Source organism: Cornus florida, unplaced genomic scaffold (genome assembly GCF_030987335.1).
Source record: "Cornus florida cultivar Cherokee Brave unplaced genomic scaffold, ASM3098733v1 CherokeeBrave_3.0.0_Hap2_Chr07, whole genome shotgun sequence".
Classification (NCBI taxonomy): Eukaryota; Viridiplantae; Streptophyta; class Magnoliopsida; order Cornales; family Cornaceae; genus Cornus; species Cornus florida.
In genome coordinates, this window is record NW_026775577.1 from 15,253,786 (window position 1) to 15,505,334 (window position 251,549).

At 35.7% G+C, this 251,549-nt stretch overlaps 9 protein-coding genes, 1 long non-coding RNA gene, 23 other non-coding genes and 11 pseudogenes across 34 annotated transcripts; 26 read left to right on the forward strand and 18 right to left on the reverse strand.

Annotated features, from left to right (window-relative positions):
* The first annotated feature begins 2,722 nt into the window (after positions 1-2,722).
* On the forward strand, positions 2,723-2,877 carry LOC132267737 (U4 spliceosomal RNA). The gene has a single exon (XR_009469080.1). It is a non-coding gene; the product is annotated as a U4 spliceosomal RNA (small nuclear RNA).
* A 19,598-nt stretch (positions 2,878-22,475) lies between these two features.
* On the forward strand, positions 22,476-23,911 carry LOC132316303 (GPI mannosyltransferase 1-like; annotated as a pseudogene).
* A 6,869-nt stretch (positions 23,912-30,780) lies between these two features.
* Positions 30,781-31,964, reverse strand: LOC132266531 (uncharacterized). The gene is made up of 2 exons (XM_059767423.1): positions 31,699-31,964; positions 30,781-31,596 (listed from the first exon to the last, which is right to left on the reverse strand). Exons 1-2 carry the CDS (start codon positions 31,822-31,824, stop codon positions 30,781-30,783), a joined length of 942 nt encoding a protein of 313 aa, XP_059623406.1. The 5' UTR covers positions 31,825-31,964.
* A 2,162-nt stretch (positions 31,965-34,126) lies between these two features.
* Positions 34,127-34,282, reverse strand: LOC132267736 (U4 spliceosomal RNA). The gene has a single exon (XR_009469079.1). It is a non-coding gene; the product is annotated as a U4 spliceosomal RNA (small nuclear RNA).
* A 1,360-nt stretch (positions 34,283-35,642) lies between these two features.
* LOC132267725 (U4 spliceosomal RNA) lies at positions 35,643-35,798 on the reverse strand. Its single transcript, XR_009469069.1, has one exon. It is a non-coding gene; the product is annotated as a U4 spliceosomal RNA (small nuclear RNA).
* A 3,529-nt stretch (positions 35,799-39,327) lies between these two features.
* On the forward strand, positions 39,328-42,367 carry LOC132316304 (GPI mannosyltransferase 1-like; annotated as a pseudogene).
* On the reverse strand, positions 41,321-41,476 carry LOC132267728 (U4 spliceosomal RNA). The gene has a single exon (XR_009469072.1). It is a non-coding gene; the product is annotated as a U4 spliceosomal RNA (small nuclear RNA).
* A 518-nt stretch (positions 42,368-42,885) lies between the features above and the next one.
* LOC132267726 (U4 spliceosomal RNA) lies at positions 42,886-43,041 on the reverse strand. The gene has a single exon (XR_009469070.1). It is a non-coding gene; the product is annotated as a U4 spliceosomal RNA (small nuclear RNA).
* Positions 43,042-47,465: 4,424 nt separating this feature from the next.
* On the reverse strand, positions 47,466-47,623 carry LOC132267724 (U4 spliceosomal RNA). Its single transcript, XR_009469068.1, has one exon. It is a non-coding gene; the product is annotated as a U4 spliceosomal RNA (small nuclear RNA).
* A 9,859-nt stretch (positions 47,624-57,482) lies between these two features.
* On the reverse strand, positions 57,483-60,911 carry LOC132316306 (uncharacterized). The gene is made up of 3 exons (XM_059814807.1): positions 60,653-60,911; positions 58,962-60,535; positions 57,483-58,817 (listed from the first exon to the last, which is right to left on the reverse strand). Exons 1-3 carry the CDS (start codon positions 60,909-60,911, stop codon positions 57,483-57,485), a joined length of 3,168 nt encoding a protein of 1,055 aa, XP_059670790.1.
* Positions 60,912-76,996: 16,085 nt separating this feature from the next.
* On the reverse strand, positions 76,997-83,927 carry LOC132316307 (GPI mannosyltransferase 1-like; annotated as a pseudogene).
* Positions 78,459-78,613, forward strand: LOC132267738 (U4 spliceosomal RNA). Its single transcript, XR_009469081.1, has one exon. It is a non-coding gene; the product is annotated as a U4 spliceosomal RNA (small nuclear RNA).
* On the forward strand, positions 79,292-79,449 carry LOC132267718 (U4 spliceosomal RNA). The gene has a single exon (XR_009469062.1). It is a non-coding gene; the product is annotated as a U4 spliceosomal RNA (small nuclear RNA).
* Positions 83,928-90,694: 6,767 nt separating the features above from the next.
* On the reverse strand, positions 90,695-102,949 carry LOC132316308 (GPI mannosyltransferase 1-like; annotated as a pseudogene).
* On the forward strand, positions 97,497-97,651 carry LOC132267741 (U4 spliceosomal RNA). Its single transcript, XR_009469084.1, has one exon. It is a non-coding gene; the product is annotated as a U4 spliceosomal RNA (small nuclear RNA).
* Positions 98,333-98,490, forward strand: LOC132267719 (U4 spliceosomal RNA). Its single transcript, XR_009469063.1, has one exon. It is a non-coding gene; the product is annotated as a U4 spliceosomal RNA (small nuclear RNA).
* A 15,468-nt stretch (positions 102,950-118,417) lies between the features above and the next one.
* LOC132316309 (GPI mannosyltransferase 1-like) lies at positions 118,418-130,640 on the reverse strand (annotated as a pseudogene).
* On the forward strand, positions 125,211-125,365 carry LOC132267739 (U4 spliceosomal RNA). Its single transcript, XR_009469082.1, has one exon. It is a non-coding gene; the product is annotated as a U4 spliceosomal RNA (small nuclear RNA).
* LOC132267720 (U4 spliceosomal RNA) lies at positions 126,045-126,202 on the forward strand. Its single transcript, XR_009469064.1, has one exon. It is a non-coding gene; the product is annotated as a U4 spliceosomal RNA (small nuclear RNA).
* Positions 130,641-143,020: 12,380 nt separating the features above from the next.
* LOC132267723 (U4 spliceosomal RNA) lies at positions 143,021-143,176 on the forward strand. The gene has a single exon (XR_009469067.1). It is a non-coding gene; the product is annotated as a U4 spliceosomal RNA (small nuclear RNA).
* Positions 143,177-143,683: 507 nt separating this feature from the next.
* Positions 143,684-144,746, forward strand: LOC132267501 (protein IQ-DOMAIN 20-like). The gene is made up of 2 exons (XM_059768660.1): positions 143,684-144,053; positions 144,262-144,746. The coding sequence occupies exons 1-2, from the start codon at positions 143,778-143,780 to the stop codon at positions 144,430-144,432; spliced, it is 447 nt and encodes a 148-aa protein (XP_059624643.1). The 5' UTR covers positions 143,684-143,777; the 3' UTR covers positions 144,433-144,746.
* Positions 144,747-146,674: 1,928 nt separating this feature from the next.
* Positions 146,675-146,830, forward strand: LOC132267733 (U4 spliceosomal RNA). Its single transcript, XR_009469077.1, has one exon. It is a non-coding gene; the product is annotated as a U4 spliceosomal RNA (small nuclear RNA).
* Positions 146,831-151,827: 4,997 nt separating this feature from the next.
* Positions 151,828-151,966, forward strand: LOC132267743 (U4 spliceosomal RNA; annotated as a pseudogene).
* Positions 151,967-155,644: 3,678 nt separating this feature from the next.
* Positions 155,645-155,802, forward strand: LOC132267731 (U4 spliceosomal RNA). The gene has a single exon (XR_009469075.1). It is a non-coding gene; the product is annotated as a U4 spliceosomal RNA (small nuclear RNA).
* Positions 155,715-158,610, reverse strand: LOC132316310 (GPI mannosyltransferase 1-like; annotated as a pseudogene).
* Positions 158,611-161,621: 3,011 nt separating this feature from the next.
* LOC132267717 (U4 spliceosomal RNA) lies at positions 161,622-161,779 on the forward strand. Its single transcript, XR_009469061.1, has one exon. It is a non-coding gene; the product is annotated as a U4 spliceosomal RNA (small nuclear RNA).
* A 203-nt stretch (positions 161,780-161,982) lies between these two features.
* On the reverse strand, positions 161,983-163,017 carry LOC132316311 (GPI mannosyltransferase 1-like; annotated as a pseudogene).
* Positions 163,018-167,216: 4,199 nt separating this feature from the next.
* LOC132267722 (U4 spliceosomal RNA) lies at positions 167,217-167,372 on the forward strand. Its single transcript, XR_009469066.1, has one exon. It is a non-coding gene; the product is annotated as a U4 spliceosomal RNA (small nuclear RNA).
* Positions 167,373-167,884: 512 nt separating this feature from the next.
* LOC132267503 (protein IQ-DOMAIN 20-like) lies at positions 167,885-168,947 on the forward strand. The gene is made up of 2 exons (XM_059768661.1): positions 167,885-168,254; positions 168,463-168,947. Exons 1-2 carry the CDS (start codon positions 167,979-167,981, stop codon positions 168,631-168,633), a joined length of 447 nt encoding a protein of 148 aa, XP_059624644.1. The 5' UTR covers positions 167,885-167,978; the 3' UTR covers positions 168,634-168,947.
* A 1,900-nt stretch (positions 168,948-170,847) lies between these two features.
* Positions 170,848-171,003, forward strand: LOC132267727 (U4 spliceosomal RNA). The gene has a single exon (XR_009469071.1). It is a non-coding gene; the product is annotated as a U4 spliceosomal RNA (small nuclear RNA).
* Positions 171,004-175,768: 4,765 nt separating this feature from the next.
* On the forward strand, positions 175,769-175,926 carry LOC132267732 (U4 spliceosomal RNA). Its single transcript, XR_009469076.1, has one exon. It is a non-coding gene; the product is annotated as a U4 spliceosomal RNA (small nuclear RNA).
* On the reverse strand, positions 175,839-177,295 carry LOC132316312 (GPI mannosyltransferase 1-like; annotated as a pseudogene).
* A 3,259-nt stretch (positions 177,296-180,554) lies between these two features.
* Positions 180,555-182,931, forward strand: LOC132316313 (protein IQ-DOMAIN 17-like). The gene is made up of 3 exons (XM_059814810.1): positions 180,555-180,620; positions 181,954-182,226; positions 182,428-182,931. The coding sequence occupies exons 1-3, from the start codon at positions 180,555-180,557 to the stop codon at positions 182,590-182,592; spliced, it is 504 nt and encodes a 167-aa protein (XP_059670793.1). The 3' UTR covers positions 182,593-182,931.
* Positions 180,996-181,151, forward strand: LOC132267729 (U4 spliceosomal RNA). Its single transcript, XR_009469073.1, has one exon. It is a non-coding gene; the product is annotated as a U4 spliceosomal RNA (small nuclear RNA).
* Positions 182,932-184,098: 1,167 nt separating the features above from the next.
* On the forward strand, positions 184,099-184,254 carry LOC132267735 (U4 spliceosomal RNA). Its single transcript, XR_009469078.1, has one exon. It is a non-coding gene; the product is annotated as a U4 spliceosomal RNA (small nuclear RNA).
* An 833-nt stretch (positions 184,255-185,087) lies between these two features.
* Positions 185,088-185,243, forward strand: LOC132267730 (U4 spliceosomal RNA). The gene has a single exon (XR_009469074.1). It is a non-coding gene; the product is annotated as a U4 spliceosomal RNA (small nuclear RNA).
* A 3,779-nt stretch (positions 185,244-189,022) lies between these two features.
* LOC132316314 (GPI mannosyltransferase 1-like) lies at positions 189,023-193,634 on the reverse strand (annotated as a pseudogene).
* Positions 192,069-192,226, forward strand: LOC132267721 (U4 spliceosomal RNA). The gene has a single exon (XR_009469065.1). It is a non-coding gene; the product is annotated as a U4 spliceosomal RNA (small nuclear RNA).
* Positions 193,635-197,766: 4,132 nt separating the features above from the next.
* Positions 197,767-198,841, forward strand: LOC132267504 (protein IQ-DOMAIN 20-like). The gene is made up of 2 exons (XM_059768662.1): positions 197,767-198,137; positions 198,357-198,841. The coding sequence occupies exons 1-2, from the start codon at positions 197,868-197,870 to the stop codon at positions 198,519-198,521; spliced, it is 435 nt and encodes a 144-aa protein (XP_059624645.1). The 5' UTR covers positions 197,767-197,867; the 3' UTR covers positions 198,522-198,841.
* A 19,880-nt stretch (positions 198,842-218,721) lies between these two features.
* Positions 218,722-224,469, reverse strand: LOC132266532 (bifunctional nuclease 2). Of its 2 annotated transcripts, none has more exons than XR_009468639.1 (10): positions 223,998-224,469; positions 223,394-223,606; positions 223,224-223,276; positions 223,080-223,136; positions 220,685-220,750; positions 220,521-220,592; positions 219,586-219,695; positions 219,410-219,493; positions 219,188-219,253; positions 218,722-219,063 (listed from the first exon to the last, which is right to left on the reverse strand). XR_009468639.1 is itself a non-coding variant. In XM_059767424.1 (10 exons), exons 1-9 carry the CDS (start codon positions 224,272-224,274, stop codon positions 219,201-219,203), a joined length of 993 nt encoding a protein of 330 aa, XP_059623407.1. In that variant the 5' UTR covers positions 224,275-224,466; the 3' UTR covers positions 218,722-219,063; positions 219,188-219,200. The 2 variants fall into 2 exon arrangements, 1 of the variants encoding a protein (XP_059623407.1); XM_059767424.1 differs by having other exon boundaries at positions 219,410-219,501; positions 223,998-224,466.
* A 2,940-nt stretch (positions 224,470-227,409) lies between these two features.
* On the reverse strand, positions 227,410-228,153 carry LOC132267506 (uncharacterized). The gene is made up of 2 exons (XR_009469014.1): positions 227,877-228,153; positions 227,410-227,759 (listed from the first exon to the last, which is right to left on the reverse strand). It is a non-coding gene; the product is annotated as an uncharacterized LOC132267506 (long non-coding RNA).
* Positions 228,154-228,571: 418 nt separating this feature from the next.
* LOC132266533 (ankyrin repeat domain-containing protein, chloroplastic) lies at positions 228,572-235,144 on the reverse strand. Its single transcript, XM_059767425.1, has 7 exons — positions 234,297-235,144; positions 232,710-232,786; positions 231,197-231,295; positions 230,935-231,033; positions 230,247-230,345; positions 230,067-230,165; positions 228,572-229,085 (listed from the first exon to the last, which is right to left on the reverse strand). Exons 1-7 carry the CDS (start codon positions 235,069-235,071, stop codon positions 228,990-228,992), a joined length of 1,344 nt encoding a protein of 447 aa, XP_059623408.1. The 5' UTR covers positions 235,072-235,144; the 3' UTR covers positions 228,572-228,989.
* A 1,721-nt stretch (positions 235,145-236,865) lies between these two features.
* Positions 236,866-246,639, reverse strand: LOC132266534 (DNA-directed RNA polymerase II subunit RPB1-like; annotated as a pseudogene).
* Positions 246,640-248,825: 2,186 nt separating this feature from the next.
* Positions 248,826-249,540, forward strand: LOC132266536 (uncharacterized protein At4g08330, chloroplastic). Its single transcript, XM_059767427.1, has one exon. The coding sequence runs from the start codon at positions 248,947-248,949 to the stop codon at positions 249,325-249,327; it is 381 nt and encodes a 126-aa protein (XP_059623410.1). The 5' UTR covers positions 248,826-248,946; the 3' UTR covers positions 249,328-249,540.
* Positions 249,541-251,549: the final 2,009 nt, after the last annotated feature.

Below are 251,549 nucleotides of genomic sequence, written 5' to 3' on the forward strand. Positions count from 1 at the left end.
GTCATTCATTTATCACCAATACAATAAAAAATACTAAAATTCATCCTATTAGAAAGTTAGAGTTTCAAAAAGACACATTTATTTTGGGTTGGAGTGTGTAGACAGTGAGGGATACAATGGTGACATTTATTTTGGAACGGAGATTGTAGATGGTATGGATATAATAATAAAAATAATTTAAACGTTTATTTTGGAATCAAGATTATAGATAGTGATGGATATGATGATAAAAATAATTTAATCTGAAATTATAGATACTGATAGATATAATGATAAAAATAATTAAATCGAAATTATAAATAGTGATAGATACAATGATAAAAATAATTTAAATCATTTACATTCCTTCTCTTCCAACTAAAACAGTAATTTTGGTAACATATATATATTTTTTAGTGAGAGATTGATTTCTTTTGCAAAAGTCAATAACTGGGTCCAGTGAGAATTGTGGACCTGCCTATCTTTGACAATGGACATTGGATACAAAATGGAAGCCACATGGCCCTGGTGGGTCCCTTTATTAGGCAGGTGATGTAATGATTCTAACCCAATAAAAATGATAGGAAAAAGTTTCCACCTAGACCAAAATCTTTGAAACAAATCAATAGTGTCTAGTTAATATTTTTCATAATTTAGGGCTTTAAGTCGAGATGAAATTGCAGATTATGGATGATTGATTCAATTTTTATTTCGCTTGGATTCTAATTCGATTAATTATACTTGGTAGCAGCTACGTGACATTTTCCCACCTCCAAAAAGTGTAAGAAGTTCATGAGAAAATTATTACTATAAAAACACCACATAAACAATTTAAGAAGAGTTTCATTACATGACCCAGTTTGTGAGACTCTAACCGAGGCGCGGTGGCTCACTTTTTCTAAATAATGGAAAAGGGGACTGAAACATGACATTGAAAGACTAATGAGACAAAGATGCAAGAACGTAGAGGAGGTAGGATGGATGATTGGTCAGATCTAATATAGATCGTACAAGGACGATGCCGGCTCTCCTACAATGCCTACACAATCTTTTGCCCCGGTTGTTGAGAATTCTTGGAAGGGCGCCCTTCTTTTCGAGTTTCAATTTATTTTTTTATTAAACAAGCTTTTGTTGGCACGAGTTAGAAATATTAATATTAATGATTTTAGAAGAGATAAAAAAAGATCATGGTTTAACAGAGAATTCATAGAGATTGATTACATCATTTTGCAATTACTAAAAATAATTCACGAAAGAGTCCCATATGTATTCAAATTTTTGCTTTTGTATAAGTATTGATTGAGTAAGACTATGTAACTTCGGACCATATAACAAATTTTTTATTAATAATTTTTATAGTGTTGGACCTTTCTTCATTTTTGAGGACTGTAGACTAGCAATAAAGATTCTAGAGATAAATTTCGAGTGGCATGAATTTCACAATTAGGTACTCTGTTGAGACGTCTAGATAAAATTGGAGGTCATGGATGATTCAATTTTGTATTTGGTTGGGAATTTTTAGGAAGAAAAAAGAAACAAGGTAGCAATTCTAGAAAGTTTAATATTTATATTTGTTTGTGAGAGAGTGATTTTGTAAGTCATATAAGGTGGGAGAGGGAGGGGAGTGGAAGATCAGGAGTGAAAATTGTAAAATCTCGCTCTCCCATTTAGAAAATGAACTGAATCCCATGAGAACTGAATCCCATGAGAGAACAATGAACTGGCAGTGTTACGTGATCAAATCAATAGCCTACCTAATACTACTAATTTTTATAATGTAGATTTTAGACCTTTAATGTAGATTTTAGACCTTTCTACCCTTAGAAAGTCTAGATCAAATTGGAGATTATTTAGATGATTCAATTTTATTACGCTTGGGATTCTAATTTAATTGACAGAGAATAAAAGTAGCCATGTAACCAACTTAGTTCCACATCTTGAAAATATAACAAACTCATTGAAAAATTATAACTTATGAAAAATTGTCAATGGCTAGTTGAAAACTATTTTTATCGCTGGGTTATATTAAGCAAGATTTACCAATTATTGTATGTAAGTAATAACACACAATTTTTTTCACTCTCCCCTCACACAATTTACAATTAATTACCAATTATCATTCTCCCCTCACACAATTTATTTATTTTGAAAAATAAAGCAAACCCTACCCACATAATTAAAGTTGGAAAGACACATGGGCCTGGGCTAGACAATGACATTTGAAAATATAACCCACATTGTGGTGGGCCTAGTGGGTCCTTTTATTAGGTCACATGATGTAATGATTTTAACCCAACCAGTATTGTTCTGCAAAGTAGTACTGTAAGAAACAGAAGCCTTTTGGGTCAGCTCGGCCCATTTGGTTGTATCACAAAAGTAGTACTCTCGCAGGAAAGTTTCTTCATAGGACAAAATCTTTGAAACAAATAATAGTCGAATTAATAATTTATATAGTTAAAAATCTTCAGCATATGTTTGAAATTTATAATTTCGGGCATCATAGTTTGGTATAGCTAAATTAAATAAGAGATTCTAATTTGATTAACGGAGATAATTAAGAACCTCTTCTAAACTTACCTCTAAACTTACTAAAAAAGTTGTGCAAAGTTGGTTTGGAACTAGGAATAAATTGAGAAAATTAGTAATAACTATTAAAATAGGACAATCCCACATTGAAAAAGTGTAAGAAGTTGATGAGAAATTTGTAATTATAAAAACAGTAGGCAGATGATTTAGAAAAGGTATCATTGCGCTTGGGGCAATGACGCAGCTCATGAGGTTTTAACCGAGGCGCGTCAAGTGCTAGTTGAAAACTATTTCCCTTTTTATTGCTCTCTTTGGCCTGGTTCCGCCCAGCCATCGAGAATTTTTGAAAGGGCTCCCTTCTTGGGTAAAGTCCTACAATTTCGAGTTCTAAATTTTAGTTTCACACCCACGAACTTCTGATCTAACTTCTCGTGGCAAAATTTTGGTGATCTGCTAGACATCTATATAATAGATTGAATATAAGCAAGACATCTACATAATAAGAATAATATATCACCTACACACACATCTGAAGAGTCCCACGTCGGAAAAGTGTAACGTTATACCTATAAAAATAGTATGTGACAAGTCCAACATTAGAAAAGAGCATCATTGTGCTTCGGATAATGAAGCAGCTCGTGGCTCCCTTCGCTCCCTTGGCCTGGTTTCAGCTCTGGCCATGGAGAATTTTTGGAAGGGCTCCCTTCTTGGGTAATGCCCTCAAATTCCGAGGTCCAAAGTTCAGTTCAACCAAAAACACACCCAATATATATTTTGTCCCCACTTCAAATGCTCAACTTCTGATCAAACAATTCCCGGAGCCGGACACCAATGAATTCATTCAAATTCCTCCTACTAGAAGTCAAGTGAACTTGAGAAAAAGCCATAAAACAAAGCTGAAGAAAGACTTGCTTGCCTTTGAATTCAAGCAGATAACCCTACATCAACCAATGAGTTTGTGCTCCCATCCATTATAAAACGTAGGACAACCCTTCCCATTTAAGCTTCATATTGCACCACGGCAGGCAGAAGAACCACACAAAGTACCGCGCTGTAAAATAAGAAGGCAAACACTAAGATTCATCCTAGCAGGCTCCAGATTTCATTATTCAAAAGAGATTTCAATTTTAGTGACGGTACAAGGCACTAGGTTAAATTCACAAACCTTATTAAATGCTACAAATGCTACTGTGTGCACAAAGAAGCAGAATGGCAAATCCTGAGTGAAGCGGAAAACAAGAACTAGCTGCACGATAATTTGAGGCAGAAAAGAGATGAGTTTCTCTAAGATTGAAAACTCACCCTCGTAGTGTGGATGGATGTGATAAAAATATATCAAAAAGTTGTCTTTTGGATTTGTACGCGTAAGATGGAATAGCAGCGCCTCATGCAAGAACTCCCAACCATATAAAAAGAAGAAAAACCAGTACAAAAGAAGAAGACAACCCCAGAGTAGAGATCAGTCCGAACATAATTCTCTCTCGAAACATGTTAATCAAAGCAACCCATAAATGGGATGGATCAGTAACTCCCCTGCCACTTAGTCTCTGGGCTGACTTTCCTTTACTAGAATTCCAGTCCATAAGGGCAGGCTTCTCAAATGATAGGAAGTGCATAGATTACAGGTTAAATTCTCAAATGGACAACAAGCCCATACCAAAATGGCTTGTAAAATGCTACCTATAAACCAGGAAAAAAAATGACAAAAAAGTTAGGGATTATAATTATGTATATATATAATGACACGAAAAGAAATCTGTTTTTGGTGCTTTAACCAAAGAGAGTGTCTAAAACTTATACCTAAACTTTACTTTCCATATCCCAGTATTACAAAGGAGAAGTCAGTATAGGATTCTCTTTTATTATTTTCAGATTCAAATGTAGTAGTAATTTTTTTCTTGTTACTTCGACAAGATTCTCCATTACAAACACCATTGAACAAAACAAAGCTTCCACGCCAACTTCCATTTCCATGCCATAAGGGAGAGAAGCCTAGTATTCTTAAATAATTTCACATTGTTTGATACTCAACTTATCTAATTGACACACACACGAAAGACATTAATAGTGCAAAAGTTCATCTACAACACAGCAGCACAAACACATATTACAGAAAGAAAGAGGGTTGGTCGGTCTTATAAAGTATCGCAAAAAATCCAAAAAAGAGAAAATGAACTATTGTTTTTGCATTGGTCGGAACTGAAAACAGGGAAAACAATATGACCCATTCCAGTAGGCCACAATAGGATGCATTGACAAGCAAATTCCACCATAAACATCAACATATAAAGGAGAGAAAAAAGAAGATTTCAAATGATACCATTGTTTATCAAAAGAATAAAAAATGTACAAATTTCATTACTCTGCAAAGTAAAGCTAAAAGCAGTTTCTCATGCTGCATGCACTAGAAGCAAACACAAAGATATTAACGCATGTAGAGATTTTGGCAAATTACAGTGTCATAAATCGTGTAAAACGGAAAAAGAGAATCGTACAGATGACTCTAGTTGTGTAATTCACGAAGAGGGCCAAACATCCTATTCAGTATCCCCCTCTTTACAGGGAATATCCATTGGGCAAGATTATGAGGTACCTCATTGCATTTACGAGCAGCCCAAACTAAGCCAAAATCAACACAGCTCTGCAAATTTTTTTTTTTTTTTTTTTGTTAACATCATCCAGTGTAGTTCAAAACAGCTTCTCCCACTGGATTCAGAGGCATGATATATTTGAGAGTCACCCTCTATATCCACATGATTGTACTTTGTAGACCCACCGCCTAAGCAGTTTCATGCTTTGTCTCAAAATATGAGCTTCTGCTCCTAAAGCATTCTGAACCCATCTGTTGAAGAAAGTTGCAACCCTTATAGGTCTTCCCATCTAATCTCTAGGAATCAGACCTCCACCACATTCCTTAGAAGCTTGATTAAAAGACACATCAATGGTCAACTTGAGGCGATCAACATGAGGAACACACCATGAAGAAGGATAAGTCTGTCTATGGATGAAGGTGTTTTGTTTTTCCCCGGTAAATGATGAAAGTGTTAATCTGTCCTGGAATCCGAAATGGACTTAAGTTTTCTGTTTTATGGGATAAAGCCTGTAATGCAAAGTATCCATTCAGCATTTCTGATTCCAGGACTGTGTAGAAACAACAGTTTAGTTGAGACATTTAATCAAACAGTCAATGGATAGGCTTCAAAATTAGTGTGTTGCGTAAGGAGACAAGTTCCACCACCATAATTTACGAATCTGCAATTAATTGAAGGTTCTAATTGCATAATTAAGAGCATAAATAAGTAAATCACAGTATCAAAGACGATAAACTATTTTGCAGCTTTACATCGATTTAATAATAGAAATGCAGGTGAAAAAAAAAACCAGTGCCTGTGTTTACCTTTGTGCGAAATCTCACGACTACTCTGTCTTTGATTCATAGTCTCGTTCATGTTCATCTTCTCTATTATACCATTTACAGTCGCAAACATTGAGAATAAGATCTGTGGATCATCCTTGTCTCTCACTGCAAAAATTCAAAAACCCATTTCAGAGATGGTATTATTGGGAATCAAAGAAAAAAGATTGAAACACTCAATTTCTTGATCAATGAACAACTGACTCTCATGTTTTTTTTCTTTTTCTTTTTTGGTGTGCTAATTGAATGAGATATCTAAACAATCATTCGATACTAAGGTGTATGTTTGAAGGGCTTTATTCAATTAAATGTGTTGCGTCATCACTTAAAATTAAGGCAAAATTTAAAGTGATAGGACATCACTGAAGATTGAAAAATTTAATAAAAAAATTAATTGGCACAGTAACATCACCCTTTTCTCTCGAAGAAGAGCACCTAACTTATTAGGGTGATTGATGAAAAGAAGAAATTGTTGAAGTTAAAAACTTCATGATTTGAGAATTACAATTTACTTGATTTAATGACCTAGTCAAAAATCAAGTTGAATAATTTATTTATTTATTTTTTTCGTGTTCAACAAGCATTATCATTTTAGACTTTATTTGTTTGGACATAAATATTTTTTTACTTTTTATTTTTTGGTATTTGGCAAAGGTGTAGGTCGAGATTGAAGTCGAGTTTATTTGACGAGTGGCGGAGCGTGTAAAATAGCTTGTCGAAAATTGAGTATCGGCCCCACAACATACGGATCTTAAGGACTTGCCTCTAGGATCCATGCCAACGCTGTTATTCTTCTGAGCGTGTCAAAAATTGATGAGTAAATTATTTTTATTAGATTTAATTTTTTTTTTCATTATTAATAAGGAAGTGCCCTATGTAGGCGTCAATGTTCGCTTTTCCAACCAAATAGTAAAACAAGGTCGTACTTATTAATTAAATTAGGGTTTCTCACTGCACGAGCTCCTGTCACAACCTGTTACACAATATAAGGAAAATAGTCTTTTGGGTCAACTCGGCCCATTTGAATGTATTACAATTTACAGCTCCGGACAGAAAAGTTTACTCCTGGACCAAAATTTTTGAAGCAATTAATTAAATTAATTATTCCATGTTAATGTAATTGTGTTCTTAAACAAAGAGAGAATTATATTATTACTTGTTTTGATAATTATGAATTGTATATATGTAACGTAAGTTTCATATTGAAAAAGTGTAAGAAGTTGATGAGAAAAATATAACTATAAGAACACTATATAGTACACATAGAAACTTTAATTCAAGCAAAAACAAGGGTACCTTCTTGGGTAAAACCCTACAATTTCGAGTTTCAAACTTTAATTCAAGCAAAAAATACACAATATGTAGTTGAGTGTGTTTTTGCTTGAAGCTAAACAGCTTGTCCAAACGTTTTACAAAATTGGGGTTTTTTTTCTTTTCCTTCTCCTGTTTGTGTGTGTTTTTTGTTTTCTTTTGTGGATAACAAACTGATCATTTTCTTGAGAGAAAAAGGGATGTAAACAAATTTATCAATGTTTCTGAGTAGTTCATTTGTAAAAAAAACTACACTGGACTTCAATGTCATGGTCTTGGTATGTGCACCCTAGGTATAGGAGTACTTGAAAGGATCCACTCCTTCTTGTGTGTTTTATTGTGAGCATTAGATTGTAATGGAAATTCCTCCTCCCTTCCTGTTGAATTGGAGTAGGAGAAAAAATTTCTTGCCCATACCGTCCGTCCGGTTGGATGTAATGGCCGTCATCAGTGGCTGTGTTTACCATTTACAGTAGCAAACACCACGAGCTGATGTGTCTGAGTTCTCCCTCCGCCAAAAAAAAGGAGCATAAAAGAAAAACACTGAAACCCATGTTTTGGCAATTTTTCATGAATGGCTGATTTTTTTATTTTTTATTTTTCCTGAATAATGGCTGATTGTAAAATAATCAGAGTATTATTGTTTTTCCCTGGAAAAATATCATGTTCAGAACTTGAAAATTCTGTTTAATATATTTTTTTTATCGATTTAATTTTAGTTGGTTTTTTTTTTTTTTTTTTTTTTTTAATCATGTTATATCACTCCCAACCAAACAAAGCTCTTTGTTTTCTAAGATAAATGAAGCGGGACCATGACATTGAAGTCCATTCACCATTGTAGTAGTATTTTTACAAATGGACTACTCAGAAACATTGAAAACAATTAAAAATCAAGAGTTAAATTTCAATATAAAGAATTTAGGACAAGCTTCTTTCCCGTTAAATTTAAAAACTTTAACAAATGGCATGTTTGTTTAATCACAACACTTGTCTTATATAATACTGAAAGAAACATTTTTGCAAGGGGAATGAATGAGCCAATTAACCAACCTAAGCATCATTCTTAATTCCCATCCTTCTCCCTCCACTCACTTGTGCTCGGCAGTCCTTCTCGCTCCACTCTCACTTGTGCCCAGTACCATCCCACGCAATGATTCGGTGTAGTCCATTGTGTCGAGAAGACTCGATAACTTCTGTCTAGTAGGTGCACAGAGCCATGAGTGGTCGTAGTCCGTTGAGTCAAGAAGACTCGATAACAACTGTCTAAAAGTAGCAACCGCCGTTAAATTCTTCTTTAAATTCTTCTTTAAATTCGCCCGTTCTATCTTGAGACCTTGTTTCACTCGGCGGAGTCTCCTATGGAAACTTTCTTGCTTCTCAGGTTTAGGAATTGCAATTCTGAGGAGGCCCGATAGGACATGAGCCGGATGTGACTTGCAAACGCGGCATTGAGTCCGCACAGGTGGGTCAAGCCCATAAAAAAGGCATTACCATATGGGCCGAACGCGCATAGGCCCATCAAAGAGGACCGGGACTCATGGAGGAACGGGCCTAGATCCAGCAGTCCATCAACATTTGTAAACCTCTATAAATAGGAGGAGTAAGGTAAAGAAAAGGGGATCTTTTTTGGGTTGAGATATAGGAATTCTAGAGAGAGAGTGGGAAGGGAATTTCTTGTATCTTCAATTGGCGCCGTCTGTGGGAATCGCATGGAAGTTTGGTTGATCAATGAGGAATATCGAGTGGATTCAGACCAATTCGGTTGATCGAGACTCGATCTTTGGGAGTTGGATCCAGATCTGAGCGATTGTGACCTACTCTGGAGGAATTTCAGTTCTTGAAGCTTTGGCAGAAGTGGCTTCAGATCTACGCAACAACGAGTTGTTCGATTGTGGCAGGATCTGACGGATTTAGAGTTCAGACAATTCAGATCTCGTCAACGGTGAGCGTAATTCGGAGAATTCGAAACCAGATCTGAAGAATTCCCACTCACGAAGCTCGGATCTACTCGCGAACTTGAGATTAATGCCTTTACTCCGTTCAGGAATAATGATAGGTGAAAGCTCCAATCCGATGGAGGCTGTCCAGCAAACAAAGCTTGAGGAGTTGATGAACTTGATTGAAGCTCTCAAAAAAGAGAATGCAGAATTGAAAGCTGGAATGCAACATCAGCAAATACCTGCGGTTTCGCATCCACTTCCGGTCGGTGAAGGAGGTGTTCAATCTAATATCGCGCGTCAAGGCGAGCAGGACGAGAACAATCAGTCAGCTCACCACCGTGATGAAAGGATGATGGACAATTTGCAGCCAAATGTTCGTCGAGCTGAGGATCACGAAGGATCGACTCACGTTGATCCGCGACATGAGCAGATTAGACGGAATGAAGCCATAACCTTCGATCCGCATCGGGAAAGGTTCGACCGAGAGGAAGTGATAGAGGTTGATCGCCGTCGAGTAGCGTCGCCTTGGCAAAGAGAGTTCATAGAGGAACGGTCGTTCGATCCGTCTTACCGGCCCTCCATGGCTACTATCACTCATCGCGGTTCGGAGGGCAGAACCGTAACTCACAGAGCTACCGCTGGACTCCAGAGAGAGAATGAAGCTCTCCGATCCACAGCTCGGACGGTTGATTCACCATTCACCGACGAGATCTTGAATGCCCCGCATCCAAGGAAGTTTGCCATGCCAGTCTTTATTCTGTTTGACGGAACAACCGATCCGATTGATCATGTGTACCATATCCAGTTGAAAATGGCCCTGAATACGGAAAATGACTCTTTAATGTGCAAATGTTTCCCTACAAGCCTAGCCGGACCGGCGCTCAGCTGGTTCAAAAACTTGCCTAGGAGCTCCATTGGTAGCTTCAGAAACCTGTGCGATCGGTTCATAAGCCAGTACTATGGGAACAAGCGTCCGCCGAAGGACATCTCGAGCCTATTCACGATGAGGCAGCACAAAGATGAACGTCTCCAGGCTTTTCTCACCAGGTTTAATCTCACTAAGAGTATGGTGATCGAATGCCACCCTTTTACAGCAGTTCAAGCCTTCAAGTTAGCCATGACACGCGGAACTCCGTTTCACACCAGTCTGGTAGTGAACACGCCGACGACTATGGATGAACTCAATGAAAGAGCCGATGGCTTTGTGCGCCTAGAAGAAGAGGAGGCAGCTAATGCACGGACAGCGTCGCTCGTGTCGACCGAGGAAAAGTCCAAGGCAAAGATCAGGCAGAAGCAGGCTCAGCCGCAACGTCAGACCTCCTGGAAGGCAGAAAAAAGGTCCAGGGAGGAAGAGCTGGTTACTCCGCTGAAGGTCACTCTGGCGAGGCTATATCAGGAGAACAAAGATAAGTTTCATCCACCACTGCCAATTAGGCAACCCCTCGAACAGAGGGATCAGACTAAACATTGTGCTTTCCATTCCGATTTCGGTCATCAGACTAACGAATGCAGGAACTTGAGGAGGCAAGTGGAGATGTTGATAGCTAGAGGGGAGTTCGCGAGTTATGTTCAAGGCTCGGCGATAGAGCAGAATCGACCGGTGGAATAAATAAAAAGGAGTCATAAACAAAGCTCCCACAATTCACAACCAGTTCGTATAATCAATGCTATCCATGGTCGACCCGAGCCTAGCGAAGAGTCAAATGAGCTACTCCGAGCGCGCCTACGGCAGGCGCAGATGAAGAAAAGGGTCAGCAGTGTGAATACTCTACACCAGCAGATCCCGTCGATGCAGATAAAGTTCGACTGGACAGACCTGCAGCGTGTTCAACTCCCCCATGAAGACCCGTTGGTAGTCAGTTTGACAGTGGCGGACTGCTTGGTGCGCAGAGTTCTGATTGATCCCGGGAGCAGTGCGAATGTCATGCCGAGGGACACATTTGATCGGCTCGAGATTAAACCAGAGAGGCTCAAGCCCACAGGAAATCCCCTGTTAGGGTTCGATGGCAAGAGAGTGGAGCCCGTCGAAATGGTGGAAGTAGAAGTTCAAGCTGCAGAACGGGCTCTTATGGAAACTTTTGTAGTTGTAGAAATTCACCCCTCGTATAATCTCCTAATGGGAAGAGGATGGATTCACAGAATCCAAGGTGTACCCTCAACTCTGCATCAGGTCATGAGGTGCCTCGGACCCGATAGAAATAAAGTGATAGACATTCGGGGGGATCAGGTTGCAGCCAAAGAGTGTTACTCCGTCACACTAAAGTATGCTGGGAAAGGGAAGGCGTCCGTCCGACCGGCAAGCCCCAGATAGCAATTACAGGAACCTCCGCCCGAGCAAAACAGGGTGGAGGAGTCAGTTGACTTGACCGAAGAGCCCCTTCTGGATGTGCAGATCGATCAGTCCAGGCCAGAACGAACTACCAGAGTAGGAATAAGACTGACCAGAGAAGAACAGCAAGAGCTAGTGGACTTCTTGTCCCACAATGCCGACGTATTTGCATGGAGTCACCTAGACATGCCTGGAATTAATCCCTCCGTATCCTGTCATTCCCTGAATGTCAATCCCAATTTCAAACCAGTGAAACAGAAGCAACGAAGATTTGCTCCAGAACGCAATCAAATCATAGCGGAAGAAGTTGATAGGCTGCTTGATGCGGGATTTATCAGAGAAGTACACTACCCTGATTGGTTGTCCAACGTCGTTGTCGTGCAGAAGAAGAATGGGAAATGGCGAGTATGCATTGATTTTACCAATTTGAACAAAGCCTGCCCGAAGGACAGCTTCCCGCTGCCTAAGATTGATCAAATGGTGGACGCCACCACCGGGTATGAGCGTTTAACCTTTCTGGACGCTTATTCAGGTTATAATCAGATCCCTATGGACCCCGCAGATGAAGAAAAAACTTCTTTTGTAACCGAGCGAGGAACATACTGCTACAAAGTTATGCCTTTCGGACTAAAGAATGCGGGAGCAACCTATCAAAGACTTATTAGCAAAATTTTCAAAAATCAAATAGGAAAGATTGTGGAAGCCTATATTGATGATATGGTGGTAAAAAGTAGGAAGAAGGATGATCATCTGAAACATCTGCAAGATGTATTTGATGTACTAAAGCGATATGGGATGAGGCTCAACCCAACCAAGTGTTCGTTCGGTGTGAGTTCTGGTCAGTTTTTGGGACACGTGGTCAACCGTAGAGGCATCGAAGTTAGCCCCGCTCAAGCAGAGGCTTTAATTAAGAATGCCGAGCCAAAGATGATCAGAGAAGTGCAAGCCCTCACAGGACGAATAGCCGCATTAAGTCGATTCATTTCAAAACTGTCAGATCGCTGCAAGCCGTTCTTTGACACGATTCGGAGCCATGGAAGACAGGTCTGGGGGGATGAGCAACGACAAGCATTAACCCATTTGAAGGAATATATGCAGAATCCACCAGTCCTGTCAGCCCCGGATCCAGAAGAAAAGTTATTTCTATACCTTGGAGTATCTGGTATCGCGACAAGTGCCGTTCTGATTCGTTGCAAAGAAGGGGTGCAATACCCGGTATTTTATGTAAGCAAAACAATAACAGAGGCAGAACAAAGATACTCAAAGGCCGAACGGGTGATACTTGCACTTGTAAATGCAAAAAGAAAGTTGAGGCATTATTTCGAATCCCACCCCATAGTTGTTCTAACAACTTTTCCAATCAGAACGCTTATGCATAAGCCAGAGCTCTCGGGCAGAATGACAAAGTGGGCCATAGAGTTAAGTTCATTTGACATAACGTACGAGCCGAGAACAGCTGTCAAAGGGCAAGCGGTAGCCGATTTCCTGCTAGAATGTGATTCTGAGGATACGGAAGAAGACCTTAGATGTGGCTCTTGGAAACTTTTTGTGGATGGCTCCTCTAACCAGATGGGGGCGGGAATTGGGGTCAAACTGCAAACCCCAGAGGGTACTTCTTTGAGTCAAGCACTCAGACTTGAGTTCCGAGCCACCAATAATGAAGCGGAATACGAGGCGTTGCTGAATGGGTTAAAGTTGGCCAGAGAGCTACAGGTCAAAAGTTTGACTGTTTATAGTGACTCGCAGTTGGTTGTTCGGCAGGTAAATGGTGAGTACGCGACCAAGGATGACACGATGGGGGCATATCGTTCTGCCGTTCTGCATAAAGCCAAGGACTTTGCAAAGATTGAATTCATACAGTTACCGAGGGAACAGAATGCAGATGCGGACCGGTTAGCATGTAGTGCTTCGAGTTCCGGTGAAACATTGGCGAGGGTGATTCCAGTAGGAATATTGACCCAACCATCTATTTTCGAAGAACCCTTGGACTCTGACCCTTGGCAAGTCAACGTCATACGAACCAAGTTGGATTGACCCCATCATTACTTATATTCGAGATGGCGTTTTGCCTATGCAAAGGGATGAAGCTAGGAAACTCAAAAAGAATGCTGCAAAGTACGCCATCGTGCATAACCAGCTGTACAGAAGATCCTACTCTGGCCCATACTTGAAGTGTGTCACCCCCGCGGAGTCACAGCAGGTATTGCGAGCTATTCATGAGGGTGTGTGTGGCAATCATTCTGGGGGAAGATCGTTAGCGCATAAAGCAATGACACAAGGGTATTTCTGGCCAAACATGTCAAGAGATGCGGAAGAGTTCTCTCGAAGGTGCGATAAATGCCAACGATATGGACCATTGATCCACCAACCACCTGAAGAATTGCACGTAATGGCCTCACCATGGCCTTTCGCGCAATGGGGGATGGATGTGGTCGGTCCTCTGCCAACTGCAAGAGCTCAGAACAAATATGTGTTATTGGCCACGGATTACTTCACTAAGTGGGTGGAAGCAGAACCATATCCTAGCGTGACTCAGACTCATGTGAGACGATTTATTTGGAACAATATTATCTGCCGTTTCGGCGTTCCAAGATCAATAGTCATGGATAATGGCACGAACCTCGACAGCAGGTAAGTAAGAGAGCTGCTGGAGGAGTATGGAATCAACCAGAAGTTGGATGCAGTAAGCCATCCTCAGGCCAACGGACAAGCAGAAATCACAAACAGAACCATTTTCGCCTGCATTAAGAAGAAGCTGGAAGACCATAAAGGGAAGTGGTTGGATGAGCTCCCGAACGTCCTATGGGCTTACAGAACCACCCCCAGGCGGCCGACTGGGGAGAGCCCGTTTGCAATGGCATATGGTACCGAGGCAGTTATACCGGTTGAGCATTTGGTCCCCACTATCAGAAGCTTAGCATGGAGTCGAGATCAGAACGACAAAATGTTAAGATTGAACCTCGATATGATAGATGAAAGGAGGGACGCTGCAGCCATAAGGTTAGCATCGTATCAGCAAGTATTGGCGAATAGTCACAACAAAAGAGTAAAACACAAGGATTTTGCCCCTGGCGATCTGGTTCTGAAAAGAAAGGTGGGGATGGTCAAAAAAATGATGCCACCCTGGGAAGGCCCATACAGAGTTGCAGAAGTCATAGGCAAGGGAGCATATACGTTGGAAACCATGGCGGGAAGGTTGGTCAGCAAGCCCTGGAACGCCACGTCTCTGAAGAGGTACTACCAATAAAAGCTAAGTTTCGGCTTTAATTGGATGTTGTTTGTTGTCAATCAAGTACGTATGAATGTGCAAATTACTGAAGTTTACAAAAATAACTTTCCTTTCCAATGGCTTGCTAAAAATTTAAAGCCAAGTGGCAAGTGGCATTCTAGCCGAGTGCCAGGCACTTAAGCAAGATAAGTGGCAGCTGGCACCATAAGCCGAACGCCAGACACTTGCTAAAAATTTAAAGCCAAGTGGCAAGTGGCATTCTAGCCGAGCGCCAGGCACTTAAGCAAGATAAGTGGCAGCTGGCACCATAAGCCGAACACCAGACACTTGCTAAAAATTTAAAGCCAAGTGGCAAGTGGCATTCTAGCCGAGCGCCAGGCACTTAAGCAAGATAAGTGGCAGCTGGCACCATAAGCCGAACGCCAGACACTTGCTAAAAATTTAAAGCCAAGTGGCAAGTGGCATTCTAGCCGAGCGCCAGGCACTTAAGCAAGATAAGTGGCAGCTGGCACCATAAGCCGAACGCCAGACACATGCTAAAAATTTAAAGCCAAGTGGCAAGTGGCATTCTAGCCGAGCGCCAGGCACTTAAGCAAGATAAGTGGCAGCTGGCACCATAAGCCGAACGCCAGACACTTGCTAAAAATTTAAAGCCAAGTGGCAAGTGGCATTCTAGCCGAGCGCCAGGCACTTAAGCAAGATAAGTGGCAGCTGGCACCATAAGCCGAACGCCAGACACTTGCTAAAAATTTAAAGCCAAGTGGCAAATGGCATTCTAGCCTAGCGCCAGGCACTTAAGCAAGATAAGTGGCAGCTGGCACCATAAGCCGAACGCCAGACACTTGCTAAAAATTTAAAGCCAAGTGGCAAGTGGCATTCTAGCCGAGCGCCAGGCACTTAAGCAAGATGAGTGGCAGCCGGCACCATAAGCCGAACGCCAGACACTTGCCATAAACAAACACACGGCAAAGTTAATATAAAAGAAGAGAGAGAAAAGGTATATATGTATTGAAAATAGGTTGAACAGAGCACAACACAAAGGAGAAAAGGCAAAAGAGTTTTGTCATTTCATTCATAATAAGCATTGAGTTTACAAAAAATGAGATATCCAAGTCACATCGTTACAAAAAGGTATGGAATCGAAGAGTCAGGAGGAGCCCTAGCTAGCTGCCTCAGTACCGACAGCATCCTGGTTGTGCCGACCCGCCTCCTCGGTCCCATCAGCCGTCTCACCCTCACGAGGTGGGGAATCAAGATGAATGACAGAATCGTTCGGCTGGGGCTCAACGTCAGCAGTGGCTATGGGAGGTACCACAGTTGACGATTGAGGAGCGGTCAGAGGCAGAGCGGTAGGAGGAGCTGTAATGATCCTTGAGGAAGCAATGTCCTGGCACTCATCAAATATGCGCTCCGCTTCGGTGGGTTCTGGATCGACATAGACCCCCAGAGGGTCGGTCCCTAAATCCTTGTCGACCTCATCTGGAGTGGAGCTGGTCTGTCCCTCATCCGGAACTCAGTCGGAGAAACCTTCTCGGAATCCTTGAGCATATCTAAGAGCACCGACCCTTGAGAACCGAGCATGAAGAGCCAGCATCCCACCGTTCACTCTGCTGATCGCATCAATCAGAGCGGTACGCTCGTCCAGAGCTCTCTTCTCAAAAGCCATCCGAGCAGACTGTTCATCAGCCAGAAGGCGCTGGAGCTCTGCCTTTTCGTCTCTGATTGAATCACGCTCAGTCTGCCAGACGCTCTTTTCAAGCTGGAGGGCATCCTTCTCATCCTGAAGAGAGTCGTTCTCCTTCTTCAGGACATCTCTCTCTTGTTCAGTTTTTTCAAGCCGAGCCAGTACCTCGGTATTCTTGATGGCGAGAAGGTCGTTTTCTTTATTAGCCACCTCCAGGCTATCAGAAAACTTACGAGCCCTGGCGTTCCCCATCTCTACCTGCTTCTGCATAGCCATCATTCCGAACAATGTCTGCATAGATGTACATTAATAACGGTTAAGCCAATAGTCAGGTCGGGCGAAGGCAAGACCAAATAATATGAGAGAATTCATGAGTTGGAAAATAAAAGTCACCTCCATAGCAGATTGGGGAAAGCGGCTGAACACATCCTTCTGGGATAGGCCTTTCACCGCCTCAAGGTCTTTCGGAGTCCACATGCTCCTATAGTACGCCATGGCGGTCTGGCCATCCTTCAGCATGGTCTCGTTCGGTTTCACGAACGTCCCATCCGTTCGGGTGTACCGAGGGGCCCATGGTGGTAAGGTGGGGAGAGAAGGGGGGCCTGAAGTAGAAGCAGAGGCACCAGCTGCAATAGGCCCGGAGGGGGCAGGAGCTCTGATCGGGCGATGCAAGAGAGCACCCGGCCCGGAGACCCGGGTCCTTCTTATGAGAGGTTCCTCCTCAGGATCGATTCCACTGTCAGGATGAGGCCTTTTGCCTCGTTCTTTGTCCCGAGCGCCCCCCGCGGCAGCAGGGGCTGTGGTAATTTGGGGAGACGCGCTCGGGTTGGCAGCAGGGGTGCTGACAACAGAGTTAATAGCCACCGTGCTCGGGGTAGTGTCAGAGATGGTGGCTGAGGAAGAGGCTGATGCTGGAGAGGAGGTTGCCCCAGCAGCAGGAGTGGCTGGGGGAGTATTTTTCTTCCTGCCAAAAGAAGGAATCTGAAGCTTGCTCATGTTGTAGCCGAGGGATGAGAGCGCTAGGAGGTTGTCTGAAGTGAGGAGGTCTGAGCAGGAAGGAATATCGTTCAGAACGTATTTCTTCAAGTAATTACTCATATCCCTACAAACACTGTAGCTCAAGTCATCACAAGGTATTCCTAAGGAACGGCATAAGAAAGTACAAAAGCGGGGAACGCATGTTTCGCAGGGGCAATCATGTTTGTGAGATTTGAATTTCTTATATGAGGAAACAGAACAGACACCAAAGGCGCTCGGGATTGGGTAACCCTCTGCAGCCGGCGAAGACCAAGCCCCACTAATGCCCACGATATTATCCCTCCAACCCTTTTCAGATTTTATTGTGTCCGTACATATGGACATCTTCTCGAACGGGTAGAGGTGGTAGAAGGGCTCGTTAGTTCGGATCTTACTGACCTTATAACACAGAAGAAGATCTATGATGTCAAGGTCCAGATTTCTGTCACGCATCAACAGAAGCATAACGGATATGATTCTAAAGAAATTGGGGTTTACCTGCAGGGGGGATATCCCCAGTCTATTGAAGACATAACTAAAGAAAGGGTGCAGAGGGAACCTAACGACATTCAATTGAAGGTTCGTGAATAAGACTTCGCCGGGCAGGAGGGCGGCACCGGTCATAATATTAACATCCTTAGGGCAAACCCTAACTTCGATGTTGTCAGGAAGTCTAAGTCTCATACGAAGAACATCTAGATCTACAACCATGGTGGAAGTGTTTGAAGGATCTAGAAGGGGTAAAAAGAAGCCTGCCGAAAGTAAAAAGGAACGAAACTAACCTCTGAGGTAGAAAGCAACAAAGAGCACTGCAAGACCGCTGGAAGAACGACTCTTGAAGGATTTCACCAGAAAAAGCTTAGCGCTGTTCTAAAAAGAGAGAGATTTGACTGATGATGGAGACGGTAAAAGGGCATGGAGTGCCATTCTAGAGCCTTATAAAGGCGAGGGGGACCCGAGGGCCGAAGCGTCAGGAAGGTGAGAACTTCATCGAGCCCCGGAACATTGATTCTGGATCTGACCGTCCGTTCCCCCATGTGGGTTTCTCGAGCCGTCAACGTCATGATGAGACGCCTTCAATAATTACCCCCTTATTAAACAAGGGGTAATTATGGGGGCAGTTGAGGAGGCCCGATAGGACATGGGCCGGATGTGACTTGCAAACGCGGCATTGAGTCCGCACAGGTGGGTCAGGCCCATAAAAAAGGCACTACCATATGGGCCGAACGCGCATAGGCCCATCAAAGAGGACCGGGACTCATGGAGGAACGGGCCTAGATCCAGCAGTCCATCAACATTTGTAAACCTCTATAAATAGGAGGAGTAAGGTAAAGAAAAGGGGATCTTTTTTTGGTTGAGATATAGGAATTCTAGAGAGAGAGTGGGAAGGGAATTTCTTGTATCTTCAAATTCCCTCCGGGTATTCTTGCTTGAGACTATCTCCACCAATAATATTACAACCCCTCTCAAAGTCGATTACAAATCCCTCCGGCAACTCTTGCTTCTCAGGCTTAAGAATTGCAATTCCCTCCGGGTATTCTTGCTTGAGACTATCTCCACCAATAATATTACAACCCCTTTCAAAGTCCATTGCAAATCCCTCCAGCAAATCTTGCTTCTCAGGCTTAGGAATTGCAATTCCCTCCGGGTATTCTTGCTTCTCAGGCTTAGGAATTGCTGGCCACATCTTTATCTTTTTTACCAACCGCTGCTTCAAGAAAGAGCTCTCCTTTGGTACTTCGACTCCTTCACATAAACCCCCCAATTTGTAAAACCCAAACTTTCCTTGAGACTCGAGGGCCCCCTTTTTATAACTCTTTTTTAGGGCCTGTTTGGACAGCCGTTTTAGTTCAAATTTGGAAACAACCTGGACAAAAATCCAACTCAATTTCGGAAAACTCTCTAAAGTAAATTATACCGACTTTCTCTAAAAACTCCTGATTATTTTATTTGTTAAAAATAATAAAACATTTGAATATGTCAAACTACAATATTGACCCTATATTTTTTTTTAATACTTTTTCATTTTATATACTGGGCCTTTAGTGCACTGACCCCCTCTAATTTCAAAGTGTTGCACAAACAAACAAAATGCATATATTTACCTTAGAAAGTTGAAATTGAGTTTTTTTTTTTCCTATTCGAAATTGAGTTGGAATAATTTACCTTAGAAAATTATCTGAAATTCAGTTGGATATTTGTTCAAGCAAAAACACGCAAACATGATATGGACAAACAGGCCATACATATTTTGTCCCCTGCTATATACATGAAAAACACTCACTTTAGGCAAAAACACACTTTACTTCATATTTGGGATTTCTTTTTTTTTTTTTTTTTTTTTTTTTTTTTGGGTTTTATTAAAAGTTTGTAACTCGGAATTGTAGGGATTTAACCTCATCAATCTCCTTTTTAATCTATCACCATAATAAGTTAGGTGATATTTACTTAGGTCATCATCGGTGAGAATTAAGTATTATTTTTTATTAAACTAAAAATTTTAAGGACCAAATCTTTATTAGTTAAATTTTTATGTGGTAATTAAAATATAAATAATCTTCATGACCAGAGAGAAATAAGTAATCTAAAAATCTACTCCAACAATCTTAATTTATTTTTTAAAAATAAAATACTAGAGATTTTTGCAAGAAAATTTTTAGAATTATTCATTTACCTTTGGAGCCAAATATATAAAAAATTTAGCCCCAAGAGAGATCGATTTAATGAGATATCATATTTTGCGTCAAAATATTTTTATTCTTTTATAGATTCACCATTTAAAAAATAAATAAAAATGAATACTCAGTCTCTATTGGGGCTATATTTTTATATGTAATGCTTCATATAAAAATGAATAATTCTAAAAATTTTCTTGCAAATAACTCAAATATTTTATAAAAAATAAAATAAAATTATATTGTTGTAGTATATTTTTAGATTGTCTATTTTTCTTTGGTTATGAAGTTTTGTTAAACAAATCTTATATTTCTGAAATTCTAATTTTATAAGCTTTCCGTGCATATATTATTTGTAATATTTGGATGTACAATTTGTGAGATATGAATTTTTGAAGTTTGAAAAAATTAAGATTTAAATAAAAGGACAATTTGGTCCAAATATCAACTCTTTTACCCCCTTAGATAGTTGAGGGTGGGTTATTTGGTAAAAAAATTAGACAATGCGATTTATTGGAAAGTGTTACAAGTCGAGAGAATTTTTTGATAAAATTATTAGATAAGAGAGTTTATTGGAAAAAGGCTATAAGTAGAGGAAGGTTTTCTGTACTTTGTCCAAAAATATTAAACACAATATTCAAATTCTCTATGTGATATTTTTCTAAGAAAAAATTATATTGTGATTATAATTTACAATCAACCAGTCATGAAAATTTTCATTAAAGAAGGAGAAAAAATTATATATATATATATATATATATATATATATATATATATATATATATATATATACACTACTATGTATATTTTGTTTTAGGAAATTATATATATGTATATACTACTCTGTATATTCTGTTTTAGGAAATTATTTTCTGAAATGATTTGATGAATTTTTATATTAACACTCCAAAAAAGAAAAGAGAAAAAAATAAAATAAAATAAAATAAAATAAACATGAGTCAGTTGTTCATTGATCAAGAAATTGAGTGTTTCAAGCCTTTTTCTTTGATTCCCAATAATATCATCTCTGAATTGAATTTTTGCAGTGAGAGATAAGGATGATCCACAGATCTTATTCTCAATGTTTGCGACTGTAAATGGTATAATAGAGAAGATTAACATGAACATATGAATCAAAGACAGAGTAGTCGTGAGATTTCGCACAAAGGTAAATAGAGGCACTGGTTTTTTTGTCCCCTGCATTTCTATTATTGAATCGATATAAAGTTGCAAAATAAAGTTTATCGTCTTTGATACTGTGATTTACTTATTTATGCTCTTAATTCTGCAATTAGAACCTTCAATTAATGCAGAGTCGTAAATTATGGTGGTGGACCAAATCTACATCCATTGAGAAGTTGTCTCCTTACACAACACACTAATTTTGAAGCCTGTCCATTGACTGTTTGATTAAATGTCTCAACTAAACTGTTGTTTCTACAGAGTCCTGGAATCAGAAATGCTGAATGGATACTTTGCATTACAGGCTTTATCCCATAAAGCAGAAAACTTAAGTCCATTTCGGATTCCAGGACAGAGTAACACCTTCATCATTTACCGGGGAAAAAAAAAACACTTTCAATCGACAGACTTCTCCTTGTTCATGGTGTGTTCCTCATGTTGATCGTCTCAAGTTGACCATTTGGTTGTCAATTAATTCCTTGTACCATAGATAAGTTGAGTATCAAATAATGTGACATAGAAAGCAAAGATACAGAGCAAGGGAGCTGACTTGGGACAAATTAGTTTAATTGTCAATTAATTCCTTGTACCATGAAATATGGATATCTCTCTTTCTCTCTCTCTCTCCCTTCTCCTATTTTTTATTTTTATTTTTTCATGTTGTCTTAAAGCCATTTTGAATCGACAATAATACCTAAATATGCATGTAGTTACCCAAAAATAATGTTCTAGGTAAGCTTGGGGAGAGTCCTGAGCCATGGTCAGATAATTCGTTACTAGTGCACAAATTATGTGAGTTGATCCTTCATCAAACTTTGGCGTGATGTGCTTTTAATAGTTTATATATATCAAGGGAATGCATCCGTATCATTGTTTTCCAATGACACGATATCGTGTGTTTGACTTGTTATCTGTCCCTTTTGGTTTGGAATCAAATATTGAGCTATCATAATGGATGGGTGAAGGGCTCAAAGCAAATTCTGTTGAATGATTGAGAAGTGATTTTAGCATTGTTATCTATATGAAGTTAATATGGAACAACTTCTCATTCCTCTGAACCAGCATGATATTAAAGATGCAAAGAGAATTCACCGTATGGGTTTTTTTATTTTCTTGCAACAATGGCATCAATGAAATTTCGTTCCCTACTTCTTTTCTCTGCGATTCTTCGACACTTTTTAATTCTTTATGGTGCTTTCTAGTACTGCTTCTTTGACGGCCTCTGGAAAGACCCCATATGAACTTTCTACATATCGGTACTCGCCATTGATTGCATTTCTTCTGATGCCAAATTTAATAATCCATCGCTCCTGGGGGAATTTTCTGTTTTCTGCTTCAGGTATGGTATTTCATGGTATGGATTGATTGTGTTTATTTGAAGAAATGCAAAAAATGTTTTCTTTGCATGATTTGTTAACTTTGTTTGATAGGTTCGTTTAAAGTAGTAAAATTGTGAAGTACTGCTGTACACATGCTCTCAGTGCACTTGGAATATGGAAGTATTTAAGGTTCAGTTAAGAATACTAGGCTTCTCTCCATTATGACATGGATGGAGTGTAAGCTCTATTTTGTTCAATGGTGTTTGTTATCATTTAGTGACTCTCATTTGTGATACTGAGACATGGAAAGTAAGGTTTAGCAAGGTACAAGTTTTAAACATTGTCTGGTTAAAGCACCAAATACATATTTCATTCTGTGTCAATATAAATACATAATTATAATTCGTGACTTTCTTTGTGTCGTATTTTCTGGTTTACAGGTAATAATTTAGAAGCTGCATTAGTATGGGCATGTTGTCCATTTGAGAATCTACCCTATGATCTATGCACTTCCTATCATCTTAGTTCTTGATCCTTGCCAGTTCCAATCTATTCAGAATTATGTTCGGACTGATCTCTGGGGTTTTTTTTCTTTCTATATGGTTGGGAGTTCTTGCATGAGGCCCTGCTATTCCATCTTATGCGTACAGATCCAAGGCACAACTTTTCCATATATTTTTATCACATCTATCTAAACTACGACCTTGAGTTTTCAATCTTAGAGAAACTCATCTCTTTTCTGCCTCAAATTATTGTTTAGCTAGTTCTCATTTTCCGCTTCACTCAGGATTTGCCATTCTGTTTCTTTGTGGTGACAGTAGCATTTAATAAGGTTTGTGAATTTAACTTGGTGCCTTGTAATTGAAATCTCTTTTGAATAATGAAATCTGGAGCAAGCTCGAATGAATCTTAGTGGTTGCCTTCTAATTTTACAGCGCAGTACTTTGTGTGGTTCTTCTCTGCCTGTTGCCTTTAGTACTGCCATGGTGCCATCATATCAAGCTTAAATGGGAAGGCTTGTCCTATGTTTTATTATGTATGGGAGCATAGACTCATTGATTGATGTAGGGTTATCTGCTAGAATTCAAAGGCAAGCAAGTCTTTCGTCAGCTTTGTTTTATGGCTTTTTCTCGAGTTCACTTGACTTATAGTAGGAGGAATCTGACTGAATTTATTGGTGTTTGGCTCCGGGAATTGTTTGATCAGAAGTTGAGCATTCGAAGTGGGGACAAAATATATATTGGGTGTGTTTTGCTTGAGTTAACCAAAGTTTGTTTCTTGGAATTTTCGGGCATTACCCAATGAGGAGGCCCCGGACGACATGGGCCGGATCCGACTCGCAAACACAACATTCAGTTCGTACAGCTGGGTCGGCCCATATAAAGACACTGCCATATGGGCCGAACGGGAGTAAGCCCATCAAAGGTGACCAGGGCTTATGGAGGAATAGGCCCAGATCCAGCAATCAGTAAATATCTTGTAAATATCTTGTAAATATCTTGTAAATATCTATAAATAGGACATGGAATGGAAAGGAGAGGGATCTTTTTGGGTTGAGGTGTAAGAATTCTAGAGAGAGAAAGAGGAGAAGGAATTTCTTGCATCTTCAATTGGCGCCGTCTGTGGGAATCACATGGAAGTTTGGTTGATCAATGAGGAATATGGAATGGATTCAAACCAATTCGGTTGATCGAGACTCGATCTTTGGGATTTGAATCCAGATCTGAGCGATTGTGACCTACTCTGGAGGAATTACAATTCTTGAAGCTTTGGTAGGAGTGACTTCAGATCTACGCAACAACGAGTTGTTCGATTGTGGCAGGATCTGACGGATTTAGAGTTCAGACAATTCAGATCTCGTAAACAGTGAGCATAATTCGGAGAATTAGAAGCCAGATCTAAAAATTCCTACTCACGAAGCTCGGATCTACTCGCGAACTTGAGATTAATGCCTTTACTCCGTTCGGGAATAATGATAGGTGAAAGCTCCAATCTGATGGAGGCTGTCCAGCAAACAAAGCTTGAGGAGTTGATGAACTTGATTGAAGCTCTCAAAAAAGAGAATGCAGAATTGAAAGCTGGACTGCAACATCGGCAAATACCTGCGGTTTCGCATCCACTTCCAGTTGGAGAAGGAGGTGTTCAATCTAATATCGCGCATCAAGGCGAACAGGACGAGAACAATCAGTCAGCTCACCACCGTGATGAAAGGATGATGGACAATTTGCCGCCAAATGTTCGTCGAGTTGAAGATCACGAAGGATCGACTCACGTTGATCCGCAGAGGGAAAGGTTCGACCGAGAGGAAGTGATGGAGGCTGATCGCCGTCGAATAGCGTCGCCTTGGCAAAGAGAGTTCATAGAGGAACGGTCGTTCGATCCGTCTTACCGGCCCTCCATGGTTACTATCACTCATCACGGTTCGGAGGGCAGAACCGTAACTCACAGAGCTACCGCTGGACTCCAGAGAGAGAATGAAGCTCTCCGATCCGCAGCTCGGACGGTGGATTCACCATTCACCGACGAGATCTTGAATGCCCCGCATCCAAGGAAGTTTGCTATGCCAGTCTTTATTCTGTTCGACGGAACGACCGATCCGATCGATCATGTGTATCATATCCAGTTGAAAATGGCCCTGAATACGGAAAACGACTCTTTAATGTGCAAATGTTTCCCTACAAGCCTGGCCGGACCGGCGCTCAGCTGGTTCAAAAACTTACCTAGGAGCTCCATTGGTAGTTTCAGAGACCTGTGCGATCGGTTCATAAGCCAGTACTATGGGAACAAACGCCCGCCGAAGGACATCTCGAGCCTATTCACGATGAGGCAGCACAAGGATGAACGTCTCCAGGCCTTTCTTACCAGGTTTAATCTCACTAAGAGTATGGTGATCGAATGCCACCCTTCTACGGCAGTTCAAGCCTTCAAGTTAGCCATGACACGCGGAACTCCGTTTCACACCAGTCTGGTAGTGAACACGCCGACTACTATGGATGAACTCAATGAGAGAGCCGATGGCTTTGTGCGCCTAGAAGAAGAGGAGGCAGCTAATGCTCGGACAACGTCGCTTGTGTCGACCGAGGAAAAGTCCAAGGCAAAGATCAGGCAGAAGCAGGCTCAGCCGCAACGTCAGACCTCTCGGAAGGCAGAAAAAAGGTCCAGGGAGGAAGAGTTGATTACTCCGCTGAAGGTCACTCTGGCGAGGCTGTATCAGGAGAACAAAGACAAGTTTCATCCACCACTGCCAATTAGGCAACCCCTCGAACAGAGGGATCAAACTAAACATTGTGCTTTTCATTCTGATTTCGGTCATCAGACTAACGAATGCAGGAACCTGAGGAGGCAAGTGGAGATGTTGATAGCTAGAGGGGAGTTCGTGAGTTATGTTCAAGGTTCGGCGATGGAGCAGAATCGACCGGTGGAACAAATAAAAAGGAGTCATAAACAAAGCTCCCACAATTCACAACCAGTTCGTATAATCAATGCTATCCATGGTCGACCCGAGCCTAGTGAAGAGTCAGATGAGCTGCTCCGGGTGCGCCTGCGGCAGGCGCAGATGAAGAAAAGGGTCGGCAATGTGACTACTCAACACCAGCAGAGCCCGTCGATGCAGATAAAGTTCGACTGGACAGACCTGCAGCGTGTTCAACTGCCTCATGACGACCCGTTGGTAGTCAGTTTGACAGTGGCAGATTGCTTGGTGCGCAGAGTTCTGATCGATCCTGGGAGCAGTGCGAATGTCATGCCGAGGGACACATTTGACAGGCTCGACATTAAACCAGAGAGGCTCAAGCCCACCGGAAATCCCTTGTTAGGGTTCGATGGGAAGAGGGTGGAACCCGTCGGGATGGTGGAAGTGGAAGTTCAAGCTGCAGAACGAGCTCTTATGGAAACTTTTGTGGTTGTGGAAATTCACCCCTCGTATAATCTCCTGATGGGAAGAGGATGGATTCACAGAGTCCGTGGTGTACCCTCAACTCTGCATCAGGTCATGAGGTGCCTCGGGCCCGATGGAGATAACGTGATAGACATTCGGGGGGATCAGGTCGCAGCCAAAGAGTGTTATTCCATCACACTAAAGCATGCTGGGAAAGGAAAGGCGCCCGTCCGTTCGGCAAGCCCCAGATAGCAATTACAAGAACCTCCGCTCGAGCAGAATAGGGTGGAGGAGTCAGTCGACTTGACCGAGGAGCCCCTTCTGGATGTGCAGGTCGATCAGTCCAGGCCAGAACGAACTACCAGAATAGGTATAAGACTGACCAGAGAAGAGCAGCAAGAGCTAGTGGATTTCTTGTCCCACAATGCTGACGTATTTGCATGGAGTCACCTAGACATGCCTGGAATTAGTCCCTCCGTATCCTGTCACTCCCTGAATGTCAATCCCAATTTCAAACCAGTGAAACAGAAGCAGCGAAGATTTGCTCCAGAACGTAATCAGATCATAGCGGAAGAAGTCGATAGGCTGCTTGATGCGGGATTTATCAGAGAGGTGCACTACCCTGAGTGGTTGTCCAACGTCGTTGTTGTGCAGAAGAAGAATGGGAAATGGCGAGTATGCATTGATTTCACCAATTTGAACAAAGCCTGTCCGAAGGACAGCTTCCCATTGCCTAAGATTGATCAAATGGTGGATGCCACCACTGGGTATGAGCGTTTAACCTTTCTGGATGCATATTCAGGTTATAATCAGATTCCTATGGACCCCGCAGATGAAGAAAAAACTTCTTTTGTCACCGAGCGAGGAACATACTGCTACAAAGTTATGCCTTTCGGGCTAAAGAATGCGGGAGCAACTTATCAAAGACTTGTTAGCAAAGTTTTTAAGAATCAAATGGGAAAGATTGTGGAAGCCTATATTGATGATATGGTGGTAAAGAGTAGGAAAAAGGATGATCATCTGAAGCATCTGCAAGATGTATTTGATGTACTAAAGCGATATGGGATGAGGCTCAATCCGACCAAGTGCTCGTTCGGTGTGAGTTCCGGACAGTTTCTGGGACACGTGGTCAACTGCAGGGGCATCGAAGTTAGCCCCGCTCAAGCAGAGGCTTTGATTAAGAATGCCGAGCCAAAGACGATCAGAGAGGTGCAAGCCCTCACAGGACGAGTAGCTGCATTAAGTCGATTTATTTCAAAATTGTCAGATCACTGCAAACCATTCTTTGACACGATTCGGAACCATGGAAGGCAGGTCTGGGGGGATGAGCAACGACAAGCATTGACTCATTTGAAGGAATATATGCAGAATCCACCAGTCCTGTCAGCCCCAGAACCGGAAGAAAAGTTATTTCTATATCTTGGAGTATCTGGTGTCGCGACGAGTGCCGTTCTGATTCGTTGCAAGGAAGGGGTGCAATACCCGGTATTTTATGTAAGCAAAACACTGACGGAGGCAGAAAAAAGATACTCAAAGGCCGAACGGGTGGTACTTGCCCTTGTAAATGCAAAAAGAAAGTTGAGGCATTATTTCGAATCCCACCCCATAGCTGTTCTAACAACTTTCCCAATCAGAACGCTTATGCACAAGCCAGAGCTCTCAGGCAGAATGACAAAATGGGCCATAGAGTTGAGTTCATTTGACATAACGTATGAGCCGAGAACAGCTGTTAAGGGGCAAGCGGTAGCCGATTTCCTACTAGAATGTGACACCGAAGATACGGAAGAGGACCTTAGATGCGGCTCTTGGAAACTTTTTGTGGATGGCTCCTCTAACCAGATGGGGGCTGGGATTGGGATCAAACTGCAAACCCCAGAGGGTACATCCTTGAGCCAAGCACTCAGACTTGAGTTCCGAGCCACCAATAATGAAGTGGAATACGAGGCGTTGCTAAATGGATTAAAGTTGGCCAGAGAGCTACAGATCAAAAGTTTGACAGTGTATAGTGACTCGCAGCTGATTGTTCGACAGGTAAATGGTGAGTACGCGACCAAGGATGACACGATGGGGGCATATCGTTCTGCCGTTCTGCATAGAGCCAAGGACTTTGCAAAGATCGAATTCATACAGCTCCCGAGGGAACAGAATGCAGATGCAGACCGTTTAGCATGCAGTGCTTCGAGTTGCGGTGAAACATTGGCGAGGGTGTTTCCAGTAGGAATAGTGACCCAGCCATCTATTTTCGAAGAACCGTTGGACTCTGACCCTTGGCAAGTCAACGTCATACCGTATGAACCGAGTTGGATTGACCCCATCATTACCTATATTCGAGATGGCATTTTGCCTATGCAAAGGGATGAAGCTAGGAGACTCAAAAAGAATGCTGCCAAGTACGCCATCGTGCGGAACCAGCTGTACAGAAGGTCCTACTCGGGCCCATACTTGAAATGTGTCACCCCCGCGGAGTCGCAGCAAGTATTGCGAGCTATTCATGAGGGTGTGTGTGGCAATCATTCTGGGGGGCGATCGTTAGCGCATAAAGCAATGACACAAGGGTATTTCTGGCCAAACATGTCAAGAGATGCGGAGGAGTTCTCTCGAAGGTGCGATAAATGCCAACGATATGGACCATTGATCCACCAACCACCTGAGGAATTGCACGTAATGGCCTCGCCATGGCCTTTCGCGCAATGGGGGATGGATGTGGTCGGTCCTCTGCCAACTGCAAGAGCTCAGAACAAGTATGTGTTACTGGCCACGGATTATTTCACTAAATGGGTGGAGGCAGAACCGTATCCTAGCGTGACTCAGACTCATGTGAGACGATTTATTTGGAACAATATTATCTGCCGTTTCGGTGTTCCCAGATCAATAGTCATGGACAATGGCACAAACCTCGACAGCAGGCAAGTAAGAAAGCTGCTGGAGGAGTATGGAATCAACCAGAAGTTGGCTGCAGTAAGTCATCCTCAGGCCAACGGACAAGCAGAAATCACAAACAGAACCATTTTCGCCTGCATTAAGAAGAAGCTGGAAGATCATAAGGGGAAGTGGTTGGATGAACTCCCGAACGTTCTATGGGCTTACAGAACCACCCCAAGGCGGCCGACTGGGGAGAGCCCGTTCGCAATGGCGTATGGCACCAAGGCAGTTATACCGGTTGAGCATTTAGTCCCCACTATCAGAAGCTTAGCATGGAGTCGAGATCAGAACGACAAGATGTTAAGATTGAACCTCGATATGATAGACGAAAGGAGGGACGCAGCGGCTATAAGGCTAGCGTCGTATCAGCAAGTGCTGGCGAATAGTCACAACAAGAGAGTAAAACACAGGGATTTTGCCCCTGGCGATCTGGTTCTGAAAAGAAAGGTGGGGATGGTCAAAAAAATGATGCCACCCTGGGAAGGCCCATACAGAATTGCAGAAGTCATTGGCAAGGGGGCATATACGTTGGAAACCATGGCGGGAAGGTTGGTCAGCAAGCCCTGGAACGCCACGTCTCTGAAGAGGTACTACCAATAAAAGCTAAGTTCCGGTTTCAATTGGATGTTGTTTGTTGTCAATCAAATACATATGAATGAGCAAGATTACTGAAATTTACAAAAAAAGAATTTTCTTTTCCAACGGTCTACTATAAAAATTTAAAGCCAAGTGGCAAGTGGCATTCTAGCCGAGCGCCAGGCACTTAAGCAAGATAAGTGGCAGCTGGCACTATAAGCCGAACGCCAGACACTTGCTTAAAACTTAAAGCCAAGTGGCAAGTGGCATTCTAGCCGAGCGCCAGGCACTTAAGCAAGATAAGTGGCAGCTGGCACTATAAGCCGAACGCCAGACACTTGCTAAAAACTTAAAGCCAAGTGGCAAGTGGCATTCTAGCCGAGCGCCAGGCACTTAAGCAAGATAAGTGGCAGCTGGCACTATAAGCCGAACGCCAGACACTTGCTAAAAACTTAAAGCCAAGTGGCAAGTGGCATCCTAGCCGAGCGCCAGGCACTTAAGCAAGATAAGTGGCAGCTGGCACTATAAGCCGAACGCCAGACACTTGCTAGAAACTTAAAGGCAAGTGGCAAGTGGCATCCTAGCCGAGCGCCAGGCACTTGCCATAAACAAACACACGGCAAAGCTAATATAAAAGAAAAAGAGAGAAGAGATATGTATGTATTGAAGATAAGTTGAATAGAGCACAACACATAGGGAAAAAGAGTTCTGTCGTTTCATTAATATTGAGCATTGAGTTTACAAAAGAAAGATGTCCATCATTACAAAAAGATATGGAATGGAATAATTCAAAGGAGCCCTAGCTAGACGCCTCAGTACCAACAGCATCCTGGTCGTGCCGACTCGCCTCCTCGGCCCCATCAGCCGTCTCACCTTCATGAGGTGGGGAATCAAGGTGAATGACTGAATCGTTCGGCTGGGGTTCAGCGTCAGCAGTGGCTATGGAAGGAACCACGGTTGACGATTGAGGAGCGGTCAGTGGCAGAGCGGTAGGAGGAGCTGTGATGATCCTGGAGGAAGCAATGTCCTGGCACTCATCAAATATACGCTCCGCTTCGGTGGGTTCTGGGTCGACATAGACCCCCAGAGGTTCGATCCCCAGATCCTTGTCTACCTCATCCGGAGTGGAGCTGGTCTGTCCCTCATCCGGAACCCGGTCGGCGAAACCTTCCCGGAATCCTTGAGCATACCTAAGAGCACCGACCCTTGAGAACCGAGCGTGAAGGGCCAGCATCCCACCACCCACTCTGCTGATCGCGTCGATCAGAGCGGTACGCTCGTCCAGAGCTCTTTTTTCAAAAGCCATCCGAGCAGACTGTTCATCAGCTAGAAGGCGCTGGAGTTCTGCCTTCTCTTCTCTAATTGATTCCCGCTCGGTCTGCCAGACGCTCTTCTCAAGCTGGAGGGCGTCCTTCTCATCCTGAAGGGAATCATTCTCCTTCTTCAGGACATCTCTCTCTTGCTCGGTTTTGTCAAGCCGAGCCAGTACCTCGGTATTCTTCATGGCGAGGAGGTCGTTTTCTTTATTAGCCACCTCCAGGCTGTCAGAAAACTTACGGGCCCTGGCGTTCCCCATCTCCACCTGCTTCTGCATGGCCATCATTCCGAACAATGTCTGCATAGGTGCACATTAAAAACGGTTAAGCCAATAGTCAGGACGGGCGAAGGCAAGACCAAATAATATGAGAGAATGCATGAGTTAGAAAATAAAAGTCACCTCCATAGCAGATTGGGGAAAGCGGCTGAACACATCCTTCTGGGAAAGGCCCTTTGCCGCCTCAAGGTCCTTCGGAGTCCACATGCTCCTGTAGTAGGCCATAGCGGTCTGGCCATCCTTCAGCATGGTCTCGTTCGGTTTCACGAACGTCCCATCCGTTCGGGTGTACCGAGGGGCCCATGGCGGTAAGGTGGGGATAGAAGAGGGGCCTGAAGCAGAAGCAGAGCCACCAGCTGCAGCAGGCCCAGAGGGAGCAGGAGCTCTGACCGCTCGGTGCAAGAGAGCACCCAGCCCGGAGACCCGGGTCCTTCTAATAAGAGGCTCCTCCTCAGGATCGACTTCACTATCAGGATGAGGCCTTTTGCCTCGTTCTTTGTCCCGACCGCCCCCCGCAGCAGCAGGAGCTATGGTAGCTGGGGGGGACGCGTTCTGGTTGGCAGCAGGGGCGCTGGCAACAGGGTTAATAGCCACTGCGCTCGGGACAGTGTCAGATATGGTGGCTGAAGAAGAAGCTGACGCTGGAGAGGAGGTCGCCCCAGCAGCAGGAGTGGCTGGGGGAGTATTTTTCTTCCTGCCAAAAGAAGGAATCTGAAGTCTGCTCATGTTGTAGCCGAGTGATGAGAGCGCTAAGAGGTTGTCTGAAGTGAGGAGATCTGAGCAGGAAGGAATATCGTTCAGAACGTATTTCTTCAAGTAGTTACTCCTATCCCTGCAAACACTATAGCTCAAGTCATCACAAGGTATTCCCAAGGAACGGCATAAGAAAGTGCAAAAACGAGGAACGCATGTTTCGCAGGGGCAGTCATGTTTATGAGATTTGAATTTCTTATAGAAGGAGACAGAACAGACACCAAAGGCGCTCGGGATTGGGTAATCCTCTGCAGCCGGCGAAGACCAAGCCCCACTAATGCCCACTATGCTATCCCTCTAACCCTTCTCAGATTTTATTGTGTCCGTACATATGGACATCTTCTCGAACGGGTAGAGGTGGTAGAAGGGTTCGTTAGTACGGATCTTACTGACCTTATAGCACAGAAGGAGGTCTATGAGGTCGAGGTCCAGATTTCTGTCACGCATCAACAAGAGCATAACAAATATGATTCTAAAGAAGTTGGGGTTGACCTGCAGAGGGGATATCCCCAATCTATTGAAGACATAACTAAAGAAAGGGTGCAGAGGGAACCTAACAACATTCAATTGAAGGTTCGTGAATAAGACTTCGCCGGGCAGGAGGCCGGCGCCGGTCATAATGTTAACATCCTGGGGGCAAACCCTAACTTCGATGTTGTCAGGAAGTCTAAGTCTCATACGAAGAACATCCAGATCTACAACCATGGTGGAAGTGCTAGAAGAATCTAAAAGGGGGTAAATGGAAGCCTGCCGAAAGTAAAAAGAACGAAACTAACCTCGGAGGACTGCAAGATCGCTGGAAGAATGACTCTTGAAGGATTTCACCAGAAAAAGCTTAGCACTGTTCTAGAAAGAGAGAGACTTGGCTGATGATGGAGACGGTAAAGGGAAGTGAAGTGGAATTCTAGAGCATTATAAAGGCGAGGGGGCCCGAGGGCCGAAGCGTCGGGAAGGCGAGAAATTCCTCGAGCCCTGGAACATTGATTCTGGACCTGGCCGTCCGCTCCCCCACGTGGTTATCTCGAGCCGTCAACATCATGATGAGACGCCATCAATAATTACCCCTTATTAAATAAGGGGCAATTATGGGGGCAGTTGAGGAGGCCCCGGACGACATGGGCCGGATCCGACTCGCAAACACAACATTCAGTTCGTACAGCTGGGTCGGCCCATATAAAGACACTGCCATATGGGCCGAACGGGAGTAAGCCCATCAAAGGTGACCAGGGCTTATGGAGGAATAGGCCCAGATCCAGCAATCAGTAAATATCTTGTAAATATCTTGTAAATATCTTGTAAATATCTATAAATAGGACATGGAATGGAATGGAAAGGAGAGGGATCTTTTTGGGTTGAGGTGTAAGAATTCTAGAGAGAGAAAGAGGAGAAGGAATTTCTTGCATCTTCACCCAAGAAGCGAACCCTTTCAAAAATTCTCGATGGCCGGGCCGAAAGCAGGCCAAGGGAGCGAAAGAAAAAGGAAGGGTTTTGCCCTTGTGCTATTTTTATAGGTATAACTTTACACTTTTCCAATGTGGGACTTAGTAGTTTAAGTGCTATCTATCTTAGTATAATTCTCTCTTGTTTAAGTAGGTGATAGCTTATTCAATCAAATCCAGGGTTCATCCTCAATTCTACACAGAAGACCAATTCTACATATAGTTGATACCATGAATGTTTGTTCTTGTGGTTTCGGGAACATTTTGCCACAAGAAGTTAGATTAGTAGTTTGTTTGCCACAAGAAGTTAGATAGAAGTTTGTGGGTTTGAAACTAAAATTTGGAACTCAGAATTGTAGGGCTCTACCCAAGAAGGGAGCCCTTCCAAAAATTCTCGATGGTCGGGCGGAACCCAAGCCAAAGAGAGCAATAAAAAGGGAAATAGTTTTCAACCAGCAATTGACGCGCCTCAGTTAAAACCTCATAAGCCGCGTCATTGCCCCAAGCGCAATGATACCTTTTTTGAGTTGTCTACATATTGTTTTTATAATTATAAACTTTTCATCAACTTCTTACACTTTTTCGATGTGGGACTTTTATAATTTTCTCAATTAATTCCTAATTCCAAACCAACTCTGCACAACCCTTTTGGTAAGTTTACAATATGTTCTTAATTCTCTCCTTTAATCAAATTAGATTCTTTTATTTAATTTAGCTATACCAAACTGTGCCCAAAATTATAAATTTCAAACATATGCTGAAGATTTTCAACTCTAAAAATTATTAACTAGACTATTATTTGTTTCAAAGGTTTTGTCCTAGGAAGCAACTTTCCTGTGAGGAGTGCTACTTTTGTAATACATCCAAGTGGGCCAAGCTGACCCAAAAGGCTACTGCTATTCCATCTTACGCCTACAGATCCAAGATACAACTTTTCCATATATTTTTATCATATCTATCTACACAACTGTCCACTTCGCTCAGGATTTGCCATTCTGTTTCTTTGTGCAGACAGCAGTATATGTAGCATTTAATAAGGTTTGTGAATTTAACCTAGTGCCTTGTACTGTCTTTTAAATAATAAAATCTGGAGCGAGCTCGGATGAATCTTAGTGTTTTATTGGCCTATTATTTTGGCAGGTCGTCGCAGTGCAGTACTTTGTGTGGTTCTTCTGCCTGTTGCCTTTGGTACTGCCATGGTGCCATATCAAGCTTAAATGGGAAGGCTTGTCCTATGGTTTATTATGGATGGGAGCACAAACTCATTGGTTGTTGTAGGGTTATCTGCTTGAATTCGAAGGCAAGCAAGTCTTTCTTCAGCTTTGTTTTATGGCTTTTTCTCAAGTTCACTTGACTTATAGCAGGAGGAATCTGACTGAATTTATTGGTGTCCGGCTCTGGAATTGTTTGATCAGAAGTTGAGCATTCGAAGTGGGGACAAAATATATATTGGGTGTGTGTTTTTGCTTGAACTAAAGTTTGTTCCTTGGAATATTAGGGCATTACACAAGAAGGGAACCCTTCCAAAAATTCTCGATGGCCGGGGCTGAAACCAGGCCAAGGGATTGAAAGAAAAAGGAAGGGTTTTGCCCAATTAGGGAGCCACGACCTGCTTCATTGTCTCAAGCTTGTCACATATCGTGCTATTTTTATAGGTATAATTCTCACTTCGTTTTAAGTATATATACTTCTTATTATAGATGTCTGGCTTATATTCATTCAAATCCAGGGTTCATTCAACCTCAATTCTACACACAAGACCAACCATGAGTGTTGGTTCTTGTGGGTTCGGGATCCTCACGCATTTAGCCACTAGAAGTTATTAGATCAAAAGTTTGTGGGTGTGAAACTAAAATTTGAAACTCGGAATTTTAGGGCTCTACCCAAAAAGGGAGCCCTTCCAAAAATTCTCGATGGCCGGGCAGAACCCAGGCCAAAGAGAGCAATAAAAAGGGAAATAGTTTTCAACCAGCAATTGACGCGCCTCGGTTAGAACCTCATGAGCTGCGTCATTGCCCCAAGCGCAATGATACTTTTTATGAGTTGCCTACGTATTGCTTTTATAATCATATTTTTACATCAACTTCTTACACTTTTTCGATGTGGGACTATGTCTTTTATAATTTTCTCAATTAATTCCTTATTCCAAACCAACTCTACACAACCCTTTTGGTAAGTTTACAATAGGTTCTTAATTCTCTCCATTAATCAAATTAGAATCTTTTATTTAATTTAGCTATACCAAACTGTGCCCGAAATTATAAATTTCAAACATATGCTGAAGATTTTCAACTCTAAAAATTATGAATTAGACAATTCTTGTTTCAAAGGCTTTGTCCTAGGAAGCAACTTTCCTGTGTGGAGTGCTACTTTTGTAATACATCCAAGTGGGCCGAGCTGACCCCAAAAAACGTGTGTTTGATTAGGAATGTATTTTACCATCATCTCTCAATTTTGTCTAATTTCAATTTTAGGATCCTAATTCGGTGCTCTAAAAATAGACTTATGAGCAAATAAATTTATATCGTCATTTGTTTGATTAAGAGATTGTGTTTCAATCCAATAACTAAGAATTTAATTTAATGTTACTTTTTATATTTAAGGACTAAGACTATAAAACCCTTAAGATTTACTTTATGAGCAAATAACACCCATCTTTTTTTTTTTGGGAAGTGGTAATTAAAAAATAAATATCTTTGTGATATATTTTTAAAAATTTCAGTTTTCATATGTCCTATTACTTTAAATTTTACTTAAGTGAGGTCGTAACACATTTAATTGAATAAGCTCTTCAAACAAACACCTTAGTATCGAATGAGTACACGGTGTGCTAATTGAATGAGATATCTAAAGAAAACCTATAATTAAATTGATAAAAAAAATATTGAGCAAAGTACAGAAAAACCTCATCGACTTGTAGTATTTTTCAGTAAACCCTTATTGTCTATTTTTTTAAACACATAATCCCCTCGACTTGTAGCTTTTTTTCAATAAATCTCTCTTATCTAATTTTTTTACCAAAGAACCCCCTCAACTATCTGAAGTGGAGAAAAGAATTAATGTTTGGACAAAAATGCCCTTTTATTTAAATCTTAATTCTCACAGACTTCAAAAATTCATATATCACAAACTGTACATTTAAAAATTGTAAATAATATATGCACGGAAAGCTTATGAAATAAAGATTGCAGAAATATAAGAATTGTACATCAAACCTTCATGACCAGAGAGAAATAGGCAATTTAAAAATCAACTCCAATAATCTTATTTTATTTTTAAAAAATAAAATATTCGATATATTTGCAAGAAAATTTTCAAAATTATTCATTTACATATGGAGCCGAATATATAAAAAATTTAGCTCCAACAGAGATCGATTTCATGAAATATCATATTTTGTGTTAAAGTATTTTTATTCTTTTATAGACTCACCATTTAAAAAATAAATAAAAATGAATATTCGGTTTATTTTTTAACTTTTATTATATGTTGTGCTCCATATGAAAATGAATAATTCTAAAAATTTTCTTGCTAATAACTTTAATATTTTATAAAAAATAAATAAAATAATATTGCTGTAATAGATTTTTATATTGTCTATTTCTCTTTGGTTATGAAGTTTTGTTACAAAAAAAAGTTATATTTCTGGAATTCTTGTTTTATAAGCTTTTCGTGCATATATTATTTGTAATATTTGGGCGTACGGTTTGTGAGATATGAATTTTTGAAGTTCAAAAAAATTACAATTTAAATAAAATGACATTTTGGTCCAAATACCGACACTTTTACCCCCTTAGATAGTTGATGGGGGTTCTTTGGTAAAAAATTAGATAATAGGATTTATTGGAAAGTGCTACAAGTCGAGGGGGTTATTTGATAAAAAAAATTAGACGAGAGAGTTTACTAGAAAAGACTACAAGTCGAGAGAGGTTTTCTGAAATGATTTAGAAAATAAAAATTCAATATAGGCACGGGTTATTTAATGTATATATAAATCATTAAATAAAAAATCACTATGTAGTATATATATAGTGAATTTTTATATTTTCTAAATAATTTCCTAAAACAAAATATACATACTAGTATATACATATATATAATTTCCTAAATCATTTCAGAAAACTTAAAATTGAATTTTTATTTTCTAAAACATTTCAGAAAATAATTTGTGATGGTTGCTATTCAGTGCTCACATGCCCAACGCAAACTCTATTCCAACTCTTCTTCATTGGTCACAGTCTTAATTTTGCTTTTATTGGTGTCAATTGCGATGGCTATTACTATTTAGTGCTCACATGCCCCAACACTAACCCTGTTTCAACTCTTCATTGGTCACAATTTGGACCAAATGGGAATCCCCATTCCTCTTTTCAAACCCAATTATTGCTTCAATTTGGGACCCAACAATTGATGTGTGTCTTTCAACTTTTTTGAATTTTTGGATAGTTGAATTCTTTGCATGCCACCAATCATTCCTTCAAATATCAATGGATATTTTTGCCTATACATTATGTCACGCTTCAATTTTTGATATTTTTTTATATTATAATCTTATCTAATTCTAGAACAACATAATGTAATGGGGCCAAGCCTAGAACTCTTGCAATGGAAAATGTGATGCATGAATATCTTAAATTTTTTATCTTGACATTGTAGTGTCGAGTAATGCACCACCACGCACATGCGATACTTATGTTGCACGTGCTCTAGGCAATTATCGAATTTTTTTTAGAATGATGAAAATTTTACCCTCCACAATTTACAAATGAGATATTCCACTCTGTATTGAATTTTATACTTTACATATACATGAATCAAAGACAATAGTCGTAAGATTTCGCACAAAGGTAAATATAGGCACTGTTTTTTTCCCCCCCCTGCTTTTCTATTATTGAATCGATATTTATGCTCTTAATTCTTCAATTAGAACCTTCAATTAATGCAGAGTCGTAAATTACGGTGGTGGACCAAATCTACATCCATTGAGAACTTGTCTCCTTACACAACACACTAATTTTGAAGCCGGTCCATTAACTATTTGATTGAATGTCTCAACTAAACTGTTGTTTCTACACTGTCCTGGCCGGAATCAGAAATGCTGAATGGATACTTTGCATTACAGGCTTTATCTCATAAAGCAGAAAACTCAAGTCCAATTCGGATTCCAGGACAGAGTAACACCTTCATCATTTACCGGGGGAAAAAAAAAAACACCTTCATCCATATCAATCGACCGACTTCTCCTTGTTCATGGTGTGTTCCTCATGTTGATCGTCTCAAGTTGACCATTTGGTTGTCAATGCATCCTATTGTGGCCTACAGGTATAGGTCATATCCTTCATCAAACTTTGGTGTGATGTACTTTTCGTAGTTTATATATCAAGGGAATGCATCCATATCATTGTTTTCCAATTATATGATATCGTGTGTCCGACTTGTTATCTGTCCTTTCTGGTTTGGAATCAAATATTGAGCTATCATAATGGATGGCAAGGGCTCAAAGCAAATTCTGTTGAATGATTGAGAAGTGATTTTAGCATTTTTATCTATATGAAGTTATATGGAACAACTTCTCATTCCTCTGAACCAGCATGATATTCAAGATGCAATAGAATTTACCGTATGGGTTTTCTATTTTCTTGCAGTTTCATTGAAATTTCGATCCCTACTTCTTTTCTCTGCGATTCTTCGACACTTTTTAATTCTTTATGGTGTTTTCTTGTACTGCTTCTTTGATGGCCTCTGGAAAGACCCCATACAAACTTTCTACATATCGGTACTCGCCATTGATTGCATTTCTTCTTATGCCAAATTGAATAATCCATCGCTCCTGGGGGAATTTTCTGTTTTCTGCTTCTGGTATGGTATTTCATGGTATGGATTGATTTTGTTTATTTGAAGAAATGAAAAAAATGTTTTCTTGCATGATTTGTTAACTTTGTTTGATAGGCTTGTTTAAAGTAGTAAAATTGTGAAGTACTGTACACATGCTCTCAGTGCACTTGGAATATGGAAGTATTTAAGGTTCAGTTAAGAATACTAGGCTTCTCTCCATTATGACTTGGATGGAGTGTAAGCTTTATTTTGTTCAATGGTGTTTGTTATCATTTAGTGACTCTCATTTGTGATACTGAGACATGGAAAGTAAGGTTTAGCAAGGTACAAGTTTTAAACATTGTCTAGTTAAAGCACCAAATACAGGTAATAATTTAGAAGCTGCATTGGTATGGGCTTGTTGTCCATTTGAGAATCTACCCTATGATCTATGCACTTCCTATCATCTTAGTTCTTGATCCTTGCCAGTTCCAATCTATTCAGAATTATGTTCGGACTGATCTCTGGGGTTTTTTTTCTTTCTATATGGTTGGGAGTTCTTGCATGAGGCCCTGCTATTCCATCTTATGCGTACAGATCCAAGGCACAACTTTTCCATATATTTTTATCACATCTATCTAAACTACGACCTTGAGTTTTCAATCTTAGAGAAACTCATCTCTTTTCTGCCTCAAATTATTGTTTAGCTAGTTCTCATTTTCCGCTTCACTCAGGATTTGCCATTCTGTTTCTTTGTGGTGACAGTAGCATTTAATAAGGTTTGTGAATTTAACCTGGTGCCTTGTAATTGAAATCTCTTTTGGATAATGAAATCTGGAGCAAGCTCGAATGAATCTTAGTGGTTGCCTTCTAATTTTACAGCGCAGTACTTTGTGTGGTTCTTCTCTGCCTGTTGCCTTTAGTACTGCCATGGTGCCATCATATCAAGCTTAAATGGGAAGGCTTGTCCTATGTTTTATTATGTGTGGGAGCATAGACTCATTGATTGATGTAGGGTTATCCGCTAGAATTCAAAGGCAAGCAAGTCTTTCTTCAGCTTTGTTTTATGGCTTTTTCACGAGTTCACTTGACTTATAGTAGGAGGAATCTGACTGAATTTATTGGTGTCTGGCTCTGGGAATTGTTTGATCAGAAGTTGAGCATTCGAAGTGGGGACAAAATATATATTGGGTGTGTGTTTTTGGTTGAGTTAACTAAAGTTTGTTTCTTGGAATTTTCGGGCATTACCCATGAAGGAACCCTTTCAAAAATTCCCGATGGCTGGGCCGAAAGCAGGCCAAGGGAGCGAAAGAAAAAGGAAGGGTTTTTCCCTTGTGCTATTTTTATATGTATAACTTTACACTTTTCCGATGTGGGACTTAGTAGCATAAGTGCTATCTATCTTAGTATAATTCTCTCTTGTTTAAGTAGGTGATGCGAAAGAAAAAGGAAGGGTTTTTCCCTTGTGCTATTTTTATAGGTATAACTTTACACTTTTCCGATGTGGGACTTAGTAGCATAAGTGCTATCTATCTTGGTATAATTCTCTCTTGTGATGGCTTATTCAATCAAATCCAGGGTTCATCCTCAATTCTACACAAGACCAATTCTACATATAGTTGATACCATGAATGTTTGTTCTTGTGGTTTCGGGTTCCTCTCCATGGGACATTTTGCCACAAGAAGTTAGATCAGAAGTATGTGGGTTTGAAACTAAAATTTGGAACTCGGAATTGTAGGGCTCTACCCAAGAAGGGAGCCCTTCCAAAAATTCTCGATGGCCGGGCGGAACCCGGGCCAAAGAGAGCAATAAAAAGGGAAATAGTTTTCAACCAGCAATTGACGCGCCTCGGTTAGAACCTCATGAGCTGCGTCATTGCCCCAAGCGCAATGATACTTTTTATGAGTTGCCTACGTATTGCTTTTATAATTATAATTTTTTCATCAACTTCTTACACTTTTTCGATGTGGGACTTTTATAATTTTCTCAATTAATTCCTAATTCCAAACCAACTCTGCACAACCCTTTTGGTAAGTTTACAATAGGTTCTTAATTCTCTCCTTTAATCAAATTAGATTCTTTTATTTAATTTAGCTATATCAAACTGTGCCCGAAATTATAAATTTCAAACATATGCTGAAGATTTTCAACTCTAAAAATTATTAATTAGACTATTATTTGTTTCAAAAGTTTTGTCCTAGGAAGCAACTTTCCTGTGAGGAGTGCTACTTTTGTAATACATCCAAGTGGGCCGAGCTGACCCAAAAGGCTACTGCTATTCCATCTTACGCCTACAGATCCAAGATACAACTTTTCCTTATATTTTTATCATATCTATCTACACAACAACTGTCCACTTCGCTCAGGATTTGCCATTCTATTTCTTTATGCAGACTGCAGCATATGTAGCATTTAATAAGGTTTGTGAATTTAACCTAGTGCCTTGTACTGTCTTTTAAATAATGAAATCTGGAGCGAGCTCGGATGAATCTTAGTGTTTTATTGGCCTATTATTTTGGCAGGTCGTCGCAGTGCAGTACTTTGTGTGGTTCTTCTGCCATGGTGCCATATCAAGCTTAAATGGGAAGGCTTGTCCTTTGGTTTATTATGGATGGGAGCACAAACTCATTGGTTGTTGTAGGGTTATCTTCTTGAATTTGAAGGCAAGCAAGTCTTTCTTCAGCTTTGTTTTATGGCTTTTTCTCAAGTTCACTTGACTTATAGCAGGAGGAATCTGACTGAATTTATTGGTGTCCGGCTCCGAAATTGTTTGATCAGAAGTTGAGCATTCGAAGTGGGGACAAAATATATATTGGGTGTGTTTTTGCTTGAACTAAAGTTTGTTCCTTGGAATATTACCCTTCCAAAAATTCTCAATGGCCGGGGCTGAAACCAGGCCAAGGGATTGAAAGAAGAAGGAAGGGTTTTGCCCAATTAGGGAGCCACGACCTGCTTCATTGTCGCAAGCTTGTCACATATCGTGCTACTTTTATAGGTATAACATTACAATTTTCCGATGTGGAACTTATGTAGCATAAGTGCTACCTATCTGAGTTCTAATCATCAAACAAGTAGTATAATTCTCACTTCGTTTTAAGTATATATACTTCTTATTATAGATGTCTGGCTTATATTCAATCAAATCCAGGGTTCATTCAACCTCAATTCTACACACAAGACCAACCATGAGTGTTTGTTCTTGTGGTTTCGGGATCCTCTCCAGTGGGATGCATTTAGCCACTGGAAGTTATTAGATCAAAAGTTTGTGGGTGTGAAACTAAAATTTGAAACTCGGAATTGTAGGGCTTTACCCAAAAAGGGAGCCCTTCCAAAAATTCTCGATGGCCGGGCGGAACCCAGGCCAAAGAGAGCAATAAAAAGGGAAATAGTTTTCAACCAGCAATTGACGCGCCTCGGTTAGAACCTCATGAGCTGCGTCATTGCCCCAAGCGCAATGATACTTTTTATGAGTTGCCTACGTATTGTTTTTATAATTATAATTTTTTCATCAACTTCTTACACTTTTTCGATGTGAGACTATGTCTTTTATAATTTTCTTAATTAATTCCAATTTCCAAACCAACTCTACACAACCCTTTTGGTAAGTTTACAATAGGTTCTTAATTCTCTCCTTAATCAAATTGGAATCTTTTATTTAATTTAGCTATACCAAACTGTGCCCAAAATTATAAATTTCAAACATATGCTGAAGATTTTCAACTCTAAAAATTGTTAATTAGACTATTCTTTGTTTCAAAGGCTTTGTCCTAGGAAGCAACTTTCCTGTGAGGAGTGCTACTTTTGTAATACATCCAAGTGGGCCGAGCTGACACAAAAAAACGTGTGTTTGATTAGGAATGTATTTTACCATCATCTCTCAATTTTCTCTAATTTCAATTTTAGGATCCTAATTCGGTGCTCTAAAAATAGACTTCTGAGCAAATAAATTTATATCGTCATTTTGTTTGATTAAGAGATTGTGTTTCAATCAATTACTAAGAATTCAATTTAATGTTACTTTTTATATTCAAGGACTAAGACTATAACACCCTTAAGATTTACTTTATGAGCAAATAACACCCATCTTTTTTTTTGGAAGTGGTAATGAAAAAATAAATGTCTTTGTGATATATTTTTAAAAATTTCAGTTTTCATATGTCCTTACTTTAAATTTTACTTAAGTGAGGTCGTAACACATTTAATTGAATAAGCTCTTCAAACAAACACCTTAGTATTGAATGAGTACACGGTGTGCTAATTGAATGAGATATCTAAAAGAAAACCTATAATTAAATTGATAAAAAAAATATTGGGCAAAGTACAGAAAACCCCATCGACTTGTAGCATTTTCCGTAAACCCCTATTGTCTATTTTTTTTAAACACATAATCCCCTCGACTTATAGCTTTTTTTCAATAAATCTCCCTTATCTAATTTTTTACCAAAGAACCCCCTCAACTATCTGAAGGGGGTAAAAGAATTAATGTTCTGACCAAAATGTCATTTTATTTAAATTTTAATTCTCACAGACTTCAAAAATTCATATATCACAAACTGTACATTTAAAAATTGTAAATAATATATGCACGGAAAGTTTATGAAATAAGGATTGCAGAAATATAAGAATTGTACATCAAACCTTCATGACCAGAGAGAAATAGGCAATTTAAAAATCAACTCCAACAATCTTATTTTATTTTTAAAAAATAAAATATTCGATATATTTGCAAGAAAATTTTCAGAATTATTCATTTAAATATGGAGCCGAATATATAAAAAATTTAGTCCCAACAAAGATCGATTTCATGAAATATCATATTTTGTGTCAAAGTATTTTTATTCTTTTAAAGACTCACCATTTAAAAAATAAATAAAAATGAATATTCGGTTTTTTTTATTTTTCATTTTTTATTTTTTTTTTATATATATGTTGTGCTCTATATGAAAATGAATAATTCTAAAAAATTTCTTAGTAATAACTTGAATATTTTATAAAAAATAAATAAAATAATATTGCTGTAATAATTTTTTATATTGTCTATTTCTCTTTGGTTATGAAGTTTTGTTACAAAAAATTTATATTTTTGGAATTCTTGTTTTATAAGCTTTTCGTACATATATTATTTGTAATATTTGGGCGTACGGTTTGTGAGATATGAATTTTTGAAGTTTGAAAAAATTACAATTTAAATAAAATGACATTTTGGTCCAAATACCGACACTTTTGCCTCCTTAGATAGTTGATGGGGGTTTTTGGTAAAAAATTAGATAATGGGATTTATTGGAAAGTGCTACAAGTCGAGGGGGTTCTTTGATAAAAAAAATTAGACGAGAGAGTTTACTAGAAAAGACTACAAGTCGAGAGAGGTTTTCTGAAATGATTTAGAAAATAAAAATTCAATATAGGCACTGATTATTTAATGTATATACAAATCATTAAATTAAAATTCAATATGTAGTATATATATACATACTGAATTTTTATATTTTCTAAATAATTACCTAAAACAAAATATACATACTAGTATATACATATATATAATTTCCTAAATCATTTCAGAAAATATAAAATTGAATTTTTATTTTCTAAAACATTTCAGAAAATAATTTGTGATGGTTGCTATTTAGTGCTCACATGCCCAACGCAAACTCTATTTCAACTCCTCTTCATTTGTCAGTCTTAATTTTGCTTTTATTGGTGTCAGTTGCCATGGCTATTACTATTTAGTGCTCACATGCCCCAACACTAACTCTGTTTCAACTCTTCATTGGTCACAATTTGGACCAAATGAAAATCCCCATTCCTCTTTTCAAACCCTATTATTGCTTCAATTTGGGACCCAACAATTGATGTGTGTCTTCCAACTTTTTTGAATTTTTGGATAGTTTGAATTCTTTGCATGCCACCAATCATTCCTTCAAATATCAATGGGTATTTTGTCTATCAATTATGTCACGCTTCAATTTTCGATTTTTTTTATATTATAATCTTATCTAATTCTAGAACAACATAATGTAATGGGGCCAAGCCTAGAACTCTTGCAATGGAAAATGTGATGCATGAATATCTTAAATTTTTTATCTTGACATTGTAGTGTCGAGTAATCCACCACCATGCACATGTAATACTTATGTTGCACGTGCACTAGGCAATTATTGAAAAAATTTCTTAGAATGGTGAAAATTTTACCCTCCACAATTTACAAATGAGATATTCCACTCTCTATTGAATTTTATATTTTACATATATATGAATCAAAGACAGAGTAGTCGTGAGATTTCGCACAAAGGTAAATATAGGCACTGCCTTTTTTTTTTTCCCTGCTTTTCTATTCTTGAATCGATATTTATGCTCTTAATTCTGCAATTAGAACCTTCAATTAATGCAGAGTCGTAAATTAAGGTGGTGGACCAAATCTACATCCATTGAGAACTTGTCTCCTTACACAACACACTTGAAGCCTGTCCATTGACTGTTTGATTGAATGTCTCAACTAAACTGTTGTTTCTACACTGTCCTGGCCGGAATCAGAAATGCTGAATGGATACTTTGCATTACAGGCTTTATCCCATAAAGCAGAAAACTTAAGTCCATTTCGGATTCCAGGACAGAGTAACACCTTCATCATTTACCGGGGGAAAAAAAAACACCTTCATCCATATCAATCGACAGACTTCTCCTTGTTCATGGTGTGTTCCTCATGTTGATCGTCTCAAGTTGACCATTTGGTTGTCAATGCATCCTATTGTGGCCTACAGGAATTGGTCATATCCTTCATCAAACTTTGGTGTGATGTGCTTTTCATAGTTTATATATCAAGGGAATGCATCCATATCATTGTTTTCCAATGATATGATATCGTTTGTCTGACTTGTTATTGTCCCTTCTGATTTGGAATCAAATATTGAGCTATCATAATGGATGGGTGAAGGGCTCAAAGCAAATTCTGTTGAATGATTGAGAAGTGATTTTAGCATTTTTATCTATATGAAGTTAATATGGAACAACTTCTCATTCCTCTGAACCAGCATGATATTCAAGATGCAAATAGAATTCACCGTATGGGTTTTTTATTTTCTTGCAGCAATGGCATCAATGAAATTTTGTTCCCTACTTCTTTTCTCAGCAATTCTTCAACTCTTTTTAATTCTTTATGGTGAATGGCATGACACTGATATGGTGGTCAGATATACAGATGTTGATTACCTTGTGTTTTCTGAAACCGCTTCTTTGATGGCCTCTGGAAAGTCCCCATACGAACTTTCTACATATCGGTACTCGCCATTGATTGCATTTATTCTTATGCCAAATTCAATAATCGATCGCTCATTGGGGAATTTTCTGTTTTCTGCTTCAGGTATGGGCTTGTTGTTCATTTGAGAATCTACCCTATCATCTTAGTTCTTGATCCTTGCCAATTCCAATCTATTAGAATTCCTCCATTATGGACTGGAATTCTAGTAAAGGAATGTAAGCCCAGAGACTTGGTGGCATGGGAGCTACTGATCCATGCCATTTATGGGTTGCTTTGATAAACATGTTTTTGAGAGAGAGAGAATTATGTTCGGACTGATCTCTGGGGTTTTGTTCTTTCTATATGGTTGGCAGTTCTTGCATGAGGCCCTTCTATTCCATCTTACGCGTACAGATCCAAGCCACAACTTTTCCATATATTTTTATCACATATATCTACACTACAACCGTGAGTTTTCAATCTTAGAGAAACTCATATCTTTTCTGCTAGAGAAACTCATCTCTTTTCTGCTACTTCGCTCAGGATATCGTGCTATTTTTATAGGTATGTAGCACAAGTGTTCAACCTCAATTCTACACAAGACCAATTCTACATAGCATTTTGAGTGATTTCAAACTCGGAATTGTAGGGCTCTCTACACAAGAAGAGAGCCCTTCCAAAAATTCTCGATGGCCGGGCAAAACCCAAGCCAAAGAGAGCAATAAAAAGGGAAATAGTTTTCAACCAGCAATTGACGCGCCTCGGTTAAAACCTCATGAGCTGCGTCATTGCCCCAAGCGCAATGATATCTTTCAAAAGTTGTCTACATATTGTTTTTATAATTATAATTTTTCCTCAACTTCTTACAATTTTTCGATGTGGGACTATGTCACATAGGTTGTAGTTATTATAATTTTCTCAATTAATTCCTAGTTCCAAACCAACTTTGCACAACCCTTTTGGTAAGTTTACAACAGGTTCTTAATTCTCTCCATTAATCAAATTAAAACCTTCTATTTAATGTAGCTATACCAAGCTGTGTCCGAAATTATAAATTTCAAACATATGCTGAAGATTTTAAACTCTAAAAATTATTAATTAGACTATTATTTGTTTCAAGGTTTTGTCCTAGGAAGCAACTTTCCTGTGAGGAGTGCTACTTTTGTAATACATCCAAGTGGGCCGAGCTGACCCAAAAGGCGGCTACTTATTTTTACTACACTACTTTGCGTAACAATGTAATTTTTTTTTTTTTTCGTTTTTTTTTTTTTTTTTTTTTTTTTTTTTTTTTTTTTTATTTGTTAGGGATTAGTTGGTGCCAAGACTCGAACCCATGCGCTTTAAGAGGCAACGGGAGGCATCTTACTAGCTAGGCTAGAAAATTTTGGCTTTGCGTAACAATGTTGGTTGGGATAGACTTAATATGAATTTATATTATTTTATTGGTCAGTTTTGAACCCACTATTACACGTTAATTATTTTACTCATTGACTTTCTTAGTTCTAGAAACCCAGTTTGGGAATTTAAAAAGTAGTTTATTTATATTCTAATTATATTCCTTGTGACCTGTTCTACCATGTTGCTTTATTTATTTATTTATTATTATTATTTTTTTTCTAAACGTCTCTCTCTATGAATAACTTGTATGTCAAACAAATTCATATATGTATGTTAAATAAATTTTTTCTCAAATAAATATTTCATGAGAAAATATATTCTTCTTTTTCACAATTTTGGTTCTTCTTAAGTTGTTGTGTAATTATAAAAATTAATTAATAACTTAATGTGTATGTGGGTAAAAGTAAAATAATAAGTTAATGTTGAATTTTGAAAGGTGAGGGTTGGAGTTTTTCTGAGTTTTTTTTTTTTTTTAAATAATAATAATAAAATAAAAATAAAAATAAACTGTTGGAGGGAGTAGATTGCTATATCCTAAATTAGAGGGACAACAAAGCAAAAATCCACCAACATGCTCTTTTCTTCACTTAAAAAAAATTACCAAAAAAAAAAAAAAAGGTCATAAGGTAACTCAAAAGGCTCTTTTCAAAGTGTGTTTCATAAAGTAATATAATTAGAATATAAATAAACCACTTTTTAGATTCTCAAACTAGGTTTATAGAACCGAGAAAGTCAATGAGTAAAATAATTGACGTTGTAATAGTGGGCTTAAAATTGACTAATAAAATCACGCTAGCAACAGTCGCCACCTCAAATTTATATTGTCAGTTGTTTGATTAAGAGATTGTGTTTCAATCCAATAGCTAAGAATTCAAGTTAATGTTACTTTTTATATTTAAGGACTAGGTGTTGTTTGATTATTTAATTCAACGCATAATTTTGAATGTATTAAGTACTTATTCAATTAAGTGCATTTGATAAAGCATTTTGAATATCGCTGAAAACGGTAAGAGCCACTTAAAATGAGATAAAATTTTAAGCGATAGAGACATCACTTATCACTGAATGTTGAACATTGAAAATTAAAAAATATTTCAAAAAAAATTTATTTTTTAATTTTCATTCAAAAACTTTAGGGCTTAAAATTCAGCTCTTAAAATTTTCAGTACTTAATTTTCAGTTTTATCAAACAGCACATAAGTATCTAAAACACTCATAAGGCTTACTTTTTTAGCAAATAACACTCATTTATTTTACTTTGGATATGTAACTACTTCAAGAATTAAAAAATACTGTAAATAATGACTTTTTGGCTGTTATCGTTAATAATGCACCGTTAAAAAAACATGTGTCTAGCACATGATTGATTAAATTTAATAAAGTCCAAAACTATCATATATTGATTCCCAAAACGTCATTCCTTGTTGCATATAAATCTAAAAAATAAAGGATATAATAGTAATTTTACATTAACTAAATTTTTATTTATTTTTAATTGTAGGAATGATATTTTAGTATTTTTATCACCCACTCCGCTAATTGAAGCAAGGCTCTTATTGGCCCCTACAATAAATGTGTGGTTTGAGAATCTACAAGCCTTTAAGGAGTTATATGAGCTATATATATATATACATGAGTTTTAAATGCTCGCGAGCCTATATTTAATACAAAAAATAAATATGCTGCACTTTTAAAGTGAATTGACATTATTCATCTAACTCATAAATAAAAGAAATCTATATTATTATGGAATTTTTTTTTCCCCCTACATATTGTGAATGTCTCCTCCATTTAGTGAATAAATTTACTAACTAATCAAATTTTAGAAAGAAAATAATAATCACATTATGTAGGAGGTCTGTATTTGGTGGCATTTATTCAACTTAGTTTTTGACTCATTTAAATCAAATCAATTTTAATTCCCAAATCATTCAGTTTTTAACTTCAACAATTTTTATTTTTATTTTTCTCTCTCTTAAATTATTTGATGTATTGTTATATGCTTAATGATAGGGTGTCTGACACATTCGACCAAATTTATGTAAGTACTGGTCATCCCTATTCACATAACTCGGATTATTTATCGTTATTCTTGTTATGTTAACACTCAAAAAAAAGAAAAAAAGAAAAACACGAGAGTTTAGCTGTTCGTTGATCACGAAATTGCGTATTTCAAGCTTTTTCTTTGATTCCCAATACCATATCTGAAATGGGTTTTTGGAGTGAGACAAAGATGATCAACATATCTTATTCTCAACATTTGTTACTCTAAATGGCATATAGCGGAGATCAACATGAAGACGAGACTATGAATCAAAGACTCTTGGCAGGAGTACGATGTCGAAATAAAAGTAAGCCTTAACAAAAACGCAATGATGCTATTTTTAAGTTCCCATGGACCAATTCTACATTTGGTTGATACCCTGAATGTTTGTTCTTGTGGTTTCAGCATCCTCTCTGGTGGGATGCAAATCATCAAAATTTTGCCACAAGAAGTTAGATCAGAAGCTCGTGGTTATGAAATTAAAATTTGGAACTCAGAATTGTTTGGGCTTTACCTAAGGGAGCCTTTCCAAAAATTCTCCGTGCCCGGGCAGAACCCAGGCCAAAGAGGGCAATAAAAAGGGATATAGTTTTCAACCAGCAATTGACGCGCCTCGATTTCGTTTCGAAACCTTCAGGCAAGTTCTTTTCTAACTCTCCTCTTAGGACCCATAAATTTATCACCTTGAGTATCAATGTTTAGATTAAATTTATTGTTTACAATCATAGTTAGATCGGAATAACTAAAAGGATAAATTATTATATTTTTATTTTTGGATTAGTAGATTTTAAATTGTATATATATGTGTTACTTATATTTTAAAAATCAAGTTATAGGTTGATCTTGGACCTATTAGGATTAATAAGGGTTTCTAGAGTTTCTGGAATTTTTCGGTAATTTTAAGAATCTTCTAGATATTTTTCTGAATTTATTTTATATTTTTTTGAATTTTGTTATAATTATAAATGTGCATAAATAAAATATTTATACTGTTCTATGAATTAGAGGCTGCGGCGCATCAATAGGGTTTCTGATCCAGTGTGGTCGTTTGCACGGTAGGTTAGTGCAACCCCTAATCTAAGCCATGGGTTTAACTTAATATATAATGGATTGATTCGGTGCTATGCGGCACATGATAAGATGATGCACATGGGGATCTGGTGGTTTAGATTAATTAATACAAGGGTGAGGGATTAGGTACATCACGGCACATGGAAAGATGGTGCGCCTGTACACGTGTACCGTGGATGTAGAATGGTCAACAATAGATTGATCCAGTGTGGCTGCGTCTTGTAGCTACGGTGCGCCCAACTAATGAGGAGAGGCTAGCACACGCAGAGGGCAAATTAGGCGCGTGTACAGCGCGTGTAGGCGAGTGAGGACAGCTGCCACTGTGTATAAGTGCATGGAAGCGCGTGTGGTAAAACTAGGCGCGTAGGGGCGCGTGGGGCACTGTTTAGGGTCTCATTAAGGTCCTGTGAGGTCCGGTGAATTTCCAGAATTGGTTTTAAGCCTGTTAGGGTTGAAAATAACTCCTATAAGAGGTGTTCTTGGTGTCCGAAAAACCATAGAGTGTTACTACAATGATTGATAGCATTTATTTTGCGTAAATATAATAACTTATTATATTGTTATGGAATGTGGGGTATATATGTATATATATATATATATATAATTATGTATATATGTGTGTAAGTGAATTTTATTAAATTGTGATTAGTATGGAAGGAAGGATATATATGTATATATATATATATACATATATATATATATATATATAGGATTTAAATAATCAAGGATTATTAGGGGAAGTTTATACACATATATATTATATAATATATGTGTATATATATGTCTGTTAATTAAGATTATTAGTATTTTTTTTTTTATCTGGTATATATGGATAGACTGGTTGTTAAATTAGGGATGTACTTATAGTCTACATGAGATATCTATGCATAAATTAGTTATCATTGAGCCTACAATTTATACATGGATGAGTTGTCATAGGCGTAAATATATTGCCTAAGTATTTGTATGAATAAAAAATATACATCGGAAGCATGGATGAGTTGCTAGTTTATTAGTATAAATAAATATACTTAAGGAGGCAAGGTTGAGTTGCCAATATATAAATAAATATATTTTAAATGGCATGGTTGATTTGCCAATGTATAAATAAATATACATACATGGAGGCATGGATGAATTGCCAATATATAAACAAATATATTTATAATGGCATGATTGATTTGCCAAAGTGTAATTATATTGTTGTGTGTGTTAGATGATTAAAATGTATCATCTATGGTTATTGTTTGTGTAAGTTGGATTAGGATTAGATATTCTTAAAGTAGAATAGTCTAGTACCTACAGGTTGGTGTATTATTTTATACATATTAATAAAATAATACTGGTAGTGACATGGATGATTTGTCAAAGTCTAGATATTGACTGTGTGAGTTAAATACTTAAGATCATTATTGGTTTTGGAATTTAATATAATGTTCTTTTAATTATATTTTATGGTTTAAATTATTGAATTGCGGTCTAAGATGGAGTTAAGGCTAAAAGAGTTTCTTTAAAAGAAATTGTAGATTGGACTAGGTATGATTATTAGTTAATCATTGATAATGGTTTTGGAATTAATGAACTTGGTAATAGTTGTGATAATTATATTGTATATAATTATGTATATTAAAGATAAAGACTTTATTAGGTTTGGTTTTGATTAGAGATGATCCATTTATTGGTTTTCAGAGGTCTGGTAGAGAGAACTTGCTCGTAGGGTTTAACCCGCGATTTATTTTTCAGGTTATTAGAAGTTCAAGTCTCAAGATTGAGGATCCGCAGCTGAAGGACTTATCCATTCTTTCTTCTTATTTCAATGTAGGATATTTTCTAATTATTAGATACTGGATTTTATTTATAGATCATTGGATTATTGGTTTATGTTATCAGGGGTCCTTGATTTACGGGATTCCCGAGTTGTAACTTTTGGAGAATTATTAATGGAATTTTTATTTAATAGATTTTTCTTCAGCAAATTATTTATTCCTTATTATTCATTTTTGTACTCTGTGTTTGTTTGAAATACTTTAATTATTTTAATATCCCCTGATTTTGTGCGTGGACTTGATCAATCCGTGTTCCGAAATTAGTGGGGTATTATAATAGGACATAACTTATGAAAGACTGAAAATTTTTAAAAATATATATATCACAAAGATATTTATATTTTAATTACCGCATAAAAATTTAACTAATCAAGATTTGGTTCTTAAAATTTTTAGTTTAATAAAAAATAATACTTAATTCTCACCGATGATGACCTAAGTAAATATCACCTAACTTATTATGGTGATAGATTAAAAAAGGAGATTGATGAGGTTAAATCCCTACAATTCCGAGTTACAAACTTTTAATAAAACCCAAAAAAAAAAAAAAAAAAAAAAAAAAAAAGAAATCCCCAATATGAAGTAAAGTGTGTTTTTGCCTGAAGTGAGTGTTTTTCAAGTATATAGCAGGGGACAAAATATGTATGGCCTGTTTGTCCATATCATGTTTGCGTGTTTTTGCTTGAACAAATATCCAACTGAATTTCAGATAATTTTCTAAGGTAAATTATTCCAACTCAATTTCGAATAGGAAAAAAAAAAACTCAATTTCAACTTTCTAAGGTAAATATATGCATTTTGTTTGTTTGTGCAACACTTTGAAATTAGAAGGGGTCAGTGCACTAAAGGCCCAGTATATAAAATGAAAAAGTATTAAAAAAAAATATAGGGTCAATATTGTAGTTTGACATATTCAAATGTTTTATTATTTTTAACAAATAAAATAATCAGGAGTTTTTAGAGAAAGTCGGTATAATTTACTTTAGAGAGTTTTCCGAAATTGAGTTGGATTTTTGTCCAGATTGTTTCCAAATTTGAACTAAAACGGCTGTCCAAACACGCCCTAAAAAAGAGTTATAAAAAGGGGGCCCTCGAGTCTCAAGGAAAGTTAGGGTTTTACAAATTGGGGGGGTTTACGTAAAGGAGTCGAAATACCAAAGGAAAGCTCTTTCTTGAAACAGCGGTTGGTAAGCTTTAAAGGCCTGTCATCCCTCATATCTCTGAATAACAAAAGTTAGGGTTACAAAATTGGTGTCTGGAGTAAGGAGTCGAAGTAACGAAACTGCGGCAGATTTCACGGTAAGCTATCTCCTCTTCTTCTCAGTCCAGTTTCTCTGTTTGTTTTTTTTTTTTTTTATATATATATATTGTGTTTTTGGAAATCAAAATCGAATTTGAGTGTGTTCACGCGGTTTTTGTTCCCTACGCCGGTCGATGGATTCTGCGCAGGCATGCCAGAGTATTTATACAAAATACCTAAAATATGTAATTGAACACCAGCGTATCCCTTTTTCTGATGGCTGACTCTCAGGCGATTGTGTGGGAGAGAGACTAGTAAGAACTCCCAGCAAGGTTCTTTTATGCCTTGTTTGTAGCAAGGACTTTTTAGAGTGTCTAAAGAAATGCAACGGCTGATGAATGTTTGAATGGATGGAATGGCCGAGTGAAGACAGATGGCGAGAACTTAATCAATCGCCATCAGCCAAACACAATGGCAAGAATTTAATCGATCGCCACCAGCCAAACACAATGGCAAGAATTTAATCGATCGCCACTGAAACGTGATAGCAAGAATTTAATCAATTGCCATCAGCCAAGTAATGACAAGAATTTAATCAATTGTCACTACGATTCAATGGCAAGAATTTAATCAATTGCCATTGAATTGAAAGCCTAACTAAAATTGCGTAATTAAAATTGGCATAATTGAAATTGAAAGAAAGTAAATGGCTGAATCGAAATAGTTGACGAGGATCTAATCAATTGCCATTAAATTGAAAGAAAGAAATTGATAGGAAAATGACGTAGAGTCAATTGAAAACATTTTTAGTTGAAATGCATGTTTTGTGGTGGTGCTGGACCCTTTAGAAATGGAATACAATACTTCTATTTATAGAAGTTCTAAAACCAACTAATTTCTAATTATTTCTTGCTAAAATCTCTCTTGCTTCAATCATTTTCTTTTGAAATTCAAACTGAGCTACGGCCCAACATTCCTCTCCTTCAATATCGATGCTCTAGTTTCAATGGGAAAGTCTTTAGTGAAATCTCCCTTTTCCTTGATTTGCTTTACTTTGTGTTCGCGCGGTTTTTGTTCCCTACGCCGGTCGATGGACTCTTCACGGGCGTGCCAGAGTATTTGTACAAAATACCCAAATATGTAATTGAACACCAGCCTATCCCTTTTTCCGATGGCTGACTCTCAGGCGATTGTGTGGGAGAGAGACTAGTAAGAACTCCCAGCAAGGTTCTTTTATGCCTTGTTTGTAGCAATGACTTTTTAGAGTGTCTAAAGAAATGCAACGGCTGATGAATGTTTGAATGGATGGAATGGCCGAGTGAAGACAGGCGGCAAGAACTTAATCGATCGCCGGCCGAACGTGATGGCGAGAACTTAATCAATCGCCATCAGCCAAACACAATGGCAAGAATTTAATCGATCGCCACTGAAACATGATAGCAAGAATTTAATCAATTGCTATCAGCCAAGTAATGACAAGAATTTAATCAATTGTCACTACGATTCAATGGCAAGAATTTAATCAATTGCCATTGAATTGAAAGCCTAACTAAAATTGCGTAATTAAAATTGGCATAATTGAAATTGAAAGAAAGTAAATGGCTGAATCGAAATAGTTGACGAGGATCTAATCAATTGCCATTAAATTGAAATAAAGAAATTGATAGGAAAATGACGTAGAGTCAATTGAAAACATTTTAGATGAAATGCATGTTTTGTGGTGGTGCTGGACGAGTTGGAAATGGAATACAATACTTCTATTTATAGAAGTTCTATCTCAACTTATTTTCCTAATTAATTGCTTGAAAATCTCTTTGCTCCTTGGTTTTCTTCACTTTATTACTCAAACTAAACCACGTTCCAGTAGTCTTTTACATCTCTTCTCTTCTTGTTTCAATAGGAAAGTCCTTGCTGAAATCTCTCCTTGATCCAGTCAAATGCAAGTTGTCGAATTGTTGCTGAAAAGTTGCTAAAGAAGTTGCTGGAAAGTTGCTAATTTTTAGCAACTTCTTTCCTTATACTTGGTCACCGTTTCTTCCCTTAAATTGCCCAAAAGCCATTTATCGCTTTTATATTCATGACGCGGCTGCCTTTTGTATTTTTCCTTGTTCCATCCAACTATAATTCCTATAAAATAGGAATTCAGTTGTCTGATTTCCTTAAAACTTTAGTCTTTCCTTTCCTGATGATAACCGAACTTGAATAAAGTCAAATGTTTGTTGCTATATTTTAGCAACTACCTTGTTAATGAAGTGGCTGAATAACTTTCTCCAATACTTGCTCCTGATATTTCTTAACTGGCTGATTCCCTTGACGCCATGTTAAAAATACTTATCAGCTTTTCATTGGTCCACGTCATCGCTGAGATGGCTGCCAAGTTTTGGTGCCAACAAATGCCCCCCAAATTTCAAATGTCTTATCGGCCACTCAGGCCGATTAGATTTTTGGAATTTTTATAACATGAAAGAAACTTGCAGCCAACGAGCTTCTAGACTTTATTTCTTCCGAACCACCTCTAAGTTGGTCTTTATTTTGCGTCAACCAGGACTGGCCGATCCTGGTTCTTCTATTATTCCCACAAAGATGGCTGATACCCCTCAAAATATTGGCCATTTATAAACCTATGATAGACCTCACCATTGAAGTTTCCCAACTGTACTGGCAAGGCATGATCGTGATCGATCAGGATTAGGTTGTTATGTAATGTCATTTGGGCCGATCTAACTGGCTTCTCTATTGAAAAAACAAAATTCTGCCAGTATGGAGCTTTTCTGATGGCTGATCCTCCTGAATTTTTATACTCCCATGGAGCTTCTGAAAGTACGTCATCCCAAGTTTTTGAATAGTCATCTTCTTTAATGACTTCAACTATATCTGCCGGAAATACCAAGAAAAGTATTTCTTTTATGGCCGATTTTTTTTTATTATTACATAAAGGTACACATGGTCAGCCATAAGTACTGGCTAACACTAATTTTCCCTTTCAAAGATTGCTGGTACATACCTCTTGAGGTACTTGCCATTAATGGGGTAGTCATGTAATCGGCCACTGAAATACTTCAGCCTATATGCTCCTCCATTTAAGACTTAATGGACTAAGTATGGCCCTTCCCATTTTTGGGACCACTTCCCATATTTCCTATCGACTTTACCCACTAGCAAAACAACTCTCCAAACCAAATCTTCTTCAGCAAAAGACTTAGGTTTTACCCTCTTGTTGTAAATCCTCATCACCTTCTTCTTGTGAGCTATGATATGATCCAAGGCATCCCTTCTAACTTCATCCAAATCTTCCAATTCTACCAACGTTGCTTGAGTATAATCAGCTGGAGTTAGATTATTTTGAAAAGCAACTCTGGCTGATTTAACCTTCATCTCCATAGGCAGAACAGCATCATAACCATAAGTTAACATGTATGGTGTAACTCCTGTGCCTGTTCTTTTTGAGTTCCTATAGGCCCATAAAGCTTCAGACAAAGTCTCATGCCACCTTCTTGGCTTATCTTTGATCATTTTTTCAATGATCTCTATTAAAATTTTGTTTGAAGATTCGGCTTGGCCATTTGCTTGAGCATAGTATGGCGTAGAGGCTGACATATGAATATTCATGTTGTGGCCGAATTGTAGTACATCAGTTGCCCTAAATACTGTTGCATTGTCTGAAACAAATGTTTCTGGAATCCCAAATCTGTGGATGATGTTTTGTTCCATGAAATTAATCACTGTTTGCTGATCAACCGCTTTGCAAGCCTTGGCCTCAACCCATTTAGTAAAATAATCTGTGGCAACAATCACCCAGTGATGGCCTTCGCTTGATGGTGGATTAATTTTACCAATAAGGTCAAGGCCCCAACCTCTGAATGGCCAAAGTTTGATTATTGGCTGTAATTCTTTTGCTGGTACATTTTGAATCGGCCCGTGTCTTTGACAAGCTTGACAACCTTTTGAGTAATCTATGCAATCTTTTCTCATTCTCGGCCAATAATATCCATACCTGCGAATCAGCCATCTCATTTTAATCCCAGCTTGGTGAGCCCCACAGCTGCCCTCATGTACCTCGGCCATAACCTGAAGTGATTCCTCCTTACTTATGTATTGTAGTAAGAGCCCATCTTCTAACCCTTTTCTGTATAGATCCCCATCTAGAAGCACAAAGTTGATCGCTTTTCTTTTAATACTTCTATCAGCCTTGATGTTTAGATTTCGAAGAAACATTATAAATGGTATCCTCCAGTCATCGTCGGCCAAATCTTCTACATCAATTGTCCAAGTATCAAACAACATAGTATTTCTCAATTCGGCCGATGGCAAAGATCTTCGTGTTATCTTTATTAACTGATCTTCTATTCCGGCTGGTACTCTTATTCCAGAGGCTGCTTGGGCCATGCTGTTGGCCTCTTTATTCTGCCCTCTCGGCCAGAACTTAAGTTGAACATTATCAAATTGATTAATTAATGAAGTGGCCAGAGAATGAAACGGCCTTAATTGCCAACTTAGGCACTTAAAATCTTCAGAAATTTGGCTAAGGACTAAGTTTGAATCTCCTAAAATCTTTACATCTCTAACAGCCATTTCAATTAAAATCTCCAGGCCGATTATAAGCGCTTCATATTCGGCCTGATTATTTGAACATTTAAAATCTAAAAAGAAAGAGAATGAAGCCTTTCTGCCAGCTGGCGAAATAATAACAATACCTGCTCCTGCTCCATCAGCCGTGCTTGATCCATCAAACATCAAGATCCAAGGAGTTAAGAATATAGCTGATGACTCCAATTCATCATAAACCCATGGATCAATATCAGTTGAAGGATGATCGGCCAAAAAATCAACCAGAACCCTTCCTTTTACTGATTTTTGTGAGACGTAGATAAAATTGAATTCCATCAAAGCCAAAGCCCACTTACCTATTCGGCCAGTGATCAATGGCCTTGATAGCATATACTTGATCACGTTAGTCTGACAAAGAATGTAAACATCAACAGGCCGCATGTATACTCTCAACTTCATGGCCGAATAGTACAAAGATAAACAAAGCTTCTCAATTGAGGAATATCTGCATTCTACATCAGTTAGTACTCTACTCAGGTAGTAGACAGCCTGCTCCTTTCCATGTTCATTGTCTTGTGCGAGCATACTACCAATTGATTCTTCTGCGGCCGATAAATAAAGCTTTAATGGCCACTTCTTTCTTGGAGGCATTACAACCGGGGGGTTTGCCAAATACTCTTTTATTTTGTCAAATGCCTTCTGATGGGATTCATCCCAATGAAATTTCTCATGTGACTTTAATTTTACTAAAGTCGAAAAGACATGCACTCGGCCAGCATGGTTAGAAATAAATCTTCTAAGAAAACCTACCTGGCCGAGGAACCTTTGCACTTGTTTTTTGTTGGCTGGGGCCCTAGCATTTATAATAGCTTTGACCTTGTTCTGATCAACTTCAATACCTCGTTTGTGTACCAAGAACCCCAAGAAATTCCCGGCTGAAACTCCAAATGCACACTTCAATGGGTTCATTTTCAATTTGTGAACCCTCATCCTTTCAAAGGCCCTTTTCAAGTGTTCCAAATGCTGTCTCTTGGCCGATGATTTCACAACTACATCATCTATATAAATTTCCATGAATCGGCCAATCATATCATGAAAGATAGAATTCATTGCCCTTTGATAAGTAGCCCCAGCATTTTTTAGGCCAAATGGCATCACAATCCACTCAAAAGTACCAATTGACCCAGGACATCTAAAAGCCGTTTTATGAACATCTTCCTCGGCTAAATAGATTTGATTATAACCTGAATGGCCGTCCATAAAAGACAATATTTCATGCTTAGCGGCCGAATCAATAAGTTGATCGGCCACAGGCATTGGATATTCATCTTTTGGAGTGGCATTATTTAAATTGCAAAAATCTACACAAACTCTAAGTTTGTCATTCTTCTTCATTACCGGAACAACATTAGACAGCCATTCAACATACCTAACTGTTCGAATAAATCCTGCCTTAAGAAGTCTCTCAATTTCTTCTTTAATTTTGAGCATTACTTCCGAAGACATCCTTCTTGGTGGTTGTTTATATGGCTGAAAATCTTTCTTGATCGGTAATCTATGTTCTACCAATTTTCTAGACAGGCCAGGCATCTCTTCATAACTCCAAGCAAAGCAATCCTTATATTCATTTAATAATTTAATCAAATCGGCCTGGAATTTAGGCTCAAGCAAAGCACTAACAAATAATGGCCGATTATCTTTTTTAGTACCAACATTTATTTCCAATAAAGGATCTTGCACCTCTGCTTTATTATCTTCCATCCTGGAAGGGGCTGACTCCAAATCTTCAAGTTGGATTGCATCCAGCTTTTCGAAACCTTCTTCAATTATATCGGCCGTGCTGGCCGATACCTCTTCATATAGCTGTTCTTCTCTGGCCAGTCTCTTCTCAGCCAGATATGCTTTCAGTCTTATGCAAGCGGCCCTGAAAGCTTGCCGCTTCTTTTCTTCATTGGTTTTGTGATCCATCAGTAACATCTTCAATGTCCTTGATGGTCGACCTGAAAATATCAATTTTCGGCCGAGCTGCTTCTGACAATAATTCTTTAATATCAGCATTAATTAAATTCTTCTTCATTGTTGCCGCTGCTGGTCATCCCATCCTGTTAATGCCAACAAATTTGATAGGTACAACAGTTTCATCATATAGTGCAGCCTCAGCCGAATACACCCTAGCTCTAAAGGGTTTGTTATCGGCCTCAACAATTTTTACCTCATTTCCATCCCAAAAAATCAACATTTGATGCAAGGTTGATGGGATGCACATGTTAGGATGAATCCAATCTCGGCCTAAAAGGAGATTATAGGCCGCGGTTGAATCAATGATAAAGAAAGCCGTAAAGTTGTCTTACCGCCAATAGTAATTTCCAAAGGTAGAATACCTTTGGTGTTACTAGATCCTCCATTAAAACCACTGATGGCCACGTCGGTTGGAACTACATCGTCCATGGTTTTACCCAATTTCTTCAAAGTAGTTGCTGGAATGACATTCACCACCGAACCATTGTCAACCAAAACCCTATTGATTGGCTGACCCTCAACCCATACTTTAACATACAACGGCCTCAACTGCTGTGTCATGGACAAAGGTGGTTTTTCGAAAATGATTTTATCGGCCTTAGATGGCTGATCCTGAGAGATCAATCCTATCCCGGCCGATGAACTTGTCGAATCGTTCTTAATTTCTGAAGATTCAGCCTTTTCTTCCTGCTTGGCTGACTCAACATCCCTGTTCATCGTTGGTTCTATCCTTGCTTCAAACACAGAAGGCAAAACAAATACCATATTACAATTTACCTTATCCGGGAGAGAACCAAAACGAATTCTGTACTTGGCCGCATGCTTTGGATCCTGGTCGGGCTGATCATCTTTTTCTTCATAAAAGCATGCCTTATTCTCAAATGATGTAGCGACCTCCATGTCTTCAGCCACCACTGGTTCATTTTTCCTTTCTAATTGATCATGGTCGATCTTGTCTTCTTTCCTTTTGAGTTCTGCATTTTTCCTTTGCATCCTCCTTTTTTGCGTACGTGTAGGAGGCTGCTTAGGAAACTTTGGGTGACTTACTCGAGTCCATCTGCCATGGTCAACCAAAGGAGGTCTAACCGTTCTTACACGGCTAGATTCTTCTCCTTTTTGAACCCATATTTCTGACTGAATTGTTGGTTTCCTTTTGAAACTAGGATAAAAATGTTGTTTTGGCAGGACTCTATCGTCCACCGATGACCGAATGATTCTCACTGCCCTCGGCCCATTTTCTCTAAATATTGATCGATTGATTTCTTCGTGATTCTGTCTAGGCTGATGGCCTAACCTTTCATGGACACTGCGCTTTCTGGTTGATTGGAAATAGCCCCTCTTGTCTGAGTCATTCCTTCGGCCTTTGCAATTTGGACAACAACCATGGTTGATGAGGGCAATTTGAGCTTCTCTTAACTGAATTTCCAAGTCCTTAACTTTCTGCTCATCATTACTGGCCGATGAACTACCAAGAACTTTTGGTAATCTTTCCTGTCTACCATTATCAACTGCTTTTTCAGTTGCCAGGCTGATTACATTGGTACTGACAATATTAGGAAATGGATCGCCATCGACCCCCATTACATCTGGCTTCTTTTCAGGGAATTTCAATACACCTTCATCGATAGATTTCTGCAATACATTTCTAAATACATAACAATTGTTAGTAGTATGATTCCATGAATTATGAAATTTGCAGAACTCTCTTCCTTTTAAATCATTGGTCGATGGTATATTGTGTCCTTTTGGCAAAACGATTTGTTTGTCGGCCAACAAATGATCAAAAATTTGTTCTGTTTTGGCCAGATCAAACGTATAAACCTTACCAATATCAGTCGTACCTTTCTTGGCCGATGAAGTCGATGGCTGAGTACCACTGGTGGATAAATTTGGTTTTGTTAAAGCGTCACATACATAAGGCTTCTTTAGAATGACTTCAGCTAAATTAGCTTCAAAATCTTCCTCTTCAACCACATCAGTTGAATAAACTTCATAGTTGGGGTCCCTATAGTACGTACCTTTAGAGGAATTTTTTCGTTCTTTCTCCTCTTTGAGAACCAACTCATACCTGGTAGCTTTCTCGGCCAGGTCATACATGTCACGAAATGGAACTCCTTCAAACCTCTTCCGAAGTTCAAAATCAAGGCCGTTCAAAGCCAAACGAATGTACTCCTGTTCTGGAAGAGGTACACGACATCTTAATCTTGCTCTCCTGAATCTTGCAATGAATGTCTCGACGGATTCACTAGGCAATTGACTTAGCCTGGATAAATCGGCCAGAGTAGGTTCTGTCTCCGTACGATAGAACTGATTGTGGAATAATTCCTCCATCTGTGGCCAATTAAAAACAGAGTTAGGAGGTAGACGAATATACCATGAAAAAGCTGCCCCTGTCAAAGAGTTAGGAAAAAGTCTCAATTTCAACCACGGGCTAACACTGGCCTCTCCACATTGAACCGTGAATCGGCCAATGTGTTCCACGGTCGATTGATTCCCCTCTCCACTAAAGGTTACAAAGTCAGGGACTTTATATCCTCTAGGGAACTCAACTTGGTCTACCACTTCTAGATAAGGAGTTCTATAAATTGGTCGGCCGGCACCTCTAAGTTCCAGGCCATATTCTTCTGTGAGTAAATCAGCTAATTGTCTTCTATCTAACATGACTTGAGGTGGCTGATTTAATATTGGTGGTACCTGATTAAAAACCGGCGGCTGATTAGCCGCTGGTTGATAGCAATTCGGCCAATCATGTGGCTGATTAGCCATATTCTGCCCCCCGAGCCCTACCTGTGGCGGCACATGAGTATACAGTGGGTTCGGTGGCCTCCACCTGATCTGATTGCCCCCCGAGTTCAAAGGCATCCGAGGAGGGTTTGGTGGAATTACCTGTGGCTGCGAACCTGCTACTGGTGGCTGATTAGAACCTGCCAACGTAGGCTGAGGATAGCTTTCTGCCCAAGTGAGTAGCGTATGAACCGGCTGACTTGATGTTGTACCTGGTTGGAGTGTCACTACTGGCGGCCATGGCTGTGATGTTTCAACGGCCCTCTCTGGCCGAGCAGCTTGTGATAGATTTGGCTGAGAAGCCGATTCCTGATTGTTGGAGCTGCTAGCTTGAGTCGGCTTGTTCAAAATAAAGGCTGAGAGTTGGGACATATTTTCATGCAAGTCGTTGTAGCGTGCTCCCATCCTTCCCATTGCATCTACCAAGGAGCTAACCTGTGCCTGAAGTACGGCTAACTCATCAGTAGAACCTGCTGCAGAGTTCTCAGCCTGTATTAGCTGATCGCCTTCCTCCAAATCTTCATCAATAGCCACGGCCTTAGAATTTTTTGTGGGCCGCGGCATATTTGCCTCTTTTATAACACTCTAGTAGTGGTCCCACCGGGCGTGCGAAAACGTGTTCGCGCGGTTTTTGTTCCCTACGCCGGTCGATGGACTCTTCGCGGGCGTGCCAGAGTATTTGTACAAAATACCCAAATATGTAATTGAACACCAGCCTTTCCCTTTTTCTGATGGCTGACTCTCAGGCGATTGTGTGGGAGAGAAACTAGTAAGAACTCCCAACAAGGTTCTTTTATGCCTTGTTTGTAGCAATGACTTTTTAGAGTGTCTAAAGAAATGCAACGGCTGATGAATGTTTGAATGGATGGAATGGCCGAGTGAAGACAGGCGGCAAGAACTTAATCGATCGCCGGCCGAACGTGATGGCGAGAACTTAATCAATCGTCATCAGCCAAACACAATGGCAAGAATTTAATCGATCGCCACTGAAACGTGATAGCAAGAATTTAATCAATTGCTATCAGCCAAGTAATGACAAGAATTTAATCAATTGTCACTACGATTCAATGGCAAGAATTTAATCAATTGCCATTGAATTGAAAGCCTAACTAAAATTGCGTAATTAAAATTGGCATAATTGAAATTGAAAGAAAGTAAATGGCTGAATCGAAATAGTTGACGAGGATCTAATCAATTGCCATTAAATTGAAATAAAGAAATTGATAGGAAAATGACGTAGAGTCAATTGAAAACATTTTAGATGAAATGCATGTTTTGTGGTGGTGCTGGACGAATTGGAAATGGAATACAATACTTCTATTTATAGAAGTTCTATCTCAACTTATTTTCCTAATTAATTGCTAGAAAATCTCTTTGCTCCTTGGTTTTCTTCACTTTATTACTCAAACTAAACCACGTTCCAGTAGTCTTTTGCGTCTCTTCTCTTCTTGTTTCAATAGGAAAGTCCTTGCTGAAATCTTTCCTTGATCCAGTCAAATGCAAGTTGTCGAATTGTTGCTGAAAAGTTGCTAAAGAAGTTGCTGGAAAGTTGCTAATTTTTAGCAACTTCTTTCCTTATACTTGGTCACCGTTTCTTCCCTTAAATTGCCCAAAAGCCATTTATCGCTTTTATATTCATGACGCGGCTGCCTTTTGTATTTTTCCTTGTTCCATCCAACTAGAATTCCTATAAAATAGGAATTCAGTTGTCTGATTTCCTTAAAACTTTAGTCTTTCCTTTCCTGATGATAACCCAACTTGAATAAAGTCAAATATTTGTTGCTATATTTTAGCAACTGCCTTGTTAATGAAGTGGCTGAATAACTTTCTCCAATACTTGCTCCTGATATTTCTTAACTGGCTGATTCCCTTGACGCCATGTTAAAAATACTTATCAGCTTTTCATTAGTCCACATCATCGCTGAGATGGCTGCCAAGTTTTGGTGCCAACACTTTGTTGCTGAAAATAGGTCGTACTCCAGTAGTTTTTCACGTCTCTTCTCCTCTTGTTTCGTCTTGCTTCAAATAGAATACCTTTGTTGAAGAAAATATTGATTGCTAAGAAGTCGGTAGAAAGCTGCTGGAAGATTGCTAGTAAGTTGCTGATTTTTAACAACTTCTTTCTTCAAGCTTGACTAAAATATTTCCCTTAAATGGCTGGAAGACCATTTATAGCCTTGACCCATACACTCACGTGGCTGCCCCTTCCTTTTGAATTTCATTTCCATAAGGATTCAATTTCCTTTCTCATAACTAAATCCCTATTTTATAGGAACTTAATTATGTCACCTTAGCCAACTTCTCCCAATGTTCTATTTCTAATGAAATTTTCTTTTGAAATTAACACAAGTCTCGGTTGTTTAGTAACAACCCTTTTGGTGAGGTGGCTGAATATATAGATATCTTCCTAAATCTTCTCCTACTATTTCTCCATTGGCCGACCATTCTTGGACATGCTTAACACTTATCGGCTTCCCATTGGTCCACGTCGCTGCTGAAGTGGCTGCCAAGTTTTGGTGCCAACAGAGTGTAAATAAGTTTCTGGTCCATAAGGATTGTTGGTTTTATTTTATTTTTCTTAAATTTAAGAATTGAATTGACTTGTTAATGATGGGATGAAAGGATTTGATATGTGTATGTGTTTCTTTAATTATTGAAGAAAAAAGATAAAGATGTGGCCAGCAATTCCTAAGCCTGAGAAGCAAGAATACCTGGAGGGAATTGCAATTCCTAAGCCTGAGAAGCAAGATTTGCCGGAGGGATTTGCAATGGACTTTGAAAGGGGTTGTAATATTATTGGTGGAGATAGTCTCAAGCAAGAATACCCGGAGGGAATTGCAATTCTTAAGCCTGAGAAGCAAGAGTTGCCGGAGGGATTTGTAATTGACTTTGAGAGGGGTTGTAATATTATTGGTGGAGATAGTCTCAAGCAAGAATACCCGGAGGGAATTGCAATTCCTAAACCTGAGAAGCAAGAAAGTTTCCATAGGAGACTCCACCGAGTGAAACAAGGTCTCAAGATAGAAAAATACCCGGACGGAATTGCAATTCCTAAGCCTGAGAAGCAAGAAAGTTTCCATAGGAGACTCCACCGAGTGAAACAAGGTCTAAAGAGAGAAAGGGCGAATTTAAAGAAGAATTTAACGGCGGTTGCTACTTTTAGACAGTTGTTATCGAGTCTTCTTGACTCAACGGACTACGACCACTCATGGCTCTATGCACCTACTAGACAGAAGTTATCGAGTCTTCTCGACACAATGGACTACACCGAATCATTGCGTGGGATGGTACTGGGCACAAGTGAGAGTGGAGCGAGAAGGACTGCCGAGCACAAGTGAGTGGAGGGAGAAGGATGGGAATTAAGAATGATGCTTAGGTTGGTTAATTGGCTCATTCATTCCCCTTGCAAAAATGTTTCTTTCAGTATTATATAAGAGAAGTGTTGTGATTAAACAAACATGCCATTTGTTAAAGTTTTTAAATTTAATGAGAAAGAAGCTTGTCCTAAATTCTTTATATTGAAATTTAACTCTTGATTTTTAATTGTTTTCAATGTTACTGAGTAGTCCATTTGTAAAAATACTACTACAATGGTGAATGGACTTCAATGTCATGGTCCCGCTTTTATCAAAGAAAACAAAGAGCTTTGTTTTGGTTGGGAGTGATATAACATGATTAAAAATATATATATATATTAAATTAATAAAAAAAAATATTAAACACAATTTTCAAGTTCTGAACATGATATTTTCCCAGGGAAAAACAATAATACATCCATGAAAAATTGCCAAAACATGGGTTTCAGTGTTTTTCTTTTTTCTCCTTTTATTTCGGCGGAGGGAGAACTCGACACACCAGCTCAGGGTGTTTGCTATTGTAAATAGTAAAAACATAGGCACTGATTTTTTTTTTTATTTCCTGCCTTTCTATTAGGGAAAATTTTAAAAAATTTACTTAATTATGCATATTTTCAAATATGCCAACTTTTTCAAACTTTAGGTTTGACTACTAATTTTATTAAACTAATTATAATAGTATACAAAAACACTACTTAGACTCTACAATGATCCAAAATGCCATTATCTTGTCCAAAATACTCAACGTCCACCAAATTCCTAAACTCCATTTTTTCCGGCTATGAGGGACAAAACGGAGCAACTCAGATCAAACAAAAACTGTAGTCGGAAATAGTACCCATATATACATACACGTGTGTGTGTGTGTGTGTGTGTATATTGATGATCAATACATAACATATTTATGAATCATGAATAATTGTAAAATAACAAGAAATAAATTAATCAGTAGAAATAAAATTCCCAAAATTTAGTATGATTCACGTACTTTTCTTTCTTGCATAAATTATGGTGGTGGACACTTTAGTGCATCCTTTCCTTCATTCTTTACAAATTTTCATCCCTCAAAAAATGAAGATGGACGGGAGCGACGAGATGAGAGAAGAAAATTTAACTATTATAAAAGTTTAAATTAAATACTATTTTAAATTTCACGAATTTTAAATTATAGTACCACCTCTATACAATATAGTACTGTCATTCTATTAATTACAATATTATAAATATTCTCAAGCTCAATAATATTAAATTAATTAATTAAACGCAATAATTTTATAGATTTTCAAAAACTCCAAAAACCTGTTCAGCTTTTCCCATACATAACTAAAATTTCATGATGTGGGTGAATCTAAAGGAGTAGAAACAATGTAGGAAGAACCATTCTATGGAAACAAATTTTTGTGTGGACTATTGTTTTTTGTGCACCGCCACTCCAATGTGAAAAACTTCTTGCGCACCCCTACTCGAATGAAAAAAAAGTTCTAACGAAAAATTTTCTTGCCTCCGTTACATCCAACCGGTCATTACCATGACAGACGGTACGGACCGTTGCATGCTCAAGAAATTTTTTCTCCTACTCCAATTCAACAAGAAGGGAGGAGGAATTTCCATCACAATCTAATGCTCACAATAAAACATACAACAAGGAGTAGATCCTTTCAAATACTCCTATACGTAGTTTTTTTCCAAATCGATTACTCAGAAACATTGAAAACAATTAACAGTCAAGGGAGTTAAATTTCAATATACATAATTAATTGTCTCTATCAGTCAAATTAGAATCCCAAGCGTAATAAGATTGAATCATCTAATAATCTCCAATTCCATCCAGACTTCTTAGCAAAAAAGTCTGAAAATAATTAATTAAAGACACTATTGATTTGCTTCAAATATTTTTTGTATTTTTTTGGTGTTCGATTGTCGTAAAATATTAATAAAGAAAAAAATTAAATCTAAAAAAAATAATTTACTTATCTATTTTTGACACGTCCAGGGGCATAGCAGCGTTGACAGGAATTCGGAAGGTAAAATCTTTAAGGTCTCGCTTTCGAACCACACTCCTGACTTAAATGGTCCATGTGTTGTGGAGCCAATAAATGTACTCTTAGGGAAAAAAAAATATATCAATTTTCGACAAGCTATTTACACGCCAGATAGGCTCGACCTCAATCTCGACCTAAATCTTTGTCAAACAACAAAAAATAAAAATAAAAAATATATATTTTACCAGAAAAAATAAAATATTTTTTGGAAATAATATTTATGTCGTAACAAATAAAGCCTAAAATGATAATGCTTTTCTAATCCTTACTATGTCAATGATTGGAATATAAATATATAGTATGTGTGTTTCTCATCGACTAAAGAGGCCAAAAAAAAATACCTCTTTTCCTTTTCACTCCTGTTGTTAATAACTAGGCATTTGGTCTCCTTCCTAGTACTACTCTTTACAGAAAAATGTTAGCATTCATTTTTCCTATAACTTTGGTCATAAAGACAGCCCTTTGACAATAATAATATTAGTAAGAAGCAAGAAGAAAGCTGTTAGAAATATCAGGACGACGACAAAGACGACCTTTTTTAATGCGATGTATGAAGTAAAACAAGCTCGAATTTTAGTCTCAGCCGGTACAAATCAAACCTAGATCACTAACACGCACCATAAAGCAGAAACCCCTTCCAATTTGAAAGCTAATCAAATCACATTTTCTTCGTGATTACATAGTCGAGACTACATAGTCGAGACTACCAAGAACTGTATTAGACGAAATACATTTGCAACAAATTGGAACAGAAAGTCTTAGTATAAACCACTATTTCCGCATATTCTGTACATCCTAACTCATCACTACCGAATTACTAATACAACGTATGGAATGACATTCATGACAGCTTTGAATCAATCTCATATAACTTCCAATTTCAACAATCTTTCTAGTATATTCCTTCTAGTTTTAAAATTTGAAGTTAAAAGCAAAAAGCTAAATGAAGTCTTAGCAAGAACCAACTGGTACAATCAACTTCAACAGGTTTGAAGTTCACATTCCCCTAAATCCAATCCAATTGTTGATTTCGATACTTTAAATGCATTCCTCACATTAAATCGTAATACTAATCACTACTACTATTACTTCAGACCATATTAACCATAAAATCAAAGACCGATATCAGATCAGAATCAACTACCATGGAATTTAATTATAAAGCAAAATTGTAAAACCTAAAGTTCCACCATCAAATTATGACCTCGCTTAATCACTGTCTCCTGTATAGGCTTCTAATGACTGCTTTCACCATCCATGTTGGCTCTTGACATCCTCATTGCTCATGGTATCCACACTTGGAAACAGGTTTTGGGGTCTGTAAGCCTCTCGCCTAGGCTTCAAAGGACCTCTAGTGCGTTGGGCTTTTAATAACACTGCAATCACTAAAGAGAACACCTGTAACAGTCTGACACAATGCATAAGCTCTCCTGTTCATCTTCACATCAGCAATCTTAAAACGCAGAGAAATATTTCTCAAATCCAAATTGTTAGAACGAGATATCAAATATTCTTTATATGAATTCAATAATGACACGGCTCAGCATCTTCCTCCATTACGGTGCTCATAGGGTCTGGATCATACCATACTTCTGTAGCTTGAGTAACACTCCTAAGAGTGGTGTATTCCAAAGCACACTGAACATTCTTGGCCTTTTCCTTTGTTTGATTTAACCTCAGGCTTCAGATACACAGAGAGATAGGGTGTCTTAACTTTCTTAGCTACATTAATAATCTCCCTCAACCGTGGAACACCTAGTGTGACATTCTTGGCACTAACACCAGCATAGTGGAACGTATTTAGAGTCATCTGCGTGGCGGGCTCACCAATAGATTGTGCAGCTTAATATTTTAGCTTGTCTTTTTTAATTTGTTAATATTTTAGCTTAAAATGAATTTTAAAAATAAGTGATAGTAATTTTCAAAAGTTGTTTCGGAGTGATATTTGATCAAACCTGAGAGGGGTGTCAGTGAAATTAACCCAAAAAGAAAACAAAAGAATGCAAATAAATAAGGTTATGCACATGTTTGTAATTTATTATTTTTTATTTAGGGTACTAAGTTTAATAAAACAAATAAGGTCCCCCCCACGTGATTATATATACATATATAAAAGGAGCTTTAAACGGGCTTTGTTTTGAACATTATCGAGCTTAAATGAGTTCACGTTCACGAATCTATACGAGTATACTTTAATGTTATTCGGGTTCGGCTCGTTTACTAAACGAGCTTAGAAATTAGGCTCGAGTTCGACTCGTTTTCTTAACGAGCCGAGCCCGAGTTATTTATAAAGAGCTCAATTCATTTGCAGTCCTAACGGTAAATAACTACTTCTAGGTTATTCTTATGTCTCCTTAACTTTAACAGATGAAGGCCTAAGATGTGTTCATTATTAATGGATGAGATTCAATGTTATTTGAATTATGGGCTAATTATATATATATCTGTGGGCCTTATCAATGAAAAGGTGTTAGTTGGGCCAAACATTTTTGGGCTCTAAACTTTTTAAATACAGAATTGTATAATATGAGCTAAACATTTTAATTGTAGAATAGTACTATAAATGGGTCTTTACTTAATGAGCTTGTTCACGAGTCTAACGAGCCGAATTCTCAAGCTCGGCTCGTTTATTAAACAAGTTTGAAAATTGAACTCGAACTCGGCTCATTTACTAAATGAACGAGCTCGAACTGTTCATGAACAGTTAGATTCATTTGCAACCCTCTTTATATATAGGTATGGTGCAATGAAGGACTATTTTACACTTTTCATTAAATTATTTTTATTATTTTTTTAGTTATTTAAATATCAATATACTATTTACTACAATTTTATAATTAGTATCAATTTATCATAAAACTAGAAAAAATTTGATTTGTAATTACCATTTTCTTAAATGATTAACTTATTATCAAAACTTTATCATTTAGAATAAAAACTTATTATGCTCCTTTAAAACTTTTTTTACCATAAAAAGTATATTTTTTATACAATATACTCAAAAATATAATAAATTAATTAAATAAAAAATACATTCTTTGCCATGAAATATATGCATGCAAAATTAAGAAATTGCATAAATTGTTTTGAAATTTTCTATTTAAAATTTTTATTTGAACAATTAATTTTAAAAATAAAGATAAAATTATGCAAATTTAATAGAGAATATGCCATCAATTAGTATAAATTTTTTTCTTGATTTATTTTAATAAGAAGGGTAAAGTACACCAACAACAAGGTTTGGCACAAGGACAGGTAGATAAAAGTTGTCCTATTTTTGGACAATTATACCCCTCAAATTTGATAAAATAGACAAAGACACCTGATAATGGTGAATTGACTTTTTTACCATTTGATATAAAATTAACAAATACAATTGACTTAAAAACCCTTGAATTAAATAAGTTTAAATGGGTTGTTGGGTAAAACCTATCTAATAAACCCAAATTTTCTCTATCCTTACATAAGTCACACAATCCTTCTCAGCGGGTATCGCTTTCACATTCCGAGCGCGCTCCCTCTCTGCTGCTCTCACGCTCCGCGTGTGTTCTGGCTCAAATTCTCACTATTATGACTTAATTTTGCTGTTCTCACGCTCCCACTCTCGCTTTATGTGACTTAGATCCTACCCTCTTCTTCTCTTTCCCATCTCTCATACCCTAACCCAAACTACTAAATACTAATACACACACATATATATTTATGTATATTGTCTGTGTAGACGCACACGCAGATATATACCTGTCTTTTGACTGCTCTGCTTTAGAATCCAGAGCTTTGGAAGGGGGTCTTCAGTTCAGCATAGCCATTTACATTTGTGCGGTTCACCTGTGGCCCTATTTAGAAAATTTATAACAATTCTACCATTGAATTTGAGATGGACTGACTTGGATTTAATCATTTAGACATTTCATTTTGAGGTTCGAGGACAAATTTGAGAGCCCATTTTCATTATATGAAATCCTTTCCATGAAGGTATTTTTCCCTGTCCAATACCAATGGTTAATCCTATTATATATTTTGAAACTTTGTTTACCGGTCAATGGTTCAAACTAACCGCAATGATGAAGAAAGTAGTAGTGATGAAGATGTGGCTGAGATCTGTTGTGTGGTTGTGCGTGTATATATATATATGTGTGTGTGTACATATATAGAGAGCGAAAGATGAAAAAGGTAATTTAGTCATTTAAATATTTTAATATTTTATAATTAAAATTAACAAAATAGTGAAGGCTAGAATAGACTTTTCACATGTTTTAAGGCTCTGTTTGGATAATAAATTTCACAAGGGTGTGTGATTGTCTAAAAATAGACAACCTTTTTTATTCTTAGCCTTACCCCAATCCTCAAGAGTTATGTACTTTACCCTAATAAAAATAATAATAGATTAAGTGTAATTTAATAAAAAAAATGTTATCTTTGTCATTTAATGAAAAATAACTTAAGAATTGAATAGTGTAGGAGATAATATACACAAAATATACTTCAATGGGTTATTTGTAAATTAAGACATAATTCAAGATTTTTTTTTTTTTTTTGTAATTTACCCCATGTGTATCACTTACCGGGATTCCATAACTACCCAAGTGAAATATTATTTTTGTTTTTTTCTTAAATAATAGACTAAATTATATAAACTGTTTATTATATTTTTCTCGGCACATCTTTTCACCAAATTTTATAGAATGCAATGTTGTTACTATTCTAACATCGGTGAGTTTTGACTTTTCACGCCCAAAATCAATTTCTATGATCAGTTTGGAAGTAAATCTCCCCTCTGGCTTACTGTTTAGAGAGGGTCACGTGACATCATTTTGTTGCACAGGCACGTGCCTTGCGACTCAGATTTGAGCTCCTCAAACATGAAGAGGCCTCTATTCAATTCGAGGCCTCTTATTATGAAAATGAATTTGAGTTGCTCTTCTAATCCTTGTTACATCAAATGCTTAAAGAGGAGAAAAATATATATATATATATATATATATATCTTAACAAGGACCAACTGATACAATCAACTTCAATAAGTTTGTAGTTCACATCCATCACATTAAATAATAATAACCACCACCACCACCACTACTACTACTTTGTCAGACCTTCGATAAGTTCAGCATATTAACCAAAAAGTGACAGCCAAGGGAATGTAACTTGGAGATGCAGGACGGTAGCTTGGTGAAGTGGGACTGTAACCGGGAGAGGTGGCCGGGGCTACAAGCCGGCGATGTTGGGCTGTAAGCTGGAGAGGTTGGGCTGTACGCTAGATAGGTAGGGCTATAAGTAGAGGCGAGTGTGTCTTTGATTCACAGTCTCCTCTTCAATTTCTCGAGCAACTGAACTCACGTTGTTGCAAATAATTTTCCTGGAGTCACGCCTTCACAATTTATACTTTGCAATTTACCCCTTGGGAACTAGGACCATTACCTTTAATTTTCAGTCATTGGATCAAAAATTGTCACAGATTACAAATTGAAAGTACGAAATTGGCACTTTAAAATTGAAAGTGAGAGTAATGGACCCTGGGCCATCTATTGACAATGACATTTAATGCATGATGCAATTTGGGTCAGCTCGGCCCATTTGAATGTATTACGCTACAAAAGCAGCACTCCGGACATGAAAAGTTTCCTCCTAGGACCAAAATATTTGAACCTGATCAATAATTGTCTAGGACTTTTCTGCTGAGAAGTCTAGATGAAATGGGAGATTATGGATGATTCAAATTTATTATGCCTCGATTCTAAGTTGGTTGACCGACTTGTTAATGTAATTGTACTTGGTAACAGCTATGTAACATAAGTCCCACATCGAAAAAGTGTTGGAAGATAAAAACACCATATAGAACTCCAATTCACAAGGACAGGCTTCTGATAGATTGGAAGTGGCGCGGATCAAGAACTAAGATACAACATAAATGGACAAGAAGCTCATACCAAAATACAGCTTGTAAATTATTACCTGTAAACCACAAAATACAACATAAAGAAAGGAATTAAAATAATATATTTATAATGACACGAAAAGAAATCTGTATTTGTGCTTTAACCAAAGAGAGAGTCTAAAACTTGTATCTAAAGCTTCACGTCTCAGTATCACAAAGGAGAAGTCGCTCAATGAGAATTCTTTTGCAATATTCTTGTTACTTCGACAATATTCTTGTTAGTACTAGCCTCTTTGAGATGTTTAAGGATGTTTAAGCATTTGAACAAAATAATCCATTCAAGGATAATTTTTCCTCCATATTAAGGATGTTTAAGCATTTGAACAAATTAATCCATTTAAGGATAATTTTTCCTCCTTGGACTCTTTGAGATCGAGGGTTCTCTCTTAATATAACTCCAATCTATGTCATTTCTTTTGGATCTAACTTTGGCGGCTAATTTGTTAAAGATCGAGAGTGGTAAATCAATGCTAGGGAGTCAATTCTGATTAATAATAAACTGGCATCTCAAGAAACCACTCCAGCAATATTTCAAAAGTTGGTACAAAGAAGTAGAAGTTTGTAGGGGTTCTTTTTTATCAATGTAATAAACAAATGAGTAATGGTGATATCAAAGGTACAACTATGAGGGAAAAGAGAGAGATGCTTGGTGTAGGAGGAGGAGAAGAAGACCAATCCTCAAGATTGAGATGGTGGTAGGGCAAGTATACAATTTCTTATGACAACTCCCTATTTCTAGTTGTTTATTCTTTCATAGGATAGTGTTATTTATAGGCCAGATTCCATTGATCATTAACCAGTGGTCTCATTTGTGCATGGTTTCTTGCATGCACGGCTCCCAGTTAGGATCACATAGGTAGTCCTGAGGGTCTATAGGAGCCTGAAGGGTCCAATCCCCTCATCGAGCCTTGCACTATGTTGCTTCTCCCCCAATTAGGGCATTAAATGTTGTTTGACCACCGGTTGGTCGAACCTGACACAACATTAAATGTGATTTTAAGGTTTGTTGTCATAATGTGTATAATTCCATCACCTTGTTAATTGGGTTCATCCACCAATTCAAAATCCTCCTAAGTTTCCCAAATTTAGATCCCTTACAGCTGCGAAGGCCTTACCTTCGTTTCATGCTATGCATAGACCTGTGGCATTTTGATGGCGAGCTCTCTGGGGCTCTAATCTTTCAATGTGTTACGGGCGGGGTGTGGTACCTGAGCTTGGGGTGCTCGAGGGTTGATCCCTCGAGGCTTAGTAAGCCTGATGCGATATGAGGACTTGAGGTGCTTGAGGGTTGATCCCTTGAAGCTTGGTAGGCGTGGTGTGATACTAGGACTTGAGGTGCTCGAGGGCTGATCCCTCGAAGCTTGGTGGGCCTGGTGTGATACCAGAGCTTGGGGTGCTTGAGGCTTGGTCCCTCGAGGCTTGGTAGGCCTGGTGTGATACTAAGGCTTGAGGTGCTCGAGGGTTGGCCTCAAGGCTTGGGGGCCTGGTGTGATACCAGGACTTGGGGTGCTCGAGGGTTGGCTCTCGAGGCTTAGTGAGCCTGGTGTGATACCAGGGCTTGAGGTGCTCGAGGCTTGGCGCTCGAGACTTGGGGGGTTTGGTGTGATACCAGGGCTTGGGGTGCTTGAGGATTGGTCCTCGAGGCTTGGTGGGCCTAGTGTGCTACCAAGGCTTGGGGTGCTCAAGGCTTGGTGGGCCTGGTGTGATACCAGGAGTTGGGGTGCTCAAAGGATGGTCCCTCAAGGCTTGGTAAGCCTGGTGTGCTACCAGGTCTTGGGATGCTCAATGAATGGTCCCTCAAGGCTTGGTGGGCCTGGTGTGCTATCAGGTCTTGGGGTGCTTAAGGGTTGGTCCTTCAAAACTTTTGACTTTTCAACCTTAATTAGGATTGTATTGACTTGTCAACGTCCTACATCAACACTTGATAAGTGACACCCACAAAGTTATACCATTCACAAGACAGATAATGATCCACAAAACCATGGCACAGACAATGGCTCGCAGTTCTCTCGTGTACCAAAGGTGAAGGTAAATGGATTGAGGATATACCATCACAAAAAAGGTGCATATATTCTCAGACACCCTCTTAGCTTCAGAATGGTGTGGATAAACAACCCCATGAGTAAATCTGCAGCGAGAACATAATATAAATTTCCCACTATTTTTCTGGATTAACAGAAAAAAGAGAGAACAAAATTAAATATCACTAACTTAAAGGAAAAAAGCATCAATATTAAATATCACTAACTTTAAAACAAAAAAACAAAAAAACAAAAAAAAAAAAAACATCAATTTTTTTTATGTTTGAAGATAAAGTCAATTTTTAGAATTATTCATGGGCATCACATCTATTTCTGTTACTCATGCACATCCCTGATTTGGGGAAAGAATCCCCCCTGTCAAATACATTAAGGTTTAAGACCACGAAGTAATATTGGGGACTGTTTGGCTTGAATTATTAGTTAACAGATCATTTGATTCAGATTTGGTTTGAGAGTCTACTTGTCAAGCGAAGCTAAGGAGACTCTTGAGACAAAAGAAAATTTATACACCAGGTGGAGGAGATATTCTCAATATATTTGGAAAAAAGAAAGAGAAAAAAAGAATTACATTAATATCAATTCATTTTAATAGTGTAGTATACATATTTTTTTTATCAATCTAAAAAGTACCGATAACTTGAATTCTTAATTATTGAATTAAAACGTACTATCACATCCTCTTAATCAAATAAATGACAATATAAATTTACATTAACATTAATTTAGGCTCTTAAAATTGAAATTGAAGAAAATTAAGAGATGTTAGTAAAATACATTTTTAAGCAAACACTTTTTTTTTTTTTTTTTCTTAACATAAATGATAAATATATTCCTAACATTTGATTTTTTTTTTTATTTATAAATTGAAAACACTTTATACAATTTCTCTTTGAAAGTGCTTTTAAACGTAGGGTGAGTTTGATTTTAATGTGTTCTAAATTCTAACCCAACCAACACTGTTTTTATGCAAAGTAGTAAAAATAAGTAGCCTTTTGGGTCAGCTCGGCCCATTTGGATGAATTACAAAAGTAGCCCTCCGAACAGTAAAAGTTTCCTCCTAGGACCAATATATTTGAAACAGATCAATAGCATCTAATTAATTTCTGCTGATGAAATTGGATGATTCAATTTTATTATATCATGTTTGGGATTCTAATTTGATTGACCGAGGCAATTACCACATGTTACTGTAATTGTACTTGTTTGGTGATTTATAACTGCATAAAAGTCTAGTGGTACCAGTTATGTAATATAGGTCCCACGTCCAAAAAGTGTAAGAAGTGATGAGAAAATTATTTCTATAAAAATACTACATGCACAACATAAAAAAAAACATCATTGCGCTGAGGGCAATGACACAGCTTGTGAGGTCTTAACCGAGGCGTGTCAATTGCTGGTTGAAAACTATTTCCCTCTTTATTGATCTCTTTGGCTTGGTTCCGCTCGGCTACTGAGAATTTTTGAAAGGGCTCCCTTTTTGGGTAAAGCTCTACAATTCTGAGTTCTAAACTTTAATTCAAGGAAAAACACACACCAACTAAATTTTCACCTAAAAATCACAAAATTCCTGAAAAAAAATTGTTTTTTTTATTTAAAATTTTATATAAGAGGGTAAAAAGATATAAAAATTCTTCTCCTTTACAAAAAAAAAAAAATGTTAAAAAAGTAAAAAAAAAAAAAAAACGTCACCCTACCTATCATTTTTTCATTACACCAACCATAAGGATCATAAAGTACAATTGACTTAAATAAAAGGAACACGAATAATGGACCTGGGCCATCTATTGACACGTTCGATACAAATGGAAGTAACGTGGTTGTGGGCATGGTAGATCCTTTTATTAGGTGCATGATGCATTGGTACTAGCCCGACCAACATTGTTATGCAAAGTAGCCTTTTGGGTCAGGTCGGCCCATTTGCATATTTCAGGACTTTTCTGCTGAGAAGTCTAGATGAAATTGGATATTATAGATGATTCAATCTTATTCCTGTTGGGACTCTAATTTGATTGACCGACACAAATTTATACATGTTAATGTAGTTGTGTTTTTATTATAATTGTTAGATGATCTTGAACTATAACACAAGTCCCATATCGAAAAAGTATAAGAACTTAAAAAAAAATTATAACTATAAAAACACCACATTGGAAGATTTATAAAAAACATCTTTGCGCTTGGGGCAATGACGCAGCCCGTGAGGTTTTAACCGAGGCGCGTCAATTGCTGGTTGAAAACTATTTCCTTTTTTTATCGCTCTCTTTGGCTTGGGTTCTGCCCGGGCTATCGAGAATTTTTGGAAGGGCTCCCTTCTTGGGTAAAGCCCTACAATTCCGAGTTCCAAACTTTTATTCAAGCAAAAACCAAAAATCACACACCCATTATATATTTTGTCAAATTCAATTCACAAGAACATACATTAAGATTTCATCATGGTATCTTCTGGGCGATAATACCCTTTTCTACACACTCCGTAGCTACCTATGGAGAAAGATATATATATAATTCATGTTTCAAAGTTTTCTTCGAACTTGCATGTGGTTCGAATAACGAGAAGTGTGATACGGACAATACCGATGAAAACAAATGTATTACTGTAGTAGTTAAGAAAATTAAACTTGCTTGCCTTTGAATTCAACCAGTGAATTTGATCTCCCATCCATAGTAAAATGTAGGACAAGCCTTCCCATTTAAGCTTCATATTGCACCATGGTAGTATTAAAGGCAACAGGCAGAAGAACCATTCAAAGTACTGCACCGTGAATATCAAAAGAAGATATCAGAAATTCCCATCCAAAGTATGAGCCCATAATTTCAGAAACAAAATTACTTCTGGAAGCAGATAAGAGTGATTTTTCACGTAACAAGACTCGATAGTCCGATTTTCATTTTTAATTAGAACTAAAATAAGAAGGCAAAAAGAGATTTCAATTTCAGTGACAGTACAAGGCAGAGTGTTGAATTCACATACCTTGTTAAATGCTAGAAATGCTACCGTCTGCACAAAGAAACAGAATGGCAAATCCTGAGTGAAGCAGAGAATAAGAACTAGCTGAACAATAAGTTAAGGCAGAAAACATGAGTTTCTCTGATATTGGAAACTCATGGTTGTAGCGTAGATAGATGTGATAAAAATATATGGAAAATTTGTCTTGGATCTGAACGGGTAAGGTGGAATAGCAGAGCCTCATGCAAGAATTCCAAATTATATAGATAGAAGAAAAACCCAGTACAAAAGACAGCCACAGCCGACATAATTCTCTCTCTTGAAAACATGTTTTTCAAAGCAACAATAAATGGCATGGACAGTAACTCCCATGCCACTTAAGACTCTGGGCTGACTTAACTTTACAAGAATTCCAATCCATAAGGACAGGCTTCTGAATAGATTGAGAGTGGCAAGGATCAAGAACTAAGCTGATAGGAAGAGCATAGATTATAGGATAGATTCTAAAATGGACAAGACGCCCATACCAAAACGCAGCTTGTAAAATAGTATGTGTAAACCAATAAACATGATACAAAGAAAGTTAGGAATTATAATTATGCATTTATAATGACATGAAAGGAAATCTGTATTTGGTGCTTTAACCAAAGAGAGTGTCTAAAACTTATATCTAATGATTATATCATTTTTAACAAGATTATCCATAACAAACACCATTGAACAATATAAAGCTTCCACACCAACTTCCCCCTTCCATGCCACGATGGAGAGAAGCCTAGTATTCTTAACTGAACCTTAAATACTTTCATATTCCAAGAGCTTCGAGACGTATGAAGCACGGACACGGCGATACGGCAAATCTCAAAAAACATAGGACATGGACACGGCAAGGATACAACAATAAAATAATAATATAATTTATTATTATATATGTAAAATTAATTTTTTGTCATAAATATAATACATTTAAATTCAACCCACCACATTTTATGTTTCTTTCCAAACAAATTAAGGATTTCATTGAAATACAAAGCAGTAACTTAATATCCAAAAGCCAACCAACTTTATTCTTGTAGCCAAACAAATGTAAAAGAGACCAAAGTCACTGAGCCCTTTTCTTATAGCCAAACAAAGCGTACAAGAGAAAAGATTATAATCTTTTCTCTCTCTGCCGTTGCTCTCTCATTGCTATCATCTCTCTTATTTCAACTTTAGACGCCTATTTAAATCAATACACAGTCATACACACGCCTGTTTAAATCGATACACGCAGAGATATACACAGCCATATATATCACAAACATATATGTATGTATATCGTGTCTACATCCTCTGTCCAAAAATACCTCCTAAGTCAGAATACCGTAGCCGTGTCCACTGACGTATCCTCCGGCGTTTTGCAGTTTCCAACGGCGTGTCCGATCGGAAGAAAAGAGATAAAAGGGTTGAACACGTTTACAGCATGTCGGACACGTGTCCGACACTGATATGGCACCATGGTTTGCCATGTCAGTGCTTCATAGTCTGAGACCATGTGTACTTTACAAGGCTACATTTCTTCATTTCAAACAATGGGAGTTTTACATACAAATATTTATAGAGCAAAAGAACAGCCTCCTTAAGGATTCTTAAGCATTTGAAAAAGATGGAATATTTAAGGATCGTTTTTCCTCCTTGGATTCTTTGAGAGGATCCTCTCCAAATATATCTTCCCGTCTGCGTCATTTCTTTTGGATCTAATTTTGGTGGCTAGTTTGCTAAAAGATAGCGAGCTGCAAATCAATGCTAAGGAATTTTCCTATTGTTTGATAAAGAAAACTTTATGAGAGAGATTATTTGGATTTGACAAGAAAAAACTTCTCCCTTAGCTGTGTGAGGCCTCTTGGTTTACTTTCCAAACATGATTCACATGTTGGCATAGGCCAACTCATGTATAACAAGTATTTATATCACATTTAACAAACAGGTATCTCAAGAAACCACTGCAACAATACTTCAAAAGTTGGTATAAAAAAGTAGAAGTTATACCCTTCACGAGACAGATAATGATCCAGAAAACCATGGCACAAACAATGGGCTCACAGTTTCCTCAGGTTCCAATGGTGAAGGTAAATGGATTGAGGAGCCATACCATCACGGAAAAGGTGCATAGTTTCTCAGGCACCCCTCTTAGCTTCAGAGTGGTGTTGGTAAACCACCCCACAAGTAAAATCTGCAGCGAGAACATAACACAAACTTCCCACTAATTTTCTGAATTAACAGAAAAAAAAAAAAAAAAAAAAAAAACATCAATGTTTTCCATTCATGTTAGAAGGTAAAGTCAGATTTTAGAATTATTTATGGGCATCAAGCCTCTCTGTTACTCATGCCCATCACTAATTTAGGGAAAGAAATCCCCCTCCCCCTAAGAGGGGTGGGGAGAAGAAGCAATTTTGTATGCAGAAATCGAAAGGGTACAAAACTTAGCAGCTCATGCATATTTATATCCCCCACGTATTTTGGCATGATTTGAAGTTCGAACAATAAAAGAACAGATCATTACACAGTTATTCCCTGACAGCAACCATTACTAGACAATAGTATCTCAAAATTAGGAGTTGGACAGGCTGATACATCATGCTTATCAAACAATGGGAAATTCAGGATTCCTTCATAATTTTAAGTTTAGCAAATATAATTTCTGTGTTGTGATAACTACATCTTTAACAAATCATGTAAAGAATCTATTTTTCTGTCTTCAAAAATACTCTACCTGAAGCCGAGAAGAGAAATTTTCCCACGAACGATGGATTATTGAATATGCAATAAGAAGTGCAATCAAAGGTGAGTACCGATATGTAGAACATTTGTATGGGGACTTTCCAGAGGCCATCAAAGAAGCAGCATCAGAAAAGACAAGGTAATCAACATCTGTATATGAGTGTCCTGCCATTTCACCATAAAGAAAAGAGTGAAAGAACTGCAGAGAAAAGAAGTGGGAACAAAAATTCAATGATGGCATTGCTGCAAGAAAATAAAGACCCATACAATTAGTTCAATTTGAATCTTGAATATCATGCTGGTTCAGAGGAAATAAGAAATCTTATTCAATTTCCATTCAGGTTTGAAGAGAGTCAGATTTTTGAAATAAATATATATATAAAATCCAAGGGAAATCTCCAGAAAAGGTGCACGTGACACAAGAACATTAAACAGATCCTACTGTACATATCAATGAGGAACATTTGAGCAAAGCCCAACACTTCAAAAAACCAACCTATCAAACAAAGTTAAAAATCATGCAAACAATACGTTTTTCATGTTTCTTCGAAAAACACAATCTATCCATACCATGAAATACTATACCTGAACCTGAAAAGAGAAATTTCCCCCATGATTGATGGGTTATTGAATTTGGCATAAGAAGAAATGCAATCAAAGGTGAGTACCGATATGTATAACATTTGTACGGGAACTTTCCAGAGGCCATCAAAGAAGCAGCATCAGAAAACACAAGGTAATCAACATCTGTATATCTGACCTCCATGTGAGTGTCTTGCCATTCACCATAAAGAATTAAAAAGAGTCGAAGAACTGCTGAGAAAAGTAGGGAATGAAAATTCATTGATGCCATTGCTGCAAAAAAAAAAAAAAAAAAAAAAAAAAAAACAAAAAAAAAAAAAAAAACAAAAGAAAAAAAAAAAGAAAGAAAGAAGAACCCATATGGTTGGTTCTATTTCCATCTTGAATATCATGCTGGTTCAGAGGGAATGAGAAAAGTTCCATATTAACTTCATATAGATCAAAATGCTAAAATGACTACTCAATCATTCAACAAAATTAGCCTTCACCCATCCATTATGATAGCTCAATCTTTGATTCCAGACCATAAGGGACAGATATCATATCATAGGAAAACGACGATATGGATATATACCCTTCAAACATAGACCATGAAAAGCACATCACAATAAAATTTGATAATGTATCAACTGAAATAAATTGTGCACTAGCAAGGACTTACATAACCGAGGCTCAGGAGCCAGAGGTTAGGGTTGGACTCCCATAACCTTACTTAAAGTCTAGGAAGCGCGGACACACCTAAAAGGGCAAAGAATCCGTGTCAGACACAGACACGCCCTGACACGTGTCGGACACGCCAAAAAACGTGTCTGAACTTTCTTTTTTTTTTTTGAGAAGTAAGGCACTTGGGGATTTTAAGAAAGTTTTAGAAACAAAGCTACGTTGAAGTGTAAATATGAGGAGGGTCATTGCATAATTAGTTAAAAGTAGTTGTTTTCCAAAACAATTTAATATTAAACAATTAGATATTTATGCTTATATTTTAGTTCAAATGTTCAAACTCTTGCACGACCATTCTCATTCTCCCACCAACCAAGCTTAGCTTCCGGTGGATGCTCTCTCTCTCTCTCTCTCTCTCTCTCTCTAATTCTTTATCCTCCTTTTTTCTTTCTTCTTCTTCACAAACCCTAGATACTTCTTCTTCTTCTTCTTTTTTCCTTTCACAACAAAATTCTTTTTTTCTCCCTTATACCTTTTCCCTTTTGTTTCCATGAACTTTTTCTCTTCTATGAGTTTTTTGTAACTAAGCCCTATTTCTTTTTCTAACAAAACCCTAATCCTTTTTGTTTCTTTGTTTACTTCTCTTTCTTACTCTTTCTATCATTCTCTCTTATTCCCGGCAAGGCACAATTTTTTTTTCATTATTAGGTTGATAAAAAATAATATTACTCTTAATTTCTTAAAGTAAAAAATCATATATATATATATTTTTGGCCATATCCGTGTCCTAATTTTTTAGGATTTGTCGTGTCGTTGTGTGTGTCGTGTCGTATCCGTGTCCCTGCCTCTTAGCCTGAGGTACATTAGTTGTGCATGAATATGTGCATCTTTGGCTATTAGAGTCGACTCAAAATGGCATTAATACAACTTGAAAAGAAAAATATAACAAAGAAGATGAAATTTACTAGAGCTGTATAAACAACTAACGTGAAAAAAATAGTAATAATAAAAAAAGAAAAAAAATTAAAAAAGAAGACTATAAATCAAAGTATATGATACAGTGATAGCTTGTTTTCCTTCCTCACAGCACCAAGAAAATACAGCCGATGCCCATTAAACTTTTTAAATAATTATTGGACTAAATCATAAGTTACAAACTTTCATCCATATTTCAAGGTATAACCTTATAAGGAATTAATTGGCAATTATACTAATTTGACTCTAATCACCATCCCCTTTCTGAATCTTTGCTTTCTATGTCGCAATATCAGATACTAAAATTCTCTAATGGGCACAGGGACTAGAGACTTTAATAGTAGAAAAGTTATGACACAGCAGCACAATCATAGATTGCAGATAGGAGGAGGGGTGGTCGGTCTTATTAAGTATCGCAAAAAAATCAAGAAAAGAGAAAAAGATCTATTGTTATTGCCTTGGTCAGAACTGAAAACAAGGAAAACAAAAAGACCCATTCCAGTAGGCCACAATAGGATGCATTGACAACCAAAGTTCCACCATGCACATTAACATCTAAGGGAGGAAAAAAATGAACCAATGGGCCATAAGCCCAATGGTATAACCTCTCTTCCCTCAAAGGGGAGGCGAGGATTTTGACTCCGTAGTGCGTAATTTGTAAAATGTGTGTAAGTACTTACCTAACCAAAAAAAGAAAAGAAAAAATGATTTCAAATGATATCATGTTTATCAAAAGAATCAAACTGTACCAATTTGATTACTCTGCAAAGTAAAGCTAAAAGAAGTTTCTCAGACATTAGAATCAAACACAAGATATTAATGCATGTAGAGATTAGCTGAGGCATTTAATCAAACAGTTTATGTACAGTCTTATTATTGGGAATCAAAGAAAAAGCTTGGAACACTCAATGGTGGATGTAAATGGATTGAGAGCCATACCATCACAGAAAAGGTGCATAGATTCTAGGCACCCCTCGTGGCTTCAGAATGGTGTGGATAAACAACCCCAAAAGAAAATCTGAAGCGAGAACAAATTTTCCATTCACGTTTGAAGATAATAAAATAAAAGGGAAATCTCCAGACAAAGGTGTACATGGCATGAGAACAGTAAACAGATCCTACTGTGCATATCAATCAGGAACACTTCAACAACCAACCTATCAAACAAAGTTAAAAATCATGCAAAGAATACATTTTTTTTTGCGTTTCTTTAAAAGACACAATCTATCCATACCATGAAATACTATATCTGAAGCAGAAAAGAGAAATTTTCCCCATGAGCGATGGGTTATTGAATTTGGCATAAGAAGAAATGCAATCAAAGGTGAGTACCGATAAGTAGAACGTTCCGACATGTTTTCAGGTTGACCTTTCTGCAAGATGGAATAGGTGACTTCTTTGTGAACAATGGACTGTGCGTGTGAAGTACTTGGGGACTTTCCAGAGGCCATCAAAGAAGCACCGTCAGAAAACACAAGGCAATCAACATCTGTATATGAGTGTCTTGCCATTCACCATAAATAATTAAAAATAGTCGAAAAGAAGTAGGGAATGAAAATTCAATGATGGCATTGCTGCAAGAAAATAAAGACCCGTACAGTTAGTTCAATTTGAATCTTGAATATCATGCTGGTTCAGAGGAAATGACAATAAGTTCCAGATTAACTTCATACATATCAAAATGCTAAAATGACTACCCAAGCATTTAACAGATTTATCCTTGACCCATCCATTATAACAGTTCAATCTTCGATTCCGGACCACTAGGGAGTGATATCAAGTCAGATACATGATATCATATCATAGGAAAACAATGATATGGATATATTCCCTTCAAACATAAACCATGAAAAGCACATCACATTATATTTTGATATAGTATCAACTGACATAAGTTGTGCACTAGCAAGGACTTACATGACAGTGGACCAGGAGCCATACATTACAGTACTTGACTCCCCTAACCTTACGTGAGATTCTGAGAACATTAGTTGTGTGTGAATACGTACATCTTTGTGTAGTAGTTTTGACCCAAAATCGCTTTAAGACAACTTGAAGAATAAAATGAAACAAAGAGAGAAATTTACTAGCACTTTATAAACAACTAACGTCAATAAATGAAAAAATAACTATAAATCCAAAGTATATGATAGCTTGTTTTCCTTCCTCAAAACCAGCACCAAGAAAATACAGCCAATGCCCATTAAACTTTTTAAATAATTATTGGATTAAATCTTAAGTTACAAACTTCAATCCATATTTCATGGAATAAGGAATTAATTGGCAGTTAAACTAATTTGACCCAAGTCAGCTCCCAGTCTCAGAATCTGTGCTTTCTATGCCACATTATTTCATACTCAACTTCTCTAATGGACACAGGGACCAATGACATTAATAGTGAAAAAGTTAAGACGCAGCAGCACAAACATAGATTGCAGGTAGGAGGGGTGGTCGGTCTTATTTAGTATCACAAAAAAAATTAAAAGGAGAAATGAAAATATTGTTTTTGCTTTGGTCAGAACTGAAAACACGGAAAACAATATGACCAATCCCAGTGGGCCACAATAGGAATGGATTGACAACCCAAGTTCCATCATACCAAAAGCATTTCTCATATACTAGAAGCAAACAAAAAGATATTAATGTATGTAGAGATTTTGGCCATCCCTTGGAAAAATTATGGCATCACGATTCACGGATTGTGTAGAAGGAAATAGGAGCATCGCGTAAATGCTTATAGTTCTGTAATTCATGAACTAGTTATCAAATACCAAAAAAAAAAAAAAAAAAGTTAAAATTTAATGCTTAACGTTTCATATCAAGTTTGCGACAACCGTAATTGAATTACACCCTTTTGTTAAGGCTTACATTTATTTCAACACAAAAATGCTCCTCCCATTTCTGGGGTTATGATCCTTCAATTGTTGTCTTTGGGCATTCGTCAAAGTTATCGTATCATCATACTCATCTTCAACATAATCCCATTAGATCATATGAGAGAAAAATAGTCTTCATCTTCACATACAAAAAATCATAATTTTCCCCATAAAAAATGGGAAGTGCAGATTGTTGGGCTCCTTGATTTTGTTTGTTTGTAGTCGCCATCACCGTCGATCTTCTTCGGGGTTTGCTTTCCCGTCAATAAGCTTCACGCCGAGTTTGTTCTTGATTGGAATCAAGCTCTGACACCACTTATGTTGGCCGTAGTTTCAACCAACAATATGTTTTCTATGTGAAGAGAAGAAGAAGGAATGAAGAAACAAATATTTTTCTGTATTGTATTGAATTGAGTTCTACTACAAACCTCTTAGACGATACATGTACACACTTGAAACATGCATACACTTTTTTTGTTTTTTTGGTAAGTTGAAACATGCATACACTTAATACATGTATAAATCCAAAAGACATAATGAACATACATGGCATTAAATTTAATTTTAACAACTAACATACATTTTTTACCCAATGACTGAAAAAATACTTTATTACTTCTAAATATCAATGAATACAAAAGTTAGGGACCACTGAGAACATCATAAAATTAAATATAAGCATATTTCCATTGTTTGAGAACATAATCGAAAAAATAAAGGAGTACCAGAAACATTTACAATTATCAAAATTTTAGGTTTGCTTGATTTGTCAATCAAAAAGGGAATTCTCAATAACTCATCAAATAGAAAACTATTTTCAACAATTCTATGAAAACAAGCCTTTTCTTAACAAAGTTTTTAGAAAACAGCTATCTGAAACAGATTTACTACTACATATAAAAGATCATCTTTAAAACACCAAAAAGAAATTATCAAAACAGCATTAGCAAGGGCTATAAAAAAAGGTGGAAAAGTAAAAAGTCAGAGAATTAGTTACCCCACGACATAATCCATATCAGGAGATAGTAAGCTGTCAGCTAGATAAGCTTCGGTGGAGAGAGCATAACCTTTCAGGTTGATTCTCTGTTCCTCCTGGTCAACTCGTTTAGAAACTCGCATTTTCACCACATTAAAAATTGAACTTATTTCAATACCATTTCCATTGCCATCTCCGGCGGTACCCAATTCATGCCAAATCAAGTAGAACAAATCACCACGAAAATGAAGAAATAGCGGTTGACCATTGCTGATATCATAAAACGCAGGACTCAAACCTTCAATATATCCTCGGGCATACATTTTGTGATCCAAATCATATGCAAGTAAGCCTCCACCTCCCCAAACACTAACCCAAATCCAGTACAAAGTATTTTCAAACAATATAGCTCGGCTTCTACAGAGATCATCTTCTAAAATCTCAACCTCTGAATATAGTGTTTCCCAAGAATCTAATCTCACATCACAGGCAACAAGGAAACTAGAATAGATCGAGCCCAATGTAATCCTTTTAGAATCATCGTCACAAACTGCAAACCACCCGCGTTTCGGAAGACACAGCGGCGAAGGTTGAGCCATGAATTTCATTGTATTATTGCTTGGGTTGAAAACCTCCCAGATGGGATATCCAACGCCGTCTCCTTCTTTATTCAATACGGTAAGGATGTAAATCTTACCATCAACAGTTACGGCCTCAATGTACGACCGTGGAACGTCCATGGCCGAACAAGTAAGAATCTTCCACTTGCTGAGCGAGGAGATGTTGCCACATAAATTGTTTGCGTCCGTAGACCTAACGGAGCAACAATGACCGAATCTGTATACAGTGGAGCCCATAACCACGTAGTGGCTCGACCGTGTACTCTCATACCTAGTCAGGCCGATCGGATTGATCTACGTGGTCTTCCTTCTTCTTTCCTTCCAAGTGCAAGTGTGATAGTCGTCGTTGTCGTCCTTGTTTGAAAATTTTATTTCGTACCAATTTATGTCGTCTTTGGAGCGTCCAGTGCGACGCGCGCGAAGATAGACGGTTTTTTCGACTGTTGCAATTGCCATTGCCATTGGCATCAATGAATCGTCGTCGCCGTTCTTCATCGGGTATGGAAATGTCGATCTAGGGTTTTGAAGGTAGGAGACAGAAGTGAGTCGTCGAAGTTCGAATTCAGCCTTTGGGTTTAGGGTTTAGCAGGTTAATAATGTAAAGGGTTAATTACAACGACACCCCTGAGGTTTGCTATATTGACAGCCATATACAATTTAGCTATTTTTTGAACAAATACACCCCTTAGGTTTACAAACTTGAACAATGACACCCCATTTTAAAAAAACAAAGCCAAACACAGCCTTAAGTGACATGAAATGTCTAATATGCCCTAAGATATATTTTAATCCTCACCTAAAATGACCAAACTACCCTCGCAACTCATTTCTCTCTTTCAACATCTCATTATCTCATCTCATCTCATCTCTCTCTCTCTCTCAACTTAGTTCCTCCTCTTCTTCCACACCCTCCCAATCCGTAAATCAAACCCAAAATTCTCTCTATCTCACACACACACACACAGTATCTCTCAAACCCCCATCTCAAACCCCTAATCTCGATTCTTGCTCGCCGATTCCATGTCGCAGTTCCTCTCATGGCCGAGCCCTCCACCGGCTGAGCCGCCCGCTGTCATCAAGTGTCGGGGAGTTGGGTTTTAGATTCGTGTGATGGGTGACTATCTCGATTCGAAAAGCACTTTTAGGACGACGGCCGGCGAGCAAAATGGAGTGCTCATCCAGTGGAGAGCTTGACTGTGGATAAATTGGTCGTGGAGGACTCGCAGCAGCCGGTGAAGGCTTGGCTGGTGAGGGCTCGGCCGTGTTTAAGATGGCCTTGGCTGTGGGCGACGGGAAAACAGCCTCGGTTGTGGGCGACGGGCTGTAAACACTGAACACCGGTGAATAGCTTGGCTGGATAAAATCGGCGGGATTGACTTCGAAACGGCGATGAAGGGCGCGGTTGACTGACAGCGGCGGTGACGGGCGTTGACTCGTCCGAGTTGGACTTGGTGGTGGCAGAGCTCGGATGTGGTGAGCTAGGTTGGTTCAGCTCGGCGGTGGTGGCGATGGCTGTGAGTAAACGATGGAGGAATGGATTGCGGTTATGGATGGCTCGGATGAGGGCAATGGCGGGACGGTGATGGACTCGATTGTGGGCCTGTGGTGGCTTGATGGACTGCGGCTGTGGATGGCTTGGATGAGGGCGACGACGAGACGGTGATGGGCTCGTGGCGGCTTGATGGACGGCGGGGAAGAAAGGCTCACAGAATGAATGGGAAGATCTAAAAATTATAAGAAGAAAGGATATTTTGATGAGGGTAATTTGGTCATTTTACATGGTCAAAGGGTAAACATGTATTTTCATCATATTTGGGGTGTCATTGTTCAAGTTTGTAAACCTAGGGGGTGTTTTTGTCAAAAAAATGGCTAAATTGTATATGGCTGTCAATATGACAAACCTCAGGAGGTGTGGTTGTAATTAACCCTAATGTAAATGTCTTTTCTTTTGTTTTTTATATTAAAACTTTTCAAATAATTACGTTTATTTCAACACGACGTTGTATAAATGAGTTTGGATTGATTTTAAACGAATTCGGGTCATAAACGAGTTGAAATTAACTTGTTTATTTAATCGTGCCGAGTTACAATTGAAGGGTTTGACATGTGTGACCCGTTTAACTTTACATGTCAGAATAATGAATATGACATATGTAATATGTCTCTTGTTTAAATCCAATTATTATAAACAGCTAAGTCATTTTAACATAAATATTTGGACTAATTGTGACAATTTTTTTTCTAGTCACTGTTCTCATTTTTAAATAAAACTATCATTTAAATCCTTTCTCATTACCTTTTCGTATCTCCTCCCTCAATCCATATACATGTAGTATATATATATTTTACTGTCTTTATTTCTTTCATTCATTTATTTCCTTTTTTTTTTCTAAATTGTTGCCATTAGCCTTTTTTGGGTCATTCCATTCATTTTTTTTTTTTTTTAAACAAGAACAAATAAGACAGGGGAATGTTCATCAAATTAGAAAAATTTTTATTAAACCAAATTGTTATTAAATTTTAAACAAGAACAAATAAGAACACGAAAATGTTCATCAAATCTGGAAAAAAATTTAGAAACAGGGGAATGTTTACCAAATTTGTTATTAAGCTATAACAATTTAGAAAAAAATAAGAAAAAAAAAAATGAAAGGAATAACGGAAAAAAGGCTAATGGCAACAATTTAGAAAAGGGGGGGGGGGGGGGGGGGGAATAAAGAAAAAAAGAAAAAAAATAAAGGCAATAAAAAATATAAATATACTACAAGTATATGGATTGAGGGAGGAGATACAAGAGGTAATGAAAAATGATTTAAAGGGTAGTTTTGTATTTAAAATGTGAATTTTGTTTTAAAGTATGTAATATTTTTCACGTTCCTTGAGCATGGAGAAAGAGTAATTAATGAGAGTTAAAGTAGCCAATGAGAAGAGCGTTGCTTTGCATTTCTCTTTATTATTTGATTGAATATTAAATGCCTCGTTTTGATAAATAGATCATTAAACGGATTTATTAAATGGGTCGAGTTTGAATTTACTTATTTAGTAGACACGATTATGACCCACGAACATGAATTGCCATCCCTATATGGTGCACATACTTGGAAACAACAATTTAGCTGGGGCATTTAATCAAACAGTGGATGGATACACTTATTTAACAAAATCAATAAAAAATAATAATAATTAAAAAAGAAAAAAAGAAAAAAAAGAAGCTAGCCCAGTGAGGCTTCAGCAATGAGCTCCTACAATTTCAAGGTAAGATGTAAACAGTCTTAAGATATTTTTTATTTTAAACCCACACAATAGAGCAACCTCAACACCCTCACAAAACAAACAAATAAAAAAGAAAAAAAAAGAGTAAAAGGGGATAAATTTATGTGTTGTGGAAGGAGACAACTTCTCAATGGATATAGATTTGGTCCAACACCACATTTTATGACGGCATTAATTGAAGTTTTACATGCAATACACTAAAAGCAACAATTCAAACAAGTTCTAATTACAAAATTAAGAACATCAATAAGAAAATCACAGTATCAAAGACGATAAACCTCTTTTTTTTTTTTTCTTTTTTTTTTTTTTGTGGCTTTAAATTCGATTGAATAATAAAAATTCAGGAAATAAATAAATAAAAACCAGTGACCATTAGCCTTTGCGAAATCTCTCAGTACTGTCTTTGATTCATAGCCTCGTCTTCATGCTCATCTCCTCTATATCATTTACAGTCCGCAAACATTGAGAATAAGATTTGTAGATCTTTGTGTCTCACTCCAAAAGTCCATTTCAGAGATGGTTTTGGGCATCAAAGAAAAAGATTGAAACGCTCAATTTCTTAAGCAACAAACAACTGAACTCTTATGTTTTTTTCTTTTCTTTTTTAGAATATTAATATAACAATATTCGTCGAATCATTTCATAAAACAATTACTAAAGAAAAATAGGTTAAAATCATAAAATTCTCATTACACCATTATCCTTTTTGTAGTGACAAATCTTGTATGTGTTCCTAAGAAAAGGAATTTGTCCATTTTTTTGGGTCTCAAAGACGTGCATCAAATTTATCATGTATCCCACCCTTAATAGGGTTATAAAATGTCGAAATTGATTTTATTATTCAATATTAAATTTAATGCATGATGCAATTTGGGTCAGCTCGGCCCATTTGAATGTATTACGCTACAAAAGCAGCACCCCGGACATGAAAAGTTTCCTCCTAGGACCAAAATATTTGAACCAGATCAATAATAGTCTAGGACTTTTCTGCTGAGAAGTCTAAATGAAATGGGCGATTATGGATGATTCAAATTTATTATGCCTCGATTCTAAGTTGGTTGACCGACTTGTTAATGTAATTGGACTTGGTAACAGCTATGTAACATAAGTCCCACATCGGAAAAGTGTTAGAAGACAAAAACACCATATAGAACTCCAATTCACAAGGACAGGCTTCTGATAGATTGGAAGTGGCGCGGATCAAGAGCTAAGACACAACATAAATGCACAAGAAGCTCATACCAAAATACAGCTTGTAAATTATTACCTGTAAACCACAAAATACAACATAAAGAAAGGAATTAAAATTATATATTTATAATGACACGAAAAGAAATCTGTATTTGTGCTTTAACCAAAGAGAGAGTCTAAAACTTATATCTAAAGCTTCACGTCTCAGTATCACAAAGGAGAAGTCGCTCAATGAGCATTCTTTTGCAATATTCTTGTTATTCTTGTTAGTACTAGCCTCTTTGAGATGTTTAAGGATGTTTAAGCATTTGAACAAAATAATCCATTCAAGGATAATTTTTCTTCCATATTTAAGGATGTTTAAGCATTTGAACGAAATAATCCATTCAAGGATAATTTTTCCTCCATATTTAAGGATGTTTAAGCATTTGAACGAAATAATCCATTCAAAGGATAATTTTTCCTCCTTGGACTCTTTGAGATCGAGGGTTCTCTCTTAATATAACTCCATCATTTCTTTTGGATCTAACTTTGGCGGCTAATTTGTTAAAGATCGAGAGTGGTAAATCAATGCTAGGGAGTCAATTCTGATTAATAATAAACTGGCATCTCAAGAAACCACTCCAGCAATATTTCAAAAGTTGGTACAAAGAAGTAGAAGTTTGTAGGGGTTCTTTTTGATCAATGTAATAAACAAATGAGTAATGGTGATATCAAAGGTACAACTATGAGGGAAAAGAGAGAGATGCTTGGTGTAGGAGGAGGAGAAGAAGACCAATCCTCAAGATTGAGATGGTGGTAGGGCAAGTATACAATTTCTTATGACAACTCCCTATTTCTAGTTGTTTATTCTTTCGTAGGATAGTGCTATTTATAGGCCATATTTCATTGATCATTAACCAGTGGTCTCATTTGTGCATGGTTTCTTGCACGGCTCCCAGTTAGGATCACATGGGTAGTCCTAAGGGTCTATAGGAGACTGAAGGGTCCAATCCCCTCATCGAGCCTTGCACTATGTTGCTTCTCCCCCAGTTAGGGCATTAAATGTTGCTTGACCACCGGTTGGTCGAACCTGACACAACATTAAATATGATTTTAAGGTTTGTTGTCATAATATGTATAATTCCATCATCTTGTTAATTGGGTCTTACTAAGAGCGAATGCACTTCTTGACTTCTCATCCACCAATTCAAGATCCTCCTAAGTTTCCCAAATTTAGATCCCTTACAGCTGCGAAGGCCTTACCTTCGCTTCATGCTATGCATAGACCTGTGGCATTTTGATGGCGAGCTCTCTGGGGCTCCAATCTTTCGATGTGTTACGGGCGTGGTGTGGTACCTGAGCTTAGGGTGCTCGAGGGTTGGTCCCTCGAGGCTTAGTAAGCCTGATGCGATACAAGGACTTGAGGTGCTAAAGGGTTGATCCCTTGAAGCTTGATAGGCGTAGTGTGATACCAGGACTTGAGGTGCTCGAGAGCTAATCCCTCGAAGCTTGGTGGGCCTGGTGTGATACCAGGGCTTAGGGTACTTGAGGCTTGGTCTCTTGAGGCTTGGTAGGCCTGGTGTGATACTAGGGTTTGAGGTGCTCGAGGGTTGGCCTCAAGGCTTGGGGGCCTAGTGTGATACCAGAACTTGGGGTGCTCGAGGGTTGACTCTCAAGGCTTGGTGAGCCTGGTGTAATACTAGGGCTTGAGGTGCTCGAGGCTTGGCGCTCGAGACTTGGGGGGTCTGGTGTGATACCAGAGCTTGGGATGCTTGAGGGTTGATCCTCGAAGCTTGGTGGGCCTGGTGTGCTACCGAGGCTTGGTGGGCCTGGTGTGCTACCAGGGCTTGGGGTACTCTAGGCTTGGTGGGCCTAGTGTGATACCAGGATTTAGGGTGCTCAAAGGATGGTCCCTCAAGGCTTGGTAGGCCTGGGGTGCTACCAGGTCTTGGGATGGTCAATGGATGGTCCCTCAAGGCTTAGTGGGCCTGGTGTGCTATCAGGTATTGGGGTGCTTGAGGGTTGATCCCTTAAAACTTTTGACTTTTCAACCTTAATTAGAATTGTATTGACTTATCAACGTGCCACATCAGCACTTGATAAGTGACACCCACAAAGTTATACCATTCACAAGACAGAAAATGATCCACAAAACCATGGCACAGACAATGGCTCGCAGTTCTCTCGTGTACCAAAGGTGAAGGTAAATGGATTGAGGAGCCATACCATCACAAAAAAGGTGCATATATTCTCAGACACCCCTCTTAGCTTCAGAATGGTGTGGATAAACAACCCCATGAGTAAATCTGCAGCGAGAACATAATATAAATTTCCCACTATTTTTCTGGATTAACAGAAAAAAAAGAGAACAAAATTAAATATCACTAACTTAAAGGAAAAAAGCATCAATATTAAATATCACTAACTTTATTAGAAAAAAACATCAATTTTTTTTCTGTTTGATGATAAAGTCAATTCTTAGAATTATTCATGGGCATCACATCTCTTTCTGTTACTCATGCACATCCCTGATTTGGGGAAAGAATCCCCCCTGTCAAATACATTAAGGTTTAAGACCACGAAGTAATATTGGGGACTGTTTGCCTTGAATTATTAGTTAACAGATCATTTGATTCAGATTTGGTTTGAGAGTCTACTTGTCAAGCGAAGCTAAGGAGACTCTTGAGACAAAAGAAAATTTATACACCAGATGGAGGAGATATTCTCAATATATTTGGAAAAAAGAAAGAGAAAAAAAGAATTACATTAATATCAATTCATTTTAATAGTGTAGTATACATATTTTTTTTATCAATCTAAAAAGTACCGATAACTTGAATTCTTAATTATTGAATTAAAACGTACTATCACATCCTCTTAATCAAATAAATGACAATATAAATTTACATTAACATTAATTTAGGCTCTTAAAATTGAAATTGAAGAAAATTAAGAGATGTTAGTAAAATACATTTTTAAGCAAACACTTTTTTTTTTTTTTTCTTAACATAAATGATAAATATATTCCTAGCATTTGATTTTTTTTTTTTTATTTATAAATTGAAAACACTTTATACAATTTCTCTTTGAAAGTACTTTTAAACGTAGGGTGAGTTTGATTTTAATGTGTTCTAAATTCTAACGCAACCAACATTGTTATTATGCATAGTAGTAAAAATAAGTAGCCTTTTGGGTCAGCTCGGCCCATTTGGATGAATTACAAAAGTAGCCCTCCGAACAGTAAAAGTTTCCTCCTAGGACCAATATATTTGAAACAGATCAATAGCATCTAATTAATTTCTGCTGATGAAATTGGATGATTCAATTTTATTATATCATGTTTGGGATTCTAATTTGATTGACCGAGGCAATTACCACATGTTACTGTAATTGTACTTGTTTGGTGATTTATAACTGCATAAAAGTCTAGTGGTACCAGTTATGTAATATAGGTCCCACGTCCAAAAAGTGTAAGAAGTGATGAGAAAATTATTTCTATAAAAATACTACATGCACAACATAAAAAAAACATCATTGCGCTGAGGGCAATGACACAGCTTGTGAGGTCTTAACCGAGGCGTGTCAATTGCTGGTTGAAAACTATTTCCCTCTTTATTGATCTCTTTGGCTTGGTTCCGCTCGGCTACTGAGAATTTTTGAAAGGGCTCCCTTTTTGGGTAAAACTCTACAATTCTGAGTTCTAAACTTTAATTCAAGGAAAAACACACACCAACTAAATTTTCACCTAAAAATCACAAAATTCCTGAAAAAAAATTGTTTTTTTTATTTAAAATTTTATATAAGAGGGTAAAAAGATATAAAAATTCTTCTCCTTTACAAAAAAAAAAAAAATGTTAAAAAAGTAAAAAAAAAAAAAAAAAACGTCACCCTACCTATCATTTTTTCATTACACCAACCATAAGGATCATAAAGTACAATTGACTTAAATAAAAGGAACACGAATAATGGACCTGGGCCATCTATTGACACGTTCGATACAAATGGAAGTAACGTGGTTGTGGGCCTGGTAGTTCCTTTTATTAGGTGCATGATGCATTGGTACTAGCCCGACCAACATTGTTATGCAAAGTAGCCTTTTGGGTCAGGTCGGCCCATTTGCATATTTCAGGACTTTTCTGCTGAGAAGTCTAGATGAAATTGGATATTATAGATGATTCAATCTTATTCCTGTTGGGACTCTAATTTGATTGACCGACACAAATTTATACATGTTAATGTAGTTGTGTTTTTATTATAATTGTTAGATGATCTTGAACTATAACACAAGTCCCATATCGAAAAAGTATAAGAACTTAAAAAAAAATTATAACTATAAAAACACCACATTGGAAGATTTATAAAAAACATCTTTGCGCTTGGGGCAATGACGCAGCCCGTGAGGTTTTAACCGAGGCGCGTCAATTGCTGGTTGAAAACTATTTCCTTTTTTTATCGCTCTCTTTGGCTTGGGTTCTGCCCGGGCTATCGAGAATTTTTGGAAGGGCTCCCTTCTTGGGTAAAGCCCTACAAAAACCAAACTTTTATTCAAGCAAAAACCAAAAATCACACACCCATTATATATTTTGTCAAATTCAATTCACAAGAACATACATTAAGATTTCATCATGGTATCTTCTGGGCAATAATACCCTTTTCTACACACTCCGTAGCTACCTATGGAGAAAGATATATATATAATTCATGTTTCAAAGTTTTCTTCGAACTTGCATGTGGTTCGAATAACGAGAAGTGTGATACGGACAATACCGATGAAAACAAATGTATTACTGTAGTAGTTAAGAAAATTAAACTTGCTTGCCTTTGAATTCAACCAGTGAATTTGATCTCCCATCCATAGTAAAATGTAGGACAAGCCTTCCCATTTAAGCTTCATATTGCACCATGGTAGTATTAAAGGCAACAGGCAGAAGAACCATTCAAAGTACTGCACCGTGAATATCAAAAGAAGATATCAGAAATTCCCATCCAAAGTATGAGCCCATAATTTCAGAAACAAAATTACTTCTGGAAGCAGATAAGAGTGATTTTTCACGTAACAAGACTCGATAGTCCGATTTTCATTTTTAATTAGAACTAAAATAAGAAGGCAAAAAGAGATTTCAATTTCAGTGACAGTACAAGGCAGAGTGTTGAATTCACATACCTTGTTAAATGCTAGAAATGCTACCGTCTGCACAAAGAAACAGAATGGCAAATCCTGAGTGAAGCAGAGAATAAGAACTAGCTGAACAATAAGTTAAGGCAGAAAACATGAGTTTCTCTGATATTGGAAACTCATGGTTGTAGCGTAGATAGATGTGATAAAAATATATGGAAAATTTGTCTTGGATCTGAACGGGTAAGGTGGAATAGCAGAGCCTCATGCAAGAATTCCAAATTATATAGATAGAAGAAAAACCCAGTACAAAAGACAGCCACAGCCGACATAATTCTCTCTCTTGAAAACATGTTTTTCAAAGCAACAATAAATGGCATGGACAGTAACTCCCATGCCACTTAAGACTCTGGGCTGACTTAACTTTACAAGAATTCCAATCCATAAGGACAGGCTTCTGAATAGATTGAGAGTGACAAGGATCAAGAACTAAGCTGATAGGAAGAGCATAGATTATAGGATAGATTCTAAAATGGACAAGACGCCCATACCAAAACGCAGCTTGTAAAATAGTATGTGTAAACCAATAAACATGATACAAAGAAAGTTAGGAATTATAATTATGCATTTATAATGACATGAAAGGAAATCTGTATTTGGTGCTTTAACCAAAGAGAGTGTCTAAAACTTATATCTAATGATTATATCATTTTTAACAAGATTATCCATAACAAACACCATTGAACAATATAAAGCTTCCACACCAACTTCCCCCTTCCATGCCACGATGGAGAGAAGCCTAGTATTCTTAACTGAACCTTAAATACTTTCATATTCCAAGAGCTTCGAGACGTATGAAGCACGGACATGGCGATACGGCAAATCTCAAAAAACATAGGACATGGACACGGCAAGGATACAACAATAAAATAATAATATAATTTATTATTATATATGTAAAATTAATTTTTTGTCATAAATATAATACATTTAAATTCAACCCACCACATTTTATGTTTCTTTCCAAACAAATTAAGGATTTCATTGAAATACAAAGCAGTAACTTAATATCCAAAAGCCAACCAACTTTATTCTTGTAGCCAAACAAATGTAAAAGAGACCAAAGTCACTGAGCCCTTTTCTTATAGCCAAACAAAGCGTACAAGAGAAAAGATTATAATCTTTTCTCTCTCTGCCGTTGCTCTCTCATTGCTATCATCTCTCTTATTTCAACTTTAGACGCCTATTTAAATCAATACACAGTCATACACACGCCTGTTTAAATCGATACACGCAGAGACATACACAGCCATATATATCACAAACATATATGTATGTATATCGTGTCTACATCCTCTGTCCAAAAATACCTCCTAAGTCAGAATACCGTAGCCGTGTCCACTGACGTATCCTCCGGCGTTTTGCAGTTTCCAACGGCGTGTCCGATCGGAAGAAAAGAGATAAAAGGGTTGAACACGTTTACAGCATGTCGGACACGTGTCCGACACTGATATGGCACCATGGTTTGCCATGTCAGTGCTTCATAGTCTGAGACCATGTGTACTTTACAAGGCTACATTTCTTCATTTCAAACAATGGGAGTTTTACATACAAATATTTATAGAGCAAAAGAACAGCCTCCTTAAGGATTCTTAAGCATTTGAAAAAGATGGAATATTTAAGGATCGTTTTTCCTCCTTGGATTCTTTGAGAGGATCCTCTCCAAATATATCTTCCCGTCTGCGTCATTTCTTTTGGATCTAATTTTGGTGGCTAGTTTGCTAAAAGATAGCGAGCTGCAAATCAATGCTAGGGAATTTTCCTATTGTTTGATAAAGAAAACTTTATGAGAGAGATTATTTGGATTTGACAAGAAAAAACTTCTCCCTTAGCTGTGTGAGGCCTCTTGGTTTACTTTCCAAACATGATTCACATGTTGGCATAGGCCAACTCATGTATAACAAGTATTTATATCACATTTAACAAACAGGTATCTCAAGAAACCACTGCAACAATACTTCAAAAGTTGGTATAAAAAAGTAGAAGTTATACCCTTCACGAGACAGATAATGATCCAGAAAACCATGGCACAAACAATGGGCTCACAGTTTCCTCAGGTTCCAATGGTGAAGGTAAATGGATTGAGGAGCCATACCATCACGGAAAAGGTGCATAGTTTCTCAGGCACCCCTCTTAGCTTCAGAGTGGTGTTGGTAAACCACCCCACAAGTAAAATCTGCAGCGAGAACATAACACAAACTTCCCACTAATTTTCTGAATTAACAGAAAAAAAAAAAAAAAAAAAAAACATCAATGTTTTCCATTCATGTTAGAAGGTAAAGTCAGATTTTAGAATTATTTATGGGCATCAAGCCTCTCTGTTACTCATGCCCATCACTAATTTAGGGAAAGAAATCCCCCTCCCCCTAAGAGGGGTGGGGAGAAGAAGCAATTTTGTATGCAGAAATCGAAAGGGTACAAAACTTAGCAGCTCATGCATATTTATATCCCCCACGTATTTTGGCATGATTTGAAGTTCGAACAATAAAAGAACAGATCATTACACAGTTATTCCCTGACAGCAACCATTACTAGACAATAGTATCTCAAAATTAGGAGTTGGACAGGCTGATACATCATGCTTATCAAACAATGGGAAATTCAGGATTCCTTCATAATTTAAAGTTTAGCAAATATAATTTCTGTGTTGTGATAACTACATCTTTAACAAATCATGTAAAGAATCTATTTTTCTGTCTTCAAAAATACTCTACCTGAAGCCGAGAAGAGAAATTTTCCCACGAACGATGGATTATTGAATATGCAATAAGAAGTGCAATCAAAGGTGAGTACCGATATGTAGAACATTTGTATGGGGACTTTCCAGAGGCCATCAAAGAAGCAGCATCAGAAAAGACAAGGTAATCAACATCTGTATATGAGTGTCCTGCCATTTCACCATAAAGAAAAGAGTGAAAGAACTGCAGAGAAAAGAAGTGGGAACAAAAATTCAATGATGGCATTGCTGCAAGAAAATAAAGACCCATACAATTAGTTCAATTTGAATCTTGAATATCATGCTGGTTCAGAGGAAATAAGAAATCTTATTCAATTTCCATTCAGGTTTGAAGAGAGTCAGATTTTTGAAATAAATATATATATAAAATCCAAGGGAAATCTCCAGAAAAGGTGCACGTGGCACAAGAACATTAAACAGATCCTACTGTACATATCAATGAGGAACATTTGAGCAAAGCCCAACACTTCAAAAAACCAACCTATCAAACAAAGTTAAAAATCATGCAAACAATACGTTTTTCATGTTTCTTCGAAAACCACAATCTATCCATACCATGAAATACTATACCTGAACCTGAAAAGAGAAATTTCCCCCATGATTGATGGGTTATTGAATTTGGCATAAGAAGAAATGCAATCAAAGGTGAGTACCGATATGTATAACATTTGTACGGGAACTTTCCAGAGGCCATCAAAGAAGCAGCATCAGAAAACACAAGGTAATCAACATCTGTATATCTGACCTCCATGTGAGTGTCTTGCCATTCACCATAAAGAATTAAAAAGAGTCGAAGAACTGCTGAGAAAAGTAGGGAATGAAAATTCATTGATGCCATTGCTGCAAAAAAAAAAAAAAAAAAAAAAACAAAAAAAAAAAAAAAAACAAAAGAAAAAAAAAAAGAAAGAAAGAAGAACCCATATGGTTGGTTCTATTTCCATCTTGAATATCATGCTGGTTCAGAGGGAATGAGAAAAGTTCCATATTAACTTCATATAGATCAAAATGCTAAAATGACTACTCAATCATTCAACAAAATTAGCCTTCACCCATCCATTATGATAGCTCAATCTTTGATTCCAGACCATAAGGGACAGATATCATATCATAGGAAAACGACGATATGGATATATACCCTTCAAACATAGACCATGAAAAGCACATCACAATAAAATTTGATAATGTATCAACTGAAATAAATTGTGCACTAGCAAGGACTTACATAACCGAGGCTCAGGAGCCAGAGGTTAGGGTTGGACTCCCATAACCTTACTTAAAGTCTAGGAAGCGCGGACACACCTAAAAGGGCAAAGAATCCGTGTCAGACACAGACACGCCCTGACACGTGTCGGACACGCCAAAAAACGTGTCTGAACTTTCTTTTTTTTTTTTTTGAGAAGTAAGGCACTTGGGGATTTTAAGAAAGTTTTAGAAACAAAGCTACGTTGAAGTGTAAATATGAGGAGGGTCATTGCATAATTAGTTAAAAGTAGTTGTTTTCCAAAACAATTTAATATTAAACAATTAGATATTTATGCTTATATTTTAGTTCAAATGTTCAAACTCTTGCACGACCATTCTCATTCTCCCACCAACCAAGCTTAGCTTCCGGTGGATGCTCTCTCTCTCTCTCTCTCTCTCTCTCTCTCTAATTCTTTATCCTCCTTTTTTCTTTCTTCTTCTTCACAAACCCTAGATACTTCTTCTTCTTCTTCTTTTTTCCTTTCACAACAAAATTCTTTTTTTCTCCCTTATACCTTTTCCCTTTTGTTTCCATGAACTTTTTCTCTTCTATGAGTTTTTTGTAACTAAGCCCTATTTCTTTTTCTAACAAAACCCTAATCCTTTTTGTTTCTTTGTTTACTTCTCTTTCTTACTCTTTCTATCATTCTCTCTTATTCCCGGCAAGGCACAATTTTTTTTTCATTATTAGGTTGATAAAAAATAATATTACTCTTAATTTCTTAAAGTAAAAAATCATATATATATATATTTTTGGCCATATCCGTGTCCTAATTTTTTAGGATTTGTCGTGTCGTTGTGTGTGTCGTGTCGTATCCGTGTCCCTGCCTCTTAGCCTGAGGTACATTAGTTGTGCATGAATATGTGCATCTTTGGCTATTAGAGTCGACTCAAAATGGCATTAATACAACTTGAAAAGAAAAATATAACAAAGAAGATGAAATTTACTAGAGCTGTATAAACAACTAACGTGAAAAAAATAGTAATAATAAAAAAAGAAAAAAAATTAAAAAAGAAGACTATAAATCAAAGTATATGATACAGTGATAGCTTGTTTTCCTTCCTCACAGCACCAAGAAAATACAGCCGATGCCCATTAAACTTTTTAAATAATTATTGGACTAAATCATAAGTTACAAACTTTCATCCATATTTCAAGGTATAACCTTATAAGGAATTAATTGGCAATTATACTAATTTGACTCTAATCACCATCCCCTTTCTGAATCTTTGCTTTCTATGTCGCATATCAGATACTAAAATTCTCTAATGGGCACAGGGACTAGAGACTTTAATAGTAGAAAAGTTATGACACAGCAGCACAATCATAGATTGCAGATAGGAGGAGGGGTGGTCGGTCTTATTAAGTATCGCAAAAAAATCAAGAAAAGAGAAAAAGATCTATTGTTATTGCCTTGGTCAGAACTGAAAACAAGGAAAACAAAAAGACCCATTCCAGTAGGCCACAATAGGATGCATTGACAACCAAAGTTCCACCATGCACATTAACATCTAAGGGAGGAAAAAAATGAACCAATGGGCCATAAGCCCAATGGTATAACCTCTCTTCCCTCAAAGGGGAGGCGAGGATTTTGACTCCGTAGTGCGTAATTTGTAAAATGTGTGTAAGTACTTACCTAACCAAAAAAAGAAAAGAAAAAATGATTTCAAATGATATCATGTTTATCAAAAGAATCAAACTGTACCAATTTGATTACTCTGCAAAGTAAAGCTAAAAGAAGTTTCTCAGACATTAGAATCAAACACAAGATATTAATGCATGTAGAGATTAGCTGAGGCATTTAATCAAACAGTTTATGTACAGTCTTATTATTGGGAATCAAAGAAAAAGCTTGGAACACTCAATGGTGGATGTAAATGGATTGAGAGCCATACCATCACAGAAAAGGTGCATAGATTCTAGGCACCCCTCGTGGCTTCAGAATGGTGTGGATAAACAACCCCAAAAGAAAATCTGAAGCGAGAACAAATTTTCCATTCACGTTTGAAGATAATAAAATAAAAGGGAAATCTCCAGACAAAGGTGTACATGGCATGAGAACAGTAAACAGATCCTACTGTGCATATCAATCAGGAACACTTCAACAACCAACCTATCAAACAAAGTTAAAAATCATGCAAAGAATACATTTTTTTTTGCGTTTCTTTAAAAGACACAATCTATCCATACCATGAAATACTATATCTGAAGCAGAAAAGAGAAATTTTCCCCATGAGCGATGGGTTATTGAATTTGGCATAAGAAGAAATGCAATCAAAGGTGAGTACCGATAAGTAGAACGTTCCGACATGTTTTCAGGTTGACCTTTCTGCAAGATGGAATAGGTGACTTCTTTGTGAACAATGGACTGTGCGTGTGAAGTACTTGGGGACTTTCCAGAGGCCATCAAAGAAGCACCGTCAGAAAACACAAGGCAATCAACATCTGTATATGAGTGTCTTGCCATTCACCATAAATAATTAAAAATAGTCGAAAAGAAGTAGGGAATGAAAATTCAATGATGGCATTGCTGCAAGAAAATAAAGACCCGTACAGTTAGTTCAATTTGAATCTTGAATATCATGCTGGTTCAGAGGAAATGACAATAAGTTCCAGATTAACTTCATACATATCAAAATGCTAAAATGACTACCCAAGCATTTAACAGATTTATCCTTGACCCATCCATTATAACAGTTCAATCTTCGATTCCGGACCACTAGGGAGTGATATCAAGTCAGATACATGATATCATATCATAGGAAAACAATGATATGGATATATTCCCTTCAAACATAAACCATGAAAAGCACATCACATTATATTTTGATATAGTATCAACTGACATAAGTTGTGCACTAGCAAGGACTTACATGACAGTGGACCAGGAGCCATACATTACAGTACTTGACTCCCCTAACCTTACGTGAGATTCTGAGAACATTAGTTGTGTGTGAATACGTACATCTTTGTGTAGTAGTTTTGACCCAAAATCGCTTTAAGACAACTTGAAGAATAAAATGAAACAAAGAGAGAAATTTACTAGCACTTTATAAACAACTAACGTCAATAAATGAAAAAATAACTATAAATCCAAAGTATATGATAGCTTGTTTTCCTTCCTCAAAACCAGCACCAAGAAAATACAGCCAATGCCCATTAAACTTTTTAAATAATTATTGGATTAAATCTTAAGTTACAAACTTCAATCCATATTTCATGGAATAAGGAATTAATTGGCAGTTAAACTAATTTGACCCAAGTCAGCTCCCAGTCTCAGAATCTGTGCTTTCTATGCCACATTATTTCATACTCAACTTCTCTAATGGACACAGGGACCAATGACATTAATAGTGAAAAAGTTAAGATGCAGCAGCACAAACATAGATTGCAGGTAGGAGGGGTGGTCGGTCTTATTTAGTATCACAAAAAAAATTAAAAGGAGAAATGAAACTATTGTTTTTGCTTTGGTCAGAACTGAAAACACGGAAAACAATATGACCAATCCCAGTGGGCCACAATAGGAATGGATTGACAACCCAAGTTCCATCATACCAAAAGCATTTCTCATATACTAGAAGCAAACAAAAAGATATTAATGTATGTAGAGATTTTGGCCATCCCTTGGAAAAATTATGGCATCACGATTCACGGATTGTGTAGAAGGAAATAGGAGCATCGCGTAAATGCTTATAGTTCTGTAATTCATGAACTAGTTATCAAATACCAAAAAAAAAAAAAAAAAAAGTTAAAATTTAATGCTTAACGTTTCATATCAAGTTTGCGACAACCGTAATTGAATTACACCCTTTTGTTAAGGCTTACATTTATTTCAACACAAAAATGCTCCTCCCATTTCTGGGGTTATGATCCTTCAATTGTTGTCTTTGGGCATTCGTCAAAGTTATCGTATCATCATACTCATCTTCAACATAATCCCATTAGATCATATGAGAGAAAAATAGTCTTCATCTTCACATACAAAAAATCATAATTTTCCCCATAAAAAATGGGAAGTGCAGATTGTTGGGCTCCTTGATTTTGTTTGTTTGTAGTCGCCATCACCGTCGATCTTCTTCGGGGTTTGCTTTCCCGTCAATAAGCTTCACGCCGAGTTTGTTCTTGATTGGAATCAAGCTCTGACACCACTTATGTTGGCCGTAGTTTCAACCAACAATATGTTTTCTATGTGAAGAGAAGAAGAAGGAATGAAGAAACAAATATTTTTCTGTATTGTATTGAATTGAGTTCTACTACAAACCTCTTAGACGATACATGTACACACTTGAAACATGCATACACTTTTTTTGTTTTTTTGGTAAGTTGAAACATGCATACACTTAATACATGTATAAATCCAAAAGACATAATGAACATACATGGCATTAAATTTAATTTTAACAACTAACATACATTTTTTACCCAATGACTGAAAAAATACTTTATTACTTCTAAATATCAATGAATACAAAAGTTAGGGACCACTGAGAACATCATAAAATTAAATATAAGCATATTTCCATTGTTTGAGAACATAATCGAAAAAATAAAGGAGTACCAGAAACATTTACAATTATCAAAATTTTAGGTTTGCTTGATTTGTCAATCAAAAAGGGAATTCTCAATAACTCATCAAATAGAAAACTATTTTCAACAATTCTATGAAAACAAGCCTTTTCTTAACAAAGTTTTTAGAAAACAGCTATCTGAAACAGATTTACTACTACATATAAAAGATCATCTTTAAAACACCAAAAAGAAATTATCAAAACAGCATTAGCAAGGGCTATAAAAAAAGGTGGAAAAGTAAAAAGTCAGAGAATTAGTTACCCCACGACATAATCCATATCAGGAGATAGTAAGCTGTCAGCTAGATAAGCTTCGGTGGAGAGAGCATAACCTTTCAGGTTGATTCTCTGTTCCTCCTGGTCAACTCGTTTAGAAACTCGCATTTTCACCACATTAAAAATTGAACTTATTTCAATACCATTTCCATTGCCATCTCCGGCGGTACCCAATTCATGCCAAATCAAGTAGAACAAATCACCACGAAAATGAAGAAATAGCGGTTGACCATTGCTGATATCATAAAACGCAGGACTCAAACCTTCAATATATCCTCGGGCATACATTTTGTGATCCAAATCATATGCAAGTAAGCCTCCACCTCCCCAAACACTAACCCAAATCCAGTACAAAGTATTTTCAAACAATATAGCTCGGCTTCTACAGAGATCATCTTCTAAAATCTCAACCTCTGAATATAGTGTTTCCCAAGAATCTAATCTCACATCACAGGCAACAAGGAAACTAGAATAGATCGAGCCCAATGTAATCCTTTTAGAATCATCGTCACAAACTGCAAACCACCCGCGTTTCGGAAGACACAGCGGCGAAGGTTGAGCCATGAATTTCATTGTATTATTGCTTGGGTTGAAAACCTCCCAGATGGGATATCCAACGCCGTCTCCTTCTTTATTCAATACGGTAAGGATGTAAATCTTACCATCAACAGTTACGGCCTCAATGTACGACCGTGGAACGTCCATGGCCGAACAAGTAAGAATCTTCCACTTGCTGAGCGAGGAGATGTTGCCACATAAATTGTTTGCGTCCGTAGACCTAACGGAGCAACAATGACCGAATCTGTATACAGTGGAGCCCATAACCACGTAGTGGCTCGACCGTGTACTCTCATACCTAGTCAGGCCGATCGGATTGATCTACGTGGTCTTCCTTCTTCTTTCCTTCCAAGTGCAAGTGTGATAGTCGTCGTTGTCGTCCTTGTTTGAAAATTTTATTTCGTACCAATTTATGTCGTCTTTGGAGCGTCCAGTGCGACGCGCGCGAAGATAGACGGTTTTTTCGACTGTTGCAATTGCCATTGCCATTGGCATCAATGAATCGTCGTCGCCGTTCTTCATCGGGTATGGAAATGTCGATCTAGGGTTTTGAAGGTAGGAGACAGAAGTGAGTCGTCGAAGTTCGAATTCAGCCTTTGGGTTTAGGGTTTAGCAGGTTAATAATGTAAAGGGTTAATTACAACGACACCCCTGAGGTTTGCTATATTGACAGCCATATACAATTTAGCTATTTTTTGAACAAATACACCCCTTAGGTTTACAAACTTGAACAATGACACCCCATTTTAAAAAAACAAAGCCAAACACAGCCTTAAGTGACATGAAATGTCTAATATGCCCTAAGATATATTTTAATCCTCACCTAAAATGACCAAACTACCCTCGCAACTCATTTCTCTCTTTCAACATCTCATTATCTCATCTCATCTCATCTCTCTCTCTCTCTCAACCTAGTTCCTCCTCTTCTTCCACACCCTCCCAATCTGTAAATCAAACCCAAAATTCTCTCTATCTCACACACACACACACACAGTATCTCTCAAACCCCCATCTCAAACCCCTAATCTCGATTCTTGCTCGCCGATTCCATGTCGCAGTTCCTCTCATGGCCGAGCCCTCCACCGGCTGAGCCGCCCGCCGTCATCAAGTGTCGGGGAGTTGGGTTTTAGATTCGTGTGATGGGTGACTATCTCGATTCGAAAAGCACTTTTAGGACGACGGCCGGCGAGCAAAATGGAGTGCTCATCCAGTGGAGAGCTTGACTGTGGATAAATTGGTCGTGGAGGACTCGCAGCAGCCGGTGAAGGCTTGGCTGGTGAGGGCTCGGCCGTGTTTAAGATGGCCTTGGCTGTGGGCGACGGAAAACAGCCTCGGTTGTGGGCGACGGGCTGTAAACACTGAACACCGGTGAATAGCTTGGCTGGATAAAATCGGCGGGATTGACTTCGAAACGGCGATGAAGGGCGCGGTTGACTGACAGCGGCGGTGACGGGCGTTGACTCGTCCGAGTTGGACTTGGTGGTGGCAGAGCTCGGATGTGGTGAGCGAGGTTGGTTCAGCTCGGCGGTGGTGGCGATGGCTGTGAGTAAAAAAAAAAAAAAAAAAAACATCAATGTTTTCCATTCATGTTAGAAGGTAAAGTCAGATTTTAGAATTATTTATGGGCATCAAGCCTCTCTGTTACTCATGCCCATCACTAATTTAGGGAAAGAAATCCCCCTCCCCCTAAGAGGGGTGGGGAGAAGAAGCAATTTTGTATGCAGAAATCGAAAGGGTACAAAACTTAGCAGCTCATGCATATTTATATCCCCCACGTATTTTGGCATGATTTGAAGTTCGAACAATAAAAGAACAGATCATTACACAGTTATTCCCTGACAGCAACCATTACTAGACAATAGTATCTCAAAATTAGGAGTTGGACAGGCTGATACATCATGCTTATCAAACAATGGGAAATTCAGGATTCCTTCATAATTTAAAGTTTAGCAAATATAATTTCTGTGTTGTGATAACTACATCTTTAACAAATCATGTAAAGAATCTATTTTTCTGTCTTCAAAAATACTCTACCTGAAGCCGAGAAGAGAAATTTTCCCACGAACGATGGATTATTGAATATGCAATAAGAAGTGCAATCAAAGGTGAGTACCGATATGTAGAACATTTGTATGGGGACTTTCCAGAGGCCATCAAAGAAGCAGCATCAAAAAAGACAAGGTAATCAACATCTGTATATGAGTGTCCTGCCATTTCACCATAAAGAAAAGAGTGAAAGAACTGCAGAGAAAAGAAGTGGGAACAAAAATTCAATGATGGCATTGCTGCAAGAAAATAAAGACCCATACAATTAGTTCAATTTGAATCTTGAATATCATGCTGGTTCAGAGGAAATAAGAAATCTTATTCAATTTCCATTCAGGTTTGAAGAGAGTCAGATTTTTGAAATAAATATATATATAAAATCCAAGGGAAATCTCCAGAAAAGGTGCACGTGGCACAAGAACATTAAACAGATCCTACTGTACATATCAATGAGGAACATTTGAGCAAAGCCCAACACTTCAAAAAACCAACCTATCAAACAAAGTTAAAAATCATGCAAACAATACGTTTTTCATGTTTCTTCGAAAAACACAATCTATCCATACCATGAAATACTATACCTGAACCTGAAAAGAGAAATTTCCCCCATGATTGATGGGTTATTGAATTTGGCATAAGAAGAAATGCAATCAAAGGTGAGTACCGATATGTATAACATTTGTACGGGAACTTTCCAGAGGCCATCAAAGAAGCAGCATCAGAAAACCCAAGGTAATCAACATCTGTATATCTGACCCCCATGTGAGTGTCTTGCCATTCACCATAAAGAATTAAAAAGAGTCGAAGAACTGCTGAGAAAAGTAGGGAATGAAAATTCATTGATGCCATTGCTGCAAAAAAAAAAAAAAAACAAAACAAAAAAAAAAAAAAACAAAACAAAAAAAAAAAGAAAGAAAGAAGAACCCATATGGTTGGTTCTATTACCATCTTGAATATCATGCTGGTTCAGAGGGAATGAGAAAAGTTCCATATTAACTTCATATAGATCAAAATGCTAAAATGACTACTCAATCATTCAACAAAATTAGCCTTCACCCATCCATTATGATAGCTCAATCTTTGATTCCAGACCATAAGGGACAGATATCATATCATAGGAAAACGACGATATGGATATATACCCTTCAAACATAGACCATGAAAAGCACATCACAATAAAATTTGATAATGTATCAACTGAAATAAATTGTGCACTAGCAAGGACTTACATAACCGAGGCTCAGGAGCCAGAGGTTAGGGTTGGACTCCCATAACCTTACTTAAAGTCTAGGAAGCGCGGACACACCTAAAAGGGCAAAGAATCCGTGTCAGACACAGACACGCCCTGACACGTGTCGGACACGCCAAAAAACGTGTCTGAACTTTCTTTTTTTTTTTTTGAGAAGTAAGGCACTTGGGGATTTTAAGAAAGTTTTAGAAACAAAGCTACGTTGAAGTGTAAATATGAGGAGGGTCATTGCATAATTAGTTAAAAGTAGTTGTTTTCCAAAACAATTTAATATTAAACAATTAGATATTTATGCTTATATTTTAGTTCAAATGTTCAAACTCTTGCACGACCATTCTCATTCTCCCACCAACCAAGCTTAGCTTCCGGTGGATGCTCTCTCTCTCTCTCTCTCTCTCTCTCTCTAATTCTTTATCCTCCTTTTTTCTTTCTTCTTCTTCACAAACCCTAGATACTTCTTCTTCTTCTTCTTTTTTCCTTTCACAACAAAATTCTTTTTTTCTCCCTTATACCTTTTCCCTTTTGTTTCCATGAACTTTTTCTCTTCTATGAGTTTTTTGTAACTAAGCCCTATTTCTTTTTCTAACAAAACCCTAATCCTTTTTGTTTCTTTGTTTACTTCTCTTTCTTACTCTTTCTATCATTCTCTCTTATTCCCGGCAAGGCACAATTTTTTTTTCATTATTAGGTTGATAAAAAATAATATTACTCTTAATTTCTTAAAGTAAAAAATCATATATATATATATATTTTTGGCCATATCCGTGTCCTAATTTTTTAGGATTTGTCGTGTCGTTGTGTGTGTCGTGTCGTATCCGTGTCCCTGCCTCTTAGCCTGAGGTACATTAGTTGTGCATGAATATGTGCATCTTTGGCTATTAGAGTCGACTCAAAATGGCATTAATACAACTTGAAAAGAAAAATATAACAAAGAAGATGAAATTTACTAGAGCTGTATAAACAACTAACGTGAAAAAAATAGTAATAATAAAAAAAGAAAAAAAATTAAAAAAGAAGACTATAAATCAAAGTATATGATACAGTGATAGCTTGTTTTCCTTCCTCACAGCACCAAGAAAATACAGCCGATGCCCATTAAACTTTTTAAATAATTATTGGACTAAATCATAAGTTACAAACTTTCATCCATATTTCAAGGTATAACCTTATAAGGAATTAATTGGCAATTATACTAATTTGACTCTAATCACCATCCCCTTTCTGAATCTTTGCTTTCTATGTCGCAATATCAGATACTAAAATTCTCTAATGGGCACAGGGACTAGAGACTTTAATAGTAGAAAAGTTATGACACAGCAGCACAATCATAGATTGCAGATAGGAGGAGGGGTGGTCGGTCTTATTAAGTATCGCAAAAAAATCAAGAAAAGAGAAAAAGATCTATTGTTATTGCCTTGGTCAGAACTGAAAACAAGGAAAACAAAAAGACCCATTCCAGTAGGCCACAATAGGATGCATTGACAACCAAAGTTCCACCATGCACATTAACATCTAAGGGAGGAAAAAAATGAACCAATGGGCCATAAGCCCAATGGTATAACCTCTCTTCCCTCAAAGGGGAGGCGAGGATTTTGACTCCGTAGTGCGTAATTTGTAAAATGTGTGTAAGTACTTACCTAACCAAAAAAAGAAAAGAAAAAATGATTTCAAATGATATCATGTTTATCAAAAGAATCAAACTGTACCAATTTGATTACTCTGCAAAGTAAAGCTAAAAGAAGTTTCTCAGACATTAGAATCAAACACAAGATATTAATGCATGTAGAGATTAGCTGAGGCATTTAATCAAACAGTTTATGTACAGTCTTATTATTGGGAATCAAAGAAAAAGCTTGGAACACTCAATGGTGGATGTAAATGGATTGAGAGCCATACCATCACAGAAAAGGTGCATAGATTCTAGGCACCCCTCGTGGCTTCAGAATGGTGTGGATAAACAACCCCAAAAGAAAATCTGAAGCGAGAACAAATTTTCCATTCACGTTTGAAGATAATAAAATAAAAGGGAAATCTCCAGACAAAGGTGTACATGGCATGAGAACAGTAAACAGATCCTACTGTGCATATCAATCAGGAACACTTCAACAACCAACCTATCAAACAAAGTTAAAAATCATGCAAAGAATACATTTTTTTTTGCGTTTCTTTAAAAGACACAATCTATCCATACCATGAAATACTATATCTGAAGCAGAAAAGAGAAATTTTCCCCATGAGCGATGGGTTATTGAATTTGGCATAAGAAGAAATGCAATCAAAGGTGAGTACCGATAAGTAGAACGTTCCGACATGTTTTCAGGTTGACCTTTCTGCAAGATGGAATAGGTGACTTCTTTGTGAACAATGGACTGTGCGTGTGAAGTACTTGGGGACTTTCCAGAGGCCATCAAAGAAGCACCGTCAGAAAACACAAGGCAATCAACATCTGTATATGAGTGTCTTGCCATTCACCATAAATAATTAAAAATAGTCGAAAAGAAGTAGGGAATGAAAATTCAATGATGGCATTGCTGCAAGAAAATAAAGACCCATACAGTTAGTTCAATTTGAATCTTGAATATCATGCTGGTTCAGAGGAAATGACAATAAGTTCCAGATTAACTTCATACATATCAAAATGCTAAAATGACTACCCAAGCATTTAACAGATTTATCCTTGACCCATCCATTATAACAGTTCAATCTTCGATTCCGGACCACTAGGGAGTGATATCAAGTCAGATACATGATATCATATCATAGGAAAACAATGATATGGATATATTCCCTTCAAACATAAACCATGAAAAGCACATCACATTATATTTTGATATAGTATCAACTGACATAAGTTGTGCACTAGCAAGGACTTACATGACAGTGGACCGAGAGCCATACATTACAGTACTTGACTCCCCTAACCTTACGTGAGATTCTGAGAACATTAGTTGTGTGTGAATACGTACATCTTTGTGTAGTAGTTTTGACCCAAAATCGCTTTAAGACAACTTGAAGAATAAAATGAAACAAAGAGAGAAATTTACTAGCACTTTATAAACAACTAACGTCAATAAATGAAAAAATAACTATAAATCCAAAGTATATGATAGCTTGTTTTCCTTCCTCAAAACCAGCACCAAGAAAATACAGCCAATGCCCATTAAACTTTTTAAATAATTATTGGATTAAATCTTAAGTTACAAACTTCAATCCATATTTCATGGAATAAGGAATTAATTGGCAGTTAAACTAATTTGACCCAAGTCAGCTCCCAGTCTCAGAATCTTTGCTTTCTATGCCACATTATTTCATACTCAACTTCTCTAATGGACACAGGGACCAATGACATTAATAGTGAAAAAGTTAAGACGCAGCCGCACAAACATAGATTGCAGGTAGGAGGGGTGGTCGGTCTTATTTAGTATCACAAAAAAAATTAAAAGGAGAAATGAAACTATTGTTTTTGCTTTGGTCAGAACTGAAAACACGGAAAACAATATGACCAATCCCAGTGGGCCACAATAGGAATGGATTGACAACCCAAGTTCCATCATACCAAAAGCATTTCTCATATACTAGAAGCAAACAAAAAGATATTAATGTATGTAGAGATTTTGGCCATCCCTTGGAAAAATTATGGCATCACGATTCACGGATTGTGTAGAAGGAAATAGGAGCATCGCGTAAATGCTTATAGTTCTGTAATTCATGAACTAGTTATCAAATACCAAAAAAAAAAAGTTAAAATTTAATGCTTAACGTTTCATATCAAGTTTGCGACAACCGTAATTGAATTACACCCTTTTGTTAAGGCTTACATTTATTTCAACACAAAAATGCTCCTCCCATTTCTGGGGTTATGATCCTTCAATTGTTGTCTTTGGGCATTCGTCAAAGTTATCGTATCATCATACTCATCTTCAACATAATCCCATTAGATCATATGAGAGAAAAATAGTCTTCATCTTCACATACAAAAAATCATAATTTTCCCCATAAAAAATGGGAAGTGCAGATTGTTGGGCTCCTTGATTTTGTTTGTTTGTAGTCGCCATCACCGTCGATCTTCTTCGGGGTTTGCTTTCCCGTCAATAAGCTTCACGCCGAGTTTGTTCTTGATTGGAATCAAGCTCTGACACCACTTATGTTGGCTGTAGTTTCAACCAACAATATGTTTTCTATGTGAAGAGAAGAAGAAGGAATGAAGAAACAAATATTTTTCTGTATTGTATTGAATTGAGTTCTACTACAAACCTCTTAGACGATACATGTACACACTTGAAACATGCATACACTTTTTTTGTTTTTTTGGTAAGTTGAAACATGCATACACTTAATACATGTATAAATCCAAAAGACATAATGAACATACATGGCATTAAATTTAATTTTAACAACTAACATACATTTTTTACCCAATGACTGAAAAAATACTTTATTACTTCTAAATATCAATGAATACAAAAGTTAGGGACCACTGAGAACATCATAAAATTAAATATAAGCATATTTCCATTGTTTGAGAACATAATCGAAAAAATAAAGGAGTACCAGAAACATTTACAATTATCAAAATTTTAGGTTTGCTTGATTTGTCAATCAAAAAGGGAATTCTCAATAACTCATCAAATAGAAAACTATTTTCAACAATTCTATGAAAACAAGCCTTTTCTTAACAAAGTTTTTAGAAAACAGCTATCTGAAACAGATTTACTACTACATATAAAAGATCATCTTTAAAACACCAAAAAGAAATTATCAAAACAGCATTAGCAAGGGCTATAAAAAAAGGTGGAAAAGTAAAAAGTCAGAGAATTAGTTACCCCACGACATAATCCATATCAGGAGATAGTAAGCTGTCAGCTAGATAAGCTTCGGTGGAGAGAGCATAACCTTTCAGGTTGATTCTCTGTTCCTCCTGGTCAACTCGTTTAGAAACTCGCATTTTCACCACATTAAAAATTGAACTTATTTCAATACCATTTCCATTGCCATCTCCGGCGGTACCCAATTCATGCCAAATCAAGTAGAACAAATCACCACGAAAATGAAGAAATAGCGGTTGACCATTGCTGATATCATAAAACGCAGGACTCAAACCTTCAATATATCCTCGGGCATACATTTTGTGATCCAAATCATATGCAAGTAAGCCTCCACCTCCCCAAACACTAACCCAAATCCAGTACAAAGTATTTTCAAACAATATAGCTCGGCTTCTACAGAGATCATCTTCTAAAATCTCAACCTCTGAATATAGTGTTTCCCAAGAATCTAATCTCACATCACAGGCAACAAGGAAACTAGAATAGATCGAGCCCAATGTAATCCTTTTAGAATCATCGTCACAAACTGCAAACCACCCGCGTTTCGGAAGACACAGCGGCGAAGGTTGAGCCATGAATTTCATTGTATTATTGCTTGGGTTGAAAACCTCCCAGATGGGATATCCAACGCCGTCTCCTTCTTTATTCAATACGGTAAGGATGTAAATCTTACCATCAACAGTTACGGCCTCAATGTACGACCGTGGAACGTCCATGGCCGAACAAGTAAGAATCTTCCACTTGCTGAGCGAGGAGATGTTGCCACATAAATTGTTTGCGTCCGTAGACCTAACGGAGCAACAATGACCGAATCTGTATACAGTGGAGCCCATAACCACGTAGTGGCTCGACCGTGTACTCTCATACCTAGTCAGGCCGATCGGATTGATCTACGTGGTCTTCCTTCTTCTTTCCTTCCAAGTGCAAGTGTGATAGTCGTCGTTGTCGTCCTTGTTTGAAAATTTTATTTCGTACCAATTTATGTCGTCTTTGGAGCGTCCAGTGCGACGCGCGCGAAGATAGACGATTTTTTCGACTGTTGCAATTGCCATTGCCATTGGCATCAATGAATCGTCGTCGCCGTTCTTCATCGGGTATGGAAATGTCGATCTAGGGTTTTGAAGGTAGGAGACAGAAGTGAGTCGTCGAAGTTCGAATTCAGCCTTTGGGTTTAGGGTTTAGCAGGTTAATAATGTAAAGGGTTAATTACAACGACACCCCTGAGGTTTGCTATATTGACAGCCATATACAATTTAGCTATTTTTTGAACAAATACACCCCTTAGGTTTACAAACTTGAACAATGACACCCCATTTTAAAAAAACAAAGCCAAACACAGCCTTAAGTGACATGAAATGTCTAATATGCCCTAAGATATATTTTAATCCTCACCTAAAATGACCAAACTACCCTCGCAACTCATTTCTCTCTTTCAACATCTCATTATCTCATCTCATCTCATCTCTCTCTCTCTCTCAACCTAGTTCCTCCTCTTCTTCCACACCCTCCCAATCTGTAAATCAAACCCAAAATTCTCTCTATCTCACACACACACACACACAGTATCTCTCAAACCCCCATCTCAAACCCCTAATCTCGATTCTTGCTCGCCGATTCCATGTCGCAGTTCCTCTCATGGCCGAGCCCTCCACCGGCTGAGCCGCCCGCCGTCATCAAGTGTCGGGGAGTTGGGTTTTAGATTCGTGTGATGGGTGACTATCTCGATTCGAAAAGCACTTTTAGGACGACGGCCGGCGAGCAAAATGGAGTGCTCATCCAGTGGAGAGCTTGACTGTGGATAAATTGGTCGTGGAGGACTCGCAGCAGCCGGTGAAGGCTTGGCTGGTGAGGGCTCGGCCGTGTTTAAGATGGCCTTGGCTGTGGGCGACGGGAAAACAGCCTCGGTTGTGGGCGACGGGCTGTAAACACTGAACACCGGTGAATAGCTTGGCTGGATAAAATCGGCGGGATTGACTTCGAAACGGCGATGAAGGGCGCGGTTGACTGACAGCGGCGGTGACGGGCGTTGACTCGTCCGAGTTGGACTTGGTGGTGGCAGAGCTCGGATGTGGTGAGCGAGGTTGGTTCAGCTCGGCGGTGGTGGCGATGGCTGTGAGTAAACGATGGAGGAATGGATTGCGGTTATGGATGGCTCGGATGAGGGCAATGGCGGGACGGTGATGGACTCGATTGTGGGCCTGTGGTGGCTTGATGGACTGCGGCTGTGGATGGCTTGGATGAGGGCGACGACGAGACGGTGATGGGCTCGTGGTGGCTTGATGGACGGCGGGGAAGAAAGGCTCACAGAATGAATGGGAAGATCTAAAAATTATAAGAAGAAAGGATATTTTGATGAGGGTAATTTGGTCATTTTACATGGTCAAAGGGTAAACATGTATTTTCATCATATTTGGGGTGTCATTGTTCAAGTTTGTAAACCTAGGGGGTGTTTTTGTCAAAAAAATGGCTAAATTGTATATGGCTGTCAATATGACAAACCTCAGGGGGTGTGGTTGTAATTAACCCTAATGTAAATGTCTTTTCTTTTGTTTTTTATATTAAAACTTTTCAAATAATTACGTTTATTTCAACACGACGTTGTATAAATGAGTTTGGATTGATTTTAAACGAATTCGGGTCATAAACGAGTTGAAATTAACTTGTTTATTTAATCGTGCCGAGTTACAATTGAAGGGTTTGACATGTGTGACCCGTTTAACTTTACATGTCAGAATAATGAATATGACATATGTAATATGTCTCTTGTTTAAACCCAATTATTATAAACAGCTAAGTCATTTTAACATAAATATTTGGACTAATTGTGACAATTTTTTTTCTAGTCACTGTTCTCATTTTTAAATAAAACTATCATTTAAATCTTTTCTCATTACCTTTTCGTATCTCCTCCCTCAATCCATATACATGTAGTATATATATATTTTACTGTCTTTATTTCTTTCATTCATTTATTTCCTTTTTTTTTTTTCTAAATTGTTGCCATTAGCCTTTTTTGGGTCATTCCATTCATTTTTTTTTTTTTTTAAACAAGAACAAATAAGACAGGGGAATGTTCATCAAATTAGAAAAATTTTTATTAAACCAAATTGTTATTAAATTTTAAACAAGAACAAATAAGAACACGAAAATGTTCATCAAATCTGGAAAAAAATTTAGAAACAGGGGAATGTTTACCAAATTTGTTATTAAGCTATAACAATTTAGAAAAAAATAAGAAAAAAAAAAATGAAAGGAATAACGGAAAAAAGGCTAATGGCAACAATTTAGAAAAGGGGGGGGGGGGGGGGGGATAAAGAAAAAAAGAAAAAAAATAAAGGCAATAAAAAATATAAATATACTACAAGTATATGGATTGAAGGAGGAGATACAAGAGGTAATGAAAAATGATTTAAATGGTAGTTTTGTATTTAAAATGTGAATTTTGTTTTAAAGTATGTAATATTTTTCACGTTCCTTGAGCATGGAGAAAGAGTAATTAATGAGAGTTAAAGTAGCCAATGAGAAGAGCGTTGCTTTGCATTTCTCTTTATTATTTAATTGAATATTAAATGCCTCGTTTTGATAAATAGATCATTAAACGGATTTATTAAATGGGTCGAATTTGAATTTACTTATTTAGTAGACACGATTATGACCCACAACATGAATTGCCATCCCTATATGGTGCACATACTTGGAAACAACAATTTAGCTGGGGCATTTAATCAAACAGTGGATGGATACACTTATTTAACAAAATCAATAAAAAATAATAATAATTAAAAAAGAAAAAAAGAAAAAAAAGAAGCTAGCCCAGTGAGGCTTCAGCAATGAGCTCCTACAATTTCAAGGTAAGATGTAAACAGTCTTAAGATATTTTTTATTTTAAACCCACACAATAGAGCAACCTCAACACCCTCACAAAACAAACAAATAAAAAAGAAAAAAAAGAGTAAAAGGGGATAAATTTATGTGTTGTGGAAGGAGACAACTTCTCAATGGATATAGATTTGGTCCAACACCACATTTTATGACGGCATTAATTGAAGTTTTACATGCAATACACTAAAAGCAACAATTCAAACAAGTTCTAATTACAAAATTAAGAACATCAATAAGAAAATCACAGTATCAAAGACGATAAACCTCTTTTTTTTTTTTTTTTTTTTTTGTGGCTTTAAATTCGATTGAATAATAAAAATTCAGGAAATAAATAAATAAAAACCAGTGACCATTAGCCTTTGCGAAATCTCTCAGTACTGTCTTTGATTCATAGCCTCGTCTTTATGCTCATCTCCTCTATATCATTTACAGTCCGCAAACATTGAGAATAAGATTTGTAGATCTTTATGTCTCACTCCAAAAGTCCATTTCAGAGATGGTTTTGGGCATCAAAGAAAAAGATTGAAACGCTCAATTTCTTGAGCAACAAACAACTGAACTCTTATGTTTTTTTCTTTTCTTTTTTAGAATATTAATATAACAATATTCGTCGAATCATTTCATAAAACAATTACTAAAGAAAAATAGGTTAAAATCATAAAATTCTCATTACACCATTATCCTTTTTGTAGTGACAAATCTTGTATGTGTTCCTACGAAAAGGAATTTGTCCATTTTTTTGGGTCTCAAAGACGTGCATCAAATTTATCATGTATCCCACCCTTAATAGGGTTATAAAATGTCGAAATTGATTTTATTATTCAATATTAAATTTAATGCATGATGCAATTTGGGTCAGCTCGGCCCATTTGAATGTATTACGCTACAAAAGCAGCACTCCGGACATGAAAAGTTTCCTCCTAGGACCAAAATATTTGAACCAGATCAATAATAGTCTAGGACTTTTCTGCTGAGAAGTCTAAATGAAATGGGCGATTATGGATGATTCAAATTTATTATGCCTCGATTCTAAGTTGGTTGACCGACTTGTTAATGTAATTGGACTTGGTAACAGCTATGTAACATAAGTCCCACATCGAAAAAGTGTTAGAAGATAAAAACACCATATAGAACTCCAATTCACAAGGACAGGCTTCTGATAGATTGGAAGTGGCGCGGATCAAGAGCTAAGACACAACATAAATGCACAAGAAGCTCATACCAAAATACAGCTTGTAAATTATTACCTGTAAACCACAAAATACAACATAAAGAAAGGAATTAAAATTATATATTTATAATGACACGAAAAGAAATCTGTATTTGTGCTTTAACCAAAGAGAGAGTCTAAAACTTATATCTAAAGCTTCACGTCTCAGTATCACAAAGGAGAAGTCGCTCAATGAGCATTCTTTTGCAATATTCTTGTTATTCTTGTTAGTACTAGCCTCTTTGAGATGTTTAAGGATGTTTAAGCATTTGAACAAAATAATCCATTCAAGGATAATTTTTCCTCCATATTTAAGGATGTTTAAGCATTTGAACGAAATAATCCATTCAAGGATAATTTTTCCTCCATATTTAAGGATGTTTAAGCATTTGAACGAAATAATCCATTCAAGGATAATTTTTCCTCCTTGGACTCTTTGAGATCGAGGGTTCTCTCTTAATATAACTCCATCATTTCTTTTGGATCTAACTTTGGCGGCTAATTTGTTAAAGATCGAGAGTGGTAAATCAATGCTAGGGAGTCAATTCTGATTAATAATAAACTGGCATCTCAAGAAACCACTCCAGCAATATTTCAAAAGTTGGTACAAAGAAGTAGAAGTTTGTAGGGGTTCTTTTTGATCAATGTAATAAACAAATGAGTAATGGTGATATCAAAGGTACAACTATGAGGGAAAAGAGAGAGATGCTTGGTGTAGGAGGAGGAGAAGAAGACCAATCCTCAAGATTGAGATGGTGGTAGGGCAAGTATACAATTTCTTATGACAACTCCCTATTTCTAGTTGTTTATTCTTTCGTAGGATAGTGCTATTTATAGGCCATATTTCATTGATCATTAACCAGTGGTCTCATTTGTGCATGGTTTCTTGCACGGCTCCCAGTTAGGATCACATGGGTAGTCCTAAGGGTCTATAGGAGCCTGAAGGGTCCAATCCCCTCATCGAGCCTTGCACTATGTTGCTTCTCCCCCAGTTAGGGCATTAAATGTTGCTTGACCACCGGTTGGTCGAACCTGACACAACATTAAATATGATTTTAAGGTTTGTTGTCATAATATGTATAATTCCATCATCTTGTTAATTGGGTCTTACTAAGAGCGAATGCACTTCTTGACTTCTCATCCACCAATTCAAGATCCTCCTAAGTTTCCCAAATTTAGATCCCTTACAGCTGCGAAGGCCTTACCTTCGCTTCATGCTATGCATAGACCTGTGGCATTTTGATGGCGAGCTCTCTGGGGCTCCAATCTTTCGATGTGTTACGAGCGTGGTGTGGTACCTGAGCTTAGGGTGCTCGAGGGTTGGTCCCTCGAGGCTTAGTAAGCCTGATGCGATACAAGGACTTGAGGTGCTAAAGGGTTGATCCCTTGAAGCTTGATAGGCGTAGTGTGATACCAGGACTTGAGGTGCTCGAGAGTTAATCCCTCGAAGCTTGGTGGGCCTGGTGTGATACCAGGGCTTAGGGTACTTGAGGCTTGGTCTCTTGAGGCTTGGTAGGCCTGGTGTGATACTAGGGTTTGAGGTGCTCGAGGGTTGGCCTCAAGGCTTGGGGGCCTAGTGTGATACCAGAACTTGGGGTGCTCGAGGGTTGACTCTCAAGGCTTGGTGAGCCTGGTGTAATACTAGGGCTTGAGGTGCTCGAGGCTTGGCGCTCGAGACTTGGGGGGTCTGGTGTGATACCAGAGCTTGGGATGCTTGAGGGTTGATCCTCGAAGCTTGGTGGGCCTGGTGTGCTACCGAGGCTTGGTGGGCCTGGTGTGCTACCAGGGCTTGGGGTACTCTAGGCTTGGTGGGCCTAGTGTGATACCAGGATTTAGGGTGCTCAAAGGATGGTCCCTCAAGGCTTGGTAGGCCTGGGGTGCTACCAGGTCTTGGGATGGTCAATGGATGGTCCCTCAAGGCTTAGTGGGCCTGGTGTGCTATCAGGTATTGGGGTGCTTGAGGGTTGATCCCTCAAAACTTTTGACTTTTCAACCTTAATTAGAATTGTATTGACTTATCAACGTGCCACATCAGCACTTGATAAGTGACACCCACAAAGTTATACCATTCACAAGACAGAAAATGATCCACAAAACCATGGCACAGACAATGGCTCGCAGTTCTCTCGTGTACCAAAGGTGAAGGTAAATGGATTGAGGAGCCATACCATCACAAAAAAGGTGCATATATTCTCAGACACCCCTCTTAGCTTCAGAATGGTGTGGATAAACAACCCCATGAGTAAATCTGCAGCGAGAACATAATATAAATTTCCCACTATTTTTCTGGATTAACAGAAAAAAGAGAGAACAAAATTAAATATCACTAACTTAAAGGAAACAAGCATCAATATTAAATATCACTAACTTTATTAAAAAAAAACATCAATTTTTTTTCTGTTTGATGATAAAGTCAATTCTTAGAATTATTCATGGGCATCACATCTCTTTCTGTTACTCATGCACATCCCTGATTTGGGGAAAGAATCCCCCCTGTCAAATACATTAAGGTTTAAGACCACGAAGTAATATTGGGGACTGTTTGCCTTGAATTATTAGTTAACAGATCATTTGATTCAGATTTGGTTTGAGAGTCTACTTGTCAAGCGAAGCTAAGGAGACTCTTGAGACAAAAGAAAATTTATACACCAGATGGAGGAGATATTCTCAATATATTTGGAAAAAAGAAAGAGAAAAAAAGAATTACATTAATATCAATTCATTTTAATAATGTAGTATACATATTTTTTTTATCAATCTAAAAAGTACCGATAACTTGAATTCTTAATTATTGAATTAAAACGTACTATCACATCCTCTTAATCAAATAAATGACAATATAAATTTACATTAACATTAATTTAGGCTCTTAAAATTGAAATTGAAGAAAATTAAGAGATGTTAGTAAAATACATTTTTAAGCAAACACTTTTTTTTTTTTTTTTCTTAACATAAATGATAAATATATTCCTAGCATTTGATTTTTTTTTTTTATTTATAAATTGAAAACACTTTATACAATTTCTCTTTGAAAGTACTTTTAAACGTAGGGTGAGTTTGATTTTAATGTGTTCTAAATTCTAACGCAACCAACATTGTTATTATGCATAGTAGTAAAAATAAGTAGCCTTTTGGGTCAGCTCGGCCCATTTGGATGAATTACAAAAGTAGCCCTCCGAACAGTAAAAGTTTCCTCCTAGGACCAATATATTTGAAACAGATCAATAGCATCTAATTAATTTCTGCTGATGAAATTGGATGATTCAATTTTATTATATCATGTTTGGGATTCTAATTTGATTGACCGAGGCAATTACCACATGTTACTGTAATTGTACTTGTTTGGTGATTTATAACTGCATAAAAGTCTAGTGGTACCAGTTATGTAATATAGGTCCCACGTCCAAAAAGTGTAAGAAGTGATGAGAAAATTATTTCTATAAAAATACTACATGCACAACATAAAAAAAAACATCATTGCGCTGAGGGCAATGACACAGCTTGTGAGGTCTTAACCGAGGCGTGTCAATTGCTGGTTGAAAACTATTTCCCTCTTTATTGATCTCTTTGGCTTGGTTCCGCTCGGCTACTGAGAATTTTTGAAAGGGCTCCCTTTTTGGGTAAAGCTCTACAATTCTGAGTTCTAAACTTTAATTCAAGGAAAAACACACACCAACTAAATTTTCACCTAAAAATCACAAAATTCCTGAAAAAAAATTGTTTTTTTTATTTAAAATTTTATATAAGAGGGTAAAAAGATATAAAAATTCTTCTCCTTTACAAAAAAAAAAAAATGTTAAAAAAGTAAAAAAAAAAAAAAAAACGTCACCCTACCTATCATTTTTTCATTACACCAACCATAAGGATCATAAAGTACAATTGACTTAAATAAAAGGAACACGAATAATGGACCTGGGCCATCTATTGACACGTTCGATACAAATGGAAGTAACGTGGTTGTGGGCATGGTAGATCCTTTTATTAGGTGCATGATGCATTGGTACTAGCCCGACCAACATTGTTATGCAAAGTAGCCTTTTGGGTCAGGTCGGCCCATTTGCATATTTCAGGACTTTTCTGCTGAGAAGTCTAGATGAAATTGGATATTATAGATGATTCAATCTTATTCCTGTTGGGACTCTAATTTGATTGACCGACACAAATTTATACATGTTAATGTAGTTGTGTTTTTATTATAATTGTTAGATGATCTTGAACTATAACACAAGTCCCATATCGAAAAAGTATAAGAACTTAAAAAAAAATTATAACTATAAAAACACCACATTGGAAGATTTATAAAAAACATCTTTGCGCTTGGGGCAATGACGCAGCCCGTGAGGTTTTAACCGAGGCGCGTCAATTGCTGGTTGAAAACTATTTCCTTTTTTTATCGCTCTCTTTGGCTTGGGTTCTGCCCGGGCTATCGAGAATTTTTGGAAGGGCTCCCTTCTTGGGTAAAGCCCTACAATTCCGAGTTCCAAACTTTTATTCAAGCAAAAACCAAAAATCACACACCCATTATATATTTTGTCAAATTCAATTCACAAGAACATACATTAAGATTTCATCATGGTATCTTCTGGGCGATAATACCCTTTTCTACACACTCCGTAGCTACCTATGGAGAAAGATATATATATAATTCATGTTTCAAAGTTTTCTTCGAACTTGCATGTGGTTCGAATAACGAGAAGTGTGATACGGACAATACCGATGAAAACAAATGTATTACTGTAGTAGTTAAGAAAATTAAACTTGCTTGCCTTTGAATTCAACCAGTGAATTTGATCTCCCATCCATAGTAAAATGTAGGACAAGCCTTCCCATTTAAGCTTCATATTGCACCATGGTAGTATTAAAGGCAACAGGCAGAAGAACCATTCAAAGTACTGCACCGTGAATATCAAAAGAAGATATCAGAAATTCCCATCCAAAGTATGAGCCCATAATTTCAGAAACAAAATTACTTCTGGAAGCAGATAAGAGTGATTTTTCACGTAACAAGACTCGATAGTCCGATTTTCATTTTTAATTAGAACTAAAATAAGAAGGCAAAAAGAGATTTCAATTTCAGTGACAGTACAAGGCAGAGTGTTGAATTCACATACCTTGTTAAATGCTAGAAATGCTACCGTCTGCACAAAGAAACAGAATGGCAAATCCTGAGTGAAGCAGAGAATAAGAACTAGCTGAACAATAAGTTAAGGCAGAAAACATGAGTTTCTCTGATATTGGAAACTCATGGTTGTAGCGTAGATAGATGTGATAAAAATATATGGAAAATTTGTCTTGGATCTGAACGGGTAAGGTGGAATAGCAGAGCCTCATGCAAGAATTCCAAATTATATAGATAGAAGAAAAACCCAGTACAAAAGACAACCACAGCCGACATAATTCTCTCTCTTGAAAACATGTTTTTCAAAGCAACAATAAATGGCATGGACAGTAACTCCCATGCCACTTAAGACTCTGGGCTGACTTAACTTTACAAGAATTCCAATCCATAAGGACAGGCTTCTGAATAGATTGAGAGTGGCAAGGATCAAGAACTAAGCTGATAGGAAGAGCATAGATTATAGGATAGATTCTAAAATGGACAAGACGCCCATACCAAAACGCAGCTTGTAAAATAGTATGTGTAAACCAATAAACATGATACAAAGAAAGTTAGGAATTATAATTATGCATTTATAATGACATGAAAGGAAATCTGTATTTGGTGCTTTAACCAAAGAGAGTGTCTAAAACTTATATCTAATGATTATATCATTTTTAACAAGATTATCCATAACAAACACCATTGAACAATATAAAGCTTCCACACCAACTTCCCCCTTCCATGCCACGATGGAGAGAAGCCTAGTATTCTTAACTGAACCTTAAATACTTTCATATTCCAAGAGCTTCGAGACGTATGAAGCACGGACACGGCGATACGGCAAATCTCAAAAAACATAGGACATGGACACGGCAAGGATACAACAATAAAATAATAATATAATTTATTATTATATATGTAAAATTAATTTTTTGTCATAAATATAATACATTTAAATTCAACCCACCACATTTTATGTTTCTTTCCAAACAAATTAAGGATTTCATTGAAATACAAAGCAGTAACTTAATATCCAAAAGCCAACCAACTTTATTCTTGTAGCCAAACAAATGTAAAAGAGACCAAAGTCACTGAGCCCTTTTCTTATAGCCAAACAAAGCGTACAAGAGAAAAGATTATAATCTTTTCTCTCTCTGCCGTTGCTCTCTCATTGCTATCATCTCTCTTATTTCAACTTTAGACGCCTATTTAAATCAATACACAGTCATACACACGCCTGTTTAAATCGATACACGCAGAGACATACACAGCCATATATATCACAAACATATATGTATGTATATCGTGTCTACATCCTCTGTCCAAAAATACCTCCTAAGTCAGAATACCGTAGCCGTGTCCACTGACGTATCCTCCGGCGTTTTGCAGTTTCCAACGGCGTGTCCGATCGGAAGAAAAGAGATAAAAGGGTTGAACACGTTTACAGCATGTCGGACACGTGTCCGACACTGATATGGCACCATGGTTTGCCATGTCAGTGCTTCATAGTCTGAGACCATGTGTACTTTACAAGGCTACATTTCTTCATTTCAAACAATAGGAGTTTTACATACAAATATTTATAGAGCAAAAGAACAGCCTCCTTAAGGATTCTTAAGCATTTGAAAAAGATGGAATATTTAAGGATCGTTTTTCCTCCTTGGATTCTTTGAGAGGATCCTCTCCAAATATATCTTCCCGTCTGCGTCATTTCTTTTGGATCTAATTTTGGTGGCTAGTTTGCTAAAAGATAGCGAGCTGCAAATCAATGCTAGGGAATTTTCCTATTGTTTGATAAAGAAAACTTTATGAGAGAGATTATTTGGATTTGACAAGAAAAAACTTCTCCCTTAGCTGTGTGAGGCCTCTTGGTTTACTTTCCAAACATGATTCACATGTTGGCATAGGCCAACTCATGTATAACAAGTATTTATATCACATTTAACAAACAGGTATCTCAAGAAACCACTGCAACAATACTTCAAAAGTTGGTATAAAAAAGTAGAAGTTATACCCTTCACGAGACAGATAATGATCCAGAAAACCATGGCACAAACAATGGGCTCACAGTTTCCTCAGGTTCCAATGGTGAAGGTAAATGGATTGAGGAGCCATACCATCACGGAAAAGGTGCATAGTTTCTCAGGCACCCCTCTTAGCTTCAGAGTGGTGTTGGTAAACCACCCCACAAGTAAAATCTGCAGCGAGAACATAACACAAACTTCCCACTAATTTTCTGGATTAACAGAAAAAAAAAAAAAAAACATCAATGTTTTCCATTCATGTTAGAAGGTAAAGTCAGATTTTAGAATTATTTATGGGCATCAAGCCTCTCTGTTACTCATGCCCATCACTAATTTAGGGAAAGAAATCCCCCTCCCCCTAAGAGGGGTGGGGAGAAGAAGCAATTTTGTATGCAGAAATCGAAAGGGTACAAAACTTAGCAGCTCATGCATATTTATATCCCCCACGTATTTTGGCATGATTTGAAGTTCGAACAATAAAAGAACAGATCATTACACAGTTATTCCCTGACAGCAACCATTACTAGACAATAGTATCTCAAAATTAGGAGTTGGACAGGCTGATACATCATGCTTATCAAACAATGGGAAATTCAGGATTCCTTCATAATTTTAAGTTTAGCAAATATAATTTCTGTGTTGTGATAACTACATCTTTAACAAATCATGTAAAGAATCTATTTTTCTGTCTTCAAAAATACTCTACCTGAAGCCGAGAAGAGAAATTTTCCCACGAACGATGGATTATTGAATATGCAATAAGAAGTGCAATCAAAGGTGAGTACCGATATGTAGAACATTTGTATGGGGACTTTCCAGAGGCCATCAAAGAAGCAGCATCAGAAAAGACAAGGTAATCAACATCTGTATATGAGTGTCCTGCCATTTCACCATAAAGAAAAGAGTGAAAGAACTGCAGAGAAAAGAAGTGGGAACAAAAATTCAATGATGGCATTGCTGCAAGAAAATAAAGACCCATACAATTAGTTCAATTTGAATCTTGAATATCATGCTGGTTCAGAGGAAATAAGAAATCTTATTCAATTTCCATTCAGGTTTGAAGAGAGTCAGATTTTTGAAATAAATATATATATAAAATCCAAGGGAAATCTCCAGAAAAGGTGCACGTGGCACAAGAACATTAAACAGATCCTACTGTACATATCAATGAGGAACATTTGAGCAAAGCCCAACACTTCAAAAAACCAACCTATCAAACAAAGTTAAAAATCATGCAAACAATACGTTTTTCATGTTTCTTCGAAAAACACAATCTATCCATACCATGAAATACTATACCTGAACCTGAAAAGAGAAATTTCCCCCATGATTGATGGGTTATTGAATTTGGCATAAGAAGAAATGCAATCAAAGGTGAGTACCGATATGTATAACATTTGTACGGGAACTTTCCAGAGGCCATCAAAGAAGCAGCATCAGAAAACACAAGGTAATCAACATCTGTATATCTGACCTCCATGTGAGTGTCTTGCCATTCACCATAAAGAATTAAAAAGAGTCGAAGAACTGCTGAGAAAAGTAGGGAATGAAAATTCATTGATGCCATTGCTGCAAAAAAAAAAAAAAACAAAAGAAAAAAAAAAGAAAGAAAGAAGAACCCATATGGTTGGTTCTATTTCCATCTTGAATATCATGCTGGTTCAGAGGGAATGAGAAAAGTTCCATATTAACTTCATATAGATCAAAATGCTAAAATGACTACTCAATCATTCAACAAAATTAGCCTTCACCCATCCATTATGATAGCTCAATCTTTGATTCCAGACCATAAGGGACAGATATCATATCATAGGAAAACGACGATATGGATATATACCCTTCAAACATAGACCATGAAAAGCACATCACAATAAAATTTGATAATGTATCAACTGAAATAAATTGTGCACTAGCAAGGACTTACATAACCGAGGCTCAGGAGCCAGAGGTTAGGGTTGGACTCCCATAACCTTACTTAAAGTCTAGGAAGCGCGGACACACCTAAAAGGGCAAAGAATCCGTGTCAGACACAGACACGCCCTGACACGTGTCGGACACGCCAAAAAACGTGTCTGAACTTTCTTTTTTTTTTTTGAGAAGTAAGGCACTTGGGGATTTTAAGAAAGTTTTAGAAACAAAGCTACGTTGAAGTGTAAATATGAGGAGGGTCATTGCATAATTAGTTAAAAGTAGTTGTTTTCCAAAACAATTTACTATTAAACAATTAGATATTTATGCTTATATTTTAGTTCAAATGTTCAAACTCTTGCACGACCATTCTCATTCTCCCACCAACCAAGCTTAGCTTCCGGTGGATGCTCTCTCTCTCTCTCTCTCTCTCTCTCTCTAATTCTTTATCCTCCTTTTTTCTTTCTTCTTCTTCACAAACCCTAGATACTTCTTCTTCTTCTTCTTTTTTCCTTTCACAACAAAATTCTTTTTTTCTCCCTTATACCTTTTCCCTTTTGTTTCCATGAACTTTTTCTCTTCTATGAGTTTTTTGTAACTAAGCCCTATTTCTTTTTCTAACAAAACCCTAATCCTTTTTGTTTCTTTGTTTACTTCTCTTTCTTACTCTTTCTATCATTCTCTCTTATTCCCGGCAAGGCACAATTTTTTTTTCATTATTAGGTTGATAAAAAATAATATTACTCTTAATTTCTTAAAGTAAAAAATCATATATATATATATTATTGGCCATATCCGTGTCCTAATTTTTTAGGATTTGTCGTGTCGTTGTGTGTGTCGTGTCGTATCCGTGTCCCTGCCTCTTAGCCTGAGGTACATTAGTTGTGCATGAATATGTGCATCTTTGGCTATTAGAGTCGACTCAAAATGGCATTAATACAACTTGAAAAGAAAAATATAACAAAGAAGATGAAATTTACTAGAGCTGTATAAACAACTAACGTGAAAAAAATAGTAATAATAAAAAAAGAAAAAAAATTAAAAAAGAAGACTATAAATCAAAGTATATGATACAGTGATAGCTTGTTTTCCTTCCTCACAGCACCAAGAAAATACAGCCGATGCCCATTAAACTTTTTAAATAATTATTGGACTAAATCATAAGTTACAAACTTTCATCCATATTTCAAGGTATAACCTTATAAGGAATTAATTGGCAATTATACTAATTTGACTCTAATCACCATCCCCTTTCTGAATCTTTGCTTTCTATGTCGCAATATCAGATACTAAAATTCTCTAATGGGCACAGGGACTAGAGACTTTAATAGTAGAAAAGTTATGACACAGCAGCACAATCATAGATTGCAGATAGGAGGAGGGGTGGTCGGTCTTATTAAGTATCGCAAAAAAATCAAGAAAAGAGAAAAAGATCTATTGTTATTGCCTTGGTCAGAACTGAAAACAAGGAAAACAAAAAGACCCATTCCAGTAGGCCACAATAGGATGCATTGACAACCAAAGTTCCACCATGCACATTAACATCTAAGAGAGGAAAAAAATGAACCAATGGGCCATAAGCCCAATGGTATAACCTCTCTTCCCTCAAAGGGGAGGCGAGGATTTTGACTCCGTAGTGCGTAATTTGTAAAATGTGTGTAAGTACTTACCTAACCAAAAAAAGAAAAGAAAAAATGATTTCAAATGATATCATGTTTATCAAAAGAATCAAACTGTACCAATTTGATTACTCTGCAAAGTAAAGCTAAAAGAAGTTTCTCAGACATTAGAATCAAACACAAGATATTAATGCATGTAGAGATTAGCTGAGGCATTTAATCAAACAGTTTATGTACAGTCTTATTATTGGGAATCAAAGAAAAAGCTTGGAACACTCAATGGTGGATGTAAATGGATTGAGAGCCATACTATCACAGAAAAGGTGCATAGATTCTAGGCACCCCTCGTGGCTTCAGAATGGTGTGGATAAACAACCCCAAAAGAAAATCTGAAGCGAGAACAAATTTTCCATTCACGTTTGAAGATAATAAAATAAAAGGGAAATCTCCAGACAAAGGTGTACATGGCATGAGAACAGTAAACAGATCCTACTGTGCATATCAATCAGGAACACTTCAACAACCAACCTATCAAACAAAGTTAAAAATCATGCAAAGAATACATTTTTTTTTGCGTTTCTTTAAAAGACACAATCTATCCATACCATGAAATACTATATCTGAAGCAGAAAAGAGAAATTTTCCCCATGAGCGATGGGTTATTGAATTTGGCATAAGAAGAAATGCAATCAAAGGTGAGTACCGATAAGTAGAACGTTCCGACATGTTTTCAGGTTGACCTTTCTGCAAGATGGAATAGGTGACTTCTTTGTGAACAATGGACTGTGCGTGTGAAGTACTTGGGGACTTTCCAGAGGCCATCAAAGAAGCACCGTCAGAAAACACAAGGCAATCAACATCTGTATATGAGTGTCTTGCCATTCACCATAAATAATTAAAAATAGTCGAAAAGAAGTAGGGAATGAAAATTCAATGATGGCATTGCTGCAAGAAAATAAAGACCCATACAGTTAGTTCAATTTGAATCTTGAATATCATGCTGGTTCAGAGGAAATGACAATAAGTTCCAGATTAACTTCATACATATCAAAATGCTAAAATGACTACCCAAGCATTTAACAGATTTATCCTTGACCCATCCATTATAACAGTTCAATCTTCGATTCCGGACCACTAGGGAGTGATATCAAGTCAGATACATGATATCATATCATAGGAAAACAATGATATGGATATATTCCCTTCAAACATAAACCATGAAAAGCACATCACATTATATTTTGATATAGTATCAACTGACATAAGTTGTGCACTAGCAAGGACTTACATGACAGTGGACCGAGAGCCATACATTACAGTACTTGACTCCCCTAACCTTACGTGAGATTCTGAGAACATTAGTTGTGTGTGAATACGTACATCTTTGTGTAGTAGTTTTGACCCAAAATCGCTTTAAGACAACTTGAAGAATAAAATGAAACAAAGAGAGAAATTTACTAGCACTTTATAAACAACTAACGTCAATAAATGAAAAAATAACTATAAATCCAAAGTATATGATAGCTTGTTTTCCTTCCTCAAAACCAGCACCAAGAAAATACAGCCAATGCCCATTAAACTTTTTAAATAATTATTGGATTAAATCTTAAGTTACAAACTTCAATCCATATTTCATGGAATAAGGAATTAATTGGCAGTTAAACTAATTTGACCCAAGTCAGCTCCCAGTCTCAGAATCTTTGCTTTCTATGCCACATTATTTCATACTCAACTTCTCTAATGGACACAGGGACCAATGACATTAATAGTGAAAAAGTTAAGACGCAGCCGCACAAACATAGATTGCAGGTAGGAGGGGTGGTCGGTCTTATTTAGTATCACAAAAAAAATTAAAAGGAGAAATGAAACTATTGTTTTTGCTTTGGTCAGAACTGAAAACACGGAAAACAATATGACCAATCCCAGTGGGCCACAATAGGAATGGATTGACAACCCAAGTTCCATCATACCAAAAGCATTTCTCATATACTAGAAGCAAACAAAAAGATATTAATGTATGTAGAGATTTTGGCCATCCCTTGGAAAAATTATGGCATCACGATTCACGGATTGTGTAGAAGGAAATAGGAGCATCACGTAAATGCTTATAGTTCTGTAATTCATGAACTAGTTATCAAATACCAAAAAAAAAAAGTTAAAATTTAATGCTTAACGTTTCATATCAAGTTTGCGACAACCGTAATTGAATTACACCCTTTTGTTAAGGCTTACATTTATTTCAACACAAAAATGCTCCTCCCATTTCTGGGGTTATGATCCTTCAATTGTTGTCTTTGGGCATTCGTCAAAGTTATCGTATCATCATACTCATCTTCAACATAATCCCATTAGATCATATGAGAGAAAAATAGTCTTCATCTTCACATACAAAAAATCATAATTTTCCCCATAAAAAATGGGAAGTGCAGATTGTTGGGCTCCTTGATTTTGTTTGTTTGTAGTCGCCATCACCGTCGATCTTCTTCGGGGTTTGCTTTCCCGTCAATAAGCTTCACGCCGAGTTTGTTCTTGATTGGAATCAAGCTCTGACACCACTTATGTTGGCTGTAGTTTCAACCAACAATATGTTTTCTATGTGAAGAGAAGAAGAAGGAATGAAGAAACAAATATTTTTCTGTATTGTATTGAATTGAGTTCTACTACAAACCTCTTAGACGATACATGTACACACTTGAAACATGCATACACTTTTTTTGTTTTTTTGGTAAGTTGAAACATGCATACACTTAATACATGTATAAATCCAAAAGACATAATGAACATACATGGCATTAAATTTAATTTTAACAACTAACATACATTTTTTACCCAATGACTGAAAAAATACTTTATTACTTCTAAATATCAATGAATACAAAAGTTAGGGACCACTGAGAACATCATAAAATTAAATATAAGCATATTTCCATTGTTTGAGAACATAATCGAAAAAATAAAGGAGTACCAGAAACATTTACAATTATCAAAATTTTAGGTTTGCTTGATTTGTCAATCAAAAAGGGAATTCTCAATAACTCATCAAATAGAAAACTATTTTCAACAATTCTATGAAAACAAGCCTTTTCTTAACAAAGTTTTTAGAAAACAGCTATCTGAAACAGATTTACTACTACATATAAAAGATCATCTTTAAAACACCAAAAAGAAATTATCAAAACAGCATTAGCAAGGGCTATAAAAAAAGGTGGAAAAGTAAAAAGTCAGAGAATTAGTTACCCCACGACATAATCCATATCAGGAGATAGTAAGCTGTCAGCTAGATAAGCTTCGGTGGAGAGAGCATAACCTTTCAGGTTGATTCTCTGTTCCTCCTGGTCAACTCGTTTAGAAACTCGCATTTTCACCACATTAAAAATTGAACTTATTTCAATACCATTTCCATTGCCATCTCCGGCGGTACCCAATTCATGCCAAATCAAGTAGAACAAATCACCACGAAAATGAAGAAATAGCGGTTGACCATTGCTGATATCATAAAACGCAGGACTCAAACCTTCAATATATCCTCGGGCATACATTTTGTGATCCAAATCATATGCAAGTAAGCCTCCACCTCCCCAAACACTAACCCAAATCCAGTACAAAGTATTTTCAAACAATATAGCTCGGCTTCTACAGAGATCATCTTCTAAAATCTCAACCTCTGAATATAGTGTTTCCCAAGAATCTAATCTCACATCACAGGCAACAAGGAAACTAGAATAGATCGAGCCCAATGTAATCCTTTTAGAATCATCGTCACAAACTGCAAACCACCCGCGTTTCGGAAGACACAGCGGCGAAGGTTGAGCCATGAATTTCATTGTATTATTGCTTGGGTTGAAAACCTCCCAGATGGGATATCCAACGCCGTCTCCTTCTTTATTCAATACGGTAAGGATGTAAATCTTACCATCAACAGTTACGGCCTCAATGTACGACCGTGGAACGTCCATGGCCGAACAAGTAAGAATCTTCCACTTGCTGAGCGAGGAGATGTTGCCACATAAATTGTTTGCGTCCGTAGACCTAACGGAGCAACAATGACCGAATCTGTATACAGTGGAGCCCATAACCACGTAGTGGCTCGACCGTGTACTCTCATACCTAGTCAGGCCGATCGGATTGATCTACGTGGTCTTCCTTCTTCTTTCCTTCCAAGTGCAAGTGTGATAGTCGTCGTTGTCGTCCTTGTTTGAAAATTTTATTTCGTACCAATTTATGTCGTCTTTGGAGCGTCCAGTGCGACGCGCGCGAAGATAGACGGTTTTTTCGACTGTTGCAATTGCCATTGCCATTGGCATCAATGAATCGTCGTCGCCGTTCTTCATCGGGTATGGAAATGTCGATCTAGGGTTTTGAAGGTAGGAGACAGAAGTGAGTCGTCGAAGTTCGAATTCAGCCTTTGGGTTTAGGGTTTAGCAGGTTAATAATGTAAAGGGTTAATTACAACGACACCCCTGAGGTTTGCTATATTGACAGCCATATACAATTTAGCTATTTTTTGAACAAATACACCCCTTAGGTTTACAAACTTGAACAATGACACCCCATTTTAAAAAAACAAAGCCAAACACAGCCTTAAGTGACATGAAATGTCTAATATGCCCTAAGATATATTTTAATCCTCACCTAAAATGACCAAACTACCATCGCAACTCATTTCTCTCTTTCAACATCTCATTATCTCATCTCATCTCATCTCTCTCTCTCTCTCAACCTAGTTCCTCCTCTTCTTCCACACCCTCCCAATCCGTAAATCAAACCCAAAATTCTCTCTATCTCACACACACACACACACAGTATCTCTCAAACCCCCATCTCAAACCCCTAATCTCGATTCTTGCTCGCCGATTCCATGTCGCAGTTCCTCTCATGGCCGAGCCCTCCACCGGCTGAGCCGCCCGCCGTCATCAAGTGTCGGGGAGTTGGGTTTTAGATTCGTGTGATGGGTGACTATCTCGATTCGAAAAGCACTTTTAGGACGACGGCCGGCGAGCAAAATGGAGTGCTCATCCAGTGGAGAGCTTGACTGTGGATAAATTGGTCGTGGAGGACTCGCAGCAGCCGGTGAAGGCTTGGCTGGTGAGGGCTCGGCCGTGTTTAAGATGGCCTTGGCTGTGGGCGACGGGAAAACAGCCTCGGTTGTGGGCGACGGGCTGTAAACACTGAACACCGGTGAATAGCTTGGCTGGATAAAATCGGCGGGATTGACTTCGAAACGGCGATGAAGGGCACGGTTGACTGACAGCGGCGGTGACGGGCGTTGACTCGTTCGAGTTGGACTTGGTGGTGGCAGAGCTCGGATGTGGTGAGCGAGGTTGGTTCAGCTCGGCGGTGGTGGCGATGGCTGTGAGTAAACGATGGAGGAATGGATTGTGGTTATGGATGGCTCGGATAAGGGCAATGGCGGGACGGTGATGGACTCGATTGTGGGCCTGTGGTGGCTTGATGGACTGCGGCTGTGGATGGCTTGGATGAGGGCGACGACGAGACGGTGATGGGCTCGTGGCGGCTTGATGGACGACGGGGAAGAAAGTCTCACAGAATGAATGGGAAGATCTAAAAATTATAAGAAGAAAGGATATTTTGATGAGGGTAATTTGGTCATTTTACATGGTCAAAGGGTAAACATGTATTTTCATCATATTTGGGGTGTCATTGTTCAAGTTTGTAAACCTAGGGGGTGTTTTTGTCAAAAAAATGGCTAAATTGTATATGGCTGTCAATATGACAAACCTCAGGGGGTGTGGTTGTAATTAACCCTAATGTAAATGTCTTTTCTTTTGTTTTTTATATTAAAACTTTTCAAATAATTACGTTTATTTCAACACGACGTTGTATAAATGAGTTTGGATTGATTTTAAATGAATTCGGGTCATAAACGAGTTGAAATTAACTTGTTTATTTAATCGTGCCGAGTTACAATTGAAGGGTTTGACATGTGTGACCCGTTTAACTTTACATGTCAGAATAATGAATATGACATATGTAATATGTCTCTTGTTTAAACCCAATTATTATAAACAGCTAAGTCATTTTAACATAAATATTTGGACTAATTGTGACAATTTTTTTTCTAGTCACTGTTCTCATTTTTAAATAAAACTATCATTTAAATCCTTTCTCATTACCTTTTCGTATCTCCTCCCTCAATCCATATACATGTAGTATATATATATTTTACTGTCTTTATTTCTTTCATTCATTTATTTCCTTTTTTTTTTCTAAATTGTTGCCATTAGCCTTTTTTGGGTCATTCCATTCATTTTTTTTTTTTTTTAAACAAGAACAAATAAGACAGGGGAATGTTCATCAAATTAGAAAAATTTTTATTAAACCAAATTGTTATTAAATTTTAAACAAGAACAAATAAGAACACGAAAATATTACGTGTAAACCAGCCCATACCAAAACACAGCTTGTAAAATATTACGTGTAAACCAGTAAATAAGACACAAAGAAAGTTAGGAATTATAATTATGTATTTATAATGACATGAAAGGAAATCTGTATTTGGTGCTTTAACCAAAGAGAGTCTAAAACTTATATCGAATGATTATATTCTTTTTCAGATTTAAAAGTAGTACTTTTTCTTGTTACTACGACAAGATTCTCCATAACAAACACCATTGAACAAAACAAAGCTTCCACACCAACTTCCCCCTTCCATGCCATGATGGAGAGAAGCCTAGTATTCTTAACTGAACCTTAAATACTTTCATATTCCAAATGCTAACATCAACTGAAATGATTAAATAATTGATACATTCATGTAAATCTCCCATAATGTTATTGTTATTTTCTTTCTTATATTTGATTAGTTTTAGTTTTTATTATTATTATTATTATTTTCTACATGTTCAGAAGTATCCTTCTTAAAAATATATATTTATTCTCAGGGATGGACCTAAATAATTATGTGCGAGGAGGCGGCCTTTAACAATAACAAGATAAAAAAAAAAATTCAAACCTTGAGGTGGGGGCAATAGTAAGGTTTATTTATAATTTTAGTGGGGACAATTTTAAAATTTTATAGGTACATAATTCAAAGCAAAAAAAATTGTAGGTATATAATAGCAACCAAAAAAAAATAAGTGGGAACAATTGCCCCCACTGGACCTTGAATAGGTCTGTGCATGTCTATTCTTAATTATGCGTATAGGGCTAACCCCATGGACAAGGCTCCCTTGCTACGGGTTTGAAGCAATCATATCTCCACGTCCAAGACCTCTAGGTCGTAATGAGCAACCTTGCACCAATGCCCACTCTCATTCTTAACCATACATATGTGTAAAACAGCTTTGCTTGTTAGGAACATTGGGATATTCACTAACTAAGCTATAAAACAAATCCAATTTACTTCATGATGCTGAACTATTCACTATATGGTGAACTGAAACCACAACAACATACATTAAGATTTCAACATGTATCTCCGGTCTATCCCACCCGATAAGCAATAGGGAAGTTCCGAGCCCTGCTAAGGGTCTGAATTTTGCAGGGAGGGGAGTTAGGTTCTGTGCAGCTAGATATTAAAATTTGTTTATTTTCCAATTAAACTCCTTATGCCATTCTTATTTGCCTCAAATATATATATATATATATATATATATATATATATATATATATATATATATATATATATATTTTTGAGGCAAATAAGAATGGCATAAGGAGTTTAATTGGAAAATAAACAAATTTTACCCTAGTCAGCTCCCCCTTCTCTGAATCTTTGCTTTTATGTCCCATTTTTTGATTCCCAACTTCTCTAATGGGCACAAGGACTAATGACATTAATAGTGGAAAAATATAACACAGCAGCAAAATTATATATTGAAGATAGAAGGAGGGGTGGTCAGTATTATTAGTATCACAAAAAATTGAAAAAGAGAACAATATTTACACATTGCAGTAGGCCACACAATAGGATGGATTGACAACCAGAGTTCCACCACACACATTAACACCTAAAGGAGAAAAAAAGAAATGATCTCAAATGGTACCATCTTTATCAAAAGAATCAAAATGTACCAAAAGCATTTTCTCATACACAAAGATATTAATGTATGTAGAGATTTTGGCCATCCCTTTGATAAATTACAGCTGTCACGGATTGCGTACAAGGAAATAAGAGCATCACGTAAATGATTCTAGGTGTGTAATTCATGAACTAGTTATCAGATATAAAAAAAGTATGAGAATTTAAAACTTATCATTTCATATGAAGTTTGTGACACCCATAATTCAATTACACCCTTTTTGTTAAGGCTTACGTTTAATTCAACATAAAAATGCCCCTCCCATTTATGGGTGTTTGGCTGACATACTTAGAAACAATAGTTTAGCTGAGGCATTTAATCAAACAGTTGATGGGCAGAGTTATTTAACAAGATCTAAAAACAAACACAAAACCAAAAATAAAAAAGAAGGGATTTTAATTTGTTGTGAAAGGAGACAAGTTCTCACTTCTCAATAGTTATAGATGTGGTCCACCACCATATTTTATGACTCTGCATTAATTGAAGTTTTTCAGGCAAAACACTTAACACAACAACTACAAAATTAAGAACATCAATAAGTAAATCACAGTATCAAAGACCACGCATTTTTTTTTTTTTTTTTTCTGCAGCTTTATATCGATTGAATAATTGGAATGCAGGAAATAAAAGATAAAAAAAGCAGTGCCTATGTTTACCTTTCGAGTACTGTCTTTGATTCATGGTCTAGTCTTCATGTTCATCTCCTCTATACCATTTACAGTCGCAAACATTGAGAATAAGATCTGTGGATCATCTTCGTCTCTCACTCCAAAATTTCAAAAACCCGTTTCAGAATGGTATTGGGAATCATAGAAAAAGCTTGAAACACTCAATTTCTCATTTTCTTTGAGCATCGAACAACTGAAATCCCATGTTTTTTTCTTTTATTTTTTGGATTGTTATTATACCAACTCATCAAATCATTTCAGAAAATCATTACTAAAACAATATGTATATATATATATATATATAGAGGAGTGTCGATTACTAAAGATAACACTAATTTTGAAACGGATTTAATGTGGTCTTTGTAACAGTAACTTATAAGAATGTGAGTCACGATTATTAAAGATGACACTAATTTTAAAGAGGAATAATTTTTTTCCTGAAAAAAAATTTACATACACCACACACACTTCTTCCTTGAAAATAACCCCAAAAAAATCACTTGGCACAAGACCTTGGTAATTATAAAATATTATTGCTTAGAAAATAACCCTCACAGTATTGCTTTTTCCTTACAAAAACATCATATTCAGAATTTAAAGAATGTGTTTAATGTTTTCATCAATTTAATTATAGTTCTTAGATATGTCATTCAATTAGCACACGTGTCCATTCATGGTGGTTTCACTCTCAAGTCTCAACTTAAAAAAATACATATAAATAATAAATAATAATAATAAAATATATATTGTTTAAGTTAAAAACTTGATGATTTGGGTATTATATATACACACACACATATTAGCTCATTTGGGTATTATAATTAACTTGGTCTAAATTAACTAGTTCAAACATATCTTGATGATTTCAGAATATATTTACAAAGTATTAAAAGTTGTAAGAAAATCATATTTCAGACTCAATATTAGTACGATCATGACAAAAATGAGTAATACTACCTATCTCAAAAATACTAGGTTGAATAAATATCACAGGTTCGAATATATTTATCAATCTAGCATGTACCATTAGTATTGGATTCAACGACCCATCACAACCTCTTAATTAAACAAATGACATTATAAATTTACATTAAACCCATATTGAGAATGCTGAATTAGCGTCTTAAAATTAAAATTATAAAAAATTGAGAGATGGTAAATGTATGACATTTTAAATCAAACACACTAGGTGGGTTTTTTTTTCTGTTTTTATTTTTTTATTTTTTATTTTTAATGACAAACATACTCTTAATACTTGATCAATTTTTATTATTATTTTTTTTCATGACAAACGTGTTAAGAGTTAGTGATTAGCGATTAGTGGTGGTTAGTGGGGAGAAGTGTGAAGGTTCACAGCCGAGCTTCCAAAGATCAGAAAAACAACCTTATCTTTTGGAATATGAAAGTACCTTTCAATTATTATTCAAAATATATTATAACAAAACATATATTTTATTTCGATTAAAACAAAACGCTTAATTATTTGGAGAATAATGGACCTGGGCCATGTATTGACAATGGACATTCGATATAAATGGAGGTCACATGGTGGTGGGTTGGTTCTTTAATTAGGTGGTACTAGCCCAACCCACATTGTTATGCAGAGTAGTAAAAATAAGTAGCCTTTTGGGTCAACTTGGCCCATTTGGATGTATTACGCCTACAAAAGTAGCACTCCGGAGTCCGGACAGGAAAAGTTTTGGAACAAATCAATAGTGTAGATGAAATTGGGGATTGATTAGATGAAGCAATTTTATTTATGCTAGGATTCTAATTTGATTGACCGGTAATCTAAACAGGGAGAGAATTGTATTATACTTGTTTGATATTATGTGACATAATTCCCACATCGAAAAAGTGTATGAAGCGGATGCGAAAATTTTAACTATAAAAACAATACATACATAACATTAAAAAATACATCATTGCGCTTGGGGCAATGACGCAGCCTGTGAGGTTTTAACCGAGGCGCGTCAATTGCTGGTTGAAAACTATTTCCCTTTTTATTAATCTCTTGGGCTTGGGTTCCGCCCGGCCATTGAGAATTTTTGGAAGGGTTCCCTTCTTGGGTAAAACCCTACAATTCTGAGTTCCAAACTTTAGTTTTACACTCACAGCCTAGGAACTTCTGTGGACAAAATAGGATTTTGAATTTATTCAAGTACATTAGTGATATGATTATTATGACCTAAGAGTGGCAATTCGTATTTGTAAGTCACGTTTATTAAACGGGGCACAAACAAGATTTATGTTTAAATTACGTAATTTGCCGCCCCTATTATGACCTAATGATTTTATAATTATTAAAATAACATTATATGATAATTTAAGATATTTCTGAAAGTAATGTATTCGTATCCTTACCAAGAACCAATCATGCATATATCAACCATTCTATTGTTGACTGGGACCAATACTTAGGTAGTCTGAGTGGTGGTCATTTTACACTTTTGGTCCCGGGGTCTAGTGGTTGCAATGCTTGAAAGATATTCATCCTGCCACGTTCTCTCTATCTCTCTCTCTCTCTCTCTCTCTATATATATATATATATATGTATATATATGTGCTAACATGGTGCCCACAACTCCAACTTTGAAGGGAAGTTTTCCAAGCTCTTATGAATGAAGTAGTAGTATACATTGAATCTAAAGCTAGCTCTGAAGCAACAATAGGAAGAAATGGGAAAGTCTCAGAATTGGTTCGGCGTCATTCGAAGAAAGCTTTTCAGGTATTCTCATCATGAAACTGTCATTGTTCTCCACGCCAATAACACCACCACCACCACGAGCTTCACAGAGGATGCAACTGCCACAGAAGATGCAGTCAATCGCGAGATAACAAAATCAGAAGCTGCTTTTTCTTCTCCCTCCAGTAGCCCGACCCCGAAGAAAGAGTTACTATCTGATGAAGACATTGCAGCCATGAAGATCCAAGCCTCTTTTAGGGCTCATCTTGTATTTCACCATTCACCCATCAACATATATATATATCTTCACATATTTCTTTCATGCTAAAAGGGTTCAGCTTTTTAATACGGAGTAATAATTTTTTGTTTTCAAAATCAGACCACTATGAAATTTTGTTTGATTGCAGTTAATGGTTTACATAACTCATGAACTCTCTTAATTTATACATTCTGTGTTTGGTGTGAATGTTTGACAGGCAAGGAAAGCATTTCGAGCGCTGAAGAGTCTTGTGAAGGTGCAAGCGGTGGTTCGCGGAGCCTTCGCGAGAAAACAAGCTCGAATGGCCTTACATTGCATGCATGCGCTTGCCCAATTGCAGGTCACCGTCAGAGCACGCCAACTCCTCAGCAGATGTAGTGATAATTGATTCACAAGTAATACTAGCCACAGAGTTCTTTCATGACAAGTCATAAGCCTTCCAGTGGCGAGAGAGACCAAACAATTAGGTCGTTTCAGCTAAAGGGCAAAACCGGCATTTTAGCTGATCGAATGAATCTCCAAATTGATTTAGAGAACTCATAATCAAAGAAAAGATGGGAGTAGGATTCTTTATAGGACAACTTAATTAGAGTTGAAGTTTGGCAGAGATACCAACAACCTGTTTCCAATTTCTAATTAATTTTATTCTTTGCATTTTTAATATTTTATATATATTCAAATTATGATTACTTTTTAACTTTATTTGTTTAAATCTTTATTTATTGTCCGTTAACAATTTGTTTGTAATTTTTTAAAATTTTGCTTTGACTTTTTATTTTTTTAGTATGCTTACAAGTAATGTAACTTGAAACTAACTCAAAATCACGTTAAATTTTTCTTGTGGAGATTTGGTGATATAAGCAATTCCAATTAACTCAACTTTTTAACCCAAAAATTTTAGTGTCAAACTCGAGTTTAAAAATTCAAAAATAAATAGATTGGGTTTGGGTAGAGTAATTAGGGTTGGAGGTCAGTTTATTTCCTAACAACGTAATTTTCATTACAAATTGTATCGATTAATAATTTCAAAACGCCAAAAAAACAAAATAATAAATCATTGAGAGTTTAACATTTCATATATCAAATTGAGCACGAGTCATACCTCTAAGTCGCCTTCTCTGGCTGTGTTGTATGGTTTTATTTATTTATTTATTATTTTTTTATTTCTCTAAGATATATTTGGATTTATTCCTTTGTTTCCTAACGACAAAGTTCAACTCAATAAACCACCCTTGAATACTCTCAATAATAATAATAATAATAATAAAAAGAGATATTATTTAAGTTTAAAACTTGATGATTTGGGTTTTATAATATATATATAGCACATTTGGGTATTTTAATTACCTTGTTTAAATAAACTAGTCTAAACACGTCTTGATGATTTTAGAATATATTTATTTGGGGAGAAAAAAATTATTTTAGAATATATTTACAAAGTATTAAAAGTCAGAAGGAAATTACACTTGAGACCCAATGCTAGTACGATCATCGTGGTTGATAACAAAACGAGTAATGCTACTTAACTCAAAAACTAAATTGAACAAATATCACAGAAGACTCCATAATCAATTGATATATTCATGTAAATCTCGCAAAATATTTTTGTTATTTTCTTTCTTATATTTGATTTGTTGTTATTGCCGGCAAATACATTAAGGCTTAAGACCATGAAGTAATATTGGGGACCGTTTGACTTGAATTATTAGTTAACGGATCATTTGATTGAGATTTGGTTTGATCATGCTGAGTCTACTTGTCAAACGAAGCTAAGGAGAATGTTGAGACAAAAGAAAATTTATCCGCTAGATTGGGAAAAAAGAAAGAGAGAAAAAGAATTACATTGTAATATTTGATTCTTTTATTTATGAGTTGGATGCATGAATATCAATTCACTAGTGTCCTGTGTATATGTATATATATATATATATATATATATATATATATATATATAGATATATATTTTATCAATCTATAAAGTACCAAAACTTGAATTTTTAGTCATTGAATTGAAAGGTGATACCACAGCCTCTTAATTAATCTAAATTAGGATCGTAAAATTGAAATTATAAAAAATTAAGAGTTGTTAACTAAATACATTTTTAACCAAATACACACTTTTTTTTTTCTTAACATAAATGACAAACATATTTATAATATTTTTTAATGGACGAGTGATCTAGCGGTATCAGTCTCTTATTTCAAAAGGAAGTTAGGAACATGTGTGTGAGTACCAACTAAAAAAAAAACATATTTCTAATATTTAATTTTTCTATTTATAATTGCAAATATGTAATTTCACTTTAAAAGTACTCTTAAAACATAAGGTGCGTTTGCCCTTTCGGGTCAGCTCGGCCCATTTGGATGAATTACAAATTAAAAGTAGCCTTCGGAGCAGGAAAAGTTTCCTCCTAGGACCAATATATTTAAAACAGATCAATGTTTGATTGGGATTCTAATTTGATTGACCGAGGCAATTTTCACATGTTAATGTAATTGTATATGATTTTGAACCGCATAAAAGTCTATTTGTAAAGTTATGTGACATAAGTCCCACATCGAAAAAGGTAAGAAATTGATAAGACTGAGTGTAATTATAAAACACTACATACACAGCATAAAACAATCACATCATTGCGCTTGGGGCAATGACGCAGCTTGTGAGGTTTTAACCGAGGCGCGTTAATTGCTAATTGGAAACTATTTCCCTTTTTATTGATCTCTTTGGCTCGGATTCCACTCGGCCATTGAGAATTTTTGAAAGGGCTCCCTTCTTGGGTAAAGCCCTACAATTTTAATTTCTAAACTTTAATTCAAGCATAAACCTATTTAATTAAAAATTTAATTAAATAAAAATTATAACAAATTTAATTTAAAATTTAAACAAAATTTTTTCCGATTATAATATAATATAATTATAAGAGATGAATTTAAAATTAAAACAAATTTAATTTAAAATTTAAACAAAAATTTTTCCGATTATAATTATAAAACATTCAATACTACCAAATATAACCACCCAACAACCCAACGATTGTTGTTTGGCATCAACATAACAGATAATTTGATTCTATAGTCTAAAAGATGTTTATAATTACATATTCATGATTCACCATTCTATTGTTGCCTGTGGCCAATAATTACGTAGTCTAATGGTGGTCATTTTACACTTTTGGTCCCACAGGATTCAGTTGCTGGAATGCTTCAAAGACATTCATTCTATCACGTTCTCTCTCTCAATATATATATATATATATATGTGTGTGTGCTAACATGGTGGAGATCGGAAAAGCTTTCTCCGAATAACTTGAATAAGGCCAAACCAATTCTGTGACTTTCCATTTCTTCCTATTGTTGCTTCAGACCTTGCTTTAGATTCAATGTATACTTCTACTTCATTCATAAGAGCTTGGAGAAGTTCCCTTAAAGGTTGGAGTTGTGGGCACCATGTTAGCACATATATATATGGTGCTACCATGGTGCTAACATATACCATGGTAGCACCATATATATATGTGCTAACATGGTGCCCACAACTCCAACCTTTAAGGGAACTTCTCCAAGCTCTTATGAATGAAGTAGAAGTATACATTGAATCTAAAGCAAGGTCTGAAGCAACAATAGGAAGAAATGGAAAGTCACAGAATTGGTTTGGCCTTATTCAAGTTATTCGGAGAAAGCTTTTCCGATCTCCACCTCCTCCTCATCATGAAACTGTCATTGTTCTCCACACCAACGCCACAAGCACCAGCTTCACGGACGAAGCAACCGCCACAGAAGCAGCAGTCAATAGCGAAATCACAAAACCAGAAGCTGCTTTATCTTCTCCCTCGAAGAAAAAGCTCCTATCCGAAGATGACATTGCAGCCATGAAGATCCAAGCCTTTTTTAGAGCTCATCTTGTATTTCACCCTTCACCCATCAACATTTCTTTTCATGTATCTATTTCAGGAATTAGGAACCTAATCCATGCATGGCACAAGAAGAGTGGAGGTCACTTCACATGTAGTTTGGTAGTCATAGATAAAGTGGGCCCTATTCCATGTGGAATGATCTGCACTTTTCAATGTGCACAACCCATGCATGTTGTGTATAGGAGAGATTCCTAAGTTCCTAGTGACTAATATAATGATTTTACATATATGACTCGTGAGCTCTCTTTATTTATCGTTTGGTATGTGAATGTTGACAGGCAAGGAAAGCATTTCGAGCTCAAGAGTCTTGTTAAGGTGCAAGCTGTGATTCGCGAAGCCTACGTGAGAAAACAAGCACGAATAGCCTCGCAATGCATGCACGCACTTGCCCGGTTGCAGGTCACCCGTCAGAGCTCGTCAACCCCTCAGTAGATATAGTGATAATTGATACTTGATTCATGAGCTATGATCTAAAAATTGATTTGAGTCTTTCTAGAGGATAAACCTCAACATAAAATCGAAGAGTAATGGCAGGTGAATTAGAAGAATTCATTTATATTTGGTTAAATCTTTTAAAAAGTAACACCTTTATTATTATGTCTATTTGTTTATCTCTCTCTCTCCCAAACTTGTCCAGCCTTTGATTAAGATGCTCGTGAGATTCTCGAATAGTCATGGTGCATGCTTCAATAATTTATGTTTTCTTTGCTTCATATAACACTAGTATATATATGGTCCAAGTCGATGTAGTCAAATTATATATTTTTCAACAATTCTATGAAAGCAAGCATTTTCTTAACAAAATTTTTGGAAAACAGTCATCAGAAACAGATTTACTACTACATATAAACGGTATCTTTAAAATACCAAAAAGAAATTATCAAAACAGCATTAGCAACAAAAACCAAATCTGAATACAGTGGAGCCCACAAACACTTAGTGGCTCGACCTTGTACTCTCATCATAGTCAGGCTGATTGGTTTGATGACCGTGGTCTTCCTTTTTCTTTCCTTGCAAGTGTAAGTATGGTGGTCGCCATAGTTGGAGCGGTTTGATTGCAGAAGAGCAAAAAAATCGTCCTAAAATTATACCATTGTTGCATAATGTTTCTAAACTATTTTTAAAAGCAACTTGGCCCCCTCAATTATTAAAAGCAAGCAAAATGGCCCTTTAAGGCCATCGGAAACAAATTTTCGACAGGAAAAGCGATACAATTACTAATTTACCCTTAGTTAATAATTTATTATAAAAATATAAAATTCATGAATGTGAAATACCAATAATGCCCTCATATTTTTAACAAAAAAACAAAGGTAGTTTGGCCTTTTAATGAATTTTGTTTAACAACACACACACAAAACCAAGGAGAATAGAATAATAAACCTCAAAAGCTCCAACTAAGTGAGATTTATCGAAACTTCAAGTGAGTGTAATTTTATTTACCCTACTTTATATAGGATCAAAATCGTCTCCTGTGCAACAATAGGACCGGTCACAGCCACTGAGTTAAAATCGTAAAAGTTAAAAATTAAAAAAGCAAAACTTTTATATATACATACACACATACATACGAGACCAAATCAAAACTATACCAACTTTTTACTCTTTTTTTTTTTTTTTTTTTTACACAAATATTTCCCTAATCTACAACTTCTTGTATATCACAACATTTCTCTAACCTACATCCTAACTTTTTTCTTACTAACATCTCACTTATTGTACAAATACATAAATAAACATATCTTAGTATAAATTGTATATCACAACATTTTCCTAACTAACATCACACGATTCATTATTTTATCTTGTTTGGAATGTACGTTAGAAAAATGTTAGGATGCTAGTAAGGAGAAAGTTGGAAAATATTGCAATTTGTTAAGGAGAAAGTTAGAATGTATAAACTTTCTATGTTTGCACTAAAAACTGACTTACCTACATCTCAACTTTCCTCTTACTAACATCCCAACTTTCTTCTTACCAATATCACACTATTCATTACTTTATCTTTGTTTGGGATACACGTTAGAAAAATGTTGGGATGCTAGTATGGAGAAAGTTGGGATGTACGTTAGGAAAATATTGTGAAGCAAGACCAACATCCAAACATTTTTCTAACAAGAGAAATAGATTAATAGTAGATCATATTCCACGAAAATATTAGTATGTACATTCGAAAAATATTGAGATGCTGTTAAGGAAAAAGTTGGGATATATAGATTTTGTATATATCACTAAAAACTGACTTGCTCTCTTTTGTTTTTTTTGACTAAGTGACGTGACGAACTTTGTATGTATACGCTAATACGTCTTTGGTAAAAATTGATTTACTTTATTTTCTCTTCTTTGACTAACTGACGTGGCAAAATGGTGTTCACATATTATTCACAAGCTGGGATATATTCATTGTTGCCCAGAAGACAATTTTGATCCACTTTATATACTACATAATCTACAGAATCTCTCTCCTGGACACCGATCACTTCAACAAAATGGACCATCAGTGAGAATAGTACTCCGTATATTTTTCTTATTCGGTCGCGCACTTTGATCACATTATTGTAGGTAGGTAAAATTTGAAACTAGTTGAAGTTGACTGATTCAATTTCAAGTTGCCTTGTAATCCACTTGTAATATACAGCAAAATGACCACCTATATGTAAAATTAGTGACGATTAAGTTGGTAAACAAAACTGCACAGTTTTTGAACATTGACAAGGGTGACAAACAATGTCAAGTACGACAGAACAGAACAAAAGAAATTAGAAAAACAGGTGACATAAATAGTAGTTCTGCAACCAAAGGGTCCAATGGTATAATATTTGTACTCTTATGTTTTATTCTATTCTTTTTTGGAGTGTTAATATAGCAATATTTGTTGAATCATTTCATAAAATAATTACTAAAAAAAATAGGTTAAAATCATAAAATTCTCCTATATACTATTACACAGATGTGCATCAAATTTATCACGTCTCTTGTATCCCACCCTTAATTGGGTTATAAAATGTCGAAATTGATTTTATTATTCAATATTAAATTTAAAATACATATATTTTTTAAATTACAAAAAAGTGTAGTATATATAATTATTACATTCTTTAATGACAAATTTCCAGGATTGGCCGATTGTAAAATATAATCACAGTACTGTGCGTTTTTTTTTAGGAAAAGTATTCATACTTTGAAGAATGTGCTTAATTTTTTTTTTTTTTTATCAATATCAAATTGTCAATTCACTTTAAAAGTGTAGTATATTTATTTTTTCATCAATCTAAAACAAAAAATTAACTTGAATTCTTAGTTATTGGATTGGTAACCAAAAAAAAAAAAAACACAAAGTTATTGGATTGAAACGTGATATACATTCTCTTAATTAAGCAAATGACAATATAAATTAAAATGTTCATGCAAAAATATAATCGGAATTTCTAACAAAACATTTATTTTGTTTCCGTTACAAAATGCGTGCCAGCCCAACTACAGAGGTTGATTACTTGCGGAAATCAAATACTGGGTTCAGTGAGAATAATGAAGCTGGGCCATCTATTAACACTGACATTCGATACAAATGGAAGTCGCATGGAGGTGGCCTGGTTGGTCCTTTTATTAGATGCATCATGCAAAGAAGCCTATTGGGCTAGCTCGGCCCATTTGCATAGGTTAGGACTTTTCACTAATTGGATATTATTATTAGATGATTCAATCTTATTCCTGTTGGGATTCTAATATGATTGACCGACACAATTTATCACATGTTAATGTAATTGTTGATGATTTTGAACTATATCACAAGTCCCATATCGAAAAAGTACAAGAACTTGAAAAAAATTATAACTATAAAAACACCACATGGAAGATTTAGAAAATACATCATTGCGCTTGGGGCAATGACGCAGCTCGTGAGGTTCTAACCGAGGCGCGTCAATTGCTGGTTGAAAACTATTTCCTTTTTTTATCGCTCTCTTTATTTATGTTGTGTATAGGAGAGATTCCTAAGTTCCTAGTGACTAATATAATGATTTTACATATATGACTCGTGAGCTCTCTTTATTTATCGTTTGGCATGTGAATGTTGACAGGCAAGGAAAGTATTTCGTGCTCAAGAGTCTTGTTAAGGTGCAAGCTGTGATTCGCGGAGCCTACGTGAGAAAACAAGCACGAATAGCCTCGCAATGCATGCACGCACTTGCCCGGTTGCAGGTCACCGTCAGAGCTCGTCAACCCCTCAGTAGATATAGTGATAATTGATACTTGATTCATGAGCTATGATCTAAAAATTGATTTGAGTCTTTCTAGAGGATAAACCTCAACATAAAATCGAAGAGTAATGGCAGGTGAATTAGAAGAATTCATTTATATTTGGTTAAATCTTTTAAAAAGTAACACCTTTATTATTCTGTCTATTTGTTTATCTCTCTCTCTCCCAAACTTGTCCAGCCTTTGATTAAGATGCTCGTGAAATTCTCGAATAGTCATGGTGCATGCTTCAATAATTTATGTTTTCTTTGCTTCATATAACACTAGTATATATATGGTCCAAGTCGATGTAGTCAAATTATATATTTTTCAACAATTCTATGAAAGCAAGCATTTTCTTAACAAAATTTTTGGAAAACAGTCATCAGAAACAGATTTACTACTACATATAAACGGTATCTTTAAAATACCAAAAAGAAATTATCAAAACAGCATTAGCAACAAAAACCAAATCTGAATACAGTGGAGCCCACAAACACTTAGTGGCTCGACCTTGTACTCTCATCATAGTCAGGCTGATTGGTTTGATGACCGTGGTCTTCCTTTTTCTTTCCTTGCAAGTGTAAGTATGGCGGTCGCCATAGTTGGAGCGGTTTGATTGGAGAAGAGCAAAAAAATCGTCCTAAAACTATACCATTGTTGCATAATGTTTCTAAACTATTTTTAAAAGCAACTTGGCCCCCTCAATTATTAAAAGCAAGCAAAATGGCCCTTTAAGGCCATCGGAAACAAATTTTCGACAGGAAAAACGATACAATTACTAATTTACCCTTATTTAATAATTTATTATAAAAATATAAAATTCATGAATGTGAAATACCAATAATGCCCTCATATTTTTAACAAAAAAACAAAGGTAGTTTGGCCTTTTAATGAATTTTGTTTAACAACACACACACACACACACACACAAAAAACCAAGGAGAATAGAATAATAAACCTCAAAAGCTCCAACTAAGTGAGATTTATCGAAACTTCAAGTGAGTGTAATTTTATTTACCCTACTTTATATAGGATCAAAATCGTCTCCTGTGCAACAGTAGGACCGGTCACAGCCAGTGAGTTAAAATCGTAAAAGTTAAAAATTAAAAAAGCAAAACTTTTATATATACATACACACATACATACGAGACCAAATCAAAACTATACCAACTTTTTACTCTTTTTTTTTTTTTTTTTTTTCTTCTACACAAATATTCCCCTAATCTACAACTTCTTGTATATCACAACATTTCTCTAACCTAAATCCTAACTTTTTTCTTACTAACATCTCACTTATTGTACAAATACATAAATAAACATATCTTAATATAAATTGTATATCACAACATTTTCCTAACTAACATCACACGATTTATTATTTTATCTTATTTGGAATGTACGTTAGAAAAATGTTGGGATGCTAGTAAGGAGAAAGTTGGAAAATATTACAATTTGTTAAGGAGAAAGTTAGAATGTATAAACTTTCTATGTTTGCACTAAAAACTGACTTACCTACATCTCAACTTTCCTCTTACTAACATCCCAACTTTCTTCTTACCAATATCACACTATTCATTACTTTATCTTGTTTGGGATACACGTTAGAAAAATGTTGGGATGCTAGTAAGGAGAAAGTTGGGATGTACGTTAGGAAAATATTGTGAAGCAAGACCAACATCCAAACATTTTTCTAACAAGAGAAATAGATGAATAGTAGATCATATTCCAAGAAAATATTAGGATGTACATTCGAAAAATATTGAGATGCTGTTAAGGAAAAAGTTGGGATATATAGATTTTGTATATATCACTAAAAACTGACTTGCTCTCTTTTGTCTTTTTTGACTAAGTGACGTGACGAACTTTGTATGTATACGCTAATACGTCTTTGGTAAAAATTGATTTACTTTCTTTTCTCTTCTTTGACTAACTGACGTGGCAAAATGGTGTTCCCATATTATTCACAAGCTGGGATATACTCATTGTTGCCCAGAAGACAATTTTGATCCACTTTATATACTACATAATCTACAGAATCTCTCTCCTGGACACCGATCACTTCAACAAAATGGACCATCAGTGAGAATAGTACTCCGTATATTTTTCTTATTCGGTCGCGCACTTTGATCACATTATTGTAGGTAGGTAAAATTTGAAACTAGTTGAAGTTGACTGATTCAATTTCAAGTTGCCTTGTAATCCACTTGTAATATACAGCAAAATGACCACCTATATGTAAAATTAGTGATGATTAAGTTGGTAAACAAAACTGCACAGTTTTTGAACATTGACAAGGGTGACAAACAATGTCAAGTACGGCGGAACAGAACAAAAGAAATTAGAAAAACAGGTGACATAAATAGTAGTTCTGCAACCAAAGGGTCCAATGGTATAATATTTGTACTCTTATGTTTTATTCTATTCTTTTTTGGAGTGTTAATATAACAATATTTGCCGAATCATTTCATAAAATAATTACTAAAAAAAATAGGTTAAAATCATAAAATTATCCTATATACTATTACACAGATGTGCATCAAATTTATCATGTGACTCTTGTATCCCACCCTTAATTGGGTTATAAAATGTCGAAATTGATTTTATTATTCAATATTAAATTTAAAATACATATATTTTTTAAATTACAAAAAAGTGTAGTATATATAATTATTACATTCTTTAATGACAAATTTCCAGGATTGGCCGATTGTAAAATATAATCACAGTACTGTGCGTTTTTTTTAGGAAAAGTATTCATACTTTGAAGAATGTGCTTAATTTTTTTTTTTTTATCAATATCAAATTGTCAATTCACTTTAAAGTGTAGTATATTTATTTTTTCATCAATCTAAAACAAAAAATTAACTTGAATTCTTAGTTATTGGATTGGTGACCAAAAAAAAAAAAAAACACAAAGTTATTGGATTGAAACGTGATATACATTCTCTTAATTAAACAAATGACAATATAAATTAAAATGTTGATGCAAAAATATAATCGGAATTTCTAACAAAACATTTATTTTGTTTCCGTTACAAAATGCGTGCCAGCCCAACTACAGAGGTTGATTACTTGCAGAAATCAAATACTGGGTTCAGTGAGAATAATGGAGCTGGGCCATCTATTAACACTGACATTCGATACAAATGGAAGTCGCATGGTGGTGGCCTGGTTGGTCCTTTTATTAGATGCATCATGCAAAGAAGCCTATTGGGCTAGCTCGGCCCATTTGCATAGGTTAGGACTTTTCACTAATTGGATATTATTATTAGATGATTCAATCTTATTCCTGTTGGGACTCTAATATGATTGACCGACACAATTTATCACATGTTAATGTAATTGTCGATGATTTTGAACTATATCACAAGTCCCATATCGAAAAAGTACAAGAACTTGAAAAAAATTATAACTATAAAAACACCACATGGAAGATTTAGAAAATACATCGTTGCGCTTGGGGCAATGACGCAGCTCGTGAGGTTCTAACCGAGGCGCGTCAATTGCTGGTTGAAAACTATTTCCTTTTTTTATCGCTCTCTTTGGCTTGGGTTCTGCCCGGGTTATCGAGAATTTTTGGAAGGGCTCCCTTCTTGGGTAAAGTCCTACAATTCCGAGTTCCAAACTTTTATTCAAACAAAAACGAAAAATAAGGGCTCCCTTCTTGAGTAAAGATTTACAATTCCGAATTCCAAACTTTAATTGAAGCAAAAACGAAAAATCACACACCCACTATATGTGATCTTACCAGAGGAGCCGCCAATAAAGTCAATCAGATTCCTATTTAAATTCAATTCACTTCATGATGCAGAACTATTCAATATATGGTGAACTGAAACCACAAGAACATAACCGATAGGGACCGAGCTAGATATCTATATATTTATAATTCATGTTTCAAAGTTTTCTTCGAACTTGCATATATAATTCATGTTTCAAAGTTTTCTTCGAACTTGCATGTCGTTCGAATAACGGGAAGTGTGGTGATGGATAATACCGATGAAAACAAATGTATTACTGTAGTAGTTAAGAAAATTAAACTTGCTTGCCTTTGAATTCAACCAGTGAATTTGAGCTCCCATCCGTAGTAAAATGTACAAGAAGCCTTCCCATTTATGCTTCATATTGCACCATGGTAGTATTAAAGGCAACAGGCAGAAGAACCATACAAAAGTACTGCACTGTCATGACCTGCCAAAAAATAATAACCAATAAAACATAAGAATATCAAAAGAAGAACCCTATCAGAAATTCCCTATCCAAAGTATGAGCCCATAATTACAGAAATAAAATTACTTCTGGAGCCAGATAGAGTAATTTTTCACGTAAGAAGACTCAATAGTCCGATTTGCATTTTTAATTAGAACTAAAATAAGAAGGCAAAAAGAGATTTCAATTTCAGTGACAGTAAAAGGCACTAGGTTGAATTCACAAACCTAGTTAAATGCTACAAATGCTACTGTCTGCACAAAGAAACAGAATGGCAAATCCTGAGTGAAGTGGAGAGTAAGAACTAGCCGAACAACAAGTTGAGGCAGAAAACAGATGAGTTTCTCTAAGATTAAAAACTCATGGTCGTAGTTTAGATAGATGTGATAAAAATATATGGAAAAATTGTGTCTTGGATCTGTACGGGTAAAATGGTATGGCAGAGAGCCTCATGCAAGAATTCCAAATTATATAGATAGAAGAAAAACCCAGTACAAAAGAAGAAGACAGCCACAGAGATCAGTCCCAACATAATTCTCTCTTGAAAACATGTTTTTCAAAGCAACAATAAATGGCATGGACAGTAACTCCCATGCCACTTAGACTCTGGGCTGACTTAACTTTACTAGAATTCCAATCCATAAGGACAGGCTTCTGAATAGATTGAAAGTGGAAAGGATCAAGAACTAAGCTGATAGGAAGTGCATAGATTATAGGATAGATTCTGAAATGGACAAGCAGCCCATACCAAAACACAGCTTGTAAAATATTACGTGTAAACCAGTAAATATGACACAAAGAAAGTTAGGAATTATAATTATGTATTTATAATGACATGAAAGGAAATCTGTATTTGGTGCTTTAACCAAAGATAGTCTAAAACTTATATCGAATGATTATATTTTTTTTCAGATTTAAAAGTAGTACTTTTTCTTGTTACTTCGACAAGATTCTCCATAACAAACACCATTGAACAAAACAAAGCTTCCACACCAACTTCCCCCTTCCATGCCATGATGGAGAGAAACCTAGTATTCTTAACTGAACCTTAAATACTTTCATATTCCAAATGCCAACATCAACTAAAATGATTAAATAATTGATACATTGATGTAAATCTCCCATTATGTTATTGTTATTTTCTTTCTTATATTTGATTAGTTTTAGTTTTTATTATTATTATTTATTTTCCCACATGTTGAGAAGTATCCTTCTTAAAAATATATATTTATTCTCAGGGATGGACCTAAATAATTATGTGCTAGGGGGCGGCCTTTAACAATAACAAGATTAAATAAAAAAATCCAAACCTTGAGGTGGGGGCAATAGTAAGGTTTATTTATAATTTTAGTGGGGACAATTTTAAAATTTTATTGGTACATAATTCAAAGCAAAAAAAATTGTAGGTATATAATAGCAACCTAAAAAAATAAGTGGGAACAATTGCCCCCACTGGACCTTGAATAGGTCTGTGCATGTGGACAAGGCTCCCTTGCTACGGGTTTGAAGCAATCATATCTCCACGTCCAAGACCTCTAGGTTGTAATTAGCAACCTTGCACCAATGCCCGCTCTCATTCTTAACCATACATATGTGTAAAACAGCTTTGCTTGTTAGGAACATTGGGATATTCACTAACTAAGCTATAAAACAAATCCAATTTACTTCATGATGTTGAACTATTCAATATATGGTGAACTGAAACCACAACAACATACATTAAGATTTCAACATGGTATCTCCGGTCTATCCCACCGAATAAGCAATAGGGAAGTTCCGAGCCCTGCTAAGGGTCTGAATTTTGCAGGGAGGGGAGTTAGGTTCTGTGAAGCTAGATATTAAAATATATATATATTTGAGGCAAATAAGAATGGCATAAGGAGTTTAATTGGCAAATAAACAAATTTAACCCTAGTCAGCTCCCCCCTCTCTGAATCTTTGCTTTTTATGTCACATTTTTTGATTCCCAACTTCTCTAATGGGCACAAAGACTAATGACATTAATAGTGGAAAAAATATAACACAGCAGCAAAATTATATATTGAAGATAGGAGGAGGTGTGGTCAGTCTTATTAGTATCACAAAAAATCGAAAAAGAGAACAATATTTACACATTGCAGTAGGCCATGGATTGACAACCAGAGTTCCACCAAACACATTAACACCTAAAGGAGAAAAAAAGAAATGATCTCAAATGGTACCATCTTTATCAAAAGAATCAAAATGTACCAAAAGCATTTTCTCATACACAAAGATATTAATGTATGTAGAGATTTTGGCCATCCCTTTGATAAATTACAGCTGTCACGGATTGCGTACAAGGAAATAAGAGCATCACGTAAATGATTCTAGGTGTGCAATTCATGAACTAGTTATCAGATATAAAAAAAGTTTGAGAATTTAAAACTTATCATTTCATATCAAGTTTGTGACACCCATAATTCAATTACACCTTTTTTGTTAAGGCTTACGTTTAACATAAATATTTGGACTAATTGTGACAAATTTTTTTCGAATCGTTGTTCTCATTTTAAAATAAAACTATCATTTAAATCCTTTCTCATTACTTTTTCGTATCTCCTCCCTCAATCCATATACATGTAGTATATATATATATATTTTATTGTCTTTATTTCTTTCATTCATTTATTTCATTTTTTTCCTTTTGTTTTTCTAAATTGTTGCCATTAGCCTTTTTTCGGTCATTCCTTTCATTTTTTTTTTTTAAACCAGAACAAATAAGACAGGAATATTCATCAAATTAGAAAAAATTTTATTAAACCAAATTGTTATTAAATTTTAAACAAGAACAAATAAGAATACGGAATCTAGAAAAAAATTTAGAAACAGGGGAATGTTTACCAAATTTGTTATTAAGCCATAACAATTTAGAAAAAAATAAAATGAAAGGAATAACGGGAAAAAAGGTTAATGGCAACAATTTAGAAAAAAAAAAAAAAAAAAAAAAGAAAGAAAGTGGGGGAATAAAGAAAAAAAGAAAAAAAAATAAAGGCAATAAAAAATATATATATACTACCCGTATATGGATTGAGGGAGGAGATACAAGAGGTAATGAAAAATGATTTAAAGGGTAGTTTTGTCTTTAAAATGTGAGTTTTGTTTTAAAATATGTAATATTTTTCACGTTCCTTGAGAATATCAAGAAAGAGTAATTAATGAGAGTTAAAGTAGCCAATTAGAAGAGCGACTGTGAAAGGACCGTTGTCGCTTTGCATTTTTCTTTATTATTTGATTGAATATTAAATGCCTCGTTTTGACAAATATATCATTAAAAGGATTTATTAAATGTGTCGAGTTTGAATTTACTTATTTAGTAGACACGATTATGACTCACGAACATGAATTGCCATCCTTATATGGTGCACATACTTGGAAACAACAATTTAGCTGGGGCATTTAATCAAACAGTGGATGGATACACTTATTTAACAAAATCTATAAAAAATAATAATAATTAAAAAAAGAAAAAAGAAAAAAAAGAAGCTAGCCCAGCGGGGCTTCAGCAATGAGCTCCTACAATTTCAAGGTAAGATGTAAACTGTCTTAAGATATTTTTTATTTTAAACCCACACAATAGAGCAACCTCAACGCCCTCACAAAACAAACAAATAAAAAAGAAAAAAAAAGAGTAAAAGGGGATAAATTTATGTGTTGTGGAAGGAGACAACTTCTCAATGGATATAGATTTGGTCCAACACCACATTTTATGACGGCATTAATTGAAGTTTTACATGCAATGCACTAAAAGCAACAATTCAAACAAGTTCTAATTACAAAATTAAGAACATCAATAAGAAAATCACAGTATTAAAGACGATAAACCTTTTTTTTTTTTTTTTGTAGCTTTAAATTCGATTGAATAATAAAAATTCAGGAAATAAATAAATAAAAACCAGTGACCATTAGCCTTTGCGAAATCTCTCAGTACTGTCTTTGATTCATAGCCTCGTCTTCATGCTCATCTCCTCTATATCATTTACAGTCCGCAAACATTGAGAATAAGATTTGTAGATCTTTGTGTCTCACTCCAAAAGTCCATTTCAGAGATGGTTTTGGGCGTCAAAGAAAAAGATTGAAACGCTCAATTTCTTGAGCAACAAACAACTGAACTCTTATGTTTTTTTCTTTTCTTTTTTAGAATATTAATATAACAATATTCGTCGAATCATTTCATAAAACAATTACTAAAAAAAATAGGTTAAAATCATAAAATTCTCATTACACCATTATCCTTTTTGTAGTGACGAATCTTGTATGTGTTCCTAAGAAAAGGAATTTGTCCATTTTTTGGGTCTCAAAGACGTGCATCAAATTTATCATGTATCCCACCCTTAATTGGGTTATAAAATGTCGAAATTGATTTTATTATTTAATATTAAATTAAGAATATATATATATATTTTAAATTACAAAAAAGTGCAGTATATATAATTATTACATTCTTTAATGACAAATTTTCTTGATTGGCCGATTGTAAAATATAATCACAGTACTGTGCGTTTTTTTGGGAAAAGTATTCAGACTTTGAAGAATGTGCTTAATTTTTTTATCAATGTCAAATTGTCAATTCACTTTAAAAGTGTAGTATATTTATTTTTTCATCAATCTAAAACAAAAAAATTAACTTGAATTCTTAGTTATTGTATTGGTGACCAAAAAAAAAAAGTTATTGGATTGAAACATGATATACATTCTCTCAATTAAACAAATGACAATATAAATTTATATTTAGAATGTTGAAGCAAAAATATGATCGGCATTTCTATAACAAAACATTTATTTTGTTTCCGTTAAAACAAAATACGTACCAGCGCAACTACAGAGGTGATTACTTGCAGAAGTCAATCACTGGGTTCAGTGAGAATAATGGACCTGGGCCATCTATTAACACTGACATTCGAAACAAATGACAGTCACATGGTGGTGGGCCTGGTTGGTCCTTTTATTAGATGCATGATGCAAAGTAGCCTTTTGGGCTAGCTCGGCCCATTTGCATGGGTTAAGACTTTTCACTAATCGGAGATTATTCTTAGATGATTCAATCCTATTCCTGTTGGGACTCTAATTTGATTGACCGACACAATTTATCACATGTTAAGGTTTGAACTATAACACAAGTCCCATATCGAAAAAGTACAAGAACTTGAAAAAAATTATAACTATAAAAACACCACATGGGAGATTTAGAAAAAGCATCATTGCGCTAGGGGCAATGACGCAGCCAGTGAGGTTTTAACCGAGGCGCGTCAATTGCTAGTTGAAAACTATTTCCTTTTTTTATCGCTCTCTTTGGCTTGGGTTCCGCCTAGGCTATCGAGAATTTTTGGAAGGGCTCCCTTCTTGGGTAAAGCCCTACAATTCCGAGTTCCAAACTTTTATTCAAGCAAAAAAACCAAAAATCACACACCCATTATATATTTTGTCAAATTCAATTCACAAGAACATACATTAAGATTTCATCATGGTATCTTCTGGGCGATAATACCCTTTTCCACACACTCCGTAGCTACCTAAGGAGAAAGATATCTATATATATATAATTCATAATTCATGTTTCAAAGTTTTCTTCGAACTTGCATGTGGTTCGAATAACGAGAAGTGTGATGACGGACAATACCGATGAGAACAAATGTATTACTGTAGTAGTTAAGAAAATTAAACTTGCTTGCCTTTGAATTCAACCAGTGAATTTGAGCTCCCATCCATAGTAAAATGTAGGACAAGCCTTCCCATTTAAGCTTCATATTGCACCATGGTAGTATTAAAGGTAACAGGCAGAAGAACCATTCAAAGTACTGGCTGTCATGACCTGCCAAAAAATAATAACCAATAAAACATAAGAATATCAAAAGAAGAACCCTATCAGAAATTCCCTATCCAAAGTATGAGCCCATAATTTCAGAAATAAAATTACTTCTGGAGGCAGATAGAGTGATTTTTCACGTAACAAGACTCGATAATCCGATTTGCATTTTTAATTAGAACTAAAATAAGAAGGCAAAAAGAGATCTCAATTTCAGTGACAGTACAAGGCACTAGGTTGAATTCACAAACCTTGTTAAATGCTAGAAATGCTACCGTCTGCACAAAGAAACAGAATGGCAAATCCTGAGTGAAGCGGAGAATAAGAACTAGCTGAACAATAAGTTGAGGCAGAAAACAGATGAGTTTCTCTAAGATTAAAAACTCACGGTCGTAGTGTAGATAGATGTGATAAAAATATATGGAAAAATTGTGTCTTGGATCTGTACGGGTAAGATGGTATAGCAGAGCCTCATGCAAGAATTCCAAATTATATAGATAGAAGAAAATCCCAGTACAAAAGAAGAAGACAGCCACAGAGATCAGTCCCGACATAATTCTCTCTTGAAAACATGTTTTTCAAAGCAACAATAAATGGCATGGACAGTAATTCCCATGCCACTTAGACTCTGGGCTGACTTAACTTTACTAGAATTCCAATCCATAAGGACAGGCTTCTGAATAGATTGATAGTGGCAAGGATCAAGAACTAAGCTGATAGGAAGTGCATAGATTATAGGATAGATTTTAAAATGGACAACCAGCCCATACCAAAACACAGCTTGTAAAATATTACGTGTAAACCAGTAAATAAGACACAAAGAAAGTTAGGAATTATAATTATGTATTTATAATGACATGAAAGGAAATCTGTATTTGGTGCTTTAACCAAAGAGAGTCTAAAACTTATATCGAATGATTATATTCTTTTTCAGATTTAAAAGTAGTACTTTTTCTTGTTACTACGACAAGATTCTCCATAACAAACACCATTGAACAAAACAAAGCTTCCACACCAACTTCCCCCTTCCATGCCATGATGGAGAGAAGCCTAGTATTCTTAACTGAACCTTAAATACTTTCATATTCCAAATGCTAACATCAACTAAAATGATTAAATAATTGATACATTCATGTAAATCTCCCATAATGTTATTGTTATTTTCTTTCTTATATTTGATTAGTTTTAGTTTTTATTATTATTATTATTATTTTCTACATGTTCAGAAGTATCCTTCTTAAAAATATATATTTATTCTCAGGGATGGACCTAAATAATTATGTGCGAGGAGGCGGCCTTTAACAATAACAAGAAAAAAAAAAAATTTCAAACCTTGAGGTGGGGGCAATAGTAAGGTTTATTTATAATTTTAGTGGGGACAATTTTAAAATTTTATAGGTACATAATTCAAAGCAAAAAAAATTGTAGGTATATAATAGCAACCAAAAAAAAATAAGTGGGAACAATTGCCCCCACTGGACCTTGAATAGGTCTGTGCATGTCTATTCTTAATTATGCGTATAGGGCTAACCCCATGGACAAGGCTCCCTTGCTACGGGTTTCAAGCAATCATATCTCCACGTCCAAGACCTCTAGGTCGTAATGAGCAACCTTGCATCAATGCCCACTCTCATTCTTAACCATACATATGTGTAAAACAGCTTTGCTTGTTAGGAACATTGGGATATTCACTAACTAAGCTATAAAACAAATCCAATTTACTTCATGATGCTGAACTATTCAATATATGGTGAACTGAAACCACAACAACATACATTAAGATTTCAACATGTATCTCCGGTCTATCCCACCCGATAAGCAATAGGGAAGTTCCGAGCCCTGCTAAGGGTCTGAATTTTGCAGGGAGGGGAGTTAGGTTCTGTGCAGCTAGATATTAAAATTTGTTTATTTTCCAATTAAACTCCTTATGCCATTCTTATTTGCCTCAAATATATATATATATATATATATATATATATATATATATATATATATATATATTTGAGGCAAATAAGAATGGCATAAGGAGTTTAATTGGAAAATAAACAAATTTTACCCTAGTCAGCTCCCCCTTCTCTGAATCTTTGCTTTTATGTCCCATTTTTTGATTCCCAACTTCTCTAATGGGCACAAGGACTAATGACATTAATAGTGGAAAAAATATAACACAGCAGCAAAATTATATATTGAAGATAGAAGGAGGGGTGGTCAGTATTATTAGTATCACAAAAAATCGAAAAAGAGAACAATATTTACACATTGCAGTAGCCCACAATAGGATGGATTGACAACCAGAGTTCCACCACACACATTAACACCTAAAGGAGAAAAAAAGAAATGATCTCAAATGGTACCATCTTTATCAAAAGAATCAAAATGTACCAAAAGAATTTTCTCATACACAAAGATATTAATGTATGTAGAGATTTTGGCCATCCCTTTGATAAATTACAGCTGTCACGGATTGCGTACAAGGAAATAAGAGCATCACGTGAATGATTCTAGGTGTGTAATTCATGAACTAGTTATCAGATATAAAAAAAGTATGAGAATTTAAAACTTATCATTTCATATCAAGTTTGTGACACCCATAATTCAATTACACCCTTTTTGTTAAGGCTTACGTTTAATTCAACATAAAAATGCCCCTCCCATTTATGGGTGTTTGGCTGACACACTTAGAAACAACAGTTTAGCTGAGGCATTTAATCAAACAGTTGATGGGCAGAGTTATTTAACAAGATCTAAAAACAAACACAAAACCAAAAATAAAAAAGAAGGGATTTTAATTTGTTGTGAAAGGAGACAAGTTCTCACTTCTCAATAGTTAAAGATGTGGTCCACCACCATATTTTATGACTCTGCATTAATTGAAGTTTTTCAGGCAAAACACTTGACACAACAACTACAAAATTAAGAACATCAATAAGTAAATCACAGTATCAAAGACCACACATTTTTTTTTTTTTTTTTTTTTTCTGCAGCTTTATATCGATTGAATAATTGGAATGCAGGAAATAAAAGATAAAAAAAGCAGTGCCTATGTTTACCTTTCGAGTACTGTCTTTGATTCATGGTCTAGTCTTCATGTTCATCTCCTCTATACCATTTACAGTCGCAAACATTGAGAATAAGATCTGTGGATCATCTTCGTCTCTCACTCCAAACTTTCAAAAACCCGTTTCAGAATGGTATTGGGAATCATAGAAAAAGCTTGAAACACTCAATTTCTCATTTTCTTTGAGCATCGAACAACTGAACTCCCATGTTTTTTTTCTTTTATTTTTTGGATTGTTATTATACCAACCCATCAAATCATTTCAGAAAATCATTACTAAAACAATATATATATATATATATATATATATATAGGAGTGTCGATTACTAAAAATAACACTAATTTTGAAACGGATTTAATGTGGTCTTTGTAACAGTAACTTATAAGAATGTGAGTCACGATTATTAAAGATGACACTAATTTTAAAGAGGAATAATTTTTTTCCTGAAAAAAAATTTACATACACCACACACACTTCTTCCTTGAAAATAACCCCAAAAAAATCACTTGGCACAAGACCTTGGTAATTATAAAATATTATTGCTTAGAAAATAACCCTCACAGTATTGCTTTTTCCTTACAAAAACATCATATTCAAAATTTAAAGAATGTGTTTAATGTTTTCATCAATTTAATTATAGTTCTTAGATATGTCATTCAATTAGCACACGTGTCCATTCATGGTGGTTTCACTCTCAAGTCTCAACTTAAAAAAATACATATAAATAATAAATAATAATAATAAAATATATATTGTTTAAGTTAAAAACTTGATGATTTGGGTATTATATATACACACACACATATTAGCTCATTTGGGTATTATAATTAACTTGGTCTAAATTAACTAGTTCAAACATATCTTGATGATTTCAGAATATATTTACAAAGTATTAAAAGTTGTAAGAAAATCATATTTCAGACTCAATATTAGTACGATCATGACAAAAATGAGTAATACTACCTATCTCAAAAATACTAGGTTGAATAAATATCACAGGTTCGAATATATTTATCAATCTAGCATGTACCATTAGTATTGGATTCAACGACCCATCACAACCTCTTAATTAAACAAATGACATTATAAATTTACATTAAACCCATATTGAGAATGCTGAATTAGCGTCTTAAAATTAAAATTATAAAAAATTGAGAGATGGTAAATGTATGACATTTTAAATCAAACACACTAGGTGGGTTTTTTTTTCTGTTTTTATTTTTTTATTTTTTATTTTTAATGACAAACATACTCCTGATACTTGATCAATTTTTTTTATTATTTTTTTTCATGACAAACGTGTTAAGAGTTAGTGATTAGCGATTAGTGGTGGTTAGTGGGGAGAAGTGTGAAGGTTCACAGCCGAGCTTCCAAAGATCAGAGAAACAACCTTATCTTTTGGAATATGAAAGTACCTTTCAATTATTATTCAAAATATATTATAACAAAACATTTATTTTATTTCGATTAAAACAAAACGCTTAATTATTTGGAGAATAATGGACCTGGGCCATGTATTGACAATGGACATTCGATATAAATGGAGGTCACATGGTGGTGGGTTGGTTCTTTAATTAGGTGGTACTAGCCCAACCCACATTGTTATGCAGAGTAGTAAAAATAAGTAGCCTTTTGGGTCAACTTGGCCCATTTGGATGTATTACGCCTACAAAAGTAGCACTCCGGAGTCCGGACAGGAAAAGTTTTGGAACAAATCAATAGTGTAGATGAAATTGGGGATTGATTAGATGAAGCAATTTTATTTATGCTAGGATTCTAATTTGATTGACCGGTAATCTAAACAGGGAGAGAATTGTATTATACTTGTTTGATATTATGTGACATAATTCCCACATCGAAAAAGTGTATGAAGGGGATGCGAAAATTTTAACTATAAAAACAATACATACACAACATTAAAAAATACATCATTGCGCTTGGGGCAATGACGCAGCCTGTGAGGTTTTAACCGAGGCGCGTCAATTGCTGGTTGAAAACTATTTCCCTTTTTATTAATCTCTTGGGCTTGGGTTTCGCCCGGCCATTGAGAATTTTTGGAAGGGTTCCCTTCTTGGGTAAAACCCTACAATTCTGAGTTCCAAACTTTAGTTTTACACTCACAGGAACTTCTGTGGACAAAATAGGATTTTGAATTTATTCAAGTACATTAGTGATATGATTATTATGACCTAAGAGTGGCAATTCGTATTTGTGAGTCACGTTTATTAAACGGGTAAAATAAATCACAAGGCACAAACAAGATTTATGTTTAAATTACGTAATTTGCCGCCCCTATTATGACCTAATGATTTTATAATTATTAAAATAACATTATATGATAATTTAAGATATTTCTGAAAGTAATGTATTCGTATCCTTACCAAGAACCAATCATGCATATATCAACCATTCTATTGTTGACTGGGACCAATACTTAGGTAGTCTGAGTGGTGGTCATTTTACACTTTTGGTCCCGGGGTCTAGTGGTTGCAATGCTTGAAAGATATTCATCCTGCCACGTTCTCTCTATCTCTCTCTCTCTCTCTCTCTATATATATATATATGTATATATATGTGCTAACATGGTGCCCACAACTCCAACTTTGAAGGGAAGTTTTCCAAGCTCTTATGAATGAAGTAGTAGTATACATTGAATCTAAAGCTAGCTCTGAAGCAACAATAGGAAGAAATGGGAAAGTCTCAGAATTGGTTCGGCGTCATTCGAAGAAAGCTTTTCAGGTATTCTCATCATGAAACTGTCATTGTTCTCCACGCCAATAACACCACCACCACCACGAGCTTCACAGAGGATGCAACTGCCACAGAAGATGCAGTCAATCGCGAGATAACAAAATCAGAAGCTGCTTTTTCTTCTCCCTCCAGTAGCCCGACCCCGAAGAAAGAGTTACTATCTGATGAAGACATTGCAGCCATGAAGATCCAAGCCTCTTTTAGGGCTCATCTTGTATTTCACCATTCACCCATCAACATATATATATATCTTCACATATTTCTTTCATGCTAAAAGGGTTCAGCTTTTTAATACGGAGTAATAATTTTTTGTTTTCAAAATCAGACCACTATGAAATTTTGTTTGATTGCAGTTAATGGTTTACATAACTCATGAACTCTCTTAATTTATACATTCTGTGTTTGGTGTGAATGTTTGACAGGCAAGGAAAGCATTTCGAGCGCTGAAGAGTCTTGTGAAGGTGCAAGCGGTGGTTCGCGGAGCCTACGTGAGAAAACAAGCTCGAATGGCCTTACATTGCATGCATGCGCTTGCCCAATTGCAGGTCACCGTCAGAGCACGCCAACTCCTCAGCAGATGTAGTGATAATTGATTCACAAGTAATACTAGCCACAGAGTTCTTTCATGACAAGTCATAAGCCTTCCAGTGGCGAGAGAGACCAAACAATTAGGTCGTTTCAGCTAAAGGGCAAAACCGGCATTTTAGCTGATCGAATGAATCTCCAAATTGATTTAGAGAACTCATAATCAAAGAAAAGATGGGAGTAGGATTCTTTATAGGACAACTTAATTAGAGTTGAAGTTTGGCAGAGATACCAACAACCTGTTTCCAATTTCTAATTAATTTTATTCTTTGCATTTTTAATATTTTATATATATTCAAATTATGATTACTTTTTAACTTTATTTGTTTAAATCTTTATTTATTGTCCGTTAACAATTTGTTTGTAATTTTTTAAAATTTTGCTTTGACTTTTTATTTTTTTAGTATGCTTACAAGTAATGTAACTTGAAACTAACTCAAAATCACGTTAAATTTTTCTTCTGGAGATTTGGTGATATAAGCAATTCCAATTAACTCAACTTTTTAACCCAAAAATTTTAGTGTCAAACTCGAGTTTAAAAATTCAAAAATAAATAGATTGGGTTTGGGTAGAGTAATTAGGGTTGGAGGTCAGTTTATTTCCTAACAACGTCATTTTCATTACAAATTGTATCGATTAATAATTTCAAAACGCCAAAAAAACAAAATAATAAATCATTGAGAGTTTAACATTTCATATATCAAATTGAGCACGAGTCATACCTCTAAGTCGCCTTCTCTGGCTGTGTTGTATGGTTTTTTTTTTATTATTATTTTTTTATTTCTCTAAGATATATTTGGATTTATTCCTTTGTTTCCTAACGACAAAGTTCAACTCAATAAACCACCCTTGAATACTCTCAATAATAATAATAATAATAATAATAAAAAGAGATATTATTTAAGTTTAAAACTTGATGATTTGGGTTTTATAATATATATATAGCACATTTGGGTATTTTAATTACCTTGTTTAAATAAACTAGTCTAAACACGTCTTGATGATTTTAGAATATATTTATTTGGGGAGAAAAAAATTATTTTAGAATATATTTACAAAGTATTAAAAGTCAGAAGGAAATTACACTTGAGACCCAATGCTAGTACGATCATCGTGGTTGATAACAAAACGAGTAATGCTACTTAACTCAAAAACTAAATTGAACAAATATCACAGAAGACTCCATAATCAATTTATATATTCATGTAAATCTCGCAAAATATTTTTGTTATTTTCTTTCTTATATTTGATTTGTTGTTATTGCCGGCAAATACATTAAGGCTTAAGACCATGAAGTAATATTGGGGACCGTTTGACTTGAATTATTAGTTAACGGATCATTTGATTGAGATTTGGTTTGATCATGCTGAGTCTACTTGTCAAACGAAGCTAAGGAGAATGTTGAGACAAAAGAAAATTTATCCGCTAGATTGGGAAAAAAGAAAGAGAGAAAAAGAATTACATTGTAATATTTGATTCTTTTATTTATGAGTTGGATGCATGAATATCAATTCACTAGTGTCCTGTGTATATGTATATATATATAGATATATCTTTTATCAATCTATAAAGTACCAATAACTTGAATTCTTAGTCATTGAATTGAAAGGTGATACCACAGCCTCTTAATTAATCTAAATTAGGATCGTAAAATTGAAATTATAAAAAATTAAGAGTTGTTAATTAAATACATTTTTAACCAAATACACACTTTTTTTTTCTTAACATAAATGACAAACATATTTATAATATTTTTTAATGGGCGAGTGATCTAGCGGTATCAGTCTCTTATTTCAAAAGGAAGTTAGGAACATGTGTGTGAGTACCAACTAAAAAAAAAACATATTTCTAATATTTAATTTTTCTATTTATAATTGCAAATATGTAATTTCACTTTAAAAGTACTCTTAAAACATAAGGTGCGTTTGCCCTTTCGGGTCAGCTCGGCCCATTTGGATGAATTACAAATTAAAAGTAGCCTTCGGAGCAGGAAAAGTTTCCTCCTAGGACCAATATATTTAAAACAGATCAATGTTTGATTGGGATTCTAATTTGATTGACTGAGGCAATTTTCACATGTTAATGTAATTGTATATGATTTTGAACCGCATAAAAGTCTATTTGTAAAGTTATGTGACATAAGTCCCACATCGAAAAAGGTAAGAAATTGATGAGACTGAGTGTAATTATAAAACACTACATACACAGCATAAAACAATCACATCATTGCGCTTGGGGCAATGACGCAGCTTGTGAGGTTTTAACCGAGGCGCGTCAATTGCTGGTTGAAAACTATTTCCCTTTTTATTGATCTCTTTGGCTTGGGTTCCACTCGGCCATTGAGAATTTTTGAAAGGGCTCCCTTCTTGGGTAAAGCCCTATAATTTTAATTTCTAAACTTTAATTCAAGCATAAACCTATTTAATTAAAATTTAATTAAATAAAAATTATAACAAATTTAATTTAAAATTTAAACAAAATTTTTTCCGATTATAATATAATATAATTATAAGAGATGAATTTAAAATTAAAACAAATTTAATTTAAAATTTAAACAAAAATTTTTCCGATTATAATTATAAAACATTCAATACTACCAAATATAACCACCCAACAACCCAACGATTGTTGTTTGGCATCAACATAACAGATAATTTGATTCTATAGTCTAAAAGATGTTTATAATTACATATTCATGATTCACCATTCTATTGTTGCCTGTGGCCAATAATTACGTAGTCTAATGGTGGTCATTTTACACTTTTGGTCCCACAGGATTCAGTTGCTGGAATGCTTCAAAGAAGTTCATTCTGTCACGTTCTCTCTCTCAATATATATATATATATATATATATATATGTGCTAACATGGTGCCCACAACTCCAACCTTTAAGGGAACTTCTCCAAGCTCTTATGAATGAAGTAGTAGTATACATTGAATCTAAAGCAAGGTCTGAAGCAACAATAGGAAGAAATGGAAAGTCACAGAATTGGTTTGGCCTTATTCAAGTTATTCGGAGAAAGCTTTTCCGATCTCCACCTCCTCCTCATCATGAAACTGTCATTGTTCTCCACACCAACGCCACAAGCACCAGCTTCACGGACGAAGCAACCGCCACAGAAGCAGCAGTCAATAGCGAAATCACAAAACCAGAAGCTGCTTTATCTTCTCCCTCGAAGAAAAAGCTCCTATCCGAAGATGACATTGCAGCCATGAAGATCCAAGCCTTTTTTAGAGCTCATCTTGTATTTCACCCTTCACCCATCAACATTTCTTTTCATGTATCTATTTCAGGAATTAGGAACCTAATCCATGCACGGCACAAGAAGAGTGGAGGTCACTTCACATGTAGTTTGGTAGTCATAGATAAAGTGGGCCCTATTCCATGTGGAATGATCTGCACTTTTCAATGTGCACAACCCATGCATGTTGTGTATAGGAGAGATTCCTAAGTTCCTAGTGACTAATATAATGATTTTACATATATGACTCGTGAGCTCTCTTTATTTATCGTTTGGCATGTGAATGTTGACAGGCAAGGAAAGTATTTCGTGCTCAAGAGTCTTGTTAAGGTGCAAGCTGTGATTCGCGGAGCCTACGTGAGAAAACAAGCACGAATAGCCTCGCAATGCATGCACGCACTTGCCCGGTTGCAGGTCACCGTCAGAGCTCGTCAACCCCTCAGTAGATATAGTGATAATTGATACTTGATTCATGAGCTATGATCTAAAAATTGATTTGAGTCTTTCTAGAGGATAAACCTCAACATAAAATCGAAGAGTAATGGCAGGTGAATTAGAAGAATTCATTTATATTTGGTTAAATCTTTTAAAAAGTAACACCTTTATTATTCTGTCTATTTGTTTATCTCTCTCTCTCCCAAACTTGTCCAGCCTTTGATTAAGATGCTCGTGAAATTCTCGAATAGTCATGGTGCATGCTTCAATAATTTATGTTTTCTTTGCTTCATATAACACTAGTATATATATGGTCCAAGTCGATGTAGTCAAATTATATATTTTTCAACAATTCTATGAAAGCAAGCATTTTCTTAACAAAATTTTTGGAAAACAGTCATCAGAAACAGATTTACTACTACATATAAACGGTATCTTTAAAATACCAAAAAGAAATTATCAAAACAGCATTAGCAACAAAAACCAAATCTGAATACAGTGGAGCCCACAAACACTTAGTGGCTCGACCTTGTACTCTCATCATAGTCAGGCTGATTGGTTTGATGACCGTGGTCTTCCTTTTTCTTTCCTTGCAAGTGTAAGTATGGCGGTCGCCATAGTTGGAGCGGTTTGATTGGAGAAGAGCAAAAAAATCGTCCTAAAACTATACCATTGTTGCATAATGTTTCTAAACTATTTTTAAAAGCAACTTGGCCCCCTCAATTATTAAAAGCAAGCAAAATGGCCCTTTAAGGCCATCGGAAACAAATTTTCGACAGGAAAAACGATACAATTACTAATTTACCCTTATTTAATAATTTATTATAAAAATATAAAATTCATGAATGTGAAATACCAATAATGCCCTCATATTTTTAACAAAAAAACAAAGGTAGTTTGGCCTTTTAATGAATTTTGTTTAACAACACACACACACACACACACACAAAAAACCAAGGAGAATAGAATAATAAACCTCAAAAGCTCCAACTAAGTGAGATTTATCGAAACTTCAAGTGAGTGTAATTTTATTTACCCTACTTTATATAGGATCAAAATCGTCTCCTGTGCAACAGTAGGACCGGTCACAGCCAGTGAGTTAAAATCGTAAAAGTTAAAAATTAAAAAAGCAAAACTTTTATATATACATACACACATACATACGAGACCAAATCAAAACTATACCAACTTTTTACTCTTTTTTTTTTTTTTTTTTTTTCTTCTACACAAATATTCCCCTAATCTACAACTTCTTGTATATCACAACATTTCTCTAACCTAAATCCTAACTTTTTTCTTACTAACATCTCACTTATTGTACAAATACATAAATAAACATATCTTAATATAAATTGTATATCACAACATTTTCCTAACTAACATCACACGATTTATTATTTTATCTTATTTGGAATGTACGTTAGAAAAATGTTGGGATGCTAGTAAGGAGAAAGTTGGAAAATATTACAATTTGTTAAGGAGAAAGTTAGAATGTATAAACTTTCTATGTTTGCACTAAAAACTGACTTACCTACATCTCAACTTTCCTCTTACTAACATCCCAACTTTCTTCTTACCAATATCACACTATTCATTACTTTATCTTGTTTGGGATACACGTTAGAAAAATGTTGGGATGCTAGTAAGGAGAAAGTTGGGATGTACGTTAGGAAAATATTGTGAAGCAAGACCAACATCCAAACATTTTTCTAACAAGAGAAATAGATGAATAGTAGATCATATTCCAAGAAAATATTAGGATGTACATTCGAAAAATATTGAGATGCTGTTAAGGAAAAAGTTGGGATATATAGATTTTGTATATATCACTAAAAACTGACTTGCTCTCTTTTGTCTTTTTTGACTAAGTGACGTGACGAACTTTGTATGTATACGCTAATACGTCTTTGGTAAAAATTGATTTACTTTCTTTTCTCTTCTTTGACTAACTGACGTGGCAAAATGGTGTTCCCATATTATTCACAAGCTGGGATATACTCATTGTTGCCCAGAAGACAATTTTGATCCACTTTATATACTACATAATCTACAGAATCTCTCTCCTGGACACCGATCACTTCAACAAAATGGACCATCAGTGAGAATAGTACTCCGTATATTTTTCTTATTCGGTCGCGCACTTTGATCACATTATTGTAGGTAGGTAAAATTTGAAACTAGTTGAAGTTGACTGATTCAATTTCAAGTTGCCTTGTAATCCACTTGTAATATACAGCAAAATGACCACCTATATGTAAAATTAGTGATGATTAAGTTGGTAAACAAAACTGCACAGTTTTTGAACATTGACAAGGGTGACAAACAATGTCAAGTACGGCGGAACAGAACAAAAGAAATTAGAAAAACAGGTGACATAAATAGTAGTTCTGCAACCAAAGGGTCCAATGGTATAATATTTGTACTCTTATGTTTTATTCTATTCTTTTTTGGAGTGTTAATATAACAATATTTGCCGAATCATTTCATAAAATAATTACTAAAAAAAATAGGTTAAAATCATAAAATTATCCTATATACTATTACACAGATGTGCATCAAATTTATCATGTGACTCTTGTATCCCACCCTTAATTGGGTTATAAAATGTCGAAATTGATTTTATTATTCAATATTAAATTTAAAATACATATATTTTTTAAATTACAAAAAAGTGTAGTATATATAATTATTACATTCTTTAATGACAAATTTCCAGGATTGGCCGATTGTAAAATATAATCACAGTACTGTGCGTTTTTTTTAGGAAAAGTATTCATACTTTGAAGAATGTGCTTAATTTTTTTTTTTTTATCAATATCAAATTGTCAATTCACTTTAAAGTGTAGTATATTTATTTTTTCATCAATCTAAAACAAAAAATTAACTTGAATTCTTAGTTATTGGATTGGTGACCAAAAAAAAAAAAAAACACAAAGTTATTGGATTGAAACGTGATATACATTCTCTTAATTAAACAAATGACAATATAAATTAAAATGTTGATGCAAAAATATAATCGGAATTTCTAACAAAACATTTATTTTGTTTCCGTTACAAAATGCGTGCCAGCCCAACTACAGAGGTTGATTACTTGCAGAAATCAAATACTGGGTTCAGTGAGAATAATGGAGCTGGGCCATCTATTAACACTGACATTCGATACAAATGGAAGTCGCATGGTGGTGGCCTGGTTGGTCCTTTTATTAGATGCATCATGCAAAGAAGCCTATTGGGCTAGCTCGGCCCATTTGCATAGGTTAGGACTTTTCACTAATTGGATATTATTATTAGATGATTCAATCTTATTCCTGTTGGGACTCTAATATGATTGACCGACACAATTTATCACATGTTAATGTAATTGTCGATGATTTTGAACTATATCACAAGTCCCATATCGAAAAAGTACAAGAACTTGAAAAAAATTATAACTATAAAAACACCACATGGAAGATTTAGAAAATACATCGTTGCGCTTGGGGCAATGACGCAGCTCGTGAGGTTCTAACCGAGGCGCGTCAATTGCTGGTTGAAAACTATTTCCTTTTTTTATCGCTCTCTTTGGCTTGGGTTCTGCCCGGGTTATCGAGAATTTTTGGAAGGGCTCCCTTCTTGGGTAAAGTCCTACAATTCCGAGTTCCAAACTTTTATTCAAACAAAAACGAAAAATAAGGGCTCCCTTCTTGAGTAAAGATTTACAATTCCGAATTCCAAACTTTAATTGAAGCAAAAACGAAAAATCACACACCCACTATATGTGATCTTACCAGAGGAGCCGCCAATAAAGTCAATCAGATTCCTATTTAAATTCAATTCACTTCATGATGCAGAACTATTCAATATATGGTGAACTGAAACCACAAGAACATAACCGATAGGGACCGAGCTAGATATCTATATATTTATAATTCATGTTTCAAAGTTTTCTTCGAACTTGCATATATAATTCATGTTTCAAAGTTTTCTTCGAACTTGCATGTCGTTCGAATAACGGGAAGTGTGGTGATGGATAATACCGATGAAAACAAATGTATTACTGTAGTAGTTAAGAAAATTAAACTTGCTTGCCTTTGAATTCAACCAGTGAATTTGAGCTCCCATCCGTAGTAAAATGTACAAGAAGCCTTCCCATTTATGCTTCATATTGCACCATGGTAGTATTAAAGGCAACAGGCAGAAGAACCATACAAAAGTACTGCACTGTCATGACCTGCCAAAAAATAATAACCAATAAAACATAAGAATATCAAAAGAAGAACCCTATCAGAAATTCCCTATCCAAAGTATGAGCCCATAATTACAGAAATAAAATTACTTCTGGAGCCAGATAGAGTAATTTTTCACGTAAGAAGACTCAATAGTCCGATTTGCATTTTTAATTAGAACTAAAATAAGAAGGCAAAAAGAGATTTCAATTTCAGTGACAGTAAAAGGCACTAGGTTGAATTCACAAACCTAGTTAAATGCTACAAATGCTACTGTCTGCACAAAGAAACAGAATGGCAAATCCTGAGTGAAGTGGAGAGTAAGAACTAGCCGAACAACAAGTTGAGGCAGAAAAAAGATGAGTTTATCTAAGATTAAAAACTCATGGTCGTAGTTTAGATAGATGTGATAAAAATATATGGAAAAATTGTGTCTTGGATCTATACGGGTAAAATGGTATGGCAGAGAGCCTCATGCAAGAATTCCAAATTATATAGATAGAAGAAAAACCCAGTACAAAAGAAGAAGACAGCCACAGAGATCAGTCCCAACATAATTCTCTCTTGAAAACATGTTTTTCAAAGCAACAATAAATGGCATGGACAGTAACTCCCATGCCACTTAGACTCTGAGCTGACTTAACTTTACTAGAATTATAATCTATAAGGACAGGCTTCTGAATAGATTGAAAGTGGCAAGGATCAAGAACTAAGCTGATAGGAAGTGCATAGATTATAGGATAGATTCTAAAATGGACAACCAGCCCATACCAAAACACAACTTGTAAAATATTACGTGTAAACCAGTAAATAGGACACAAAGAAAGTTAGGAATTATAATTATGTATTTAAAATGACATGAAAGGAAATCTGTATTTGGTGCTTTAACCAAAGATAGTCTAAAACTTATATCGAAGATTATATTATTTTTCAGATTTAAAAGTAGTACTTTTTCTTGTTACTTCGACAAGATTCTCCATAACAAACACCATTGAACAAAACAAAGCTTCCACACCAACTTCCCCCTTCCATGCCATGATGGAGAGAAGCCTAGTATTCTTAACTGAACCTTAAATACTTTCATATTCCAAATGCTAACATCAACTAAAATGATTAAATAATTGATACATTCATGTAAATCTCCCATTATGTTATTGTTATTTTCTTTCTTATATTTGATTAGTTTTAGTTTTTATTATTATTATTTATTTTCCTACATGTTGAGAAGTATCCTTCTTAAAAATATATATTTATTCTCAGGGATGGACCTAAATAATTATGTGCGAGGGGGCAGCCTTTAACAATAACAAGATTAAAAAAAAAAATTCAAACCTTGAGGTGGGGGCAATAGTAAGGTTTATTTATAATTTTAGTGTGGACAATTTTAAAATTTTATTGGTACATAATTCAAAGCAAAAAAAATTGTAGGTATATAATAGCAACCTAAAAAAATAAGTGGGAACAGTTGCCCCCACTGGACCTCGAATAGGTCTGTGCATGTGGACAAGGCTCCCTTGCTACGGGTTTGAAGCAATCGTATCTCCACGTCCAAGACCTCTAGGTTGTAATTAGCAACCTTGCACCAATGCCCACTCTCATTCTTAACCATACATATGTGTAAAACAGCTTTGCTTGTTAGGAACATTGGGATATTCACTAACTAAGCTATAAAACAAATCCAATTTACTTCATGATGTTGAACTATTCAATATATGGTGAACGGAAACCACAACAACATACATTAAGATTTCAACATGGTATCTCCGGTCTATCCCACCCAATAAGCAATAGGGAAGTTCCGAGCCCTGCTAAGGGTCTGAATTTTGCAGGGAGGGGAGTTAGGTTCTGTGAAGCTAGATATTAAAATATATATATATTTGAGGCAAATAAGAATGGCATAAGGAGTTTAATTGGCAAATAAACAAATTTAACCCTAGTCAGCTCCCCCCTCTCTGAATCTTTGCTTTTTATGTCACATTTTTTGATTCCCAACTTCTCTAATGGGCACAAAGACTAATGACATTAATAGTGGAAAAAATATAACACAGCAGCAAAATTATATATTGAAGATAGGAGGAGGTGTGGTCAGTCTTATTAGTATCACAAAAAATCGAAAAAGAGAACAATATTTACACATTGCAGTAGGCCATGGATTGACAACCAGAGTTCCACCAAACACATTAACACCTAAAGGAGAAAAAAAGAAATGATCTCAAATGGTACCATCTTTATCAAAAGAATCAAAATGTACCAAAAGCATTTTCTCATACACAAAGATATTAATGTATGTAGAGATTTTGGCCATCCCTTTGATAAATTACAGCTGTCACGGATTGCGTACAAGGAAATAAGAGCATCACGTAAATGATTCTAGGTGTGCAATTCATGAACTAATTATCAGATATAAAAAAAGTTTGAGAATTTAAAACTTATCATTTCATATCAAGTTTGTGACACCCATAATTCAATTACACCCTTTTTGTTAAGGCTTACGTTTAATTCAACATAAAAAATGCCCCTCCCATTTATGGTGTTTGGCTGACATACTTAGAAACAATAGTTTAGCTGAAGCATTTAATCAAACAGTTGATGGGCAGAGTTATTTAACAAGATCTAAAAACATACACAAAACCAAAAATAAAAAAAAAGAAGGGATTTTAATTTGTTGTGAAAGGAGACAAGTTCTCACTTCTCAATGGTTATAGATGTGGTCCACCACCATATTTTATGACTGCATTAATGGAAGTTTTTCAGGCAAAACACTTGACGCAACAATTACAAAATTAAGAACATCAATAAGTAAATCACAGTATCAAAGGCCACACATTTTTTTTTTTTTTTTTTTTTTTCTGCAGCTTTATATCGATTGAATAATAGGAATGCAGGAAATAAAAGATAAAAAAAGCAGTGCCTATGTTTACCTTTCGAGTACTGTCTTTGATTCATGGTCTAGTCTTCATGTTCATCTCCTCTATACCATTTACAGTCGCCAACATTGAGAATAAGATCTGTGGATCATCTTCCTTGAAAATAACCCCAAAAAAATCACTTGGCACAAGACCTTGGTAATTATAAAATATTATTGCTTAGAAAATAACCCTCACATTATTGCTTTTTCCTTATAAAAACATCATATTCAGAATTTAAAGAATGTGTTTAATGTTTTTATCAATTTAATTATAGTTCCTAGACATGTCATTCAATTAGCACACGTGTCCATTCATGGTGGTTTCACTCTCAAGTCTCAACTTAAAAAAATACATATAAATAATAAATAATAAATATAAAATATATATTGATGATTTGGGTATTATATATATACACACACATATATTAGTTCATTTGGGTATTATAATTAACTTGGTCTAAATTAACTAGTCTAAACATATCTTGATGATATCAGAATATATTTAAAAAGTATTAAAAGTTGTAAGGAAATCGTATTTCAGATTTAATATCAGTATGATCATGACAAAAAAGAGTAATGCTACCTATCTCAAAAACATTAAGTTGAACAAATATCAAATGTTCGAATATATTTATCAATCTAGAAAGTACCATTAATATTGGATTCAACGACCCATCACAACCTCTTAATTAAACAAATGACATTATAAATTTACATTAAACCCATATTGAGAATACTGAATTAGCGTCTTAAAATTAAAATTAGAAAAAATTGAGAGATGGTAAATGCATGACATTTTAAATCAAACACACTCGTTGGTTTTTTTCTTTTTTTAAATATAAATGACAAACATACTCCAAATACTTGATCAAATTTTACTATTATTGTTTTTTTCATGACAAAAGTGTTAAGAGTTAGTGATTAGCGGTCAGTGGTGGTTAGTGGGGAGGACTGAGGAATGCGAAGGCTCAAAACCGAACTCCCAAAGATACAAAACACAACCTTATCTTTTAGAATATGAAATTACCTTTCAATTATTATTCAAAATATATTATAACAAAACACTTATTTTATTTTATTTCGACCGAAACAAAAACGCTTAATTATTTGTAGAAGTCAATCACTGGATTCGGAGAATAATGGACCCGGGCCATCTATTGACAATGGACATTCGATATAAATGGAGGTCACATGGTGGTGGGTTGGTTCTTTTATTAGGTGGTATTAGCCCAACCAACATTGTTTTGCAGAGTTTGAAAAATAAGTAGCCTTTTGGGTCAACTCGGCCCATTTGGATGTTTTACGCCTACAAAAGTAGCACTCCGGAGTCCGGAGTCCAGACAGGAAAAGTTTTGGAACAAATCAATAGTGCAGATGAAATTGGAGATGAAGCAATTTTAATTATGCTAGGATTCTAATTTGATTGACCGAGAGATTTATCACATGTTAATGTAAACAAGGAGAGAATTGTATTATACTTGTTTGATATTATGTGACATAATTCCCACATCGAAAAAGTGGAAGAAGCGGATGAGAAACTTGTAACTATAAAAACAATGCATACACACATTAAAAAATACATCATTGCGCTTGGGGCAATGACGCAGCTCATGAGGTTCTAACCGAAGCGTGTCAATTGCTGGTTGAAAACTATTTCCCTTTTTATTGATCTCTTTGGCTTGGGTTCCACCTGACCATTGAGAATTTTTGGAAGGGCTCCCTTCTTGGGTAAAGCCCTACAATTCTAAGTTCCGAACTTTTGTTTTACACCCACAACCTAGGAACTTCTGTGGGCAAAATAGGATTTTGAATTTATTCAAGTATATGATTATTATGACCTAGAGGTGTCAATTCGTGTTTGTGAGTCCGTTTATTAAACGGGTAAGAAAAATCACAAGGCATAAACAAGGTTTATGTTTAAATTACGTAACATATAACGATTATAATATGTTAAGTTAAACGAGTTATTAATGGGTTACACGAATTAAACCCCGGCCTTTAATTCTAACCTCGACATGGTTAAGTAAACGGATTAATCGTGTCAATCCGTTTATGATCCGAATCCGTTCAAAGTCAACCAAAACCTATCTATATCAAATCGTGTTAACGGGTCGTGTCGTAATTTGTCGCCGCTATTATAACCTTATGATTTTATAATTATTAAAAAAACGTTATCTGATAATTTAGGACATTTCTAAAAGTAATCTATTCGTATCCTTACCAAGAACCAATCATGTATCAACCATTCTATTGTTGACTGGGACCAATACTTAGGTAGTCTGAGTGGTAGTCATTTTACACTTTTGGTCCCAGGTTCTAGCGGTTGCAATGCTTGAAAGATATTCATCCAGCCACGTTCTCTCCCTCTCTCTCTCTCTCTCTATATATATATATATGTATGTATATATGTGCTAACATGGTGCCCACAACTCCAACTTTGAAGGGAAGTTTTCCAAGCTCTTACGAACGAAGTAGTAGTATACATTGAATCTAAAGCTAGCTCTGAAGCAACAATAGGAAGAAATGGGAAAGTCTTAGAATTGGTTCGGCGTCATTCGAAGAAAGCTTTTCAGGTATTCTCATCATGAAACTGTCATTGTTCTCCACGCCAATAACACCACCACCACCACCACCACCACCACGAGCTTCACAGAGGATGCAACTGCCACAGAAGATGCAGTCAATCGCGAGATAACAAAATCAGAAGCTGCTTTTTCTTCTCCCTCCAGTAGCCCGACCCCGAAGAAAGAGTTACTATCTGAAGAAGACATTGCAGCCATGAAGATCCAAGCCTCTTTTAGGGCTCATCTTGTATTTCACCATTCACCCATAACATATATATATATCTTCACATATTTCTTTCGTGCTAAAAGGGTTCAGCTTTTTAATAATAATTTTTTGCTTTCAAAATCATGACCACTATGAAATTTTGTTTGATTGCAGTTAATGGTTTACATAACTCATGAACTCTCTTAATTTATATATTCTGTGTTTGGTGTGAATGTTTGACAGGCAAGGAAAGCATTTCGAGCGCTGAAGAGTCTTGTGAAGGTGCAAGCGGTGGTTCGCGGAGCCTCCGTGAGAAAACAAGCTCGAATTGCCTTACATTGCATGCATGCGCTTGCCCAGTTGCAGGTCACCGTCAGAGCACGCCAACTCCTCGATCAGCAGATGTAGTGATAATTGATTCACAAGTAATACTAGCCACAGAGTTCTTTCATGACAAGTCATAAGCGTTCCAGTGGCGAGAGAGAGACCAAACAATTAGGTCGTTTCAGCTAAAGGGCAAAACCGGCATTTGAGCTGAATGAATCTTCAAATTGATTTAGTGAATTCATAAATATCAAAGAAAAGATGGGAGTAGGATTCTTCTTAGGACAACTTAATTAGGGTTGAAGTTTGGCGGAGATACCAACAACCTGTTTCCAATTTCTAATTAATTTTATTCTTTTCATTGTTAATATTTTATATATTTCAAATTATGATTATTTTTTACTTTATTTGTTTAAATCTTTATTTATTGTCCGTAATTTTTTAAAATTTTGCATTGACTTTATATTTTTTTAGTATGCTTAGAAGTAATGTAACTTGAAACTAACTCTAAATCATGTTAAATTGTTCTTGTGGAGATTTGGTGATACAAGCAATTCCAATTAACTCAACTTTTTAACCCAAAAATTTTAGTCCGAGGGTCAAACTCGAGTTTAAAAATTCAAAAATAGACAGATTGGGTTTGGATAGAGTAATTAGGGTTGGAGGTCGGTTTATTTCCTAACAACCTAATTTTCATTAATAATGGACAAATCGTTTCGATTATTAATTTCAAAATGCAAAAAAAAAAAAAAAAAATGCATTGAGAGTTTAACATTTCACATATCAAATTGAGCACGTACGAGTCCTACCTCTAAGTCGCCTTCTCTGGCTGTGTTGCATGGTTTATTTATTATTTCTCTAAGATATATTTGGATTTATTCCTTTGTTTCGTAACGACAAAGTTCAACTCAATAAACCGCCCTCGAATACTCTCAATAATAATAATAATAATAATAATAATAATAATAATAATAAAGAGATATTTTTTAAGTTTAAAACTTGATGATTTGGGTTTTATAATATATATATATATATATATATATATATATATATATATATATATATATATATATATACATTTGGGTATTTTAATTACCTGGTTTAAATAAACTAGTCTAAACACCTCTTGATGATTTTAGAATATATTTATTTAGGGAGAAAAAAGTATTTTAGAATATATTTACAAAGTATTAAAAGTAAGAAGGAAATTACACTTGAGACCCAATGCTAGTACGATCATCGTGGTTGATAACAAAACGAGTAATGCTACTTAACTCAAAAACTAAATTGAACAAATATCACAGAAGACTCCATAATCAATTGATACATTCATGTAAATCTCGCAAAATATTTTTGTTATTTTCTTTCTTATATTTGATTTGTTTTTATTGCCGGCAAATACATTAATGTTTAAGACCATGAAGTAATATTGGGGACCGTTTGACTTGAATTATTAGTTAACGGATCATTTGATTGAGATTTGGTTTGACCATGCTGAGTCTGCTTGTCAAATGAAGATAAGGAGAATGTAAGAAGTTGATCAGAAAATTATAACTATAAAAACACTACATACACAATATAAAAAATTACATCATTGCGCTTGGGGCAATGACGCAGCCTGTGAGGTTTTAACCGAAGCGCGTCAATTGCTGGTTGAAAACTACTTCCCTTTTTATTCATCTCTTTGGCTTGGGTTCCGGTCGGCCATTGAAAATTTTTGAAAGGGCTCCCTTCTTGGATAAAGCCCTACAATTTTAAGTTCTAAACTTTAATTCAAGCACAAACGGGCTCCCTTCTTGGTAAAGCCTTACAATTTTAAGTTCTAAACTTTAATTTAACCATAAACTTATTTAATCGGCATCTTAAATTTAAAGTAAAACAAATTTAATTTAAAATTTAAATAAAAAATTTTCCGACTATAATTATAAGACATGAATTTTAAATTAAATTTTAAACAAAATTTTTTCCAATTATAATTATAAGACATTCAATACTACCAAATATAACAACCAACGATTGTTGTTTGGCTTCAACATAACAGATAATTTGATTCTATAGTATAAAAGATGTTTATAATTACATATTCATGAATTTTTTTTTTTTTTTTTTTTTTTTTTTTGGCGGAACATATTCATGAATCAAACCATTCTATTGTTGCCTGTGGCCAATATTTAGGTAGTCTAATGGTGGTCATTATACACTTTTGGTCCCACAGGATTCAGTTGCTGGAATGCTTCAAAGAAATTCATTCTGTCACGTTCTCTCTCTCAATATATAAATATATATATATATATATATATATATATATATATGCTAACATGGTGCCCACAACTCCAACCTTTAAGGGAACTTCTCCAAGCTCTTATGAATGAAGTAGCAGTATACATTGAATCTAAAGCAAGGTCTGAAGCAACAATAGGAAGAAATGGGAAAGTCACAGAATTGGTTTGGCCTTATTCAAGTTATTCGAAGAAAGCTTTGTAAAGTTATGTGACATAAGTCCCACATCGAAAAAGGTAAGAAATTGATGAGACTGAGTGTAATTATAAAACACTACATACAGAGCATAAAACAATCACATCATTGCGCTTGGGGCAATGACGCAGCTTGTGAGGTTTTAACCGAGGCGCGTCAATTGCTAGTTGAAAACTATTTCCCTTTTTATTGATCTCTTTGACTTGGGTTCCACTCGGCCATTGAGAATTTTTGAAAGAGCTCCCTTCTTGGGTAAAGCCCTACAATTTTAATTTCTAAACTTTAATTCAAGCATAAACCTATTTAATTAAAATTTAATTAAATAAAAATTATAACAAATTTAATTTAAAATTTAAACAAAATTTTTTCCGATTATAATATAATATAATTATAAAACATTCAATACTACCAAATATAACCACTTTTTCCGATTATAATATAATATAATTATAAAACATTCAATACTACCAAATATAACCACCCAACAACCCAACGATTGTTGTTTGGCATCAACATAACAGATAATTTGATTCTATAGTCTAAAAGATGTTTATAATTACATATTCATGATTCACCATTCTATTGTTGCCTGTGGCCAATAATTACGTAGTCTAATGGTGGTCATTTTACACTTTTGGTCCCACAGGATTCAGTTGCTGGAATGCTTCAAAGAAATTCATTCTGTCACGTTCTCTCTCTCAATATATATATATATATATATATATATATATATATATATATATGTGCTAACATGGTGCCCACAACTCCAACCTTTAAGGGAACTTCTCCAAGCTCTTATGAATGAAGTAGTAGTATACATTGAATCTAAAGCAAGGTCTGAAGCAACAATAGGAAGAAATGGAAAGTCACAGAATTGGTTTGGCCTTATTCAAGTTATTCGGAGAAAGCTTTTCCGATCTCCACCTCCTCCTCATCATGAAACTGTCATAGTTCTCCACACCAACGCCACAAGCACCAGCTTCACGGACGAAGCAACCGCCACAGAAGCAGCAGTCAATAGCGAAATCACAAAACCAGAAGCTGCTTTATCTTCTCCCTCGAAGAAAAAGCTCCTATCCGAAGATGACATTGCAGCCATGAAGATCCAAGCCTTTTTTAGAGCTCATCTTGTATTTCACCCTTCACCCATCAACATTTCTTTTCATGTATCTATTTCGGGAAGGACAATGCTTGCATCCTGTGGGTGGAGGATGAACCTCCTCCGCGCTGACGTGGCCCATTGACGTGGTGACACGTGTCCAATATTAAAAATAATAATAAAAGTTGGGCAATGCCCATTTTGTCCTGGTTCGACCCATATCTTATACTTTCATCCGGCTTTCTCTTTTCTCTCTCATCACTTACCTAAATCTTCTCTCTCAGACCGCCTCAAACTCATTTTCCCTTTCCTCTCCATCGCCACTAGATCTAGATCTGACTCTCTCTCTCTCTCTAAAAATGTCAGGAAGAGGCAAGGGCGGAAAGGATTAAACCCGTTTCTTACCCTCTTCTATGTCTCCTTCTATGGCCTCCCATCTGTCTCTGCAACTCTCCCAATTTTAGTTTTCACAAAATTGATTCACTCTAAGCTCTTGTGTTAAGCTTAACTCAAAATCAAATCAAGAGATTGGGATTTTAATAAAAATTAAACTGAAACCACAATTTGTGGTAAAAACATGACAATTTCATTGAAAACCAGATAACAGAATCACAATTACAGCAATTCAGAATAGTACAAGTTTCAACCAAGCACAAACAAAAGCTCAAACAAAAGCTCTTCAAAGAATTAATGGAAAAAACTATTCTTATGTAACCAACTCTACATCACCATCTATTTAATTTAATGATTCTGTTCCTTAATTCACTTGTCTGCTGATGAATAATATCTTCTATTCTTCTCCACACTTCGCTCATCTTTGGCCTCCTCTCCGGTGCCATGTCTGTACACTCTATCACCAACTCATTTTCAATTCCACCTGAGATTTGACCTGGGATTTTCCCAGTAATGATCTCTAGAACAATAATGCCGAAACAGTACACATTGGCTTTGTGTGTCAACTTTTTCCCTAGAGAGAATTCGGGTACTTTCCCAACAACCAGCTTTTGGGAGGATCTTCACGATGGCAGGAGGGGCAAGAAACCAAAGTCTGTGAGCTTCGACTGGTAGTTTTGGTTGTCGTGTTTCATTATAAGTACATTTGAAGATTTAAGGTTGGTATGAGGTACCTTGTGTGAAGGCAAGGATTGGTGTAGAAAATTGAGACCCTTTGCTATGTCTTTGATTATAGATAGCCTTGTTACCCAATTCAATGGTACTCTTCCAACTCCTCCGTTCTCTACCAATGGGTACCCAAAATATTTGGAAGTCAATTAATTATCAAATTAATCTATCAAGAACAGAAATTAAGAAATTTATTTTTTGGATGAAATTTAACTCAAACAATAGCTACAAACATATAAGCACTTGATTATAGTGCTAAATTTGCTCTTTCGAGCTCTGTATCTGAATCACTCTGTTCACAGACCTCAAATCACTTTGAACCAGTCGAGCTTCAACCATCGCAGGCCTTCGTTGGAGATCGATGTGCCTCCGGTTAAAAAAATTGAGGTTTATAACTCTTTTACAACTTCATCCAAACGAGGTCGTTTTCACTTCCCCATTACCCCTTCCCAGAGATACCCAACAATTCTGATTAAACGCCGACCAATTGTTAATCAACCTGCGCTTGAACGATCTACGCTTCAACAACGATTCGGCAGACTTCAGTGACTGCAACAGCGACCGATCTGGCGAGTTCTCAACGGCGTCGTCTCAGGGCCGGCGACTTTTGGTCGCCTACGATATGGAGAATTCTGACGAGCTGATCAGGCAACTCGTCTCCGGCCTTGAGGCGAGCTCAATCGAGGATCAAAAGTAAGCGGCGATGGAGATCAGGCTCCTCGCCAAGAACAAGTCCGAGAACCAAATCAAGATCGCTCGCGCCGGCGCGATCAAGCCATTGATTTCGCTGATCTCGTCGTCCTTAGCTTCAAGAGTACGGCGCCACTGCAATTCTAAACCCCTCTCTGCGACGACAACGAGGAGTTGATAGAAAGAGGGAGATGAGAGTATAAGATATGGGTCGAACCGGACAAAATGGGCATTGCCCAACTTTTATTATTATTTTTAACATTGGACACGTGTCACCACGTCAATGGGCCACGTCAGCGCGGAGGATGAACCTCATCCTCCACCTGCAGGATGCAAGCATTGTCCTTTCAGGAATTAAGAACCTAATCTATGCACGGCACAAGAAGAGTGGAGGTCACTTCACATGTAGTTTGGTAGTCATAGATAGATTGGGCCCTACTCCATGTGAAATGAACTGCACTTTTCAATGTGCACAACCCATGCATGTTGTGTATAGGAGAGATTCCTAAGTTTCTAGTGACTGATATAATGATTTTACATATATGACTCGTGAGCTCTCTTTATTTATCATTCGGTATGTGAATGTTGACAGGCAAGGAAAGCAATTCGAGCTGAAGAGTCTTGTTAAGGTGCAAGCTGTGATTCGCGGAGCCTACCTGAGAAAACAAGCACGAATAGCCTTGCAATGCATGCACGCACTTGCCCGGTTGCAGGTCACCATCAGAGCTCGTTAGCTCCTCAGTAGATGTAGTGATAATTGATACTTGATTCACGAGCTATGATCTAGAAATTGATTTGAGTCTCTCTAGAGGATAGACCTCAACATAAAATTGAAGAGTAATGGCAGGTGAATTAGAAGAATTTGCATCTATATATGGTTAAATCTTTTAAAAAGTAACACCTTTATTCTGTCTATTTGTTTCTCTCTCTCTCCCAAGCATGTCCAGCCTTTGATTAAGATGCTCGTGAGATTCTCGAATAGTCATGGTGCATGCTTCAATAATTTATGTTTTCTTTGCTTCATATAACACTAGTATATATATGGTCCAAGTCGATGTAGTCAAATTATATATTTTTCAACAATTCTATGAAAGCAAGCATTTTCTTAACAAAATTTTTGGAAAACAGTCATCGATCAGAAACAGATTTACTACTACATATAAACGGTATCTTTAAAAACCAAAAAGAAATTATCAAAACAGCATTAGCAACAAAGACCAAATTTGAATACAGTGGAGCCCACAAACACGTAGTGGCTCGACCTTGTACTCTCATCATAGTCAGGCTGATTGATTTGATGACCGTGGTCTTCCTTTTTCTCTCCTTGCAAGTGTAAGTATGGTGGTCGCCGCCGTTAGAGCGATTTGATGGCAGAAGAGCAAAAAAACCTTCTTAAACTATACCATTGTTGTATAATGCCCCTGAACTATTTTTAGAAGCAACTTGGCCCCCTCAATTATTAAAAGCAAGCAAAATGGCCCTTTAAGGCCATCGGAAACAAATTTCCGACAGGCAAAGCGATACAATTACTAATTTACCCTTATTTATTAATTTATTATAAAAATATAAAATTCATGAATGTGAAATACCAATAATGCCTTCATATTTTAAACAAAAAAACAAAGGTAGTTTGGCCTTTTAATGAATTTTGTTTAACAACACACACACACACACACAAAACCAAGGAGAATAGAATAATAAACCTCAAAAGCTCCAACTAAGTGAGATTTATCGAAACTTCAAGTGAGTGTAATTTTATTTACCCTACTTTATATAGGATCAAAATTGTCTTCTGTGCAACCGTAGGACCGGTCACAGCCAGTGAGTTAAAATCGTAAAAGTTAAAAATTAAAAAAGCAAAACTTTTGTATACGCATACACACATACATACGAGACCAAATCAAAATTATACCAACTTTTTGCTCTTTTTTTTCTCTCTCTACACAAACATTTCCCTAATCTACAATTTCTTGTATATCACAACATTTCTCTAACCTACATCCCAACTTTTTTTTTACTAACATCTCACTTATTGTACAAATACATAAATAAACATATCTTAGTATAAATTGTATATCACAACATTTTCCTAATTAACATCACACGATTAATTGTTTTATCTTATTTGAAATGTACGTTAGAAAAATGTTGGGATGCTAGTAAGGAGAAATTTAGAAAATATTGGAATTTGTTAGGGAGAAAATTGAAATATATAGACTTTCTATGTTTGCACTAAAAACTGACTTACCTACATCTCAACTTTCCTCTTACCAACATCCCAACTTTCTACTTACCAACATTACAGTATTTATTGCTTTATCTTGTTTGGGATACACGTTAGAAAAATGTTGGGATGCTAGTAAGGAGAAAGTTGGGATGCACATTAGGAAAATATTGTGAAGCAAGACCAACATCCAAACATTTTCCTAACAAGAGAAATAGATGAATAGTAGATCATATTCTAAGAAAATATTAGGATGTACATTCGAAAAATATTGAGATGTTGTTAAGGAAAAAGTTGGGATATATAGATTTTGTATATATCATTAAAAACTGACTTGCTCTCTTTTGTCTTTTTTGACTAAGTGACTTGACGAACTTTGTATGTATACGCTAATACGTCTTTGGTAAAAATTGATTTACTTTCTTTTCTCTTCTTTGACTAACTGACGTGGCAAAATGGTGTTCACATATTATTCACAAGCTGGGATATATTCATTGTTGCCCAGAAGACAATTTTGATCCACTTTATATACTACATAATCTACAGAATCTCTCTCCTGGACACCGATCACTTCAACACAATGGACCATCAGTGAGAATAGTACTCCGTATATTTTTCTTATTCGGTCGCGCACTTTGATCACATTATTGTAGGTAGGTAAAATTTGAAACTAGTTGAAGTTGACTGATTCAATTTCAAGTTGCCTTGTAATCCACTTGTAATATACAGCAAAATAACCACCTATATGTAAAATTAGTGATGATTAAGTTGGTAAACAAAACTGCACAGTTTATGAACATTGACAAGGGTGACAAACAATGTCAAGTACGGCAGAACAGAACAAAAGAAATTAGAAAAACAGGTGACATAAATAGTAGTTCTGCAACCAAAGGGTCCAATGGTATAATATTTGTACTCTTATGTTTTTTTCTATTCCTTTTTGGAGTGTTAATATAACAATATTTGTCGAATCATTTCATAAAATAATTACTAAAAAAAATAGGTTAAAATCATAAAATTCTCCTATATACTATTACACAGATGTGCATCAAATTTATCATGTGACTCTTCTATCCCACCCTTAATTGGGTTATAAAATGTCGAAATTGATTTTATTATTCAATATTAGATTAAAAATACATATATTTTTTAAATTACAAAAAAGTGTAGTATATATCATTATTACATTCTTTAATGACAAATTTCCACGATTGGCCGATTGTAAAATATAGTCACAGTACTGTGCGTTTTTTTTTTAGGAAAAGTATTCAGACTTTGAAGAATGTGCTTAATTTTTTTTTTATCAATATCAAATTGTCAATTCACTTTAAAAATGTAGTATATTTATTTTTTCATCAATCTAAAACAAAAAATTAACTTGAATTCTTAGTTATTGGATTGGTGACCAAAAAAAAAAAAGTTATTAGATTGAAACGTGATATACATTCTCTTAATTAAACAAATGACAATATAAATTAAAATGTTGATGCAAAAATATGATCGGAATTTCTAACAAAACATTTATTTTGTTTCCGTTACAAAATGCTTACCAGCCCAACTACAGAGGTTGATTACTTGCAGAAGTCAATCAATGGGTTCAGTGAGAATAATGGAGCTGGGCCATCTATTAACACTGACATTCGATACAAATGGAAGTCGCATGGTGGTGGCCTGGTTGGTCCTTTTATTAGATGCATGATGCAAAGAAGCCTATTGGGCTAGCTCGGCCCATTTGCATAGGTTACGACTTTTCACTAATTGGATATTATTATTAGATGATTCAATCTTATTCCTGTTGGGACTCTAATCTGATTGACCGACACAATTTATCACATGTTAATGTAATTGTTGATGATTTTGAACTATATCCCAAGTCCCATATCGAAAAAGTACAAGAACTTGAAAAAAATTATAACTATAAAAACACCACATGGAAGATTTAGAAAATACATCATTGCGCTTGGGGCAATGACGCAGCCCGTGAGGTTTTAACCGAGGCGCGTCAATTGCTGGTTGAAAACTATTTCCTTTTTTTATCGCTCTCTTTGGCTTGGGTTCTGCCCGGGCTATCGAGAATTTTTGGAAGGGCTCCCTTCTTGGGTAAAGCCCTACAATTCCGAGTTCCAAACTTTTATTCAAGCAAAAACGAAAAATAAGGGCTCCCTTCTTGAGTAAAGATCTACAATTCCGAATTCCAAACTTTAATTCAAGCAAAAACGAAAAATCACACACCCACTATATGTGATCTTACCAGAGGAGCCGCCAATAAAGTCAATCAGATTCCTATTTAAATTCAATTCACTTCATGATAACCACAAAAACATAACTGATAGGACCGAGCTAGCTCGTATCTCCTTATCCCAATAACCAATAGGGAATCCTGCTAGGGTTCTGAATTTTGCAGTTATGTGGAGAAAGATATTTAAAAAAAAAAAAATTGATTCAACAAGGTATCTGGAGGTCATTCTCTCGTTCATCTTTCAAAGTTTTCTTCGAACTTGCATGTCGTTCGAATAACGGGAAGTGTGGTGATGGATAATACCGATGAAAACAAATATATTACTGTAGTAGTTAAGAAAATTAAACTTGCTTGCCTTTGAATTCAACCAGTGAATTTGAGCTCCCATCCATAGTAAAATGTACAACAAGCCTTCCCATTTAAGCTTCATATTGCACCATGGTAGTATTAAAGGCAACAGGCAGAGGAACCATACAAAAGTACTGCACTGTCATGACCTGCCAAAAAATAATAACCAATAAAGCATAAGAATATTAAAAGAAGAACCCTATCAGAAATTCCCTATCCAAAGTATGAGCCCATAATTTCAGAAATAAAATTACTTCTGGAGGCAGATAGAGTGATTTTTCACGTAAGATGACTCAATAGTCCGATTTGCATTTTTAATTAGAACTAAAATAAGAAGGCAAAAAGAGATTTCAATTTCAGTGACAGTAAAAGGCACTAGGTTGAATTCACAAACCTTATTAAATGCTACAAATGCTACTGTTTGCACAAAGAAACAGAATGGCAAATCCTGAGTGAAGCGGAGAGTAAGAACTAGCCGAACAACAAGTTGAGGCAGAAAACAGATGAGTTTCTCTAAGATTAAAAACTCACGGTCGTAGTTTAGATAGATGTGATAAAAATATATAGAAAAATTGTGTCTTGGATCTGCACAGGTAAAATGGTATGGCAGAGAGCCTCATGCAAGAATTCCAAATTATATAGATAGAAGAAAAACCCAGTACAAAAGAAGAAGACAGCCACAGAGATCAGTCCCAACATAATTCTCTCTTGAAAACATGTTTTTCAAAGCAACAATAAATGGCATGGACAGTAACTCCCATGCCACTTAGACTCTGGGCTGACTTAACTTTACTAGAATTCCACTCCATAAGGACAGGCTTCTGAATAGATTGAAAGTGGCAAGGATCAAGAACTAAGCTGATAGGAAGTGCATAGATTATAGGATAGATTAAATGGACAAGCAGCCCATACCAAAGCACACCTTGTAAAATATTACGTGTAAACCAGTAAATATGACACAAAGAAAGTTAGGAATTATAATTATGTATTTATAATGACATGAAAGGAAATCTGTATTTGGTGCTTTAACCAAAGATAGTCTAAAACTTATATCGAATAATTATATTATTTTTCAGATTTAAAAGTAGTACTTTACCTTGTTACTTCGACAAGATTCTCCATAACAAACACCATTGAACAAAACAAAGCTTCCACACCAACTTCCCCCTTCCATGCCATGATGGAGAGAAGCCTAGTATTCTTAACTGAACCTTAAATACTTTCATATTCCAAATGCTAACGTCAACTAAAATGATTAAATAATTGATACATTGATGTAAATCTCCCATAATGTTATTGTTATTTTCTTTCTTATATTTGATTAGTTTTAGTTTTTATTATTATTATTTTTTTTCCTACATGTTGAGAAGTATCCTTCTTAAAAATATATATTTATTCTCAGGGATGGACCTAAATAATTATGTGCGAGGGGGCGGCCTTTAACAATAACAAGATTAAAAAAAAAAATTTCAAACCTTGAGGTGGGGGCAATAGTAAGGTTTATTTATAATTTTAGTGGGGACAATTTTAAAATTTTATAGGTACATAATTAAAAGCAAAAAAAATTGTAGGTATATAATAGCAACCAAAAAAAATAAGTGGGAACAATTGCCCCCACTGGACCTTGAATAGGTCTGTGCATGTCTATTCTTAATTATGCATATAGGGCTAACCCAATGGACAAGGCTCCCTTGCTACGGGTTTGAAGCAATCATATCTCCACGTCCAAGACCTCTAGGTCGTAATTAGCAACCTTGCACCAATGCCCACTCTCATTCTTAACCATACATATGTGTAAAACAGCTTTGCTTGTTAGGAACATTGGGATATTCAGTAACTAAGCTATAAAACAAATCCAATTTACTTCATGATGTTGAACTATTCAATATATGGTGAACTGAAACCGCAACAACATACATTAAGATTTCAACATGGTATCTCCGGTCTATCCCACCCAATAAGCAATAGGGAAGTTCCGAGCCCTGCTAAGGGTCTGAATTTTGCAGGGAGGGGAGTTAGGTTCTGTGAAGCTAGATATTAAATATATATATATATATTTGAGGCAAATAAGAATGGCATAAGGAGTTTAATTGGAAAATAAACAAATTTTACCCTAGTCAGCTCCCCCCTCTCTGAATCTTTGCTTTTTATGTCGCATTTTTTGATTCCCAACTTCTCTAATGGGCACAAGGACTAATGACATTAATAGTAGAAAAAATATAACACGGCAGCAAATTATATATTGAAGATAGATGGAGGGGTGGTCAGTCTTATTAGTATCACAAAAAATCGAAAAAGAGAACAATATTTACACATTGCAGTAGGCCACAATAAGATGGATTGACAACCAGAGTTCCACCACACAGATTAACACCTAAAGGAGAAAAAAAGAAATGATCTCAAATGGTACCATCTTTATCAAAAGAATCAAAATGTACCAAAAGCATTTTCTCATACACAAAGATATTAATGTATGTAGAGATTTTGGCCATCCCTTTGATAAATTACAGTGTCACGGATTGTGTACAAGGAAATAAGAGCATCACGTAAATGATTCTAGGTGTGTAATTCATGAACTAGTTATCAGATATAAAAAGAGTTTGAGAATTTAAAACTTATCATTTCATATCAAGTTTGTGACACCCATAATTGAATTACACCTTTTTGTTAAGGCTTACATTTAATTCAACATAAAAATGCCCCTCCCATTTATGGTGTTTGGCTGACATACTTAGAAACAACAGTTTAGCTGAGGCATTTAATCAAACAGTTGATGGGCAGAGTTATTTAACAAGATCTATAAACAAACACAAAACCAAAAATAAAAAAAAAGAAGGGATTTTAATTTGTTGTGAAAGGAGACAAGTTCTCACTTCTCAATGGTTATAGATGTGGTCCACCACCATATTTTATGACTCTGCATTAATTGAAGTTTTTCAGGCAAAACACTTGACGCAACAATTACAAAATTAAGAACATCAATAAGTAAATCACAGTATCAAAGGCCACACATTTTTTTTTTCTGCAGCTTTATATCGATTGAATAATAGGAATGCAGGAAATAAAAGATAAAAAAAGCAGTGCCTATGTTTACCTTTCGAGTACTGTCTTTGATTCATGGTCTAGTCTTCATGTTCATCTCCTCTATACCATTTACAGTCGCAAACATTGAGAATAAGATCTGTGGATCATCTTCTTCTCACACTCCAAAATTTCAAAAACCCGTTTCAGAATGGTATTGGGAATCATAGAAAAAGCTTGACACACTCAATTTCTCATTTTCATTTTCTTTGAGCATCGAACAACTGAACTCCCATGTTTTTTTTCTTTTATTTTTTGGATTGTTATTATAATAACTCATCAAATCATTTCAGAAAATCATTACTAAAACAATATATATATATATATATATATATATATATATATATATGAGTGTGGATAACTAAAGATAACACTAATTTTGAAACGGATTTAATGTCGTCTTTGTAACTGTAACTCATAAGAATGTGAGTCACGATTGTTAAAGATGACACTAATTTTAAAAAGGAGTAATTTTTTTCCTGAGAAAAAATTTACACACACCACGCATACGTCTTCCTTGAAAATAACCCAAAAAAATCACTTGGCACAAGACCTTGGTAATTATAAAATATTATTGCTTAGAAAATAACCCTCACATTATTGCTTTTTCCTTATAAAAACATCATATTCAGAATTTAAAGAATGTGTTTAATGTTTTTATCAATTTAATTATAGTTCCTAGATAAGTCATTCATTTAGCACACGTGTCCATTCATGGTGGTTTCACTCTCAAGTCTCAACTTAAAAAAATACATATAAATAATAAATAATAATAATAAAATATATATTGTTTAAGTTAAAAACTTGATGATTTGGGTATTATATATATACACACACACATATATTAGTTCATTTGGGTATTATAATTAACTTGGTCTAAATTAACTAGTCTAAACATATCTCGATGGTTTCAGAATATATTTACAAAGTATTAAAAGTTGTAAGGGAATCGTATTTCAGACTCAATATTAGTATGATCATGACAAAAAGGAGTAATACTACTTACCTTAAAAACACTAAGTTGAATAAATATCACAGGTTCGAATATATTTATTAATCTAGAAAGTACCATTAGTATTGGATTCAACGATCCATCACAACCTCTCAATTAAACAAATGACGTTATAAATTTACATTAAACCCATATTGAGAATACTGAATTAGCATCTTAAAATTAAAATTAGAAAAAATTGAGAGATGGTAAATGCATGACATTTAAAATTTAAATATAAATGACAAACATACTCTAAATACTCGATCAAATTTTACTATTATTTTTTTTTTCATGATAAAAGTGTTAAGAGTTAGTGATTAGCGGTTAACGGTGGTTAGTGGGGAGGATTGAGGAATGCGAAGGCTCAAAACCGAACTCCCAAAGATAAAAAAAAATACAACCTTATCTTTTAGAATATGAAATTACCTTTTAATTATTATTCAAAATACATTACAACAAAACACTTATGACCCGAACCCGTTCAAAGTAACATATAACGATTATAATATGTTGAGTTAAACGAGTCATAAATGGGTTACACGAATTAAACCCCGGCCCTTAATTCTAACCCCGACATGGTTAAGTAAACGGATTAATCGTGTCAATCCGTTTATGACCCGAACCCGTTCAAAGTCAACCAAAACCTATCTATCTCAAAACGTGTTAACGGATCGTGTCGTAATTTGTCGCGGCTATTATGACCTTATGATTTTATAATTATTAAAAAAACGTTATCTGATGATTTAGGACATTTCTATAAGTAATCTATTCGCATCCTTACCAAGAACCAATCATGTATCAACCATTCTATTGTTGACTGGGACCAATACTTAGGTAGTCTGAGTGGTGGTCATTTTACACTTTTGGTCCCAGGTTCTAGCGGTTGCAATGCTTGAAAGATATTCATCCTGCCACGTTCTCTCTCTCTCTCTCTCTCTATATATATATATATATACATATGTATGTATATATGTGCTAACATGGTGCCCACAACTCCAACTTTGAAGGGAAGTTTTCCAAGCTCTTATGAATGAAGTAGTAGCATACAATGAATCTAAAGCTAGCTCTGAAGCAACAATAGGAAGAAATGGGAAAGTCTCAGAATTGGTTCGGCGTCATTCGAAGAAAGCTTTTCAGGTATTCTCATCATGAAACTGTCATTGTTCTCCACGCCAATAACACCACCACCACCACGAGCTTCACAGAGGATGCAACTGCCACAGAAGATGCAGTCAATCGCGAGATAACAAAATCAGAAGCTGCTTTTTCTTCTCCCTCCAGTTGCCCGAAGAAAGAGTTACTATCTGAAGAAGACATTGCAGCCATGAAGATCCAAGCCTCTTTTAGGGCTCATCTTGTATTTCACCATTCACCCATAACATATACATATATATATATATATATATATCTCTTCACATATTTCTTTCGTGCTAAAAGGGTTCAGCTTTTTAATAATAATTTCTTGCTTTCAAAATCATGACCACTATGAAATTTTGTTTGATTGCAGTTAATGGTTAACATAACTCATGAACTCTCTTAATTTATATATTATGTGTTTGGTGTGAATGTTTGACAGGCAAGGAAAGCATTTCGAGCGCTGAAGAGTCTTGTGAAGGTGCAAGCGGTGGTTTGCGGAGCCTACGTGAGAAAACAAGCTCGAATTGCCTTACATTGCATGCATGCGCTTGCCCAGTTGCAGGTCACCGTCAGAGCACGCCAACTTCTCGATCAGCAGATGTAGTGATAATTGATTCACAAGTAATACTAGCCACAGAGTTCTTTCATGACAAGTCATAAGCGTTCCAGTGGCGAGAGAGAGACCAAACAATTAGGTCGTTTCAGCTAAAGGGCAAAACCGGCATTTGAGCTTAATGAATCTCCAAATTGATTTAGTGAATTCATAAATATCAAAGAAAAGATGGGAGTAGGATTCTTCATAGGACAACTTAATTAGGGTTGAAGTTTGGCAGAGATACCAACAACCTGTTTCCAATTTCTAATTAATTTTATTCTTTTCATTTTTAATATTTTATATATATTCAAATTATGATTACTTTTTTACTTTATTTGTTTAAATCTTTATTTATTGTCCGTTAACAATTTGTTTGTAATCTTTTAAAATTTTGCATTGACTTTATATTTTTTTTAGTATGCTTAGAAGTAATGTAACTTGAAACTAACTCAAAATCACGTTAAATTGTTCATGTGGAGATTTGGTGATACAAGCAATTCCAATTAACTCAACTTTTTAACCTCAAAATTTTAGTCCGAGGGTCAAACTCGAGTTTAAAAATTCAAAAATAGACAGATTGGGTTTGGGTAGAGTAATTAGGGTTGGAGGTTGGTTTATTTCCTAACAACCTAATTTTCATTAGTAATGGACAAATTGTTTTGATTATTAATTTCAAAACGCAAAAAAAAAAAAAAAAAATTCATTTGAGAATTTAACAGTTCATATATCAAATTGAGCATGTACGAGTCCTAACTCTAAGTCGCCTTCTCTGGCTGTTTGTTTGTTTTTTTTTTTTAAGATATATTTGGATTTATTCCTTTGTTTCCTAACGACAAAGTTCAACTCAATAAACCACCCTTGAATACTCTCAATAATAATAATAATAATAAGAAAGAGATATTGTTTAAGTTTAAAACTTGATGATTTGGGTTTTATAATATATATATAGCACATTTGGGTATTTTAATTACCTTGTTTAAATAAACTAGTCTAAATACCTCTTGATGATTTTAGGATATATTTATTTAGGGAGAAAAATATATTTTAGAATATATTTACAAAGTATTAAAAGTAAGAAGGAAATTACACTTGAGACCCAATGCTAGTACGATCATTGTGGTTGATAACAAAACGAGTAATGCTACTTAACTCAAAAACTATGGTTAAATCTTTTAAAAAGTAACACCTTTATTCTGTCTATTTGTTTCTCTCTCTCTCTCTCTCCAAAGCTTGTCCAGCCTTTGATTAAGATGCTCGTGAGATTCTCGAATAGTCATGGTGCATGCTTTAATAATTTATGTTTTCATTAGCTTCATATAACACTAGTATATATATGGTCCAAGTCAATGTAGTCAAATTATATATTTTTCAACAATTCTGTGAAGGCAAGCATTTTCTTAACAAAATTTTTGGAAAACAGTTATAAGAAACAGATTTACTGCTACATATAAACGGTATATTTAAAATATCAAAAAGAAATTATCAAAATAGCATTAGCAACAAAGACCGAATCTGAATATAGTGGAGCCCACAAACACGTAGTGACTCTCATCATAGTCAGGCCGATCGGTTTGATGACCGTGGTCTTCCTTTTTCTTTCCTTGCAAGTGCAAGTGTGGTGGTCGCCGTAGTTGGAGCGGTTTGATGGCAAAAGAACAAAAAATCCCCCCTAAACTGTACCATTGCCTGAACTGTTTTTAGAAGTTGTCCCCCCTCCACTATAAAAGCAAGTAAAATGGCCCTTTAAGGCCATCGGAAACAAATTTTCGACTAGCAAAGTGATATAATTACTAATTTATCCTTATTTATTAATTTATTATAAAAATATAAAATTTGATGTAAAATACCAATAATGCCCTCACATTTTTAACAAGGAAAATGATAGTTTGGCCTTTTAATGAAATTTTGTTTAACACACACACACACAAAACCAGGGAGAATAGAATAATAAACCATAAAAGCTCCACCTGAGTGAGATTTATCGAAACTTCAAGACAAAGGTGAGTGTAATTTACCCTACTTTATATACTGCATAATCTACAGAATCACTATCCTGGACACCAATCACTTCAACACAATGGACCATCAATGAGAATTGAAGTCCGTATATTTTTCTTATTCGGTCGCGCACTTTGATCACGTTATTGTAGGTAGGTAAAATTTGAAACTAGTTGAAGTTGACTAATTCAATTTCAAGTTGCCTTGTAATCCACTTGTAATATACAGCAAAATAACCACCTATATGTAAAATTATTCATGATTAAGATGGTAAGCAAAAATGCACAGTTTAAGAACATTGACAAGGGTGACAAAAAATGTCAAGTACGGCAGAACAGAACAAAAGAAATTAGAAAAACAGGTGACATAAATGGTAGTTCTGCAACCAAAGGGTCCAATGGTATAATATTTGTATTCCGTCCGTTTTTCTATCTCTCCCGAGTATTTATAAAATCCTCACCTCAAACTGTCCAACCTTTGACTAAGATGCTCGTGGGATTCTCAAATAGCCTTCGTGCATGCTTCAATAATTTCTGCTTTCATACGCCTCATATAATCACTATCTTCGTCGTTATCATCCTTCTGCGCCTCCTCCTCCTCTTCCTCCACCTTCTCATCCTCATCCTCATCCTCCTCCTCCTCCTCCTCCTCCTCCACCTTCTCCTCATCCTCTTCCTCCTCTTCCTCCACCTTCTCCTCATCATAAATCTTGGCTCCGGCGGACTTGTGCCTAAATTAAAGAACAATATAAATTTGGAATAAGTCATTTAAGTTTTAGTTTTAATGATGGAAGTTATTTGAAATAAGTGCTCAGAAACGATTCTAATAGACTAAAGAAAATGATTAATCACTAAATGAATGTGTTCCACGGATAGATGATCGTCTTTTGAAAAACTTAGCTATGTTTAGGATCTTTAAAGCTATGTTTGACCGCATAGAATTAAAGTTTAAAATTGAAATTAGTTGATGAAATTGGAGAAAAGTTTATTTCAAACTGAGCATAGTTTAAACATGATCATAACCTTTCACACAGCATTTCTGTTTCTGCTTGTCAACTCGTTTAGAAACTCGGATTTTCACCACATTAAAAACTGAACACGGTCCATAAATGCCTGCAGGACATTCATGCCAAATTAAGTAGAACAAATCACCATGGAAATGAAGCAGTTGCTCAGTATTCCCGGTATTATAAAAACCAAAACCAGGACTCAGACCCTCAATAGTCCCTCTGGTCGATATTTTGTGGTCCAAATCATAAGCAAGCAAGCCTCCACATCCACATTCACCAACCCAAATCCAGTACAAAGTATTGTCAAACAATATAGCTCGGCTTCTAACGACATTAGCTGCAAAAAACTCAAGATTGGAGTACTGTAATACTTCCCAAGAATCACATCTCACGTCATAGGTAAGAAGGAGATTAGAAGAAGTCGAACCCAAAACAATCCTTTTTGAACCACGACTATCATCATCAGAAACTGCAAACAACCCGCAACGGGGAAGACATTGTGGAGGTTGAGTTATGGGTTTCAATGTGTTGTTGATCGGGTTGAGTACCTCCACCAACACAGAAGGTTTCGGATTTTGACTTTCATCAAAACATTCGTCAAAACTAGTGAAAAAACAAGTGAATTTCGGTTCGCTAAACACATAAATCCTACCATCAAAAGCCACGGCCTGAAAGTACGACCAGTTTGGAAAAAGAACATAAAAATAAAAAATAAATTATTATTTAGTACACCTACTACTTTACCCAACAAACTTTACAGATATAAAATTTATAATTGAGAATAACACATCTTTGGACATCACATAACAATAAATAAAAATAGAGATTTTAGCTCTTTTTAATAAATTTGTATTATGTAATAATGGTCTTAAAATTTTAGAAAAACCTCTATTAAATTCTGAACAATATAAAGTAATAATGAATGGTTGTGAAGTGTTCTTTTTTTTTTTCAAAGTAGAAGATAGGGAGTTCAAATTCTTATAGACGTGGGTGTGTGAGTAGTTTAGTGGTACTTTCTCACTTTTCAGGATGGAAGGCACTTCATCATCTTTCAATGTAGAACGTTGAGGGTCAAAGTATGCATAAGGGTAAAAGGTGTATGTTTGTGTGTGATTTTTGCCAAGATATAAACAACAATGCAAAATAATACCAAACAAATGTAGCCCGGTGGTACTTCTTCCTTGATTGCCTTTCAAAGTAGAAGGTATTTCTTCACCTTCCAAAGTAGAAAGTGAAGGATTCAAGTTCTCATATGGACAAGTGAGCGGGTGAGTGTGATTTTTGTCGAGATAAATAAGTAAATTAACAACAATATAAAGAATTCAAGTCCCCGTGGGGACAAGTACTATGAGAGTGATTCCAATACAAAATAATATTATAACTTAATGGTACTTCCTTATCTTCCAAACAAATATAAGAAAATCAAGAACTAACGGTAATCATAGAATCTCACAAATTTACATTGACACCCCTAAATTTCAAAAGTCATATTTACCCCTTAACTTGTTACTAGACAAAAATAACCATATACGTAGTAATTTTTTGGACCATATAATTTTTTGGGTAAAGTACAATCACACCCTCTGAGGTTTGGCAAAAGGACAAGCAGATGAAAGTTATTCATTTTTTGGACAATGACACCCCCTCTTCTGAAATTTCATCCAAACAAGACCTTAAGTCATATGAAAAGACAAAATTACCCCTTAATGTTAAATTCAAATATATTACAAAATATCAGACCTTGCAAAATGACGCTATAGCCCTTTATATATACATACATACATATATACACAAAGAGGGAGAAAATGTTGGTGCCTGGTAAAGCCGTGAAATTGGTTGTTATTGCCGTTGTTAGTGGCGGCTGCGGTGGAGGAGGGTGGTTGGAGGTTGAGTTTCTTGGAGGTGGGTTGTTGTTCTTGGAGAGACGACGACGTCGCACACTTCCCATACAATGAAGAGATCCAATCAGAGAGGGTTGGGAGGTAAATCGAAAAGATCGGGTATTGGGAGGCGAATCGAAGAGGGTTGGGAGGTCGGCGAGTTGTGTGTATCCGCCTGTACCTCGTCGGCTGAGTTAGTGTCGCCATCGCAGACACCATTGGGCTTCGATATGACGGTGGATAGACCACCGTCGATGAGAAGATTTGTGGGTCCTCCAACACGGACCGGGTAATTGTCGCCGGACTCATTGGCGAAGGTTCTCCATTCAGACCGCACTCGGAGTAGACAGTATCTCCGGCTGAGTGATCGATTGATAGAACTGGTAGGAAAGAAGATAGGCAGTGACCTTGCGGCACGGCACCAGTGGGAAAAAAGAAGCTCGGCTGTGAGCTTCTCGGTGATTCTCTGCGTGATGGCAGCAATGGCGACGGCGGACTCGGATGTGATGATGAACTGTGGCGGTGAGCTCGGTTGTGAAGAAAACCTTGTTTGGCTCCCCTGTTTTGTATATGTGTGTATATATCTACATACATATGTGTGTAATTTTATGTGTATATATCTATACATATATATATATATATGTGTGTGTGTGTGTATATCTATATATGTTTGGCTGTTTTATATATCTATATAGATATATATGGGTGTAATTTTGTGTGTTGGTGGTCGGTGAATTGGGGATGATGGTGGCGGCGGCAACTAAGGGGTTCGTCCGGCGGGGATTATGTAGTGTGTGTGTGTATATATATATATATACACACATACATACAAAGAGAAAGGGTATGGGTATGGGTTTGGGTTTGGGTTTGGGTTTGATCCAAGGGTATATAAGTCAATTAAAATATTAATTTTATATCAAAGAGTAATAAAGTCAATTCACCATTATCAGGGTCTCTTTGTCCATTTTTCAAACTTGAAGGGGTGTCATTATCCAAAAAATAAGTAACCTTCATCTGTATGTTCTTTTACCAAACTTCAGGGAGTGTGACTGTATTTTACCTTAATTTTTTAATTGTTATTCTTTTGTTGCCATTTGAATCCCCACACAATCAAAACTCAAAAGTGGTCACCTATAACACTCTAGACAAGTGTGCAAAGAATTACCCAACAATTTTTTTATAATTACAATATTACTCCAACCCTTAGACATCATACATAAGATAATTAGGACAACTTTTCATCACTATAAACAAAACATGATAATATGTTGCTTAGTTATATATATATATACACACACACACAGATAAGATAATATTTTTAAGGGTAAATTACACAGACACCCCCTGAAGTTAGGTCATATTTCAGTTAGATGAAGATTTTGGTTTTAACTTTTACTTACACCCTAATTTACTTTTTGACCTCTGACACATGCGAATTGACCCTTTTACTCTCAATTTTTTAATACAAAAATATATATAATCCTAAATGACAAAAAATCCCCTATATAGTGTATATATATATACTATATATATATATATATATATATATATATATATATATATATAAACAATGTTTGTACAAGCCCAAATCGTCACCGACCAAGTCGTGAACGTCGCCTTGCAGCGCCACCTCCACTTGAATCGCCGGCTCACTATCGTACATCACCGCCGACCTTGAAATTCAGATCCTCACCATTGGCAAATCAGTCCTCGGTCATCACACGACTCAGTCCGCTTCACTATCTCCGCTGGTTTTCACGTTGATAGAGCTGCAGCTGGTTATTTCTTCACCGTCCGGTTTGGTCACTACCGTTGGGTCGTTCATGCTCAGGTCTTCTCGTCATGGGTGTTTGCAATCACTGAAACTGGGTCGTTGGAATCTTCACCTCTTTCGCCGTCGACAAGCTCAAACCCAGTAACCTCTCGACCTATCAAAAACCCTAGCTTCTCATGGAGGCGAAGTTTAATTACGGCAGCGATGAGGTTTAGGTTTAATCACGTTGACGACGTGGTTCATGGCGACAGCAGGTTCATAACGACATGATTCATGGGCTGGGTTTCAGTTGGATCTTGTGGTTTTGGGTTTTGTTTTGGGTGGGAGCGGTGGTGATAAGAGGTGTTGGGTGGGGTTGTGGTGATGGAGGTTTTGGGTGGGTGGGTGGTGGTGGTGGAGGTTTTGGGTGGGTGGTGTTAAGGCTCTTCTAAATCAAAACCCAAATTGTTGCGCCAATCACTCACCGATTGTACTACTTTAATCACGAGAACTCACCAAATCTTCGAACCATTGTTAACCAAATTAATTTCCGGTGACCACAAACCCAATACCCATCAAACCGTCATCTTTTCCGACAGATCCCTGTGAGAAAAAAAAAAAAAAAGAAAAAAAAAAAAAGCAATAATATTGACAATTATATTGAAGAAACATAACCACTTGCTTGTGAAATTGGGGGTTTCAATTCTTTTGGTGGGTCTTGCTTTTAAACTCCTCTCTCTCAATCCAGTGGGTTTTCTGAATGTTGCATAAACCCATTTTCGCCAGAAAACTAGAACACACAACCACCACATAGATATACAATATGTGTATATAGATATAGATATATAGTGTATATATGTATGTTTGATTGTATTTATTAATTTTGTGTATAAATTAAGGTTTGGTGAGGGAGGGGAAAAGATTGTATATGTGTGCGAGTGTGTATATATGTATGTGGTGGTGACTGGTTTTGGAGGTGGCGGCCATAGGTATGTAACATTCATGATTGGTTTTGGAGAAGATGAACGTGTGTATTATACGTGAGAGGAGTGAGGTGGGTGAAGGGTATTTTTATCCTAAAAAAATTAAAACATCCTTCTTGTAAGTCAACAATTGGTCAAAGGAGCAACATAGTCATTTTGCATGTAAAAATACTCAGCCCACCCATGAAAAATGACATTTGGGGTGTGAATGAAATACTAAACCACTAATTCAAATATAAGTGAAAACTAAAACCAAAATCTTCATCTAGCTGAAATATGTCCTAACCTCAGGGGGTCTTTGTGTAATTTACCCTATTTTTAAATTATATGAATTTTAATTTATTTTTTATTTTTTAATTCTCATATGTTATATATGATTAATTATTTATATATTCTATAATTAAGTTTATTTTAAGTCACTAAATTCTTAAAAAAATGTATTATTACTAATATTTTTAATTACGATAATAACATAAATATATCAACAAGTCTAAATGATTTTTAAAAAGTTAATAAAATTCACCAAAAATCACTAAAAATTCATCTTTATGAAATTATGTTATAAACAGTAATAATTCACTATTGCAATAACCGATTCTGTTATGTAATGCGGAAATCCGAATTCATTTTACCGCCAATTCCGTAATCCGGATCCATTATACATATGTAGTTCTCATATTCTAAAGATTCATGCCATTAATTGAAAGTAGAAAAATACAAACCTTCTCATTTATATATATATATATATATAATACACTGATGTCTTGCCGATGGAGAGGGAGGAATATTGAAAAAGAAACTGAGATATTGGCACGGCTCAATCAGATCAAAACATTCCATTTTCTTTTCTGTTTTTTTTTCAGCATTTTGTCTGAGTAAACCAGGCCAATATCGCAGTAACTATTTCATTATAATAAAGCACGATCATCCCCAACGCCTTGAATAGTTTAGAGAGAGAAAGAGATCTAGAGAGAACTAAAGAGACATGAAGCAACTTAGAGAGAGAGAGAGAGAGAGAGAGAGAGAGAGAGAGAGGCAGTGTTGGTGAGAATCTGTGGTCTGGTAAGGAGTTAAAAGAGGGGTGGAGAGTCTGTGAAGAGCATTTAAAACCTTGACTACCAAAGCAGAAAGACCGGCAGTGCATTTAACTCCATTATTCTCTCTCTCTCTCTCTCCCCAAACAAGAAAACCAGGCCAGGTCATCATGGTATGCCTGGGGAAGTAGAATACCGGAAATAGCCTTGGATTTGGTCAATGTAAATAAAGCAGGCATGCTATACAGTAGGGACAGGATTGTCTTTTCAAGAGGTGGGCTCTTGGCACTGTCTGAAACTCAATATCACTGCTCTTAACAACGGATCACCCATATACCGTGTCCTGCCGAGCCATTAACGAAGGAATCGCTCTCTCTACAAGGCCACTAAATTGGTCCTAGTTATCCTTCGGGACAGAGTAGAAGAAGGGAGGAGATTCTCGAACACACATATATGTTATACGTACATACATACATGGCACACTAATGGCAGAGGGAAACTGATATATATAGGTCGGAATATTAATTGGTCAGTACTAGTCAATGTGCTTAAAAGATTGTTCGGTTTCACTTTACACAATATAATGAAACATGATTACTTACCGGAAATAAATAAATAAATAAATAAATATATATATATATATATATATATATATATACACGTTTGTATATATATATAAAATGCATAATGAACCATGATTAATGCACTTATTGCTTAACAATGCAATTAAGTTAATTGACTGGTATTTTTGTTTTCTTTTTCTTTATGAACAAAGATATCAAAATAATTGCTTAACAAGGCAAGTTGACTAGTACCCAAACGAAAACAGTCAATAAAAAGCTGTCTGAGAAAAAAATGATTAAAAATTGAGTAAAACAATAAGAGAAATTATAGGTATGAGAGAAAGATAGAACGGGCCCTTAGTGGGTGAAGAAATAGCGAGAGCCTGACTCAGGCCCAAACTTCTGGGACCAGCTAGGCTTGGACCAACTTGTTTTTCTAGGGCCCTTAGTAATATGAGAGAGAGAGAGAGAGAGATGAGCTATTTAGGACCATTGGGCTTGGAGGTTCTCCGTATATGTGATCTGTATCAATCAGTTTACACTCATTTTGTCCGAATTCATTACACTACAACCGCGACCGTGACCAATACTGCAAGCCTGAAAGTAGAAATTATTAAATACTTTTGAGTACCGATAATATAATACTCTAAGACTCTCGTTCATTGTACTTATTTTCTTTGTTAATAAAAAATAATCACTCACCATTTCATGGGATACCAAATTGTGGATACACACCAGAGTATTCAACAACATCATGTAAATAGCTAACTTGTTGGGACTAAGGAAACTACATAAATTCAAATCATTAAAAGTAGTGCGATAAAGACACTCCACTTTTTAATAAATGCACTTTACTTAGCATACGAATGAAATTATGGTCTTGATAGGGTATTTATTTTATTTGGTTTTTTTAAAAAAGTAGTGCATTAATAAATAAATAAAATAAAATAAAGTGCATGTATAATTTTCTTTTATTATTAAGAAAAAATGGTGGGCCTAAATAACACTATTCTTTATTATTATTAGTAGGGGGTGAGGGTTGTTATATTAGGGGCCAAAGCCCAACAACACCCAATAAGACATCACATTAATTATACCAGGCCCCTAATATTTCAAAAAGAGTCCTCGATGACTATTTGGTGAGGCTGGAGAGTATTTGCATGTTGAAATGCTTTGAACCTGCGCATTCTCTCTCTCTCTCTCTCTCTCTCTCTCTCCTGTGTCTGAGTCATTCCTTAGTCATATCAAATAAAAGAAAAAAAGAAAAGGAGCATACTACTTAGAATCATCTCATCAAGACACTTCAAATATTAAAATCTTATCAAGTCCCATAAAATATATATGTGTGTGTGTGTAGATATATATATATATGTGCATGGCAACAGGATAAAATCTTCTAATGTATAAGAAATAAAAGACCAATAATGCAAGATTTGTTGCCCTTCCACCTAAGGGTAGTAAGATGCCCCACTATAATATATACATTCTCTCTAAATATTCCTTCCGGTGCAGTTAAATGCAAGATATATAATAATATACTTATGAAGAAATAAGCTTAGTTACCAAATTTATTTATTTATTTAAATTATTATTTTTTTGAGCAAGTGGTATTGCTAGGAGTATCTCCAATAGCTTGTTAAAATACTCATTTGTGTAAAATATACACTATTACGGAAGATGTGTAAATTTTTTTGAACAATACTTACCTCAGGCCGTATGAATAGGAATGTTCTGATATTGACATAGATCAATAAAAATATGAAATGTGTTAAATTTTTTTTTAAATAATTAATAAAAATTATTTGAATCTTTTTGCGGATCATCCAAAAGGAAATTTTTTTTTTTCCTCATACATTTGAGATTTTCTAGCCTAAACATGTTAAATTAACCACATTTCTAAGACTCCAATTATCAATGAAGTTTAAGGAAATCAATTTGACTTCATATTGCAACAGGTGATGATAAATGTCAAAATTTTGGATGCCACTATAGTTATGTTTATTTATTAATTGGAGGCTTGAATCATTTCTAAAGATTGGATGTAAAAGATTATAGTTTGGGAATGAAGGAGGTGGCAAGTAATGGAGGTGGTGGAGGTCAGTTGACGGAAGAGAAGATAAATATTAGGGTTTCAAAATTGGGGAGATGGTGGGCATCGATAGGAATTTGGTGGGGAGAGAGAAGGAATCGTGAGTTAAAAAGAGAGAGATTGGTACAAATTTTATTTTATTATTATTTTTTTTAACACATGTCATGTTGTTATTCATCCATATCAACATCAAAAGGAGAGCCATGCTTATGCGGACTAAGAGCATCTTCAGCAGTCTATTAAAATATTATTTTGTGTAAAATATACACGGCTAAGTATGATTTGTAATTTTTTTTTTTTTCTCCAGTTTGTTAAGATATACAAATGTGTAAAATTATTGTATATTTTTTACAATTTTTTTACACAGCTACATCAACATATTTCCTTTCTCGTCCATCTTTCTCATTTCATTAAAAAATTAACCCTATATTAAGTAGATTTTTTAAAATTATGTGGGTCCTGATATGACACGTAATTGGTTGTTATTGAAGGATATATTTTTATACAAAGTATAAAACAACCGTTAGAGCTAAAAATAGATAATTCAAAATTTTTGTGTAAATTAATCATGACACATCAAATTTATAAAAAAAAAATATACACAACCGTTGGAGACTCTAAAGCAAGTTTTTTCAAATTTTTTTTTTTAATCTCCAATAGCATGTTAAGATACATTGTCACCTCACCAATATGTAAAATTGTTGTGTATTTTACACAACCTTTTTACACAGTCACATCAGCATATTTTCTTTCTCTTCTATCTTTCTCATTCCATTAACAAATTAATCCTATATCAAGTAGGTTTGTAAACATTATGTGGGGTATAGGTATGACACTAGTTGGTTGTTATTGGTAAATATATTTTTACACAAAAGGTATAAAAGAACCGTTTAAACTAAAAATAAATAATCTAAAATTTTTGTGTAAATTTATTATGATACATTAAATTTACACAAAAATATATATATACACACAACGGTTGGAGATGCTCTAAGTTGTTAACCACTAATATTGGTCTAATTATAACTCCATGCCAAGCACATTTCTCCGCTTGTTTGTCCACAAACACAAATTTAAATAAATGTTCCCATTGAATATGTGTTTTTTCTTCGGTATTTCTATTTTTTTTTTTTTTTTTAGTGTAGGAGGGAAGTGTGGGAAGAGAAAGAACAGAAAGGAAGAAGAGAGGCAATGCTGGAGTTTAGGCGTTTTTGGTTTTTATGTTTCAAAATAAAAAAATAAAAATAAAAAAAACCCTAAAAAATGGGATTAATTTAAAAAACTATAAAACTCTAATAAAAAAAGTCTTTTATTTTAAAAATTTTTAGAACTATTTTCAGAATTACAAACTAAACAAGCCTTATTTTTTAAGTTTTTAGAACTCATTTAGAAAACTAAACCAAACATATATAACCTTAATTTCTTAATTACTTTGGTAGGAGGAAAATAAAGAGAAACTTTCTGGAACTTTCCACCTTGTAACAACCAAATTTCTCTTCCAAGAAGTGAGAGGAAAGACCAATTTCTCTTCCTTCAATATTTATTTTTCATAGTAAACCAAACAAATGTAATTTTTTTTTTTTTTTTTTCCCTTCTATAGGACGTATGTTTTAATACCTTATTGATCTATTCACAACTCCTTCCCATATATATATATATATATATTTCCAAAAGCAAAAGAACCCTTTCCCATATTATATACCTACTAATCAGGAATAAATGATACTTTTCACATTGACGAGCATTTAAAAAAATAAAAAACACTCATTGCTTATATTGTTATGATACAGTTGGTTGCAGGCAAATCTTTTATAGCTTAGCTGTTACCTAATCATTGTTTACTAAAAAGACAAAATCAATTGTATTTCTTAATTAAAATATCTTTCTATTTAATTATTGATGAACAATATCAATGTCTCGGGAAAAAAATGCTTTTTAAAATTAATTATTAAATTAAAAAAGGTCGTAATAATTTTTTAATAAATGCAATAAACATGGGATAATCACTTATTTTCAATGTAAATGACAATTTTGCCCTTCTGAAAAGCAAGAACATTTTTTTATAATAAAAAGTAAAAAATTTGTTAAAAAGCCGCCTCTTAAATATAACAATAATCGCAACACAATTACTGTTCTTGACAAGCAAATCTTCTTTTAAGCAACACATTATAAAAATATAATAATATCTATATGTGCTGCACCCAACTCATTATACCCAATGAATTATAAATTTCCAGCTATATATACTGTCCGAGGTTAATTTCTTTATTTATAAATATAGAAAATGTGGGGTTACTTGATTTGTCCTTCCAATTTCCAAACCAAACAAATGCAACCAACTTTGCATTATTATATTAAAAGGTCGAATGCGACTTAACTTGTACTTATACCATGAATGAGATGACTATATATATAATATATTTTTTATATATTGATTTATTAAATATTTATAATTTAACATGAAGAAGATGGTTATATATAGAGAGAGAGAGAGAGGGCGTTGCTTAATTATAGAAGTAAATATTCAACGTGAGATGAGAAAGCAAAACTCATTGACGTGAAAAAATACCTGGAGAGAGAGAGAGAGGGAGAGAGACTTGTATCTTAAAAGGGTTAGGAATTCCCCTTTGGGGAGGGTGCCGTGGCTGTGATTAGGGTTTCAATCTGCTGGTTTGATAGATACATACATATATATATCATACATTCACACACACACACACATATATATATTTGATGTATATGGGTCAGTGTGGTTCTAGGCATGCAAGGGGGAGAGAGAGGTGGAATGGATCTGCTGCCGCCGCCGCCGCGGAGAAGCATAATAATGGGTGTTGGGCCCTGGTTAAAGAGCGACGGTCCAGATTTTACATTGCTAGGAGATGTGTTGTGATGCTTCTTGGTTGGGACAAACATGGCAAGTCATGATCATTTATTGTCTTTTTAATTCATTTTCATGGTGATTTGTAAACCATAAAATGCATGTATATATAATAAATTTATGAGGTTGTATATATATTTTCACTTCTGATCCTCAAATTTATGAGTTTATCATTTTTTTTTTCCACAGAAAGCAGAAATGATATTATCTCCGAATTCTTTGTTACTATCTTTGATTGTCTTTCGTACGTGGTTCTGTTTTATTGTAGCATACATATTTTTTGGAAAAAGAAAATATATTTTTTCTATAAAATGTGAATTCATAGTGTGTGTGTATTATATATATCTATATACACATATATAATTTTTTGTTTTTTTTTTTGAAAGTTACACCAATTATATTTTGTATAGGCTAAAAGGATTTGGAGACGACAAAACTAATTGATAGCTTTTGCTTAAAAGGTATCTAGATGGTCCAATCATTGACTGGAATATATGGTGATTATAGATTACATTATTAAGACATATTATTTTAATTTTTAAAGAATGCCCAAAGAAAAACCTTCTAGCTAGCGAAGAGCATTGGGGTCAATATTCTAAATGCCGAACCTACTTGCATCGTGTATCATTAGAAGTCTAGAATGTAATACATTGACTTAGCTTCAAAAATTGTATATGTTTTTATAATTTTATTTGAAGACCACGTGCATGATCTTAATTGTTTATTTGCACTAATTAATTAATTAATATATATATATATATATATTAATTAGTGCAAATAAACTTACAATATATATATTTTCTTGGGGGGTATTTTTATAAAAATTTTCAAAAGAAGTACAATTACAATAGGAGAAAAATCTCTAAAAACTGAAAATGAAATGAAAATCCACTTTCAGCAAAACAAAACAAAAAGGAACATTACAAATCAAAAACAATCAAAAGACCTGCTAAGCTAATATTTAGAAATGTAATAACATTCCAAATAATAGCTTGCACAACATTTGAGCACTGTTCTTGAATTTAATGTCTGTGTGTTGTAAATCAAAAATTTTGTGGGACAGTTCATTAAATATATTTTTAAAACATTTACATGCAGTCCACTATAATATAAAACTGTGCTGTTATCAAAGAGAACAACGATTATGATACAACTGTGATACATCAAGGATGGTTACAATTTATCAATTTATCAGGTGATCTTGTGTCTTTCAAAGTACCATTAATGAAACTCATCCATTTTTTTTTTTTTTTTTTGCAACATAAAAGTGCTGATCATTTTACTTACCCAAAAAAACATAATAGTGCTGATCATTTCAAATAATACAAAGGCCATCGTTACTAATCAATTTTAAAATGCAAAAGGTTGATTCTGCATGACACATTGTTTATTTACATTGGTCAATTTTTATCATAGTTGTGTGTCTCTCCACCACCTAATTGTGCAAAGACCTAATTGTGCAAAGAGATTGTGCCCACGGGAGAGTTGAGGAGAGGAGAGTGATATCCATGATGTTCTATAGTCTTCCCTATTTGTTTAGAATAATTTAAAGACTCTAAAATATGGGAGTTTACGGATATTTGTTTGTAAAATTTATGTAGAGTGTTGTACGGTTCAGCTTCGGGTAAGATGCCTATAAATAGGGTGGGGAGTTGATTTGTAACCAAGAGGGAGTGAGAAGGAACCTTCCCATCCACTAGTCAAATTCTTGAAATTTTTGCAACTATTATTCTAAAGTTGGGTTTAATGACTTAAATACTTTGACGATGAATTGCTTCCGTTCCGAGAAGTGTTTTTTTACAAAGAGTTGAAGAAGCGCTGCACCCTTATACGTGGTTAAGAGTTTCCGTTCCGAGAAGTGTCTTTTCTACAAAGAGTTGAAGAAGCGCTGCACTTCCGAAGAGTGCATATTCTCGTCAAAATAATAGATGAGGTGTATGGAGGGATCACACTACAAAGAATGTTCTAGGTGTTCGAGAGAGTTACAATTCCAACAGTAATCGAACTATAATTGTCCGTGGAGGTTGTAAATACCCATTAAAATACCCATTTTTCTTTTTCAATTTTAATTTTAATTTTAATTTTAATTATTTTTTTTAAAAAAAATATATATATCTCTGTGCACCCACTGTTTGATTAAATGCCTCAACTGAACTATTGTTTCTAAGTAAGTCAGTCGAACACCAAGAAATGGGAGGAGCATTTAGCCTTAACAAAAGGTTGTAATTTAATTATGGGTGTCACAAACTTGATGTGAAATGATTAGTGTTAAATTCTCAAACTTTTTTTTTTTTGGTCTTTGATAGCTAGTTCATGAATTACACAACTAAAGTCATTTACGGCTAAAATCTCTACATACATTAGTATCTTTGTATTTGCTTCTAGTGTATGAGACTTTATTTGCAAACATAAATGGAAAAAAATTGATCTTTTTTCATTTTGATACCGTGTTAACAATCAACTACTAGAAAAGATTAAGTTGTTAAAGGGAGTGTAATTTTAATATTTATATCCTTCGACACCCGAGAATAAATTAAACATGTAAACTATTCCTAGTTCCAAACCAACTCTGAACGTGTAGTAACATGCAGTTGAAGCCTTTGGGTAAGTTTACAAGGGTTCCTAAGTCTCTCGGTGAATCAAATTAGAATCCCAATCATAATAAAAATTGAATAATCTAAACCATGAAAATTTTCAATTTGAAAAATGAAAATTGTTAATTAGACTTGATTTGTTTCAAAGATTTTGTCCTGGGAGGAAACTTTTTCTGTCCGAGTGCTAGTTTTGTATTACCTCAAATGGGCCGAGCTGACCCAAAAGGCTTATGTTTCTTACTACTTTGCAGAACAATGTTGGTTGGGTAAGAACCGATACATCATGTACCTAATAAAGGACCCACCAGGGCCCACAACCATGTGGCTTCCATTTTGTATAAATGTCATGGTCTATAGATGGGCCAGGTCCATTATCCTCACTAGACCCAGTGATTGGACTTTTGAAAGTAATCGATCTCACCCCATAAGTAATTTCCTTTATTTCTTTATTTACTATCTCCATATCTTATTAGTTGTCTATTTTTTATTTTATAACTTTTTAAGGAGACATACAATTAATGCATTATTTCTTTTAAAAATTACCAAATTGTCCTTTTTAATTTAAATATATATAGTTACAATGTTTGAAATTTTTTAAAAAGATAAAGGACGATGATGGAAATATAAAGAAAAGATGTTTTGACTTTTCAAAGAGGACAACTAATTTGGGACATGTAAAAAGAGAAAAATGGATTACTAATAAGAGACAAAAGGAGTATTTGAACCCAAACTTTCTACTTTGTAAGGAATAGAAAGTACCTCTATGTTACACAACCATTGCTTCTCAAATAAGTATAAATACTAAAATTTTTACAAATTTCAAGTTTAAAGTGCTAATTTGGTACTCTCAATTTGTAATGTCGTTTGTTAGATTAAGAGCTTGTGACGACTCTCAATTGAATAACTAAAATTTCAAGTTAATAGTATTAGAAACCGGGAGAGAATTTGTGATACCCTTCAATTCTAGAGTCACGGGTGATCAAGTCCGAGCACAGAATACAAGGGATATCAAACATTTAATATTTAAACAAGCATTTGAATACAAAAAGAATAATAAAGAATAAATAAATAATAAGCTGAAGGAAACTAAATAATAAATCCCTATTTTAAAATCCTCAAATAAATAATAATTAAAAATCCAATAATAAAATCCTCCAATCTTCGGATACTAGTAATTAATTAAACTACAACTCGGGAATCCATCCTGTGGACCCCTAATAATATCCTAACTGAAATAACTGAACCGAAATAAAAATAATAAGTAACTAATGAAGACGAGTCCTACGTAGAGTCGGAAGAGTAAATGACTGTCTCTGCTGGGCACGAACAATCTCTAAGACTGGAACTGACGAACACCTAAAAAATAATGGTGGGTCAGGCCTACAAACAAGTTCTAATCTACTATATCGCAAACAAAGACCCGATACACGTACACATCCTAATGAATTCAACAATAACTAAATAGTCCATATGTAGATATATACACACTAAAGGAACCTCACTAGACTATAGAGTTGTCTCAACCTGAATAGTAAACAACATGCAAAACGCACATATAGTGGGCATGAGTACCTAGACCTTCCAGGGTACACAACTACGCTATATCTAGCTACACATCCCTGGCAATATACGCACCCTAACCACTGATCATGAGACTCAAGCTCATATCATGGTGTATAATTATATATTTAAAATCCGTCATATCCAACCATCAAAAATAAACTATCCAATTATTATTTCAATACTATGTCATCCAACTATTCCGTTGACCTGACACGAATAAGTAGGACTTAACACTGTGGTTAATCCGTTCCCTTATTAAAAATAGGTAGGACTTAACTCTTAAATTAATCCGTCCCTAATATGCCCCCATCCCATAATGGTGCATTAATCCATATCATAATCAAATATAAGTTTCACATCCAAGGATAATGTCAATAATGTTTACATATAATAATCCAAATAAATATGATATAAATCATACACATCCTTTGCATTTACTTGGGCAAAAATATCAATTCTAAGTAGCATGTATTTAATCTACATCACAAGAAATTAACATGCATCTCAACTAAATTGTACATCTCCCTGTTCTAGTTAAATTAATTTAAATCCAAGCAATTAATTAAAATAATTTATTTAAATCTAATTAATTTATTCTATTAAATTAATTAAATTCCATACTTAACATGTAAACTTAAATCATGCCTTCCAATTCTTACTGAATCTATTTAAATTAATTAAATATTTAATACAAATTCATAAAAAAAAAAATAATAGCCAATATTAATTTAATATTCCCACATTAAACCGATTAATGTTTAAAATATTTAATGCATATATATATATATATATATATATATATATATATATATATTTTGTATGTACACCAGACTCATTCCAAACCACCTAGCCATAACAATGTGTAGTATGTTATTTTTTCCTTCCTCGGGTGGAGCCTAATGGTATGTGCAGGTGAGGGTTCAACTTTTGATAAGAACAAATAACTGCATCAATCACAACCTTGGCATAACTTTCAAACCATATGCAGGTGTAAGAGCCTTTTTTGGCCCAATCAATGACTTTGCCCGAGCAAAATGCCTCCATGGCAGAAGAAGTGGGGAAAGGATGGAACACGACTGCCTGAACAATGGGGGCACGCGTTGCAATTCACAATAATTATGTAATGACAATCTGCCTCTGGCACCCGTCTAACATCAAAATGAAATTGGTGAGCCTTCTCAACCATAGTTCGTCGTATTGTTCGATACGCGATTCTTTTTCAAATCCGATATACGATCCGTATCGATTAATTTACATTGATTTTGTCTGAGTCTGTAACACTGCGATAGTAACCGCTACTGCCAACCATGTTATGAGTGACTCGAGCCTTCAGGAAAGTTGTACTCCAATGCCCCGTTGTTACCAATGCTCAATCTAACCCCTCCTGAATATTAGCGTCTCTGCTCCTTTGGTAAATGGATAACCTTTATAACCCAAATCAACAAGGGAACAACTATCAACCATGTTCTTAAATTTTTTTCGCAACCACCCCCCTCCTCAGATGGCCAAAACAAATCATTAAAGCCTCCAATGATTTTGACCTTTTGGCTTTTGCGTTCTCCTACCTATAGTTCTCTACATAAAGGATTCTGATCACAAAACAATTTATTTTTATTTTATTTTTTATATATGAACCTTAAACAATGTTTATAGTCAACAAGATTTTGATTCCGAATCTCCAATTTTGTGGCTAAAAAATTATGGCAATTGCTTAATATTTCATAGCTTGTTTAACTAGTGATCAAACTTGTGATTTACGAATCAACTCTCACTATGTCACCAGACCATTGGTTGGTGAAAGTTTTTGCTGTACCATATTCTACAAGCACCATACAAATCCAAACATGCAATTCCCCAAGAAAGTATAGCAAACACAGAATTCGCTTATATAAGCTTCTTATGGACATTGATTAATTTATTTTTACAAAACTTGCCAACTGTTACATACAAACACAGCTGTGGTTCAGAATTTATAATTGCATACAAAAGAAGATTGATGGTCGTGACTATATACAACGATGCAATTGCTCAATCGAGTTCAAATTTACAATACGGAAAACGCAGAACCGTATCAATACTTCACATATTTCTTAGACAATTTATCAATTCATCAGGTCTTTCTTTGTCTTTCAAAGTCAAGGTCACAGGTTTTCTCTTCTGACATGCACTATCCCGTCATTCACAAGCACGAATATTCATAGATTAATCTGAAAAAACACAACGATTTATAGGGTTGAAATTCAAAATTCAAAGACAACATAGCACGACCAGGTCCAAGGTCCAGAAATTAGATATGAATAAACAATGGGCACAAGGGAAAGGAAGATATACCTCAACAACAAGTCTAAAACTCATGCCTCGACTCAAGAAGCCTAGTTAGTCTCTTTCTCAACATGGCTGCAAGAACCAGTAATTAGCGATGACTCCGGTTTCGTTTTTATTTTCCATTTTTTGGTGCAATATAAACGTGCTGATCATGCGAAAAAAATCAAATAATACAATGGCACGCTGTCAATTTAAAATGCAAAAGTTTGATTCTACTGCCCTAAATACCTGCATCGCTGTATCTTTCTTCTTTGACAGCCAAATTCAAATTTTTAATCAGATTTAGTTCTTCAGTAAGTAAATCCGGACCATCTGCAGCACTGAATGTGATATAACTCCTACTTAGAGGTACAACAAAACCCACTATAGTGAAAATAAGGTGCTAGAGAGAACAGGATTCATACCTGTCTAAGGATACATCATAAATACACTTCGCACCACGTGGTCTGCCCATTCCATAAGCAATTCTAATAGCATCCGACATGACAATTTGTTTATTTACGTATATAGGTGCCTGCATAGGTCAATTTTCAATCAAAGTCAACTGTGGCTCCAAAAATACAATCTTCCAAGTGATTAATGGTAAATAAGGTGCACCCGCAAACAGTCATTTAAGTTGAAAGGATTCATATCAGAGGTTACAGATGAAGCATTTCCGTAGACTGGTACTATATAATTCTTCAAACGATCCCATAAAATAGCATAAACATCCAACATAAAGAACTTCCTTTTAAAATTACAGAAGTTACAAATAACACGTGGTCAAACCATTTTTATTTATTTATAAGAACACGTGGTCAAACCATTATAATTTATGGAAAAGACGTTTGAGTCCCTAAGTAACTAAGTATCTCAGGGAAAAGATAAAAACATCAAGATGATACTTATCGTGATAGAACACTAGAATGAACAATGAAACCAACACAGCTCCATACGTGATGCCATGTAAAAAATGTTGACAAGAAGTGATCAATCATAATCATGCCAAATGCGTCTAGAACATAGGAAATCACATGTGATGACCAATCACAAACAGGCTTCTTCGTAGTATAACACAAGTTATTGGAAAAAGGCTGCCTTCATTTAAACTTTTTGAGTTATGCGCAAGTCCCTTTTGTACTCATTTAACAGATTCATGATATAGATGAAATAAACAGAGTTCATGCTTATAAGATATCTCAACTTATTATACTAAAAGAAACTATCTATAGTCTTATTTTATTAGCTCAGCAACACTTCCATTTTTACATCTGGAAAATAAGCTTTGTTGTTTATGACGAATCCCAAATTCTGCACAATGCAATAGCACTTAGTCCTCCAAGGGGCTAGAAATACGAACCTTACATCTATTTGCCACATTTATGGCATCTGAAGGACGCGCATCAACACTAAGAATATCTTTTTCCCCAGGCTGCAGATAATAAAAATTTTAAGTGAAGATGGAAAAAAATTCCTAAAAAAATGGTAGTTTCAGAAGTATATATTTCTTAGTTATATACATACCTTGCAAAAAAATATCCTGGCAAAGTAAGTATTAACCACTCTTTCTGTAATCTTCACCATTTTCACCTGAAATTGAAATTTAAAGTAAATATGAAAGAATTGACCCACATTTAAAGCCGTTTTGAATGGAAAATATTAAACATTGAACAAAGGAACATATAAAACATGAATTACTCCCTAATTTAGAAAGTGAAGTGCAATATTGCATGCCAATTTAGACAAGTAATATAGTAGTTAATAACTTAGGATGCAGACATTATGAGACACTGTTGATAACTATAAAGTTGAAAAAATAATTGAAATGAATTAGTCAAATTTAAGTCCACAATTAGATGAATGCATACAATATATCATGATATGCTTTAACACAAAAGGCAGTTACTAAGCCAAAAATACTTTCTTTCTAGGAAAAAAGAAAGTTATAGTGAAGCAGCTGACTCAAAAAAATACAAAGACTACCCTATGAAGTGAGAGCCAATAACAAAAGGAGCATAAGATAGTTATACTAAGAGATAGAAGAAAGATATTATAAAAGACGGTAAATTTGAATGAGCTCCCCTGAGTCTTGGAAAAGTTACACTAGACCTTCCTTATGGTTTCAAAAATTACAATACCTCCCCTAAAAAGGGAACATGGTAATTGTTAACGGTCAATGTTGGTCAAAGACGGAAAATTATGACGTCATGCGTATTGCCTTCATTTTACAAGACATCTTTGTTAAACAAATGTCACATATTATCTAAGTGCGTGTTAACAATATCAAACCAACCAATAACCCCGTTAAAAGGGATGCCACTAACAGAGGAGGTAACTGTAAATTTTAAACCATAGGGTGTAATTTTAGCAAAGCTATAGGGCTAGAGAAAATAATAGCACAAGATCTAGGAGAATAATTAATAAAGAATAATGGATACAAACATTTAAGTTAACTAATAGAAGAATACGAACAAAATTTCAAAAGATAAACTAAGCTACTGTGTATCACATAGCTCATTTCATGAAAATGTAGCTAATGAATATTTTAAGGAACTAAGGAGAAATATTTGTTTGATAAGTTGGAACAAAGGAGAAATATCCATCATATAAATTGAATTGGAGAGGCATGATGAGGTTAGAACAGAAGCTAATACAAATAACTCAACCACGAACAAGTGTAACAGAAAAACAAACATGAAATAACATGCGTGCTAAAAATAAAGAAAAGTATAAAGCTGTAGCACAAGCTAATAAAATAAAGATTTCATAGTGATCTATTTTTAAGCCTGGCATACTAATCATGAGAAAAAACATAAAGATATTCAAGGATAAGGAAAGAGAATATGTATAACCAAATATGTATGGTAGATCTAGTGAGAATCAGAAAGCAATAGAGTAAGTATGGTACGTCTAGAGAAATATGCTACAATGGTTTTAGGATTTTCTGTCCTTGGCCTTTTCTTTTCTTTCTTTTTTTTTTTTTTGCTTTTTGAAAAAGATAAAGAGTTCCAATAAAAAATATATAAGATACTTGATCTTAAGGGTCAAACCATCAAGTTAGAAATTATATGAAATATAAGTTAATTAAAATTAAAGATCTTTTCTATAACATAATGGAAAAACTGACAAGAACATGTATATTAATAAGACTTAGAGATGAATTGAAGATGATGACGTGTCATTGTAGTTTAAACTCTAACCTGCTCATAGATCTCACAATATTTTGAATTTCAAAATCATTATATCAAATTTATCTTCTACAACTATTTAAATTTAGGAAGAGCATTTAGTAAAGATTAATACATGAAATATCGATATTTAAAAATATATATATATATTTGATCCGAAGAGTGTGGAAATTGCACCAATGCAGTCAACAGGTCACATTGAGTCACTAGAAGGTATACCTACAGATCCTAGCACTATGCTTGGCACAGAGGCACTTCGTCTGATGAATTCCTTTATATTTCATAGATTTTCTAGAAGTTCATGAACCTAAATTAATATAGGAAACGGGGTTGTTATTATATGTAATTGTAGGTGGAGCCTCTCAAAGCAGCTGAATAAGTCCCAGAGGCATGTGAAAATTCAACAACAAAATCTGCTATCCCTCAACCCAAGTAATGGAATACAAAATCAATCAGTAACTTGCACTTTGCTTCTAGCAAATTGGGGTAGAAAAATGTCAAACCAACCCTATCACCATGTCTTTTTCAGTTCTCTCGATCTTTTTTCCAAATGATTATACAATCAATTTTATCAGATCAGAAATTATAAAAGAGCAAAAGAAATAAGAGCAGTGCAAATTTGGAAATCAAGCAAATACTGAAAAATCGTAATTTATGAGTAATGAGCATCTTTAGTTGGACATGAACGAAAGCTTAAAACAAGTCTTAAATGGATAGATATAGCTCCGTACTTCGTAGCCAAGATTTCCCACAAGATTTTTGACGAGCTGGAAGTGATTTGGGGAGTCCTGCAGCATGCCATACATGAGCATCAACATGAAAATAAAGAAACGACTAATTTCACATAAAAAAATAAAAATAAAATAAGAAATTACCCCACTCCCATCCTCCGTTGAGGAATCTATAAGTCTTTCGACGGCAAATTCCCCTGCAACAGCAGAAAACAACGTTACTTGTACAGTTTCACCCAAATCCGTCTGGAGATGACAACCAGAATAACTGGAGACAACAAAGCGTGGACTATGCAAAACATGATTTTACATACCTACAATAATTGGTAGCAAGAAGTCTCCATCACAAGAAATTTTAAGAAAAATTGTGGGACTTTGAAAACGACGAAGAAAAGCCAGTCCTATTGAACTAAATTCAGCTCTAGGATCTTTTGCTTTAACAGAAAATGGAGGCAATTGAGAAGATGACTGCCATGTCATGTCTTCTTGGAATCCTTGCATACACATTCGGTAATGCCTTATAGTTTCTGTACCAATTGAAGTAATGTTAGTTTAGATACGTATGAACATATAGATTTACTATGTACATTCCTTAAAAATTAGAAAATGAGGTGTTGGTGTTTTCAGCACCTTAGAATTGAAATTGGAGGAAAATTTAGCATTGTTCTCCAAATCGACTAATCCAATTTTTTTTTAAAAATCCAACAATTGCCAAAGAACTCCATGCTACGAAATATAGTTTCAATTTTCAAATCCTAAATAATGCTATGGTAAAGAAATTCAGAAACAATAATCAAATCAACAAGATGTTGTTCTCCTAGGTAAAAAAAATATATATATATATATAACAATTAGAATTTAGGTAAAAGTGGAGAACATGTAAAATTAATTATATGCTGTGAATGGTGAAATTGAGACCTGAAAGGAGGATGAAGGCTTCGAGATACTCGTGATCGCGTTCTTCGTTGCTGTTGTGGCTCGATTTGCCATTGAAGCTTCCTCGAGAAGACCTACAGCATACAAGGATCGATTTTGATTTACGAAAATGTCTGCGGCGTTGGAAACCTAATTGAAACGAGACGCGATTCGAAGAGTAAAGGAGCGAATTCGAAATCGAACGGCCGGCATTTGCCGGATCTGTCGCCTTCCAAACTCCGGAAACTGTACGGTCCCAACACTGAGCTCCGATCATCATCTGACGATGATTACGATGATATGTATATATATCTATATCTATATATATATATATATATATATATATAAAGAGAGAGAGAGAGCAAATTCGTTAGCTTACTTTGCTGAGAGAAGAAGAAGAATGGTTGAAGTAAAAAGACGGTTTTGGCCTAACGCAGAGGACTTTTTACAAATCTTTATTTGGTTGGGTTGCGAGTAGGCTCACTGCCGCTTCTGGATAAAAGTTGGATAAAATAATCTTTAAATCATTGTCGGTAAGATATGGGAATTATCGATGTTTAAAAGTCTAAAATGTCCCTCAACAACTTTTTTTTTTTTTTTTTTTTCAAAAACCAAAAATCCTTTCAATAATGAGTAGATATTGACTGCTTAGGCATACTAAGTCATTAGCATGCTCGACTATTCATCATTATTACCAAGTTATTAGTATGCTTGACTAATAAACCAGTATCATTTCAAAAAAAAATTTGGTTCACCTGCTTGTAAAATAATGATGTGGGTATCAATAGACGTGTGGTCTAGTGATACCAGATCTTTACTTTTCAAAAAAAATCAAGAGTTTGAACCTTAGCGGATGTATATGTGTGTAATTACTAACTAGAAAAAAAAAAAAAAAATTTATGGCATCCATATCTGACGCACCCCATAACTACTCTTCAACAAGACTCTTCAATAATTTTGTTAACTCAACTTTTATGATTAAAAATTTACATTATTTCTCTGATGATGAGAAAATGAAAGTTTTAGAGGGAAGGAAAAAGAAATTGGGATTAAACGGTAAAAAAAATGTTAAAAGAAATTGTGAAGGTTAAACATTCTTTTGAATGGAAATGAAGTAAAAGAAAAATAAATTAATTATTAATCATTAATTATTCTATAGTTAATTTGTAAGATAAGTGATATCTTGTATTACTTCTTTTACTAAAGTTTTCTTTCTTCCTTCCTTCTTAAAATTGTATTTAAAAAAAAAAATTCTCATCTTATTCACCTTCTCTATCGTAAAATCACCCTGTTTTTACTTTTTAGTCAATAAACAAATTCTTTTTCTTTTTACTCAAATTAGGTAGTGCTGATGAGGTTTGATCTGATGCTGAAACCAAAAAAATTAAATTTATCATAAAAAAGATTTAGCAAAGATTTAATTAGCAAAACAAGTCAAGAAAGTTTAATACAATTCGCTGTAAGATTTAATATAATTTAGTAAGATATATACAAAGACTCATTTTGATCATTTTATTCACAATTGCAATTTGCAAAACTACCCCGCGGTTTCCAAAATTGTATCAATTGTGTCCAACTACAATATAATTGAAAAATAATTAGTCAACTTGAAAAATAATTGTGTCATTTCACAAAGAAATAAAAAAAGATTTGAAACGCGTGTCTGGTGCTAGATGGTAGGATGAGTGGATGACTACTCCGAATTGATCACTTTGAACAACGTGTATCCATCCGCATGTGATGTGTCTATCCCAGCTCATTTCCACTAACAAATATTTTATTTGGTTTATTGCTTGGACTATTAATTAATTTCTACTTATTTTTTAAAAATTTAGATTTTTTTATTTAAAAACTCCACGTGTTATTTATTTATTTAAAAATAATTCAAACTAGAAACAAAACTCCAAACTGACAATCGAGCTATTGTGATGGGCCCATAGTCTGTCTTTGATTTGGTTGACGACTCTCAACACGTGTCATCACAATTCTTGTTAGATTTATACTAATTGAGAAGAGATGAGAGATATCAAATAAGAAAATGAAATATTATTTAGGCTAAGTTTGTTTAAATGAGTAAGTAGTGATACTTGTTTGTAGTAAATTACTTAATTAAAAGTTTTTAATTGACTTATTTATGCACAATATAAATAAGTAAAAAATTATATTTATTTATTTATTACATAGATGAATTAATTAAAATAAATAAATATATCAATTTACTATGACAAATCGATGCAAAAATTATTTTCCTTAAATGAGAAAGAAAAGAATAACATTAATCAATAGAGAAAAGATAAAGAATTGAGATCACAGTGTTAACCTCAATTAATGAGAGAAAAGAAAGAAAAAGATGATATTAACTTCCTTGCAAAAAAAAAAAAAAAAATTAATTATCTTCTTTTGTGAGCGATAAGGGCAAAATAAAAATTCTCCTTCATTTCTCTTCATTTTTTTAAACACAAACACAATATGAATTTTTCTTTAGGCTATATTTGGCTGCATTTTATTGAAACTTTGGAATTGAGATTGATGAAACTGAAAAATAAAAAACAATTCAGAAAATTAAACTAAATTTTTCTCTCCATATTTATCAATTACAAGGCCCCAATTTCTTGCAGACCAAACACAGCCTTAAAAACATTCGCTTCTTTCCCTCTCAATTCCATCAAACCAAACTGACCCTAAACAAATATGAGCATTAGGGGGAGGTTTTTAGTAGGAACATGAAAATGACTCTTTCTCGGAGATTCCAAAGTGGAGAAATAACTCCTTTATATTATTGCATCAACTTCTGTTCTGAGAAGAAAGCAAAAGAAAATTTCGTATTGCCAATGATTTGTTTAACGTCACCATCTCACAACAAATGTGTTGAAAAACTCGTGTTCAATGCTACCTAGAGAAAGTAAAAATCAAAGGTTGGATCATTCTGTTGCCATTGGTTAATACATCAGACTTTTAGGTCCAAAAAAGTTGGCAAACTTAACATCCAACATTCACCCGATGTTATGATAATGCTTGTAAAATGCATTGACCTAATGGTGGCTCCTATATAGTCTACAACAAGAATTTCAAACAGTATGTATAAATACACACACAGTGGCAGTGGTAGTGGTAGTGGTAGGTGGGATGGGAAACTACACGTGCACAATAAAAAATTACGAAATTATGAAATATTCTAAGAAACGGATAAAAAAAAAAATGACAAAACACAATTCAACAGTAAATCATAAACCTAGATAAAAAATACAGAAGAGTTGCAAGTACCAATACCATAATCACCATTATCAAGAGCCAAAACAGTCTCATCATTTTTATCTGAGAATAAAAGAAATGGAATTACCATCATTACTATACCCGTTGCGAGTAATGCAATCAGTATTTGACATCTCTAATAAACAGTGACTAACAAGGACTCTTACACAATAATCAATAAGACAGTCTCTCCTTTAAAATTGTTTTAGTTCACCGACTACCACATCACTCGGTTATAAAAACCGATCGGGACTTTTATCATTTTTCATCCGACAATTAAATTTTATTGTTGTAATCCTCATCACAAGGGACAGACTGTATTATGATTACGAAACATTGCTTTGTCAAATAAATGGAGAGCACAACTGTTGGATTTTACATATGCTTACATGAGCATCAACATGAAAATAAAGAAACGACTAATTTCACATAAAAAAATAAAAATAAAATAAGAAATTACCCCACTCCCATCCTCCGTTGAGGAATCTATAAGTCTTTCGACGGCAAATTCCCCTGCAACAGCAGAAAACAACGTTACTTGTACAGTTTCACCCAAATCCGTCTGGAGATGACAACCAGAATAACTGGAGACAACAAAGCGTGGACTATGCAAAACATGATTTTACATACCTACAATAATTGGTAGCAAGAAGTCTCCATCACAAGAAATTTTAAGAAAAATTGTGGGACTTTGAAAACGACGAAGAAAAGCCAGTCCTATTGAACTAAATTCAGCTCTAGGATCTTTTGCTTTAACAGAAAATGGAGGCAATTGAGAAGATGACTGCCATGTCATGTCTTCTTGGAATCCTTGCATACACATTCGGTAATGCCTTATAGTTTCTGTACCAATTGAAGTAATGTTAGTTTAGATACGTATGAACATATAGATTTACTATGTACATTCCTTAAAAATTAGAATGGTGGCTCCTATATAGTCTACCACAAGAATTTCAAACAGTATGTATAAATACACACACAGTGGCAGTGGCAGTGGTAGTGGTAGGTGGGATGGGAAACTACACGTGCACAATAAAAAATTACGAAATTATGAAATGTTCTAAGAAACGAATAAAAATAAAATAAAAAAAAAAAAAAAAAATGACAAACACAATTCAACAGTAAATCATAAACCTAGATAAAAAATACAGAAGAGTTGCAAGTACCAATACCATAATCACCATTATCAAGAGCCAAAACAGTCTCATCATTTTTATCTGAGGATAAAAGAAATGGAATTACCATCATTACTATACCCGTTGCGAGTAATGCAATCAGTATTTGACATCTCTAATAAACAGTGACTAACAAGGACTCTTACACAGTAATCAATAAGACAGTCTCTCCTTTAAAATTGTTTAGTTCACCGACTACCACATCACTCGGTTATAAAAATCGGGACTTTTATCATTTTTCATCTGCAGTTGTTAATATTACAATCAAATTCATTGTTGTAATCCTCGTCACAACCACCATCAGACTGTATTGTAATTACGAAACATTGCTTTGTCAAATAAATGGAGAGCACAACTATTAGATTTTACATATGCTTGCCTTATAAACAATACAGGTACAGAGGCAATCGTATTATAACAAGCAGGGTGTGATGCTCTTGTGTGCCACTGGTGTTGGTATTCGGCTCTTCGTCAAGTTTGCATGAATGGATGGCAGTCAACACTCTGCTGTTAAAGCAGTAGGGCAAATGTAACACCAACGACGCATGGCTTGTTGTCAAAGCAGTTATCACGGCTTGGGAAGCTGTTTCATCAACTTAATTAGCTCATAAGTCCTTATGTCTTGACCAGAATAGAGGCAGAGGTCGAGTGGAGTTAAACCATCCTGAGACAAACAAGTGTCGTGAAATGCAATTTAAACACTTGCTGCATATAAGTACAGATGACATGTTTCAAAAAATCCTCGCTAGAAACCGACTACATGCAGTTTGGCTCTTTACCTTAAAGAAAAGAAGAGAAAAGGAAAGAGATATTTTGAGAATTTTCATCAATTCAATTATAGAGAGAGTTTGGAGAGAACAAACGAAAATAATGGCTTTCATCCATGCCCTTCTTTACTGGAACCTTGGGCTGAATTGCCTTATTTCTCCTGAACCATGTCACATAAAGCTTACTTTGAGGTGATAGTTTTTTGTAGGTCCATTGTAAGATTTTCTCCGCTGATCACACAATTTCTCTTGCTTTATCTCTGAGACTCTTCGTTTCATTTAGCCAACCCAATGGTGAAATGGGAAGATTTTAGAACTGTTTTTTTACCCTTCCCAAATGGTCGGTTAGACCAACAATTCAAAGCAGGGGCGAGATAATTTCTGTATCACACACTTTAAGGCATTGTTAAGGACTATAAAGTATTGGCTTTTATTTGCAAGAGCATTTCAGGTCTGATCAAGTGATGAATTGCACAATCTTAAAACTAGTGTTGCCTAATTATTTTTCCAGCACAAAATATGTTAAACTATCTATCCAAAAGGAATGTTTTATTCTAAAAAGTTCTATAATTTAGCTACATGAGTTAAAATTTACCTTGATCTTTTCTCAAAGGAGAGTATAATCTAATGTTGTCTAATGTCGCAGTGTCAAGCAGAAGAAGTGTATGATTTGCCACCATATTGAGTAATTGTGAATCACATCAAGGACGGATGACAACAGAACATGCATATCAATAGGCAGTTTCAACTATTTAAGAATTGTTCTCTCTCGGGGACATGAAGCACTCAGAGCAGAGAACTTGATACATTTTTTTTTTTTTTCATAATTAGAGAACTTGATACATTGAAGACAACCAAAGAAATCAATGAATATTTACCTTGTTTTTTATTGTCTTATCAGCTCCTTTAATTAACAAAAGCCTCACTACATCCGTTCTGCGAGTTTGAACAGCAAGATGTAATGGTGTCCACCCATCCTGAAAAGGAAAAACACATCCTAGGATTAAACCCTGAATTGGATTAGAAATAGAGCAGGAATAGAGAACTATTAGCACTACATTGTCCTGGAGGTTTAGATCCACATTGTACAAAAGAAGAATTTTTATCATTTGAGTTGAAGCTGTGCGGACGGCATAATGCATCAAGGTAGCCCCCTCCTGTTGTCAACGAAATATAAAAATTAAAAATAGGTAAAACCAACAGTTCAATCGACTTAATGAAGAAAAATCTCCACGTATATCAATGCAAGGATATGATATACAAAAGTCAAAACATCAACAAATGGCCAAATATCAACATCTCCTCAAGGTTCAAGCTAATTGATCGAGCAATGCTAAACATAAAAACTATGTACAGGTAAAGCACACAATATTAGAACTTCTAATTAAACTATACGTATCCACCCAAATTGAAGAGAAATTCAAGATGACGATGACATTGACTGATGACGAAGTCATTGAATGAAGCTTGGGAAAATCAATCAATTACAAAATACAATCTACATGAAAGTTGGAAAATAGCAATGGATTCAGAACAGCTTCAGTATATTGGCTTTTAACAAACATGTTTTTGAAGGCACACAAACAGTCATTGCAAATTCTAAGCTGGCACCAATGATGCACACAAAAACAACTACCATTGTATGGGAAAATAGATAGTTTTAATTTACTAAGAACATGAAAAAGGCATGATATTCTGGCTGTGATATAATTAAAAATGACAAGTACTCGATAAGTTCCCACTCACTTTATCACGAACAAATGGATTTGCGGATTCTCTCAAAAGATAGTTAAAAATGGCCTGCTTTTTGCCAAGTATTGCTTTGTGAATTGCGGTCAGTCCATCCTGGAAAGATAAATCAGACCATAAACAAAGGTTTAAAAAGAAGAGCATCAATAAGTGTCATCCCTGAATACAAAAGATTCCTTTGAGGAATAGAGAAACAAAGAAGAAAAAGGCATGAGCATTGTGAGATGGCAAAATAGATGACAGTGATCATTCTACATACCTTGTCCTGGATGTTGATATCTACATTGTGTTTCAACAAATCATTGACAAGGTAAAACTCTCCAGATGCAGTAAGAGTGTGAAGAGGTTGCCATTTTCCCTGAAAATGAATTCAACAGAACTAACAAATTGACGGAAAAAATACATTCAATCATCAACATACACTGGATAATTCTACTGATAAGTCCAGAGCACATTTTTTTTTTTTTTTTTTGATAAGTAAGAATTTTATAAAAAAGCGCTCAAAAGGGAGCGAAACCCAAGGAAACAAGAAGAAAAAAAAAAACCATAAAGAGCCTCAAGCCTTCAAAGAGGCCAAAAAAATAACAATCTCCTCAACAGAACGATAATCTCTCCCTGAGACCCAACAAAAGAGGGTAGAAATAATAGAGAACTTAAGCATAGAAATGGGTTTCTCCTTATCGAAGTATCTTCGATTCCTCTTGAGCCAAATGCACCACCAAACACAGAGAGGGGTAGCCCTCCAAGCATCCCGGATGAGCGCCCCAACAGAGACACCTCTCCAAGCCTCAATCAACCCTCTAGAGGAACAGGGCATAACCCAGGGAACCCCAAATAACCAAATCATCAAATCCCAACAATCTCTGGCCATACTGCAATACAACAGAAGGTGATCCATTGTCTCCTCATCGCAACGACACAAGTAACAGTGATTGATAACCACCTGCATTCTCCTCCTCAAATTATCCTGGGTTAATATTCTACCCAAGACAGACGTCCAAGCAAAAAAGGCCACCTTAAGGAGAGCCTTGGAACGCCAAATAGCCTTCCAAGGGAAAGTGTCACCCTCCCCATCAGAAAGGCACCTGAAAAAGGATCTCACCTCGAAACGACCCTGAGAGTGTGGACTCCAAAGCCAACAATCAGCCTCCTCATGAGAGATCACCTGACGATACAGTAACTCCAAAAAACGAGTGACCTCTTCAATTTCCCAATCCTGAAAATGCCTCCTAAACTGAACGTCCCAAATTAGTTTTCCGTTATCAAGGTGATAACAGTCAACCACCAAGGCCTGCCTGTCAGAAGCAATCCTGTAAAGCCGAGGGAAGGAAAGAACAAGGGGAAGATCCCCACACCAAAGGTCCTCCCAAAATCTGATCCTTCTACCATCCCTGATCCTAAAGCGAACATGATTACGAAAAACGTCCCATCCCTTTCGAATGCAAGTCCAAACCCCCACATAAGGTAATAAAAACAAATTACTTGACACAAATTATGGACTACTGCCATTGTCCATTTCAAAATAAAAAATTACATAACCTGATCATCTAATTGATTAAAATATATACTGCAAACTACATCAACTATTACCTAAAGATAGACAAATTTGCAAACATATAAACATTTCATTTGCACACTGTAAATGTCCAGTCAAATATTTTAAAACAAACCTCACAGTGATTTGACAGGATTGATAACTAAATTAAAGAGAAATTAACTAAAAGTAAAAAATTAAAAAGAGAAAAACTATTCAGGGACCATAAGAAACTTACAGATGTAGCAGCTGCCAGATCAGGTACCCGCTTGTTCAGTAGGACCTTTTCCTCCTTTGTAAACAGCTTACGACGGCCTACTCATTTAAGCATAAAAGAGAATATAATGAAACCTAAAGTACAAGGACTTAATTTCATATCTCAAAAAGACAACCAAAAGTACCAGCTTATTCCTACTTCAAAATAACAAAATGTGTAATTTTGAAGGGGTGAAAAATAAATTTTCTTCAAACCATCAAAGACCAAAAGATAAAAAATTAAATCAAATAAAAATAAAAAAAAAATAAAAAAAAAAGGAAATGGAAAATTACGCACATAAATATCCAATAATTAAAATAATTGCTTTGGTTAGTCCCAGGTCAAGGAAAATTGTGACTGAAATGGAAAATTGAGTATCAACCTTCATGACAAAGTTCAGATGCAGTAAATTTGGTACCAAAATAATATCATATTGATAATGAAATTTCGAACTCAGAAATCCAAATCCATTGCCTTAAAAAACTTTATGTTGCAGATTTAGATTTTGGCAAAAACCTTGAACAGAGTTTGAGCCCCAAAACATATATTTTGAAGTAACAGTTGAAAGGGGTTACATAAACCCATATCACCTGGAATTTGGCAATCAAAATCTAGATTTCCAAACTTTAGTATGAATAGAAAAAAGCCACTGGTGAATTAACATTCATTATTGGGCTAAATACACAGTAAACATAATATATAAATAAATAAAATTAATGACACAAATACAAAATCCAACAATTACCCATGAAAGCTTATAAATGATCTCAAATCCGCATCATATGCATGGAGCCTAGTTGAACTAAAAGGATGTATTGGGGGACAAAAAGCTGCATTGGTTGATTTAATAAGTTCATACTTGGTGCACCACTGCTGCATGCATGCAGGTAAAGAAGGCTGTCATCCAACACAAATCAAAATGAGGAACTAGACCTGCATTTGATGGGGTAACTCTCATGGGACAAAAAGAAATTACTCAGTTATGGCCAAGGTAGAATCCTAAGGAGGGAAGACTCGAGACAGACCTAACCATTGATATTTCACAAAGTGGCTGAATTTGAGACGCAAACTCGCACCAAGGACACTGATACTCGAGCATCATGCAAAGGCCCTCTCCGGGCAACCTCTCATGACCACTTAAAAAACAACAAAAGAGAAAATCTACATCCACATAATCACATTTTGGTAAGTGCATGAATATTGAATTTGCTAAATATAGGTCAGAATTAAGAAGAACCGCAGTTCCAATGTACCATTCTTGCATTGAATCCATGTTCGTGAGTTTTAGCACCACTTCACACACACCCACCAAACAAAACACACAAAAACTTCATTTACTGCCTTAAATGCAATTACTATATTAATTTGAGTCCATGTATGATATGACAAGTTCTCAATTGAAAAAAAAAAAAAAAAGCATCTCTCTGTGAGTAGCAATTCTATGTACATGAATTCAATCACATTTTACAAGAACATTGACTAGCCATCCCTTGACATATAAAGATCATCAATTTATCAAGACACAGAAACGAATAACACCAAATTCACCATCACCAGCAACATAAGTACCTTCGGATTTCCGAGCAGCATTAGGATGATAAATCCCACTATTAAAGAACTCCGAAACATCATCTAAAGTACCTCCATAAACTGCCATCCTAGGGTTCCTTGGCGCCACTCTGCTACTCGTCGAGCAACTCCCATCCCCATCTCTCAATTCTCCAACAACTTTCTCATCATTCCCACCCTCGCTCGCCGGAAAACTCGGATTATCGAGAACGAGAGGCTTCAATTGCGCCAACTTAGCATCCCTATACGTCACATACTCCTCCAAAACCCCTTCCCTTATAGGTACCAAACCCTTCTTCTTCTTCTCAACCCGGCGACCGAACTCCAATTCCTGAGCAATCTTTCGCCTCTCTTTCTTCGTAATGTTAATCTCCGCCTGAGCTTTCTTCCATTTCTCTGGAATCAAATCCTCAGGCTTGATTTCTACTGAAGATTTACTCTTTTGAAGCTTATTATTTGTATTGGAATCGAAGTTGTTTTCTTGAAGATATGGGTCTTCGAATACGCCTTCTTCAAAGACAAGGCAATCGCCGATGACTTGCTCGTCTTCTTCATCGTCGTATTGAGGGTGTTGCTGTTGGTTTTGGGAGGAGAATTGGAAGGAGTTTGAAGAGGAGGAGAGAGAATTAGGAGAGAGAGAGGGGGGTTTTCGTGAGAATGTTAGGGTTTGGAACGGAGCGAGGCCGTGAGAGCTAGAGAGAGAAAAGGGGGAGGTTGGGAGGAGAGAGAAGAGTTTTGGGGTTTGAGGGTTTAGTAAAGCTTGTGGTGGTGACATAGTTCTCACTTCTCTCTCTGCTCAAGCAGAGGGAAAGAGAAGGAGGTGCTTGGTGGTCTATCTGGTAAAATGGGCCGGGTTAACGGTATATAAATTAGTTAGCCAACTGTAATTCCTCAGATTTTCACACATTTAGTACATTTTAAAATTTACGCCAAAACATCTTTATTTTGGTAGACAGGCAGCCCCGTGGTAGGGTTTTGTGTTGTGCACAAACAACCGAGCACGAGTCTTGTGTTAAGGTTCCTGTTACTTGATTTGAACTTCGAATTGTACACCAACGTAATTTTGATAAAATTTTAATTCAGTTAACATTTGAGTTACTTTTCTAATCCTTAATATGTCAAGGATTAAAGGCAAAACAAAAAACCAAAGAAAAATTACCCATTTTTTTTTTTTGTCAGTTTCACTCCTGTTTTTCTGTTTTTTATTCTATTTCCTTATGGCTTTATATTCACAATTTTCTTTTTATCAAAGTTTTTAAAAAAATCAACCTCCATAGCCAATCCCATCCCATACACACACTACGTGATGGATGCTACGAATGCAATAATGCAATTCCTTAATTTAACATACATGGATGATCATCTCATAAATTATCATACTTTCTTTGCATAAAACCAGCCCACATTATCATGGAGACATTCTATCAACAACTAGCATACATTATTACAAGGGACCATAATCATCTCATTCAAAGCATGGTTTAACTATATTAATAAACGATGACACAATTTAATTGAAAAATAATTTACTATGAATTTATGAAGTTGGAGTCATCTTGCTGGAAATTCTGTTTTGGGGATAGAATTTCTCAGACCTTTCTCATCAAAACTGTTTTAAATGGTGAGATATTTTGGTAAAGTAAATTTATAGTTTCAAACTATAGTCTTTAAACTTTCAATTGACTTTAGATTCATTCACTTTGGATGAGAACTGAATTTTTCTTGAATTTTTAAAGTTGGAAGCTACATGCTGAAAATCTGTTTTCTGGACAGAATTTTATTCAAATTTTTGTGTCAAAACCGTTTCAATTGGGAAAGAATTTTATTAAACTAAATTGATATTTTCAAATTATAGTGTTTAATCTTTCATTGGGCTTTAGAATCATTCAATTTGTTAAAGAACTGAAATTTTTATGAATTTTCAAAGCTGAAAGTAACAAACTGAAAAATCTGTTTTGCGGAAGGAAAATTTTGGGCGATTTCATTTTGGAGGTAATTGGGGTTTTCATCCCAATTGAGGTAGGATGTCTAAATCATAATACCTTTGATTTTAATGAGTTATCTAGCTATACATGTATGTTGTTGCATGCCAATGTATGAGATTTCTACTGTACATGCCTTAGTTTGTCAAGGATTAAAGAGGCAAAAAAAAAAAAAATTTACCCATTTTCTTTGTCAGTTTCACTCCTGTTTTTCTGTTTTTTTATTCTATTTCCTCCAAATGAGAAAGTATACGAGAAAAACATTAAGACAGCTCATCAAAAAACAGATTGTGTGAAAATAATTTTTATTAATGTTAGCTCATGAGCACTGTTTTCTGAAACATGAAACAACTCATGAACACCATTTCAGACAGTTGAGAATGTCCAACCTCAACCTTTTGATTAAGTCCACATAAAACCTTCCTCATTTAACAGGGTTCATGTTAATAGCTAGGCATTTGGTCTCCTTCCTAGACAAAGACGACCCTTTTTTAAAGCGATGTATGAAGTAAAACAAGCTCGAATTTTAGTCTCACCCGGTACAAATCAGTATACAAGTACCTGACCTAGATCACTAACAAGCAAAATAAGCAGAAACCCATTCCAATTTGCAAGCTAATCAAATCACACTGCCTTGTCATTAGAAAGACGAAATACATTTACAACGTGTTCTAACAGAAAGTCAACTACTCCTGCATATTCTGTACATCCTAACTCATCACTACCGAATGATTGATACAGCATATGGAATGACATTCAAGTGCCGTTGCCTGGTGCTGATGATGGATTACCAGAGCTTCACTCCGTTCAACTCTCTTCCCCCTGAACTATTGTTATCCGCCGAGACACTGCAAATCACACCCAAAAAAATGAATAAGCAGCTCAGCACAGCTTTGAATCAATCCCATATCTCTTCTTCAACAATCTTTCAAGTGTCTATATTCATTCCAGTTTATAAATTTGAAGTTAAAAAAAAATATATGTCTCAACAAAGGACCAACTGAAACAATCAACTTCAACAGGTTTGGAGTTCACATTAAATAATAATAATAGTAACGACAACAGCAATCACTGCTACTACTACTACTTCAGACCTTTGATGAGTTCGGCATATTAACCTTAAAATGCAAGCCAGATATCAGATCAACTACCATGGAATTAATAAAGCTACCTCGATTTAGGCTTCTAATGACTGCTTTTGCTATCCACGTTGCTCTCTTCTTCCTCATCGCTCATATGCGGTGTGTCCTGGCTGGTAGAAGATGGTGAGTACCCAGGTGCACTTGGTGAGTACCCCACACTTGAACTGCATACACACAGAAGTTTATAACCAAACCGGTTCAGCAGTTCATTGTCAATAAAGCTTCCCAAAATCTAGGATAGCAGTTTTGCTCACCTGTACTGAGGAGAACTTGGACTATAGACGGGGCTCACACCGGAATTATATGGGCTGAATATTAGAAAATAGAAAAAGATTATCATCTATTTACATACAAACACTAAAGAGAACACACCATTAACCCTCTTTTGAAAGTATAACAGAAGACTTGAGATGTTTTAACAATGCAAAAGAACCCTGTAACTGTTTGACACGGTGCGTAAGCTCTTCAGATATCTTAAAGCACAGAGAGAAATATTTTCTCATAGCCAGATTGTTAAAACGAGATGCTAAATATTCTTTATATGAACTCAATAATGATATGGACAATGACAAAGTTAAAAATAATACTTTAGTCTTACCACTAAGGCATCGTCAAATAAGAAAGAGGGAATACAAGTGCAGAGTTGTGAATTTAACACCTCAACCAGTTAAATTATAGCTGAAACTCACTAAAACTGTGACAAAATCGTTTGAGTTTGTAATCACAACAGAATTCTAATTTGATGGAAAAAGAACGAAAAAAACACATAAACATGATGTTAATAAAAAAGGACACAAGTCTAGTTTGACTAAAACCACATGCTACAACCAGGTTTGGTAAGGATTGAAAGAAAAAGGATATCAAACAATATTAACTAGAATCAGCAAAATAAAGCTCACCTGCTGGGACTGTATGTTGGACTCGAAGGTAAATATGTTGGAGATGTCGGGCTGCAAAAAAGATCAGAGTCATTAGAAACCTACTTGCCCAGTTCTCCAATTAATGTCATCAAAACTAAGAAAAATCGCCTAACACTCCTATGTAACAAAAGTCAACCAACTAATTACAGAAAGGTTGTAAACTCAAGCATCTGCTTCAGCCAGAGACCCATAAAACTTCGGCAGATACCCAATCACAACTTACCTATAATTTGGAGATGGACTGTATGGACCAGAAAGTGACAGCCTTGGACTGCTTGGTGAATATGACAGTGACGGGCTGTAATTTGCCGAGGGAATGTAACCTGGAGATGCAGGACTGTAGCTCGGAGAGGTTGGGCTGTAGCTTGGTGAAGTGGGACTGTAACCAGGAGAGGTGGGGCTATATGCCGGTGATGTCGGGCTGTATGATGGAGAAGTCGGGCTGTATGATGGAGAAGTCGGGCTGTAGGAGGGAGAGGTGGGGCTGTATGATGGAGAGGTTGGGCTGTAAGACGGAGACGTTGGACTGTAGGACGGAGAGGTTGGGCTGTAAGATGGAGAAGTAGGGCTGTAAGCGGGAGAGGTTGGGCTGTAAGATGGAGAAGTGGGGCTGTAAGATGGAGAAGTGGGGCAGTACGCTGGAGAGGTGGGGCTATAAGTAGGTGAGGAAGGATTGTAACTAGGCGATGTAGGACTGTAACTGGGAGAGCTGGGAGAGTAAAATGGACTACTTGGAGAATATGCAGGACTAGTAGGGCTATATCCCGGAGAGCTAGGACTGTAGGTTGGAGAAGGGGGGCTATAACCAGGGGAAGTGGGACTGTATCCAGGGGAGGTAGGGCTATATCCAGGTGATGATGGACTATAACCAGGAGATGATGGACTGTAACCTGATGATGATGGTGAGAAGGCCATTCCACCAACATAAGGAGAAAACTGGGCACCAGTAATGGGTGACAAACGGAGATTCGGGCTTTGCAAATAACTAGGAGACGTCAACCCCTCGTAATATGGAGTTCCCATGGCTGGTGAGCAGGAAGGTGTCGTGCTAACATCCATGCCACCTTCCACATAACTAGGTAGTTGGAGTTCAATAGAATGCTGTAGCATCTCATCATTAAGGTACAAGACACAGTTTCCAGTCCCAATAGGTGCAAGCTGACCTAACATGATATTTTCAGTAACTCCCCTCAAGTAGTCTGTTTCTGCATATACTGCCGCATCAAGAAGAATGTCCACAGTTTCTTCGAATGAGCACCTCATCATGGGACCAGTATCATTCCGATTAATTCCGTGACGGGTGATGGCCATCAGATGACCGCGATACGTCATGGTATCACACAAGATTGCCAGATGTCGGTAATTCACGTAAGACCCATCAAAAGATATCACAACCCGCAATTCATCCAGCAAAGACCTACGCACGGCCTCTATTCCAAGGACTTCAATAACTTCAATCAAGTGATTACTTGTTGTTCTCCTTGCATCAACATCTTCATGACACATAACAGCTAACAGATTGACACCTTCAGTGTCCAGCATCCACTCGGTTTCTGCCTTGAACCCTTCATTATCATCAAACTTGCTAACCTTACTATTTTTTATGAAAACCTTATCTATACCTGGGATACCCCGAAGAGCCATTTCTGTCAGCATATTACTCTCAATCTTCTTAAGGAAGACATCATCCTCAGCAGATCCATCATGCAAATCTTCCTTGGGAGCTTCATCATTCATGATGCGGATACGAAGGATCAGCTTTTCAGCATTATCGTCATTGAATATGCAGTTTAAATCATCACCAAATTCATGGTTAATTTTCTCAGCAATGTCAGCCATGCTTAGTTTCTTATCCACCATCATCTCCCGATTCAACTCTATACGAAGCAACCAGGGAGAGATCTTCTCAAGGACTATCTCTTCATCAGGCATTTCATAATAGGATTTGACAAAGTCAACATCTTCCTCAATTATGGTGCTCATAGGGTCTGGATCATACCATACTTCTGTAGCTTGAGTAACACTCCTAAGAGTGGTGTATTCCAAAGCACACTGAACATTCTTGGCCTTTTCCTTTGTGTGATTTACCTCAGGCTTCAGATACACAGAGAGAGAGGGTGTCTTAATTTTCTTGGCTACATTAATAATCTCCCTCAACCGTGGAACACCTAGAGTGACATTCTTGGCACTAACACCAGCATAGTGGAAAGTATTAAGAGTCATCTGCGTGGCGGGCTCACCGATAGATTGTGCAGCAATACAACCAATCATTTCCCCTGGTGCTACTAGAGACTGTAAGAAGCGAGACTCTATCTCACCAATAACCCACTCAAATGCTTCCCGAGTAAGCCTGTACTCCTTCAACACCCTTTTACTGGCCAGTGTGCTACGAAGCATGATGTTGAAGAAAAGGGTTGCATTCTTTTGAGCTTCTTCACTAATCAAATCATCACCAGGAACAATCTTAAGCCTCTCCTGAAGCTTATCAACAGCTTCCACGATTTCCATCGGGTGTAAATCAGAGGGCTTTCGAATGTCAACCTTAAAAGTCTTCTGTGCATTCCAGATTAGCCTTCCTACATTAACAGGCAACGGCCAAGAGTGATCACCTGTGGTCACAATCTCCGTACCAAGCTGGTACCTATCAGTTACAAGTTTCTCAACTTCAGCATCAAAAACTCTGCGGAACTCCCTGATGTTTTTCAAATCTTCAACAGAATCTGGAGACATGTAACTTGGGTTCCAACTTTCATCATCAATCTCATATCTATAGGTCACATCAAAATCTGATCTCTTCATTTTCAAAGAATCCAACTTCTGCGGTTCTATCCAAACAGCATCCATACCATCTTCACCATAGAGGAACTGTATCACATCCCCCATGGAGTTCCTCACAGTCCCATCATATTTCACCATAATATCCTCCATAGCCTTCACAAGTCGCCTCTGTATGTACCCAGTTTCAGAAGTCTTCACTGCAGTATCTATTAGACCTTCCCTACCACCCATAGCATGAAAGAAGAATTCTTGCGGGGTCAATCCTCGTAGATATGAGTTCTCCACAAACCCTCGACTTTCCGGACCATAATCATCTTTGGTGAAATGGGGAAGAGTCCGATCTGTGAACCCAAAAGGAATTCGCTTACCCTCAACATTTTGCTGCCCCACACAAGCAGTCATCTGCGATATGTTGATGAAACTTCCTTTAGAACCTGCGGTAACCATCGCCTTAAGATTGTTGCTTTCGGATAGGCTCTTCTGTGCACTACTTCCAGCATCATCACGAGCCTTATTCAACACCTAAAAATATAGCAGAACCTATCAGACTTCAACACAGAGTATCAAAACAGAAAATAATCAAGACAAGGCATTTGATTCAAGAACCTGGTTCACTTTGTTTTCAAATGACTCCATCATTGTTCGTCCAGGTTCTGGCTCCAACTTCTTTTCTTGAGCAGCCTTGATAAATTCTTTCACTTCGTTTTTTGCGTTAGAAATGGTTTCATTGATTTTTTCCATAGTTTCAGCATCAGCAATTGTATCCCCAATCCCGATGCTAAAACCGTTCTGTAAAAGCCAATAATTAACCAGCCATTGAGCGTGTCCCAAAAATTTGCGAGCCGCATCTGGACCAACTTCTTCCCTGTATACAACAACACAGTTAAGAAAAAATGTATTCTAAAGTAGTGATTGACAACACTGCATCCAAGGTTTCATTAATGTTCACAGTGATTTCAAATTTGGCATAACCAAATGTGAAGTTAATATTAACACAAAACAAATTATTAGAAAATTCAAAAAAAATTGGCTGGCATAAACAAGATAGAATCAATGTCAAAAACTAAAAGCTAGAAAAGACATTCACTAATTAGAAACCACATTGTCAAGAAAATGCATACCAAATGACATGTATTAGACTACCACTGGATGGGCCAAGTGTCTTCTTGCAGAGGGTGCCAGAAAGTAGCTCCCCTTTCTCTATTCGAACTTGAGTATCCCCCGGAGTTATAGACCCTTTTTCAGATTCTGAATGCCATGCTGAAAATCTTGTTAGATTTATCTGTCTAGGTATAATAAGATTAAAAACTTGTTTCCCAGTCCAAAGAGGCCGAGGCTTCAAAATTGCAGGAGCAGGTATTTTCCCATCAAAATCCTCCCACCACATCAAAATGTTCATAAAAACATCCTGCAAACATTCCAAAAAAGTCAGGCTTCATGAGGAAGTCTTAAAAGTAAGCAAAGGAAATAAATATAAACTGTCACCGTTACCTTTTCTATAAATGTATCTCTTTTGGTCATTTTACGGCATCCTAAAAGTGAGTCCTGGACGATTCCCATTACAGGCTTATTTGATTGAGGTGACACAACGCACTTAGGAACCATCATTAGCTCTGATACTTCTGCTCTGGTTTCGAATGACTGGGGAACATGCATGTTCATTTCATCCCCATCAAAATCAGCATTGTAAGGGGAGGTAACAGACAAATTCAAGCGAAAAGTTGAGTACGGCATAATCTTGATCTTATGCCCCATAATAGACATTTTATGAAGGCTAGGTTGCCTATTGAAGAGGACAAAGTCTCCATCAATCAAATGTCGCTCAACCTGCACCAATGATGACAAAGAATTAGGAAACAGGGGTCAGGGTATCAATACCTCATGATTAAGCATTCAAAAGTTATGAAGGTTGCCTGGTATCCAAGTTCCAGATGGTGATCACCACTTTTCTTCAGGTAACGCAGATCAAGCCTTTGTCCATCATTCCTTATGATATATTTGGCACCTGTTTTACCAGGTGGTGGATGGACCCCACATTCAACAAGTTCCCTCAACCTATTAAGGAAGTTTTCAGTTATGATAAATAACGAAGAACTCCTAGTAAAGGATTAAAAAATGTAGAAACAGTATGAGACCTTTCAATGTTATACGGAGTCACAGTTTCTGGATATGTGAGATTCGACGCAATACTCCATGGTACTCCCAGTTCATCAATGTTAATATTTGGATCTGGTGTGATCACTGTCCGTGCTGAAAAATCTACTCGTTTTCCCATCAAGTTACCCCTTATCCGCCCTTCCTTTGCCTTAAGCCTACTGCATATTGATTTGATAGGTCTACCTGATCGTTGTGTAGCCTGAAAAGTGGAAAGGTACTTCAATGATATGTCAAATTAAACATCAAGAAGTTGAAAAAGAAAATATAAGCCATCATACCCTTGGCTGCCCTGGTAGTTCATTATCAAAATATGTAGCTATATAGAATTGCAATAACTGAGAGAACTCTGAGAGGATGTGTGCCGGTGCCCCATTTCTCTCCTGTGTCCTCAGATTCTCATTGTGTCTAATGATCATCACCAGTTGATGAGTTAGATCATCCTGCACCAGCAGAAAAACGGGTGATTAGAACCAGCTCATAGACAATACGCCATAACTTGGTATTAAAAAGAATTTCGCAGAGTTGAAGCCAACATGCACATGAGAAGAAAGGACATATTACAAACTATCCCATAGGCAATCAAGGCAGATGACCTGGATAAGAATAAAGATGCCACAAGAAAAGACTTGCCTCACTCCTGGAAGAGGTGTCCATCATCACAGAGGGTCTCACAGGAGGTGGAGGTATTGGAAGAACTTGTAGAATCATCCAGTCTGGACGAGCATATTCAGGGTTCAAGCCTAACAATTGGCAGTCTTCATCACTTATTCTCTTCAGAACGCTAAGAACCTGAGCACAAGTGAAAATTAGCTTCACAAATGAAGTAACCTAAAATGAGGCGCAGAGAAGGAAATATTAGGTAAGAGACAGCATGAGGAGAACCATATTTATGTTTGTTAGATACCTTTTCAGCAGAAAGTAGTTGTTTCCGTTCAACAGGTTCAGGAAGTTGTTCCTGATATTCATTTTTCTTCTTCTGAACCTTGTATTCTGCAATCATTTTCATACCTTCAATGGTGAGCTTGGGCTGCTGAGCACCGCAACCACCATGCCTCTTTTCCAATGGTTCGTCAGAATCTTCATGCCGGGCGTCGATTTCATCACCACCTTCACATTTGGTTTTACTTTTGCATGCATCCAAAATCTTTTTAAGCCTACTTTTGGGGTTTCTAATTCTCAGAGCTTGCTTGAATTTCGAGTCTTCCTACAAAACATTAGTCAGATAATACATGTGTTAATTTTTAAGTAGTTGTAATTATTATTTTTTGCTTGCATCCAATTTTCTGGAAAATCAAACAAATTATAAGGGGGGAAGCAGGGGACATCAAAAAACAAAAGCAAACCAAAACCATACACATGAAAGTGTCTGATTACAGCTCCCTGAAAATCAATATATCATTACCAAATCTCTTTTGGATATGAATGCATTAGTTCAACTATTTTTCGTTACTTGTCAGATGAGAATAGAGACACATAAAACAGAAAACCTGATTATAGTTATACATTGCAAACTTCTAGAGAGCATGTATTATGAGTGCAACTCGCCTAAATTCAGCAAAACATTCTCTGCAAACACAGGCCTATAGTAAACTGCCAGCAGCCTAGCATCAGAGTAAAGAGGAATACTCTGTTTCAACTTCTTTTAAATCCGCGACTGTGTGAACTCTCAAAGTCACTACCGCCAACCCTCTAATGGTTAACAATAAAATAAACAGCACGTTCTGCAATGCATAATTAGTAACTTGCTTACCTACTAACAAATAATTCTAAGACAAAATGTTATATGATTAAGTACCAAATTAAATATATATATATAAATGATAACACAGTAAAAAAAATATAATGTTCCACCATTCTCACCTGTGACATATTCCGACAAATGAAATTCTCAACCACAAAAATACACAAAGTATGTTACTAAGTTGCCAATCAAAAACCAACTATAGTAATAGATTAGTTACCTGGTAAGTATAGTTTTGTTTTACTTTATTTACTTTGAATTTTCTTCTTAAAACGGGAACTTCTTAATATATCTTTTCTACAAACAACCACAATTATAGTTGAAGTTTAAAAATATATGCAGTGACATGAAACTGCTAGAATATAAAAAAGACAAGAAAAAGCATCTAATTATTGCAATTACTTTTTTCATATAAGAAGTCAATAATAAGCTATTCAGAATCGGATAAAGCTTAATAACTTAATTAGTGTCACCACAAATTTTACCCAATTTATAAGTATTGCCATTAGAGAATTAATTCAATGCTATTTGTGCATCCTACAAGACTAACAACCTCAAGACTAAATAATTGGAGCAAACCAAAATTTTGTATAAGTGAACTATGAAGAAGGCTGTGGTAATACCTCGTCTGCTAGTATTTTGGAACAACTGAAGCAAACACAACGCATGATACTGAGCACAGTCTTCATAAACCCTATATGAAACATGGGCTTGGCAAGCTCGAGGTGGCCGAAATGCCCTGGGCACTCAGCCATGGTCCCCGTACAAGTCTCACACTTCATGTTCCGATCAATGGTGCCGAGCCGAGGGTCACTCAGACCACCCCTCTTCGGCTTCCCTCTCTCCATAATCTCACTGTTCTCAATTTGTACCACCGAATTTTGCCTCTGCAAAAATATTCAAATCAACATATCTCACACAGACACACAGAAACTCCAAAGTCCATATATATATATATATATATATATATAAGAAATTTCAAATCAATTCTTATATATACTAGAAATCTCAAATCAAATATATACACATGTATACTGCATAATCTCAGTGTGCGTTTGTGTGAACTCTCAAATCAACATTGCTCACACACACCGAGAAATTCCAAGTATATATGCATATAAATTTCAAATCAATTCTTATACATACTTGAAACTCCATATATATACATATATACTACATAATCTGAGTGTGTGTTTGTGTGAAATCTCGAATCTGAGTGTGTGTTTGTGTGAACTCTCGAATCAAGATTGCTCATACAAACACTAAGAAACTCCGAATATATATACATATATACTCTATATATATATATATATATAGAGCTCTAGGTTGAAATTTACGATTTCGTCGGGGCTGAGAATGCCGAATTGAACCATTCGGACTTTGGAGACCTCTGCAGTGGAGTACGGAAACCGCATCTCCATGGCGAGAGCTTGAAGCAGGTGAGTCTAGGGTTTCTTTTTTCACAGTGAATCGGAGGTTGAAGATTGTTTCAGAAAATCAGTGATGTTTTTGCTTTGGGTGTATTTTTATTCTTTTTGTTTTCTTAATTTTTCAATTTTCTGTTGATTTCGCGGGATCTAAATCCTTTTCGTTCTCTTCTCTCTCGCTCTGCCTTTGAGAGAATGAAATCTTGAAACAAGAGGCACAATGCCCCTTGGAGGGCTATTTATAGAGGAAGACGCCGTCCTTTCGCGAACCGACTTGTGATAACGTTACTTTGCGCATGGTGCGCACTAAACCTACTCTTCTTTCGACGAAAATACCCCTCAATAATATATATATATATATATATATATAGTCTGGAACTTTCTAGACAACCGATATTTGATTATTTGGACTATAAATTTGAATTTAATAATTGACGGAATATTGATTCTATTTGAAAGATACAACTTGGATTTATATTAAATTTGGGTATATTTAAGGTATTTGATAAATTGATTTAGTACAATTCACATCAAGTCCTTCTTACAGTGGGTTTGAAATTGCTGTTGGAATTAAAAAAAAATATATACTTTTATAAATAGAGTTGTCAAAAAATTACAGTTAGTAAAAAAATATGTTAAGTGTTTAATTACATATTATAATTAATACTTTTCATAATTAAATTATTTTTTAATTTATTTGGTAACAATATTTTTTTAAATACTTCTATTGTTAATATTATAATATTATTATTTAATATGATGTTACCATATTTGATAATAATAACTTTATTAAGGAAGTGGTGTAACTATCATTATAAACAATAAAATGGATAAAATTGTCTAATGAAAAAGAGTTACCAAAAATATTTAACCTCTACCCATCATGCAATTTTATAAATTTCAAATTCTAACTTCCTTCAAATTATAACTTCGTTCAAATTCTCTACAAAACTAAATTTGATAAATTTAGTAATTATTTAAAGCTTATAATAGTTACCAAATATATCTAAACACAAATTTTTCAATTTTAAGCCGTAGAAAAGAATCCCAAACGAGGTCTTACATGAATTTGCAACTAAAATTACTAAATGAATCAAAATAATCATTTGATAAAAACATGACATAAATTACCTAGTAAAATATAACTTTGTAACCACCTCCCATTTAACGAGCTCTAGTTGAACTCATCAATTACTAATGTAATACCATCCCAGTTATATTTAGACTTGCCAACATTTATATCACTTAATTAAACTCAATTAATAAATAAATAAATTATCTGAATTCATCCAAATCCATCTCGAGTAAGATTTGAACGAGACCATCTTAAATTTCTAATTGTGTCCAAATTTAACAAAATTTTAAATTAGAAAAGACACTAAGAAACTCTATAAATATTAATAACATTCATGACCCAATACACACAAATTTAAGTGATAAAGGATGAGATGAATAACAATTTTAAGTGGATGTTAGCTAACCGTAAAAAAATAAATATATATCCTTCAAAAATAGCAAGTTTTTGAATAACTGTAAGAGGTGTGGGTTCACCACTAATTTCATATTATGTGATATTCACACTTTTATGTTTTGTTTGGTAAGAAAAAAAAATATTTGGATGGATGGAAAAGAAAAAAAGATGAATGAGACATCTCTAAGGAAATAAATTTTGATTGGTTGGACAGAAAAGAAGAAAAAAAAACTTATAATTTCCTATATTTATTAAGAGAAAAAGAAAGATAAAGTTTTAATTTTTTTAATATTATATTCAATAATATTTATAATATTGTAATTTATAGAAGATAATAATTTAATTTAAAACTTGTATAATTTAAGATTAATATTTAATTTAAAATTTCTATAATAGTCAACTTGTCTCCCTTCCTTTCTTTCATCAATTTTTAAGTAAATGAAAATTTGCAAAAGAGGAATTTGTTCTCCTTTCTTTCCTTGTATCATCCTTACGGAATAAAGAAAGTTTATTCCTTTCTTTTTGTTTTCTTTCCGGTTTCCATACATCTTCTACAGTATTATTTACATAGAGTATAACCAATTAATTAATTATTACTTTTCTAAAAGAATGATTATGCATTTTTTATTTTTTATTTATCTTGCGAAACTAAAAAAATAAAAAACTCAAATACGAACACATTCCTTCAGAAAACTGGGTGCTGCTAATTAAGGAAATAATACCCAAAGAATTATTATACATTAATATAGTGATTCCAAGTGTTTTATTATTATTATTGAAAATTTTTTACAGCTATTTTTTACTGTACTTGTAAATTTTCTAGAATAACAACATTCAAACGAGTATTTGACAAAAATAAAATAAAATGAAAAGCCTCCACGTTTTTGGCCACCATTCAATTGACACGTCTTGAATATCACGGCAACACGCTTTTGAAACTTGTCACACATCCCATCCAAACCAAACGCTCTCTGTCATCTTCCCTCGCTATTACCAGCTCTCTGTTCTCTCTCTTTCCTTCTACGGTCAACAATGGCGTCGATCTACACCTGTACGGAGTGCGGAACCAACCTGAACCTGCACAGCAACCACCTCTTCCCGCCGGACTTCTACTTCGAGGCCGGTAACAAAGGAACCCTCTCTTTCTCTCTCATCGACACCACCAAGTTCAGGTTCGAGAAAGAGGACAAGATCAGACCCTTCTTCGAGACCCTCAATTACTGGGGAATCCAGAGGAAGAGGACCAAGATCATGTGCAATAGCTGCAACCGTCTCGTCGGCTACGTGTACGACGATGGTCCGCCTCTCACCAACAGTCCCGGCCAGTACCATTTCGGCCCCAGTCAGGTCATTCCTAGGGCTCCAAGGTACAGGTTTAAGACCAAGTCTCTTCGGATTTCGTCTGAAACTTGAACAACATTTTGAATTTCTTCATTGGGTGTTTTGGGTTTTGTGGGTTTTCTTTGGATAATAAGAATCAATGGGGTTTTGGGTTTCATGTTGTATATTGGGTATACATTTACTTGGACAGGGTCTTTCAGTTTACTTTTGTGATCGTCTGATTCCACATGTAAATACGAATTTCTGTTTTAGTTGAATAAATCGATGATCCTCTTTTCCTGTGTTTCTTCTGGTTATTGTTATTGATAGAATTTTGATGCTGGTATATAGGAATTCATAAATATGGCCTCAGTCAGGTCATTCCTAGGGCTCCAAGGTACAGGTTTAAGAACAAGTCTCTTCGGATTTCGTCTGAAACTTGAAAACCATTTTGATTTTCCTCATTGGTTGTTTTGGGTTTCTTTGGACAATAAGAATTAATGGGGTTTTGGGTTTTATGTTACAAATTTGGTATAGATTTTCAAGGAACAGTTCACTTTTGTGATTGTTTGATTCTACATGTAAATACCAATTTATGTTTTAGTTGAATAAAATCGATTATGCTCTTTTACCCTGTTTGTTCTGGTTTCTATTGTTGATAAGATTTGGGTATATAAGAGTTCATAAATATGGCCTGTTCATAAATTTTGATTTTCTTCATTGGGTGTTTGGGGTTTTGTTGGGTTTCTTTGGATAATTGGGATTAATGGGGTTTTGAGTTTCTGGGTTTCATGTTGTATACTTGGTATAAATTTACATAGATCTGGACTTTCAGCTTAACTTTGTGATCATTTAATTCGACTTGTAAATACAAATTTATGTTTTAGTTGAATAAAATTGATAATGTTATTGTACCCTGTTTGGTACCTGACTTCCTGTTGTTGATAAATTTTGATGTGGGTATATAGGAATTCATAAACATGGCATGTTTCCTATGCTATTCCATTTTCTAATTTATTTCTAATTGGAGAACATTGAATATAAATTAATGGTTATCATATACGATAGAAGATGGTTCTGCTTCATTTCTAGAATTTTTAGGGACTTATGGCATGTGATGTGCTTGCAACTGAAATGGTATATAGACCTAATCATGAAATGTGGAGCGATTAGAAGCACAGGAATTTGGCTAAGTTCTACACATTCTTCTGAAAAAATAAAAATTTTAAGTTTTGCGTCAACTGTATTACTAACTTGTCATTGCTGGGGAAATTAATCTAAATTATGGATAAGTTTAAAAAAGCAGGGAAGAAAAATGAAGGCTTTTGAAAACATTTTTGTGTTCCTTGCCATATAGCTTGTTTAGAAAATGGACAACATGCACAATCGATTAGAAATATGAACAAACAGAGTGATGTTGAATTGGAAATTTTAAAAAGAGGTATATAATTTGGAGACTTGAAGCTGTTTACATGGAACAAAAGCAAAGTGATTGTAAATTGGAAAATTGATCCACTTTACATTGTTTTCAGAGAGCTGTTACATATTTTGGAGCTGTTTCTATGGAACACAAGCAGAGTTTTGTTGAATTGGAAAGTGGATCAATTGTTCCATCACTGTCAGTAGTCTAGTGGCAATGACTACATAATATCATCCCAACTTGGATATGTAGGGAACACTAAAAGCTTCATTTCTTGAGGGGGAAAAAAAATCATCTGTGGCGTTTAACTCTTGGCAATGAAACGAAACATAATTGTGCAGTGAAGGTTTTGTTGGTTGCTGAGGGAGGATGTCATAATTTTAGTTCGGAAGGTCCTTTAGCAGCATTTCATTGATTCGGAATGGATAGTAATCTTTGGAATTCAAAATGTTTCAAGGCTCTTTTAACACTTGGTTTTTGGATTTCTGTGTTGGGGGGGTTGGTATTGGTTTGAAATAGATGCTATCTTATATCATTTCTTGAAAACTACCTTTCTTTTGTCATATATTTCACTGAAATTGTGTTCTTCACAAATTTAAAATGATTAGTGGGTAATGTGAGGCCTCCTTATGAACCATTTTGCTAGTTGCAGAGAACTGGTGATTGAACTAGTTAAGAGGCTCTCATAGAAATGGAATTCTGCTGTAAAGTTCATACGCAAAGCCACTCATGACTATATGTTAAAGTTAAGGTCCATAATTGCGTACTGTCGAAAGTACACCTGGGTGTATGCAAGGACATCTCAAAACACCTAATCGGAGAAAATAGGAGATTGATTTTTCCTTTTTTTTTTTTTGTTTTTTTTCTTCAAGTAACTGGAGATTGAATTCCTCAA

Bases quoted from the DNA above. Each gene is read 5' to 3' on its own strand.
- LOC132266531 (XM_059767423.1), bottom strand. From the start codon at position 31,824: ATGCTGAAGGATGGCCAGACCGCTATGGCCTACTACAGGAGCATGTGG. The intron at 31,597-31,698 runs GTGACTTTTATT...GCACCTATGCAG, and splicing joins TTCCCCAATCTGCTATGGAG to ACATTGTTCGGAATGATGGC.
- LOC132316306 (XM_059814807.1), bottom strand. From the start codon at position 60,911: ATGGATCACAAAACCAATGAAGAAAAGAAGCGGCAAGCTTTCAGGGCC. The intron at 60,536-60,652 runs GTACTAAAAAAG...GGAGTTATGAAG, and splicing joins TTTATTGGAAATAAATGTTG to AGATGCCTGGCCTGTCTAGA. The intron at 58,818-58,961 runs GTTAGAGATGTA...GTTCAACTTAAG, and splicing joins AGATTTTAATTGAAATGGCT to TTCTGGCCGAGAGGGCAGAA.
- LOC132267501 (XM_059768660.1), top strand. From the start codon at position 143,778: ATGGGAAAGTCTCAGAATTGGTTCGGCGTCATTCGAAGAAAGCTTTTC. The intron at 144,054-144,261 runs GTATTTCACCAT...AATGTTTGACAG, and splicing joins CCTCTTTTAGGGCTCATCTT to GCAAGGAAAGCATTTCGAGC.
- LOC132267503 (XM_059768661.1), top strand. From the start codon at position 167,979: ATGGGAAAGTCTCAGAATTGGTTCGGCGTCATTCGAAGAAAGCTTTTC. The intron at 168,255-168,462 runs GTATTTCACCAT...AATGTTTGACAG, and splicing joins CCTCTTTTAGGGCTCATCTT to GCAAGGAAAGCATTTCGAGC.
- LOC132316313 (XM_059814810.1), top strand. From the start codon at position 180,555: ATGGACCCGGGCCATCTATTGACAATGGACATTCGATATAAATGGAGG. The intron at 180,621-181,953 runs GTTCTTTTATTA...GGAAAGTCTTAG, and splicing joins GGTCACATGGTGGTGGGTTG to AATTGGTTCGGCGTCATTCG. The intron at 182,227-182,427 runs GTATTTCACCAT...AATGTTTGACAG, and splicing joins CCTCTTTTAGGGCTCATCTT to GCAAGGAAAGCATTTCGAGC.
- LOC132267504 (XM_059768662.1), top strand. From the start codon at position 197,868: ATGGGAAAGTCTCAGAATTGGTTCGGCGTCATTCGAAGAAAGCTTTTC. The intron at 198,138-198,356 runs GTATTTCACCAT...AATGTTTGACAG, and splicing joins CCTCTTTTAGGGCTCATCTT to GCAAGGAAAGCATTTCGAGC.
- LOC132266532 (XM_059767424.1), bottom strand. From the start codon at position 224,274: ATGATGATCGGAGCTCAGTGTTGGGACCGTACAGTTTCCGGAGTTTGG. The intron at 223,607-223,997 runs GTCTCAATTTCA...CAATTGGTACAG, and splicing joins AGCCTTCATCCTCCTTTCAG to AAACTATAAGGCATTACCGA. The intron at 220,751-223,079 runs GTACGGAGCTAT...TTTCAATTTCAG, and splicing joins TGGGAAATCTTGGCTACGAA to GTGAAAATGGTGAAGATTAC.
- LOC132266533 (XM_059767425.1), bottom strand. From the start codon at position 235,071: ATGTCACCACCACAAGCTTTACTAAACCCTCAAACCCCAAAACTCTTC. The intron at 230,346-230,934 runs GTGAGTGGGAAC...CGTTGACAACAG, and splicing joins ATCCATTTGTTCGTGATAAA to GAGGGGGCTACCTTGATGCA. The intron at 229,086-230,066 runs GTAAATATTCAT...TGTTTGTCTCAG, and splicing joins ATAAGACAATAAAAAACAAG to GATGGTTTAACTCCACTCGA.
- LOC132266536 (XM_059767427.1), top strand. From the start codon at position 248,947: ATGGCGTCGATCTACACCTGTACGGAGTGCGGAACCAACCTGAACCTG.